Raw genomic sequence first — 288,358 nt, 5'->3', positions numbered from 1 at the left:
GCTCTTATTTTTTTTTTTTTAGCACATTTCGGTATTTGCTCTGGGACTAGAGATACTTTAGGTGATGACTCACACTCCAACACTAATTCAAATAAATAAATGGGCCCCACACTGTTCATTGTCCTATAGAGTATTTCACCATTTCATACACTCTTCTCTATCAATAACACTGGGAGTTATGTTCACCTATTGGCAAGAGTAGTCTCCCATGTCTGCTAAGCAGTTTCAACTTAAATGGATATTTAACAGGTAGTCAAGTGGTTCCCTTAATATCAAAGTGACAAGCTGAGGTTACTCAGGATTGGCTTTACTTCTGAAGCTCACATTTTCACATATTGTTTCCAATAAAGTAGCTTTTCCCAGGATGACTATCAAATGGGGAATAATGAGTTACTTAAGCAGACGGCTTCTAATTTTGATTGTTCAAAACCTACACATGTGAACAACTAAGGGAGTGAATATTCTATTATGGAATCAATGAGTACAAAATCTTTTGAAAGTGAATGAGTGACAGCACATGGAAAAAATCTTACAGGCACTTAGACATGGGAAAAATATGAGACCACACCTGATTAAAATTCTCACCTTAACTCAAAAAGTGCAGCTATAAAATTATGGTCTAAACTTTTGCTGACAACATGATTATGAGGAGGAAGAAGGCATTAATTCCAAATATTTAACAATTTTAGAAATGCAATTTCTAAATGCATATTTAGAAATGCAATAAAACTGGTCTGAGAAGGGCATTTGAAAATTCCAAATTATGAGTAAAATATTCTGTTTAACCATTTATATAACTGAAAATGTTTAGAAAATCTGAGAGGTTACTAGCACACTGGGTGCAGAATTAGAATTATGAAAGATTCTGTAATTCTAGAAGTGGAATAAGTTAAGTATCATTAGAGATAAACACATTTGGATTTAAAAAGTTTACTTGGTAAAACAGAGAAAGGATAGCTTAAAAGCATTATTTTTCTGAAAAAAAATCTAGGGATTCTGTGGAATGGAAACTTAACATGGGTTAGCAGGAATAATAGGATCATTGTTTTGGGGGGAATAGGGAATAATTTAACCAAATAAAATTCAGTTAATCTTTGTTTAAATGTTGTGCTCCCTTAAATTATTGTGGTTACATTTTAGGAAGGAAGAAAACATTTATTAAGAAGCTACTGTGTCCCAGGCACTATACTGTATTTTGAAAAGATTATTTCATTTTATTCTTAAAACAATCCTAGGAGATATATCCACCCTTGTATATTTTTGGAAGTTAATCAGATAGAGATTAAGTGATTTGCCTAGAGTGACATAGTAAGTGTCTTTAGGTGAGGCGAAGTCAGGTCTTCCTTGAGGTCAGAGACTTTCTTTTATCTTTATATATTTTTTAATTATTATAATTTTGAAATTATAATTCCTAGTACAAAGTAGGCACTAAATATAACCTTTATTGAATTGAATTGAACTGAACCCAGCTGTCCTTGATAAGCTAGGGAATATAGAAAAGAAAACCAAGCAAGATTGAATGCCTTAAGTTCATGTCACATGAAATTGTTTGAAGGAACTAAGGAGATTTGACTTGAAGAGATGGACTATGGAGAATGTAATAGTCTTGTTCAAGTCCTCAAAAGACCCTCACATGGAAGAGAGGTCCTACATGCTCTACCCAGAGATTATGACAAATGGCAATGTCTGGAAATGGTAAAGAGGAAAATTAAGATTTTATGTGAAGATAAACTTCCTCATAATTAGTGCTTTACAAAAGTGTAGCTGCATCAGAATGTAATAGGTTTTTCTTCACAAAAAGTATTCAAATGAAGGCTGGGTAAGTATTTGTCAGGTATGTTATATAAAAGATCCTTGTTTAAATAAAGTTTGAATTGAAACTTTTAGTCTTTTTGGGTACTTTAAAACTCTTGTCTCTTCATGATGACTTTCTGTTATTTTGTCAAATTTTTCTTTTTTACATTAATATGAGAGTCTCAGAACCACAAATGAATTTCTGTGCCATTTATGCTATTGAAATGAGCAAGGAAAGAATAGAGTACAAAAAAGAAATGCCAATAATTTTAAAAAAATGTTTTAGCTGTGAAAGGATCTTTAAAAGTCAGATAGCCAAAACTTATAGAAGTATATAAAAGGACAATGGATGTGGAATCAAAATCCCTGATTTCAAATCTTGGCTCCAATGTACATTCATTAGCTATGTGATTATGGCCCATTTTCTTAACCATTTTAGACTTCATTTTCCTTAACAGTTGAATATGGGGGTTTGAGCAGATGACCTTGAAGGAGTAAGGAAGTTCAACTAGGTGGCCTTTAAGTTCCCTTATAGCTCTAAAGTTATATCTCTTGAAATTATAAAATGTATATGAAGTTAAAAAATATCAGACTCATATTTATTAAAGGAGTTATATTTCCATTAGCCTTGTTCCCAAAGGGACAATTCAGCATTTCTTAAAAGCCACATGGAGATTGCTCCAAATCCTTTCATGGATCAAACATGAAATCTCAAAGAAGGCAGGTGAACAAAGATATGTGAATGAGAAACTGAGCTAGCAATATAATTTTTTAAAGTAAACAACAAGGAAATAGACTAACATTGAGCTTGAAAAGCAAACATTCCCAGTATTTGAAGCAAGGAAAATGACAGAACAGATGGCAGCTGATTACCACAAACTTCAAGATAATTTGCTACACATTAGAATGCTAAAAAATTTCTACTGAATTTCTATAATAAAAAACAGCAAAGAGATTATCTAATGTGCTGACAACTTCCACAGTGCTGTTTCCTTGCCCATTAATGCTCTCCAATGATCTTGTTCATTCATTCCTTCAGTTTTAATCTCACTAATAAATGACTGTAAGACAAAAACATATTTTTAAAAGAATTATATAGTACAAAATAGATACTACATGCCTGCAAGGAAAGTGGTGAAACCACATTTTTTGGGAAAACTTCCCCCATATATGAGGCCTAGGGTCAATTTCGCAAATTGTTGCCTGGGTCGTAGGATGGAAGAGTGGAAAGTAAGGATTTCTGATGTTAAGTTTTCAGAGGCAGAATCCAAACTATATTATCTAAATTTAATAGTCCATACCCTATACCACACAATATTGCTTCTTATTCTTAATTAATGATCATTTCAAGGCCTAATGACTCAAAGTAAGAACATGCCTTCTTAAGAAAGACACATAATAGTAGTAATAATAGTAGTTTCCCCATGTCATTTGTGTAATCTCTGCAAAGATATTGATTATACGAAGAAAAGAAAAGCAAGGTGATAAGCAAATACATGTTACATCAGAAAAGGTTTCTTGAATCTAAAATAGTGAAAATCAAGCCAATTAGTCCCAAAGAAGGCTGTTAGTCTAAATTTACCCAATCTTTGGTAAATGCGTTTAAAATCAAGGATTGTCATCAACTAGCATTTTCGAGCCTAAGAAGAAGGTTCAGCTTTACAAAGAGGAAAATAAATAGATTCAACTTTGGTTCTTTTTGTTTAAACTTCTTGCATTGCCCTTAATTCTTTCTTTTCTTCTCATATTATACTAGTACTTTTCTAGGTTCAATCTCATATTTATATCCTAATTACTCTAATTATTCATTTAATTTTTCCCAATTACATTTATAGAGTCCAACAGTTAGCAGCAGAATGGTTTATGGAAGAATCTATACTGGAAATCAGTAGATCTATGCTTTGGGCTAGATTCCATGACCATCGGTATTTGCTGGGCCAAAAAACTTAGCCTTTATGGGTTTTAATTTCTTTATCTACAAAATCAGTAAGTTTGGATAATTGATGGCTAAATCCTTTCAAAGTTCTGAGAAACTCTTTAACAGTCAAAGTTGAATGCGCTTAAAATAAAAAGCATTTTTTCCTTAAATGATGACTTCAAAAAGGAAGCACCAGAAATAATTAGTTACAGTGATGTAACTATTGAATTACTTAATAGTAACAGTCACTCAGCCTGTAATGGATTGAAATATGTTGTCAAACTAAATTTCTTATTCTTTCTTTTTATCATTAACATCATATTATATAAAACCATTTTCAATATCCTGTTATTCAGGAAAATCAAGTCATAAAGATAACAATAGCTACCACAGATAGAGCAAAGCACTTTTCAAATATTATCTCATTTTATCTTCACAATTATGCTGAGGAATAAGTGCTATTATTGTCCATATTTTACAGATGGAAAAACTGAGACAGCTAGCAGTTAAATGACATGGCCAGGTTGATTTAGCTAGCAAGGATCTGAATCAGAATTTGAACTCAGTTCTTCTTGACTCCAGATTCGATGCTCTGTCCATTGTGCCATCTAGTTTCTATTTTGCTTAAACTATGTAGTTTGCAGTAATATCTATAAATAAAGTCTAAGAAGCATCATGGAATGATAGATATAACCTGTCTTTTTCTATGTTTGGTCTAATAACCACTCCCAAGCTCAGAAAGAATCTATATTAGTTATAATGACTAGCAATAACAGATAAAGTGGCACATATTTGCCATGCATCATATTGATCTAATGCAGATACAACCATGCTTATTCACACCTACCAAACAGATATATACATGTAGAAACTATCAAATGCATGCATTGAATATGAATTAGATAAATTAGCACACCTAGCCCTATGTCATATATTTGAACAGACTGAAAGAATATTTACCTTTTTGATATTTTTATAGTTATGAAGGAAGAAATATTATTTTAATTTTTGTTTAACTTCTTATACAAGAAAACTGATGAAAAAATAATATTCAGTTCTGTCTCTGAAAGCATATCAAAGCCAAAGAATAAAAGAAGTAGTACCAAAGAATTTTCTAGGTGTATGACTAATGAAGCATTTCTATTTCTGAAAAACAGTTTTGTGAATTTGCCTTTTAACCTGTCATGCAATCCAAACTTTTTTGGTTGTGTTTTTTTTTTTCCAGTTGGGGAGAGAGGGAGAACCAATAATCTGTTTTCATAAGCATTTCTTTACATTGCAAAGATAGTTCAAATTTTTATATAGTGAAAACATTATGATTACTTTGTGCCAAGTATTGTTTTAGGTCTAGAAGAGATATATGGTAAATGAAATGTTTCTACTCTCAAAAAAAAAAAAAACCCTTGTAATTTGGTGAAGGAGATACAATACTTACAAAAATAAATATTAACTAAAAGATAAGTATTTAAAATTGATACAAAGTACTAAAAAGATGAGTGAGCTAGAGCAGAGAAAGGGGATAATGGAGAGTGTGATTGATTCTATAGAAGTCAGCTCAGAAGATTTAGGCTGAAGAAAGTACCTAGAAAAGGTGAGCTGTTTCTCTAACATTCCCCAAACCCCTAATATCTGTCATTACGGTTTTCATTACAATATAATATATTTTTTCTTATCCAAACATTTCTTGTAAAATTAATTTTGTATAATAAAGAGGTCAAAAGTTAACTAGAGATTGATATAAATGTAAAGTTAGAGAATCAAACCTCTGCCCAGGCATTAATAAGTTCCTGCCTAGGAACTTAGAGTGATTATAACTGAATACAGAGAACTTTTTTGTATCTAAAATCAATTCATTAAAGTTGAAGAGGAGGAAACTGAATCAAACTTAGGGTTTATTATGTTAGCCCCCCTACCCCAGATTTAAAATTAAATTATTATATTATTATATACAGGGTGCTATGTGAACAAGAAAAGCTCTTTTCTGAGTGAATGAAACAGAAGGGGCATAGAATACCAGATATACGAAAGAGACAGCAAAGGTAGGGATTTAAACCAACATGGCAAATGGAGGAATTTAATTTATAAGGGAGAAGAATTTCAGTAGTATGAGATAAAACTGAAAAAGTTGAGTAGTTGGTTTTAAAACTCCTTAAATGTTCCAATTAAAATTTTGAATTATTGATTATTAGCCATTAGGAGACACTGAAAGATTCTGAGCAGAGGAATAATATGACTATATCAATGGAAAAAGAAGAAGAAAGATCAAGTTGATAATGGTATCTGAAAGCATAGATTAAAAGGGACAAGTTTGGAATAAGCAATAAAAAAGAAAATGAGAGAACAAGGTAAATTAATATCAAAAGAAATGAAAGAATTATCATAATTTACTATCCACAACTAAATGCTAGCAAAATGTAGAATATAAAGGAAATGGATTGTTACCTAAAACATGAAATATTTAAATTACACAACAACAACAACCTTAGAAAGTGAAATTGAACAAGTCAAAAAGGATCTACTATGGTAAGGGGATAGAGATGTAACAAACTTTGAAAAAGATTTATAGTTAAAATACAATTAAAGAAGAATTCATAACCATGTTATGCAAATTGTTCTCAATATTTAGGGAGGAAAGATTTAGAAAAACATTTTTTTGAAATAAATATGATTCTAATATATATCTTAGAGAAATATAATATAGATTAATACAAGTATTAACCAATGTCTTTAATGGATATTGATGCAAAAACATCTAGCAAAATTCTAGCAAAATAACTACTAAAATAGGTCCTTAAAATTATTCACTATGACAGTATTGATTTTGCTAGATATGGTTCAACATTAGAGAAATAAAACAGTTGGATTAGAAGAAAAAGGAAAGAAAATGAAATTTATGTCAGGACCGGCAAAAAAAAAAAATAACCTTTCCAAAATAGTACATGTGATTAAAAACCTTTAAAAGCATGGTAAAAAAAAGAATATCCAGAAAGAGAATTTAAAAAAGCATTTGCCACAAGTGAAAAAAAAAAAAAAAAGAGCATTATTTGAATGGAAAAACACCAGAAGCTTTCTCAGTAAAGGCAATGCAAGAATGCTTCTCTCCCCTTCCCCTTTGTTATGGGATTCGATTCTATAAAACGCTTCATAGCAACAATATAAAAGAAAAAAATAATGGAATACACATCAATAAAGAGGAGGAAAAAAAATCTTTAGCATTAATAATGTGATGGTTTACTTAGAAAACCCCAGAGAATTAGTAAGGGAATTAAATGAGCAAGCTTAAATAATATATCAAGTTACATGATGAACCCATATAAATCATCCACATTTCTCAATATCATTAAAAAGTACTGGAGAAATGATCAAAAGAGAAATCCTACTTGAAATAACTTCAAAATCAATAACATATTTTGGATTAAATCTACCAATATATTTAAGATATGTTAATAAAAACACTTGTCACAGAAATAAAATAATATAAACGGTTTCCAGGAAAAACAATTTTTTACTCTAGAACTTAGCCAATCCAATAAAAAATCATAAAACTATCTAATTCAATTTTTCAGTACTAAACTAAATTGCCCATGGGAATTTTCATTATGGTATACAAAGAAAAGAAAATTCTCTTGAAAAAACAAGTTATTTATCAACAAAAGAGAAATATTTTTTTTAAAAAAGTAACTAGTAATAAAGGAACATCCATTACAGGAATTTTAATTATAAGGCAATAATCATCAAAACTATTTGGCAGTAGTAAATATAAACTAGGCACAGATCACTAAAATTCACTAGATCAGCAGAGAATCAGAAACAATTGCACTTAGTAGGTGAGTATTTGATAACGTCAAAGAATATTTTGGATATAACTCCTGGTTTGAAAAAGATTTCTGAGTGGCTGGAGTGAAGAGGAGCAGCTGGGTGGGTGGGTGGGGCGAATGTGTTAGCTTAGCATTTTATGCTATAAATATGAATAATTTTCCATTAGATAGATACCAATCCTAAATATTAATTAATCACATCATTTTTTAAAATAAAGAAAAATGGAAGGAATTGTTATTTTTAATTTATGGAATGAAACAAACATTTTGATAAGAGTATAATAAAAAAATTGTATATGAAACCGCAAATCAATTATGTACAACTTGAATAAAGTTATCATCTGTACATTTCCCCTTCCCATTTTCTTCCCTCTCCCTCCCATACTATAAATATTAGACACAAAGAGGGATACATATACATACATATAAATATAGATGTAGATATAGATAAATGGAAATGTATATATGTATATACATATATAATTATTCTATACATCTATTTATCCATCCACAATTATGATTAGATGAAGCAGATATCACAAAAATTAAAACATAATTATGAGTGTGAAATTAAAAATATTTTATGGAGCCAATTTAAATAGATTTTATTCTCCAGGACAATAATTGCCTTTTTACTTGTTTACAACACTGATAAAGTGCAATTTTCTTCCCTTTTCTACCTCAAGTATTTAGAATGACCAGATTCATACAGTAACTTAAACGTTACTTATAAAATGCTACTGCCTTGGCTACAAATTTGCATCCTTCAATTTTTGAAAAGTTACGTGGGATGCTCTTTCTTCTGGTGCATTTAGTCAACTTCTTTAGTGGTGGCTCCAGAAGAATCACTTCCAGATGGGACTGATAAGTTCCTCTGGGAATCCACCAGACATGCCTGGTGGTATACCTCATGCAGTGTAGTATAGCTTAGTAATGATGGGCTTAAGAGCTTCTCTGATTCTGATGATAATAAAATCTTCCTTTCCTCAGTGATCTGATTATTTCATTTCATTAGTCAAGAATTTTCTGTTTACCTACATCACCAATTTTGTCTTATAATTTTTCATCTTTTATGGTAGCCTTCATTTTGAAGGCATGAAATTCAATAAAATTCTTGGAAGGCACTTTGTCTGCTTCTCGTCCTTAGCTTTGCATTTCTGAATCTCCTGGAATATACACTGATATCTTTTTTTTTAATTCAGAAAACCTTTGTCATTGGTGATGGTAATCTTATTTTCCTTGCCTGTGCTCTTATCCACAGCAGAAATATTGAGATTACCATTTGCATCAATGTCAGATGTTACTTCAAACTGAGTAACACTCTTAAGTGTTTGATATATTCCTCCAACCTCAAACTTACCAAGCAGATTGTTATCCTTGATTATTGTTCTGTCTCCTTCGTAAACCTGAATGAGCACAACAAACTGGTTGTCCAAAGAAGTGGTAAAGGTCTGTTTTTGCTTAGTCGTGATGGTGTTTTTTGTGTTTAATCAAAACCATCATAACTCTATCAGCAGTTTCAATTTCAAGGAAAAGAGGAGTGACATCCAACAGCAGCAAGTTCTGCACATTCTCAGATTTATCTCCAGACAAAATTGCAGAACCTGGATAGCTGCATCATAGGTGACAACCTCATCAGGATTGATACTCTTATTGATCCCTTTGCCATTAAATAAGTCTTGCAAAACCTTCTGGATTTGGGGGATAAAAATGGAATCATGCACCAGAACAATGTAATAAATCTGTAACTTATCTAACTAGGCATCTCTTAAGGCCTTTTCCACAGGATACCATGTGCCATAGAGGTAATAATCATTAAGCTCTTCAAAACAGATCAGGGTGATAGAGATTCAGAAGTTGATATCTTAAAGGAAGTCAATCTCAATACTGATCTTGAATATTGGAAGAGATGGTGCTCTTTGTATATTCACAAGTGGGATTCAGATGGCTAAGATTCCTTTTGTTTTCACTGATGTCATTCTTGTGCGTTTGCTTAAATTCAACAATAAAAATTTGACTATGTGATTGTCAAAGGCCTTACTATCCAATTGAATATCCCCAGCTACTATCTCAAGGTTCAAAGATCAACACATTTCTCTTGGCATAACCTTTTTTTTCAAAGTCATAGGAAACAGCAGCAACAGTTGGATCATTAATGATATTGAGCACATTGAGAGCCGTGATGGTTCCAGCATCATTGGTGGTTTCTCATTGGTAATCATGGGAAAAGGCTGATACTGTGACCACAACATTTGTGACAATCTTCACCCAAGGTAAGCTTCAGTAATTTCTTTAATCCTGGTCAAACAATAGAAGATACTTCTGGACATAAATGTTTGGTCTAAATTTTGCACTTCATTGGATTTAAGCCTGCCTGCATCATTCACCACCATAAAATGCCAAAGCTTCATGCTTGACTGTATAATTGCATAATCAGATCTGTGGCCAGTCAGATGTTTGACATCAATAACTGTATTGGTGAGGTTCATTGCAACTTTATTCTTTGCAGCATCACCAATTTAATGTTCTATGTTGGTGAAGATTTCATAGTGTAAGGTGCTCATCTTTTCTTGATCATTAGCATAGATTTGATCTCTACTTTCCCATGTTAGAAGACTCCCATATGGGAATCTGGTTCCAAGATCAGTGCCAATTGCAGGTCCCTTCACCATGGTTTCTGAGAAGTTGGGGCTAATAGCTGATCACTGGAGAGGAAGAAGGTATTTTGCTGTGCTGAATAGATGAAACTGAACATTTTAAACAAAAGCAATTCAACTAGAATAAGATAAAGAATTATTGTTGTTTGGGGAAAATTTTGCATTAAATATTTCTCTTAAAATTTAGTAAAGTTTAAAGGAAATTATAACAAACATATAAAAATAAGAGCAATTTTTCAGTAGATAAGTGGTCAAGAATTATAAAACATTATTCTCAGATAAAAATTAAAAAGTGTTAACAGCTTCATACAAATTTTAAAAATCTCTATAATCTCAAATTTAAAAAGGTAACGAAAGACAGATGGGATCTGGTGAATACACTAATATAATAATGATAGGCCTGTGAATAGGTTCAAATATTTTGTATATCAAATTGTTATCATATAGGTAGATGGCGAAAGTGGCAAAAATATGTGAAAAATCCTTTGAATCAGTGATACTACACACAGATAGCAGTGGCCTTTAGAAAAGTCATGTAAATACAGTAAAATATTTAGAACATGATATTTTAATGATACCAAAAAAAAACCTAGAAATAGAGTAGCTATGCACCAATTGGGGCATAACTTACAAAATTGTGACATCTGAATATAATGTAATATTGTTGCATTATAATAAATACCAAATATATTAATTATTGTATATGAATGTTGTGGAATATTATTGTTCTATAAGAAATAACCAGCAGGATGATTTCAGAGAGACTTGGAGAGACTTAGATGAACTGATGCTAACTGAAATGAGCAGAACTAGGAAATCATTATACACAGCAAAAACAAGAGTATATGATAATCAATTCTGATTTTTTTCTTGTGAAACAAGATAACTGTATAAATATGTATACATATATTGGATTTAACATATATTTTAACATATTTAACATGTAGTGGACTACCTGCCATCTAAGGGAGGAGGTAGGGGGAAGGAGGGAATAATTTGGAACAGAAGGTTTTGCAAAGGTCAATGCTGAAAAATTTACCCATGCATATGTTTTGTAAATAAAAAGCTTTAATAAAAAAATTAAAAAAGAAATACCGAATATAAATAATTCATACAAATATGAGAAAACATACATGAGATAATATAAAGTGAAGCAGAACCAGTGAATATGTGTGTTTATATATATATATATGTATACACACTTACATACATTTGTGTGTGTTTTAAATAAATAAATATGTGTGTGATTATATATATATATATATATATATATATATATATATATATACACACACATAGATTAAGAGAGAGACACACACCCACAAGCATTCATACAAACCTAATGACTAACTACAAAGCAAAAATGTCAATAAAAAGAGCAAAAAATGAAATGAATGTTGTATAATTATAAAGACCAAGCTTAATCCCCTTTTAAGAGAGATAAACAAATATGCCAAGAGCCTTTCACAGCATAAAAGGAGATATATCTGTGGGTAGTGCAGTGGATAGAGCATTGGGTGTGAACTCAAGAAGACCTGAGTTCAGATCTAGACTGAGATACTTAAAAGTAATAGGCAAGTCATTCAATCTTGTTTGCCTCAGTTCCTCAACTGTAAAATGAACTGGAGAAGATAATGGCAAACTCTGGTATATTTGTCAAGAAAAGACCAAATTGGATTAGAAAAAGTATGATTGAAATAATTCAACAACAACATGGATGGGTACATATGAAGGAAGCTAAATGGCCCAGTGGATAGCTGCTGAATCAAGAGTCAGCAAGGTGAGTTCAAATTTGACTTCAGACATTTACCAACTGCGTGACCCCAAGTAAGTCACCTAAACTCTGTTAGTTTTAATTCACAGGAGAAGAAAATGATAAAACACCCTAGCATCTTTGCCAAGAAATCATCCTTGAGAAGTTTTGGTATATGGTTGGTTCACTAGGTCACAAAGACAGGATTGAATGACTGAACAACAATGGATAATGTTATATAACCTCTCAAACTCATATCCTTGCAACTTTTTCTTCATTGTTACAAAGAGATCATGGAGTGAAGAGGAGGAAGATAGGCATATTACTAGATAACTGATTTTAAAGAAAATAAATCCATCAACAAAAGGTTTCTTTTTTAAGTCTGGCAAAAGGAAGATGAGTAGGAGCATATTTTTATTTTCTAGGCAAGAAAAAGTAATGAGTTTGTTGTAAAAATGATAAGTATAAGATATTTTGGAAAGTTATTTTAGAAGTCTAATTCACATAACTTGGAAACTGATTGTAGGGAGAAGGAGAAGGAATTGTCAAAGATAAGAGAAAAGTTTTATGCTTGGAACTGGGAAAATGATCATACCCTGACATAAATAGAATTGCTGATAAAGTAAAAATAAAATACAAACCCCAGGAGAAATAATAGAAGCTTTTGAATACATTGAAGATAATAGTGCCATCTTTTAGCATAAGTTACTTTAGCTTAAAGGACTTCAAAGATTTGGCCATTTTCTTAAAAGAGAAGGGAAATGAAAGTATTTTTGTGTTTTATCAAGCGGATTTATCAGCTTATAAATTATTAACCCATAATAAAGCTGGTCCCCCTTAGGTGGACGTGATAGTTAAAAAGTCAGATTATAAAAAGTGATATATACTCATTAAAAATCTCCTGTAAACAATAGAATTACTGATGTTTTAGGTGAAAGAATAGAAATAAATCCAGGTTAAAACACGTTTTATATGTTATAGCATCTCAGAAAAAAGTAATACATCTGTATTTACTAACTAGAAATTATTTTATGTGTTTTTAACATACATGCTTTTTTGCATAACAGAGATCTTGGGGTGTCATCTCAACATAAATATGTTTTGTTAGGAGACAAGAATGAAAACTTGGGTCTTTTTAGTCAAGAAGCTTAGAGTGGAAAGAATCTTTCAGGAAGATGTCCGATTCCTGAGGACCTTCATTAGGAAAATCATGCCTGATTCAATAATTGAAAAAGGAAACTAAATGAATATTGACATTGTTCACAAATGAACACAACAGATTTTACTGTATGTAAAGGAATGCAATTGCTTATAATTTGAGTGCTTAAAGAAATAGGTTTATAACAGGTTAGACATTTGAAAAATTAAATAAGGAAATAATGAGCTCTGAAAAAATAACCATTCCTATCTTCAAAGAGGGAGTGACAATTTAATTTTAATATTTAATAGAATAGTTTTGCAATGATAATCTAAACCCAAATTTTGTTATTATCAATGGTCTAATACTAATATAATATATTCACACAAATGCAAGGGAAGTAAAATTTTATCTATTGCTGTACCTATGAAGTGCCTATAATTTTTGAGATAATGATTAAGGGGAAAGTAATAAAATGTATTTGCCTCCATTATCTTTTTGTTTCAAGCAAAAGGTTTGAGGACCTGAATTATTTTATTAATTTAAATTCTTAAATATCATTATTTACTCGACAAGTCAAATACAGATTACTATACTATATTTAAATATTTTGCTTAAAGCCATACATCAAGTGACAATGAAAGTTCTTTGAAAAAGATAAACCAATATTATAAATATAAAGGATGACAAAAATAGTGGTAATAATGATGGCAGTGGTAATGTTAACCAAACCTATATTTCCCTTCCTAAATAAAAACAGCAAAAGGATAGAGAAAAATCCAATTATGTTATGAGACAAAATAATGTTGTTGGCCTCAGTGGTTGCAAAGAAAAGCAATTGGCACAAAAATCAAAAGATCTTGATTCAGTCCTGACCTCTACCACCTAGAACAAACCACCCACACTCTCTGAATCTATTTCTACTTCTTATAAACTCAAAATAAAACATTCACCATCTTTTTCACAGACTTTTAAAAATTCTTAACTTCTTGCTAAGTTGTTCCAGGCATATATGACTCTTCATAACACCATTTTTATTTATTTATTTTTTTTGACAAAGATACTGGAGTGTTTTACCAGTTCATTTTATATATGAGAAACTGATGCACACAGGGTTAAGTGACTTGCTCACGGTCACACAATTAGCAAGTGTCTGAGTCAGGATTTGAACTCAGGTCCTCCTAACTATAAAGCAATGTTCTATCAACTCTACCACCTAGCTGCCCCAATTCAAAAAATAGCAGGACACAACAAGAGAACTGTTTACAAAACTGGATTTCCATGTTATTTTTCTTGTGTATGTATATAATCACATAATTATTTTCAAAACTTTCCTGTTTGTGCATTTTCTGAATTTCCTTTTATTTCTTCTGTGAAATGAAAACACTGTTTCAAAGGCCCTTTTGGGACATCCTTATTGCCCACCACTACTCTTCTGGTAAACTCCTTCTCCATTAACAATTAAGTGAAAGGAGAGAAAAAAGAAAACAAAAAACATCTTACAACAAATAAACATAATAATAAAAAACCCAATGATCATTCCCCAAATTATATCATTCTATACTCTGAGTCCATCACTTCCTTCAGTAGGTGGGTTATGTTTCATCTTACTATCATGCTTCTAGCAAAATGGTTAAATAGTTGGTCAAAGCATTGATTGTGATCCTTATTTTTTGAAGTTGTTTTTATTTACAATGTTTTGATCTATGCACTACTTAATCTTCTGAACCATCTTCACTTTGAATTAGTTTATACCCAGTATTCTTTAAAATTGTTCCTTTCATAATCATTTATTGCCCAGTAATATTTACATAGATTTTACAAGCATGGATCATTTGGAATTCACATTTTTGGAGAGCATTGTCATTTATAGATAAGATTATTCTCCACTTTATTATTTGAGAGTATAATTATTATTATTATAGAGATCCAAGTTCATAACCTGATTTTACAACATGGGTTCATAGATTTAAAGCTGATAGAGATACAGACCATCAAGTCAGGTCTGTGGCAATTTGATTGTGATCAAGTAACAATCTTTTGAATCTTCTTCTTCACTGCTAAATAGATGATGATATTAATTAAGATCATACATCAAAAATATAGCTTGAAAAGGCCTTATAAAAGATCTAATACAACCCCTTCATTTATAGAGGAGGAAATGAGACCCAGAGAAATTAAGTGGACACAGAAGTATAGTGCTATTTTGAAGAAAGCATTTTGTAAATTACATTCCATAACTAGTTGGTGCTTATGAGGATCAAATGAGATGATATTTCCAAAGTCTTTTGCAAGCCTTAAAGTACTACATAAATGCTAGCTAGCTACCTAGTAGTAATAATAGCAGTAACAGCAGTCACAGTAGTAATAGTAGTGGTAAGTCATTCCTAAATGCTTATTGAGTTGGAAAAAATGCTTTAGATAAAATGAGGAAGCATAATTAAAAACAACAGGATTTAATTATGATAAAAACCCTTCTGCTTCTTATAAAATCAAATTGTTTTGTAAGTCTTTCTTGATAATCTTAAAATCAAGGCTTATGTGACTACACTTTGTTAATTACTATTATTGTTTACTGATATGTATATCATTCCAAAGTAATTGGTTGCTTTCATCATAGTGTGGGACTTCTAAAACTTCCCAAAATGTTACCTATTTTGAGAACTAACAGAGAAGTTAATTCAAAGAGGGAAAAGTAATCTTATGAAGTAAGTGGGAGAAAGAGGTTATAGAGTTAAAAAGAATATTTCTTAAAGGAACAAAAAGTAACGAAAAAAATGGAATATTGGAGCCTGATGCATTCTTAATGTGACAGCCTCCAGCAGTTTGAGGGTATTAAAAAGACATAAATAATTCAATAATTTCCAGTATCCAAACATAAGTCTAAAGATGCTGTAGGGGTGAAACTCAAAATTGCATATATGGAGAATTATTTGGGGGGAAAAAAAGAAAACAAAACTAAATTCAATACATTGTCACTGCTAAATTTTTTTTTAAAGAGACTAGATTTTTTAATAGTAAAATCTGACAGAAATATTCCAGGCTAGCATATACATTGAGTCATTAGGAGATATTTTATGAAAATAATTAACACTCTTTGGGTTAATAAATTTAGGTAATTAGACATATCTGTGTGTACGTAGCCCTGAATTTATTATTATTGTACACTGGACAGGGTAATATACCATGAAATAACTTTCCCCCCCATTTTTTGGATAATGTTTTTATATCATCAATCTCCTCCCCCTAAAAAAAATACTTTAGGTCCACTCCTTTCAGATATCAAGTTGAGCATATAGAGCTCCAGTGAAATTCCTTTAATGGCTGAAAAAAGTTAATCATGACAGCTAGTAACTGTGGAATAAAAAAGAATAGAATCTAATGAATAAAAGACTGGGTCAGGAGATAGTCTGCTTGCAAGAAGATTTAGATTCTAAACAAACATTTGTAAGTTGTTTCTGAACAGGAGCCAATGATAAACACTATCAGCCCTCAAGGTAAACATGCTCGTTATGAGGAAGGAGTTATTGATAGAAAATGCCAGAATATAGATGTTGAATCATGAAGGGACTAAGGTTAAGGCATATTCAATAGTGCCAGAAGCAAATCATTATCTCAGGATGAATCAATCTACATGCTATTAAAAAATTGCTGAAATTTGCACTAACCCAGATTAGGAACCCAGATGTAGGCAACCAGAATTATGCAATGGATTGGAATTTTTCTGCTTTAGAAGAAGCAACATAGTAGAAAAAGAAATCAACTTAGAATTAAGTATTCTTGCTTTCAGTGCCAGTTCTACTTTCTTCTTGCTGTGCAACCATGGGAAAGTTACTTAACTTCTCTGAGATTCAGATTCCAGAATGGGAAACAATACTTAAATATTTCCCTTATAGAAGTGCACACATACACACACAAAAAAGCATTTTACAATCCTTAAAATACTATAGGAAGATAAGCTTTTATTAAAATTAACTTTAATTCACATTAAGTAAGTTACCTCCTAAGCTCTAGGCCTAAATTTCCAGATTTCTCTTGGACTTCTCCACTTAGATGTCTTCTGGTTACTCAACTCTCTATGAAAGAAGTGATTTCACCAATTGTCCTGTGAACTTCCTTATCCTTCCTTCTTTCTTATATCAGTTAATATCTTCATCTTCCCTCTAATGATTCAGATTCAAAACCTGGAAGTCATCATTGATTCATCTGTGCTATTCATCTCCCATGTTCAACCAGTTTCTAAGCCTTATGAATTTTTCCTTCACAATAGTTCTTGACTTCATTTATTCTTCATTGATATTGCCTCTACTATCACGCAGGCCCTCATTACTTCTTGCTTATATTATAATAGAGTCTTAAATAATTTTCTTTTTTTTAGCCTCTTTTCCAATCACTTTATCCCAGAGCTGTCAAAAATGTTTAGTCATGTCACTACTCTATTCAAAAACCTTCTATGACTTAACCCCATTACTTAAAAATTTCTCCCTAACCTCATTACTTAAAGAGTAAAATACAGTAATCTTTTCCATGTCACAGGAATTATGGGTATGGTGACCTCTCAATCTCAAAAATTTGCATAAACTTGCTTGTCTCTTCCTTTGTACCAGAGAATACGTCTGAATTATTATCTCATTAAAAGATAAAATATGTTGATATTATGCAATATTATGTATATATTTTATGCATTTCAGAGTTTCAAAACTTTTTCTGTATCATCGCTAGTCTTTGCTTCTTGTTTGCAACTGCCCCAAAATTCCCTAAAAGTCCCCAAGTAATTTCTTGTACCAATGCATGATATATCAAAATCACGTTGGGGGAAATCATGGTGTGGAAGGACTAACTGCACATATTATGTAGGCTGCCATTCAGGGGTTTCTATAATTTGGTTCCAATCTATTTTTAGGTTTATCATATAAAAAAAACTCCATGGCTAAAATAGAAGATATATACGTGTAAGTTTGGTATTTTTTATAAAGAAATGACAATGGTTTTCAAAGACATATATGAAAATTGGTTGCATAATTTTATTGCTGATGGGTAGTAATGGATAAGGAATTGGATTTAAGAAATATAAAGATTTGATTTTAATACAACAGTTGATAATTACTATGTAATCCTAAAGTAGTTTCTTAAGCTCTCAGCTTCAGATATTTATACACAGATACATAGATATATATTATAGCTCCTATCTCATAGGGTTGTTGAGAGGACCAAATTATATAATATGTATAGAGCATTTCATAAACCTCAAAGCATTATATAAATCTTAGAAAGTTATAATATTATTATTAACATGCCATGTATATATAATTCTAAGGGAAAAATTTGGATAAAATTCCTTAACTATAATGATATGCCAACCAGAAGTAACCCTTAGAGTTTTTGTTTACAATATGAAATGCATTTTCCATGTTAATTTTGCCTTCACAGGATTATGACATCTTTCAAAGCATTTTGGCTGTCTTCCCAATTCATCATTTTGTATAAGAGAAGTGTCAAAAGTCCTCTTTTCAAAACTAAAACTCAAATTTGTAAATATAGAGTGTTGGACAAGTGCAAAAAACCAGCACCTTGGATAATTCTTTTTTGATGATATCATCACTAAGTTTGTAACTTTGAGGCAACATTCGTGTATCCTTAATCTCAGTAGTCAAAATTATTGCCCCATTACTTAGGATTTTACTATTGTTTCATGAAGCTAAAGAAACTTTTCTCTCATCAGAGCTTCTAGGATTGTAAAATCCCAGAAAAAGATGCATTTTCAAAAGCTATTGAGTCCAAAACACATCTGAAAAATTATCTCTTCCACAATATATTGTATAATTGGTCATTCAGTTTTTAAATTAAAATGCCTAGTCTGGAGAGCACACTCTGTAGGAGGAGGCTATCTCTCTTTGGGAAAGCATTATTAGGAAATTTCTTCCTCAATCAAACAATTTGACCCACTACTTCTTGTTCCTTCTAGACCAAAAAGGAGAAGTCAAATTCAATTTCCTCATGACAGCTCTTCAAAAAACTGCATATAGTAATAATATTCCCACCCTCCACCAAGATTTCTTCATCCCCCTTTTATCCTTCAAAATGAATACAAAATCTTAAAATACAAAAATACAAAAAATTTCTTCTAACTAGGTATTTTCCTCCCAATCCTAAGGTTCTTTAAAATCTAAATTATCTTTGATGCATCATAATTTAAAGCTGGTAAGAATTCTAAGAAGCTTTTATCTGTAACCCCCTCATAATATAGAAACAGAGAGATTGTGTAAAGTGTCAATTATCATACCACATACCAATGTGATTTGAACTCAAGTTCTCTGATTTCAGAATTAGTGCAATTTTCTGCTCTCCAGCTAGTCAATATCCTTCTTTAAATATGCTCCTAGAGTTGAATACAATGAAGTCTCACCAGAGCAGAATACAGAGAGTCTATACGGTCCCTAATGTAATCAAATATCAAGGCCACCTTTTACTCTGCTGGAGCACACTGAGGAACAATACGGAGTTTTAAGTTCATTGAATCTTTATATCTTCTACAGATGAATTGCTTTGTAGTCAATTGATACTTCAACTAACTGATAAGTACTTATTAAGCACTTACTATATGCCAGGAACTGTACTAGGATCTAGGGATACAAAACAAAATGAAACAGTCCCTGGCTTGGAAGAATTTACAGTTTAGTTAGAGGATATAGCATGTATTTACATATGCATATTTAATTTAATTTATATATTCATATACACAGATATTATATACATATATAATATAGACAATTGTATATATGTTGGAAGCAGATATAAATAGATATACAAAATATACAAGGTAATCTTGTATGAAAACTGTTAATATCTGGAATAATTTTAAAAAAAGAACTTCTTTAATATAGAAGAAGGAGCTTGAACTCTTCCATATTATAAAGTTGAATTTTTAACTCAAGTGAACATACATTTGAACATACATTTAGCTCTATCCATATTATATTTACATATAACACATATATGTTAAATATTCACATATATATAAAACATATACTCAGGGCAAGCACTCACAAGGCAGTCAGAAAAGGTGATACAAGGACATTGTTAAAGTGTCTTAATAATTTTAGAATTTATTATATAACATGGGAGTCTCTGGCATAGGACAGTGCAGCATTGCCTGCCCTCATCAGTGAAGGTGCTGTGTTCTATAAGCAAAACAGAATTGACTTAGCTCAGTAAAAACATGAAATACCCAAAGTTAGAGAATCTACCCCAAATGTTCATAGGGAATATGTGTCCAACCTGTGGCAGAGCATGCTGAGTTCATATTCATCTGATCAGCCCCAGTCAGACACACTAACTTAACTCTAACATAGCTATGTCATTTTCGTATTCTTTGAGAATGAAGAACAATAACCAACTCTGTGTGAGTATGTGTGTGTGTGTGTGTGTGTGTGTGTGTGTATGAGACATGCCTTTTTCTAGCTCTTAGGTAAAATGTCACACAAACAACTCAAACCACAAGCAGAGATCCATGGAATTTCTGAGGAATTCCATTTTGAAATGATTTAATGACAAGTCAAATCTGGAATTGGGTTCCATTACTTACTAATTTGGTCCCTAGCTTCCTCATTTATTTGACATTAATGGGATTAATTGATGTCTATTGTCTCTTCTAGTTTAAAACCTATGATGCTATATCTCCTGAAAACTATAGGCTACAGTAGTAAAAGAGCCTAGGTTTAAACAGAATTCCTGGCTCTTAACTTTACTGTAGCCTTATGCATGTTCTGCTCATAAATTTACTTGGGGGAGAGGGGAGGAGTTACATCCTGTCTTGAACATTTGCACGAGGGTTCAACCTGAATTAGAATGTGCCTAATCTTAGCCTTAAAAATAATGGAAACGATTCAAAGTAAACTCAGGAGTGAATGAATCTGCAGCTGGCCACCAGATGTCACTATCCTTTTTCTTTTTGGAAAAAGGACATGTTTTACCCAAAGACTAATTTAGTTGAAATACTATATGAGGAAAGGTAAAGCAGTCAGTCAACTTTTCTAAGTAACATTAAAAAGACATTTAAAGACTTAGATTGTCATTTTCAATTTCTTTGAGTTTTGTAATTCATTTTAAAAAATGTATCTATACCTCGACTGCTCAGTAATAGTCATAATAGAATCTCTCCACCAGCATGAACCATCTGTCACCAAACAGCAGATTTGGGGTTGTACATACTGAGGAACCCACATTTAATATACTTATTTAGTTTTGCATTTTTTTTTCTCCTGAACATGCACATTTTTATTGTTTTTGTTTTTTTACTAATATTATATTCTTCTATGTTGCAATTTGGAATTTGAGAATAGAAAATGTAAAAAAAAAAAAAAACCCACCATATATTTTCAGATATTATAGGTCTCTGTTCCTACAAAAACAAAACAAAATAAACAAAAAACCTTTATCTCATATATGCATCAGTCTCTAGGAATTCATTTCCTTTTAACATCTATCTCCAGAAATAACAGAATGGGATTTGATTTTACTTAGAGCTGTCTGACAGGAATTGCTTTTGAAGTCCAAGTCCAAGGATGCAAATTATTCAGAGTGAACAAATATATGAATGCTGGCAACAACAATGAATAGCACTATATATGAGGCTTTTGTGATTGTTTTAGAGATCAGAAATTTCAAATATGGTCATAGAAGCTCTTTTTCATGTCTATATAAATCAGAGGCAGAAAGGTCAACCAATGAGAAAAGGCGTACTCCTTTGTCCTCATTCCCCCATGTATCTTTGCCCTTTTGTACTGTAAATTGCATAGGCTGGCATTTAAAATGCACAGTGTCATCTGCAGATGCTTGCATCCAACCTGTGCAAAGAGAATGTTGGCAACAGGCAGAAAGATTCAAATACAGTCCTAATGCCTTCAACTCTGAGCAGCCAACTCTAAACCCTAATGCCTCTATCCCTATTATTACAACATTTGCCCCCTAGACAAAGGCAATATAGCCAAAGGAGCTGTTCCTTCCAACTGAGCAATGTCTACATTATACGTTGGGGATTTGATCGCAGTACTTAGCTATTGCCTTCAGTGAGCAAAGAAAACAGGGATGGTGATCTGAATAATTTCATCCTTTGTATTATGTTTGTAACAACAGCTATTTTTGTGAAGGACTGTTTCCACATTTTGCTTACTTGGCTCTCACACTGAAAATTATTCATCAAAGACTGGGTAGGTGTAATGCATAAATGGCAAGCAGGATGCAGACACTAATAAGGACATGTTGTAATAATTCAGTCCAGAGGCAGCTTGTCATAATAGGTAGGGTGAGTGTGATAGTTATTTCCCAGCTTTAGGAATAAAAGCCAGCTGGCACAGTGAGTAAATATGCCTACTATTTTTCTCTCCTAATTCAAGCTGGACAGAAGCTTAAAAAATCAGCTGGCTTTTCAAAGAAGTCTCTTGCCTGTGTCTTCTCTTACTGTGTGGATATGAATTCTCTTGGATAGCTAACAGAATCCGCATACAGCTAAGATAAGATTAGGGCTGCCAAAATCTACTCAAGGATGTCCAGCTCAAACTTTGGAGCCCCACAATGCTTACATGTCTAAGGGGTCTAGCATGTAGACAAATTTATTCCTAATGCTCATCACCAACTGACAAGGAATAGCCAGAAGAATAAGAGAGATGGAGAGGTTCATTTTTTACTTTCACTATTTACTGTCTTCAATCCAGCCCCTTCACCCAACACCTATACTTTCATTTTACAAAGTGGAGACAATATATAAGACTGAGAATCTTTTAGAGATACAACTCTATAAAATTCTAGAATGTTAGAAGTGGGACAAATTTTAGAAATCCACAAGAGTTCTGCTATCATTTCACTGTTGAGGAAACTGATATTCAGAGTGGTTAAATGTTCTCAGGTTATATATCTTTTGAGGGTTTCATTTGTTTGTTTGCTTGTGGTTTTTTGTTTTTGTTTTTATCAGACTTAAGATTTTAGGAGATAGAGAATTTATACTTCTGAAATGCTACCACATAAGTATTTCCATATGGAAAAGCTTTACCTTATTTCAAAAGATAAACTATATATATGGTAAAGCTTTTCCACATGGAAATATGGAAAAGCTTTACCTTATTTTATTACTGATAGAATATCTGAAAACTATTTTTTCACTAGTGACAAAGGCTGCTAATCCACTAAAAAGCCACAATTTTTATTGTTTCAAAAGGCATCTTGAGAATCTTTTCCAATTTAGAAAACCTTTTTTTTCAATTTGTCATATGAATTTAGGGGTTATTTTTTTTCCTATCAGGGATTCCTTTGACATTCCAGTGAATTTCATGGACTTCTTGTTAAAATAATGGTTTGCTACCTACATTTAAAATTGAATGCAATGCTAAATTTCAGTTAGAGATTAGTTAAAAAAAAAAAAAAGAAAGGTGTCATTCCCCACCTCAAATAACTTCATGGATCCCTTGAAATCTAACCAGAATCCTTCCAATTGTCCTGGGGTCTTCAGGTGAAGAATTCCTGTATTAAAGAGTTGGCTAGGATTCTGAGAAATCAAGTCACTTGTCAGAGGCTAGGACCATTTCTACAGTATATATCACATGTGTCCCATATATCATATGATTTATGAGCAAAACAGAATTGCAGCAGCTCAAAATTTGTGAGATTCATAAATTTAGGGACATTTCCACTCCAAATGTTCATATATAGACATATAGGTGCCTGACCTATGCTAAAGCCTTCCATGTTTCTATTGGTTTGATCAGCCACCATTGGACAGATGGTATCCCTTGACCCCAATATAGCAATGTCATTTTTGGTTTTTTGAGAATAAAAGACATTATACCACATACCAAAATAAGTTCAAAATTGGAACATGATTTGGGCATAAAGGTGATAGTGTAAACAAATTAGGAGAGCAAGGAACAAGTTATTTATTAGATCTTTGGAGAAGGAAGAAATTTGTGACCAAAGAACTAGAAAACATTATGAAATGAAAAATGGACAACTTTGATTATATTAAATTAAAAGCTTTTACACACACACAAAAAAAAAACAACCCAATAGAAACAAGATTAAAAGAGAAGTACAAAATAGGAAAAAAAAAATTCATATCCAGTGCTTCTGATAAAGGTCTCATTTCTAAAACATATAAAGAACTGTGTCAAATTTATAAGAATACAAGTAATTCCCCGATTGATAAATGACCAAAGGATATGAACAATTTTTAGATAACAAAATTAGTCATCTATACTCATGAAAAATGCTCTAAATCACTATTGATTAGAGAAATGCAAATTAAAACTACTCTGAGGTATATTGCATGCCTCTAAGATTGATTAAGATGATAGGAAAATATAATGAAAAAAGTTCGAAGGGATATGGGAAGAGTGAGACACTAATGCATTATTGGTGGAGTTATGAAATGACCCATTCTGGAGAGCAATTTGGAATTATGCTCAAAGAAATATAAAACTGTGCATACCCTTTGACCCAGCAGTGCCATTACTGGGTCTGTATTCCAACAAAATCATAAAAGTAGAAAAAAGACCCATGTACAAAAACGTTTGTAGCAGCTCTTTTTTGTAGTAGCAAAGAATTGGAAAGTTAGCAGATGCTCATCAATTAGAGATTTGCTGAATAAGCTGTGGTATATGAAGTAATAGAATATTATTGTTCTATAAAAAATGATGAACAAGCTGATTTTAGAAAGGCCTAGAAAAATTTACATGAATTGATCCTGAGAGAAACAAACAGAACCAAATTGTACACAGTAACAAGAATGTGTGACGATCAACTATGAAAGACTTAGTTCTTCTCAGTAGTTCAGTGATCTAAGGCAATCACAATAAACTTTTCATCCAGAAAATTAACTATAGAGATTGAATGTAAATCAACCCATGATCTGTTCACTTTTTTTTCCTATTTTTTTCTCTCCCATGGTTTTCCCCTTTTGTTCTAATTTTTCTCTTTCAACATGATCCATAAAGCAATGTGTATTAAATAAATTGGAAAATGGGAGAAAATAAAGTACAACAACCAACTATACCACATTCATACATTTGACTTGAATTCAAACCCTAATGCCTCCTCTCCATTTATTATATGACTCTGCCTCTTTCTCTTACACACACATACACACACACACACACACACACACACACACATATGAAATAAAAAAAGATATGGCTAGCACCCATTTGTTTACATTCTTCTACTTTTGGTAAGCATTGCTGTCTTTCCACTGCAAGCTAAGAGCTCAATAACTCCACCCCATCTCCCTATCTCTACTTACTCCCTTAGCAAAGTCTGTTTATAGATACTAGTTCATAATATGGTGTAAATGATTGGCATCAGATTTTTAAGTTATACCAGTTAAAAGGATGAAGTTCAACAAAATGTCAATCAATAGTCAATAGATGAAAGAGAAAGGATGGTGGTCATACCAGTGGGTATCAAAGCTTTTTCATCATCTTTGAAATTCTACCACAAAAGTATTTCCTGTTTTTGCTTAGGGGAAATTTTCCTTCTATTTCAGCAACTACCACTGATTTTGTATCAGAAAATTGTTCCTTCACCAGTGCCAGAACCTGCTATCCAAGAGAGCCACTATTTTTATTGTTTCAAATGCTGCTTGTTGAAAAGATAGGTTGAACTCTTATTTTCTGAAAAAAGATACCATTGGTGTTTCATTACTCTTTTATCAAAGTAAATACAAAAGCTCTAAACTCCAAGGGATACCGATCTTTCTGCCCATGCAATTTCTCCTCCTATCCCCATAATCTGGTTCATCCTAAACTCTTTGGTCAAACATTAATGCCTAATGGGTACAATCCTATTTTATATAATGGTCACTTAGCATTTGAGACCAACAATACACCAAGGGCTATAGCAATACGCCTCACCCCCCACCTTTAATGTAGTATTACTCAGCTACCTATTTTTAATTAGGGAGAGGCAATATTTTTAAAGTACCTACTTCTGAAATATTATTCTGACCTTGTTCTTCTCCTAAATGTTTTGCAAAATACTAGTCATCTAGTACTCATCAAATATAAACTTCCCTAGAATTTAATTCAATTTTTGAAGGATTTACTAGATATCTACTGTCTATAAATTAATTCATACTAGATGCAGGTCACTATTTACATTTCTATTTCAGAAGTGTGAAAAAATTATGCTTATGAATGCTATAATGATTAGTGTTCTGTCATATTATGAGGAAGCATCATACCTAAAAACTGTGCCTTCTCCTAAGTCCTCCTCCTTGTGCTACTACCTTTCAGCAAAATACACCCACCCCCCACCTACTCCCTCCCCACATTCATATATATACATTTCTATATAATATTAAACTGTCTATTTTTCCCTTGAAATAATTAGAACACATGTTTTTGTATTTAGTGAATGTCAGAAGATTAATAAGGTTACCCACAGTCTTTGAAAAGCTAATTAAGGAATTTTTTTACAGCACAAAAAGGCTTGGAATATAGTGTTTTACTTTGTCTTTAGGACAGCAGTGAGCATGACACGGTCAAAAAGAGAGAGCCAAAGTGAAAGGGCCTGGCAGATTCCACTTTATGTATATGCCATATAAATATTGCATATAGCAGGGTTACAAACACCTAAAGTGGATTGTTGACAACTCAGTTCCTGCAAGTTCATGCAAGAAAAAAGGATTGTGAAGATACCAACAAACAACAACAACCATATTAACCAAAGAGCTATTATTAAAAATTACTATATAGACATATAGATATTATATTGCTTTAAGAAATTAAAAACGTATTCATGAGTTCTTGTTTTAGGATAAATAATTATGAGACAGATGAAGTCTAGATATGGAAGACAGAACTCCAGTGACATTAAATATGTCAAATATTTGGATATTATGTGCTTGAGGGATTAGACTTATTTTGCTTAGCCCTACCTGAGAAGAACCAAGAGATGAAAGTTATAGACAAACAGCTTTATAATTTGTCTTATACTAGAATATAAACTCCTTGAGGGCAGAAAGTGATTAGTTTTGTTTTGTTTTTGTCTCAATTCTGGAAAAACAGTACTTGCCACACACTATTGCTCAACAAATGCTTACTGGACAAAAGGAAAAAGGACTCTCTCATTGTCTGAACAAAAGATTTGGAATGGGAAACAACAACAATAATAGCTAGCATTCACACAGTGCTTTAAGATTTGCAAAACACTTTACATATATTACCCCATTTGAATTTCCTAACAATTCTGTGAGGGAGGTGCTATTATTGCCCCCATTTTATAAGTGAATAAAACTGAGGCCCAGATGGATTATATACTTTGCCCAGGTTCACAGAGCTAGTAAACATCTGAAAGAAAATTTGAACTCACCTTTTCTTTATTTCTACTTCAACACACTTACCTATCTACTACACTTCTTAGCTATCTTTTATATTTGAGCAAATTAAGACCAGAGATGCTAAATGACTGGTTCAATGTTAATGGAGCCATATGCTAATAGCTGTTGGGGATCTAAATCTGATTAGAACAGATGCCTTCATTTGAGAGGATGGTTATGATACAAGGAGACTGAGAGGCAATTGCATTCTCTGACCTCTCTCCTCTTCCCTCTTCCCTCTAATTTATTTCATTCCCAATGCACAAGCAACATCTGTGTCAGTTAAGGCTGACTTGCAATTCCTTCAAGTGTGTTATGATTCACAGCTGTGGGGGCTTTCAGAGAATTGATCTGCCCTTTCACACTTAAGTGCGGTCCTTAACAGTTCAAGATCACATATAGTAAGTAATAAAATCTAGATTCAAACTCAATTCCCCTGACTCTACACTTAGAACTAATTCCATGATACCAAGATGAGCACCATTTACACATGACTTAAAAAGGGTTCTTGAATAACATTGACAAGGCTAAAAAGGTCATTTTTACATATTATTTATGATGATAGTTATTTCATTTGTAAAAAAAAAAATTGGAGAAGGAAATTGGCATTTGGTATCCATATATAAATCAATACATGCTTTGTTCCCTACTAGATTCATGCTTAGAAATGAAACTTAGGAGTTTGGGGAGAATAGCAGAGCAATATATCTTAAAAGTATATTTTTATTTGATTCTAGTCTATTGTTTTCCTAGTCATAATTATTTGGGGCAACTTGTACTTTCTAATGTACCACATAATGCTTACATTTCCGGTGTGGAAGACTTAAAAATCTTGCAATAGTCACTTGAGGATTTTACCTGTTAGAAAACAGGTCGATTAAATGTCTTAACAAAGTTAAAGCATGGGAAAGAATTATTAACCATAATTCACAGGAGACATTTAAGGATAATAAATTGGGTTCCCTCTTACCACTCAGGCTCCATAGGACATCCATAGGAGGAAGGAGCAGCTGGGATCTCATATGTTCAATGGCTAAGGCCCATTTTTAGTCCACAATCTACTGTGACTACATTCTGTTGATAACAGTAAACAATAATTATCATAGGTTTTAAATCCCATAGGCTTACAATAGGCTTACAAGCAACAATGAAAGAATTTGTAGTTTCAAATGGCAACTAGAATGAAAACACCAAAAAGGTCTAACTGTCATAAATAAAATAGGTACATTGCTGATTCCAATTTTCAACACAAAGACTAGCAGTCTCTTAGGAGCTGAGGCTACTAAAGAAGCTAATAAATATAACAATATTAACAAGATGCTGTTTTGTTTAATTTGTCTATTAAGCTGACTCACTGTGTTTATTAATAGTTTGTAGAGCTAAACAGGTTGCTAATTTTATACTCAAGTTATAAAAAGCTATTTTCCCAATTTAGAACTTATAGAAGGAAGGCAAATTTAAACTCTGAATAAAATTGTGAGATACTTATATAAGATTTAACATTTAACAATTAAAATTCAAGATAAAATTAAATTATTAAAAATTATAACAAAATAAATGAATTAACTTTTATGATTATGTATTATTTGTCTGATAATGTTATGAGCCTTATCAAGTTTCTTTACTTGAATTGCAAAATTATTTCCATGAATTAATAAAAAACCTTAAGTATTCTGAGTTCAAGAACAATGATCTATTTATTACTGAGTGACCTTAAACATTTTAGTAATATAGTATTAAATTGATGATTAAATCAAAAGCTTTCATTTCAGCAATATTTAATATGTGGCCATTTTTAAAAATAGAGATTGCACAGTGAAAAAGGACCCACAACTAAATGTCAAATATGATTTCTCATTATAAGAAGTCTTTAGTAAAGAGACATAAAATTATATACCTTGATGTAATTAGCAAATCACCTAATAACTGAGTTAATAATTTCTATTATCAAAAATAGTGATGAAAGTTATAAATATAGCTATGAATTTGATAAGAACATAAGGGCCCTAAAATGTTTTCAAAACAGATCTATTAAATTCTCATTTTATCTTTTTGACACTTATTCTTAGTCACACTTATAAGAGAAGTCTAAAATATTTTTATCCAAAAAGTTATCCATTTTTTACTATCCCTTCCTTTCATATTCAATGTTATTTTATCCTAGTGTTTGTTTTTTCTCCTCAAATCTCACAAATCCATCCCTTTCTATTCACTTAAGACAGATTTTTGAAAGAATTTCTACTTATTATATTTGAGAGTTCAGTCTTTTATTTTATGAATTGGCTTAAACACTCAAGTGTTTCCTTATTTCTGTGATCCCATCTTTGCAGATACCATACATTGCATTCATGCTTTCCTATTTTATGAAAATCTTGTCCTTATCCTTTCATAAATTCTGCACATGGGGCTCCATCCATTGCATCAATAAAATTCTTGACATTATATCGACACTAGTAAAGCACACTGATTACTCATTTGTTCATTTACTCTTTTAAAACATTTAAAAGTATTTCAATTAACAAACACAACAAATATTAATTTTTTTTCAACAGTGAAAAAGATAAAACAAAACAGAACAGAACTGTAATTGATATGCTACAAGGCAGCCTACATCCTCCTCTGTTCCTGCTTCTTGGAAGCTTTTTGTGTAAATTTCTTTTCTGAGGATATGCTACAGTCTCTTTCACTTACAATACATCTCTCCATCACCCTTTAGGTGAACCACAACTTTAATTCTTTAGAGATGATGGTGTGCTATGATTTGTCCCCAATAGCATAACATAAAGAACATTGGTATTGAAAAAAATGCATCTTTCTGGGAGAAGCTTTGTATCATTAAAAATTCATCTTTCTATCCTTGTTTTATTTAAGTTCATTTCTACTTCTTATTGGAATCCCAATGTGATGATTTCATTGTTACTGATGGAGAAAATGATTTGCTATAAAAATTTTGTCATATCTTCAAGTCTTTTTCCCTGGTTGTTATCCTTAATGTGTCTGAATAAGCTTTCTGCAATTTTTTTTGCATACACTGTTTCTGACTGCTTAATGAAACAATGCTTCCCATATCCTTCAATGTCTTCCTTTATAAAATTTTATACAAATATATATCTACATCTATATATCTATCAATATGCATACACAAATATGTATGTACGTGTGTGAGTATATATAGATATATATGTATATTTATGACAAAAAGGAGACAAAAATTAAGTGAAAAAAATTACAAATATTAATTTATACTATTCCTTTAGCAATATGCTTTTAGAAAAGAGACCTCACTTTAAGATTGCCAATGGTTCAGTAAAAACTTATCTACCACCTAAAAACTGATTTTCTGCCACAGTGTCTGTTGAGAAAGGTAAAATTTTACAAATTTGAGGACCACTGCATTTTATTTTATTGGTTGCCTTGGCCAAAGAATTCATTGGTAAGTTACCAGTCTACCAATAAACGATTTATTTGCATTTGATTAATCTGGTCTTTGAAATGCACAGGCTACTGCTGGCACTATACTTAAAGCCTACCTAGCATTATAGATGCCTTCCCAGGAATTGTAATTTGTTAGCTGTCTTTTTACCTTCACATCAAGACTAAGAATCATGTGTCTTGTGTAGGGGTCTACATATATAGAGAGAAATTAGCAAAGTAATTGAGGCTCTTTAAATCTAATGATAAAAGAATCATCTGTTAGATGAAATTGAAATCCATAGTTTAGTTACAGCTATCTGTTCATGGAAATTGAATCTGATTCTCCATTGTTGAACTGTATCAACTGACCATAGGAGTTGAAAATACAAGTACTTACATGCCTTCAGATTTTATATAAAAAAGGTAGGGAAGACCAATTCAAAAAAAATTAGAAATAAGAAGATAAGTATAAAGAACTTAATTAATTTTCTGTCTGAAAGATTATTTAATAAGCATCTGTTACAATACTTAAAAGGCACCAAACATCTGGATTAAAGAATATATACAAAGAACATTTTTCTCCCTTCCCCTCTCCAAAAAACAGCATTGCTTGGCCTGAAGAAATACATAATGCATTGCATTTGTAAGGGATGTGATTACCTAACAAATTCCAGTAATATAAAAGTTAGAAAAATAGTTAAGTATTTAGGAGAGAGTAAACAAAATGCCATAAAAGATTCAATAAAAATATCATTTTTAGTTGGGAGAGCTCCGTCACAATGGAGAAGATGACTGTGCTGATCCTTTACAATGGAAGATCTTAATAGACAGACATGAAGGAGAAATATTCTATTCTTTCCAAGGGAGAAGTTTATTCTTTGGTCTGACAGTAGGCTGTATAAAAGGGAATACTATGAAATATTCCTGGAAAGATAGATTGGAGCCAGATTTAAGAGAGCTTTAAATGACCTATTTCATTAGGCTCTTTATTCAATAGTCCCCAGCAATCTACTGAAGGTTTCTGATTTAAGCAGTATCTTTAGAAATAGTGTGGAGGATAAACTAAAGCAGGGGAAGATTGGAGGTAGAAAGGAATTAGGATTAGAAGTATCCATGGGACAACCAGGTATACATATTCATCAAGTAAGCAATCAGAACTCAGGACTGGAATTCTTATACTGCCTGGTCTAACATTATCTAGTCACTCCACACTCAGACTATTACAATAGCCTTGTTGGTTTATATGATTGCCATAAAGATCTCTAACCTCTGGTCCTTCCTCCATTCAACTGCCAAAGTGATTTATTTACTTAAAACTCAAATTTGACCAATTCACTCACCACTTGGTAAACTCCAATGACTTCCATCACCACTAGGATCAAACATAAAATTCTCTGGAATTGAAAGCTTTTTGAAGCCTTCTATGTGCAATACTAGAGGAATACAAGAAAGTACAAAACCCAGTCCCCGATAATTAATAGTCAAATTTATAATGTACCTAAATTAACAAATGATCTTAATGAGTAGTTTCAAAGGGTCTCATTAAAGTTGAATCAAGTATATTTTCTAAAGTCCTTTAAGTCCCATACTCCTCAAACTTTTGATTTCTATAATTACACAAAAGCAAAAAAAAAAAAAAAAAAAAAAAAAAAAAAAAAAAAAAAAAAAAAAAAAAAAAAAAAAAAAAAAAAAAAAAAAAAGAAAGAAAGAAAGAATTCAATGAAATGATATCAAAGACTGATAGTAGAATTTATAGGTGCACAGCTCAGCTACTATGTGATAATGCTGTATAGCAGAAAAAGCTCTGGTTCTGGAATCAGGAGATACCTGGATTTGAATCTTGATTCTTGTGCTCACTATGTTGCTCTTGGGCAGGACATTTAACCTGTCTCAGTTTCTTCATCTATATATCAAAATAATAATAATTTCACAACCCACCTCAAAGGGATCCTGTGGAGAAAGTCCTTTATAAAGCTTCAACTGCCTTATACATTTCCTAGTCTGAATATAGACTGAAGATAGAACCCTTTTCTCTAGCACTTTCTATTAATGGAAGTTCTTCTCTTCAGGGCACAATTGAAGGATATTGTTAGAAAGAGTAGAATTAGTTATAGGAGGAAATACAGAAGTGAATTACTAGTATCAAAGATACAGGTACAATAGGCTTTTAGAAATTATTATAGGTCTTGATTTTCTGGAAGAAACTTTTCTGCTATTTGAAAGCTTTTCACCTCCATCATTGATATCAGGAGTCATAACTATAATGCATTGGCTACTGAAGCCAAACTGTCATTTCAGTCTTTAAATTTCCTACAGATATGTCTTAAGGCATGCATGCATCTTCACTATTAGCCACTTTACATTTAAGGAAATAATCTATTCAGTTTTGCTTTATTCAATGAGCAATTGAGTTCTATTTTTAAAAATGAGACATGCTCTGATCATACTAAGATTAATAATTAAATTAGCATCTTGCTTTTTTATATTTTGTCTCAAATACTAGATGTGTGAACATGAATTTGTTAATATTTCAGTTCAATAGGTAATTCACTAAGAATATAAGTTGCAGAATTACCACTGATCTGCTCCTGGGGAAGGCATCTCCACGCTAAGAATTATCCCAAATACTTCTATCGGAAGAGGTTTGTACTATAAATTAATAATATATCATTAGAATAGGTAAATCTTTCCATATATCTGTATAGTGAGACAGCCAAAGATTAACTCAGATATGTTTTGTCTTGTTCTTAAAATAACATCCTAGGTATCACTTTGGATCACAGATCAAGGTCATATTATAGAGCTGCAAGGAGCCACAGAGGTCATCAAGTACAAACCCCTTATTTTGCAAATGGGAAAACTTAGACCTCGAGAGGTTAAGTGATTTATCTGATATCATAAACGCACTAAATGATCGTCAGGATTCAAAGTCAAGTTTTAGTGCTACACATTCAGCATTCTTGCCATCTTACCACTGGCAATTCATAGGCAGAATATTTTAGCTTTTCTTAGCCTTTGCTTTTTTTTTTCCCCTTCTGGGATATGTGTCATCTTTGAAATTACTAAATTGTCATCTTTACAGATTATTTTCTTTTGACCCCACTTCTGAAATTCTATCCTTTCTATTCACTCTCCCTTTTCAAGGCATCTAATTATGGTATCTGGTCATTTTGTTTGAAAGCAGCATAATTCCCATGATCTTTAGCCTTTGCATTCTTGATATTTTCATTTAATGTAGTGCTTGCATTCTTAAAATGCCCTTGTAAATAGAGAAAAATAGAACATTTCTTGAAAACAATTTTTGCAGCTATAGTCTGTTCATTGTTTATTATGTAAAACTTAATTCCATCTTTTCTAAATGCTGTAAGAAAAATTCATTCTCATGTTCAAGAGAATAATGAAGCAATATATGATTTGTGGGCATGACCCAGTGATCCCAAAGTAACTGATCTTCAGTGTTCCTAGTAGACAGTGTGACATGAGAATAATGCAAAATTCTCATAGTATTTGTTTATTTCCTCCCTAGTCATGCAAAGATTTGTTATAATGTGATTCCTTTTAAAGACAGAAAAGCTTCATATGTTCTAGTCTATGTTCCCCTCAGTTGTTTTTAGCACAGATGATCTTCACAGCAAATGAGCATAGTTACTATTTTTTCTGTCTGAATTGTTGAATTATCTAAAAATATTTCATTTTCATCATTTGCATCAATTTTATGATTGCTCATGCCCTTCCTACCCTAGCCATATTGCCTATTTAATCATTAGATTTTCCTACTGAGATGTCCTAAGATAGGTCTTCAGACTGCAGGCAGTTAGCCATTATTACATCATTGGAAATGATATGTTTTTATCTTATTTTATTCATACTACAACTGGGGTGTGTTTAAATCACAGAAACATGCCCTGATTATCTTTGATTACCTAGAAACAATGCTTCTATTATTATCCTGTTATATTTTATCTCTAGGGGAGATAGTAAGCTTTCAAGAAATTTACTGAAAAAGCTATATCCACTGCAATCCAAATAGTTAGACTACATAATTTGTCAAAAATGTGTTTGATATTTTTTAAGAGAAAGAAAGTCAAGACAAAAAAGTTAAACATTTAAAAAATATCCAATTGATAGCCACTATCTTAATGTGGGATAATATACTTACTGAGACCATTATGTATTTAAATAGTTCTAATTAGATTTTTTTTTTTCTTAAGGAGACCATGCAAAATAAGTTAAATCTTTCTTCCATTAGATAGCACTTTAAATATGAATACATAGTTTAAATTTCTTCCTTCTGTAGTTTTTCCTTTAGTAACATCTGACCTCACAGGGAGTGTTTTTATTCTACATTTTTTTGACTTAAAGATATCACTGATGGGAAAAAAGAGCTAATTAGATTTATGGGGTGTGGTGGTGGTAGTAGGGAACTATTTTAATAGTTAGCTGTACTCATTTTACTTTGGGATCAGATTTTTTAAAAGGATTAGCACAATTTTTAATAGTAATAACTTTTAGTTTGGTGTGTAACTCTGACTCTGAAGCAAAGTTGGAATAGTAGAAGAAAACAGAGATGAAGTCTACTCATGTGGAAGATTTTGCAGAAGGTTCGTAGGTCCACAACATGGAAATCCTTAAAAAAAAAAAGTGGTGAATTATTTTTGGCGACACATGTAGATAAGAATTTTGATTGAATAGGCAGCCTGTGGGTATTTTTCCATGACCAGGTCCTAAAGTATTAGATTACGATTTCAGGACAGACTAGAGTCCATAATCATTAGTGACTAAATAAGAATACAGAATGAGCTGGAGTAAGATGACTGCTACTACCCATAGTGATCTTGAAACTCTAAGATTAATACTCTTTGAGTGTCCCTATTTTATTCTTCTATGTAAAAAGAGAAATGTCTAAAATAAGGTGAATATAAGTTCCCATTGTATCCTACAATCATTAAAATAAAACTGAAATCTATAGTAAATGAAAATATATTGACCATGAGTTATATTCAGAGTTATTCTAAGACCCATAGATAGGAACATTATATTTAGATAACTCTGCAACTGACTGTATAGAAATGATGGGAGGTTATCAGTATCAGGCAGATGGCATAGTTGATACAACTCTGGATCTTGGAGACAAGAAGATTTGAGATCAAATCCAGCTTCAAACACTCACTAACTATATTAACTCAGAAAAGTCACTTAGCCTTTGTCTGCCTCAGTTTCCTCAACTGCCATGAGAAATAATATGGGGACTTATCTTGAAGAACTGTTTTAAGGATAAAACGAGATAATATGTGTAAATTGCTTGGCAAATCTAAAAAGGATTTGTATACATACGTAGTAGTAATGGTAGTAGTAGTAATAGTAGTAGTAGTAGTAGTAGTAGTAGTAGTAGTAGTAGTAGTAGTAGAAGTAGTAATAGTAGTAACAGTAGTTGCAATAACAGTAATTCATATGATTTGCCACAAGTTATAGCAACCTGTGTAGCTGTTTCAAGCCATAACCCCCTAATTTTAGCAACAATATTCCTTCTGAGACCCAAAACTTAACCTATGCAAGAAAGCTGGGGGAAAAAGATATCAGTACTTTGCTTGAACTGAGATAATATTTGCTACTTTGTGCCTGTGACCCAGGATTCCCAGTTCTGTACTCTTTATATATGCAGATTTAATTCTTTTTCTATAATAATCATTTGCTTCATGCAGAATCCAATTGTGTTCTATTGATTGCAGGATACAATGGGAACTATATTCACCTTGTTTTATACATTTCTCTTCTCAAATGGAAGAATCTAATAAGAACACTTAAAAACTATTAGTTATAGAGTTTCAAGGTCGCTGTGGCACATAGTAGCAATCATCTTATATGTGATAGCTCCTTGGATATTGAGACAAAATGAAGTGCCCCTTAGAAGCAGTGTGATTGAATAGTTAGAACTCTCCACTTGAAATCATCATTGACTCAGTTTAAAATTAATTTTATTGTTATGTTTGTGATCCTGGAAAAGACATTTATCAGCCTGATTGTTCATGTTTGTAAGGTATCATGAGTATATGAAAAAGTCACCATACAGATATGAAGTGATTCTAGTCTTAAAAGATTTTTCCTCATGTTTAACTGCATCAGTTGTGTTTCTATAAAAGTGGGAAGGAGGCTGGCACAGAGTGGGGATAAACCAGTGGTTCATATATGAGTAATAATTAGATGGATAATGTCCAAGCATAATTTTCTTTTCTAGAGATCAAATAATCAATTGATAAAAGAACCCAAAGGTCACACCCAGAAATAAATAAAACAGAGAGCTGAGAGAAATAAAAAAAAAAAAAAACAAAAAAAAACGTGGTCTACTTCTAAAATTCAGATGCAATAAATATGAATTCAAGAAGAGACAGCTCCACAAAATGTGGAGTCAGAAGGACAAAAATGAAAGGAAGAATATAAAGGAAAAGTAGGTACTGGAATAATAACAATTTACTTCATGCAGAATCAAACTTAGGTCTCATTATTTATAGTAGCACTGTGCTAGTCATTTTACTCTTCCATCTAGAAACACACACACACACACACACACACACACGCACACATGCACACGTCTTCATATAAAAGCAAACTAGCTGGGGATTCAAAACCACAATTTCGTCAACTAGATTTTGTAAAATTTGACTTTCATCTTTTTCGTGCTCTGTGAACACATACTAAATTTGTTGTGATTCTCTTTCAAAGAAATGAACTTGGCATTCTAGATAACTTTAAATCATTTCAAAGTACAATCAGACTCTTATGTCCCTTGTTCTACAAACAAATATAGCCTAATGTCCCATCATTAAGTTTTGTGCCAGTTACTTCACAGACTGAGAATCTTGGATATGTAAAGAACTAGATATCTTGGACATGAACTGCTGTTAAGCAAGATTTCTCACATTTTGGTTTTTTCATCGACATTTTGATCCTAAAGGCAGGACTTTGCATTCATTCCTATCAATTTCACTTCAATCAATTTAACATAATAAGTGAAAAGTTGGAGTTTAAGTCAAAAGACCTGTGTTTAAATCTCACCTACAGGGGTATGACTATTGCTATCTTCTTTCAGTCTTGTATTCTTTCACTCAGTTCTTTGAGCTGGTTTCCAAATTCTTTCTTAACCTGCTTATCAAAATAAGCATACTTTTTCTCCTTTTAGTTTTCTAAGGGTTATTAATATTAGTAGACAAAAAAATAACCAAATTTGCCAAAAATAATAAAAAATGCCAAGTAAATGGCAATTACTAAGTTGCAAGAAATCTTAATTTCTAGATTAATTTTCATATTTTCAATATATTCAGTTTCATTAATTTCAAATTCATTCAAATTGAATATTCACTTTTCATATAATTTTGCTCTTCTTCCAAGTAAATGTAGATAGAGTTGGTTTTCATCTTTAACTCTTGGACTATTTTTTGAACAAACAAAACTCTTTTGTTACAATTCTTTCCAAACTTAAAAAAGTATCAGTAATTTTGGGGGGAGGGTACTAATCAATCCTTTCCTGACTTTTAATTAAAATCGTCTCAGGTTTATAAGGCTGTTGTAGATTCTGAACACTTTAAAAGAAAATATGATATTAATTTCTTTGTTATCAAATAGTCATTTCCCAATTAACTCTATTTTTAATGACACTGACAACAAAAACAGCAGGCTGGAGAAAAGTACATGAAAATGAATTTAGCACCCACAGGTGGACCACAGTCCACCATTTCACAAACAAAAATAAAATATATTTCATCAGTTGGTCTCCAGGAATAAAATTCTCAGCATCTTTTAGAACTATATCTAAGCAATTTATTTTCAGAAATTTTCCATAGAATATCCCATAATTTACTCATACTACCATAGCATCTTAAAGTTTTCTTTTTCTTTTCTATCCTGGAACTTCTTCTTTTCCTTTTTCTGTATTATTTCACTTGTTGGTCTCAGCTCCCATGAATTCAGTTGCCATCTCTATATTGACAATACTCAAAGCTGTTTGTCTGACTCTAATATCTCAGCCAATTTCCAATTTCATATGCAACTGCCTAGTGGATATTTTGAACTGGATGACCCATAGACATCCTAAATGCACTATGTTCAAAAACCATCTCATCTTTTCTCTGAAAATTCTCCTAACTTATGGGTACCTTAACCCTCCTAATCACTCAGGCTTTCAATCTAGGCTTTATTCTCAAGTCCTCATACTCTTTACCTTTCTTCCTTATATACAACTTCCTGCCAAAGCTGGCTAATTTCACCTTTGAAATATGTCTTCCAAATACCTCTTTTTCTCTCTGATAACATCACCACCCATCTTTGTGCAAGCTCTCATCACTTAATACCAGACATATTGTAATAGGCTGCTAGTTGATTAGTCTATCACAAATTTTTTCCTCCATTCAGTTCATTCTCTACTCAGATTTTAAAGTGTTCTTCCTAAAGTGTAAATCCAATCATGTTGCAATCCTTGTCAATAAACTCCATTGGCTCCATATCACCTTGAGGATCAAATATAAAATCCTCTGATTGATGGTCAAAGCTCTTTATAACTCTTTTTCACCTTACACTCCTCCCAACTCTCCCATATGCTCTACAATATGATGACTGACCTTGCTATTCCTCCCATAAAATCTTCCATCTTTTGACTCTTGGTACCTTCTCTGAGTGTTTCATCATATCTAAAATGCTCTCTACTCTTTACTCCTCATTTCTACCTTCTGTCTTCCCTGACTTCTTCAAGTCCCAACTAAAACCCTATCTCCTATAGAAAGCTTTTTTAAATACTTAATTCTAGGGCATTTCCTCTATTGGCTATTTCCATTTTATCCTGTATCTATCTTGTTGTACACAATTCTGTGCCCATTGTTTTCTAATTAGACTATGTGTGACTCCATCTTTGACCATCTTTGTGAGTCTCCTGCCTCCTTCACTCCTCCACTAAGACCAAGGACTCGGGCTGATCCCGAGGTCCTCTAGAAATATAGTCCAGGCATTACAGGCATTATCTACCATATTAAAATTTCATATGCTTAAAGATAGTTACTGCAGAAAGAGCACTGGCTCTGAAATCAGAGGAAGTAAGATCAACCTATGTCTAATGTTTGATATATACATGATATCTTCTATATCTTCTATAAAATGAAAGTTGAATTATGTATCTTTTATGTTCTTTCCAATTCTCAATTTATGATACTGTGAACTTTTTTCACTTTCTTAATTCTATTATTTTAATTTAAAACCGAAATCAAGCCATCCAAATATTTGCTGGTTAAGTTCAAGGTTAGATATGGTTCATAGCAAAACTAAATATGAAGGAGTAATACCTTATATTACCTTAAATTTAAGCAAATTTTTTCATATTAAACCTACTTTCTCTTAGGTTTGTCAAGGATTAGAAACATAATAAAACACATTTTAAAATATCAAATAAGTATGAATGTAATAAGTAATATTCTACTGCAGTCACCTCTCAATTATCAACAATCAAATGCCACATATTATTCGCATGTATCTCAAGATTCATTTTGAAAGAAATTCTATTGTTGACTGTGATTATGCAATTAGTGATTATGCAACCCAATTATCTTGAGGAATTGAGATTATTTATAGGATTGAGATGAATTACTGGAGTGTGCTTAATTATCTGCAGTGAAGCTTCATTACATTAGCTTGAATAGTCACTTAAAAAACATATACACACACACACATACAGAAAGAAATTGTGAGCTAGAATGTAGATGTTAAGAAGTTACTCCTTAATATTCATTAGGTTATTGAGGAAGTACTAATATACAGATATTCTCTGAAATCCACAAAATCTAGAACAATGATACCTTTAAGACCTGTCATAAAATTATTGAAAATTGATATATAAAAGGAAAATGGAGCTCCAAAACTGTCATAATTAGAACTTCTTTCCTTTACTAAAAGCCTTATTTACCTTTTTCCCCCTTTCCAACCATATATGACTTAGCTTTTGTAATTGACATAAAAGCTGTGAAATGCATCCAAAGGCAATTGGTCATGGTTGAAGAAGAAAAATCCTGCATGTAAACTTCAGGATCCCTTCAGTTGAAGTCCAACCTAAATGGCTTTCTGGACCTCCCTTTACTGGCTTTGCTAGTGCTCCATTTTGTGTTAATGATAATTTACCAACTTGTTCCTACTTTCCTGCAAGAGTTAATTTAAGATTTCAAATGTATATTGAACAGACACTTGTAGAATCAAGTAAAATGCAAAATGTTTATAAAAGTCTGGCAATTCACTGAAATCATACACTATCAACAAGTGTATGTAGTCATATGAAAATAATAAAACTGAAATTGCTTCCTTAAATAAATTATTAAAGATGACATAAAATTTAATATTTCACACTGGCATGCAATATGCCATGTAAATTATTTTGAGCTCTGTTAGATGATTCAAATAACCTGTTACAAAACACTCATAAACTGAAATCCATAAAATTATATGTATAGCAGTTATAAAACTTAATGTTATTTCCATGGCCAAGGGCTTGTGAAAAGGGTTCTTTGAAATCCCTCTGTGACAGTATCTACTCTTGAATGCAAAAACTAACAGCCAAATGCTTTAGTTGGCTTTTGTAGGATTTAATAAAATCTGCCCCAGGGTCTCTTATTCTTTGTATAGAAATTGGTCTAGAGATTTCAGGGAAAGAGTTATGAATGTATCTCTTACAACAGTACATTCTTTTATGAGTTATGTTCAGTGTTACTTTTATAGGGTCAACTTCTTTGTATGACTCATAGATATCTGAATGTAAAGTTTGAGTAGAATATTTTGATCAGATAAAGAATCCTGAAAGAACACTGTTAGACTCTTTCTTCCACAGAAAGACCTTTTGACTTCAGGGCATAAGGGATATATTCATTACATCCTATTCTGATGATTTAGCTTTTCCTTTCCAAATTGAGCAATATAAAAATCATGTTTTCTTTGTATATGCTTACTGTCAGATGGTAGCCCAAAATGAGTATCCATCTTTATTCCACATTCATCATCTCATAAAGTTACAGATGATAGTCTTAAACTAAGCTAAGCATTTTGCACATGTAAGCAGCTAGTTATAAGAAGAACTTGATGAATGAATCCTGATTACTAAGTAAATATTTCAGAGTATATGCACTAGTGATAATGAGCCACTAGTATAATCTTTATATTCAATGGAAAGCATATTCATTCATTCATTCAATCATAAAATCATAAGATTTTTAGTTTTTCTTATTTATTTGCAGAAAGATTGGACTTAAATCATCCTCAAAACATAGATATCTGATTTTTTAAAAAAAAAGATTGTGTAAACCTTCAGGGTAATTCATTCTTCATTAAGCAAATCTTATGTCAGAAAGTAATTTTGTTTTGTATTTTGTAATCAAGTTAGAATTCTAAACACTAGCATTTGTCTCTCAAAATTCAGGTAATTCTGATTGAAAATCAAACATTGATCAAAGTCAAATAATAAATAATGATATTCATGCTATCATTTTATTTTAATGCCAAGACACTCAATTTCAAATTCATATCTGTAATTCCAAACTCCAAATTTGCTTATTGAATAGCTCTTCTTAGATACCCTGCCATGTTTCAAATTCAAAGACTTTTCTTTTGTTCCTCCAGTAACTGTTCCTTCACCTGATTGTCTTGATTCTGTGATTATTGCACTATTTTTACTGATTATTCATTCTTGAAACTGCATTTCTTTCATCTTCCTCACACACCTCCAACATCCTAATCACCAAATGCTGTTGTTGAGTCATCTAGACCTAGAAGATGATGGATTAAATAGTTCTCAATATCCTTTCCAGAAAAATGATGATTCTATACTTAACACTTTCCTCATACTTTTTTAGCACTCTATCATAGTTCTGAAAACCCATACTTTCTTTTTCAATCCCTTTCTACAAAAGTTCTGCTCTTTCTTAGAAATTCAACTTAAGTGGCACCTCCTTCATTATTCCCTCCATCCACAATCTGGAAGTGATCCTTCCCTTTGCCAAACTTTTATAGCAATCTCTTTTTATCTCCCCTATTCACTTATCTTACTTTGTCATAAACATTATGACATACATAATGTTGTAGTTATTTGTCTATATTTTAAAATCTCTGCTTCATGACTTCAAGCACCTTCCTATCTCTCAGCACCTAGCTCAAGTGAGTACATAATAATAAAGTTGCCTATTGTATGTGTTAAATATTTTTGATTTACTCTGATCTCAAATTCATAGGCTTTTAAATATCTCATATAATAATAAAATGAGCTTTAAAAAACTTTGAAATTACATTCCATAAATTGAGCATCCAGACTCAATGAATACATTCTCCAATTTGTTATATTCTTTATAATTGGTTTAAAATATTTGCAAAATGTTTGGCTAAGTTTTATAATTATCATCTGTAATCTTTTGGGAAGATGAATCTGGAATAAAGATGTACACACATTTTAGGATGGCAGTCTGACAACAAGGAAGTTGAGAATCAAGTAAGTTAAGTGACTTATTCAAGGTCACACAGGTAATAAACATTAGAGGCAAGATTTTACCTCAAGTTCTCTGATAATAATGTTAATTCTTTCCCCAATGTACTACTAAATTTTATGATCCTATCAATTTAGCTATGATTATTAAAAGTTAAAAAGTTTCCATTTATTCCCCAGATAAATATATAAGCCTTTAAGAATTGTTTTTTTACTCCTCTGTGAAAATTTCATTTATACTTGATCTTTAGAGACCTCCTGTCTTTCCTTTGCAGAGACTTCTCTCTATCTGATTAATAATCCCCACTCCTTTGAGGATTTAAAATTAATTCTCATTATAGCCTTCTAATTAAGCTCACATCTCAAAGACCATAACATCATCATTTATGCTTCTTTCTCTTCTCTGATCCATATCAAAAGTTAGCAAAAAGAAATGAACCAGGGGATAGAGCCAAGATGGCAAAGAGTAGACAGGTCTTCATCTGAGCTCTTCTTGGTATCCTTCAGATCAACAGCAGATCATGTGTTTGAACTGGTTTTGGAGAGACAGAATCCACAAATATTTGGAATGTAACAAATTTTCAGCAGAAAAGTTAAACTTTCTCAAAGTGAGGGCTGTTTGAGGGAAGTGGTGGTCAGCAGCAAGATACTGGGGAGGAGGGAAAGGGGAAAAGAAAAGACAAAAGTATAACTTGGGGAAAATAAGATGTTGGGAAATCCAGAGTTAGTCATTTAAACTATGAATGTTGAATGGAATGAGTTCTCCCAGAAAATGGAAATGGTTGAGACTGGATTAAAAGCCAGAATCCTACAATATATTGTTTACAAGAAATACATTCAAAGAAGAGAGATACATACAGAATAAAGGTAAAAAATTGGAGCAGAATCTATTATGCTTCAGGTGAAGTAAAAAAAAAAAAAAAAGCAAGAATAGTAATCCTGATCTTAGATCGAGTAAAAGCAAAATTAGATCTAATTGAAAGAGATAAAGAAGGAAACTTCATCTTGCTAAAGGGTACTATAGATAATGACATTATATCAATATGACACATATATGTACCAAGTGCTATAGCAACCAAATTCCTAGAGGAGAAGTTAAGAGATTTGCAAAACTATACCAGTGGGGGATCTCAGCCTTGCTCTATCAGAACTAGATAAAACAAACTACAAAATAAAAAGAAGTAGTTAAGGAGGTAAATAGAATTTTTAAAAACTTAGGTATGTTAGATCTTTGGAGCAAATTGAATGGAGATTGATAGGAATATACTTTTTTCCAGTGCTACATGGAACCTACACAAAAATTAACCATGTATTAAGGCATAAAGACCTCAAAATCAGATGCAGAAAGGCAGAAAGAGTAAATGCATCTTTTCCAGCACATGATACAATAAAAATTACGTGTAATAAAGGGCCAGGGAAAACAGACCAAAAATTAATTGAAAACTAAATAATCTGATCCTAAAGATTAAGTGGGTGAAACAAATAAATAATTTAATCCAGAAGAATGACAATAATGAGACAACATACCAAAATTTATGGGATGCAGCCAAAGCAGTTTTATATCTCTAGATGCTTACTTGCATAAAATAGAGAAAGAGAAGATCAATGAATCAGGAATGCAACTAAAAAAAGCTAGAAAAGAAAACAAATTAAAAATCTTCAATTAAATACCAAATTTGAAATTTGGAAAATAAGAGATGAATAAAATTGAAAAAAAAAAACTATTGAACTAATAAAAAAAATTGAGTTGGTCTTATAAAAAAAACAAAATAGACAAACATTTAGTTAATTTAATTAGAAAAAGGAAAGATGAAAGTCAAATTGTTAGTCTCAAAAATGAAAAAGGTAAACTTTTCACCAATGAAGAGGAAATCAGAGCAACAATTAGGAGTCATTTTGCCCCACTGTATGCCAATGAATATGATAATCTAAATGAAATGGATGAATACTTACAAAAATTCTCTAGTAGAGAAGGAAATAAATTACATAAATAGTGTTATGGGCCAGAATTCTGAAACAAGGATTCTTGAAAGGTGTTAAGTCAGTGAAATTGATAGAGACAATTGTTGTCTAATTTAGCATAGGGCTTAATAGTTCTCTAAGTTCAGTATGATGGATTTAATCTTACAACAAATAATGGTTTCCTAGTGATATAATGATTGATTTACACTCAGTATAGAGCATATAAACTGGGGGGCAGAGACAGATTCATTCCATTGTCTACCTTTGTGATGGCTGGAGTCTGAAGCACAAACTTTTGGACTCAGACTCACTTCATCTCACACTACTGTGGTGGCCTATCCTCCTGCATTTTCTCCACTGAAACCAAGTCCCCCTGAAGGCAGAGGAAAGCTAGCTGAGCACCAGGCAAAGGAGAAAATAAAGACTTTGGACTTTAACATCTGGCTATTCTTGTGGTGATTACTTTGCTGAAAGGAAGGCCGTACAAGACCTCCAGAAAACCAAAAGAGAATATTACAAAATAGTCCCATTTTAGAAAAAGAAATTGAACAAGCTATTAATCAAATGCTTAAGAAAAAATTTCCAGAGCCAGATAGGTTAACATGTGAATTCTACCAAACATTTAAAGAACAATTAATTGCAATGCTATGCAAACTATTTGGAAAAACAGGGAAAGAAGGAATTCTACTAATTTCTTTTTTAAGACATAGACATGGGGTAGAGCCAAGATGGCAAAGAAGGCACATGCAACTTTCTAAGCTCCTATTTTACCCTCACTTACCCTCATATTATATCCAGCCTCAAAAATAGGCTTGACTGCTATAACTCATAAAGATTAGAAGTACACCAACTCACCAGCTGAAGATAATCTGGAATCTCACCAGAAAAGGTTTGTCCTCGGGGCCAGGGAGAAGATCAGTGCAAGCAGGGAGAGAACTAGAGGCAGTGGAGCCCCAAACTGAAAGTGAGAGCATAGATCACAGCACAACCTCATAGCCCCAATCTGCAGTACAGGGCTTTTCCTTGGGGCAGTTGCAAACCTGCATGGCAGGGGGGCACAGCCTGGGGCAGCCTCTAATCTGCACAGTGTGGGGCTTGGCTTGGGGCAATAGAGCTTTCACAGGGTGATTTGCTTTGGGACAGAGACTTCCAGCTGGGCTATCCACTGGTCAGCTGCTAATACCCACAGCCCCACAAGGGGTTCTGGCCTAGAGTAGTGACACTTTCACTGCTTAGTCTCTAGCCCTAGGGAAGTCGCTAAACCATACAGCGGGGAGGGGTGTGTGTGTTCTAAATCGCCTCCGGTTGGGGGAAGGGGAAACACTCAGAGCACTCCCATACCTCAGAGCCAGAAGCTGGTTTACATCTCTCCCTGCTCTGCAGAGGAAGCTGGTAACCCCCTTGCCTAGAAGGCATACCCTCAAGGCTTTAAAAGATGAAGAAAAAAAATAAAAAGGATTATCAATTGCTTCTACACAGAAAAAGAGCAGGTCTGCAGTCCCAAGGAGACTAAGAGCAAACAGTCACCAGACAATACCCCAAAGGGGAATGTTACCTGTTCCCTCTTACATAACACTCTCATAGAAGAGACCATTAAAAGTCTCAAAAGAGAGTTAGAAGAAAAATGGGAAAAGGAAAGAGAAGCTATGCAAGAAAGTAACAACTTGCTGAAATATGAATTGGAAAAGGTAAAAAATTCCCAGGAAGTACAGGAAAACAAAATTTGTGAATTGGAAAAAGTAAAAAATTCTCTGGAAAGTAAGATTTGTGAATTGGAAAAGACAAAGAACTTGCAAGAAAGTAGGATCTGTGAATTGGAAAAATAAAATAATTCACTAAAAAAGAAGTTAGTGAAATGGAAAAAAAATTCCATAGGGCAAAACAATTCATTTAAAAAATCAATTGTTCATATACAGAAAGAAGTAAAAAAAAGCTAATGAAGAAAATTCATTAAAAATCAGACTTGAACAAATAGAAACTAATGATTCATTGAGACAGCAAGAATCAATCAAGCAAAACAAACAAAAAAAATGATAAATTGGAAAAAACCATGAAATATCTACTTGGAAAAATGACACATCTGGAAAATAGATCTAGGAGAGATAATCTGAGGATTAGTGGACTTTCCAAAAATTATGATGAAAAAAAAGAGCCTAGATACTATTTTACAAGAAATCATCAAAGAGAACTGTCCAAAGTTATTAGAATCAGAAGGTAAACTAGGCATTGAAAGAATTCATGGAACACCTTCTGAAAAAAGACCCTAAAACAAAAACTCTAAGAAATATTGTGGCCAAATTTCAGAACTATCAGATTAAGGAAAAAATTTTACAAGTAGCCAGAAAAAAACAATTTAAATACCGAGGTGCCACAATAAGGATCACCCAAGATCTGCCTCCACATTAAAGCATCAAAGGGCCTGGAATCTGATATTCTGAAAGGGAAAAGAACTTGGAATGCAGCCAAGAATAAATTACCCAGCTAAGCTGAGCATTTTCTTCCAGGTAAGAAGATGGACATTTAATAAAACAAATGAATTCCATTTGTTTCTAATGAAAAAACCAGAACTAAACAAAAAAATTTGATCTCCAACCATAGGACTCAAGAGATGCAGAAAAGGTAAAAGGAACTCTTGAGAATTGTATTTCTGTTGTGGATATACAAAAAAGACTACATGTATAATTAGATTTTATTGATATAACATAAAAAGGGGAAATAGAAATGGAGAAGGGATAATGTCAGAAAAGGCGGAAAGGGGGAATAAAAAGAGGGAAACTACATCCCATGAAGAGTCAAAGGAAATTTATCATATCTGAGGGAACTCAGAGAGGGGGAGGAACATTGCATGAATCTTACTCTCATCAGAGTTGACTCAAAGAGAAAATAATTGACATACTTGTTTTACAGAAAATCCTCTCTCACCTCATTAAAAAGGGGGAGAGGAAAAGGGAAAAGAAAAAGAGTAATAAGGGAAGGGTACAAGAAAGGGGAAGAGATTCAAAGTGGGGGAAGGAGGGATCCTAAAGTGGGTGAGTGTCATGATACAAGTGGGGTACATAAAGTTAAGACTGGGAAAGAGGGTTAGGAGGGCAAGAAAAAGAAAAGCATAATCTGGGGATTTTGGATGGCAGGATAATATACAGAATTAGTCATTTTAACCTTAAATGTGAATGGGATGAACTCTCCCATAAAGAGGAAGTGAATAGCAGACTGGATCAAAAGTCAGAACCCTACAATATGTTGTTTACAGGAAAAATATTTAAAGCAGGGAGATACATACAGAATAAATATAAAAGGTTGGAGAAGAATCTATTATTCTTCAGGTGAAGTCAAAAAAGCAAGAGTAGCCATCCTTATCTCAGATCAAGCAAATCCAAAAATTGATCTAATCAAAAGAGATATCTATATCTTGCTAATGGGTAGCATAGACAATGAAGCAATATCAATACTAAACATATATGCACCAAGTAGTATAGCATCTAACTTTCTAAAGGAGAAGTTAAGAGAGTTGCAAGAAGAAATAGACAGCAAAACTGTAATAGTGGGAGATCTCAAACTTGCACTCTCAGAATTAGCAAATCAAACCACAAAACAAATAAGAAAGAAATTAAAGAGGTAAATAAAATATTAGAAAAAATAGGTATGATATATCTTTGGAGAAAACTGAATGGAGACAGAAAGGAATTTACTTTCTTCTCAGCAGTTTATGGAACCTATTAAAAATTTGACTATATATTAGGACATAAAGACCTCAAAATTAAATGCATGAAGGCAGAAATAGTAAATGCTTTCTTTTCAGATCACGATGCAATAAAAACTACATTCAACAAAAATTTAGGGGTAAATAGAACAAAAAGTAATTGGAAACTAAACAATCTCATCTTAAAGGATGATGGGGTGAAACAGCAAATTATAGACACAATTAATAATTTCACTCAAGATAAGGACAATGATGAGACATCATACCAAGATTTGTGGGATGCAGCCAAAGCAGTAATAAGAGGAAATTTTATATCTTTAGAGGCTTACTTGAATAAAATAGAGAAAGAGAAGATCAATGAATTGGGCTTGCAACTAAAAAAACTAGAAAAAGACCAAATTGAAAACCTCCAATCAAATACTAAATTTGAAATTCTAAAATTAAAAGGAGAAATTAATAATATTAAAAGTAAAAAAACTATTGAACTAATTAAGAAAACTAAGAGTTGGTTCTATGAAAAGACCAATCAAATAGATAAGCCTTTGGTAAATCTGATTAGAAAAAGGAAAGAGGAAAATCAAATTAGTAGTCTTAAAAATGAAAAGAGAGAACTTTCCACCAAAGAAGAGGAAATGAGAGAAATAATAAGGAATTACTTTGCCCAACTTTATGCCAATAAATTTGATAACCTAAGTGAAATGGATGACTACCTCCAAAAATATAGACTTCCCAGATTAACAGAGGAGGAAGTAAGTTGCTTGAATAGTACCATTTCAGAGAAAGAAATAGAACAAGTTATTAATCAACTCCCTAAGAAAAAATCCCCAGGATCAGATGGACTTACATGTGAATTCTACCAAACATTTAAAGAACAATCGGCCCCAATGCTATATAAATTATTTGATAAAATAGGGAATGAAGGAGTCCTACCAAAGTCTTTTTATGACACAGACATGGTACTGATAGCTAAACCAGGTAGGTTGAAAACAGAGAAAGAAAATCATAGACCAATCTCCCTAATGAATATTGATGCTAAAATCTTAAATAAGATATTAGCAAAAACACTACAGAAAATCATCCCCAGGATAATACCCTATTATCAAGTAGGATTTATACCAGGATTGCAGGGCTAGTTCAATATTAGCAAAACTATCAATATAATTGGCCATATTAATAACCAAATTAACAAAAACCATATGATCATCTCAATAGATGCAGAAAAAGCATTTGATAAAATCCAACATCCATTCCTATTAAAAACACTTGAGAGTATAGGAATAAATGGACTTTTCCTTAAAATAATCAGCAACATCTATTTAAAACCATCAGTAAGCATCATATGTAATGGGGAAAAACTGCAACCATTCCCAATAAGATCAGGAGTGAAACAAGGCTGCCCACTATCACCGTTACTATTCAATATTGTATTAGAAATGCTACCTTTGGCAATAAGAGTTGAGAAAGAGATTAAAGGAATTAGAGTAGTCAATAAGGAAACCAAATTATCACTCTTTGCTGATGATATGATGGTATGCAGCATGATAATTGTGGAAATACATATAAAAGAACTGCACATGTTTAACATATATTGGATTACTTGGCATCTAGTGAAGGGGTTGGGGGAAAAGGAGTGAAAAAAATTTGGAAAACAAGGTTTTGCAAGAGTGAATGTTGAAAAGTATTTATGATTTGTTCTAAAAATAAAAAAGAAACTATAATAAAAATATAAAAAACAAATAAAGAAATGACTCAATTTTTCTCAGAATAGTTTTCATTAAGTTGTCATATTGGAGAAGTCTAATAACTTTATTGAACTCAATATTGTATATAGTTATAAAACTTAATGTACTCTCTCTAGGGGTATATTTGCATTTTTATAACTTCTGAATAACCCAAAACAACAAATATGTAATAGAAAAATTATATGCCATTTGTTGGAGTCCTATTTGCCATCTAATAGAACAATTATATACCATTTGTTAGAGTCCTACTTGCCATAAAGAACAGTAAAGACAACAAGTAAGTAGGAAATCATAGAAAGCTAGAGAATAAAAGCAGCCAGAAAAAAAATGCTATGTAGAAATACACATAAGATGCATGGAACAGAGTGAGAAAAAAAATCTTATAAAGCTTATTGTTTACTTCCTTACAGAACTATTGCAACATGACCCACACTATGTTCTCTCTCTCTTTTTTTTTTTTTTTTAGCAGTGCTGTGGTCATGGTTTTGAATCAGCTATCACTTCAAATGTTGCTTACTTGATATGTATATGAATTGCCAATAATTTATTTTGTCTTCTTAATAAGAAATATTATGCCCCAAATCTTGTAAAGGACCTTCCCACTATAACCACATCCTATCTTCACCCTAATATGCCCACAAAGGGTATCAATCCTTCATTACTACTGAAATTATAAATAGCTAAAATGTTCAATATTTCAATTCTAGAATTGAAAAATAGTACTAGGTAAATCAGGAACTTTGTTCATCAACAATGAGCTACTCAGTTTCAACTATACCAACTAGACAAATGTCTTAGTATTCATAAGATTTGAGTGAAAATTTTTTTACATGTGCTAATTCTTTATGTTCTCAGACTAAATAAGACTATTAAAAATTAGTCTGTGAGTAAGAAAGAAAGAGACAGAGATTGTTTTACCTTTTTTTTTAACCTCAACTAACACTTCCTTCTCAGTTTTCTTCTTGACATCTTCCTTTTCTGAAACAGAAAATAATAATAAAAAAAAACATTACCAATTATAAACTTATAAAATTTAGAATCATTGAATTTATTGAGAAATTTGAAGTCTTGGATGAAAGTTATTGGGCCAGGAAACCCACACTACTACTGGGAAATCATAAATAATTTCAAAATTAAAAAATGAAAGTTTTATGTGAATAATTTCAAACCAAATATGCCATTTTCATGAGGGAAGGTTCAGAATAGGTGAGAAAATAACAGTAAGACCAAAGAAAGAATATATATCTTGTAAGTTCCATTTTCTTGTTAAATATCACAAAATTATTCTGTGTAAGCGCTGGAAAGATATTTGAATCAAGGACAGCAGAGTGCTTATAAAAGCACCTACTCAGTGTGACTGATGGAATAATAGTTCTTTAATTAAACATATACTTAATGTGATGTAATGATGTAATTACTATAGCTTAGTGATGTAATGGTTTACAGTTGGCACATGCTCAGTTGCTGTAGTGATATAATCATACTGAGGTATTTAATGGCTGAGAGGACTGAGATCAGAGAGTCTTAGCCACAGATACAGAGAAGACTCCAGACTCCAGACTCCAGACTCCTAACTCCATCTTTGACTAGCCTCATGGTGGCTCTCCTGCCTTCATCACTTCTTTACCTAAAGACCAAGACCCATCCAAAGATCCTCCAGAAGAGCAATTTGGAACTATGCTCAAAAAGTTATCAAACTGTACATACCCTTTGATCCAGCAGTGTTACTGCTGGGCTTATATCCAAAAGAGATCTTAAAGAAGGGAAAGGGACCTGTATGTGTAAGAATGTTTGTGGTAGCCCTCTTTGTAGTGGCCAGAAACTGGAAACTGAACGGATGCCCATCAATTGGAGAATGGCTGAATAAATTATGGTATGTGAATATTATGGAATATTATTGTTCAGTAAGAAATGACCAACAGGATGATTTCAGGAAGGCTTGGAGAGACTTACATGAACTGATGCTGAGTGAAATGAGCAGGGCCAGGAGATCATTATATACTTCAACAACAATACTATATGATGACCAATTCTGATGGACCTGGCCATCCTCAGCAATGAGATGAACCAAATCAGTTCCCATGGAGCAGTAATGAACTGAACCAGCTATGCCCAGTGAAAGAACTCTGGGAGATGACTAAGAACCATTACACTGAATTCCCAATCCCTATATTTTTGCCCACCTGCATTTTTTATTTCCTTCACAAGCTAATTGTACAATATTTCAGAATCTGATTCTTTTTGTACAACAAAATAACATTTGGTTATGTATACTTATTGTGTATCTAATTTATATTTAATATATTTAACACCTACTGGTCATCCAGTCATCTGGGTAAGGGGGTGGGGGAAAGAAGGGGAAAAATTGGAACAAGAGGTTTGGCAATTGTCAATGCTGTAAAGTTAATCATACATATAACCTGTAAATAAAAGGCTATTAAAAAAAAAAAAAGATCCTCCAGAAAGCTAACCCAGTCAATTAAAATTCTGAGCAGTGGAAATATTCAATAGCATTATTGCATTTTAGGGGGCATCTGCAATATTTAGACAATAGCATAATTTCATGTTCTCTGATTTCTAGTCACATATAAGTGTCAAGGAGCTGATCAGAGTCACTGCTGATCATTTTGAAGAGTTCCTTCCAATAAAAATTCCTGTGATCACAAAGCATAGACCTTTGTTCCATGGCATCTCCTATTGAGGTAGAAAGACCCCCTAGTACCTTCCTGAGAGAATAGCAATACCTTCTGTGATTGTTTCTAATAATTGTGGATGCATTAGTGAGATTATCAGAATGACTGTGCAAGTAATTTTCATTAACTTATCTAGAAAATGTCTTCACTTTTTTGTTTTTAATTTTATGTGTATATATATATTATATATACATACATATGTGTGTGCATGATGGAAAAGTGAACATTATCATTACATTGCATAATGTTATGTTATTTGTGTTATATCATATTACTTTATGAAAAACATTCTAGCATAATGGAGACAGCCAGCCCTGAGGTCAGGAACTCTTGGATTCAAGATTTGTCCTCTGACACATAATAGTTATGACCATGACCATGATCATGAGAACAACTAAAATACAATATCTTCCAAAAGCTATTATTAGTTGATGAATCATCCATCTCTTTTAGTAGAGATAGTTTCCATATTAGGGAGTTCAGAATAAAGTGGGAATATGTGTTTATGTGTGTGTGTGTATAGTCTACTTCCAAACAAATAACATTATGCTATGTTACATTATACTATATTGCATTATGTTATATTGTAGGCAGTAAGGTGGCACAGCGCTTAAAAAAATGGTGTTCTTACAGTCAGGAAGATCTGAGTTCAAATCCTACCTCCAGTATTTTACCATATAATTGATTGTGTAACCCATCTGTGTGACCCCAGGCAAGCCATTTGACTTCCCTCATAATCAATTTTCTTATCTGTAAAATGAGGATAGTAATAGCTTCTACATCATTCCAATATTTCAAGCTTCTGTAATTTTGTGAGTTTTGATAATTCCTCCACAGATGGAAGATGAAGCTTCTTTGTAATTGAGTGGATCATCTTTGAGAATTATCTTAATTAAAAATTCTTTACCTTGAGACCAAACTGTCTCTCTGAACTTAACTCAGCCAGTACTTCAATGACAGACCCCCTTTTCATTACTATAACCAAGCTTTCTTTAACTTTATTAAATTATACAGAAACTGCTCTGTCAGTTTCTATAAAGCTGGAGAAAGGTTTTGAGTATAACCTGATATATTTTATGAGAGCCCAGTCTCTGAGAGCTTAGACTTTACTATAGGGGTAGGGAACATCCAACCCACAGGCCATATAAGGCCAGTGAAACTGCTTGCTAAGGTAACCAGAGGAGAAGATAAACTGAAAGCGAGGTGAACAACCTCCCACTGCTTGAATTCTATAAGATGTTAATTTTGTATGGCCTGCTATCCAAATGGCCCTTGGCAGAAAAAAAAAAAAGGTTCTGTCACTTCTGTTTTGTTAGAAGAATTTTTTAATATTTGTACATATTTTTCCCTGTTTCTAAGACATATATCTATTTGTTTGGATTTGTACTAGATATAGCTTTAAGTTGTAGATATAAATTTAAATGGAGATATAGATGTTAAGTTATAAAAACAGAATGGTTAAATAAATAAATATATCTCTATGTCAATCTGCATATTGGTAATGATTTGTAATAGCATGGAATGTGCAACTCCTAGCATGGAACTTCCTTCCACCAGTGTGCCAGTGTACCAGTGCAGATCTGCATGTCCTCTAATTTATAGCTGAAGGGAGTTGTACTGGGTTATTTATTCATGTGTTCAGAAACATAATAGAGCAAAAGAAGAATTTGAACCCAGGTCTTCCTGACCCTACAGATCTATCAGTTTACAAAGTATAATGTTTTTAAATATCAAAATATTATGATTTTATTTGTATAGGGGAGAGTAATTAATAGAATAAGGTAAATCTTTAGTAAAATGAATAACATTCTCTTCAACTTGAATAATAACTACCAATAACAGTATAAATAACATTTTAAAACTTTACAGATAATTTAAAAATTCCCTTACCCTTCTTAATTTCAGAAGTTACTTTCATCTCTGGAGTTTTCTTCTTTTCTTCTTCTTTTCCTGGGAGGGAATTTACAGTCTTTTATTTCTTATTCATTAATGCTAAAATTGTAGATTATATTTTAAAATAATATGAAGTGATAATTTTAACAATAACATTTTGGGATCACACAAATAGGATGTTGACCAAACCATAACATCCACAAATAAAAAAAAAAAATATCTTTACTGAATTATCTTTGTGTAAACTTCTGGTATTATATGTTTTTGAAATGTCTTCATAGTCTTAACAAGCATTCTATTCATTCACAAGTTAGGTGAACTTTATTAATGTTTTTTTTTTCCTAAGATACCTCTAACACAGTGAAATTTGAGATCCTGTCACATATTAGTTTCCTAAGTCAACAAGCCAACAAGTATTTATTTCATTAAATATTCACCAATTATATATTAAAAAGTAACAATCTTTTTAAAAAATTTTGAATTTTAAATTCTCTCTTTCCAATTATTCTCTCCTCTTTGAGAAGACAAGCAATTTGATATAAATTTTACATGTGAAGCAATGTAAAACAAATTTCCATATAAGCCACATTGCAAAAGAAAAAGAAGGCAACACTTCCCCCACAAAAACAGAGCTTTAAAAAAAAGTATGCTTCAATCTGCATTCAACATTTATGCTCTCTCTCTGGATATGGAAAGTATATTTCATCATAAGACTTTTGGAATTGTCTTGAAGCATTGTCTTGATCAAAGTAGCTAAATCTTTCATAGTCAAGTATTCTTCAGTTTGCATTAGTTCTTATAAGTCTTCCCAGATTTTCCTGAAACCATTCTCATCTTTTATTACAGTCCAATAGTATATAAAAAACATTTACCTCAAAATATAGCACACAAACCTACCACAACTCCTTAATTGATAGGCATTTCCTCACTGCCAAATTCTTTGTCATCACAAAAAGAGCTGCTATAAAATATAATTTTTTGGTCCAAATAGATCATTTTCCCTTTTAAAAATCTCTTTAGGATGCAGACTTAATAGTGGTACTAGTGGGGCAAAGGGCATGACAGTTTTAAATCTTTAACAGTTTTTTTTAATACACAAGTGTATGTATAGATATATGTATGTATATATATGTATATGTGTTCAATAAATACATATGTATATGTGTATGTATACACTACTAAGTACTGTTCTGGCTGCAATCCACAAATCTTAAAATGTTGTTTCATTGTTGTCATTCTCTTTAGTTAAATTACTAATTGTTTCTATGATGAGTTCTTTGACCCACTCATTCTTTAGGATTAAATTATTTAGTTTCCTCTTAATTTTTTTCTGTCTCTGCTTTCACAGCCTTTTATTAAATGAAATTTTATTGCATTATGGTCTGAAAAGGACCATGATTTAATAATTGCATGTAATATATAATAATAATTATATAATTATACTTAATTTTTTCTGCATTTTCTTGTGAGGGTTTTATGTCAATTTATAGTCAGTTTTTGGTAAAGTGCCATATAAAGCCTAGAAAAAAATATACTTCCTACTCTCAATCAATTTTGTTCCAAAGGTCTATGATATCCAACTTTTCTAAGATTCTATTAATTTTCTTTACTTTTTTCTTATTTATTTAATTCTGTGAGGGGAAAGTTGAATCTCCCATTACTATAGATTTACTATTTATTTTCTCCTGTGATTCATTTACTTTTTCTCTCAATGATATGGATGTCATGTGGAGTATATATATTTAGCATTGAAATGACTTCACTGTTTATGCCATCTTTTAGTAAGATACAGTTTTTCTATTTATTCCTATCAAGAAGATAAAGCATTAGATCTGGAATCAGGAAGACCTAAGTTCAAATCTGGTTACAGACATTTACTAGTTATGCGACCCTGGATAAGTCTTTAATCCTGTTTGCCTCAGTTTCTTCTAGGAGCTGAAGAAAACCACTTCAGTATCTTTCCCTCCCCCCAAAAGCCTAAAAGGACATGAAGAGTTAGATACAACTGAAAATGATTAAATAACATTATTTTTTCTTTTTGCTTTGCATGAGGGCATGACTACCACCTTTTATTTTTTTTTTTTATTGTGCTCCAACATTTTATTTTAACTCTGTATGTGTCTATTTCAACTGTGTTTCTTATAAACAACATAATGCTGAATTCTGGTTTCTAATCCATTTTGTTGTTTTCTTACATTTTATGAATGATTTCAGTACATTCACATTCATAGATATGATTATTAACTGTATTTCCCTCCATGAAATTTTCTTGTTTTTCTTCCTCCCTTTTTCTTTTTATCCTGTCCTTACTCTCAAGTCTGTTTTGCTTCTAATCAATGACTTCTTTTATCTGTCCTCCTTTTTATTATACCCATTTCCATTGTCATCACAAAAAGAGCGGATATAATATTTTGGTCCAAATAGATCATTTTCCCTTTTAAAAATCTCTTTAGGATGCACACTTAGTAGTACCCCTATTGGGTGAGGTATATTTCTATTATTGAGTATATATAGATATATATTCCCTGAATTAATTTTGGTATGAAGGTCGAGCTTTGCCCACCTTTCAGCTATAATTTTCTCTTTCAGTGATAAAAAAAAAGCTATTCTTTGCATAATGCCTGTTTTATATGAAATAATTTCCCCCATTTTTCTTCTCCCTTCTCCCCCTCCTAGAGCATCCCTCTGTCTCACCTATCTTTTTACTTCAACCCAATATAATCAACTTACTCCTGTATCCTCTATTTCTGTAGAATCCTTCTATTTATACTAATAATGATAAAGTTTTTAGAAATGACATGTGACATCTTCCTATACAGAAGAGTTAAACCTTATTGATTCCCTTATGATTTGTCTTTCAAGTTTACATTTTTACACTTATTGTGAATCTTCTATTTGAAAGTCAAATTTTCTATCAGCTCTGATCTTTTCATCAGGAATGCTTTAAAAAAAAATCTATTTAATTAAGTATTCCTTTTTCCCTTTTGAAGCATTATACTTTGTTAGGTGTCATTCTTGGTTGTAATCACAGCTATTTTGTCTTTAGAAATATAATATTCCAAATCCCCTGATTCTGTAAGGTGGAAGCTGTGAAATGTTATATAATCCTGACTGTATTTAAATAATATCTTTCTGGTTGCTTAAAATCTATTCTCTGACCCAAGAACTGGAAAATTTGGCTATAATATTCCTGGAAGTTTTCTTTTTGGGACATCTTTCAGGTAGTGATCAATGAATTTTTTCAATTTCTTTTTTACTCTCTGGATTTAAGAAAGCAGTACAGTTTTCCTTCAAAGGTGTTTCTAGGATTTTTTTTTTTTTTAATTTTTGGGGCTTTCAGATAACCCAATATTTGAATCATCCCTCCTTAATTTATTTTCCAGGTTAGTTGTTTTCCCAATATTTCACATTTTCTGCTATTCTTTCATTCCTTTAATTTTGTTTTACTGTTTCTTCATGTCTTGTGGAGTCATTAGCTTTCACTTGACCAATTCTAGTTTCTAAGAAATTATTTTCTTCAGTAAGTTTTTGTCCATCTTCCTTCCTATCCCCCCACCCCAATTTAGCCATTTCTTCTTTTTTAGCAATTATTTTTTCAGTGAAATTTTTTTATCTTTTCCCTCCAATTTGTCCAATTATAGTTTTGAATGTGTTATTTATGCCAGCATTTCTCTCTCTCTCTCTCTCTCTCTCTCTCTCTCTCTCTCTCTCTCTCTCTTTCTCTCTCTCTCTCTCTCAAACTGATAGTTTCTTTTTATTATTTTCTTCCTTTGCTTTCTTTACCATTTTTTTCTCCAAACTCTTATTTGATTTTGAAAATCATTCTTAACTCTTCAAAAAATTCTTTATTAGGCTTGTTTCTAATCCACATTTTTCTTTGACTATTTTATCATTGCTTTAATTTTTGTCTTCTTTTAAGTTTTTGTCTTGATCTTTCCTATCACCATTTCAACATTTTATGGTCAAATTCATTGTTGATTTTGTTATTGTTATCTTAATTTTCCAACCTACTTCTTGATTTTGAACTTTAGGTTAATATTGGGTTGTGTTCCAGACATTGGGAAAGGGTAGAGAATTGTGCAGAAATTGTTACTGTATCAAACTGCAGACTTACTTTGCTGCTGTTTTCAGAGATAGTTCTAATGTTTTGAAAGTTTGGAATGATTTCAAGATAGTGTAATCCGGAGAGAGGTGTGGTCATTGTGCCTGCTTTATTCTCTGATCCTTACCCAAGAAACATTTTTTGGGATTTTAAACAATACTGTTCCTCAGGACTTCTTCTCTTTCTTCACCCAAAAGTATTCCTCTTTACTCAGAAGAGGATTTAAGCAATGAAGTTGTCAAACAGTGTCTGGTTCTGCATCCAGTACATCACAGAGGTCCTCTATAGTCTCTTTTTAACAAGTTGCCTGGTCTTTTGACTGTTTCTGATTTAGGATTTTCCAAACCATTGTTACTTTTGCTTACTGCCACCTGATTTTAACAGTTAGGCTACATCCATTTTGGCTTCAGGCTAGCATCTACCCACATGTAACAGATCTTTTTTTCCAACCTCCTAAGTTGTCTTGGGCTGGAAAAAATGTCTAACTCTGACTTTTTTTGTTTTTTATGTTTCGGCCTATTCAGAATTCAGTTTGAGGAATTATGTTAAAATTGTTAGGAAAGCTCCGTTGAGTGTTTTTGCCTACTCAGTCCCCTTGATTTTCCCCCAGAAATCAGAAAGATTTTTCAAATCCTAAGCACCAGCAAACAAGTGCACATAGAAAGAAGGACATCCCTTCAAAAAGCTAATTTTCTAATAGGAAATACAATGTTTAAAAGGAAGCAGAGAAGATTGTGGTGACTTGCCAACCCTAGAAAAGAGAGAGAAAATCCAAAGAGTTAAGAGTATAATTTATAGGCCTCCCTTTTAAGCACACAAAGGTTAATTTGGTCTAGTCTTTTTGTCCTTAAAATGGAGGTTTTATAGAAGACCCATCAATCAAAGGAAGATACCATAGGACAGAATAGTATTTGCCTTTTACCTTCAATTTCCTATCCAAACAACTGCTATCAAAATAATAGCACTTCCTTTATAGAATTTTGGATTTTTTTAAAAAACGTATGAAGTTCTTGTGTTTACCTTAATTTTAAATTAAATTTTATTTCATTTTCAGTTCTAAATTCTTCCCCTTTCCCCCCTACATATTTGAGAAGACAAGAAAAACAAAACCTATTACAAATATGCATAATCATGGAAAACAAATTTCTGCTTTGGTAATGTTACAAAAAGAAAAAAGAAGGCAAGAAAAAATAAAGAAAAGAAGAAAATATGGTTCAATCCACACTTTGAATCATTCAGTTTTCCACTTTAATATATATAATATAATTCATATTGAATCTATGGAGTTGTGATTTGTTATTGTGTTGATCAGCGTTTCTAAGTGTTTTAAAATTGATTATTGTTACATTATTGCTATTATTGTATAAATTATATTAATTTTTACTTTACTCTGCATCAATTCCTATGTCTAAAAGATTGTTTCTTCATCTACAATTATATACAGATATAACAATGGGGAGCACATAATTCAGAACCTGATGTGGTATCTTTAATTTTCAAGAGAAGAGGATCATCTTTTCTAAGATCTGATGCATATCTGGACAGCATAAGGAATGTATCCTAACAATAGTGAAAGAACAGAAGGGAAATTGTAAAGATATTTTCTGAAAGAAGTATAGCCATTTTTAGAAGGACATTCAAAAGAAGGGACAGATTCAGTAGCTATTGAATGTTTGGGTCTTCTGAGAATAAAGCTATATTGAAAAAAACCCATCCTCAATTAATGCTATTCAAAAATACGTAAATTTAGAGTTTGAAAAAGTTAAGAAGCTTTCCAACAAAACACTTTATTCTTCAAATGAAGAAAGGAGGACTAATGTTTTCCCCAAGATCACCTGGCTAACTTAGAGGTACTAATCTGTTATTTAAATGGCTGGAAATTTTGTGGGTATTTTTACCATCTTTCTCAAGAAAGAGGATTCCTATGATCTTTTTTCATTTTTAGTCTCAGGTACCAGAGATAAACTCTTAAATATTTCATTTACCCATGGCTGTTGCCATTCCTAGGAAACTCAATGAGGAGTTCTAATATGAATGCCCAAGTAAAGTCTGCTAATGACTGCATCTAATTAAATATAGGAATTAATTCATTCCCTTAGGTCTTGGGCTTTTTTGCCTTCAGGATCAAAGACAACATGTTCTATCAGTGTTAGAAGCTATAATTAAACAAAAAAAAAATTTCTCTACAGGATTTTGAGAGACAGTCAAATGTCTTATACAAAAATATATTTTCACTCTGTCTAAACATAAATGTGGTATATTATTATAATCTCAGAAATCAGAAATATAAAGCCAAGAAGCCAATTTTTGATAAATTCCTGTAGTCCAATGTCATTCCATTTTTCCTTGTTTTTTAAAATAAGGAAACTAAAGCACACTAAGCAGATAATCCCCAAACAAACACACTTGCAGAGAATTATCATCATATTCAACTTTTCAAGGGTAAACTTTTTGTGGCTGGGGATTGTCTAAATTATAAATAATTGAAGCAACAGAAAAGAACAGAAGCCTAAGAGTCCCAAAAGATTGGGTCTAGTCCCAGCTCTGTAAACTCTTTCAATTCTTCCAGTATGTGACCTTAGTCAAGTCACTTCTCTCTAATCCTTAATTTCCTCATAGGAAAAACAAGGGGATTGGGCTACTTGATTTCTAAGGTCCTTCTTCTCAGTTTTTTGACTTCTATCACAGCACAAGCTTGAATAGATAGTATATAATGTCAGACTTTAGCATGAGAGGCAAAATGGTGTCGAACATTCTAGACCAGGCCTAAGAAACAGGAAGACGAGTTCAAGTTCCACATGACAACTTTGGGCAAATAATAAAATGTTTTAATGGTCAGGAATATAAAACAAATAAAAATGGGAGCCAATAATCTTTACATAAAGATACTTGCAGAAAACATACTTAATTAGAAAATCACTTATTGATATGATCTATATTTTATTGTATTTTTACCTATTACATTAAATATTTCACAATTACATTTTTATCTGGTTTTGATCGCACTAGGGAATGCTATGGGCCGATTTTACTGTGATGATATCTCAGCTTTAAGCAAGTCACTAAAATCACAAACAGGTAAGAAGGTACTGCTGCTTTGGTTGAGGGAGCTTCCTTATGTGGGAGTTTCCTGTATCAATGAAACACCACATTCAATCTCTCTCCTTATCCCCTATTCAGGATCTCCCCTGACACTATCCCCTGACAGCTTTAAAAGAAAAGAAAAAAACAAAATGGGTTTTAATATTTCTAATTCCTACAAAATAGGAATCCAAATTAAAGTCAGAACAGAAAAAATTATTGCATATATTTCCAATTGTCTAAATATAGACAAATATTTTACATAAAAAGCTGTCAACTACCCAACTGTCTACTGAACTCCAGTTTCCATTAGTAAAGACCTTGGGATATAAGCTAAAACTAGTCTGAATATCTTGTAATTCTTTTTGATATATACTCTAGTATGATAAATTCTACCCTTTAAATTAATCTAGCTAAGATTTTATTGTGGTGCTCCAGTATGCTTGCCTTAGTTCATATTGAATTAATGCTTCCACTGTACACTCTGACTCTGATTATAGCACAGTACTGAGAGAGCCATGAATAAGAGCAGAAGCATAGGAAAAGCCTGTATAAATAATGTGCTTTAATAACATTTTTATGAATTGGACCTTTAAGCTGTCATTATGGGGTATCTGTTATTCATGGTGAATTGTGGTTAAACTAGAGTTGTTCATAAGAATTCATGGCCCTATAAGTACATTTGTCTCTATTCTGCAGGCTCATTGACAGCAGTATAATTAGCCTTTTCGTTTCTAAAGGATACAACAATTTAATTACATGTTTCTTAGCAGTTTTTAAAAAAAATTCTATACAAGTCTTTACTACCTCTCACTCTTTGTTCCTAGAATATATACCAATAATGGTTTACTGTTCCTTTCATTACTTTTCCTCCTTTCCACTTTCTCACTTATATATCCAATTTCACCTTCATCTCTTCCACCAGCTCCTTTCCTTGACTGTGTGTCAAATAGCTTCAGAACAGTTACTGTAGTTGGCTAGTAAGCTATGTTTTCAGGGAATTAGTAATTATGTGCAGACCTAGGATGTCAACAGATTACCACACTGAAACTCCTTGGCAAAAGTATTTTAAGTCATGAGAGTGATAACTCTGTCTGGCAAAGGATCACTAAGAAGAAAAAATAGACTTGTTGGGAGAGAAAGCATCTCTGAAATGAACAGCTCTAAGCAACAAATATGTTATTAGCTTTTGCATAAATTACCATTAGATGAAAGAAAAAATTAAATGACTTACGTTTACTTCTTAAACCCTCACAATGGGCTTTTCTCCAGCTTTTAAATATTAAAAAAACAAAAAAACAGAAAAAAAAAACAAAAGGTCTTCAAAGCCAGAGAACACACAAAACAGTTAATTACAAATGAAAGGATTTTAAAAATTACTGTAAGTTCCCAGTGAAACTAGGAGACAAAAGCAAAATGTTTTTACTCCTCACTTGCCTCATTTCCCCTAGATTCTCAAATCTAGGGTGTTTTCTAATCCTACTTGGAAATCTTTCCTCCCTCCTTTCCAATAGCTCAAAATTCATTATAATAATTTTACTTTCTTAAAATAGTTTTTAAATTTTTTTTTGTTTTAAAGAATTTACTTCCCCCCAATAATGGTATCCCTTAAGCTATTCTTTGTAACCTAAGAAACAAAAAATGATTAAAAACCCATTGACAGATCTGTATTTGAAAAGTATCTCTATACCATATTCCATAACATACCGCCTACTTTCTATTCAAAGGAAAACAATGTGTTTCCTTAGCAATTCTCCAACACTCAGATTGTTCATTATAATTAATCATTTGACCATTTTAAAGTGTTGATAGTATTTAATTCGTAGTCAGTCAACAAACACTTCCTTATTGTTTACTAGGCATTGACAAAGGGAAATATTCTCCTTGCCCTCCCATATCTTACATTTTAATGAAGAAAGGATGAAGGGGGAAGGGAACTGTTCCCTTTAAGATTATCACTTTTAAGAGATTGTGTCCCCTTTGATCAGGATCTCCCAGGCTCCAAGGAGTTGAGACAGAGCAGAAACCTTTCAGGATAAAAGAAGCAATACTATTCAGGGCTAATCAACTCCCATAGAAATTCTAAATTCTCATTCAATTGAGGAATCCTGGTTTGATCTGCTTGGGTTGAGCTAGCCCCCATCAAGATGCCCAATATAATAGCTTCCCTCCCTCAATTAAGGTCTTTGCGGATGGCCCTAAGTAGCTGGTCCAGCTGCCAGGCCCTTCTGTCCACTGAGAAAGCATTCTCAGTGACAAAATTCCATTTCCTACTAGATACTGATTTCTATCCAACAATAAACTTTCATTTTGCAACTAATAATTTGGGAATGAGTTAATTCTTTCACTCCTAAACCTGCAGCCTATCCAAAGGGGATATTTAACAACTCTCTTATTGCCACTAACCTCTTGACCACCAGAATTGAGACATTCAAACCACATCAAGAACATGTACATAAATTGGTGGATATAAGAAATAATCTCACAGAGTATTTTGCACATTATTCTCATGGCTTTATTTTCTTTGCCTTCCATCATTTCATAAAGTACCTCCATATTTTTCAGATTTTCTCAGATTCTTTTTTTCTTATGGTGCAACGATATTACATTGCACTTAAAAGCCACAGTTGGTACAGACATTTCCCAATTGTTGGGGGAAGTTTGAATCATTTTGTCCTGAGTATTTTGCTGCCACAATGATATACACTTAAATTAGAAGATATTTTTAATTCAAGTAGTATAAACAAAAGCATACTGCTCTTTGCTTAACCTAAGAATTCACTTGTACAGAGATCATTTCTTGGTACCAGGAACAAACATTTTAGCTCCATGAAAGCTCATCATAGTATTCTACTTTTATCTTTCAGGAGAGCAAAACAAAACAAAAAACTATTAACATCAGAAAGAACATAATCTACAATAATATTTGAATTTATCCCATATCTTCCTTCAAAATACTATTTGCTGATCTGACCCAAAAGAGGTCTTTTTATGCTTTCCTTATATATGAAAAAGAAAAGGTCTTTCTCCCTTCCATGTTCAACAGATTTTGAAAATTCAAAAACAAGGGAAAAATAGCTAGCAGAATATAGTGAATCCTGGCACTGGGAGTAAAGTACTAGTCATTAATCTTAGCTATTAATCTTAGCCAAGTCTTAATGCCCTCTCCCCCCCCCCCCCCACCAACTTCATTTTCTCACTGATAAAATGAGGAGGTTGGAATAAGTCTCTTCTATTCAAGCTCCATCTCTGGTCTAACATATGCTCATTTGGGAAACAAAACCCTGTCCATGTGACAACTAGTAGAATTTAATTAACCTGAAGGACAAAGGATGTTTCATTTCTGTCTTTATATTGTTATGCCACAGTCTCTTTTGAACTATTCTACCTCAGTTTCCCTGTACATGTTTCCCTTATCTCAGTCTCCCTAACTATTTCCCTTAGTTGTAACCCCCTTTCTGGTCCATTAAGATTGGAAACCATTTGCTCTAAGATTATAATTTGTTAGCACACAGGGTAAACAAGAGAGTGGAACTCCTGAGTCTTTCCTGTTCTCAAGAACTTACAATATCCCTCTAAAAATATTCCAAGATACCTCATTGATATCTTTATTCTTGTCAGACATCCTGTTTCTGGATTTTTAGGATTTATGGCCTCCCCTATCCTGACAGAAGTTTTCCCACGCTACTTACCCCTTCTTTGTTTCTAAAAGGTATCTAAGAAGTTGGGTTTCTCCTATTCATTGCTGGAGACTGGCTGCTGGATGCAGCATGCTGGATTCTTTGAGATGACAGTCTCCTCCAGCCCTGGGACCAACATGGATTCCTTGGTCCCAGTATATCTTTATCTCTGTCTGACTGGATAATTTGAGATAAGAGTCCTGTCCAGTCAATTATACTCTCCAATTAATAAAATATTAAAAAGCTCTCTAATCTCTCTCCTGCTTCAGGTTCTCCAGCATTACAATATTTCCATCACTTGTTATGTGGTCAAGCATGGAATGAGCTGCTATATTGGCAGCTATGTAAGAGCATGAAATTTCATGTCAGGAAGATTTCAGTTCAACCCTAGCTTTCAGCATTAGCACTTAGATTCTGCCTAAATTTCCACATCTGTAAAATGGAAGTAACAATAGGACTTATCTCCCCTTGTTCTGAGAATCAGATGAGATAATATATGTAAAAGTTTTTTTTTAATAAACTTATAAACGAGTCACTGAATAAATGTGAGCTGTTAATTATTATTATATATTATTATGAGGTAACTAGATAGATAGAACATTGCAGGTAGAGCACTAGATCTAGAGCCAGTGAAGTAAACTGTCCCGCTGATCTTTGCGGGGAAAGGGTGGACCTGGATTGGAAAGGCCCTGAATCTCAACTGCTCCAGATATTTGAGAACAACACTACTCTCCTGTTCATAGGGGAAACTCCCAGATGGTGATCTCCAACTACAATTCAACTGGAGATTTTGGCCTGGAGCATAATCCCCACCCTTTATTGAATTGAAAATTAGTTCCTCAGATTCATCTGTAGATTGCTCCCTAGCCTTGGGCCACAAAAATCCAATATAATTCGAAGGCTGAACCCCAAATCTTTGCTAAAAATCCTAACAGGATTTGGCCCACTGAGGAAGTTATTTCTCAGGGTAAACCCATCTTCGCCAAAAACCTATCCTTGCTAATTCCTTTGGAACTAGCCGTCTGGGAAGTTATTTCTCAGTGTAATAAACCCATTTTTTTTTTTTTTTTTTTGCCACAAAACTTTCCTGGATTTGGAATTGCGAAGCCTATGACACTGGCCAGGGGAATCTCTCAACCCTCATATCTCACAGCTCAACACCAGGAAGATGTGAATTCAAACCCAGACTCAGATACTTATTAGCTATATGACTTTGGACAAATAACTAAAGTTTTGTTTACCTCAGTTTTCTCAACTCTAAAATGGGGATAATAAAAGCACCTACCTAACAAGATTGTTGTGAGAATTAAATTAGATAGGCATATTTATTAAGTGCTATAAAAATGCTTATCCTCTTCCCTTCCATCACCATCATCAACTACTATTTATACTTTTTCTTTTGCTTTTCAAAATCACCACAACAAATTTTTCACAAATATAATTGTGCCCTATGCTAAAAGAAAAAAAAAAAAAAAACCCTCATCTATACACAAATATATGTAATAGAGCAAAATAAAACTCCCCCATTGGCCATATTCAAAAATGAGGTTCATTATTCATAATGAGTCCATCTCTTCTTTGTCAGAAGATGAAAACTATTCTATTGTTACCTCTTCATGGGGTAGATGCTATAGGTGTTATTATTCCCATTTTGTAGATGAAGAAACTGAGATTTAGTAGCCTTATAGCTAGTAATTGATGGAGGCATGATTTGAACCCAAATGTTTCTCAGTCCTTATGGCTTGTTGCTTGCTTATTGTGATTTTCAAATGAGATAATATGCATAAAATACTTTGTAAACTTTAAATTGATATAAAAATATAAGGTATAATTAAAATGAAAATGAAATTATGGAGTTTTTCTCTGTCACTGAAGGAGAAAGTCCGCTAACTGCATGTATAGAAACTGCAGAAAGAACATTATTTTTTGTTCCTTTAGTCAAATGCACTTATTTTAAAATAACCTTAATCAAATGTAGGTTGTACAAAAGCTAAAAGCATCCTATCCTATTTTCCTTTGAAAGAGCAAGCACTGTAGCTCGCAAAGGCTTTTAAAAGTACAATATGCTTTGTTTATCATGCAAACAGTTAAAGGAACTGACTCCTTGTCACCAGCTGAGATGGGTAAAGGAAAGAGCTTATTCATTTGCTTCTCTTATCCTGCCAAGCTATAGTCAATTCTTTTACCTTTTTGTCTATCTTCCTCATTTCCACCTAGGGCAGGGGACAGGCTGTTACTATGGATCTCCAGTACTGTGAGGAAATGAAAGCAGAGAGTCAAAGCCACAGGAGCTACCCGTGCCTTTTTCTGGACCAATGAGACAGTAAAGTACAGTGGATTTAGCACTAGAGATTGGCTTTTTTCTCTTCTCTCAAGCTCAAAGGGAGTGTTGTAGCCATATCCTTGAGGAAAGATAAAGTTTTGAATCAATGACTTTGATCATATTGGAGCCCGGTGACCACGGCTTCACTCACTTCAGGCAGAGTGGATGTTGTGACTATCATTGAACCCTTCATTTATCTCAACTACATAGCACATATATTCATATATGATAACATCCATGGCAAGTTCATGCCATGATGTAAAAGTTAAGAATAGAAAGCTGGTGATGAGTGGAAAAGCCATTAAAATTCAAGGAACATTATTCCATCAATATTACATGCATAGATGCTGGAGCTGAATATGTAGTAAAGTCACTAGTATCTTGACCATCATGGAAAAGGGCAGGGCTTATATGAAGGGTAGAGCTAAATCCAGAGAAGCATTATTTTTGTCCCTTTTGCTGATGATTCTTTGTTTGTTATGGGAGGATATAGCTTTTAAGACTTAACTATATCAGAAGATATTCCTTATCAGAACAACATCACTGAAAGCACAAGTTTCATCCCATTTTATCCTAATCATGGACAGAGGAAACAGTGATCTTGTTTGCAAAACTATACTAACCAAAAGTTATTGTAAAGTTTATTAACAACAGATTTTATTTATGTGTAGGTTTGTATGTATATGCTATGGAATGCCGAATAATTGGACATTGAACATGTAAAGCGACAATAAGAAACATATTTTTGTTACTATTTATATATAATTATAGGGAAGAATGGGAGATGACAATAGTAAAGGTTGTGCCATTTGATCTGAGGACACCTCAGCATTAAAACTCCCTCCACTAGATTGGAAAACAAACTGAAAGTCCTCTTATTCTGTTCAATACTTGTCCAAAGTCTTTCATTAAATCCTCCTTTGGCAACCATCTAATTGCTGACACTCCTTCTTCTTATAATTTTACTCTTTCTTAGTCACTAGAACAACATTTGGCCATTCCATCTGTTATTTTTCACTGTCATTATAAGATCAATCAATTTTCTTTTCTAATCATATATGCATTTGACATTTTCTTTACACAACTTCTTACTGACAAGTCAACATTTGGACATATATACTAAATATGTTCCTTTGTGTTGTCCTTTAGATTCCCTGCCATTATAATTGACTTGAGATCATATTACAAGCCTTTGGTAACACAAATATAAAATGGCACAATTCCTTCTCTTAGAGAGTTTGCAATTTAATTAAAGAATAGGGATTCTTTTTTTAAAGCATGATACACAATAGATGATTTGGGGAAAGATACTAAAAATTTAAATTCTAATTGCAACACTCAATACCTGCCATATCCCTCCATAAATTCTCTGGGATCCAGGTTTCTGTCAGCTCTAAATCTGTAACACAATGACCTTATGTAAGAGGGACAAATGAGAGATTTAGACAAAATGCTTTAAGGAAAATGGAAGGAAAGAAAGATATATCACATTCAACTGGAGGAAGTCTTCATGGATGAGGTAACCCCTGTATTGGGACTGGAAGGAAAAGAAGAATTTCAATAGGTAAGGATAAAAAACATAAACCTATTTAGTACATATTCTATCCATGTCCTTCAGCTGGTTTTCATTATATGAATGGGCCATTTTTTTCTACTTCTGCATTTCTCTGATGATATGCTTCACAACACTTCTGGGTAATTCCTCATTTGTAATGTTGCAGTTCATTCACTCACTATGTCACTTTCTAATGTCCTTGGTTGATCCTCAACTTCAATTCTTTGGAGACAATATTATTCTGAAATTCACAGCCTTATAACATCACTAGAAAAAAAAACTGATGTTAAATCAAAAACTGTACAATTTCCCAAAGACAAGTTAGTCCATTCCTTCTGTCTAGCTATAAATGCAGCTTACTGACCATCTCTCTTCTCTGTCTCTGTCTTTCTCTGTCTCTGTCTCTCTCTCCCCATATGTGAGTGTATGTGAGTGTGATTATTAATTTCCAAATGTATACGTATCATAACTTGGAAAACAGAAATTTATCTTTCAGTTTTTCTGATGACCAGACAGATGATTCAGTCTCAAATCCTCTAAACCAATTAAAAACCCAGAAATTGCCTTTCTGCCTTCTTAAATAAAAACCAACCTGTAGGCACTATTCCTATTGCACATGTTAATACAAATAACTATTAAAAAATTTGAAGATGGGGCAAATTTTTTAATTTAAAAAACAATAGCAATATCAATATGCATTTCGTTAATCACATTATTGTTGTTCAGTCATTTTCAGTCATGTCCAACTCCTTGTAACTGCATTTGGGGTTTTCTTGGAAGAAATATTGAGTGTTTTCTCATTTTTTTCTCCAGATCATTTTACAGAAACTGAGGCAAATAGAGTTAACTAAGTGTCTGAGGATAGATTTGAACTCAGGGAGATGAATCTTCCTGACTCCAGGCTACTACAGCTGGGAGGGATCAGAGCAACAAGAATAACTTTTTAAATACCTCAAATATATTTTCCTTTTAAATATAGGAAAATCCCCTGAGTTGAAATCTATCTATAATTAATTTCTCTGATTTGGTAGTGAGATGGGAAAATCCTCAAGACTTTTCTGAGGTGTAGATTAATTAATTAATTAATTTTGCTTTTATTATTGTTATTGTTTAGTCCTCCATGTCTTGCTCTTCATGACCAAAGCTCGTCTTTTGGAGCAAAACCCATATAACCAATAAGAATTAGAGGTGTGGTTTGAAAACAAATCTTCCAGAGCTATAATCCAGAATTTCATCAACTACAAGAGATTACTTCTTATCTAGTATGTGAAGGCAAAATCCATTACATTTGTAACATTATTATTGTTGGTACCAATTGTATGCATGTAATTCTGAAATTAGAAACACAGTACATAGTACAATAATCTAAATACAGGCATGTATATTCATACTGTCCTCTTGCTCCATTCTATCAGCAAGAAAAGAATCTGATAAAATAATTCAAAATAAGGTAAACAGTTTAAATGTTGTCCTTTTAGAGAAGTATTTACATTTTAAAAGATAAAAGACAAAGTCTTAATTTAATAAAAAAGACAAGATATTTATCAAATACAAAGATATAATAGAAAGTGATGTGACATGATGTGACATATGATATATGAGATATATAAAAACATATGTAACAATAAATTAAATTAAGACTTTAATGGTTCTAGGCAGGAGGAATTTAATGACTTTTTTTTATTATAGCCCACTCCAAACTTAGTATTCTTTCCCATGCATTTCTCCATTTTATTCATTGCTAGGGAGACCAAAAGAAAGTGCTAGATTAAAAAATGAAAAGTCCTGGATCCAGACAACTCATGGTAGTTTAAAAGCAACTAATAAAACCAATGTCTCAATATAGCTTAGCCTTCAGAAATTAAGCAAAGAACCACAAGGAATTTCACACTCTTGAGTTAAAGTAAGGGTTGTAACAGACACTTATCCATGATTAAGTAGAAGTTTAAAAAAATATATAGAATTGAGCCTCCAAAACCGTAGTTTTCTATTATTGTTCTGTGTTGAAACAAAACAAATACCAAAAAAAAAAAAAAGCTATTTTCTAAAAGAGCTAAAATTAAGCCCTTGACTTTAAGCTAAAAGAGGAAAAGCAGAGTTCCCTCTTTTCATTCACATGATTCTTCTCTCTCTGTCTCTCTGTCACTGTCTCTTTGTGTCTTGTCTCCATCTGTCTCTGTCTCTGTGTATATATGTGTGTGTATGTGTGTTAAGTAACCTAGCTCTTGCAATTTTGACTTTCTATGAGAAAAAGCAAAGGAAAAAAAGGTTATATTATGGTTTATATTATATTATTATATTATATTATATTATATTATATTATATTATAAAATAATACTATTATATAGCATTCAGAAAAAATAAAAGAATATTAAAATCAAAATCATTTAAATAATCTTCAAGAAAATGATATAGCTCATGTATTACTAATTTTTCTCACTGTAGAAATCATGGTAAGCAAGAAAAATGTATAAAAAATCCAATATAGTTAATAAACTAGAATCTTATTCTTCCTGTTCTAAAGTTCCCCCCGTTTTTCTTTGATTTGAAAAGAGCAGAGTAGTAATAAAAACATATTGAAAGTGGATCTTGCTAACAAGATTTAGTTACATTTTAGATTGATTTGAGTTCCAAATTATCCAAGTAAAGCAATCCTTCAAGAGGTAATACTTTAACATTGTTAAAGTTAGGAAGGTGATTCTGGAAGGTCTCTGCCCTGGAGACACGACTATGAAGTGGAAAAGATAGAATTCTTAAATAGAAAGTGGGGAATAACCCAAAAAGTTGAATTCATCATTGGTACGAAAATGTCTCAATTTTAGAGCTAAATGACCTAATTAAAAATAGTATCAGCAATACTTAATATTTTCTCAAATTGAAAAAACAAAGATGAAGCAAAAAATATTACATTTTGCCAAAGAAGTGACTTTTCTTATTTTTCTTTTGAAATTTCTAAGTCTTAAGAGCCTGAAAATTGAAACAAGTATTCACCCAAATTATGAAACTATAATTCCAAACAGGTCTGATACATTATAAAAATGCATCTTTGATGTGATCATCTTAAATTTTGCCTTCAAATTCATGTTGGAAGAAGAAGAAGACCATTATATATTTCTAAATAACAAAAATGGTCCTACTCCAATTATATATGAAACATAAAACTGTAGTTTTACTTCATTCAAAACTTTCTTTTACCAAAATATTGCCAAAACTTAGATGAATTTTATTTTATTAAGTTTTTCTTTACTAAAGTTTTATTTTATTTTATTTTATTTTTAATTTGCCGAGAGTACTCATGGTTGATTGAGTATAGAGCTGGGTGCATAAAGCACATATACATGTCCATATTCATGTCCATATATATGTATATAAATGAGTGTATCTAATAAATAAATTCAATTTGATCAAAATAGAGACTAGAACAATCTATGAAGATTTCAGTTCTGACTGAAAAATAGGACTGTTCTTTTTCATGTTAGACACTCAGTGCAGTCTTTTTTTAAACCTGTGACTTTGTCACTTTAACAGATAAGCACAGATTGCTGCTTTAACCAAACATGGAATGATAACTAAGAGTGGGGAGGTCACTGAGGTCACTACATACCCTGGGATTGCACTCCTACCAAGTAGTTTGATTTGAGCCTCCAGAAGTCAAAGAATGGCCCATAATTTCCTGGAATCTCTAACTATCTGACCAGGAAGATGAGGACTTGTCAGATAATTTGACAGGCTTGGTGGAAATATGTAAGTTACTTTGTCAATAACCCTAACCCTTAGACTTCTTGCTAATTAACTCCTTTGAGCAACTGCCCATTTGGTAAAAGAGTTATTTGCCATATAAATCACAACCACTGGGTATTCATTTATATTTATTTGTTTATTTACTTATTTGGAAAAGTCTATTTTAATTTATAAAATAGGAAATTTATATAAAATGCTCCGTAAGCATCAAAAGTTTATAAAAATGTTCACAATTTTTTTCTCATGCTCCTATTCATATCTTACTAAGAATCATTGTTTTCTATGTTTCTAATATATGTAAAATAAAAATAATGAAAATTAGAGAAAAATTTGTCACTTGAAAAATAAATTTGAACTTTTAGCTAATTTTTTTTCTCAGATCATTCCTCCACATTTCAAGTTTGAGAGGGTACTCCTTTTGGTAACTAAAGGGATTTGGGACTCCTAGTTTGCAATACAAATGAAGTGTGAAATTATTTCATTGCCTGAACTAAAGTGTCAAGGACTCTGTAGGACATAAAGAGGATTTTCCTCTTTTAACTAAGTTATTGGCACCTATAGAAAAAAATTATTTTAAATTCTAAATTAATGTTCATGTAATTAACATTGTCATAATGTTTTTGCTGTCTTACTATCTTTAGGAACCAGGGCTCAGAAATATGAATAACTTCACAGTAGTTTGTACATAATTATTTCTATATCCATACTTTTATATTTAGCAGAATTCTTTTTCCTTTCCCAAGTCTTTTCATATTTCTAAATTCTATCTAATTATGACTGTGCTTCAGTGTTTCACAAGGAAACTAGCACCAGTTCAAAAGCTACAAAATTTCAAGCTGAAATTTTCTATACTCTAACTTAAATGACTGTCTTATTTGCATATTATCTTATTTCCTAACCTCAAATTAAAAAAAACCCTTTACTAATTTCACTTGATTTTGATTACTATAGATTACCTGTAACTCATATAAAATGGTTTCTACTTAAAATATCTAGATAACTGAGGAGTTTTTTTTTCTTATATGAAAAACTGTCAGTTTCATTTGGTTATTATAGCATAGGTCTGAAACACAAAACTATATTTTCCTAATATATTCTGCATTGAAACACAAGATTATAGGCTCTTAAGAGGAAAAACCTTTTATCTGTTGTCTAATCATTTCAATTATAACTGACTGTGCCACATTTGGGGTTTTCTTGGCAAAGATACTGGAATAGTTTGCCATTTCCTTCTCCAGATCATTTTATAGATGAGGAATTGAGGCAAAGTGACTTGATTAGGGCACTCAGACACTATTAAGTATCTGAAGTCAGATGTGAATTCAGGAAGATGAAACTTCCTTATCCCAAGCTCAGTGCTCTATCCCATTGTGAGACATAGCTGCCACTTATGCGATTATTTTTTAGCTATAGAAGATCATAGATCTGAGGCTGGTAAGGATGTTATTAGTTATAAGACATTCATGTCTTTCTTGTAATTTTGTGTGTTTTTTTTTTTTTTTTGGCAACATAATTTTGAGAAGAGTTTCATAGGTCTCACCAGATTGGCAAAAAAATTCATGACACATAAAAAGGTTAAGAACTCATGGGCTAAAGGATCTTGAGCAATCGTTCCAATGATATTAGCTAATCTCAGACAGTAAACTTTTCCCACTCTGTATCTCATAGTGTCGTCAACCATCTCACCATCATCTTATATATCCTCAAAACTCTTCCATGATGGACATTAGTAGAGTTTCTTTGAAGGCAAGTCCTGTCCTCAAGCTTGCCTCCATGCTGGTCCAGATAGGAAAAGGGCCCAATTCGTTGGAAATGTAATGAAATAAAATGAAAAGAGAAACCCTAGGTTCAAATTCCCATTATGACCAATTTTTAGTTGTGTGATCTTGATTCAGCAAGGTTATTTATTTTATATGCTCCTCAGTTCCTTTACATGTAAAATTTTATATGCACACACATATATATAAATAACTTTAATATCATTATGATTATACTCTTCCACTAAAATTCTAACCCAATCTGTCATATTTAGGAAAAAATGATGATGGATTCTCAAAGACTTTCCCCAGGAAACACAAGCTCCCAAAGGTCTCCAAGATGAGATTTTTAACTATGCCAAGGTACACTTTATGTCTATCATTGGTGGACAAGCCTCAATAAGTTTGAATAGGCTCATTTTAAATAGTAATACCACTAGATAATTGTTCTTTACAAAGGGAGGGAGTTGATATCTGTTTCATCAGAGTATTCACCTACCTATATAGACCTATATAGGTCCTTTGAAACTTGAAGGATTTATATAAAATATTTTCAAACCATTATTAAGAAGATTCTTGTCAGAATTTTCACAAGTAATTAGCTGTTAATCATACACAAGCTCTAAAATAGCCTTATTCTTGATTCTCCTTTCTTTGTCCCTGTCTTTATCTCTCTTCCCTCACTGTCTTTCTCAAGCACATATCTACATGTATTTGAGGAAATAATATTCCCTCTTATTAGCTTATTTTGGCCATAGAAAGTTGGAGTGGCAGGTATTGACAGAAAGAGAGTTCATAATCCCCAGTGGGCTCTGCTAGTCTTTCACTTTTATCTTAGGGCCCATCTCTAGTCATTGGGAGAGCTAGCTGTAAGTTCTTTGGAAGATCAAAGCAACGTGAGGCTACTTCCAGAACTTTAGGAGACTTGGCATGGTAGTTTCCCAAATCACTCATATATGAGTTCCTTCAAATTATTTACTGATAGTTGACATGACTGAAGAATATTTTGAGACAAAATGCTTTAAAAATGAAAATAAATAACAGGATGGACCTTCAAGGAAACATCATAGCTTTAGTCATACTTTCTGTGTTTTTCTGACATTTAAGTAATGTATAACAAAGAAAAATATGCTTCTTATGGGATATAAAAGAGAATTTGTAAGAAATAAAGTCAGTTCAAGATGAAAGCTTGAACTCACTCAGCCCCATATTTATTTCACTCATGGCTTCATCCATTTCTCACACCAGTTGCTAGCAAGTCATCTTGTTCTATATCTTGACATTGGATCCAAATGACTCAGGAAGAGAGAGTGAGGCTGTGACCTTGCACAATCCTGCCTCACTTAAATTCAATTCACTTGTAAGACATCATTTCACCTTCCCAATATCATGGTCCTCTTTGAGAATTAAGGACAAACAGCAATATTTCACACTACATAGAAATATCTTTCTGTTCTCTGTGTGTGTGTCTCTCTGTCTCGACAGATCAACAGATTAATAGAGAGGAGGGAATTTTTTTTCTAATATTTCATTTATAAAAGTTTGAAGGTTTTCAAAGGGAAGAATCAGGAAAAATAGAAAAGATACATTTTATCTGGAACGTTTTCATCCCAACTTCACTAAAGTTTAACCATGGTTTGTTTGGATGTCATAAAATATGGATTACCCTCAACCTTCCATTTTGGGGGGAGAGGGTGTTAAGGACCAGACCTAAAATGAAATCCCTCACAGCTATGAATCATAACACACTTGAAGGAATTGCAAATCAGTTTTATTGACAGAGATGTTGCTTGTGAATTAGGAATGAAATAAATTGGAGGCAAGAGGGAAGAGGAGAGAGGTCAGAGAATGCAACTCTGCCTTTCAGTCTCCCTCTCACATGAAAGGATCTGTTCTGCTGGTTAGAATTAGATGCCCAGCAGCCACTGGCAGGTAGCTTCTGTAACACCCATCAGCCTCTAGTGGGTGACACCTGTAATAGGGGGGAATCCTGAAATTCAGCTTTTATCTATTTTTTTCCCCTCTGCTGATTCATTTATATTCTCCAAAGTACAACCACAACCTAATTAGAGTTGTTTTCCTTCACCTATTGTCAAAAAGGTCACAGAATATCTGAGCTGGAAGATATCTCAAAGATCATTTTGCTGTCCAAGTCATTTTTCAATTGTATCCAACTCTTTATGATTTCATTTGGGGTTTTCTTGGCAAAAAAAGTGGGAAAGTTTGCCATTTCCTTCTGTAGCTCATTTTATAAATAAAGACCTGAAGAACATGGGATTAAGTGACTTTTTCAGCATCATACACTAAGGCCAGATTTGAAATGAATAAGATGAGTCTTTAGGACTTCAAGCTTGGAACACTGTGCCACCTCACTGCCTTGAGAAGTCATCTAGCCCAAGCATAGCCTTGACAATGCAATCTTTGCTTAACCACTTCCAATTCAAAACTTACTATCTCAAAGACTGTTCATTCCACTTTTTGATACCTCTAATTGTTAGAAAGTTTTCTCTTAAATCAAATTAAAATCTACCCCTTTTTAACTTCTACCATTGCTCCAAGTTCAGCCTACTGGAGCCAAGAAGTTCAAGGCTAAAGACAATTATATTTCCCATAAGTTTCCATTACTAAATATTTCTACTTTTAAAAGTAATCTTCCTTACTTCATTACTATCTTAATCACTTTCTTTTGATTGTTCTTTAATTTATCAATGTTCTTACTGATTATAAATATTGTGAGGAGCCTTTTTTGGAAAGACTATAGGATTTGTTTTCTTTTCTTTTCAAAAGGTATCAGTTAATAAACATTTATAAAGGACTGCCTACTATGTTCCAGGTACCATGCAAAATTCTGAATCTAAAAACTCAAATGCAAAAATTAGTCTTGCTCTTAGGGAATTCACAATCTAATGGCAGCATGAAGGTGCAACTAAGTACAAACAAGCTGTATTCATGATAAAGTATATGTATCAATAATAGAGGAAAGACTCTAAAATTAAGGAGGATCAGAAAAGGCTTTCTTTACAACATTTTAGCATGGATTTCAAAGAAGCCAGAAAAGATGTGAAGAGAGTAAGTGAGAAAGTAAAGCATTCCAGACATGGGAGAGAGCTAGTGAAAATATCTGGAGCTGGGAGAAAGCTTTCAAAAATGCCTGCTTTGAATATTATTTTCTTTCTGGTACACTTCTTGAAACTATCTCTATTACTTCTTGGCTGCTTTCCAGACATCTTTGGTACAAATAGTGAAAGTGATGGAAATGCCATACTATGTATGTCCACTTAAAATAAATATGCCCTATCTCCTTGAGGCTTAAACATGTCTTTCCTGAAGCTGAGCTGGAGGGTAGTCTTTAAATTCCTGAAGTTATTTACACTTACCAGGGAAAAAAAGGCAGGTTAAAATCAATGTGGCTTAGAAAAAAGAAAAACAGGACTAATGAAAAGAAAGAAAAAAAGGAGAAAATATCAAGAAAGCAAAAGCTAAGAAAGTAACAACATGCAAATAGGAAAGACAGGTATTAAAGCAACATCACTCTTGTCAGTGACTGTTTTCAGTCACCTAACACATGAATTAAGTAATTAAGCAACACAGAATGGGTTCTATTTTTAGGAAGGATAGATGGTATAGGAAGAGAGATGGTGTCATTTGAAAGGCTGACTACATGATACAATTTGAAAAGTTATACCTGCTCTATTAATTCTTTCCCTCAAGTTTTGCAGTGATGCAATTACATTTTTCATGTGATCAGATTCCCTCCTTTATTCTTATTGTTTTGAGTTTGACAACAAAAATAAACTTATCAGCTATTTCATGTCCCTTATCCAAAATTCTAAAAAAGCCAAATTAGGATATCTATATATTCAAAACTCTAAAACCCATAATTTCTCTTTCTCTGTGTGTGTGTTTGTGTCTTTCTATTTGTATATATGTGTATATTTATGTATGTGTCTATATATATGTATACACACACACATATATTCACAACACACATGATATATATATACTTGTGTGTGTATTTATCTCTTACTAACTTTCCTATTTTTGTCAAGGACATCACCATCCTTCCAGTCTCCCAGATTTGCAACTTCAGTGACTCCTTATTCTCCTATATAATCCTTATAATCAATCATTGTGAGCTCTGAATATGGACAAAGCCATAATGATAAACCAAATATTGTTATTTCTATCTCCAAGAATCTTCTAGTCTAACTTCATCTTTCAACTCATACAATCACTACCCTTGTTCATTATCTCTAGATTGGAGTATTGTAAGAGATACCCAATCCTCATTGTTCATTATTATTATGATTATTTTTTGACATCACCTCTCTCTCTCTCTCTCTCTCTCTCTCTCTCTCTCTCTCTCTGTCTCTCTCTCTCTCTTGCTGAAGCAATTGGGATTAAGTGACTTGCCCAGGGTCACACAACTAGGAAGTGTTAAGTGTCTGAGGCCAGATTTGAACTCAGATCCTCTTGACTTCAGGGCTGGTGCTCCATCCACTGTGCCACCTAGCTGCTCCTTGACATCACATCTCAATGTCTTACCTACTTCTATCACTCTCTACCTTGTAACACAGTATAGATAAACAAAGCCAACAACATTTTTGTTATATAAATTGTTCTGGTTCTGCTCACTTCACTGTAACATCAATTGACATGTTCCAAGGCTTCTTTGAAATCACCCCCTACTTGGTTTCTTATGCCATAATAAAATTCCAATACATCCATATACTGTCATTTGTTTAACCATGGCAAAATTGATGGACTGTTAGTTGCAAGCTAAAAATAATTTGAAAGACTTTAAAAAAACTCTTATCGGTGGTAGAGGCAAAACAGTGAATTAAAGGCAGAAACTTACTTGAGCTCTTACCCAAATCCCTTCAAATACTTTTAAATAATAACTCTAAATAAATTTTAGAGCATCAGAATCCACAAAAAGATGGAATGAAGCTATTTTCTAACTGAAGATCATTTAGAAGGTCAGCAGAAAAGGTCTGTTGGACTGGGGTTAGAGTGTCCAGCACTGACAGTGCCAACATAACCCAGGCCCAACAAACCAGATGCCAGCTGAATCATTTGCAGCAGTGGTGGTTTCCACACCTTCAAGCCACAGACATCAAAGACAATTTAGAAGGTTGACAAGAAATGTCTGTGACACCTGGTTGAGAGCAAAGCACCATTCAGCACAGCCCTGCCCTCAGAAAATCAGGAGTGGGCCATGGGAGGCATTGCATCAATAGTTTAGGTCTCAGCTCTCAGACCATAGAAGGTAAGGGGGTCAAACAACTGGTCAGAAGGAGATTACAGAGATCTTTTTGCCCATACTCAGATCTGGGTCCTAGACTAGCATGGCCTTCTCAGAGTAAGGAAGAGCAATAGCATATCAGATCTTGCACCCACAGTGGAGCAGGAACCCTTCTCACAGTATTAGGGCAGAAGAGAGTGCTTGAGGCCACTCATAGACCAGAGCACAGGCCAAGAGAGTAAAATACATTTCTCCTTAGATCATTCCACCTTGCACAAACTAAAAACTTAAGGTCCCTAGAAGGATCTGCGAAACTAGTTCCAAAAAACCTCTGAAACTTAGGATATTGCACTCTCCACCCTGGATAAAGAGCCCTACTTTGACAAAGTATTAACAGTAAAGTAAAAAGCTGGGAAATGATCAACCAATAGAAAAAAAGAGTTTGACCACAGATAGTAATTCTTATGACAAAGAAGATCAAAACACACACAGAAGAAAATAACAGTCAACCCTTCTACATTCAAAGACTCCAAAAAAAAAAAAAAAAAAAAAAAAAAAAAAAAAAAAAAAAGACTTGGTCTTAGTCCATAGAAGAGCTCAAAAGTGATTTTGAAAAGCAAGTAAGAGAGGTGCAGTCAAAATTGGAAAAAAGAAATAAGAATGATGCAAAAGGAAATACAAAAAGTCAATGAGGAGAAGAATGTCTTTTAAAGCAAAATTGGCCAAGTGGAAAAAGAGAGTGCAAAAACTAAAGGAAAGAAAAAATTATTCCTTAGAATTACAACTGAACAGACAGAAATTATAACTTTATCAAAAATCAAGAAACAATAAAATAAAACCAAAAGAATTTTTAAAATAGGTCATGTAAAATATCTCATTAGAAAAACATCTGACCTGGAAAATAGATCCAGAGAGATAATTTAAAAATTGCTGGACTATCTGAAAGCCATAATTCATAAAAGAGCTTAGAAATCATTTTTTCAAGAAATTGCCTAGGAAGACTGTCCTGATATTCTAGAACCAGAGGATAAAATAGAAATTGAAAGAAATCAGTGATCATCTCCTGAAAGAGATCCAAAAATGAAAATTCCCAGGAATATTATAATCAAATTCCAGAACTCCAAGGTAAAGAATATATTGCAAGCAGCCAGAAGAAACAATTCAAGTACTGAGGAACAATAGTCAATATAATACTAGATTTAACAACTTTTACATTAAAGGATTGGAAGGCTTGGGATATGATATTTCAGAGACCTAAGAAGAGAGGATTAAAACCAAGAATCACCTACCCAACAAAAAAGAATATGATTTTTAGGGGGGAAATGAATAATCAATGAAACAGAGTGCTTTCAAGCATTCTTGTCAAAAAAACCAGAACTAAATAGAAAATCTGACTTTCAAATACAAGACTCAAGAAAAGGAAAGAGAAAGAGAAATCATAAGGAACTTAATAGGTTAATCTGAGTACATTCCTACATGGAAGACTGATACTTGTAACTCATGGTACTTAGGAGTATACAAAGACAGACAACTCAGGTGTAAGTTGAATATGAAGGAATAATAAGTTAGAAATTAAAATTAAGGGATCTGAGAGGAATGTGCTGGGGAAAAAATGGAAGGGAGAAATAGACTATCATAAATTATTTGCCATAAAAGAAACAAGTAAAAGATTTTACAGTGGAGGGAAAGAAGAAGTGGAGAAGGAGTGTGAGTAAATTTTACTCCCATCAGAATTGGTTCAGAGAAAGAATAAAATACCTATAAATAGGGTATAGAAATCTATCTTATGCTACAGGAAAGTAGTAGGAGAAGGGATTATGAGGAGAGGGAAGGGAGATAGAAAGGAAGGGGTGTTGAGGGAAGGCGTAGTCAGAAACAAAATACTTTAGAAAAGAGACTGGTTGAACAGAGAGGGAAAATAGAATAAGTGGGGAGCATAGAATGGGGGGAAATAAAGTTAGCAATAGTAACTGAAAATAATTTTGAAGCAGGTTTCTTTGATAAAAAGCTCATTTCTCACAGGAAAAAATAATGATGATTGTTGGAGGGGATGTGGGAAAACTGGGACATTGATGCATTGTTGGTGGAGTTGTGAACGAATCCAACCATTTTGGAGAGTAGTTTGGAACTACTGGGCTTATATCCCAAAACTGTGCATACCCTTTGATCTAGCAGTGTTACTACTGGGCTTATATCCCAAAGAGATTATAAAGAAGGGAAAGGGACCTGTATGTGCACGAATGTTTGTGGCAGCCCTTTTTGTAGTGGCTACAAACTGGAAAATGAATGGATGGCCATCAGTTGGAGAATGGCTGAATAAATTGTGGTATATGAAAATTATGGAATATTACTGCTCTGTAAGAAATGACCAACAGGATGATTTCAGAAAGGTCTGGAGAGACTTACACGAACTGATTCTGAGTGAAATGAACAGGACCAGGAGATCATTATATACTTCAACAACAATATTATATGATGACCAGTTCTGATAGACCTGGCCATCCTCAGCAACAAGATCAACCAAATCATTTCCAATGGAGCAGTAATGAACTGAACCAGCTACGCCCAGAGAAAGAACTCTGGGAGATGACTAAAAACCATTACATTGAATTCCCAATCCCTATATTTATGCCCACCTGCATTTTTGATTTCCTTCACAAGCTAATTGTACAATATTTCAAAGTCTGATTCTTTTTGTACAGCAAAATAACGTTTTGGTCATGTATACTTATTGTGTATCTAATTTATATTTTAATGTATTTAACATCTACTGGTCATCCTGCCATCTAGGGGAGGGGGTGGGGGGTAAGAGGTGAAAAATTGGAACAAGAGGTTGGCAATTGTTAATACTGTAAAGTTACCCATGCATATAACCTGTAAATAAAAGGCGATTAAATAAAAAAAAAAGCTCATTTCTCAAACATAAAGTGAACTGAGTCAAATTTATAAAAATAAGAGTAATTTCCCAAATGATGAGTAATATGAGTAATCAAAAGATATGAACAGATTTCATATATAGTCAAAGCTATTTATAACAAAAAAAATACTTTCCCTATTGATTGGAGAAATGCAAATTAAAACAATTCTGAGGTATACTATATCATACTTATTAGTTTGGCTAATTGAACAGAAAAGTTACAAATGTTGGAAGATATGTGGGCAAATTGAGATGTTAATGCATTGTTGGTGGAATTGTGAATTGATTCAACTATTCTGTAGAACTATTTGGAACTATGCCCTGAAAGGCCAAAAAACCATGCATACCCTCTGAGCTAGCAATATATATATATTGGAATTTGGAATTTGAGGGGTGCCTCTCAATTGGCAAATGGCTAAATTGTGCTTTGTAATTATGATGGAATACTATTGTACTATAAGAAATGATGAGCAGGATTATCCAAGAAAAACCTGGAAAGACTTCCCTGAGCTCATGCAAAGTGAAATGTGCTAAGTACAAAGTGATAGCAATATTGTAAGATGACAACTGTGAATGACTTAGCTATACTCAGCAATGCAATCATCCAAGACAACGCTGAAGGATTTGTGATGAAAAACGGTATTCATCTCCAGAGAATGCTTTTTATCATGTCTGAATACAGATTGAAGCATATTATTTTACATTATTTTTCTTGAGGATTTTTTTTGGGGGGTGGGGAGAGGGGCAAGAGGAGGTGTTGTATGTTTTCTTTCCCAAAATGATATCACTGTTACAGTCAAGTTACAATGTATCTCAATAGATCTAATGAAACCAATTTGAATTTAGAATGCTCTACCATATGTCAGTCATAAATAGTACATATGAACATTTGAGATGGGTATTCTAAATTTGTCATTCTTGTGACTTTTTGAGCTACTTCAATTTTGCTTTGCTCATGGAACACAGCACTTTCTCTGATGTGGCCACACTATACTGCAAAGTTCTGGTACAGTGACTCCTATGTCAGATAATCAATTGTAAAGTTCTTAAGAGAAACCTTGAGAGTGTCCTTGTATCATTTTTTTGTATCAATGTACACTTTTTTGTGAGTTTTTCATAAAATAGTCTTTTTGTCAAACTTCTTACATTTAACATTCTAACGATGTGACCAGCCTAACAGATTTGCACCCTCTGCAGTAGAATTTGAATTCTTGGAAATTTAGTGTGAGAAAGGATCTCAGTGTTTGACATTGTATCCTGCCAGTTGATCTTCAGAATCTTCCTAAGACAATTCAAATAGAAGTAATTCAGTTTTCTGTTACAACACTGGCATATTGTCCAGGTTTTAAAGCATGCAAAAATGAGGTCAACAAAATGGCTCTTTAGACCTTCAGTTAGGTAGTCAGTCTAGCACCTCTTCTCTCCCACACTTTACTTCAGAACCTCCCAAACACTAAACTAGTACTGGAAATACATGTACATATCAAACTTATTATCAGCGTGTATACCCTTGGAAACTATACTGCCAAGGTAAATGAACTTATCCACAGTTTTCAAACTTCTCCATTGCTATAACCGATGGTTCCACACATGGATGGTGTGGTGCTGGCTGATGGAGGCCTAGTGTTTCCTTGTTAATTATTAGGCCAAAATTAGCATTATACTTTGTTACAAATTAACTTCAGGGGCTACACTGAGTGACAATATAATCATCTGCAAACAAAAAATCAGGCACCAGCACTTCTTTCACATTAGTCCGGTTTTCAGTAGAGTGAAACAAATATATCCTTGCTTCCATGCTTTTTAGCATGATGTTTTGAGCCAAGTTGTTAAACTTGAAGGGCTTGAGGTAGGTTACTTATGTATTATGTATTTGTACATATGTATGTATTTCTATGTATGCAACTCTTCTGTGTATGTTTGCATTTAAAGCAGTAGGTATTAAAAAATATTGCTGTTTCAATTTGGACAGTTCTTAGATGATTTCTCCCCCATAGAATTTCTCTACCTTCTTATGTTAACAGATATTGATGTTTTTGCTCATAATGAGCACTTAAATGTGATAATCAAGTGTCATTTGAATTTTTTTTCTCTGGGCATGATAAAACTAATGTAGAGACTAAGTAATTATAACTGAGCATTTTATATAAAGTAATATTGGGTTCTAGAGCTATAATAAAACAGGTAGAGGGAAGGGTATAGAAACAAAAGACATAAACAGTCACTGATGCTTTAGAATAAAGACTCACAGAAGAAACAAGAAAAAAGTTTAAGAGAAAGGGGGGAAGAAAGCACTAAGCAAGGAATGAAATAATTATGATCAAGTAGCAATATTGGGGGGGTGTAAAACTCTACATGTTGATATTTTAAACTTTCAAATATTTTTATATTTGTAAACTGTGAAGAAAAGTAAGCTTAAATGGTGGTTTATTGTATTTTAGAGACTATCCTCAAAAACTCCATCTGATTGTTTAAACTAGAAATTAAGAAACATGAATAAATAAAGGTTAACAATATTTCACATTAACAGCTTAAACCACAATCCTATTATCCTGAGCTAGCCTCTCAGAGATGTAAAATGTCAAAAATGAAACTTGGTTCTTTGATCTCTGAAGTCCTTACCAGCTCTCAGATTCTTAAGTTTACTTTTAAAATCAACATCAAACTACTGCCAAAAATAATGAATGGAGAGTTGTCCTTGTACTTATCTGTTTAAGTAGGTTATGTGTTTGACAGTATGTCCATTAGCATGAGTAAAGGCATTCTTTTGCCTTTTTTTTTTTTTTTTTTTGCCAGACAAAAGCGTAATTTCTAACTGGAGTTGAATAAATAATATTGTCTGATAGTGTTAATGAAATAAGCCAACACTAAATTTATTTTTACTATTTTATGCTTTTTACTTTTAATATATAATGACATCAATTTTTATTAACACAATGGCTATCAGTAGCCCATAGTTTCTCCAATCTTCTGTTTAACTTTGTTTTCAATAGTAAGGTTCATCTGTATTTTTGTTACAAAGGGGAGAGTGTGTACATAAAAGAACTGTTCTAGGAGCTACTAGATCCGTGGAAAACAGTGAAATATGTATGATGAAAAACATAACATGCTGATTCAGAAGTAACCTTGGTTCTATAACTTTGTCTTCACAATAAGCTTGTATTAGACACAGTCAATTCAATAAATCTTTATTAATCACAGACTATGGTCAGATATTGTATTAACTAATAGTGGTATAATTAACAAAACAAAACAAAAAAGGCAAACCATGACCTCAAGGAGTTTACAATTTAATGGAAGGAGGAAGTAGGCAACAAAGTGGTATTTGGAAGGCACCACTCTTGTTCCATGGAGTTGAAAGCAAACAAATACAGAGTGGCATTGGTTAGAAAGGTCAGTTTCTGCCCTTTATAAAGAAAAGCATTGGAAAGAGTTTGGTATTTACCTCCTCTCCCCACTTCCCCCCAACTTCTAATCAGATGGAGAAGTCTGAGGGAAGTCATGTCAATAAAGTCTTGAGTAAATCCATGGTGATGAGATTACAGAGGAGTTTAACAGGGAGAGTCAGCTTGTTGCAGGGAGAATAGCAGATGCAGAGTAGAGATAATCTTAATGCCTCTTCCAGTTCTAAAAGACCAACCTTCTTACAAAAAAGCAATAATGAGAATCTGGAGTAATCCCTTTTAAAACCTAATGATAAAAGACCCCCAAAGCAGTAAGCATTGTATGAATTTATTAAGATGCACCAGGAAAGAGTTGAAAAATAAGATCATAAACGGAAAGACGGGGAAGCTATAACACAAAAACCCAATCCACAACTGGCTTAAAAATTTTTTTTGGAGGGGTCACTGTTCCTTTAAAATAGAAAGACCCTCACTTTTAGTGGATTATTGCTAATAAGATTTATTATGAGTCTTTTTGGGAGCCGGAAGTCTAATTTTTCATTTGTATGTCTGATTTCTGTAATTAATTAAGGTAATTAATTAATTAAGGTAAAATTAGTACTATTGTCTCTGAGAGACTTCATTCTAAGCCAAATCCAGTCCTTTCAGGAGGAGACAATGTTTTTGATCCTAAGTTGTTTATATGGCCATATAAAAAGCCCATTATTATAATTCATTCCTGTTACTTAAATATACTAAAGTAGCAATTTTTATTAACACTACACTTTAATTTACTTACTAAAAGTTCATAAAATACATACCATATTCTTTTCTCTCTTCCCATTCCCCAACCAAACTTTCAAATTTACTTTCATCCTAGCTCTAAGGAAGGTCAGACCTAAAACTGTGCCTCAAGAGGGCTGCACATAATCAACCTCACTAAAAACAACTTGATTAATACTAAATATGACCTGTTTCCAAATCTGTTATGTTAATGAAGTTACAGACAACACATTGGTATGACTAGAGACCCTGACAAAACCCATAAGCTCTTATAACTTGAAAATGGCCGTTTGTGTACAGATCCTCAAAGTGAGTGTCTCAGATGAAAAGGTTTGATTCTCTTCATGGAAAGGTAATGATGACTGTGCACATTTTTGACCGTCTTCAAAATATTTCTATTGTAAGATGTAGTTCCTATTATTCTTGCCAAATAAAAACCATCAAACTCCCAAGCTGTGCTTTGGACCATAGTAATTCAGTCTGAAACATGTAGCTTAGAATTATACAAGGTTTTTCAGTGACAAAGTACTTTACACACATTATGTTAGTTGATCAGATCGCTACTGTTCTCCCAGAATACAGGTACAATAAATATTCTCAGCTTTGGAGATGAGGAAGGTCCCTAGCCCTAGCCAAAGTCAGACAGATAAGTATCAAGGCCTGAGCTTAAGGCTAGAGCACCTATCTGCTAGGGTTGTTTTAAGGTTCAAGTGAAATAATATTTGAAAAAGTCTTGTATCCCACACATTGTATGGTACATAGCAGACATATAATAAGCATGTTTCCTTCCTTCTTTCCTCTTCTTATTCCCTTGTATTGCCTCCCTAGGTTAGGCCTGACTTTCGTGACTAGATGATCAGTTAGATTTCATATACTAAAAGAGAAAATTATTAATTAATAAAATTAATAGATTTGACAGAAAGATGGTGCTATCAAGTCCTCTCTGTTACCAATTTGAATTCTTTTCATAGGCTTTTTAAAAGACAAAAATTACTTTGTAACAATTAACAATTCAATCTTATCTCAATATGATTTCTTTGTTCAAATCAATTGCTATAGCCTCTCTCCATAACACTCTGGGATCATTAATGTCTTTTAATATTTTATGTATTTTCATACTTCTTCTATTTTGATACTTTTGCATTTTAATACTTGAGCAAATATTACTAAGTTGGAATAATTAAATGCCAAATTGAACTAATCTGTAAATATAACAATGTCAACAATGTCACACAACAAATAACTTTTTGCCAAGTGACAGATTGATGGACACTAACATTTACTACTTAATGTTTTATGGATTTCTGTTTAGTTATAATCAAAATCCAAATATTTGAATCATCTGAATATCAAAGTCAGCCTCAATTGCACAGACAGACATTCTCTGATTTACATTCATCTTCTTGCAACAACAGAATTATGTTCATGTCAAACCTAAAGTAACAATACTATTTATAGCATGTCTCTTGCCCTAAATGCACTTATTATAGTCGATTGGTTTTCTGTTAAATTATTTTTTTTCATGTGGGTTATCATGTTTTAAATTCAAAATGAAATGTGATACTAGCCTTTCAACTAAGGGCCCTATAAATTCTGATCCAATTCTCTGACAGGTTAAAGCAAATGAATACATAATTGTAATAAGTGATTAGATTTTCTATATAGCATTACATACATTAAAACAAACTTTCCTTTTGAATACTGGAAGGTCTGAGTGTTAGGTATTGTAAGAATCCCCCCCCCCATTTTTAATTTCTGTTAGAGAAGCTGATATAAGTTTATATAAATTTTGGTTATTTACTGGATGTACAGTAAAGGGCAAATAATGGTTCATTGAAAGGCTTTAATTATTTAATACAATAAGTATTAAAGCTTTCTTAGTAGTATTATGTTGATTAGAGTTAGGAAATTATCTAAGCTAATTAGCAATTAGGAAATTATTTTCCCAAGAAGAATTTGACTTCCCATAAAGTTAAGATGCTAGATAAATTTCAGGATGCTAAAATAAATTTAAGATTCACATGTAAAGTTTAAACCAAATGTAGTCTTTTAGTTTTTTTTTTTTTGTCCAATGCAGGTTAAATTAATTTTATATGGTTTTTTACTACAAGTTTATGTACATTAAAATGTCCAGTTTATGAAAGTTGATGGAGTTGTTCAGTCTTTTTTTTTTTTAAACATTCTTAGATTTGGGGCAAGAGATATATTGAATCTTCATTTCTGTAATATCATTTTACCCTTGCAATATTCCCTCTTTCAGTTATCTTCTCTAGCATGCTTGGATATCTAGCAAGGCAATTTAAAATATTGGCAAGATCTGTGATCAACCAACATTTCCAGGGATGAACTTTTAAGCATTCTGAAGGGATGTGGTTGCTCACTCAAAAATGATACAAATGGCTAAGGCCAGCCTAGGAGCATTCTAGAATCTGTTAGAATACCAGAATGTCCTCTTTTGAGGATCTCATTCCTACCTTTCAGGGAAGGAATCAAACCATGAGAATGAAAAATACTAAGAGGAATATGTAATTGAGTCCTCAACTAGGAAAAAGCATTGGCTTGTGAAAACAGATAGAAAATGGAGAAATAAAGATAAACTTGAGGTAACAGGTAAATCCTGGTCAGCTAGCCTTTTTATTTGAGCTATCAAGAGGGAATGGTGATATCATGAGTGTTTAATGGATTTCAAGTGTGTGTGTGTGTGTGTGTGTGTGTGTGTGTGTGTGCATCACTCAGTTAATTCCCATCTATCTTCTTATATCCTAGGCTCACATTTTCACATCTATAGCCAAATTCAGTTGCTTTTCCAATGGTTCAAAGAAGGTGTAAGTGGACCCAATTTTTTATACCTCAGCTACTATACTTGTCTGGTTTGACCAAACTCTAATTCCAGTTTATGAGTATCTAGATTAATCTTGGAAAATGTCTCTTGTGTGAATTCAACATATGCAGAGGAAAGAGAGACGCAAGTCTCTAGTTATTTGTGACCACTTTCCCACAAAACTCCAAAGAGTTGTAAACTAGGAAACCAAGAAGCTGTAAAGTAGGAAAACAGAGTGTTTCCATTATTGAATTAAGCTAAAAGATTCAAGGCTAATTTTACGGAGCCATTTAAGGTCTCTATCAATTTTTGTATGGTGGGTTCAGCATATAATCCTTTGCCTTACTTAAAGGCATGAATATAATATGAATAGGATATGCTCTCGATAAGTATTTCTATGAGTCAACCCTGAACAGCATTTTAATTTGCTGATTGCTGAGCTATTTTATTTAATTTAATGGTAGTTTTTTTTAAGTCACTCTCTGAAAAAAAATTATGCCATTATCTTTCAACAGTCAACTGTATTAATTAATCTAAATTCTATTTTATGATCATCCAAATGTATGCCACATTTAGCCTATTCTGATATCAATGGGTTTATTTCAAGTATAAAGCATAGAAGTATAGGGATCCAACACATATTATCATTGCTTATTGTTAATTTAAAAAAGAACATATTTTTAATATATATGATACAAACAATTAAAATGAAGATAAACTACTCATCACAAATTAATTCTTATTGATAGAAATTGAAGACTAACTAGGTTTTGTTGGAAACTACTATTGAACTGAAAACTGAACCATAATCTCTTCTGACATATTCTATCTATATGACCTTGGACAAGTTATTTAATTTCTTTGGCCATCGATTACTTTATGTACAAGATAGAATTGAATTTTTCCTACCTCTCAGATATTTACTAGATTGTGTCTAGAAAAGTTCTTAGGGTTTCAGAATCACAGAATTTTGGAGTTGAAAGGGAATTTATAGTAGTGATTTATTCCAGTGAATATTTGCCCAAGAATCCTCTCTCAACATCCTGACAAGTGATCTTTCAATCTTTACTTCAAGATCATTAGAGATGAATAATCCACCTTCTGAGGCAGTCCTTTCCTTTTGTGGATAGTTCTAATTGTTAGGTCGTTTTCCCTTATTTTAAGCTCAAATATGTTTCCTTGTAGTTTCTACCCACTGCTCCCAGCTTCTTCTGTATAACAACCATTCAAATACTAGAAGAAAACAATCCTGCCCCTCTCTCCAAGATCTTTCCTCTCCAGGCTAAACATTCCCATTATTCCAACTAATCCTCACATAGAGTTATCTTAAAATCAAAGTAGTAAATCTCTGAAGTCTTTTTTCCCCAAATAATATTCTTCCCATTAGTAATTATCAATAATACTGATCATCATACAATACTGTTATTATTGTATACAATTTTCTCCTAATTCTACTAAATTTACAGGTTTTCCTGAGATCATCTAGGTCATCATTTCCTTTAGTACAATAGTAGCTATATCACAGTTATATACCAAAACTTTTTTCAGCTATTCCCCAGTTTATGGCCATCCCTTTGATCTCCAATTCTTTGTCACCAGAAAAAAAGTTACATTTTTTACATGTAGATCCTTTTCCTTTTCATTAAAATTTTTTTCTTTTGCGATATAAACATTGTAGTGGTATGACTAGTTAAAGGATATGCGTGGTTTTATAGTTCTTTGGACATAGTTCCCAATTTGCTCTACATAAAGACTGAGTAAGTTCTTAATTCCATTAAGTGCATTAGTTTCTTAACTTTCCCACATTCCCTCCAACATTTGTCATTTTCCTTTTCTTGCCTATTAGTCAGTTTAATAGATGTGAAGTAGTACCTCAAATTGTTTTAATTTGTATTTCTCAAACCAATAGTGATTTAGAGCATTTTCTCATATGAAAATATATACATTTTCATATAGTATAGACAGTTTTGATTATTTCATTTGAAAACTGACTGTTCATATTTTTTTGGTCATTTTTCAATTGAGGAATGGTTCTATTCCCATAGATTTGATTTGTTTCTCTACATATTTAAAAGATGAGGCCCTTATTAGAGAAACTAGTTTCAATTTTTTTTTCAATTAAGATTGCTAATTGTATTTCCTTCCACACTATTCCTTCACTCTATTTATTATCTTGTTGATTTCTTTTCACCCTGTCTCTTTTCAAAAGTGTTTTGCTTCTGACTACTGCCTCCTCTGATCAATGCTCTCTATCATATCCTTCTCCTTCTTCTTCTCTTTTTGCCTTCTCTTCCTACTTTCTGAGATTTTTATATCCAAATAAGTGTATATGTTATTCTGTCAATTAATTCTGATGAAAGTAAAGTTCTAGTGTTCCTTATCACCTTCCCCATTTTTCCCTCCATTATATATATTAAAAAATTCTTGCATGACTCTTTTATGTCACATAATTTATCTTTTTCTTTTTCATTCTCCCAGTGGATTCCCCTATTTGGCAACTTAATTTGATTTTTAAAAAAGATATCTGGTCATCTTCAACTCAAATTTTCTATTCAGCTCTGGGTCTTTTCCTCAGGAATGCTTGAAAATCCTCTATATGCATTGAATTTCCATTTATTTCCTTCCCTGAAAGATTATATTTAGTTTTCTTGAACAGGTAATCTTGATGGTACTCCCACATCGTTTGCCCTCTATAACATTATACTCTAAGACCTTTAATGTAGAACCCACTAAATCTTGTGGTGAATATGTTTCCTTGATACTTGAACTAGTTTTTATTTTTGTTTTTGTTTTCTGACTGCTTGCAATATTTTTATCTTGACCTGAGAGTTTTTGAATTTAGCTGTAGTGTTCCTGGGAGTTTTCATTTCAAGACTGCTTTAAGCAGATGATTGGTGTATCTTTCCATTTCTATATTGCCTTTTGGTTCATTAGTATCAGGGAAGCTTCTGCTTGCTCAAATCTAATTTTTAAGAATTTTTTTCCCCTCAGTGACCTTTTGTGCCTTATTTTCCTCTTGGTAAATTCTATTTTTTAAGGAATTTTTTCTTCAGTGAATTTTTGTGCTCTTTTTTCATTTGGCCAATTCTGCTTCTCAGAGAGTTCTCTTCAATGACTTTTGAATATCATTTTCCACTTGGCATATTCTGTTTTTCAAGGAATTCTCCTTCTAGGATTTTGTGCATCTTTTAAACCAGTTAATCTATTCTATTTTTAAAATGTTATTATTGTCAGCATTTGTTGTGTTTCTCCTTTACCAAGCCGTGGATTCTTTTTAATGATTTCCTTGACTCATTCTCATTTCTCTTCCTAATTTTTCTAGTTCTCTTAGTTGATTTTTAATTTTTTTTTAGTTCTTTCATGGCCTGAAAGGCTGCAGATTTGGAAACTTGACATTGGGTGTATTCTTCTGAGAACATGCTAATATATGGCTAGAAACCCAAATTTGTTGGTAAAAAAGCATATAAATGTGCCTTTAAACAAACAAAAAATTCTCATATCTGAGAAAAAGCATACCAAGACCACTTTTAGCAAGTATATTTAAATATCTAGAATGGTACAATGCGTTTCTGATCTAATGTCTCCTGCCCATTTTCCTTTTTGCAAAAATAACTACATCACCTAAAGCTGAAGATCACCAATTTGGAATTCTGTGGGGAAATACTTTGGTTTTCTAGACTACCTAAATATGAAATGCTAAGAAAAGAAAATCACACTCTAAAATAGTATTTTTAGGTAATACAAGAGAATAGCACTGAAAATTTTGCTACAGCTCAAAAAGGGACTATATTTGAAATCTCTGAAGTCTCTGAAAAAGTGATAAGGACTTGCCTCCAAGAGCTGATGGTGCCGGTTCAGGTTGGGAAACTTGTCCAATGGGTAGTGGAGGAGGTATTGCTGGACTTTGTCCTAGATATAAAATGACAGGAATTAATTTGTGCAGAAAAAAATTAACACATTTTAATATGTGCTAATAAAATTTCTCCAGCATGCATAATTCATCAAACCAAGTATAAATTCATATTGTGATGCAATATGAAAATTCTTATTAGGTCAGATCTTTAAGTGGATGCATTCACAAAATGAGTTATCTTCCAAACTGTTCTTAAATATATTATTTTTGTAGATGTACACAATGTTGAATACATCTACCAGATTTCATTAATGTAAAATGTACATGCTATCAAATAAAACTATTTTCAAATATTCATTTTAAATTATGCAGGCTGAAGTCATAAAAGCTGAGAAGAATCCTACACATTGAAATACTTATCAATTTTTCCTCAGTAGACTTCAAAACCTCAAAAAATGACATTGTGATAGAATAAAGTTAACATTCTTTCATGGCACAGGAATGTTTTCTTCTGTCATAAATAAGGGCTCAGAAGTTAAGTAAAGAATAAGTCAAATAGGAAATAAATTAGTTATGTAGTCCTATTTCTATTGAATATTGAAATGCTGCCCTAAATCTCTGGGCTTATTATGAACTGTATTAAAAATCCACAATCATTTGTGAATGCTTTCTTGTCCCAAACAATTTTCTTAATTGACCAATACCAATTGGGCCATGAATTGTAAACATTAACTAATTCTGGATCCCCTATGAAATGCCCACATTTTCTATCATTAGTTTTAACTCCATAAACTCTGACTGAATATTTCTTCCAAAATTTGATGTAGACCTATACCCCTGTGAACATCTCAGTGACAACCAAATATTAGTAAAATGTCAGCTTTTCTGATTGCTTACTTGTGATTCTCCTATTTTAGAATTCTTTAGAATTAACTGAATCTTGTTGTTTAGGAAGGAGAACATTCTAATTTGCATGTGTACTCTTTTAGAGCTATGAAAAAAAATATCCTGCATGCCTAAGGACTACTGAATAGTTAGTACTACATTTATAACAGATTTTCTTTTAGTCATTACATTACCACAGGTTGTTTCTTGGGACTATTCAAATATGCTTAAAATATAAAATATTAGTGAACACACTGCAAGGAAAATGTTAAATACTTTTATAACATTAAAACATGTTTTTGTCTTTGAAATAAAAGCTTATTCAAAATGAACTGATATATATATATATATATATATATATAAAAGAGCACATAAAATATTTTGCTTTAAGACAGTGAAATTTGTCGAGCTTTTGAACTAGAGTAACCAGAAACTTGATATAAAAGTTAAGTGTCAACTTTTAGAATAAAGTCCCTGGGAGATTGAGAATCCAAAAGAACATGCTTCAAAACTAAAAAAAAAAAAAAACACAAACAAAATACTCCTCAAAAAATAATTAAGGGAGACTTCCAGGGATAGAGCTAAGATGGAAGAGTAAAGCCAGGAAGCTGCTTGAACTCTCCCAGTTTTCCTCAAAAACTATATAAAACCAAACTTCTGAACAGAGTCTGAAAGAATGAAATTACTCTCCATCTCAAAATAGATAGAAAAAAAATGCAATCTCACTGGATTGAAAAGGGTGTTCAGCCCAGCTAGACAGACTCTGGGAAAGCTAATGAGAGAGTCTTATCCACAACAAATCAGCAATTAAGAACTTTATTTCTGGCTCAGTAGAGGACCATATTGGTGGGAAAGCTTCCAATTGTAGCTCACAAGACAAACTCTGGGAAACCAGGCTGTTTCCTGAAGATCAGGCAAAGCTATCCCCTGAAAACACAAGGAACCCCTGTGCTCAAAGCCAAGGCTCAGAGCAGCACAGGATGCTTGGGACAGCATCTGTTTACTCCAGTAGAAGAGCTCAACCACAAAAGTAAAAGAAGAGAAATACCAAAAGAAAAAGAAAGAAAATGAGCAAGAAACAGAAAAGAACCTTCACCATAGAAAGCTACTATGGTACCAGGGCAGACCAATATACAAACTCAGATGAAGATAAAATGTCACAGAGGATATCTCAAAGAGTAATATGAACTGGTCTCAAACCCAAAGAGGTTTCTTGCAACTATTCATGAAAGAATTTAAAAGCAAATAAGAGAGGTAGAATTAAAAATGAGAAAAGAAATGAGAGGTATGCATGAGAGAGTCACTAGCTTGGAAAAGAAAGCAAAAAAATTGTCAGAAGAAAACAACTCATTAAAAAGTAGAATTAAACAATTAGAAAAAGATACAAAAGCTAAGTGAAGAAAATCACACTTTAAAAGCTAGAACAGAGCAAATGGAAGCTAATGACTATATGAGACAGCGAGAATCAGTCAAACAAACAGAAAAGAATGAAAAAAAAAAAGTAAGAACATGTGAAATACCTCCCTGGCAAAACAGCCAACCTGGAAAATAGATCCTGAAAAGATCATTTAAAAATGATTGGCCTATCTAAAGGCTATGACCAAAAAAAAAAGGGGGAGCCTGAATAGCATTCTATGAAAGAGCATTTATTTACTATGTACTTCTATTAAGGAAAACTGCCCCAATATTCTAGAAACAGAAGGAGAAATACTCATTGAAAGAATCCTTTGATTACCTTCAGAAAGAGATCCCACAAGGAAAACCCAAAGAACTTGTTGTGAAACTATAGAACTACAATTTCAAGGAAAAAATACTGAAAGCTATTCAATTCAAATATCAACAAGAAACAAGGATCTGACAGCTTCTACAATAAAGAATTGGGGAGCCTTAAATACCATATTCCAGAAGGCAAAGAACCTAGGGTTAAAACCAAAATCTTGGAATGCTAAACCTCTGGAGAAAAGTGAATAGGGACAGAAAAAAAATATACCTTTTCCAGGTACATGGCACCTACACAAAAATTGACCATGTATAAGGACATAAAAATCTCACAATCAAATGCAGAAAGGCAGAAATAGTAAATAATTCCTTTGCAGACCACAATGCATTAGTAATTATATTCAATAAACGGGTAGGGAAAGATAGGTTAAAAACCAACTGGAAATTAAATAATCTAATTCTGAAAAATGAGTGTGTCAAACAATGAAATAATCCATAACTTGATACAAGAGAATGACAATAATGAGACAACACACCAAAACCTATGAGATACAGGAAAAGTTGTTCTTAGGGGAAATTTTATAACTAAATAGCTATATGAATAAAATAGAGAAGGTGTTCAAGGAATTGAACATGCAACTAAAAAACTAGAAAAAAGAACAAATTAAAAATCCTCAATTAAATACCAAATTAGAAATTCTGCAACTTAAAGGACAGATTAATATAATTGAAATTAAGAAAACTATTGAACTAATAAATAAAATAAAGAGATGATTTTATAAAAAAACCATCAAAAAAAAATATATATATATATACCTTTGGTTAATTTGATCAGAAAAAAAAAAGGAAAGAAAAGGACCAAATCATTAGCATCAAAAAAATGAAAAGGGTGGACTTACACCAATGACAAAGAAATTAAATCAATAATTGCGAGCTATTTTGCCCAACTCTATGGTAGCAAGTCTGACAATCTAAAAATGGAGGAATATTTCCAAAAATATAAATTCCCCAGGTTAACAGAAGAGGAAATAAACTACTTAAATTGTTCCATTTTAGAAAAAGAAATTGAATAATCATTAATGAATTCCCTAAGAAAAAATCTCCAGGGTCAGATGGATTCACAAGTGAATTCTACCAAACATTTAAAGAACAATGAATTCCAATACTATGTAAACTATTTGGAAAAAAAGGTAAAGAAGGAATACTGCTAAATTCCTTCTATGACACAAACATGGCACTGACACCTAAACCAGGAAGAGCCAAAACAGAGAAATACAATTACAAATCAATCTCCCTAATGAATATTGATGCAAAAAATTAAATAAAATAGTACCAAAGAGATAACAGCAATTTAGCAGGATAATACACTATAACCAAGTGGGATTTATAACAGGATTGGAGGGCTAGTTCAATATCAGGAAAACTGTTACCATTATTGTCCATGCCAATAACAAAACCAATAGAAATCATATGATAATCTCAATAGATGCAGAAAAAGCTCTTGACAAAATATAGCACTGATTCCTATTAAAAACACTAGACAGCCCAGGATTAAAGGGAGCTTTCCTTCAAATAACAAGCAGCATCCATCTAAAATCAACAGCAAGCATTATTTTTTTTTTAATTTAATACCCTTTTATTTACAGGATATATGCATGGGTAACTTTACAACATTAACAATTGCCAAACCTCTTGTTCCAATTTTTCACCTTTTACCCCCACACCCCCTCCCCTAGATGGCAGGATGACCAGTAGATATTAAATATATTAAAATATAAATTAAATACACAATAAGTATACATGACCAAAACGTTATTTTGCTGTACAAAAAGAATCAGACTCTGAAATATTGTACAATTAGCTTGTGAAGGAAATCAAAAATGCAGGGGGGCATAAATATAGGGATTGGGAATTCAATGTAATGGTTTTTAGTCATCTCCCAGAGTTCTTTTTCTGGGCATAGCTGGTTCAGTTCATTACTGCTCCATTAGAAATGATTTGGTTGATCTCGTTGCTGAGGATGGCCTGGTCCATCAGAACTGGTCATCATATAGTATTGTTGTTGAAGTATATAATGATCTCCTGGTCCTGCTCATTTCACTCAGCATCAGTTCGTGTAAGTCTCTCCAGGCCTTTCTGAAATCATCCTGTTGGTCATTTCTTACAGAACAGTAATATTCCATAATATTCATATACCACAATTTATTCAGCCATTCTCCAACTGATGGACATCCATTCAGTTTCCAGTTTCTAGCCACTACAAAAAGGGCTGCCACAAACATTCGTGCACATACAGGTCCCTTTCCCTTCTTTATAATCTCTTTGGGATATAATCCCAGTAGTAACACTGCTGGATCAAAGGGTATGCACAGTTTGATAACTTTTTGAGCATAGTTCCAAACTACTCTCCAAAATGGTTGGATTCGTTCACAACTCCACCAACAATGCATCAATGTCCCAGTTTTCCCGCATCCCCTCCAACAATCATCATTATTTTTTCCTGTCATCTTAGCCAATCTGACAGGTGTGTAGTGGTATCTTAGAGTTGTCTTAATTTGCATTTCTCTGATTAATAAATGACTTGGAGCATCTTTTCATATGACTAGAAATAGTTTCAATTTCTTCATCTGAGAATTGTCTGTTCATATCCTTTGACCATTTTTCAATTGGAGAATGGCTAGCAAGCATTATTTGTAATGGATAGAAGCTAGATTCATTCCCATTAAGATCAGAAGTGAAACAAGGATGCCCATTATCACAACTGTTATTCAAAATTGTACTAGAAATATTAGCAATAAGAAAAGAGATTAAAGATATTAGAATAGACAATGAGGAAATAAATAAGTAAAGAACATTATGAGGGGACTACTTTGATTACATTAAATTAAAAAGTTTTTGCACAAACAAACCCAACAGTAATAAGGTTAAAAGGGAAGCCCAAAGCTGGGGAAAAAAATCTTTATAGCCAGTGTTTCTGATAAAGGTCTTATTTCTAAAATATATAAAGAATTGTCTCAAATTTATACTACAATTCATTCCCCAGTTGATAAATGGGCAAAGGATATGAACAATTTTCAAATGACAAAATTAAAGTCTTCTAAAGATATTAAAAAATGCTCTAAATCACTTTGATTAGAGAAATGCAAATTAAAACAATTCTGAGGTAGCACTTTACTTTTAGTCTCTGATTACCTAAGATTGACTAAGATGATAGGAACAGATAATGATAAATATTGGAAGAGCTGTGGGAAAACTGTGACATTAATGCATTATTGGTGGAGTTGTGAAATGATCCAACCATTTTGGAGAGCAAATTAGAATTATGCCCAAAGGGCTATAAAACTGTGCATACCCTTTGATGCAGCAGTGCCATTATTGCATCTATATCCCAAGGAAATCATAAAGGAATTAAAAGGACCCACATGTGCAAAAATGTTTGCAGCAGCTTTTTTTTCTGGTAGCAAGAATTGGAAAATGTGTAGATGGCCATCAATTGGGGAATGACTGAACAAGGTGCCATATATGAAGATAACGGAATATTATTGTTGTATAAAAAAATGATAACCAAGCTGATTTTAGAAATCTGATCCGGAAAGATTTAAATGAACTCATACTGAGCAAAACAAACAGAACCAGGCATATATTGTACACATAATCACAAGAATATGCAACGATCAGCTGATTCTTCTCAGTGGTTCACTGATCCAAATCAATTCCAATAGACTTTGAACAGAAAATGCCATCTACATCCAGAAAAAGAACTAAGGAGACTGAATGTTAATCAACACATGCTATGTTCACTTCTTTTTCTATTTTTTTTCTTATCTCTCCCAAGTTTTTTTTCTTTTGCTCTAATTTTTTTCTCCCAACGTGATTCATAAAGCAATGTGTATTAAAAATAAATAAATTCACCAAAAAAATTTAGGAAGGGCAGAAGAGGGAAATGCATTTTTTTAAAATGTCATAGTGCTTGAAGTTTTTTGGTGGGAGAGGAATTCCTTAGCTTTTTATTTTACATATATTTTTCTATAATATCATCAGAAGGCAATGAACCTAATTACCTGAACACTAAATGTTTGGCGAAATAAATTTCAGGTTATGGAGATTGTCTCCACTTTAATCTCTTGGAGCTTTTGATATACTGTCTGTTTTGATAAGAGTCCATCTAATTTCATTATATCCCAAGTTATTCCTGGTCTTGCCATCTGCTTTCCATTCCATTCTTTACAAGTTTTGCTGTATTTTGTGCCTAGAAGATATCACTGAAACATCTGAAAATCTTCATAAAAGAATTTGCCATTCAGAGTGAATATAGTAAAAAAAAAATTTTTTTTTCACAAACAAGGTAAAATAATAAATGTTTCTGGGATTTGGGGAGGATTCTTTAAAATGATGATTACTTCATACAAGTGATTCTTTTCAAAGATATTTAAATACTTTGGATGAATTCATGTCAACATAAGAATTATTTGTTTATCACTTGTTTACATCTCCATTGCAATACAAGTTTCCTAAAGATTTATACTAGGCAAATCTTTAAATGAAGGTAATAAAAAGAAATCTTTTAAATGTTCCATTTCTCAGATTTCTTGACTAATTTGATATCTTTCCCTAATTAGATGCATATTATTGAGAATCAACTGAGAAAAATGAGTGGAATTCCTTTAGCACAGAGCATTTTGATGAATTTTGGATTGCAGTCAAAATCACATATGTTCCTTGACATTCTGAATTAGTCAATGTTTCTGGTAACTGAAGGTTAGCCCTTTCAAGCTTAAATATCTAAAATTTTAATCATTTGTGTTGGAAACATTCTTTAACAATCTCCTACATAATTTTATTCCTATTTAACTTGGCACTGAAAATACCTTAACATTTTTTAATGACTTACAATTTTATAAATCAATTATTGGACAATAAGTACTCAAGCCTCCCCCAACATCTCCCTTTACTACCTCATCACAAAATGGAATTAACACACCTTTTACAAATATTATACTAATAATCACAAATTCTAGCAAGTCTGATGAGGCTAGAACTAATGTGAGAATGCTTTCAAGAGATGAACTTCCTTTAATCTCAGATACAGTCAATTCATCCCAAAAAAGCTGGTGCTCAGATGGTCTCTTCAATATGATAGAATCTATGAGCTATAATGAAGGAGTATAAATCTATAGGATTGAAGTCATGGTTCTTTTATAGCCCTGAATGATATCATAAGCTAATGAGGTGTATAAAATTGTTTACTATAATACTAAATAGACCCAACTGTGCTTTTCTCAGAATCAGCTATTATTTATTCCCAATATAGTGGCAAATGCAACCATGTCAAAGTTACAGAATCACATATCCACAGAAGTTCAGAATTTCAAGCTACTCCATATTTTATCAAAAATCCTAAGCATGTGTCCAATTAGCCTTATCTTCAAGTAAAGTCTAGGACCTCGAATGAAAAATCAATGTTGATTCTATGTAGGGCTTGGTTTTCATTCTACATAAGAAATCTCTGATTGGGAGTTTTATCTTGCTGTAAGACATTCCAATAAGTGATTTTCAAGCCTTTGTTTGAAGATATTTATTTGGAAAAAAAACAAACAAACCACTACCTGCTAATGCAACCCACTTAGTCTTTGGGTTGTTTTCATTTATAAGAGGATGTGTGTGTGTGTGTGTGTGTGTGTGTGTGTGTGTACTTTCACTGATATCAGACCTATATATGTCTTTCCTTCCTACCCATTATTTTCATTTTTATCATCTGAAATTAAATAGAAAACTAACACCTTTGAATATTTGACAGTACCTATTGTGGTCTTTTTCTTCTTCATTACCCTTCTCTTCTCAAAGCTAATTGCCCCCAATTCTTTCAACTAATTTTCCTGTTTATTAATGTCCTTTTTAACATATAATATTCAGGACAAAAAGTAAAATTTCAGATGTGGTCTGACCAAAGCAGTGTGCAATGGGATTTATCTGTTATTCCTGGAAGTGAAGTGTATCAATAAAGTTCAAAAATCACATTAGCAGATCTAGTTAGATTAAGTCTTATTCCTTTATTTTACCAATGAAAAACTAAGGACCAACCACTTCGTCCAAACCAGTCACTTTAACAGAGACTTATCCAAGCTATACTTAGCTAGGTACTGAACTTTTTTTGGTTGACTGACTAGTGATAAGGGCACTACATACTCTTCCCTTTTATCTTTGTCAAGTTAATGTTGGAGAAAGTTCTGAAGAGTAGACTGGTATTATACGCTATTGATGTGATACTTATGACTAATAATTGTCAAGTCTTTTTATGCTCTCAGAAAAGTTTAAAGCAAATGGGTCATTCATTTAAATTGGCTACATGACCTGAGTGTGAGGGCATTTAAGGCATGAAAAGTTTCATCCTCTTAGATCAAAGAGTATCCCCTAGGCCAATATACTTCTTCTGACAAGATTTCCTTTGCCACTTGATAAAAAGCTTCCCTAATATTTCCATCTGTTATTATATATCTGCCTATTCACTTTGAACCAAAAGCAAGAGATAGTAGACAAATAAATATTTCATAAATTCTTTTGATAAAATATGTTAAAGGTGCTATCACTAAGTGTCTTCTCTACCCACCCCCTTCTACTCTTCTCCAATTTATGGAGCCATAAGCAAACTGACTAGGGAAAAGATGTTAGATTCATCTAAGAGGAGAATGCTGTCCCATTGATTTTGAGCTTTTGTCTAACAGAAATTTGTAATATTACTGAAGTAGTGAGACTGTCATGATTTTAAAAAAAATCTCATTTTGTTAATGCTTCTTAAAACAAAGGAGTCATTTAGTCCAAACACTTTGTTTTAAGTGGGTAAAGACATGGCCCTGAGGTTTAAATGACTGACCAATTCATATACCTAATTTGTGATAGAATTAGGACTACAGCCCAATCCTTCTCATTCCTGGTTCAATACTTATTGGTTCTAGTGATATATTAAAAGTTTCAGAAAAGGAAGTCAGTAATTTTTCCATTCATTTTCATTGAATATCATGATGAAAATGTATCATAAACTTTAAGGTATTATATTGGTGAATTAATTACAAAAATTAAATTAGAGCTTAATAAGTACTTATAATCACAATAATCTTCCTTATATGGTTTATTAAATTCCACAGATTTTAATATATAATATAAATCCCTGTTTAACATCAGTAAAGTTGTATTATTCCATTGTCTACAAAACTGAAAGACAGGTCTTAAATCACAATGATTATGAAGGACATCCATTTTATGAGAAAGAGCTTATTTAAACATTCCCAAAAAGATGGTTCTGTGTGATAAACTCAAAATGTCCAGAGGTGATTTTATAGTTTCAAATCCTAGTTCTATATATTACATTCCTGTATGAATGTTTTGACTACTACACGCCCTTTCCCCAAAATCTTATGATAACTAACAGATTTTAATCCAGTAATGCTATATTATTGAAATGAGAGGGGACAAGTATGGCCAGATATTAAGTAAGGGATAAATATCAAAGATAAATGTAAAGACAGAAGGGTTAAAAGGGGTAAAAGATTAAATATGGGTATACATGTGGCATCTAGAGTTGTATCACATAGAGAAATTTTTACTGTCACATTAGGCAGAACACAGTGAAGTTGAGGAAAGAATTTTCTGAACATATGAATGTGGCTAGGGCTATTTCTGATATTCTGGAAACTAAAAAGTTTGGGTCATGCTAAATTAACCTGAGAGATGGAGCTTGCAAACTCAATGAAGCTTTACTCAAGATTTTATAAAAATATTTAAGACATTAAAAAAGGATCAATTTATGGCATGGATTTGTGATTGATGATCATGATCATAGTTAAATACTTCTAATACTTTTAGCCCCTAGAAACCTATGAAATACTTCCCATCCACAGAAAATCAGATGAAGCTTGCCCATTTTTTCCTCCATTCACAGTAAGAAGGGAAAATATTCATTTTTTTCCTCTTAGGCAGTTTTACTGAATTTTGCATGAATGGGACACAGATCATTTCAATGAAAAAAAATGAAGCATTTTTTACCTTTATCCATAATTATTGGACAAATTGTATTAAATATCAAAGCTGGAGAAAAAACTAGTTCTATTAAGTAGAGAAGCTTAATTGGAACTGCATTTAAGCCATCTGCAAAGCTTCTTTAAATACGACAGGCTGTATATGAATTGCTATATCTGCTAAATCTGCAGTGGCCTAAAACATTCAATATCTATAACCAGAATATTCATAAAATTTTGAAGTAGGAAAGGAACCTTCAAAATGATCTAATTTATCCCCATAATTTTATTATGATACTGGAACCCCCAAATGATGTAGCCAACTTCATCAAAATCATAGCTATTTTGTGACAGAGCAAGAAAGTGAACTCATATTTCCTTGGTTCTATACAATGCTGCTTGTCTATTTGCTTCTGTTTGCATTCAGTTAAAATCACAAAAAAGGATTGGAAATGACCAAAATAGTTTGCAATAGTTATCACTGCCAATCTTTAAAAATTAATAATTTTGTGTGACTAAAATAATATTCATTGTTATAGGGAAGGAAATTGGAACAATCAAAATGTTCCCACAACAACTTCCTTAAAAAAGAGACAAGACTTACATTACAAAGGTTACAACTAAGGGTAGTGCTTTACAATATTAAATACTACATGAAATGTCAAAATTGTATTTTAAATCATTTTATTGATGATATAAAATATACAAAAATCTCTTTGAAGATGAGTAAAAACGCAAAGTACAGTTTGTTGACTTTGTTGATTAACAAGAATGGTAATTGGACTTAAAAAATGATTATTTAAATTTTTGAGACTTTTTCAGCTCAAGTATTTTAGCACTGTTAGTTAAATTTATTTTCTGTAAATATAACAATTTTAATAGTGGTTGCTTACATTTTATGCTTTTCATATTTGAGACAGTGTGGCATAATATATACAAAACCATATTTTTTCAGAAAGACATGAGTTCAAAACTTCCCCACACAGTCACAGTTGTGTGACAATGGAAAGTAATTTAAATTCTGGGAACTTCAGTTTGCTCATCTGTCATGAGGGGCAGTTGGACCAGATAACATTTAAAGATACTTTTAGTTCTAAATAAGAGATCATATGAACTGTAAGATGTGGATAAAAATTATATTAATTCACAGGGTTGTTGTGTGAATCAAATGGACCAATATATGTAATATTTGATTTGTAAAGTTTAAGGCATTTCATTGATAAAATATCTGTCTCTAAAAAGAATGATCTCATTTAAGCCATTCAAGAGAGATATCAGTAATGTATTTTAGTGCCATCATTTTTGTGTTATTATTTCCTTTTGTTTACCTTTCATTTGTTTATCATTTCCCATATTAGCATAGCTTCTCATTTTTGCATTACATTTTCACATTTCATTTGTACTTATGTTCTCGTCAGACTGCCAGACAATGCACTTGTATATGCATTCATGATTGGATTAAATGATATAATTTGGAATATTAACAACAGCTATATTAAATTGGAACCAGTTCCAGAACCATCCTATTATTCTTCCCTGTGTGCATGATCATTTCTGAACAATTCAGAATTTTTCAAAGCCTGAAAAGAGCTCAACTGTTAAACTTCATTATCTACTGGAAGTGAAATATAACTCTAATTCTAGGCAAAGTAGTTTCGGCTCTGGGCATCTGAGGCATGTCAACCAAATGAGTTGTACTTCAGGATTTTAATTTGAAAAGTATCCCTATGTAGATGTAATCAAAGATTACAATTCTCTGAAGGGACAAAAGAAAAAAAAAAACAATTATTAAATGCCTATTGTGTGTTAGATATTGTGATAAGTAAGCACTTTACAAATATTATCTATTTTGATCCTTAAAACAAACTTGTAAGGTAAGTATTATTTTTTCCCTCCATTTTATAATTGGATAAATTGAGTTTCAGTAATTTGCTCAGGATCATACAATTACTAAGTTTCTGAAGGCAGACTTAACTTTAGGTCTTACTCATTCCAAGCACAACCTACTGTGTCAGTTCCTCTAACACATATTTAAAACATTATCCCTTTAATACACAGGACTAGCAATCACTAAAAATAAAAGTATATGTTGTAAAAAAGAACTGAAATTTCCATTATCGACTCTAAGCACTGAATAATTAATTATATATTCTTACATCTATATTTAAAGGCATTGTCTGAAATTACCTATATCCAAGGAACGAACAAAATACTAGCCTAATGACTTATGAAAATATATGGTAAATGAATGATCACACATTTAATTACACTGATTATTACTGATAATACAAATTTTAAACATAGTAAGGTCACTGTTTATCAATGAAAAATGAAGTGATTGAAAAAGTATGTCCAATAATTATATTGTCTTAAATCAACTGGAGACATTCTTTTCAGAATATGCAATTTTCAAGTTTGGTATTAATAGTTAATTTATTTTATTAGTTATTTATTCAAAATCCAGACATATAACCTAGGATCTCTGCAAGCTAAAAAGAGAGAGAGAGAAAGGCCACACACAATGGGGAAGAAATCAGAGAAGAAAAAACATTTACTATGACTTCCATTAATTAAAATTTCAGAATTCTCATTTTACAGTGCCTTACATATTTCCTCAAAATCAGATTTTTATGTACATTCACAAATTTGCTACTTTATAGATGAAGAATCAATGGCATTTTATAATGCATATATATATATATATATATATATATATATATCATGCTTCACATTAATAATCTCAAGTTTCTCAGAGTTTGCTGCTTGTGTTTTAGTTATAAAGCTTTAGGGTCCTCCCAAAAAGGAGAAAGCTAGATAGAAACATTTGACTGATGACTCCAGCTCCTTTTAAGTTTCCTTTCTTCTAAATCTGTTGCCACAGTAATTATTGTCAAAACAACAACAACAACAACAACAACAACAAAAACCCAGAAGAACAAAAATTCCAGGGTTGGAGCTTCTTTATTGATGCCAACTTAAAGAATGAAAAGATAAAAGGCAGTCAGAGCCTAGATGACCAAACATCCTTCTTATTAAACCATCAAATTCACCTTGAAGTTTGAAAAATCAGACAGAAATAGCATAAGGTCTTTGTCTCAGGGCATCAACATTGTGCAGAGTATATTTTCTTTTCTTATGAACTAATTATCCTTGTCCCTTAGCCCCTGATCCTCTACCATAATTTGGTGGTATAATCATTACATGACTCTCTTACTCCTATTACCACAGGTCTTATATAAATAGCACTTCTTTCCACTGCATGAGTTTTTCAAACTCATTCAGTTAGACAACAAGCATTGATTAAAATTTTTTCATATGACAGTAACTGTGCCAAGTGCTAGGGGTAACATAAAAAGTAAGAGAGCTCCCGTTTTAAGAAAATAAGTGTAATTCAAGTGGGGTAAGGATCTGCCACTCTAAGAGATGGGTACTCTCTCTCATGGCATATCACTGGATGCCATACCATAACCTTTCATTGACCAAGAAGGGAAGCTCAATATCACCAATGATGACTAATGAGCTTATGTGTCTTCTTTGATGTATTTATAGCAAAGGACTGCGAGACTTCAAAGGGGCTAAAGAGAAAATATATATGACTTTCCCAAGGGGAATAAAATCTCAACAAAACAAAACAAAACAGTTTATTGAAAAGCAAGGACAACATTTAGTAATTCATTTATTTTTGACTTACCACAGTGGTTTTAATTAATAGTTATGCAAAAGAAAGTCACTAAATACATGATTTCCTGAAGAACAAAAAAAAATCCATCAAGAGTCTGATTCTTTTCCCAACACTAACTTGATATGGCCCTATGCATTTCATTGAATCTCTATGCTAGGTTTCCTTTTTCATTACTCTAATATGCAAGGGGAAATTAGTCTTTGAATATCAGATAGTATATGAGAACCATGCTGTTATTTTCACATTCAGGGATTTGATTCTTATCAAAAAAGAAAATGAATATGGCACTTTTTGCCATCCCATTTGACTATTTCAAAACTATCATATTTTTTGGCAAATAGAGTGTGAGGTTGCTGCTTTACTGGTCTCAATCTTCACTTGTAGCATAAAGTCCAAGTTTTTTGTTTGTTTTGGGCAATTTTTGTTTTCATTTCAAGTATAAATGGCTTTAAAAGAGATCAAATTATATATAGTAATTCTTAATAAGTAAATAGTGATATAGTGATAATCACATGACTACCATTTTCAAGTTTTCAGTTTTAGAGGCTATTGTCCCTTTAAAAATAATTTAAGAGAGAGGGAAATGTCATACTACCCTGGCTGGCTAAAAGCATGATTACTCCCAAGTTCCATCTGCATTCAATTGACCTCCAAAAGCTTTGCTCTGTTTTTGACTTTGGTCTCATCTCCTCTTGCAAATCTTGCTTAACCTCGCATTGTTTTCTTGGCTCTGTATTCAGTTTGCCTGCTCAGTTCCTCAACTGTTGGCTGGTGTCCTGGCACCACCATGGCTAATCCAATACTTTGGTCCCTATATTTTAAAATAAATACCTTGGATTGCCAGTTTTATTCCTGCACCTTGTTGATGATCCTTGTGTCCTAGCTTCAGCAGTGTGAGCTTGTTACCTACCCACTTTGTCAGTGTTATCCTTTGTTCATTTTAGTGACATCTATAGTCTAGAAACATGCCATTGTTGTTCTGGTTAACCCTATGTGTCTCATATTCCTTCTTTGTGCATAGCACTAAGGGATTTTAATTTGTTCACTGAGTAAATGACCTTTTAAAATAAGAAGTGCACATTTAGGTTAAAACAGGGTATCTAATATCACACTACACATTCATGGGAAATTCAGAAAAGGAAAAAAGCTTTTGAATTTTCTTAATTCGAATAAGTATTTTTAGGGAAGTTGTTTTTTTTTTTTTAAATCAAGATGATGTCTCAAATCAAATTCAACAAAGTTTAATTTTTAATAGTTTAGCAATGATTTTATACATTCATAATCTAATTACATATATAAATATATTATCTCAATTTGCAAGCAATCCAATTTTTATCTGCTAACATAATTAAGATTATTTTGTGATTAAAAAAACAGTGTATATTATTTTAATGTGTTTGAATACCACTGATATATTTATTTCAAATTAGTTATTCATCCTAGCAAAATACAGAATAATAATTATAGCTGATATTAATTTTATCTTTGAGGTTTGAAAAACACTTTACAAGGATCATTTTATTTGATTTCCAAAAAAACCTTGTGAGATAGATGCTATTATTATTCCTATCTTTGAAATGAGACATTGAGGGTATTGGGGTATTGAGAAGTTAAATGAATTGTGCATAGTCACACAATTTATTAGTTAATTTGGCAAGATTTAATTTAATCAATCAACAAATATTTATTAAATACTATGTACCAAACAGAAAGAAATCATGACATAGTAAATAAGGAAATAGGATTGGTTTTAGAAATATATAGATATCATATCTTCTCAGATCTACTGGCTGTCTGACCCTGAGCAAATGTTTTAAAATGAATTAATTCCCAATTAGTGAAATTTATTATAGTGTGACCAATATGTAGCATGCATTGTGCTAAGTTGAATAATAGAAATATGAAGACTAAATTAGTGTGTAGCTTCAAGGAGTTTACATTTTATCAGTGAGCATCGGAGAGGACAAGCTGTACTCAGATAAATAACATGTGAAATAAATAGAATGTAATTTTAAGAGAGAATAATTACAGTTGAAAGGAATCAGGGAAAGCATCATGTAGGAAATTCTTAAGACAAAATATGAAGCAAGAAAACATTCTAAGGTATTTAGAGAAGAAGAAAATTCATTAAAGAATGAAAGTCTGCTATTAATCAGAGAAATGCAAATTAAGACAACTCTGAAATACCACTACACACCTGTCAGATTGGCTAAGATGACAGGAAAAAATAATGACGAATGTCATTGGACATTCGTGGAGGGGATGCGGGAAAACTGGGACACTGATGCATTGTTGGTGGAGTTGTGAACGAATCCAATCATTCTGGAGAGCAACCTGGAGTTATGCCCCAAAAGTTATCAAACTGTGCATACCCTTTGACCCAGCAGTGCTACTACTGGGCTTATACCCTAAGGAGATACTAAAGAAGGGAAAGGGACCTATATGTGCAAGAATGTTCATGGCAACCCTGTTTGTAGTGGCTAGAAACTGGAAAATTAATGGATGCCCATCAATTGGAGAATGGCTGGGTAAATTGTGATATATGAATGTTATGGAATATTATTGTTCTGTAAGAAATGACCAGCAGGGTGAATATGGAGAGGCATGGAGAGACTTACATGAACTGATGCTAAGTGAAATGAGCAGAACCAAGAGATCATTATATACTTCAACAATGATACTGTATGAGGATGTATTCTGATGGAAGTGGATTTCTTTGACAAAGAGACCTAATTCAGTTTCAATTAATCAACGATAGACAGAAGCAGCTACACCCAAAGAAAGAAAACTGGTAAATGAATGTAAACTGTTTGCATTTTTGTTTTTCTTCCTGGGTTATTTTTACCTTCTGAATCCAATTCTTCCTGTGCAACAAGAGAACTGTTTGGTTCTGCACACATATATTGTATCTAGGATATACTGTGACATATTCAACATATATAGGACTGCTTGCCATCTAGGGGAAGGGGTGGAGGGAGAGAGGGGAAAAATTGGAACAGAAGTGAGTGCAAGGGATAATGCTGTAAAAAATTATCCTGGCATGGGTTCAGTCAATAAAAAGTTATTATAATTAAAAAAAAATTAAAAAAAAGAAAGTCTGCAAAAAGACACCAGAATGGGAAGTAGAATGTGCGTGTGTGTGTGTGTGTGTGTGTGTGTGTGTGTGTGTGTGTAGTGTGTGTGTATACACACAGTATAAGTCTGGAAAAGTAGGCTAAAGCTGAATTATAAAGGAATTTAAAGAAAAATGGATAAGCTTAAATTTGATCCCAGAAGGAAGCTACTGTAAAGTCTTCAGCAAGTACATGATCAAACCTGATATGTAACAATATAACTTTGTAGCAAAGAACTGCAAACAAAGTGTCCACTAATGGAGAACTCTGAAACAAATTGTTATTTACTAATGTCATGCTGCTGTGCTAGAAGAAGCAATGAATATGGAGAATACAAGGACTCAGAAGACAACTCAACAGAATAATACAATATGAAAAAAAGTAACCAGGAGAATATACACATTGAGTAGAACAACACATGTATGTATGTGTGTTTGTGTAAGTAAACATATAATATGTATATGCATATATGTATGCATATACATATTATATGTTTACTACCTAAAAGTGGCAAACACAAATTCAATCCTTATTCTTACATGACACAGTGCCTTACTACTTGCTAGGTCATGCAAGTGGAGAGTGGCAGTGTAAGACAAATTTTTTGCCTTATGCTAGATGATTTCCCATAAAATGTTAACTCATATTAAACTGTGCATACCTTCTGATTCAGCAGTGTTACTACTGGGCTTATATCCCAAAGAGATCTTAAAGAAGGGAAAGGGACCTGTAACATGTGCAAGAATGTTTGTGACAGCCCTCTTTGTAGTGGCCAGAAACTGGAACTGAGTGGCTGCCCATCAACTGGAGAATGGCTGAATAAATTGTGGTATATGAATATTATGGAATATTATTGATCGGTAAGAAATGACCAATAGGATGATTTCAGAAAGGCCTGGAGAGACTTACAAGAACTGATGCTGAGTGAAATGAGCAGGACCAGAAGATCATTATTTACTTCAACAACAATACTATATGATGATCATTTCTGATGGAGGTGGCCCACTTCAACAATAAGATGAATCAAATCAAATCAAATGAATCCAATAGAGCAGTAATGAACTGAACCAGTTACACCCTGCGAAAGAACTCTGGGAGATGACTAAGAACCATTACATAGAATTCCCAATCCCTTTATTTTTGTCCGCCTGCATTTTTGATTTTCTTCACAGGCTAACTGTGCAATATTTCAGAGTCCGATTCTTTTTGTACAGCAAAATAACAGTTTGGACATATATACTTATTTTGTATTTAATTCATACTTTAATATATTTAACATGTATTGGTCATCCTGCCATCTAGGAGAAGGGGTAGGGGGAAGGAGGGAAAAATTAGAACAAAATGTTTGGCAATTGTCAATGCTGTAAAATTACCCATGCATATAACTTGTAAATAAAAAGCTATTAAAGTTTTTAAAAAATTAAAATTAAATTTAAAAAAAAGAAAAAAAGTTAACTCATCATTTTGTTGAAAATTGAGCAAGATATCTTTTTAAAACATTTTTTTAAATTATTTAGTATTTTCTTTTTCCCAGTTACATGTAAAAACAAATTTTAACATTTGTTTTTAAAACTTTGAGTACCAAATTCTCTATCATCTTTCCTTCCCTCTGCCCTTTATTGAGGTTAGCAATCTGATATATGTTATACAAATGTAGTCACGAAAAACATTTTCACATTAGTCATGTTGTAAAGAAAACATAGACAAAAATATCATCAAGAAAAATAAAGAAAAAATATGCTTTAGTTTATATTTGACATCATTAGTTCTTTCTCTGGCAATGAATAGCATTTTCATCATAAGTTCTTCAAAGTTATCTTGGATTGTTTTATTGCTAAGAGCAGCTAAGTCATTTACAGCTGCCATCTTAGAAGATTACTATTATGATGTACATAGTACATTTCACTTTGCATCAGCTGATGGAAATCTTTCCAGGTTTTTCTGAGAGCATTAGGATCATCATTTATCATAGCACAATAGTATTTCATCATAGTCATATAGCACAATTTGTTCAGCCATCACCCAAGTAAAGGACATTCCATCAATTTTCAATTTTTCCCCAAGAAAAGAGCTGTTATAAATATTTTTGTAGGGATAGATTCTTTTCTTTTTTGTTTTTTATTTCTTTTGGGACACAGATGCAGTGGTGGTATTGCTAGGTCAAAGGATATATCATTTTATAACCAAAGTTCCAAATTTCTCTACAAAAAGGTTATATCAATTCACAGCTCCACCAACATGCATTAATGTCTCATTTTCTTACATCCTATTCACTATTTATCATTTTGCTTTTCTATACTATTAGCCAATCTAATAGGTATGAGATAGTACCTCAAAATTGTTTTAATTTGCATTTTTCTGATCAATAGTGAGACCATTTTTAAAAATATGACTAAAGATAGGTTTTATTACTTAATCTGAAAATTATTCCTATCTTTGACCACTTCTTAATTGGGGAATGGCTTTTACTTTTACAAAATTTACTCAGTTTTTTATATGTTTAAGAAATGAGGTCTTTATCAAAGAAACTTGCTTCAATTTTTTCCAGTGATTATTGCTAACTGTATTTTCTTCCATCCTATTTCCCTTGCCTCTACTTATTTTATTTTCTCCCTCCTTTCACTCAGTCCCTCCTCAAAAGTGTTTTGCTTCTGACTATACTTTCCCTAAAATGCCCTCTCTTCTATAATCCCTTATTCTTGTATCCTCTTTCTTTTCTACTTTCCTGTAAGATGAGATAAATTTTGGTACCCAGTTGAATGTGTATGTTATTCTGTCTGTGAGCCAATTCTGTTGGGCATAAGGCTCTCTCCCTCTTAATCAATTCCTCCTTCTCTTCTACTGTAAAACTTTTTCTTGCCTCTTTTATGGTAGATAATGTATGCCATTCTATCTCACTCACCTTTTCTTCAATATATTCTTCTCTCATCCCTAAATTATTTTTTAGATAACATCCCTTCCTATTGAACTCAAACTTGTGCCTCCCCCTCCCCCTCTCTCTCTCTCTCTCTCTCTCTCTCTCTCTCTCTCTCTCTCTCTATATATATATATATATATATATATATATATATAGCATATAGCCTTTGTTTTGTTGTTGTTTTCCCCCATATTATGTCTCTCACTAGACAGTGAATTTCTTGAGATCATGGATTGTTCTCTGCCTTTCTTTGTATGCTTGGCATATAACATAAAGTTAATATTTGGTTGTTGACTGACTGATCATACAATATGCCACCTGCAACTCTAAGCTTAGGTTAAGCTTTCTAAGCCTAGCTTCCTTATTTGTAAGATGGAATGATATTCATACTACCAACCTACTTCTCCAGATTGTTTGAAAAGAAATGGCTTTGGATACTTTAAAATGCTATATAAACACTTTATAAGTACAGGATTCCTTACTTTGAGTATAGTGAAATATAGCCGTTATCTAACCATATCTCCTATCAATAAAATGTGATTTTGTTGTCAGACTGTTCTGAATACTAATGTAAGAATATTTTTTAAAATGACCAATTTCTGATCATAATACATAATCATATGCCAAGGAACCCTGAGTCACAAACTCATGATATCTATTTGCATTAAATTAATAACCATAAAATTCACTAAAATTTCAATTTAATTTAAACAAATATGCCAAAAAAACCTTTGTGGGGCAATTTTGTGGTGAATACCTGATAATGATTTTAAAAGGTTTTTACTTTTAAAGTCCTTTTTTTTTTTCTCTCCAAGAAGTTAAAGGGCTTCAAAGATAACATAATCAATTCTTTCAAGATAGGTATGGAGCACATCCTTTTGTACCCTTTTTAAGATTAAGGCTTACATTCTCCAATTGATAAATGGTTAAAGGATATGAATAGACAATTTTCAGATGAAGATATTGAAATCTTTCTAGTCATATGAAAAGGTGCTCTAAATCACCATTGATCAGAGAAATGCAAATTAAGACAAATCTGAGGCACCACTACACACTTCCCAGATTGGCTAAAATGACAGGAAAAGATAATGAGTTCTGGAGAGCAATCTGAAACTATGCCCAAAGGGCTATCAAAATGTGCATACCCTTTGATCTAGTAGTATTTGTACTGGGCTAATATCCCACAGAGATCTTAAAGGAGAGAAAGGGATCCATAAGTGCAAAAATGTCTGTAGCAACCCTTTTTGTAGTGGCAAGAAACTGGAAACTGAGCTGTATGAATTAGTTAGGTTTTTGAATGTTAAGGAATATAATTGTTCTCTAAGAAAGGATCATCAGGATGATTTCAGAGAGGCCTGAAGAGACTTACATGAACTGATGCGAAGTGAAATGAGCAGAACCAGGAGATTATTGCACATGGCAACAGCAAGATTATGCCGAGGATGAATTCTAATAGCCATGGCTCTTTTCAACAATGAGATGCTCAGTCCAGTTCAATGACCTTGTAATGAAGAGAGCTGTCTACACCCAGAGAAAGGTGGAACTGAGTGTGAATCACAACATGGCATTTTCACAGTTTTTGTTATTGTTTACTTGCATTTTATTTTCTTTCTCATTTTTTTCCTGTTTTGAACTGATTTTTCTTGCGCAGTAAGATTGTATAAATATGCATGCTTATGTTGGATTTAATATATATTTTTATCATGTATAACATATATTGAATTGCTTGACACCTAGGAGAGGGGGTGGGGAGAAGGGGAGGAAATTGGAATACAAAGTTTTGTAAGGGTCAGTGTTGAAAAATTATCCATGCATATACTTTGAAAATAAAAAGTTTTAATTTAAAAAAGATTAAGACTTAAAAAAGGACAATTATTATTTAGCTATAAGTTCCTAGTATCATCATTCTAAAATCTTTGCTTTATCCACTAGACCACCCAGATGGAGCATCAGGACCAGAATATGGTTATGCTTTCACATGACTGATTGTAATTTTTAAAAATTCTCCTTTTCTGCTATTAGCTGACAGATGAGATTATTATAAGACATGGCTCATTAATAAATAACACCTAATTAGTCAGAGATTATTCTATGATTAAGTCTTAATTTTCTGTGCTTCTCATGTTCTCATTAAAATTATTCTTTATTCTTTGTTCCTTTTCAGACTGTTTTGGAACGTGCTCTGAATCGTCCCAAAAGGTTACTCAAACAGAAATTGACTCTTGTCTGATAGCAAGTCTTTGACACACCTGCAACAGTTAAGAGAGATACCTTAATAAAATATATTACAATAGGAGAAAGGATTAAGCATTTATTAGGTGCCTGCTATGTGCCAGGAACTATGATAAGCATTTTAAAATGTTATTTTCTTTGATCCTTATAACAATCGTTAATGTAATGTAGATATTATATATGTAGATAATATGTAGATATTATTATTCCCATTTTATAAATGAGGAAACTGAAGAAATGCTTAAGTGACTTTTAGGGTCACAGAGCTAAAAGCTATAAACCCAATGTTCACGTAGTATCACCTAGATATTCTTTTAGCTCTGGAAATTTTGGTCAGGAAGCATTGTATTGATGGCCCAGGTTAAGGTAAAGAAAATCTTTTTGAAGGCAAGTGAAGGGTCAGACCTGGAACATGACATTTGTAAGCCCCAGACAATGCAGTAAATATTAAATATTTACTGTATGCATAGATGCCATTGTGCTTGATACTGGAGACACAAAACCAAAAATAATGATAATATCAAGGACCTGGTGTTTTACTAAGGGTGACATGACATACTACCAAATAAGTCAATATACTATAAAACAGGCTGTGATGAAAGCAATTGAAAGATCAAAACAAGAGTTCTAAGGCAATGTAGAAGAGGAGGGGAAACATTTCCAATTGAGACATCAAGAAAGAACAGACAGAAGAGGGGTATCCTGATGAGAGCTATAAAGGAAGGGAAGTATGCAAAAGGGGAAGATTAATTAATCATTTAGCATTTATTATGTACTTGTTAAGTATCAGCAACTACAAGTAGTCCCTACTCTTAAGAATTTCACCTTCTATCATAGATACAATATGTACATACACAAAATCTAAATTACATCCAAAATTTATTTTAAAATAAGGTAATTTGAGGATGGCTTGAAGGAGAACAGGTTAGGAGTTACAGAAAGCTTAAGGAGATTTGAAGGAAACTAGAGATGCAAATACCTGCCATGGAGGACTGACTATAGAAAGTCATGAAGGTAGGATTAGTAAAACTGATGGTATTAGTAGTAGTCCAAATTGATTGAAACATATACTACATGAAAAGGAATACTATAAAGTCAGACTGAGAAGGTATATTCAATCCAGATTGTGCAGCTCATCTAAATAAGTCTGAGAAATGTTTGTTATATAGTCATTCACTTGACAATATTTGAGCCACTGGTTGCATAGTTAGGTCTGGGCCCTAAGAAGATTACTTGACAGTTGTATGAAAAATGAATTGGAAGTGAGTGGGGAGATATGTGGGACTGTGATTGGGACGTTATTATAATAATATTCTAATAACTATGTGATCTATGACGACTTGAGTTGAGATAATGATGATATTAAATGAAGAAAATGAGACAAATAAGGTGCTATTTTAATAGTAATAACTCTTAATCATAGTTGTTCAATCATTTCTTCACACATAATTCTTCACAACCCTGTTTAGGGACTTTCCTGGCAGGGACACTGAAATTGCTTGCCATTTCCTTCTCATTCTCATTTTACAGATGAAGAAACTAAGGAATATGGGTGAGTTCACTGTCTAGAATCAGACAGTTATTTAAGTATCTGAGGCCAGATTTGAACTCAGAAGTCTGAGTCTTTCTGACTCTAGGCCCAGCATTCTATCTACTGTACCACTTAGTGGCCCAACTAATTTTTACAAAGTGCTTCATAAATATTACATAATTTCAGTTCTTCAATGATCTCATGTGATAACTAAGTTGTAGAACAATCAGTGACCTGCATTATTAGAGAGAGTTTATTATTTACTAGGAGTCTGCTATACTATCACAAGTCCAAGTGATCTTCCCCTTTCCAACTCTTCTCTTTCCCCATTTATCTTACTCCCAAACAGGTATAATACTGACCATTTTCAGTTGTGGAAACTGAAGCTCAGACATTAAATAACCTATCCATGATCACACTTCTTGTAAATATCTAAAACAGGGTTTGAACCCAGGTTTTCCTGAACTTCAAATGTACTACTCTATTCACTATTCCATAACCAGATACTGGCAATTGATGTAATAAAAGATCATAGATTTAGAACTAGAATCTTTCTTAGAGAGAATCAATTTCCCTCAGCATGATACACAGGTATTTTGATGAGGAAATTGAAGCAGAGATGTTAAATGACATATTTAAGGATATACAGCTAAGGAGAAATTTGAACCCTAGGTATTCCTGAATCCATGCCCAGAGCTCTATCCCCTATGACTCACTGTCTTCATGAACATAAACCTGGGAGATTATGTCTTGCCTGAGATTAAAATGGTGATGATAACCAGAATGAACCCCTTTCCTTAGTTAAGACTCAGTGCTCCTTTTCCACTATGCTGCTCCCAGTATGGGGTTTGACAGAGGGGTCCATGGTGTCCCCAAGATGACTCCAAGGTGTCCATACTTAGTGTCTAATCAAGGTTTAAAATGTGTGCCAATTGTCCATTGCTGTTCATAAGAAACGTTGAGCTGAGCACAGGTTTGCCACAAAATACCTGTGTACTATGATGAGGGAAATGGTTTAGAAATAAAAAAAGTATGAATAGTATTTATTTCTTTAAAATTGACATTAAAAACTTCTCTTTGTAGCTCTCTTTTCCCATTCCCTTAAGGTTATGAATTCTTGACAGATGCTGCCTACATTTGCTATCTTTATTCTTGACAAATCAAGTATCATTAAAGTCCCTACCCTCTATACCCAACATTATTAGCATTTTGAGGCAATGAGGACATGAAGAAACACACACACCACGTTATAAGCAATTAAGAAGTAGAAAAGTTTTCCCCTTCAAAAGTCATGACAGTTCAATGAGAGATGCTTTCAGAGGTAGGGAAAAGGGAAGAAGCAAAACAAAACAAACAAATAAAAAGCATAACTTCCTTCAGAAGCTCTGCTCTCTTTCTGTGCTATTAATTCTATTGCTCACTGTATATTTTCAAACTATTTCAGTGTGGCTAGACATCTTAATTGGCCTAATTTAGATAAATATCACAAACTAATACATTTATCTTGAACACTCTCACAGTCTGCAAATGTCAACCCTTATTGAAAATGTATTGAGATTAGAGTGAGAAATAGAAACATGGGAATGATTTAGTACTTGTTTTGGGGATTATATTTTTCTATAGCTAGATAGTTGAGTGTTAGATTTTCCTCTCATTCCTTTCACTTTTGCTTAATTCTATATGCTGCCCAGGTATTATTGCTGCATTTATCAGATCTGTCTTTCGTAATTGTGAGCACCTGTCTCAGGAGAATCCTTTGCAGAACCATGCAACCATCTTTAAAAACGGGCCTATTTACAATGCTTAAAAGCTTGTCATCTTTTTTATATAACAAGATTAGTTATTTCTAGGAAGGTACCTAAAGTATGTTTGTTCCCTTCCTGTCCTGGGATGTTTTTTCCAAGTCTTTTACTTGGGCAAATAGTAGATACCATTATGAAAGGAAAGTGCTTATGTCTCTGACCTGTATAAGGTGCTGAAACTACAAGGTACCAATGGTCAGTGTCATACCAGTTGACTTGCTATTATATATGACATGGTCCCTATGGTACCTGTTATCTTCCATCTACAAATCTGATCTTTTAAACAAATGGATTCTGAAACACTTGAGAAATCCTTCCCCAACTATTCAGTTAAATAAACAATGATCACTTCATTTTAATGTAACAAGTCATAACTATATTATCATTGTATATATTTTAAATATGAGCTTTTTATTTTCAAAATATATGCAAGGATAATTTTCTGCATTCACCCTTGCAAAACTTTTTTCCAATTTTTTGCTCTCCCTTTCCCCACCCTCTCCTCCAGACAGCAAATATTCCAATATATATTAAACATGCACAATTCTTCTACATGTTATTTCCATATTTATCATATCATCTATATTTTAGTATTCAAATGGAGATCTAATTTCATCAATATGAGAATTTCCTCCAATAATGGAAATTATGAACATTCCAATCCTCTTGTATGAATTAAATTTTTGTTCTCTGATAATTTCATCATGAGGGGTCTGATTTTCCTGATAATTTAAGAATATCAGTGGAACATGCAAGCTGACCATCCCTTATTTTTGGCACTTGACTAACTCACCTCCTCACAATCTGTATCTGTTTTGGGAACATAAGTTTTTCTAAGTCAAAAAATACTCATCTCCAACAGCACAATTAAGTATTTGGCTATGATGATTGTCATATATAGTTTCTGTATATCATATATAGGAGATCCTTAACGTGTATGATACATATGTTTGACTAGAATGTGACTTGGAAAGACGCCTTGTTACATTTATGTTTGTTTGTTTGTTGCTTCTTTGAGAACCCAGAATTTCAAGAACTTTGCACTACCATCCAAATGTCTTTGAACAGAAGATGAAAAATAATGTGTGGAGATGATAGCTAGATAGATCATTTCTGGATTTGCATAACCTGAATGTTTTTCTTGAAGAGATTGGCTTTTGGAAGCTGAAGTACAGGTTTGGATACAGAGAGAAAAAACAATTAGATTAACTGTGAAGTCCCAAACCTTATTATTAAAAGGGAGAAAATGAGAAATGAAAGGAAATAGGAAGCCACTTTAGGGATTCTAGGAAGAGATTGAAAATGAAAGTACGGCTAATGGAAAATGCTTTTTGAACTTAGATGTAAAAAAAATAATCATAATAAAAACAGAATATTGATGTAGCACTTTGGGGTTTTCAAATATAATAACCCCATGAGATAAGTAATGTAAATTTTATCTGTTCCATGTTTCAGGTGAAAAAAAAAAAACAAAACTAAGTCTACAAAAGTTTGTGATTTGCCTATAGTGAATAAGACAGTGAAATTCTGTGGCAGGATTTGAACCCAGAGCATTTGACTTGAAATCAAGTATTCTATCTATAAAGATTCCTTATAAATCATTTGGGCTCATTTGGGTTGAGAAATTCTCTAGAAGTTCTAGAAAATGGCTGAAAGAGGATTAAGGAAAAATCCTGTCTATGAATTCTTCTACACTGTGGAGTAGGGAGAGATAAGATAGTGAAAAGAATATGGTTTCATAGTGGTAAAGTTCCAGTTGGATACTGTAGCTGAAAAGACAGTAATAATTTTCGAGGAGAATGATGTCCTTTTTGATACATTTTTTTTACCTGAACCCATCACCCTCTTTCCTTTATATTTCCCCCCCTTACTACTAGTAAGTGTATCATAGCCTATCTTTAAAACTCTCTACTTCCCCTCTCTCTTCTAATTCAAGCTCTTAATTTTACAATATTATTCTCTTATTTTAAATTAATCTTAACTTAAAAAATCAGTGGTCAATGATCAAGGGACCCAGAGTATCAAACAAATTATCTAAAGTCCTTTAGGGTTGTAAAGATGAAGAAGCTTGCCATAGCATTCTATCCATTAGGCCACCTAGTTGTTTCAGCTAGGAACTGGACTAGATCTCTGAGATCCTTTCAAGGGAATGAAGTCAAAAGCACAACTAAAAATAAACAGGAAGATATGGATCTGTCTCTTAATAGACAAAAAAGGCTAGGAATATGTATGGAGAAGACAGGACAGAAAGAACTTTCAAAAGCTATATATTATATATCACATCAAAATTGGTTTAATATATAACAACATAAGGCACCAATGGAATGAGGCAGAAGAAAATGACTAGTTGGGGGCATTTATTATAAAGAATATAGATCCTGCAGGATATAATTCACTCTGACCAGATGGGGGTTTAATTAGAATATTTTGGGGGAAAATAGGGGGAAAGAGAACAAGAAAGCCCACAACTTCTTCTTCAGATCATGTGCATTAGTTCTGTTCTATTTCATCCTTCCTCTGACTCAGTAGTAAAGGTGGGAAGAATGGATACAGAAAGATATATAGATGTTCTGGAAAATAGTAATAGGTATTCACAGGCACTATAAGTTCTCTACAGATTAGTGTTTTGTTTGAGGCTCATTTTAGTATTTTCATAAGGAAAAGGGGAATGAAACATATCCTATACCAGGGATGAAAATATGGTTTTAAGGATATTTTCAGTCCTGGATTAATGAAATAGGCCTCTTTTTTAATCCAGGCATCCTGCTTTTTGGCCTTTCTTGGCAAGAAGAACATCTGAAAAATGTTTTGAAGAAATCTGAAGATTTGATTAAATAAGATTTAAGGAGAGAGGGGAAAGGAATGACAAGTAAGTATCCAGGCTGAAACTTGTTTTCAGTAGTAATAAAAGAAAGTAGATGGTACTTGAGGAGACAAAGAGGAAGATAGTTGGAAGAGGGAAAAATGAAGCTCTGCTAAGAGATATTTTAGTTATTTACTGAACTTTAAATTTCTTTCCATTCATTATTAAAATTGTTACTGTATTTCATTCACTTCATTCTTCTATTTTTTAAACTAGGTTACTTTTAAAAATTTTAAAGCATTTTTGTAATTGATTATGAAAGTTATATTGAAGACCTCAGTACCTACTTTTCTAGCTTTATTTCAAATTACTTCCTTTTACATGCTTGATGTTCCAGTCAATGAAAATTAGGTTTTCATTTCCACTTCCATGCATCAGACCATTTATTCCAAAGGCTGGAATACATTCTTAACTTTAGTTCAAGGCTTAATTCAGATACTGCCTTCTGTTTGCCTCCCTGTTCCTCCCAGTTCATACTCCTACTCTCTTCAAATGACCTGATATTTACTTCTCTTTATGCATATTATATTGCCCTTTATAAACTTATCAAGAAAGATTCATTTGATTTTACCCTAGGAGCTAACATATTGCCTAGGTCATAGAGGATGCTTAATAAGAATCTGCTGAATTGAGTGAAAAAGAATTATTTTTTATTTGTTAGTATACAAAATAAATCAATGTGGCATAAATCATAACCTAATTTTGTTCTGTTCTTTCCCACAAGAAAAGAAACATTTGTTTTTAAAGACCCCATTTTGTCTCTCTCATCATTTTATAATTTTACATATTTGGACCACCTTAGCTTTTACACTTTGCCACCTTCATCAGCACTGTGCAACTCAAGTACTGTATTACTTAATGGGATTTGCATTACTTACTTTTCTTTAAAAAATTGGTAACTAGTTCATTAAACCCATTATTTTATAGAAACTGTGGTCAAATATTATAATGGTACCTATTTTCTCTTCTTAAACATTCTACAATATAAATTAAGCATGAAAGTAGTATTCAGCTATATTGATATTGTAAATTGATTCAAAATTCATATTTGCATAAACTAAAACAGTCCAGTTTATTTTCATTGCCATTTACTCACATGACCAGATATTTCTTATTATTAAACATGTAAACTGAAATATAACTTCAGGAAGCCATTGATAGGATGCAGTATGGCAAAGTAGATAGGATACTGAACTAGGAATCAGGAGGAGGTAGATGCAAATCCTGACTCAGAAATTTAATTTTTCGATGATTCTGAACAAGTCATATCCTTTCTTGACTTCAGTTCCTTATTTCTAAAATAAAGACAATAATAACATATACCTTGTTTTAAGGATCAAGTGAGATAATATATACAAAGGACTCTACATTTAAAATGATATAATTGTTATTGTTTGCTCATGTGCAACTATTTGTGACCCCATTAGGGGTTTTGTTGACAGATATTGGCTTGGTTCACCATTTCCTTCTCCAATTCATTTTACGTATGTGGAAACAAACCTAACAGGGTTAAGTGACTTGCCTAGGGTTACACAGCTAATAAATGTCTGAGGGGAGATTTGAACTTATGAAAATGAATCTTCCTTACTCCAGACCAAGGCCCAGCACTCTATCCACTGAATTGTGTTTAATAAATACATCCCCATCCCCAAATTCCTTTCTGCCTAACTATTTCAAGCACTAGGAATACCAATGCAAAAGTGAAATAAAATTAATAGAATGTGGTTTGGGAAGGAGGTGCATTAGCAGGTAGGGGAACAGAAATGTCTTCATGAAGACAGTGGTTATTGTTACAGGTCTTGAAGGAAACCAGGAATTCTAAGAGGTAGAAATAAAGAGAAGGCACATCCAGGTATAGGTAACAGCTACTATAAAGGCATGGAGAAATGAGATGGAATATTATTATATGGATTCAACATCAAATAATCCAGTATGTCTGAATTATAAAGTGGGAGGAGAAAAATAAAAAACATGAAGACTAGAAAGGAAGAAAGGGGCCAGTCATGAGGAGCTTTAAGTGAAAACAAGGTTTTATATATATGATTTGATCTATGAACCTAATTATGGAATTCTTATTTTAAAAAGACTATTTAAAAATTATATAAAAATGGAGTGTGGCATAACATTATATGTTAAGGAACTCGTATAAGAGGAAGGTTAGTCTAGTAAATACAGAACTGATTTCAAATTCAGAAAGGTCTAGGTCCAGGTATTACATCTGATATATTCTATCTGTATCATTCTGTTTCATGAAACTTTCTAAGAATATAAAGTGCAAAAAAGGTATTGAGCTGCATTGGTAGAGACAATTTCTCTACTCGGTATCCTTTATGGTCCATATCTTTCTCTCTACTCTTCACATGAGAAAATCCAGGAATCAAAAGATTAAAACCTGATGGAGAACACTGAAAAGGGGAAGGATGGGAATGATATGCCAGGACAATATATTACTAATCAACTGAAAAAGAGGAAAAAACAAGAAGGCTGTGGAAATAAATCATAGCTGTGGCATAGAAAATTGATATCATAGGGATAGATTTCAATTATCCAGATCTTTCTCATTGAAAATCACAACAACTTTATAATTTTTTTACTTATCTTAAAGGTAATGCCATCCTTTCAAACATTAAGGAGGCAAAGGAGTGCTGCTGTTTTTAGTTTATTTTTTCTCAACAAAGATTAATCCATTAAAATAGGGAACCTTGAAAAGGAATGACCACTGTCTTAGAAAGTTATATGTTGAGAGAAGATTATGGGAAGGAAGATGGTGGAGTAGGTCAGAAAACTTTCAATTCTCCAAATTTACTTGACAAAAAAATAGAACATTCCCTCAGAGAGAATGTAGAAAAGCAGAAATAAACAAAAGTTAGGGTTAAGTAGCTGTTCTCCCAAAACCCAACAACCTTCACCAGCAGGAGGTTCAGATAGAGTAAAGTGCAAACATTTTCAGGCTTTCTCTGAAAAATCAACAAACAAGCCATGGGGGCAGCTAGGTTGGGAGGTAGCCTCAGTCTTATTAACTATCTCACAGACTGTGGGTGTCTGATGGCAAAGTAGAAGGTTGAAGGTTAAGGGATATCAAAGCAGTTGTTCTGAGCAAATGCAGAGCCTGACTTTGGGGGAGATGGAGCAATCTCTCACTTGATAAGTGCAAGAACAGTATACTGCTGCTGTCTGTGAGTATTTGCAAAAGGGCAGAGTGTCCCTGTCATTTTCAGTCTCCTGGCAACTGCAGAAAATATGATCATTTGTGGGATAATATAAGTAGGAGCCTTATCTGTGCCTTAGAGTAGAGAGAAGAGCCCAACATTAAGTCCCAAGGCAGACCTCAGAAAAGAACCATATGAGGAACCTGAAACTTGGGACATCATTCCCCACATTTCAGGATTGTAATAATTATACTAATAGCTCTTAAAAAGAAAATTTAACAAAATAAAAATTAAAAATGAGTAAGGAAAGAAGAAAAATGTTAGATAACTATTATGGGGATAGGGAAGATCTGGGTTCATAGTCAGAGGAAGATAATGTATCCAAAAAAGCTGCTCTTTTTTCAATGAGAAATGTTAAATGGTCTGACAAAAAAAAAAAAAAATTCTTGGAGGAACTTTAAAAGTACTTCAAAAATCTAATAATAGAGATATAGAAATTTTTTTTTAAAATAAGAGTAATCCAAGAAAATCAAGAAAATTATGAAAAGAAAATGAACTAACTTGAAAAAGAATCAAAAATGTAAAGAAAAGAATTCCTTGAATACTAGAATTGGGCAAAAGTAAGCCAGTATGGTGTCATATTAAGACACCAAGAAAATAATTAAAGCATATCTGTTAATGGTCAAGCTTAAGTATGAAAGGGAGGTCAATTCTCCAAAAGCCCGATAGGTATGAATCATAATACCCCTGAAGGATCTGCAAATCAGCCTTTACTGATGCAGATGTTGCTTGTGGATTGAGAATGAAATAAATTGGAGACGAGAGAGAGGAGGACAGAGGTCAGAGAATGCAACTACTCTCAGTCTCCTTGAATTGTTATTATCTTCTCACATGAAGGGATCTATTGTGTTGGTCAGAATTTGATCCCCAGCAGCCATTAGCAGGAGGCTTCCATAACACCCAGCAGCCACTAGTGGGTAGCTCCCATAACACATATCCATCAAGAAATAGAAGAGAATGTGAAACATCTCATTAGAAAAACAACTGATATGGAAAACAGATTGAAGAGAAATAATATAAAAATTGTCAAATCCATTGTCAAATTATCTGAAAATTAGGAATAAAAAAAATCTTGATGCCATATTGTAAGAAATTATCAAGGAAAATTGTCCTGAAATTTTAAAATAAGAAGGCAAAACAGAAACAGAAAAAAAATCCATTCATCACTTCCTGAAAGAGATTCCAGGAGGAAAAATTACAGAACCATCATAGTAAAGTCTTAAAACTCCTAGGTTTAGGAAAAATATTGGAAACTACAAGGAAAAAAAGCAATTTAAGGATTGTGGAACTACAATAAGTACATTTGCATTTATGAAAATTAATTTTAGAATTGTAAAAAAGGGCTATATTAATGACAGACTTGAAGCAGATTTATCTAATTTATCTATTAGAAGATTGTTGCAATAATTTTGGCAAGATAAAGGCCTGAACTAAAGTTGTGCAGAAATGTTAAGATTTGACAAGTAATAAGATATATGGAATGAGGAGAGAGAAGATTCAGAGATAACTTTAAGATTATCAAGGAACTTCAACATCCATCTCTTTACCTTTGTATCAACCTTCTCATATATTCTGCTCTTCCCAATGAAAAGCTTTTTTACTTTGAATGAAAAGGAGAGGGACAAGAACTATTGATTTCATTGATATAAAGAAGTCTCAAGAAAATCCCTCTGTCAATGAAGGTCAGCTACTTCTCTTTAAATTATAGTCTTAGAGAATTGCCTAGAGAACTGGCATATGAACTGCTTCCTTGGTGTCACTTAGCCAATATATTTCAGAAACTGAATCTGGGATTGGGACCAAGGAGTTTGAAAGAATGGTAGTGTTTTCAACAGAAATAGGAAAGTTTGGAAAAGTGATAGATCTGGGAATAAAGAAATTTGAGTGTGGGATAAGAATATATTGGAATATGGCTTTTTTCTGTCTTTGTATCCTTAGTGCAGAGCATAGTGTCTGGTATGTATTGGTGCCTAATACATTTTTAATTGCTTCAGCATCCATAAAACATAAAGTCTTTGTTTTATAGATAAAGATCCTGGGGTCAGGGGAACTCAAGAACCAGGAGAAGTACTAAAATGCTTGATTTTTATTTGTTTTTGTTTGAATCACCAGAACAAAACTGGAAGATTTTACAGTCTCTACTTCATTTGCTATTGTCTGCTCAAGAAAATTGTTTAAATCTCATTTTAAATCCAGGTTGAATAAATCATTTTCAGAGATTCCAAAGAGATGAGAAACAAGATACATACTTTAATATCTACTAATATCCCCATGACTGCATTTCTGGGGGTTGAAAACATTGTTTATCTTATTTTTTTTATTTGATATTTTTCTCTTTCAGATATCTTCAAAACTTGTTCTTCAATTCTTTTAAAATGGTGTCATCTACAAAATACCTTTAATAGAGTAATAGAATCTCAAAGTTGGAAAGTCATCTAGGTAGCCTACATTTGAGTAGGAATCTACTCTATAATATATCTGAGAAATGGACAACCAGTTTCTACTAGAAGGCCTGGAGAATTGATACCTTTATCTTTTTGTGAGTACTTTGTCTAGTTGGGTGACTCTTTCTGACTTTTTCTAAAATTGCATTTCTAACATATGGCACTTCTTTAGACTGGCTTCTTAATTTGGCACAGGTGGAAATAAATGCCTTCCAAAGTTGATCCAGATTTCACACCCTGGGATTTTTTTTAATATTTCTATTATTATTTAGAATAATATTCTTATTTACAATAAGAATATTATTATTCTATTTCCTCATATAATACTTTGGTAGTGACTAATACATTTACATCTAAATGTTGTGTTTTCATTGTTTTTAATAAAGAGAACAGATGCTAGCAAGTTATTTTAAAATAAGCTTGACTTTAATTCCCAGAAAATTCTATATTATAATGATGTAGCACAATAAAAGCAAGCACACAGTAGACTTTTGTTAAGAACCAAAGTCAAGCTTATACTTTTCAGGTTACTGCTTTCCCTGTTTTGAAAACTGGGATATTTTCCTTTTTCTGGTCTTGCTGCAACTGTCCCATTCTCCATAACCTTTCACAGATCATTGATAGCAGTTCAGCAGTCATATATGCCACTTTTTCAAGGATATTAAGACATAATACATTCCAGCACACTGACTTGGTTTCATTTATACGTCTACTGTCCCTTACTACTTCCATTCTAGTCCCTTTAGTCCCTCTTTTCTAGTCTTATTTCATTCTTTTTAGCTGCCAAAAAAAATTTAAAACAAAACAACAACAACAAAAAGAAAACTGACTCAAGTATTTCTGTGTTCTATGTATCATCCATTTTTAATGTTACTGATATCCTCTTGATCGCCATTTTCTTTTTTTTTTCTTTTTTGGCAGCCACTGTTTTTTTTCCCCTTAATTTTAACTTCTATTCTTTCACATATATTGGAACTCGATTGCTCAGTACTTCACAAGTAATAACATCATCCCTTAATTCATTTTCTTTCACCCAATGTAACTAAAGAAGGCCTTCTAACCTTTCTTTTAGCATTTCTTAGCAGACTCTAATCCTTCTGGGTTTTAGCACTCCTGGCATTATTTCAACAGAAATGTTTCATTCTTTTGAACTAATTTGCCATTATCTGCTATCAATTCAATCTTCTATATGTCCTTTAAAGAATTATGTTGTTTTATTTATTCCCTATTTTCATGAAATATTGTCCCCTTTTAAAATATACTTTCTAGGATAATAGTTATACTCTTCAAATTCCTGTCATTTAGACTTCAACCACCAGAATGACTACTTGATTCCTTCCCAGGAACCTGGGGCTAATTTCTGGGAACAGGAAAATAAGAATTAGTATGAATTTTCCATTCCAATTCCAAGACCAAGGGCAATATGCCAATGCTCCAGTGTATGGGGGTTGCCAACCTCCTCTGAGTTCTTTCAATATTCAACTTCAAGGATGATTCATGACTTGTTGCTTCATTACTGTCTGGATTGCTGCTCCTATAAAATAATCCTTTATATACTTCAACATGAATATTAAATGATTCCTTCATTTTTGTTGCACTTCAGTAAAGGAAGATGGCATCTCAGCTTCAAATTCAGTGATTTAAATAACCAAATAAACTTGAAGCTATTCCCCAGAAATTGAAATTCAGATAGAGAAATCTGAATTGATGACAAGAAAGAAGGAAGAAAGGTATAATTCATTTCCTTGGGTATTGAGACAATTTACTCAAACTCTATTTTTTTTTTTCTATAGGGGAAGAAGGATATTAAGGCAAAAACAACTGCAATTATTGTTGAGTCCATTAAGTGCCACTTTTTTTGTTCACTTATTTCAGTTGTGTCTAACTTTTTGTGATCCTTTGGGTATTTTCTTGGCAAAGATATTGGAATGTTCTGCCATTTTCTTTTTTTACCTAAATTTGCAGATGAAGAAACTGAGGCAAATGAGTGTGTAATGTTCTTGTTTGTTTTTTCTAGTGATCTCTAGGGCCTTCTTTTCAGCAGATTAATCACCACAAGAATAGCCAGGTGTTAAAGTTCAAAAGTCTTTATTGTCTCCTTCACCTGGTACTCAGCTAGTTTTCTCTTGGCCTTCTGAGGGGACTTAGTTTCAATGGAGAATATGCAGGAGGCCAGGCCAGCCACTACAAGGCTGAAGAAGATGTAAATGAATCTCTCTCTCTCTCTTTAGCTTCAGAGCTTAAGCTCCCGCCTCCAGTCTGCTTGTCTTCTCTGGCTCTCTTTCTGAGTCTATCAGTCCTCCAGGAGAGCCACCAAGAGCCTGACCGAAGATGGAATGAATTTTGTCCAGTCCTTGCTCGCTGTTATATACTCCATTATCATAGGTGTGAATCTTGTAGAACTATATCAAATACTAAGTACATGTATTGAAATAGAGAACTATTAAGCACCATGCTAAACTAGATAACCATTGTATTTATCAATTCCACTGACTTAACACCTTGTAAGAATCCTTGTTTCAAGTTTCAGAGTTCTGGCCCATAACATAAGTGACTTGCCCAGAGGTTGCTAGTGTCTAGGGTTAGATATGATCTTGTGAATACACTCTAATCATACTAACTGTGCATTTACTGCAATTATTAATCATCAAGAGAATTTTAACAATCCATAGGGTGGTCATAGAAACACAGATTTTGCATTGGGACAAGTTATAGAAGTCATCTGTTTTTGTTTTGTTTTTAACTTTTATTTTATAAATAAGGAAACGCAGGCCCAGAGATATAAAATGATTTGCTTCAAGTCATAAAAGTAATAAACCTCTGATGTGAGATAAGAATCAGTCATCTTTTTATTATACTACTCTGTCTCCCAAGGTATATCTTTTTTTTTTTTTTTTTTTCATTTACTGAAGAATGGTGCAGATGAAGGAGCCTGGGGACTGCTGACTTTAACCTGCTAATGGCTCTCATTGTTCTAAATACAATGCAGTTAGACTCAATGTTTAGAAGTTATTCAGATTTTCTTCAATCTTGGCACAGGTGACTAGTCCCTGATTGGACTTCATCTATATATTATGGCATTCCCCAGATTAAGACAAACAGAAATCTAGATGGCCATCCAAGGAAAGCTCATGTTGTCACTTTGATTTTAACATTAAATTATATTAGAGTAAGTATAATTTTCTGTATGAATTTTATCTCTCCCCACAGAGAAAGAATCCATGAGAATAAGGCCTATCTTATTATATGTAAATTAATACAGATACTTTTTGTTTTTTAAAGAAAAAGAGTATTAAAGCAAAGGGGAGGGGAGAAAATAAAGGGAAATGCCAAATAGATAAATGAAGGCAGTTTAATAAAAAAACTATGATGAGTAAAAATCTTTGGAATTTCATATTCCTTATTTGATCTGATTTGTGATAGTGAATGCTCTATGTTGAGAATTAAAACAAAAAAATAAAAAAAAAACTGTGGAAAAAGTTAAAGAATTCACAAACAATCTCTTCAGCTAATTAAAAAAGCTACTGAAAGTTAGTTGTACTCGACATGAGAGAGTGTGGAATAGAAGGGTGGATTTGGGAGTCAGGAAGTTCTAGGTTCCAAACTACTTCTGACACTACCTGTGTGACCCCCAACCAAGTCATTTAATGACTATAAGAGCAGTTTTGTCACTTATAAAATGAGATTAGATTTGATGGCTTTTATCAAAAGGTGTTATCAAGGCTTAACTTATAATTAAGAAGATTGAATGTTTTAAAGCATTATGATTTTTATTTCAGTTGTGAATCTGCCAAATTACATAGCCACCTGAAAAAAATGTGGATGCATACCTGACACAAGACAGAGGAAAACCTTCAAGACCTTTCAAGACTTGAAACCTTCAAGATCTTTCAAGACCTGAATATAAACTCAGTGGAACATTCAAGTGCCTATTGGGGCCTGGCTTATTTGCTAATATCTGTCTATCTTCAGCATCCACTTCTTTTGATAGAGTTTTCTGGGAGAGAGCAAGGGGCAAGGCTATGTTTGATTTTGCCTTTTCTAATATACTACAGTTAACTCTGGAAATGAATTTGATTAAGCCATTAAATAACAGGGACCATAACACAATTATGTTTGACATCTTCTCGGCAGGATCCTACCAAAAGGTAGTTAAGTAACACTAAAGTTCATGAAAAGGGTCATAATAAAACGAGAAAGCTAACTTTTCCCCTGCAGGCCCTTTCCAGCCAGGAAATTAAAATCCCTAGAAATGGCAATGCGACTGCTAGAGAATACCTTATTAAAGTCAAAGGACATTTTTGTCAGGAGAGTACCGTCAATTTTAAGGTCATAAATGACACACCAAGTGTGTTAAATTGCCTTGACATCAAATCTTGGCTTGGATAAAATGGAAGCCATGCAATAGTTGATTTGGGGGTAAAAAAAATTATCCAAGAGAAATGTGAACTTAGGTTGAACTTGGTTTGTGACAGCTGTGCAGCTGAAGGTGTACTCAATGTCAAAGTCAATCATCTAAATACACCATAGCTAGGCCCTTGTATCTGACATCTAAATATATCGCCATGCCTAAAGTATGTTTGTCCTGTTCTGTGAGCAAGTGATTGTTCTTATTCATAACTGTGTCTATTCTTTTACCAACTCAATTTTGTCCATAAGTCCAACTAAGCAAGTGCCTAGATCCTATCTAAAACAGATGATTCTCCTTCACTGAGTCCTAAGCCCCCACCTTAGGTCCATGGGGAACCTGATCAGAAAGAACTTAAAACTTGCAAATTAGAAAATATATAAATTTCCAAAAAAAAAAAAAAGAATGTAGATATAAGAATGTAAGTGTCTGAGCAGCTATCCCATAAGGAAAACCTGTTGAACATCAGAGGGAGAAGAGGAAGAGAAATTGGACAGATCCATGAAAATAATACCAAATGATAATTCCTCTAGTCATGGGTCAGTTTTAGGAATGACAAGACTCTCCAGAGCTATCTAGTCCAAACCATAACCAAAAAGGAAGCCCTGATTAACACAACTTAGAAATGCTCATCCAACATTTGCTAGAGGAAACTTAATTGGGAAAAAATTATTTCCCAAGGCTGCCTATTTCACTTTTGGATATCTCAGAGAGATAAAATATTAGTCATTGTTATTATTGGGTGGGATATGATTGTTAAGACTATCATATCAAGAAATATCATAATTAAGTTTTACTGATATATTATGTAAAATGAATTTTTCTCTTCCCTTCTAATTTTTTCAAATGAAACTTACAATTCTATTTCCTCTTACTTACTGTAGAGATTGAGAAAAGCAGTTTAAAGCTAGACAGTATTGATAAGATGCTCTCTAAACTCTGATCTATTCTGAAGACACAGGGTCCTCAAGAATCATAATTTCATTTTTCATTTGCCATCAGCTTTTGTACTTATGTGCATTCTTCTTCCCAGATTATGATTTAGGACCTACAAGTTTAGGTATAACTATCTAATTACTTGTGGCCATTTCTCTAAACATCTATTTCCCCTCATTTACTCACCTGTTTACCTTCTCTCCTACACATTCTAACTTATCTGCTACTATGTCTGCCATCAAGGGTCTCCCTCCCCATTCATGCAATTTCCCATATGACTCTCACCCATTCTGCGAGACATTTTATTATAGCTCTGACATAGTAATTCATTCACTTTCTCCCACTTATCATGTCTCCTCTTACCAGTGCTCAATTTATAGCAGCGCTCATGTCTTACATAGCTTTTTCTTCCTAATTGGTTTTCCTGTCGAAAATTTCTCTTTAATCCATCCTTCATTCAGCTGGCAAACAATTTTGATAAAATTCAGGTCTAGCCATATTATTTTTCTTAACAACTTCCACTGACTTCCTATTGACTTCAGGAACAGTTATTACATCATTTTAATCAATTTGGATATTTCTTTAAATTTAAAGCAACTAGGTGTTCCAGTGGATAGATTTCTAGGCCTGGAACTGGGGAGACCTGAGTTAAAATCCAGCCTCAGATATTTCATTATGTGAGCCTGAGCTTTACTCCTATTTTGTCAGTTTTCTCAACTGCAAAATAATGATAATAATAGCACTTATCTTGTAGGGTTGTTATGAAGACCAAATGAGAACACATTAATAAACAATTTAGCATAGTGTCACCCATATAGTACAAGCTTAATAAACACTCTTTCTTTTACAATGTGCAAAATTATTAGTAGCATGGTCTATAATATAAATTATAAATGACTATATATACATGATATATATATATATATGTATATATATATATACACATTCTGTTTGTTAATTTTTTTTTAATAGTCAAAAGTTTGGAGACCATTGGTCTGTATTAGACACTCTCACTTTGGAAAGTATAATGCCTTTTCAGGTCTTTTGGGCAAGTTTATGAAGAATAATGACCCATACATTATACCATGCAAATAAGAAGATATGAATATCCAAATAGCAGTTCTTAACTTTATATAGAGTCAGTCTACTTAATATCATACATGTCTTCACATGTAATTTATAGCTTAAAGATTTTGATAAATAACATACTTTAAATAGGTGTGCAGTAAAAATGACACATTTTAATCAGGAATAAGATTAAATATGTGTTCTGGAAAAGATACTGAAATAGTATTCAGAAAATCTAGGTTCCAGTTATGTTTTTGCTGTCACTAAATGAGAAAACTTGTATAGTTGAAAGAATATTAGTTTGTAGTCAAAGGACTTGGGTTTGAATGTCACCTCTAATATTTTCTACATAAACAATCTTAAGTAAATCACTTAACATATGTAAGCATCAATTTTTCCCATCTATATGACATAGGGATAGTGCTATATCATCTTTAAGTTCCCTTCTGATTATAGAATTTTGATTAAATCATGGTCCTGAAGTTTGCAATTGACCGTACATTAAAGCAGATCTTGAAATTATACATCTGAATCTTCACTCTTAGGATTGTGTATACATATCATGGAGAACCACAATTTCATATTAATTCAGACATATTTCATAATAATTGTTGATTGTAGTGTATGGAAATCTTAGATGATATAATTATGGATCATAGATAAATAATTGTTGTTTGTCCTTCATTTTGAAGAGGGCTATTGACATCATGGGATAACATTTTTTTTTTTACTTAATTGGATTTAAATCAGGCAGAGTACACAAAAAAAATCAAAATAATTAGTGATGGCCTAGGATATAGTGAATGACCTTGGGATCTCTTGGTCTTACCAACCTCCAGGTACTCCAGTGCCTGCATCAGCCACCTTATTGTCACTGGAACATGTTCTCATCCACCAATTATGTTTCCCCTTAGTTTACTGAGGAGTTTGAATCTTGTTGATTATCTTCAACCTGCTTCAGCCTACCGGCAGAGACAGCTTTACTTATGTGCAGTCATTGCACATGCTACAGTTTCTTTGATTGACAAATTAAGTGATAGGGTAAATAGCAAATGTGGATGGGTAACCCTGAAAAAGACTCAGCAAGGTGCCAGTACTTCCTGAATGTCATTACACCCCATCATAGATCTAGATCTAGAACTAGAAGTGATAACATTCATCAGTCTAATTTTACTCTATATATCAGGAAACTAAAGCCTAGGAAGTTAAAAACTTGCCTAAGGTCACATAGATAGCAAATGTCAGAGTTGGGATTTGAACTAAAGTCCCCTGACTTCATTTTGATAGAATGTGCAATTCCTGAAGACAAGTAATATTTCATTATTTTTCCTTTTTATCTTCAGCATTTAGCACACCGCTTTACCCATATTAGGCACTTAATCATTACTTTTTGATTGACTGATTATTATATAATGTCTATAGGCTAAATTTGGGAGAATTACCTTAATATCTGAAATAGTCAATGCATTCTTAATTCCATCAAACATCAAACAAGTGTAAGTAAATAGCAGTATGCTACATCAAGACCGTCTTAGATCCTAACATTTGGCACATTTCACTAATGCTGTATATTCATGATTTAAATAATGATTTGGGTTACTGCTGCTGATGTGAAAATATCTTCCAAAGTAAATACTGCACTCCAGAGAGAAAGTGTCTCAATTTTAGTTAAAAAAAGAACTATTATAAATAATTAATAATGAGTTCTAGCTAAACAACAACAGGTGCTCAACTAATCCCAAACAAAACAGATGGAAACACAAATGTTTTGTAAACACTGAACTTCAAGCAGAGCAATAAACTTTGATGAAAAGTCTTCCCCTGGCCCCAATCTCTTCCTTTATATAATTGTTAAACATAGTCAGAATTTTATCCAGGACAGAGTTAAAAAGTTAAAAATCCTAAATATACATTGTCCCAAAATTCTTAGTGTGGTTTTCAGCTCTTATAACTTAAAATTGCACTAGAATTCAGGGAACAATTTATATGTTCACTAACTTAGACATAACTGTAAATCATAAACTTTCAAATCATTCCAAGTCATAAAGGAAAAAAAATGAGAAGAAAAATAGAGGAGTGGGGAAGAAAAGAAACTGAAAAAGCTAACAATCATTTAGAAATCACATAAACAAAAAATTCATAAATGCAAAATAAAAATTCATAGCCATAAATAAATATAGATAATAAGAACTGAAGAGGAGTTCATGAGTCCTTTAGCCTAAATTCCACTGGAACCAGGAAGCCTACCATTTCTTTCCAGTGGTTTAGCCAGTCTCTGCTTGAAAACTCCCTACCTACTCCTCTGAGTACTAGAAAACTTACTCTCAAGGCTAATGATTCCATTTGGGGACAGCTGCCATTGATAGATAATTTTTCCTTATACCAAATTTCTCACCTATTAGACCTATGGCATGAACCCTAATATTTCAAGACATTAGTTATCTCATTTGCAAAATGAGGAACTCACAGATGGCTTCTTAGGTCTCTCCCAAGAGTAATACTATGATTGCTCTAAATCTACCAGATACTTCTTGTCTCAATTTTTGATCTGGGCTCCTTTTAGCCACACCTGTCTTCTTGCCACCTCTATACTGTCATGGTATCCTCATCATATGTACAATAGGGTCAGGACCTCCAATTATACTCAGTATTTGTCATTTGATTTACTCAAGAAGTTCTAGCACTGAGAACATATGGAGGAGATTTTCTAAATAGTTAATATAGAATAGAAAGAGGAAGGGAAACAGAAAACTGAGGTGAAGGTCAGATGTTTAATGACGTGAGTCATTAATAAAGCCATGTAAATGAAAATCACAGGCCCAGGTCTGTACCTTTCATCATTGTTAACTGATAGAGTATCTCCTTTTCAAATATCAAATCACTAAGACATATTGAGTCAAATATCACTATTGTGTCATCACTATATCCAAGTGATCATCATTTTGCACAAAAAAGTATTATATGTATATATTAATAATAATAGCCTCCTATTAATTAACATAGATTGGTGCGTCTTGTTTAGATCTTTCTCTACTATAATATTGCCAGAAAGAAGTGTCCTATGAATATTAACACCCTAACTATCCCTATCCAATTTTTAATGAAGTACAAGTGAATTTTAGTGCCTCACATTTAATTTGGTGATTCATAATTTTATGACAAATTCCTTAACTAGTATTAGCTTGGCAAATAACATGATTATCATGTTTTGTAGATGATGCAGAAAAAAATTTAATGAAATACATAGATAACAGAATTAATGATACACATTAGTCATTTGTTAATTCATGCTAATCATCATTTCTCTTTGCCAATACAATATATGCTATTCACACACATATTGCAAACAAATAGCTGTTCATATGAAGTAAATAATATAGTCACCATCTATAAATTAGATCTATGCCTTAAAACATGAAGTCTATGGATTTTAAATATACATATGTAAAAATAGCAATAATAATAATAAACATATATATATATACACCCATATTTTTGTTCAATTGTTTTTTAGTCATGTCCAACTCTTTATAATCACATTTAGTGTTTCCTTGGCAAAGATTCTGGATGGTTTGCCACCTCTTCCTCTTATTCATTTTGTAAATAAGGAAATTGTGGCAAACAGAATTAAGTTACTTGCCCAGGATAACATAAGTCACAAGTTTCTAAGGCCCAGTTTGAACTCATGAAGGTGAGTCTTCCTGATCCCAAGCCCAAAGTTCAGATACCTAGCTCTCTTTAGATACATTTTTTTATGTATCTAAACAGTATAACTGTTTTCTTTTGCAATTCTATTTTATTTTATGCATTTAAAAACCTTCTGAAAAGATGGTTCTAGCTTCCACCAGCCTGCTAAAGGGGACCATGGCACAGAATCTTTGGTAAAATGGGATGTGAGAGAAGTGGGACTAAGTTTTTATGTCTTCCTTCAAGAAAAAGATAGTCAGATATAAAAGTAATTGTATAGCAGATTGACTAAAGTGTTCCCTGTTTGATTTGTGAATACTAATCACATTAATTAAAACTATTTATTTTCACCAGTCTTCACATAATTACTAAATAATAATAATAATAATAAATAGCATATGTATAATATATAACACCTTTAGATTTGCAAGGTGCTGTGTTATTGATGTTAATTCATTTGATCTTCAGAACAACTCTACAAGATAGGAATTATTATTAGCTCTTTTAAAGATGAGATAATCTAGAGTTGTGACTTGCACAGGATTTCAGAGCTGGATATGAACTTAGATCTTCAATTGCCTCACCAGAAAATTTTTCATATCATTAAGAGTTCTGTCCTTCTAATATGTAAAATGATACTTTAGTATGACAAGGCCTTGATTACTCAAAAACCTTGGAAAATGAGTCATTGCATTAGACAAGTTTTGAGATAGCTAAAGCATCAGAACTTAATTTTCTCTAAAGTCTAGTTGAGGAAAACATAATGTTTTCTAGCTTAGATTTTTTTTTTAATAGCAAGAATCATTAATCAAATTATTTTGGAAAACTCTCAAAAGCTTTATTTATATTTTTAAACATGTGGTGTTGAAAGTCATGTTTTACTATATTTGAAAATATATTACCAAATCAAAAATTATTCAGTAATCAATAAATATCAGTAATGATAATTTATTGCTAAAAGATATAGCTCTAAAATATATGTAGCATAGTAATCAATTTAATAGATGTTAAAATAGCTCTCTATTGGTGCTTTTTAAGTGAGATGTGAGTTAAATTAACTTTTAATGAAAAGAACTATCACTATTCACTTCACCATTATTTGTTAGAGCACATATAGATTGTCAAGAGAAGTTATCAGAATTCTTCTATCAGGCACATGTGACAGTTAAAATGAAAGGAAAGGGTCTATCATCCAGTGAGATCTAAAATATAACTTTCCTCAGTATTAAAAATAAGGTGACTTGTCCCAAGAGTTGTTTACTTGCTTGCTTCTACTGACATGTTAAGATGAATCTTTGTTTCATTTCAAGAGATTAGTAAAGATATTAGCATTTGTAGCTTTCAATTACTTCAGCTTGCAATAACCCATGCAATAATGACTATTTCTGTTTCATTTGTTTCATTTTCCACAACAACAAAAACAACCACCACAAAAAAGAAACATATTAGTCCACAGAGAAGCAGAAAATCTCAGAAATAAAGATTATTAAAACAGAAAAGTGCAAAAATCAGTTTGGAGTACCTGGTTTTAAATCCCCTTGGGCAAACATGTCAATCATATAACGACAGAATGCAAACTGATCTAACAGAGTGGAAAGAAAAAAAGAGCAATGAAGAAAGTTTAACAACCTTGTTTTTTGCTCTTCAGGGAAGAAGCAGTCTAAGTGAAAACCAACAACCATGATTTTGAGTTTTTCAACTTCTTTTTTTCAGGAAATCATTTGCATTTATACATACATACCATATAAAGGAAAATATGTTAACACAATATTCCATTAGCAGTAATAGACTTGAGAGTTGGGATAAACTCATTTAAGGACTTTTACTCTGAGATTCATTTTACTTGAGATTCACCTATTATTTAGCTGCATTGATGAGAAAGTCATTATATTCCTGCACAAATCCTCAGTGTCCTTTTATAAACTAGAGATAAACCATCACAGAATCTACCAGAGGCAAATATTTCTAAACTTTACTGTTTGGCTTCCTCTTCTTTCCCCAAATGCATCTAGAGAGCAATCAGAGAAAAATAATCTACTGAGAATTTACCAACAATACTTTGTATGAAAAAATATTTGTATTGTGGATGAGAATTGTGTTCTTCATTCCTAAAGAACCAAGCTTTAGAGTGGTTGGGTGAGTTAAATCAAACTGAATCATCTTATGATTGATCTGATTTATTACCGGTGAAGAATGTAAATATAGAAATAGTATAGCAATATTAGTTTGGTAATACATAGTGATTTAGCGCTACATATGAATATATATATATATATATATATATATATATATGCATTATGTATACACATGTGTGTGTGTACAGACAAAACTATGTCTGTATATATATATATATATATATATATATATATATATGTATGATTTGATAATTGTGTGTGTCATAGACTAAGGTGCTGACAAATCAATGATTACTATATTCTCTTCTCAATTATTATTGACTGATTTGTTTCACAATAAAACATTTGTTTTCCCTCAGGTAGTTCAACCTAAATCTCAATTGAGCAAAAATTTGGGGAATTATTTGATATTAATTTTATAGACATCTTTCAAAATTGTTTACCAATTTGACATTTGTAAAGCAGGAATCAATTGACCCTACATTCAAAAACTGCTCTATGACTAGAATTATTAATTATGCATAAAATAATTATCTTATAAATAACATTTTAATACGTTAAATCAGAAGTTATGTGAATACAAATTCAGATAATTAGGAATTCAAATTAAGTTCATAATATTTGGAGGAAAAAAACCTTTTAATTATTCTATTCCTTTTCAGTATCTCAAGAGAAAAAAATTATAAGTACACTTATATATGTACATATTTCAATTGTTAAAGTAGTTTAATTGATTATTTAAAAGCAAATCCTTTTAATTATTACTCTTTATTTAAATACAACTAATGATTGGGTGGTCCAAGAGTTTAATTTTGATTCACTTGTTTTGACATTGAAATCATAGAGAAATGCTGATGATCAGGTCTCCATCCTTGCCTATTTAACTCTTGTGAAATAACTCCTATGGCCAGGAAGTCATGTGATAAATAAGAAGACATAGGATAGATTTATCCTTTAAAAAAGGAGTGGCATTATGGTTTATGGATAAGTCTAGCTGTGCAAGTTGCAGTAGATAGTCCATTCCCATTTGTTGTTGTTGTTCAGTCATTCAGTTTTGTCCAACCCAACATGAATCCATGGACTTTGTATAGGATTTTCTTGGCAAAGTGGTTTGCCTTTTCCTTCTCTGGTATGTCCTAATTTCACAGATGCAGAACTGAGGAAAATAAATTAAATGACGCCCCCAGAGTCAACTAATAAATTTCTGAGAGCAGAAATTTGGTCACTGTTCTATCTTCAACACCATTCCATCTCCCTTACAGAATCCTTATCAGGTGTTTGAATAAATAACTCAAAGTTTTGACCCTTTTTGACCTCAGTCACTTTATGTGTAAAGTGAAGAAATTGGATAGGATGATCTTTAATTCCTTTTTCAACTTTGGTTAGTTCTAGCATCCTACAGACTCCCAGATGTGGTTGGGTAGGGGTCATTTAGGAAAGTGTATTTTGTATAGCATACAATCTTACTAACACATATAAATAAATAAATCACTTTGCTATGAGGAGATAAATTTTAAATATGAAACAGAACAGAGGCTGATATTATTGTCAGTAGTCCAGATTTATGTTTGTAAAACAAAAAAAAAATCTTCCATGAATCATTTGTATGAATTTCAGTTTTAACATTAGAAGAGCCAGTGTTTCCATGGTTCTATTCTAGGTCTTTTTGTGAAAGTTTATGCCAGAATTTTCCCTTCTAAGGTGAGAAACAAATTTAATGAGTAGAACTCTGAGCATGAGAAAAGCTACTAATATTTGGTAACCTGACTCACACATATGAATTTTAAATATGATGATAATAATAATTAAGCATCTCAGCTTGAAAAAGACTAAACTCTATGTACATTTTCGATTTCAAAACTGGGCTTTCTACTCCTACACATTTGTAAGGGTTGTTTTTAATGGATAGCTTTACACTGTTAATTTACTTAGGTTCCAATATACCTTTGTTAAATTGTTGGTTTCTTTGTTTTAGTCCTGACCCATGATTTCATTTTGTGAAAGCCACTATCTCTGTGGATAGAAGTAGATCAGTAACTCATTGGAAAAGAGACTTGGTCATGAAACTCTATGTTTAGCTCAGAGGGAGTAGAGAAAAATCTATGAAACATGTCTTGTCTCTTTCCTGGAGCTAGAAGGAAAGGAGTCCAGACTAAAGAAGAGGTAGAGGGAAATAAATAAAAACTAAATTGCACAAACAAAATTATAATAAGGAATTTTTTTCTCACAAGAGATGATCTGATCAGATTTATGGTTCAGTTTCTTGAAGATATATTTCAACTTCATACATAAATATGTTCCTATATAGTATCATGTCATGTCTGCTTATATATGTTACATGCAGATAGATATAATTTTGTATTCAATGTATATTTATATGTGTATGATGTATATATTTGTATATATAGGTGTATATACATGCATGCAATAAATACACATATATACCTATATAATTTTTTATTTAGTCATCATTTTTGGATTTCCTTTTTTCCCATTGTCCAAATGATTTCTATCTCAGAAAAGAAAGAACTCTTGTTTTTCATTTCTCCCATTTAGATTCTTAGGGTATAGTGATAGACAGCACTCAGCTGCTGCTTGGCTGCATGCCCAGGTTTATGGAAGCCAAGAAAAGGTCATTCTAGGCAAGATAAGTAAGCAGACAGCAGTCAGCTTCACTTTAGGATAGCTCTTCCTAGTAGAGAATCATTGGCCCTCTCTATATTGTCAATCTGTCCTCAAAGATATATGTAAAAATGAAGTATAATTTTCAAGAGTTCTGGATATCTTATATATATTTTTTAGATTAAAGGTGTCCAAATACAGAGGCTCCAAATACATTTTACTGAATTTCAAAGGTTTATATTTTTAAAAATTATGACAAAGTTGGAGTTACTTGTTATACATTCTGGAATACAAATTTCATTTACTATATGTGTAGTCCAAGAAGCAAAACTGTCCAAATTTTGTATGGATAAAAGTTCCTATATTTTCTAATATTTTTTCCTGCTCTTTTCCTATTATTTTTCATTGTGAAGGATTTTCCCATATATCAATTCCAAAGCCTTTTAGAAAGACTAAAGGCTTTAAACTTTTAGAAAACTGACAAAATGTTCTTCCATGAAAATATCAGCTAAGTAGAAAATAGCTTCAAGAGCACTTGGCTATTTTCTACTATAACATAGTAGGTACTCTTCAATAGTTCACTCATTCTATTTTCTATGTGTTCTACATGTGGATCCATAAACATTTCAGGACTCAAATAGTAATAATAGAAATAGCAAGTATTATTTCTAATTTTTTTTCAGCTTATATTAGCTTAATTTTTTAAAGCTTCTAGGATTCCCAAGGACAGAAACAGACAAGTAAATTTTCCTTGCTTATAGTCTACAATTCAGTGATGAGAAAAAGGGCTTATAAAAATCAAATATTTAAAAGTATAGATTATTGATAGAGGTGGGCCATTTTTGTTCTTGTACTTTTGTATTAAAATTTCAAATCTTAAAATCATTATCTGTAGATTCAGAAAAAATTATGTTTTGACTTTAGTTCCTAAACTACATTTAACTCCAAGTTTTATGTTTTACTGTTTTATTCTATCTAAACCTGAAGAAAAATGGTTCAAATAAAACTCAAGCAATCAAGACAGGTAAAAAGATGATCATTTTCTTTCTCCTGTGCCTCCAGAATCTTTAATTGAAATGACTTAAAATAAACCATGAAAAAGTTGCCTATGAAAGGAAAGAAGATTCTAGATGTGTGTATATCTTTGTGTTCATGTCTATGCACACATATACACATACGTGCATATCTATCTTTATTTGTATCTCGGGACCATTTGACAGTCTGGTGAAATTTATGGACCCCTTCAAAGAATGCTGTCAAATCCTTAAAATAAAACATATAAGATTTCAAAGGAAATTAATTATATTGAAATAGTTATCAAAATAATTTGAAAAAACCCAAATTCATGAATTATGAACTCCAGCGTAAGAACACCTGCTCTAAAACCAAAATTTCTGCTGTCAATTTGGGAAATGGAGAGTTTGTACAGCAAGTGAATAGGGAGGATACTGAAAAGGTTGGAATGAGGAGGAAATAAGATAAAATCAAACAAATGCTTCTCTGCTTTTAGATCTACTAACAACTTTCCTTCTTTGCATTTATATAACACCACTCTACCAAGAAGCTCAAGGCTTTATATGAATTACATTTTATATGTTACATAGAAATAAATATTATTATATAACTACACATTTACATCTATAAGTATTCAAATAATATTTAACCTTAATGTCTCTTTGATATTGGTAAGTGTTCTCTTTATTTTAGTCAGTCCATTCCATTAGTACATGGAATGCCCAGTAATTAAACTTTCTCTGTCAATGTAACCCAGCACCTGTTCTTATACTAATAGAAAATTGCCCGGAAAACTGAGAGAGTAAGCAGCTTTTTCATGGTCATTGGCTGGGTTGCATCAGAGCCAGGAATGGAATATTCTGACTTTGAAGATCATTGTCTATACCTTATTATACCATGCTGAAGCCCAGGTGTAATTATTCTAATTTTTACAGGTCAGGATACTGAGGCAGCTCTGGAGTTTGAAATCTTCAAATGAGACACTGTAATCTGGATCCAAAAATTCAAGAATCCCTATATTAATTCTTGCTGACTATTAAGATTATGTCATTTCCATAAAATAATATATTTCACAAATGGTATTACTGAAGGATGCTGCATAATTAAAGCAACTATAAATATGTACAGATGTTATGTTTTTTTTTTCATTAAACTCAACTTACACAAATAATACTTGAAATGTTAGAATATATTATAATCATGACCAGATATTTTGTGTTTTCCAGATTTTGGCTAATGAGTCATTCCAGGAAGCACATTTTATAGGGGTTATTTTGTTTGTCTATCTATAACCTTAATCTAATCCACATGAATAGTACCAATGAACCAATAGGTTAAAAAGAAGTCAACCATATGTAAGCACCCATCTAATAATAATCACAAAAGCTCAAGATTTGCTTTTATAAAACCAATAAATATACTTTTCAGCTCAATTATGCAGAAAGAATATATAAAATAAATCTTTAGCTGTGAGATCATGTTTCCATCTTGCTGTGCCTAAATTTTTAATCATTAGGTATTTCATTTCCAAATAGTGATTTTGGGACCCACAGGGATTTACTTTTATTAGTCTTTATTTTTCTTGCATGAAGTTTGATTATATGTCTTTGTTTGCTTTGTCATTGTCTCTGTTTCTTTCCCACTACTCTCTCAGACTCTTCTGATGCTTCCTCCTTGAAATGTTTACCTTTCTGTTCATTTTTGGAAACAGCTGGGGTTCCTTTTTCTTCTTTGCCTTTAGGTTTAGCTGGTGTTTTCTCCACTTTTTTTGCTTTGGCATCAGCTTGTTTCACCTTCTCTGCTTTTCCACTTTTTACTTCCTTCTTACTCTTTTCTTCAGCTTTTGAACTTTTACTCTTCTTCTCATCTACAAAAACAGAAATGGTCATTTAAACAACTCTCCCTAACAGCAGCACATCCCCTTTCATTTTAGGGCAATGAAATGAGGTAAAGCAAATAAAAGATTAAAAAGTCTACTTCTTACAAATATATTGAAAGATGAGTATTATAAAGCATGCAAAAATACTCTGAGTCTTTTAGAAAATAAAGACATACACCATTTCTAGATCTGTATCCCAAAGAAATCAAAGAAAAAGCAAAAAGAACCTATGTTTCTGGCGGCAAAGAATTAGAAATTGAGGGGAAACCCTTCATTTGGGGGATGGCTGAACAAGTTTTGGTATATTATTGCAATAGAATACTTTGTGCTATAAGAAATAGTAAGCAGTGTGCTTTCAAAATAACTTAGGGAAACTTACATGAACTGATACAAATGAAATGATCAAAACCAGGAGAACATTTACAAATTAACAGCAACATTATGCAATGATCAGCTGTGAATGACTTAACTATTCTCAGGAATACAATAAGCCAAGACAATTCTAAAGGACTTAAGAAGAAAGAACTTCCATTAAGAGAAAGCATTGATAGAATCTGAATTCAGAACAAACTATACTTTTTATTATTTAAATTTATTTTTCTTGAGGATTTTGTTTGTTTTGGTTCTTGGTCTACATTTTCCTTTGCATTTTCCTGGCTAATGTAGAAATGTTTTACATGACTGCACATGTATAACATATATCAAATTGCTTTCCTTCTCTAGGAGGAAGCAGCTAAAGGAGAGAGAATATGAAACCAAAACTCAGAAAAAGGGAAAAATTTGTTTACATATCATTGGAAAAATAAATGTCAAATATTAATATAAAATGAATACAAGAGATTTTGTATTGGTTAATATATAATCTCCACTTCTAATTTTAGGGAGACAATAGACAAATATAGAGTGAAAAATAATATTGATTATAAATGACTCAGGAGGGATATAATTGATATTCTAAATATCAGTATGCTGAAAAAGAACTCTAGAAAAAAACTTCAGTTTCTCTGTTCTTTATTCCTCAGTTCAAGACTTTATTCTTTTTTTCAACTGATTTGCAAAAATAATTTGATCTTTAAAAAAAACCTAGTAAAACCTATCAGCCAATCCATAGGTTTTTTTAAAAAATATAATCTTGGTATATATGAATGTATGCTTATAAACAAAGATTATAAGCATACCATATATAGAAACTGGCCTAAATATAATCCAATAGTTTTAGCATTGAGGTATTAAGGACTACTCAACAAATATCCTTCAAAATGCTTCAGAATATTATTATCAATTATGTAAATGGGACATAACTAGTATTTTAAATGAGTAAGGCAAATTAAAAATGTGTTATGTAATATAAGGCATATAAGGAATTTGACTTTAAAGAAATTGAAAAGGGAACTAGATCACACAACTATTGTGATTTCTACTGGAAATGTAGTGATATTAACATTAAACTTAGGTGATTAGATAGTTTTGTGCAAAAATAAATACATTTAAAGAATTAACCAACATAATATAACATTGAAACTTACTATAGATAATCCCATGAAAACATTTTCAGCTCATTCTGGGAAGAAATAAATTTATAATGCAAAAAACAGGAATTGTTACATAATTCCAATCCTGATATTAGAGTTACTCATTAGGGAGTTTCAGAACAATGTAGTATGTTACCAAAACAATATACTGTGTAAAGGTAGCAGAATCAAATAAATAAAACATACGATTCAGGTCAAAAAACATGACTTGTGTTTCCTTTTTGCCCCTTACCAACTGGGACATCATGGTATAAAAGTGTTGAGATGACATATGATAATGTATACAAAAGTATTTGAAATAATATATAGACAAAATATTATTTTGATTTCAATTTGGAATGAACCACATATAATTTTATGGAAAAAATATAAATACACTGAAAAAGAAACACTAATTAAAAATCTCATTCAAGTTCTATATAATCTAGATCGTAATAACAAGGTTGGCCTACATATAAACTAATGCAGCAAATTATTGAGACTCAGCATGACAGAGTGGATTAGAAGTAAGTGTTAGAGGCAGCTAGGTGACATGGTTGATAGAGCACAGGTCCTGAAGTCAAAAGACCTGAGTTCCAATGCAAACTCAGATACTTAATAGTTGTGTAACCCTAGGCAAGTCAGTTAGCCCCTATTGCCTCTTATTTCCCCAAAAGCAAAGACTTCAAGCAAGCAATATTTGAGTTCGAGTGCTGCTTCTCACAAATGCTAATTTTTTTCCTATAAAAGTCCTATCCTCTCTCAGTATCTCAAGCAGCTAATTCTCTAAATTGTAGAATAAGTACAGATCCCTTGTTAGAAGGAATTTCTTCACTAAAAACACTTTATACAGATGAAATAATGTCTGGTAAAAAAAAAAGTAAACTCTTAGTAATACATATAAAGGTGATATTAAAATTGTACCACTACTTTGCTTTTAATATTCAGGTATGCAGGTAGCAATATCATTGTCCAAGAATATAATAAAAACTAGAAAAGTATCTTGCAGAAATAGAAAATCATGGATGTTGCCTCCCTACTCAGTCACTTTCATTACCAAAAATGGGGAATAAGGGAGATTAGCAACTTCCAGATGCTATCAAAGGATCTTTTTATCTGTTTGGTAAAACTTTGACTCAGAGAATTAGATCAAACTAAAGGTACTTTCATCTTGTCTGTCAAGACATAAGGTAGCCTGCAACATATCCTAAAAAAGTTTTGATAATCATGTTTGTTGAAAGCGAAAACTACTGGAGAAATTTTTTATGGTGATTTTTATTTTATCAAGGACATAATGGTCAAAATCTTACACCATAGATTCTTTTTTTTTTTCTTTTTCTGAGGCAATTAGGGTGAAGTGACTTGCCCAGGGTCACACAAGTGTCAGATCAGATTGGAACTCGGGTCTTCCTGACTGCAGGGCTGGTGCTTTATCCACTGTGCCACCTAGCTACCCCCATAGATTCTTAATGTAGAGAGTTTGGAGTATGTTTTTATGGGTTGGGGAATTAAGGGAATACTGGGAAAGATTAAGAACATTTAAGGACATCAAAGCAAAAATTTCTTAATCACTTGAGACCCTAAGATTTCATTAAGAATCCAAGTCTACCATTCCTATTACTTGCCCCCTTACTAAGCTTTATCATATTTCATTTCATTCTCTCTAACAAATTTTAGTAATTATTTTTTAATGACCCATTCCATCAGCCAAACTTGAAAGAACAGGGTAATCAATACAGAAAGGTTCAAATGTGCCACCAAACAAGTAAAGGTATGAAGCACTGACACAGTCTACCATACTATTAATTTTAAAAATAGTTTTCATAAACATGTAGAATTTGAACCCCATTTTCTAGAATGCATATCAATGTTTACCTATATGTTGACTAAATCTTGTAGAGGCTGATATTTTCTACCCTAAGCTACTTCAATAGCAAATTGGTACCAATTTTAAATAGTCATGGTCAAATTATTCACTTAAATCCAGAATTTCTCTTTCTTTTTTAAAACTAAAACTCATATTGATACGTATTTCTATAGTTATAACTATAGATAAATGTAGTTGAAAAGGCATTCTTATAACATGAATTGGTGGAATAATGCTTTCTTTTTGTTTATCTCTAACTTTATATCTATTTATACATTTATCTATTGATAAATATCTATTTATCTCTATCTTTATATCTAGATTTATCAGTCAGACAGAATGAAGATAAACCTAGTTTTTTTCAGTCATTCATTTTAAAGTATGTAAATTTTTCTGGCTTTCTATGATCAACATTCACTCAATTAAGTGACTGTGATAATTATGAAACCTGATACATCTATTAAAATTAGGAATTAGTTATGAAATGAAGTAAAAAGCACAATTCTAATTTCCAAATATATTATTAATTTTCATTATAATGCCATATTTGATGGCTCTTAGGTATGCTTTTAGAATATTCACAATTGTAAATTTTATTTCAGACATATGTAAATCAATTACTCAATAATCATTTATGAAGTGTCTGCTATGTTCCTTGCACTACACTAAGGTAAAACACAGTCCCTGGTCTCATGAATTTCCCTTTCTAAAAGGAGGATAGAGGAAGAACAATTATACACAATTATGTACAAAGAAGTTAAATAAAAGAAAATTTGTAGACAAGCACTAGGGAAAAGGCATAGAATTAAGGAAGAGTCTGGAATTTTAGATTGTGATGCACATTGATCTGTATCAAATATTCAAAACCTACTTTGAATTATAAATTGATTAATATGATTATTATACTATCTCCTTATTGAATATATCAACTATATATTTATATAATATACATGTATATATGTATATATGTGTGTGTATAAAAATCATGGAAGAATCACTAACAATTACCTTTGGGTAATGTTCTCATTTCGGTTTTTTCTTTTTTCTCAGGTTTATCTTTGTGACTTGCTAGAAAGAAAAAGAAATGATAATGGGTTTGAATTTAAAAATTAATAATCACCAGGAGCACAAATAACATCAACAAATTATTTTTTCTCACATGACAATAGATAAAATTATACTTTGGGTTAACAAATGACTTGCTCCATGAATTTCATAAAGCCATTGTTTGAGTTAGCTTCCCAGACTACATAGGAAAGTATTGTTTGTTCCTCCTGCAATTAGAATCCATCTATTTCCTACCAATACTCCCATTGTATCCTTCATAAGTTTGTATCAATAGAGCTTTGATTTCAAACACATTAAAGAACATAGTCCTTGGGATAGCCTTAATCACTGAACATTCCTAATGAGTAGCTATATGATTTAGTATTATATAAAGTCAGGAATACCTGGGTCTGAATCCTCTCTCAGATAATAACTGTTATCCTTGGTAAGACAAACACTCTGGAAACCTTATGTGTTTTACAATAGCATGAGCTATTATTTTTTAGTGGAGAGTGAACATGAATCTCTCTCTTCTTTACAAATAAAGGAAGAGAACAAGTAGAATTTGATATAGTACTCTTAAATGTTTCTGACCCAAGTTTTGCATATTAATTTATATGAAAGCATAATATGGAAGACATGATCACAGTAGATGAAGAGGACAATGATTTCCTAAGGCAAATGTAGTCTCTAAATATGAATTCCACCTCAAACAGAAGTCAGTAGCAACTGAATAGAGATCAAGTCAAGACAACTGTAGTATACATGTTTTTTGTAATTGTTATTGCATGCTAACTGATAAATTATATCTCAGATTTAATCTAATACATTAATTTTAGGATCTGTAATTTCATCAGCATGGGAACATACCCTCTATAAATTAATGGATGTTCTTTTAGAGTTATTGAATCGAATTCAAAATAACAGAAAAAATAAGCATCAAGGGATGGGTGGCTAGGTAATATGTTATCTTGGATTGCACAATGAGGATTCCGGTGGGGGAGATTAACTGATAGGGACTGTAGTGTAAGTAATTTTTGGTCATGCACATTTTATTTCAGTCATATAAATATATTAGATTCCCTCCAATATCTAATCATTCATGTATCAGTCTTCATTATTACTCACAGATTCCTCTAACCATTTAGTTTAATGTATAAATTCTGGATATCAGGGATCAAATACTTTATAAGAGTATTTGAATAATTTTGTTCATAATGCATTGGAAATATAGGAACTCATTAGAAAGGTACTATTCAAACATGGCTTCTAATCCCAATTCTTCCATCAAGTAACTGTATAATATCAGGCCCATCACTTCACTTATCTGGGCTTTTCTTATTTATTTAAGAAAAGGATTAAACTTTATTCTCCCTAGATCCAGGGATATATTGATAGATATTTAACAACTGGCTGGGGAGAAATGTATATATAACACATTTTTAACATATTAACATTGTCTCCAATATTTCTTAAATCTAGGCAATGCCTCCTCTCAAATGAATAAACAAATAAACAGACTAACAAATAAATAAAGCACTGTATTATAGCATTTCCTGATTTCTGAGATATAAAATCTTACATTGAAAATTTAATAATCAGGTTTCATGAGCTAGCAAGATCTGACTCCAGCATATTCCTGTAGTATTCATTTGCAATGTAAAAAAATGATGATCCTTAATATTTATGGAGTACCTAATAGGTGATGATACTCAAATCCTTTATTTACATAAAATCAGCAGCTCCTAAAGCCAATAGGAAATGAATTTCTTATTCTGCTTATAACTATGATTACCGAAGGCTGGAACTTCCACAAAAAGCACCCATCAATTAATTTTGTGAACTTTTAAATGTTTAATTTCTTGATTATTTATTGTTGTTTGCTATTTTTCAGAAAATCTTTACAAACATGAAATAGATCATTCCCTTACAATTACAGAAGTCAGATTTTCCAGTAAAATCTCAATTTCCCACCTACCTATAGCAATTTTCAAGTTAAATATTAATTTCCTTATGGTCTTTAATATACTCTTTGTCAAATCCATGCGTTTTGTCCCAAATTCCCACTGCTGTGATCAAGTGGTATGTCCCAGGATCATAAGCTGATTTTATCTCAGATGAAAAAAAATAATTAGAAAGGTACATCTACTTGGCAGTTAGTTAAGGCAGTGAATTGTTTGAGCCAGAAAGACTTGAGTTTGAATTCTATCTTAGACACTTGCTAGATAGATAAATTTGGGAAAAATATATAAACTCTCTCTGACTCAGTTTTATCAACTATAAAAGGAGACAAAAACAGCAACATGTCATTGTGAGAATCAAATGAGTACATATACAAATACTTAAAGCATTTTGCAAATCTTAAAGTGCTAGCTAGTATTGTTGCTATTATTTTTATTGATGACACTACTGTCAAAATTATTTTTAATCTATTGGCACACAATAATATAATATGAATTCAACCTTTGGAGTAAAATGACTGTTCCTTTAGGAAAGCATCACAAATAAATGATTTGTGATGGTCATATTTTGCCAAGGTATTTATATAAACTCTCTCAAACAGAGTAAATCTCCAGAGGTTGGGAAAATAAACAACTTGCTAATGTAATTTGTGTGTTGTGTATTATAAATTGTGATGTCCAGTGATTTTTATTTCATTTCAGATATAAAATATTTCTTCCAGTAGATCATGCTAAAATTCTAATCAAAATAACTAGCTCATAAATTTTTTTCTCTGAAAAAGCAGTAAGAACATGATGAATTTAAGACAGCAGTATTCTAAAAGTGCTTGCTATTATATACTGCTACACTATCAACTCTCAGGATCCATGTGACTAAATGAAAGTGGTACTGGAAGTAACCCATGTGGTCTACTCTTTCTGTTTGCAGTTTAAAGGCTTTAAACAACTTTTAGGATCCCATTTTCAAACTTTTCTTTTTAAAAATTTTTTTTTTCACTTCATGTAGTAATATTATATATTCATATATATGAATGTATATGTAGAGGAGAAAAAAGGGAAGGGAAATTTTAAAATCACATAATGAATACAAATTATAGACAAGGAAATTAATGAGAGAAAGAGGGAAAAGGGAAAAGGAGAAGGAAAGAGAGGTTGAGGAAAAAGGAGAGAAAGAAGGAGAAGAGCAAGAGAGAGGGAGGGAAGGAGAGGAAAAGAGATGGAAGAGAAATCCAATTATATAAATGCATTTGAAGTTTTGCCTACTAATAATAAATTATTGGAAATGCAAAAAGAGTTCAGTTCTACATTTTTCAAGAACAAGAATAGTAATGAACTTCATGATTGCTAATAAAATTTAAATATTAGATTAGAATAGCCATCCCCAGGTATTTTAGGGGAAAAAAACTTTAAAAAAAAATAGTACATTTCAATCTTTAATGGAATTTTTTTTCTACAGATATATTCCAAATCAGCATTCCAAGTACAAATATGTCAAAATTCCACAACTTCAAAACATAGTCTTGTTGAATGTTTAGAAGTTATTGTACTTAACTTCAGAGGCATGAAGAACAGAATTAGGATTCCTTTTCCCCCAATGGGATTATATTCTCCTTCATCAACCTACTAACCATTTATTTCCACTACCCTTCCCTGACTTTCCATTTACCAAGTGATATGGTATGAATGGCCTAGATTTAAAAAGGACTGAGTTTGGTTGAATTGAACAGGACTCCATTCATTGACTATTATCATGGATGGCTTACTAACTTATCTTGTCTTAAGTAAGGGACATGGATAATATTTAAAAACTATAAGTATATGTAAGACAATTGGCATGTGATGTCTGCTAACCAGAAATGTATGTCCATGACTTTTATCCAAATTCTGTAGTAAATTGTAGTTTACAATTTAAAGAGCATTGAATCTTCATGTTTGAAAAAAAAAAGTGACTATAAGGACTTTAGAGTTTACAAAAACCCTGAAACTTAAACCACATAACTATAAACTCATTATGTCATTACATCTGAAACTACATAACCAGAAATTTAAGCAGAGTTTATTAATACATTTTAGTACTTCAGAAACCTGTGATCTAATAAGGGCAGATATTTTATTCACTGATACACTATATTGCTTCAGAGATCATAGTTGATATTTAAGAATTGTTATAAGCAAAAATTTTATCACACTGTTTCCAACCTGATATGTGTCTCTCTAAGTTTGTAAAGACTATTCCTCAGATTACATGAATATTATCTTTCACTGAAGCCAGTACTTGAAGTCTTTCCAAACTGGCGCCCTGTCAGAGATGATATTTCATTGACTTAACCTTTGAGAACCCAGTGTCATTTCAAGAGAGAGGTATAAGAGTAAAACTTTAGGGAAACATATAATTTACTAAGAAAAAGGATTCTTAGGCATTTCTCTCTCAATAGATTTGCAGATGAACATATGATATCCGCTTAGATCATCACTAGAAAAATTATTTAATTAATAAAATTAATAAACATTTCAGACTCATTGAGCTCAGATGTGAACTGAATAAAGTAAATAAGATATCAATATCTTCAAAAGTATCTTTAACTGTCAGAGGACTTTTCAGCCCAAGAAGAATACTTTATTTCTTTTTAATGATACAATATTTAATTCAGTGTGGGTTATCTGTATAGTCACAGATTTTAATACCTCTATATTTGAGCAGACACCCTATATGGGTTGTAGTACACTAACAAGCAATCAAGGGAAAGAAGAAGGAAGGAAAGAAGGAAGGAAGGAAGGAAGGAAGGAAGGAAGGAAGGAAGGAAGGAAGGGAGGGAGGGAGGGAGGGAGGGAGAAGAAAAGGGGGAGGGAAAGAGGGAGAAAAAGAAGGAATGAAAGAAAAATGTAACCACCTAAGAATTATACCTCTTTCTCTCTCTCTCTCTCTCTCTCTCTCTCTCTCTCTCTCTCTATCTATATATATATATATATATATATATATATATATATATATATATATATATATATATGCTAAGAGGATTTTTTAAGGATGTAAAAACTGAAACCTATGCAGTTAAGTGATTTGCCCAGATGATTCAAGTGATAAAAAGTCAGAAAAGTCAGAAATGGTATTTAAATTCTAGTCCCCTAATTCTTAAATCAGTATTCTTTCCTATATTAAACTCTATATAGATAGGCAGGTTGGTCTTTGGACAACATAGACACATTTTTGCTGGAGGAAGGAAAGGGAAGGGTATCTACCAAGTGTCAGACACTGTGTTAAGTTCTTAGCAGTTATGTACCCATGATTGAAGGGATATTCCAGCATATCCCAGAATTTGACCTCTATTGGAATAGCCTTTAAGAATTATAGATCATCTCCCTAAGACAATAAGAGTAAGATTAGTGAGAGTTTTCTACAGTTTGAGTTTCTTGAACCAGAAATCAGTAGAAAGCATCAACATTTGCACCCAGAAACCAGAGAAAAAGAAGAATTGAATAAAGAAGTATATCAAAAGTAAAATAAAATTATATAAAAACAATAATAATTCCTTACCTTTCTTTTCTGGTTTTTCTTTGTGAGTTACTGTAAAGGAATAAATAATATTTTATTAAAAGGGGAATAATAATATTATAATTAGAATATAATGTAAAACAATTTTAGGATCCTAGAGCTTTTTTAATTGCATATTTAACAATCATTAACAAACAAATATTTCTGGGTTTGTAATAGTTACAAGAGAGGTTATTTATTTACTTAGAGAGTAGAAAGTAAGTGTATAATATAAGATGTGAAAAAGAATCAATAACATTTTTCTTTTTTTATTTTTATTCATTTGAAATTAAATACATAAAAAATAAAAATAAAGAACATTTCCATATACACAGAACAACATAAAAAGAGGATTCAGCATAAAACCATACATTTCTATTTTATATTCTTTGCATCTTGGGGAAAAGCTAATAACTACTATGCATCATTTTCAAAACTATCCTGCTTTTCTATGTTCCTTCTAAGATTTTTCTTTTGTTTTCTGCTGTGCCTTTTTTTCCTTCCCTCCACAACCCACCCTAGATAAGGCTATAATTAGACACAAATACGTGCATATATGTAAGATCATAATGTGTATATCTATTTATCACTTCAATGACACTTTTTAAATATTCAGAAGAAAACAGAAAAATATAGAAAGATATCAGCAGAAAATGTGTAATTTTGTAATTTGTTGAATAAAATATATGTCATATGATGATAATGACATCATGATATTCTTATTTGCTTAATTCTAGGCATTGGTAACTTCTCTGATATTTATAGATTTCTTTTCTCATTTCCATGTTTAACCTAGAACCAAGAATAGGCTGTCACTAATACCAACATTAAAAGAGAAGTAGCCAACAAGGTAAGAGAATATCCCTCAGCTTTTTCAAGCCTCCAGACCATTCCTAGCAATGGAATGTTAAACTCTGTAAGATGATGAGAAAAGCTTTCTTATATTTCCACATAACACTCAAAGTAGCCAGACTTGTATCTGTATCATAATGACTAATTAGGAATAGAAAAAAGACATAAGTATATTGAAATCTAATTTTACCTTTCTCATTATTTTTATTCTTTAGGTTATTTTTCATAATACCAATACCCCATTCTTTAGCATTTTATGATTTAAACACTAAATTATGTATTTGTCGAGTAGCAAATATAAATCTTAATAACCCCATTTTACAGATAAAAGAAGCAGTGTTTAAATGATTTGCTGAGTCACATATCTAGTAAGTATCAAAACTATGATGCATACCCAGGTCTTTTAGCTCTAAAGCCAAGAGAGTTTATTGTCAAAATATTTGGCAAGCAAATTGGCATATCTCTACTCGTCTGAAGGCTAACCTTTCCCCATCAGGACTTTCAAATCAACTCAGCTCCTCTCTCACTGTTCCGACATGGCTCTTCTTGTGGCTCTGTCTTGGGTAACATGTACATTTTTCATTTTATACTCAAAAAACTCTCTTTGATATCAGATCAAACAAACTTTGCCAAACTTCCAATAAAATAACAGCATGTCACACAATAAGGGAATTAATATAGTTAAACAGCTCTTTATGGTTACATCATTCCATTTGATTCTCAGAAGAATCTTTGAAATAGATAAATGACCAATATTGGTATCTCAATTTGAAGGTCAGATAATGAGGCCCTAAGAAATGAAGTGAGTTTCCAAAGTGAATGTCTTTTAACTCCATTTCTAACATCTTTTTCATAAGTGTAAATTGAGATTGAAATAAATATATAAGAGATAAATAGAGGACATACAGTCCTGCTACTCATCATGGAATCATTAGTATTGGTCCATACATTAAACTTGCTTTTGATTATGCCTTATTAATGCATATTTTTTCACCAATGAGACTCCAACATAGAACTTGTTTACTTCGATTTTATAATATGACTCAGATAAAATAAAAACATAATAATAATAATAACAGCAAAATACTTTCAAACCTCCTCTAAGAGTAACAAGTTTGGCTATGATAAGCCATTCTTTCTATACCTTGATTAGAAGGATTCTCAAGAGAACGCCTTGTCTATTTTTCTGCCTCCAGGAAGGACTGGCCCTAACCCACCTCAGACAGATGGTTGTCCATTCTATTCAAGGCTTTTCAGATTGATGGGCACATGGACATAAATGAGAGAATTAATACAAAATCAAAAGAGCAACTGGGCTGAATTCAACCTTAGATTAGCATATTAATGCCTTATCCTCACTGCCCTAGGGAAGGTCTGGTTGCTCCCAGTGTAAGTTTTGATTTGCAGACCCAGTTACTGTACACTGAAATTTCATTATCCTTAGAAGTGGCAGCATAATACTGCTTAGAGAAGCAGCTGTACCTACGTACCCCAGGGACCTCTTCAAAATGGAAACTAGCCACTACAGCATCTTGGGAAGAAACTTCAAGCACTGGAGAGATTAAGCAAACTCCAAGTTGGTGTATTTCTCTCATCAAAACAATCATAATAATACAATCCAATTTCATCATTCTGACATAAAACTAATCTGTAATAGTAACCACTCTTTGTGCTTCTTAGCTTGATTTCAATATCTAATAATATAAAAGCAGAGGGAAAAAACAAAAACAAAGACAAAAACATCAACATCAACCCTTCTTGCTACTGACACAGTTTGACAAGATATATCTTAGCTGGTACATTTTTAGCTCAGGACAAAATAAGCTTTTTGCACCTGCTAGAGCTTAATTTGTTTGTCATTCTTATTTATAAGACACAAAAGTCCCTTAGCCATGCTGATAATTAAAAACAAAAGGAATCCACCATTTGGAATGGTTTTAATATTTGGCAAGCAACTTGTCACAACTCTGCTTGTCCAAAGGCTGACCTTTCCCCAATGAGGACTTTCGCTCAGCTCAGCTCCAAGAGCTCTCTCTAACTATCCCCATATGGTTCTCCCTACAGCTTTCTGCCAGCTGCCTTAGGTTCTTTCACAGTACTCTTGGCCCTGAATGCTTGCCAGCAGGGTTGGGTGTCCTTTGCTGAAATAGAACTAAGTGCAAGCAATAACCCTGACCCTACAGTTCTTAATCAGGCACAATACCAGCGCCCAAGCTACAGCTGGAATAGTGGAAATCTTGGTTTCTGAGTCAGGCCATACTATTTTGTAACCCTTTCTCTTCTTAGTGATTGAATCAAAAGTGTCAAGCTAGATTTTAAAAGCCCTTTTGAACACTGAGTTGTTTTTGTTTTTGTTTTTCAAGTAGTACCATGTTTCAATTTAAGGTCAATTGATTTTAATTAAACAAAATTCTATCTCATCAACTGCAGACTTAGGGAGGCTGCTAACAAAATTCACCAAAACAGGACATTTTGAAGAGGGGTTAACTTTTTCCTATTCAAAGTTGAGCACGTGGAAAATACTCAAAGGTGAAAGGGAACTAATCTAAGTAAAGATTTTATAAATATTAAATATTAAATAATTAAATTAAAAAATATTAAATATTTTATAAATATTAAATATTTAATATTTTATAAATATTAAATAAATTTTAGTGATGGATCTTTGTAATGAGATATTACCTAATTTTACTTCTAAATGCAACATTTTCTTTCTGCCTTTGTTCCCTTCTCTTTTGCACTTTCCTTTGAAAATAGAATATTCGTTTTTAGCACTGATGAAATATTTGTATATTTTCCTCAAACTAAAGTAAAATTTTTCATCAAAAACTTTTAAAGCCCTAATGGCACAGAGCCAGTTGTGATCCACCACTGAACATGATCCTAGATGCTTTCAGATAGCTAATCTAATTTGGGGTGACAAATTCTGGGCTCCAATATGCATGCTCTGCACATCTAAAGAGTGAAAACTGATAGACTATCACAGGCCCAGTGAATTTGAAACTTTTATGACACATTTCACTGCCTTTCCCTAATGTTGTAGGAATATCTCCAAAGACATTGCTATTTAGTTCAGGTTCAATGTTGGGACAAAATGAAATACACCTGAGTAACTGAATATTTAACAAAGGCTTATTTTGCTCAACCACAGGAAGACTATTCAACAAGGATATAGAGCAAATAATATAGAAGCATTTGGTTTCTCAGGACGCTATTTCCCTCATTTATAGAAACAAACATGTGTGGTCAATCATCAGGATAAATCATAAGTGTATAGAGACCCCCTTGATCTAAAAGATCTTGAACCCACATATCTTAGGCTTTTAACTGGCCTCAGATTAGGAAGTTGTGCCAGAGAATTGGGATCACTCAGGTTTTAAAAGGAGAAGAAACTTCACCAGGGAAACCTTGGGAAAGCCCAAGGAAGCTATGTGGAGGGAGAAAGCTATGTTTGGATAAGGAGAGATGTTTCAGGAGGCTGCTGTCCTACCTAACTACCAAACAGATTCAGAATTTTGAATATTATTTTTAATAGCTTTTTAGTTACAAGTTATATGTATGGGTAATTTTACGGCATTGACAATTTTGAATGTTATTAATAGAATTGAGGTCTTAGAAATCATCTAGTCTGTGTTTCCCATCTCTCATAGATCAGACATCCAGGAAAATTAATTTACTTATCAAACATTGGACAAACTGTATATTAGAAGTAAGATCTCCTAATTCTCAGTCTGGTGTTCTTTCCACATTCACCAGTGACTTTCTGTATTATGTCACATCACTGCCTCAACTCAAATTAATAACTAAGAGGTTATCATTCCAAAGTAGACATCCCTAGGAGATAAACTATATCATCTATAAAATGTAACTTTTTTTGTAATATAACTACATTTACTACTAAATAATATAACTACATTTACTATAAAATAAATACTAATGTGATGTTTCCTTGTAGAGTAACACTCGTGCCCAGATTGTATCAGAAGAATATAAGTTCAGGCAGATTCCACTACCTAAAAAGCCCTCAAGAGAAGTATTGGTGACAGAATTTGTAGTGCAACAGCTAGTTATGGAGAGGAAATTCATCCTCAATAGAACAGTTATAGATTATTAATTTTCTTTTTTTGTAATTGCAATCAACAACAAACAAAAAAAATAGTCCTGAGTAGCTTTTAGTATTGTACAGCCCCTTTTCTGCTTCTGACATAAGTTAAGTTTTAGAAAAATAGCAGAGAATGTTAAAAATAGCAGAGTAAGTTAAACCACTTACTTTGGGAAGTGGTTTGTAGACTATTTGTAAACTGAGCTTGCCAAAAGTTTAGTTATACAAAATTACACCAAATCATTCAATTTAAAGATGGAACTAGAAGGAAAAAAATGAAAAAAAGATGCTAAGTATAAAGATTTCAACAACAATATGCTCCATTATCAATGCATTTGGATAATAACATCATTGTCTCTGATTTACAGCATGACAAAGTAGAAATGGACCCAAAGAGAACAAATACAGTATAGGGGGACTTTACCAAGCATATGCAAATGAAATCTATGATGGAACTGACAAAATTTTGAGATATTGAGTGATTCCCTAAATGTGTCATTAATAAAAATGTGAAAAGGCTTTCAAAAATGATGGCTTGCAATGGACCACATTTTATTTTCAAAAGATACACAGAATATAAAATTTCACTTTGGTGACTGTAGAAAAAAAGCAACTTTCAGAAAGGGAGTCTGCATTCATAAGTCAATATTATAGAAGAACCCTTGATAGAAATAATTTGTTAAGTGATCCAATAATTAACAATTTATGCAGAGGTGGATAAGAATCTTTAGCTATAAATAGAGAAGTGGTCACAAAAATAAAATGCAAAATTTTGATTATATTACATTTGACAGATTTTAAAATGAGCAAAATAAATGAAGTTAGGATTTGAAGGCAAATTATTGGAGAAAAAATGTTACATCAAATATCTCTACCAAGTGTCTGGTACTTAAGATACATAAGACATTAACACAATATATGGAGTCGAAATATTCCCCAGTAAATAAAGGTTCCTCCAAATCATTAATCAAAAAAGTGCAAAATAAAACTAAAACAATATAATGATCTCACCACATACCTAACAAATTGAAAATGATGACCAAATATGGAAAGAATCGATGTTGAGAGGCTTCATAATGACTGTGAATTGGCCAACAATTAGGGTAAGTAATTTTAAATTATATTTTGGCAATTCATTATAATGTCTGTATCATTTGATCCCCAAATCCTACAATTACGCATAATCCCCAAGAAGTTCAAAGAAAAAGCATTTATACCCCAACATATCCAAAAAATTACCTTTTGGGGAGTGGCTAGAAATACAGCCAATGAATATTAATTGGGATTGCTTATATAAATGTAAAGATCAATATAATTGATGCCTTAAGAAACAATGAACACAGGGGCACCTAGATGGCACAGTGGATAGAACACTAGCCCTGACATCAGGAGGACCTGAGGCACTTAATATTTCCTACCTGTATGATCCTGGGCAAGTCACTTAACCCCAATTGCCTCAGCAAACAACCTCTTATGTTTTTACTGATTTAAGAAGGAATAAACAATAAATACTTTTACATTTTGATATTTATTTTAAAAATCCTCCAAGATACAGCATGGTAATAAGATATATTTCCTGTTTTCATTTCTTTTCACAGAAAACTGGGAGATTTGTGTATGTCCAACACATAAAGGTAAACTCCTTTGTAATTAGTAATTTTTTGCTGAAATATTAAAATCATATTTACTCTTTATAATGTCACTATTATAACAAATGAATAACTTAATCATAAAGGGGAAAAGTCATCCAATATAAGGGATAATACAAGCACATTTCTTTTTTCTCAAAAAAGAAGCAAAATACATTGACTATTCAAAAAGTTGGAATGATAATACATAAATTTTAAAACCTGAGTTTCACTATGACCCCTATTTCTCTTGTTATTACACAAAAGGGCTTTGTGAACTGAAAATATTTTATTTTCCTATATTTTATATCTCTATTTTTCTATAGTTTTGTTTTCATAACAACTGTGGTCCTTAGTTATTTATACTTGCAGATCAAATACGAAAGTGCAATTGTTCCAGTTCTGCTATTTATGTTAAGACCTTAAACAAATTACTTAATTTCTTGTACTAATTTTTGATATCCTTAAAAAAATCAGGAAGTGGGTAAACTAAATAATTCCTAAGGTCCTTTAAAGTTTGAAAACCATCAGCTCTTAGGAAATGCATCATGAAAAGGAAATCAAAATTAAGACAATAATAACAGAGCTTTCTGATTTTCCCCAAATCATAATTTTCTCCCACAAAAATTTCTCTAACATTAGAAGTTCATCCTTCAAAAAAGTATTTATACCTTTCAAAGTCAGATTTACTTCATAACTTTTTGATGAACAACTAATCCATAATCCTCTTTTATATAGCACTAGCTACTATTATAACCTTGTTCAATGTATATTTTGTGAGGGAATTAAAGTGCTTTTAAATATAGCCTCATAAACAGAAATTAATGCATCATGATATATAAACATAACACATGTGTATATATGTATACAAATATGTATGCATGTATACACATATTTATTTGTACAAAAATAGGGAGATGCTAATCCACTCCTCTTCATAAGTGAGAAACCTTACAAATTATGTACAATGTCAACTTCAGTCATACTAGAAACAAACATGTAGAATAACCACTAAAATCCACCGATCTAACCCACAGTCCTGTTCTGTAACTTTTAAACTACATTCCCTCATTATTGAGAAATATTCAGCATCCCAAATATATCTGAGCTATTCAGAAAACCTATCCAGACTAGTCAACTCCTTGACTTTAGGATAGGCTCTGAGAAATTGGGGACTTGCAGCCAAATTCTCTGCTTTAATTATTCAATGCTCACTAGCTCTTTTGACAGTTTAATAAACCCACTCTACAGTACCCTGCTCTAAGCCTTTGACAGCATGCTCCAAATAAAGTCAGGTCCAAAAAACAAATGGTGCCATCTGCATAGCTACATACAACCCAGGAGCAACACCATTAACAGAGCAGCAAAAAACTAGAGAAGGATAAATAAAAAAAGAATCCAAAATCCCAATCTCCTTAATCATATATCTAACAGAAACCTGCAAACAAGGATATTAAAATTTAGTTCTCATTGGCAAGCAGGACTTATAAACTATGTCAAACTTCCCTGAATAAAGAAGTAAAAACAAAGAGAAAGGAAAGGAGAGGAGCAGACAAGAGGAGAAAGAGGAGAGAGAGAGAGAGAGAAAGAGAGAGAGAGAGAGAGAGAGAGAGAGAGAAAGAGGAGGGAGGGAAGAAAGAGAGAAGTAGACAACATTAGGTAGAAATAAAAATAAATTCCAGATGAGTAAGGGTTAGTGTCCAGTTTTATATGAGCATTGGCTGAACTATCTTGAACATATGGGATACTGTTAAATTTAAAGAGGCCATATCAATAAAGTGTTTTGAGCTCTTCAGAGAAAGATGATTTAGCAAAAGTGAAGCACCATCACAATGATTCAAATATTAACATAGCTCAAGGTTAATCAGTAACTAGTTTTATATTACTTAGATTTGGCAGTAATTACAATTAATTTTGCATAACACAATTCTATTATACAATACTAATTATTCCACATAATGTATTGAAATATACACTGAAAGGCATTTATCAACACTTGTAATTTCTCTTAGTTTCTGCTCATATTACACAAATGTTGTACCTATTAAATATTCCTACATCACAAGTTAGGTTTGCTTAAATAATTGTGGCCAAGAAAGTTAACATAGATGAGGGAAGATATTAAGAAGGCAAAGATGGTTTGCTGAAATGGTTCCTAAATGATGTTCTATTGAAGGGATGTTGAATGATTATATTATAACCTTTGGACTTCCATACTGCATGTACACACAAAAGAAATATTATGAGGCATGGCAAGTCTGTATTGGGTTAAATTATCTTTTTTATTTTCCTCCAAATATTTTCAAAAGTATTTCATGACATGGGAAATAAAGAACTAAAATGATTTGTGGTACATTTCAGCAGCATAGTGATAGCAAAGAAAAAGGGAAAAGAAAGTCCACAATTGGGAATCCAGAAACTAAAGCTAAAAAAGTGTTGGGAAGTCCCATCATTTCTCAGGACTGCTATCAATTCATGGTGATTTTTAAAACTATATTTATTATCCAGTGACTTCAATAATGATATAATCTCAACAAATATAAAACTGCAAGAAGAAGCTCATAATCACCAGATTGTCACATATTTTGAAATTATTATATTTTTTCTTGATTGACAGTGATATATCTTCCATGTTTCTTCCATACTCAAACTGACTCCATAATGCCTATAAGACACACTATTTTCTTTCTTTTTTTTTGTCTTCTCTCCCTCCTTCCTTAACTTCTTATTTTTTTTGTATTTTCCTTCTTTTTCTCATGTTTTCTCTCATTCTCTCTCTCATTTTCTTCCAACTTCCTGTCTCCTCTGCCCTCTTTTCCCACTATTCACTATCTTTTCCAGAGTCCCATTCATGAGCCCAGTCCACTGATTGGCACAGGAATCTTGATTGCCCTGTTTCCATCCTGGACCTGCTCACTTTTCTCTAAGCATCATGGTAACATCACTCCTTCAGGTTCATCATAGTGGTTTCAGATTTAATGAAGTAATCCATCCAGCTTTAGCCCCCTGAAGTTAAGACTTCTTGAGCTCAAGCAGCCCACAGTCTTTGGGGTCCCGCAGTAGACAGAATTACAGGTATGAGCACCATGTCTTGTCAACCCTTCTTTCTAAATGAATTTCACATTATTCTTCATCCTACCCTGCATTTTGTAACCAAACTAACTTTCTATCTCCTGCCTCTATTATTTTGTATATGTGCCCCTCATCCTTGGAATTTTCTTACTTTTCCTCTTATTCTTCGAATTCTTAGTTCTTTTTAAATCTCAACTTAAGGGCTACCTCCTACTCAAGGATACTTTTCTACCAACATACATATAAAAAAAAAGTTTGCTTTATATATGATTTCTATGGTCAATCTGTATGTATTCTGTTTCCATCTAGGAAAATAAAACTCTTTGAAGTCATAGACTTCTTCATTTTTTTACCCTTTGTATTACCAAAACTTTACAAGATAGATACTTAATGTTGTGGATTAAATAATTTAATCATTTTTAAGAAAGTCAAATTAGTTTTTATTTTGTCTCTCCTATATGATTCATCAAAGCAAAAGTATGTTTCATTCTTCTCAAAGAAGCTTATATAAAAAGAATATATCCTGAACACTAATAATGAAAAACAAATAAAAACAATTACCTTTAGGTGCTATTTTCTTTTCAGGTTTTTCCTGTTTTTCAGCCTTCTCTTTGTGAATTGCTGGGGGGAAACATAATTTGCACTTTAGAAAAAAAAGTTTGAATAATGACTGGGGAAGAAAAGAACTTCAAACATAAGTTGATCCCTGAGCTATATAGTATTTCCTGAATTTCCTATATGACACGATGCAGACAGATGAAAGGGAAACATTTTTATTACTCATATTGCTGTTTCTTTTATTTATACCATCTTAAAGTCTGAGACATTTTAGTAGCTCCATAAAGAAAATGCCACTGGGGAAAAATCTTGGTAAGCTTTCACCATGTTAGAATGCTATAACCAATCACAAATTATAATTACATTTTATTTCAATTACTCTCACTACAAATTAAGAACACTTAATCGAAATCTAATTTAGATTTAGTAAGACACAATTTTTACATATTAAATTAAGAATTTGTGAAATGAGCTGTAACAACTACCTAATAGGGAGGATGGCTCAGCATTATTGAGTCAAATTTCTTAATCAGTATTTGCAATCACATTGAACCAATAATTACAGGAAGCAGATAGAAAGATAGATATAGATTATATTGAAAGCACCCCCATCATGACTTTGTTGTATATATTGATATGCCAGTGATTAAATAAGCCTAATGATAAAAGTGAACCCTGGGTTTCCCATTAGTTTAAACTAGAATAAATAACAGATTAGAATCTTTTTAAACTATTGGCAGAAGTCACTAGGCAGAGAGACAAGATTAGGACATGAAAAGATCTCTAGGATTCAAAAACAGCAATATTCTGAAGCTAGCTCTTACTAGTTGTGTGACCTTGGTTAAATCCCTTAACCTATCTGAGAGAAGCAATGTGATATAATGGATAGAAAAGTGTCCATCAAGTCTGGAAGATCTAGATGATTCAAGTACTACCTCTTTTATACTGGTTGTGTGTCCCAAGAAACTCCCTAAAACCAAAAACTGTATACTACATACCAATGATTAGCATTGGTAGAAGGAGTTTTGTCACTAGAAGTTTCTTATACCAAAGATAGGAAATTGTTTTTAATGAAGCATAACAATATTTGTACTACAGTTATCTCTTTTACATGGTGATTTTTCCTGTCATGATTTTGATATATCATTGGTTGGCATAAAAAAATCAAGTGAGAATTTTTGTGGAGCTTTGTGAAAACCACAGACAACATGGGAAGGTGAGCAGAAAAAGTTCAGAACCTTAGAAATGCACAAAATATATATACAATATTACATAATATCAACATAATTTTTCTTTTGATACAACAATACTTCAGACTTCTGTGGTGTGAAGGGAGGGCAAAAATTTTGTTCATGGATGTTCTAAATCACAGGGGTAATTATTTCCATTAATCCTTGTACTTACTTGAAGGGGCTGCTGCAAGAGAACCCTTATCTGCTACTGGAATATCAGGGTGTGTTTTTTGTTTGTTTTGTTTTAAAGGAAGAAGAAAATTGCTTTTAACCAGCTTTTCAAAGCATATTTTAAAAACACAAACAGAAATGTTGCCAGTTTTACATTTCAGATAATTGTGGAAGATTTGTGTTCTGCACAGGCAATTGGTTCGAGGAATAATCATTCTGATGAAATCAGAAAAATGTTTTATCCACTTATGACAGGCAGGAAGGGAGGGCGAGAATAAGTGCAAAAGTGAGAGACAGAGACAGAGACACAGAAACATAAAGAAAATGACAGAGACAGAAATAGAGGTCTATAGAGAGACAGAAACAGAGACAGAGAGACAGATAAAAGACAGAGACAGAGAAAGACAAAGGCAGAGACAGAGAGAAAGTTCCACATCATCAAACTAGCCTTTAGTAGGTTTAAGATTTTGGAAGCTTTTATATTTCATCTCTCGGACAGATGGCCTATCTTGCTACAGTAGCTCTGTTGGGATTTGGATAATTACCATAGAAGCTTTCACAATAGACAAAAAATAATATAATGAGATTTGGGGGGGATGGTGACAGTTATGGTTCCATAACATCATTTTCATTAGAATTTATCTAAAAATTACTAATTTAAAGTATTTACACAAATACACACAGAAATAATTATACAAAATGACATGTTTAATTTTTCATAGCAAGCATTATGAAACAAAGTTCAGCATATCAATTTGCTTTTTTGTGAAAATCATCACAAGACTGAAATTGTTTGCAAATAAATGTACTTGGTTACTTTTGTGGCAGTGGGCAACTAGCTCAAAGATCTAGCCCAAGTACCTAGCTCCCCATCCAATACATTGTCTACAGCCACAAAAATAACCAAATACATTTATTTGTAAACCATGTCAGTTTTTTGTGATTTCATTCCAAATGGCATGTATAGTGGAGGAAGTGGCATATATTTTTTCATGGCTCCAATATCTTAGGCAGTGCCAGATAACTTTCTCTCATTCTCTAGGGACAAGCTTTGTGCACGAATATTGTCTTTTCTTTGCAAACAAAATACTATACTGACTACTAAAGTTGTTTAAAACAGTATGCAATTGAGCCCAAGTTTGAAGAAAATTGCTTTCCTGAATTCCTAACTAATGGTGGTTCTTTCAGAACTGAGTGTTATTGTTCAAAAGGGAAGTCCAAAGATGCTATGCATGGTTAAAGCCATCACTGTTACTGAAAAAGAAAAGTACAAAAAACTTCCACACAAAACAGTAAAGCAATAACGTCACTTTCATAGACAAATAACAATACTACTTTTAAAAAAAGTAATTGCTTAGAGGTCAAATCAGGCAATTTCTAACAGCAATATTTGGTCAGTCAGATGTTCGTGAAAATGAGAAATAAGCTTTCAATTCTAATGATCAGTCAAAGTTAGATTGTGTCTATTGCCTTTTTCATGTTCCCCTGTAGCCTTGTGTTTTATTTCATAAATAAAGTTAACCAATTTTATTCTATGACTGTTGGTGTCTTAACAGTCATAAGAAATTGCTTCTGAGTGTGCCCACTCTTTTTCCTACTTCTTAGCTAAGGAATAATGGCCATTTAGGCTTTTATCTAAAATGCTATGATTACAGACATCACTTAAAAAAAGATAATTTCTTATCAACTAATGATGCTCTCAATTACCCTTTTCTATTAATTAAATATCTGTTTCTTTCAAGTCAGCGTTGGTTGTGGTAGTGATCTTGTCTAAGACCACTTGAGTGGTTAAATGAAAATATTTTCTGCTCCAAGATTGAACATCTAAATAAATAGTACATATTTCTATAGCATTTTAGTGTGTACAAAATATTTTTCTCACAATTTCCCTGTGGTAATGAATGAATTATTATCCCTATCTGATCAAGACAGAAACTAAACCTGAGAAATCCTTTTTCCATGTGACTTCTTTCTGGTCAATTACTCCTTATATGTTCTGGGATATAGCCAGGCTGTCCTATTTGATATTCCTGGTGTACCACATTCATGTCTTCTTCCTTCCTTTACACAGGCTGACCCCTAAACTTACAATGCTCTCTTCCATGTTTCTTGGAATCCCAAAATGTATGCTTATTGAGGGCTTTCTTATCTTCACAACATAACTCAATATCTGGCACCTAAAGTGAACTTTATAAATATATGTTGAATTGAGTCAAAAGATAAATCTAAGCAGTACTATCTCACCTGCATAAGAAGTTTCCTATTTTCCCCTCTTATTAATGCTCTCTCCCCCCCCCAAATTACTTCAATGAGTAAAGTAAAAAAAAATTTATTAAGAGCCTACTATGTGTCAGGTACTATACTAAGCTTTTTCTATGCCAAGAAAGACAAAAGATAATCCATGCCATCAAGTTTATATTCTATTAGGGAGACTACATGCAAACAACTGTGCATAAACAAGATATATGCAAGACAAATTGAAAATAATCAATAAAGACACTAAAATTAGAGGAGACCAGGAAAGATTTCAGTAGAACACATATAATAATCTTTAGTCTTTGAGCAGCATACTGTGAGAAAAATGCTGAGAGATTTTTGAGATCTGAAGCAGATTAAAATATAATTGGGAAATACTTAACCAAATAAACAAAAATACACCATAACATAGATCACATTAATTTGTGATTTTCTAAGTCAATATAAGGTCTACAGAAATGAATTTCTATTTATTTGACATGACTCCCAGAAGGTAGAATTTTAGCTGGAAAGTGATAGAATCAGGAAAGTCAGAATGGGGCTGAGGTGGCAGAGCATATTTCAGGAATGGAAGACAATCAGTGAAAATATCACAAGTTGGGAGATGGAATATAAATGTCTTTGCAGTGTATGTAATTATTTCCTATAGTAGAATGTAAAATTTCTTAAGTTCAGAGGCTGTTGTTGTTTTGTTTCATTTTGTTTTTAAATTCTTACTGCCTGACAAAATACCTGCTCTAAAATTAAGTGCTCACTACAGTAAACATTTTTGATCACATATCATTATCAAGAAAAAAGAAAAAAAAAGCAATTGATCATATATTATCATTAAGGGCATAGTTATTAATCATATACATGTATTACAATATTATAATTACATACATTATAAAATTTATACAAAATTGAAACTTAATGTAAAATAATACCTAATCTAAAGGCAAATGAGACCAATTGAAATTTGTAAAGTAAAAGAAAACATGGTAAAACTCACTCAACTAAAAACTAAAACTCATCCCACTAAAACTGAAAAAAGGGGTTGGTGGGGGAGAAATTGTGTGATAACACAGAACTTATCAGTTAAGAAATATTTTGCAACAGTAATAACATAATGAGTAAGGAATGGAAAACTAGGGGAGGGATGCTGAGGTAATTTTGCATGTGTAGATATTACAGGTGACTGAAGAGGTGATTCATGGTGCAGGTACATGGGGTACAAATAACAGCCTCTTCCAATGACATTCAGAATGCAGTCAATATATAAGGAATAGCTATAGGCAGTCCTGTATTATAAGAGGAGGCTCTGAAAAGAACATTTATATTCCCAAATCAAAAAGAATGTTCTAACTCCACATTACAATGAAAAAAACCCATTGGATCAAACGTGTCTAAGCTCAAAGCCCACTTCTGATGCTAACTCTCTTTGTGACCTCATGCACTCTTGCAAGCCACATTTATCAATTGCCATAGGTTTAATTACCTTCTCCAGTAATGACTGATTGTTCTCTAATCCTAGCCCCTGTCTCTTTCCTAAACTAATGTTTTGTATTGTCAACTACCTGTTGATCATTTCCAACTAGATATTCTTTTTTTACTTAATAACTTTATCATATATATTGAAAAGAAATCGCAAGTTGTACATAACAGATTTGCAGTTTCATGTGAAATCATTTTTATTATATTATTTATTTATTCTATAAATTAAAAATAAAATAAAATAATTAGTAAATTGATGTGACTTTCTAACTCTGTATGAAAGGTGAAGAAGGTAGAAGAATCAAGTATAATAATAAAGACATGTAGCATCTTAAGGATTTCACTATACTTATGTTAAAGCTTGTGAGAATACATTGCAAGTACCTTGATTTTTATATGACCTCCAAGAAGTTAAGTGACTTAGCCAGGATCACAGAACTAGTAAGTTTTAGGGGCAAGATTTAAACCCAAGTCATTACTGACTAAAGCTCTGATGATCAATTTACCATACCATGTTGCTTCTTTATTTTTCTCAAGGTTATAAACATAACAACTTCAGCGAATAATAGCCAAGTCAAAAAATGGAAGAAGAGTTTTAAGGCAGATAGGTGGGATAATTGATAAAGTACTAGACTAGGAGTTAGGAAGACTTAATTTAGTTTGGACTTGAGTTCAAATTCTGTTCCATATAATTCCTTTCTAATTTTTTTAAAATTTTCAAATTTTATTGAGGATGCCAATGCCTTGATCAAAGTCTACCACCTGCTACCATGAAAGAAGATATTTTTACCCTGACCTGATTGATACAGTTCTTTTTCTAATTTTCTTAAAAATATACTTTTTATACATTTTGTCTTGGCATAACACATACTTTTCCCATATACAACAAATACTCAAACCCCTTTTCAAAGGACAACATCAAAGTCCCAAAACAATCTGATTAATCAATAGACAGGAAAAATATGTTCTTTGATCTTCACAATATGTTACACACATTAATTGTTGCAATATACCATAGTTTGGTTGTCTTTAGTTTATATGGTTGTGATAGGATATGTATATCCTTCTTTTAATTCTGCTTTCAACAGTCTGTATCACTTCATATAAATCTTCCCAAAGAAGAGAATCACAAACAGTAGGCCATTACTACTGCCTGGTGTATTAACAGGACCTATCACATTAGGCTTCCCTTTATTTTTTTATTCAATATTTTTATTTTCCCCCAGCTATATTTAGACAAATTTTTACTTTCATTTTTTTAAACTTTGAATTCTAGGTTCTCTCCCTATCTCAATCCCCAATCCCCTTAATAAAGCACATGTGAAGTCATGTAGCAAAAGAATACATAGATCTCTCCAACTTTAAAAAAAAAGAACTACTCAGGTCAAATAAAGGAAAAAAAGAAAGTATGCTTCAGTTTGTATTCAGACACAGTCAGTTTTTTCTCAGGGTGTGGATAGGATTTTTCATCCTAAGGCCTTCAGGGTAGTCGTGGACTATTGCATGTTAAGAATAGCAAAGTCATTCACAGCTGATCATCCCAGAACATTGCTGTAACTTTGTAGACAGTATATTTCACTTTGCTTGAGTTCAAGGAGGATTTCCCAGGTTTTTCTAACAGCATCCTGCTCATCATTTCCCACAGAAAAATAATATTTTACCATAATTACATGGAACAATTTATTCAGCCATTCCCCAATTGATGGGGATGACCTTGATTTCTAATTTTTTGCCCTGAGAATAAAGCTGCTATAAATATTTTTGTACATATAAGTCCTTTTTCTTTTTAAAAAAAATCTTGGATTTTTATGCCTAATAGTGGTATTTTAAATCAAAGGATATGTATGATTTTATAGATCTTTCAGTCTAATTCATATCTTCTGATCATTTATCAATTGGGACATGGCTCTTATTTTTTGTAAGTTTGACTCAGTTCCTTTTGTGTTTGAGAAATGAGACCTTATCAGAAAAACTTGCTTTAAAGTCTTTTTATAATTACTATTGCTAACTGCTCCCCCATTTATTCTTTTCTATCTCTCCTTTCACCCTATTCCTCCTCAAAAAATGATTTGCTACTGACTACTCCCTCCCCCAATATGTCCTCTCTTATATCATCTCTCTTCTCATACTCCATTCCTATAGGGCAAGATTTATTTACATACTTATATTAAGTATATATATATATATATATATATATATTATTACATTTTTGAGTCAACTCTGATGAGAGTAAGGTTCCCTCACTTATCTTCTCCTCTCCTTTTCCCTTCCACAGTAAAAGCTTTACCTCATTTTATGGCAGATAATTAACATCATTCCACTTCTTCCTTTCCTTTTTCCCTAGTACCTTCCTTTCTTATCACTTAAGTTCATCACTTTTTGATATTATCTCTTCATATTCAACTCATATTTTTGCCCTCTGTTTATTAATTCTCCATCCAATTGGCATAATAATGAGAAAATTCTAATGAATTACAAGTATCATCCTCCCATATAAACAGATAACCCTTGTTAAATCCCTTATGATCACTTTCCTCATTACCTTCTTATGCTTTTCTTGAATCCTGTATTTGAATGTCAAATTTTCTATTCAGCTGATATTTTCATCACAAATGCTTAAAAATCCTCTATTTCATTGAATATCCACCTTTTTCCTGAAGGATTATATTTAGACTCATGTAGCTAACAAGTACCTGAGGACAGATTTGTATCCAGGAAGATTGATCTTCTTGACTCCACACCTGGCATTCTATCCACCGTGTCACCTAACTGCTCCAATGAGCAACAATACTTATCTATTAAAGATATGTCCTTAGAATCATTTAGCCAAATAATAATTGATTATTATAAATACCCAAATTAACAATAAAGAACATATAAAGAAAGACACTGTCTGTATCCAGAGAAGGAACAAATAAATAACAATATATAGATGCAGGGGTCCTCAAACTTTTTAAATAGGGGGCCAGTTCACTGTCCCTCAGATTTTTGGAGGGCCGGACTACAGTAAAAACAAAAACTTTGTTTTGTGGGCCTTTAAATAAAGAAACTTCATAGCCCTGGGTTAGGGGGATAAACATCCTCAGCTGCCGCATCTGGCCTGCGGGCTGTAGTTTGAGGACCCCTGATATAGAGAATAATTTTCTGAATATATACTTATTTACATGTAATAGTGGCAATATCTAGGAGATATAGAAAGAGGGAAAAAATGAAGTTTACATGATAATGGCTATATATTTATCATAACTAACTCTGTCCTAACGCATGTTAAGTTAGAAGAGGTAGTAGAATTTTTATTATTATACTGTTATATAAATGTGATTTTATTCCACAAATTAAATTACCAAGCATATTCCACAGATATAGACATATATACATTCCTTACATATTCCATAAATTAAAATGAAATAATTTTTAAATTGAAAAAAAAATAAAGGAGTAGGTTGGTGAAAAAAAAATCATTTACCTCTTCTAACTTAACATGCATTAAGACAGAGTTAGTTATGATAATAAAAAATAATACTATTCTGTAAAAATGCAAAATATGGAAAAAAAGCTTATTTTATTCTTTCTCTTTCCCCCAATTATTCTTTCTTTTTTTTTCATTTTCAAATTATTTTATACTACAAAGTCCTGTACTTGAAAATGTAGGATTCCCCAATTGATAAATGGCCAAAAGATATGAACATAGTTTTCAAATGAAGAAATTAAAGCTATCTATAGGCATATTAAAAATTCTTTAAATTACTATTGATTATAGAAGTGCAAATTAAAATATCTTTCACCCATCAGATTGACTAATATTACATAAAAGGAAAGTGATAATTGTTGGAGAAAATGGGGGGAAATTATGATTATTTTTTTATTAAAGAGATAGTGTCAAAAGTCAGGGTATATAAGCACATAGTGACCAAATTAAAAAAACAAAAAACTTCAGTTTTAGAATTTAACAGGAAATCTAGACATAGAGTTCTTAGTAGAATTGAAGTGGGTTGGGGTCCTTTAAGAAACCATATTTCCTGTTGATTTGTGATTACTTTCAGATTCTCAGCCCCTCCTGGCTGAGGCATATCCTTCCCAGACAAAGTTGTCTTTCCTGGATGCCAGCACCTTTGATTCACAAATTCTGGTCAAAAGCATCCCTTTGAATTCCAGCCCCCATTGCATTTGAGCCAAATTGGGCTTTCCCAGCCTCCACTGGTTCTGATCTGCTCCTGTTGTCCCAGCCCCCATTCTGATTTTCTTGGGTTGCCCAGCCCCCATGGGTTCTGATCTGTTCAGGTGTCCCAACCCCCATTAAGATACCCAGTATAATAAGCGTCCATCAACTAAAATTTTTGCAGATGGATCTCGGTAGCCAGGACTTTCTGTCCACTGAGAACTGCATTCTCAGTGCAAAACTCTATTTTCCATAGCTCTGCCACTATAGAAATCAGTCTTTGGTTAAACTGATTTCTATCTAACAATAAACTTTCATTTTGCAACTAATATTTGGGAATGAGTAAATTCCTTCACTCCTAGAACCTGCGGCCGATTTAAAGGGGATTCTTGATAACTCTCTTATAGCCACTAACCTCTAGACCACCAGGAATCTAAACCACTCAAATAGCATCAGAATTATGAAGAAATGTTTCCATATCTGTCATGTTAAGGAATTACACGGAATTATGAATTATTTCCCTAAACATTCTATTTGCTGTGTGGGGGGTCTGTTAAACAAAATCATTTCTCATCTATACCCTTCTTATGCAACTTCAAAACAACATTCAAATTAACAATTACTAATCTGAAAGCTGCAATAATGATTTCCTCATATTTGTGGATAAAAAAAAATCAGCTATTCTTTCTCTTAACATTTTTTGATTATAAGGAATGACTTTTTCTTTTATAAACCAATCAATGGAAATAAAGTAAACAATGCAGCCAACATAAAAGAACCGGGCTAAAACTAATGGGAACCATCACTCCAGAAGACTCCAGGATTAACTTTTTAAAAAGTAAGTAATATTAATGAAACTCAAGTTGGCAATAAATAGCTCACATTCATGTAATGCTTTAAAGTTCACAGAGCATTTTCCTTGTGTTATCCATGGGAGGATAGTGGTTCAAGTTTTGATGTTTGTGTTTGTCTTTTGGTTTGGGTAAGATTTTATTCTGCTTAGACATTTGAATTTTTAATAACTGGAAAGGAAAACATGAGTATCACCTGAAAAGCTAAATAATACAATGTTATGGGCCAGAACTCTGAAACAAGGATTCTTACAAAGTGTTAAGTCAATGGAATTGATAAAGACAATGGTAATCTAGTTTAGCATGGTGCTCTAGTTCAGTACATGTACTTAGTACTTAATATAGTCTTACAAGATTCAAACCTACTATGATGTAATTATAATAGAGTATATAACAGCCAGCAGGGACCCAGAGACAGATTCATTTCATCTCACAGTGGCCTCCTGCATTTCCTCCACTGAGATCAAGGCCAGTCTGAAGGACCTCCAGAAAGCTAGCTGAAGACCCAGGCAAGGAGACAAAACTTTGAAGGAGACAATAAAAAATTTGGACTTCAACACCTGGCTATTCTTATGGTAATTAATCTGCTGAAAGAAAGGCTGCTCCAAGACCTCCAGAAAACCAACAAAGAACATTATAATACAATGTTTGATATATCATTCTAAACAAAAAGTATTCCTATGTAATAATGAATTATCTATGAGCTTCATTTCTAAAATATATAGAGAACCAAATCAAATTTATAAGAATCCAAGTCATTTTGCACTTGATAAGTGATCAAAAGATATGAACAGAAAGTTTTCAAATGAAGATATTAAATCTATCTGTAATCACATAAAAATGCTCTAAATCTTATTGATTACAGAAATGCAAATTAAAATAACTCTGAGATACCACCTCACAGTGACTAATATGATAGAAAATGAAAATGAAAATTGCTGGAGAAAATGTGGGAAAATTGGAACTCTAATACATTGTTGAGAGAGTTGCAAATTGGTCCAACTATTCTACAGAGCAGTCTGGAACTAGCCATACTCTTTGATCCAGCAATACCATCATGATTTACAAAGAAATTATCACAAAAGGAAAAAGGAACCAAACATGTTTAGAGCAGCTCTTTTTGTGGTGGTAAAGAATTAGAAATTGAGGGGATGTCCCTCAATTGGGTAATGGCTGAACAAGTTATGAATGCAATAGAATGTTATTATTCAGTAAGAAATGATGAACAGGCAGATTTGATACTAAGGGAAATGAACAAAACCAGGAGAACATTGTACACAGTTAACAGCAACACTGTGCAATGACCAACTATGATAGACATAGTTCTCAGTAATGTAATGATTTAAGACAGTTCTAAGATGCTGGTGATGGAAATTTCTGAATCTCTCCAGAGAAAGAATTATGGAGTCTGAATACAAATAGAAGCATACTATTTGCACTTTTTGGGCTTTTTTCTTTTCTCATGGTTTTTCCCTTTGTTTTGAGTCTTTTTTTCATAATATGACCAATGTGGAAATATGTGTACTATTTTACATGTATAATCCATATGCTATCTTAGGGAAGGGTAAGGGAAGGAGAAAGAGTTGGAACTCAAAATCTTACAAATGTTGAAAACTATTTTTTACAAGTAATTGGGAAAATACTATTAAGATAAAAATGTCTATTAGTAAAAACCAAATACGTGTGGTTTTTCATATAATATATATGTACAAATATTTCATATAATATAGTATCTGTAGCACAAATATAGTAGGGATACTTTTTAATATTTTAATTTAGAAGATTTTGAGTAAAGCATCTTTAAAATGCATTACTTAAAATTTAAGAACTCTGCATTCTTGTTCTAATATTTTTCTCACAGAAATGCTGTCTTATTGTAGCAAGATGTCAAAAGCCCTGGTATAGGAACAAATTCAAAGTTATCCTTTAAAGATACATTATAGTCTAGGAAATGTAGTCTTGGGGAAAGTGTGCTGGATTTGGACTACTGATTCTATCCTAAACTGTCTTGGTACTTCATCTAAATTACTATGTCCATTTTTATTGTGTACATATCTATGTGCATATATACAAATATATGTGTAGAAATATGTATGTATGTATATGCACAAAAAATATGCATTTCTTGTATATTGGCCCAGTCTACTGGCCCTTCTCTCAAGGACCTTACATTATATATATATACAAGGGCAATGGTTTTTCATATAATATATATATATATATATATATATATATATATATAGTAAAGGAGAGTATACAATATACATTGTAAGGGCCAGTTTTAATTTTCATTTTTGTATTAAGACATTTCATGTGTAACAGGCACTAAACAAATATTTATTGACTGAATAGTATCACTGAAATCCAACACCTGGCTCTGTCACTTATTAGATATATAATCTGAAGCCAGTTGTTTAATCTTTCTAAATCTTTCATCTGTAAAACAATTTGGTTGGCCAGAGAGCCTCAAATATGTCGTTCACCTCTAAATCTTTGATTCTGTGATAACTGAACGTATTGAGGGGCAGAGAGGTTAAGGGACTTCCCCAGTTTCAATACAACTTGTCAATTGTAGAGCCAGTTTCAAAATTATAAATTCCAATACCAAGCTCTTAGTCTGTCCTTCTCTGTTTCTTCTCAAACTGATGAGAGGGAATTGTGAATTGAATTTTTTATAGGTTTAACAATCTTAAAAGTTAAATATTCTCAATTCTTTGTAATACTTATATTCATTAACAAAGATTGAAAGCAACTGTTTTAAAACAAGTGTACTCAGACAACTAAATAATTCTTAAGAACACATCTCTGATAGTACATGGCACTCTCTTCTGAGTCATGTTTTCATATTACAAATCTTATCCTTTGTGACGAATAGCTTTAATTTTCTAATAATCACAGCCCATCTTATTTCTAAGTTGACAAAGAGCTTGTAATTTTATAGAAGACTTCCGTGGCCAGTTTAAAGCAGGTGATTTATCTCTATCAGTGACAAATAGTTAATAAATCCCAAATATTATGAATTCATGTGTAGAAAAAAATGACAGAATCAAAAAGCTGAAAGAACAATTTTCATCACCAAGGCAACCAGCCTGATTCTTTGAGATGACAGCACAGTTTATTAAATTATTATTAGGGTGTGGAAATTTTTAAAAAATTCCTTTAGATTTTCTCTGGTCACAAGTATTAGAATATTTCCCTATAATTTTCTCATATTTCCATATTTCAATGTTTCCTTGTTTTATATGTTTACCCTATCTCTGCTGTACCAAATGATCCTGTGCTGGCTGTAGGTATGTAGGAGGGCCAAACCCTGAGGGTTGTTCCATTTAGAGGCCCTGAGAAAAGCTATAAGTTGCCATAGTGGTTTTGACTTAGAGTCATGGGGAAGTACAGCGAAAACAAGGAATGTGCTCATAGTATAAAAGGGGTAACAAAGACAATTAATCATTGTGAATCTTCCAATGGTAACTCTGAGGATACGGGTTTTATTACTATTTTTTCCCATTATAGCATATATTTTCTCTACTTATATTCCAAACAGTTTACTCTAGGATTCAAACCTTATGCCATTTATGGTGGTATGGATTCTAGAAGGCTATTTCCTAAAAAAAAAAATTTAAAAAAAAGTTCTGTCCAACCACACTAAGGGCTTCAGTCACTGGTCATAACAGACAAACAAAAACAAAAAAACAAAAAACAAACAGAAACAGAAGACTTGTGTTTAAATCTTGCCTCTGTCACTTCCTATCCATTTTTCATTTATAAAATACAAGATTGTCTTATGTGGCCTCTAATATTTCATATAGATATATAGCTAGAGATAACTGCATACATATATCATATGATTTATATCATATATGTGTATATACATATCTGTACCTATCATCTGTCTATCATCTGACTCCTTTGTATCATCTGAAAAACATTCTAACTTAGGTCAGAGAAATGTATCATTAAAAGATTGGCTATAAGGTGAAGATATTTTTTCTTATATCTCCATAGCTTATAAAGACTGTCTAGGAAAATTGGAAGCATTCTGATCTATGATAGAAAGTAATACACGTTCTGATGATCCAACAGTATACCATGAAATATATCAGACATTTAAAGTTCATGATAGTACAAATTATTAGCTGCCAAGGAGGATGAAAAACATGAAAACTTCACCACACAGTTCTACCTTTATTATATGGTGATACGGCATTCTAAACGGGTCATCTCCTTAAGTCCTGAATATTTATAAAACTTAATTATTCCATCTCCTCCTCAATTACCCTTGCTATATGTACAGAGTTCTAAGTGAAACAAGTTGTTGTGCCACAGTTCCCTTTTATTGTTCTGCCTCAGTTACCCTGGTTGCAATTCTTTTCTGCTCTTTAGAATTGAGATAATTAAGGCTGTGGAGATCTGACATTTCAGAAGATAAGGCTCCAGATGTCCTATCTCAGAATCCTAATTGGCATTGTCTATATCTCTAAGTTCCAGACTTTCTGGCTCTAGTTGGATACTTCCTAAATTCTCACAATTTGTAAGAATTTATGGTCCTACCTGTCACACCTGTCACAACCGAATTGATGGTCATTTCCTGGAGATTCCTGCTCCCCAGAGTTTGGACTCTACTCCCCTTTGTTTCCCCAAGCTTGGAGTTACTTGTATATATTTCATTGAGAACTCACATTCACTGGTGGATGCTTTGGACATCAGCCCTGGGGGCAACATGTCCCCAGCACAATTTCTCCTTCTCAGAAATCCAAATAAAATCTTAAAAACTCTCTAATCTCTATTTTGCCTCAGTTTCTCTGGCATTATAAAATAAATCATAGTGTATGTGATGAGAGACCTGATTTGAATCGATTGGGGTTTTTTTCAACTTGAGGAACTTCAAAGTCTTTCACAGATACTACAGAAGGAGAATTTAATTTGTTTTGGCCTGAGTGGTAAAGAATCTTTTCTGTCATTGAACTATTTTCATTAGGAGCAAAACAACCAAAAGACAACATAAAGATACAAAAATGAAAACATAAACACCAAACAAAAAGAAAAACAAAGAAACTAGTCCCATGAAATCTTGGTACTTTTCTTTACTAACATATACCTTTGGAAAAGGCAACAGGGTAGTAGGGAGAGCAAATAGTAATGCTGAAAGGAAAGACATTTTAAGCTACTATCCTTAATCACTCAATCAACAAATGTGCATTAAGAACCAGAAACTGTCTAACTGTTGGTTACACTAAGAGATCAAGTATCACATTTTTAATAATAGTTTTTATTTTCAAAATATTCGCAAAGATGGTTTTCAACATTCACCCTTGCAAAACCTTGTGTTCCAAATTTTTCTTCCTTCCTTCTCCCCATTCTCCTCCCCTAGACAGAAAATAATCTAATATATGTTAAACATGACAATTATTCTATACATATTTCCATATTTAGCATTCTGCACAAGAAAAATCAGATCAAAAAGGGGAAAAATGAGAAAGGAAAAAAAGCAAGCGAACAACAATAAAAAGGTGAAAATACTGTGTTGTTATCCATATGCAGTCCCCATAGTTCTCATTTAGAATACAGATGGCTCTCACTCCATCACAACCCTATTGGAATTGGCCTGAATCACCTCATTGTTGAAAAGAGCCATGTCTATCCAAATTGATCATTGCATAATCTTGTTGTTCCTGTGTACAATGGTCTCTTGGTTCTACTCACTTCACTTAGCATCAGTTCATGTAAGTCTCTCTAGGTCTTTCTAAAATCATCCTGCTGATCGTTTCATATAGAACAATAACATTCCATAGCATTCATATACCAAGACTTATTCAGCCATTCCCCAACCGATGGGCATCTACTGTTTCCAATTCTTTGCCACTACAAAAAGAGTTACTCATTTTTTGAGGCAATTGGGTTTAAGTGATTTACTTGGAATCACATAGCTAGTAAGTGTATAATGCTAGATGTGAGCTCAGTTCCTTTTGACTCCAATACTCCCTGCTCTATCCACTGGACTACCTTGCTGACTCAAGTAGCTTTCATTTTATTGTTGTATAAATATTCTCAATAAATATTCTGCCTACTATGTGCCAAGCACTGTGTTAAATGCTGGAAATGAAAAAAGGCAAATAGTCCTTGCTCTCAAATATGAAAAGTCTAATGAGAGAGCCATGTAAATAAATAACCATACATGACATCTATAGAAACAAGATGGAAATTAAACTGTAAAGGAAAAGGATAAAGTGCCAGAGAGGATCAGGAAGTTCTGGTGCATTACAAGGAGGAATTTTTGAGCATTCTAAGGAAACTCAGAAAAATCTAGGTTTATGAAGACTATCAAATTTTAGATTATGTAAAAATGTGTGTGTATGTGTGTGTATGTGTGTGTGTGTGTGTGTGTATAGGTGATTAACTTTCTTCCTTTGTAATCTCAAAGCAAGATGCTGAAAATAAACTATATAAAATATAATTTTAACTTTTGGAAAAAATTACTCTTTTCCAAAACTTTAATTCCAAAAGGATATACAGTCTCTCTTAAACAGTCAATGACTGTCTCTTTATAATGCTGCTTATTTAATGTGAAGCAGAATAAACTACAAAAGGAGAAAAATGCTCCTATTACATTGTTCTTAGGAGCATTCAGAAGAAAATTAAAAAGATATATGGCTACTAAATGAATGGAGCTCCCTGTACATGTTTAACTAACCCTGAAAACACAGCTTCACTATCTCTATTAATCTAGAAATATGAAAGCTACAAAATATTAACATTTGTAAGATATCATTATCTTATTTATGGAAAGCTTAGACAAAAATGCTGAGCTGTTGTAGCATGTGCAGGTAGATATTGTTAAAGTTTGTTTTACTAGTCCTTTTTCTTGGCTGTTGCACTACATCTTTGAATGTTTATGTATTACCAAAAGAATAATAAATGATTAGGCAGTTTATATTTAACTAATATTTATATGTATATATGTACACATTTTGTGTGTATATATATATATATATATATATATATATATACATATTGTGATGACCGCATATTTTAAAATCGGCTGGAGTAGGAATTCAGGTTAAGGGAAAATCTTCCATCTTTATTCTCAGTAGAAGTGAAGAAAGATTGGAGGTGAAGGGGGCATCACGATAGCAATGTGTGCAGCTGCATCAAGAAGTCACCAGACCAGAAGTCAACCAGCCTTTTCTTCCGCTCCTCTCTCCACCCCCCTGCCTCCACCCACCAAAATCGTCATTTCCTATACAACACATCAGGACTTGCACAAAGAGTGGACGGGGGCCATTCTTTCTCCAAGCATATATATTAATAGAGTATGGTCCAATTACTATTTAGCCTCACGTGCTTGGGACCTCAGTGCATCAACTCAAGCTTCAGCCCATTACAATATATGAATGTGCATATTATATGCATATATAATATAAATGTGTTTATATAATATAAGGAGTGTGTATATATGTATAAATATATATGTATATATAAAATGTTGTATGTATACACATAGAAATATAGATAGAAGATAATGATGATAATGATAGATGGAGATCCTCTCATTTTGCAGATGAGGGAAGTGAAGCTCATAGAGATTAAATAATCTGCCCCAAATTACCAAGTTAAGCAATTCAGTGGTGATATTTAAAACTAGGATTTTAAAGTTCCAAGTCTAATACTTTTTCGATCACAGCAAACTACATCAACTTTTTCCTCTGGTTTTAGGGTTGCTTAATAAAGAATTACCATCACTATATCACAATGATCCTAATTAGATAGTAAAGTTCTTGAGAGCAGAGTCTGTGCTATAGCTTATTTTTTGTCCCCTACCACCTCATGTTTTATTCACATGATAGGCATTTAATAAATGTTTACTGAATTTAAATGAACTGAATCATTACTATTATCTTCTATTATCAATAAGTTGTCATTAGCATTTGTTTTCTTTTCTTGGCTACTAAACGAATATATATATTTTTATCATCAAATATTGGGAACTCATCATATTAAATATTATTTATTATTGTTATTATTATATCCCTTAATACACAAGTATGGAGAGGATGTGTTAAATGGAGGACCCCAATCAGGTGATTCCCCTAAGCCACCTGATAAAATTAGTAGATATAAGAGGAAGGTAAAAGATACAGCATACAATAAGGCTAAAGTTTTGCTCCATTTACTCTTTGAGTGATTGCATTTACAATTTGAAAAAGGTGTGATACTGTTTAGCAGCTCAAAACTGGTTGCAGATTGTAAACCTGAAATACTGGGAGATCCATTCACACATTTTAAAGTATTTAATACAAAGGAAGTATAAAAAAAATTCACACTTTATTCCTATAGGTGATGTGAAGAATTTCCTCAATAAACTTGATGGAATTTTATAGTGGCAAGGTACTGCCTAAACGATAAAGGCATAACCTTAATAGAGTTAAAAAGCATGAGCAAGGTCTGGAAAGTCAATCATTTGAGGGCAGCCAAAGAGAAGCCCAGCTAGGGGCAAAGAATCCAGTTTCCAAAGGGAATATTATTTGCCTTTCTCCTTGAACAGAATATAATGGAGATGGGGGGACTCCCTCTTTCCTGCCCCCCATCTTCAATGTTATCTTTCAATATAATAATTCACATAGTCAGAGAAAGGGTGCCCAATAGAAAACTGGCCCAATGAGTCCCATTTCTGGTTGTAGTTTAGCTGTGGAGAGCAACAGGTCAAAAGAGCCCAGTTGAATAACTTTCCCAGATGGGAGTAAATAGCATGAGGCCTCCACAAAAAGAAATAAAACAGTGAAATACGACAGTACTTCAACACTTTGGCTACACAGGTTCTCTTTGGGTGTCTTTCTACTATTGCATTCTATGTCAGTGTCTATTCTTCCCACTGATCCTACATAAGAGAGTGTGCCACAGGTTTGTTAGATATGTTTGTAGTTACTATTTCTATCATTCCATTTTAAGAAATGCCTAGATTTTAAGCAAATCTTAGCCACTGATTGATTATTAAAGTTAATATATTAATGAAGAATCATAAGTTCTAATTTTAGGAGTGTAGATCCACAGAGCTCCTTGAATTTGGGATAGATGTACCTTGGAGAAGTCAGTTTGTTGAGTTTGAACTGAATAGAACTACTAAACTACTAAGTACTAACTAGAAATTGCTAAAATGTGACTAGATATAGTATGAGTAATCATTGGTAAAGACCCATGAGACAAAAAAAAGTGCTATTTTATTACATTTTGTTTTTAGACTGTAATTATATAAACTTCTTTATATATTATATATGCCTTCTTTACAAATTTGAAAAATATCTTTGAGATAACTTTCATATGCCTAAATGCTTAAATCTTATTTCACGAACCTGTCAACTACAATTATAAAAGCTGATATGATGCCTAATAATACATCCAGAGTTAAAAGAGACCTCTAATTTAAAGGAATGGCTTTAAACATTTTTTATTGATTGGAGGACCATAGAATAAAATTTACTAGGTGGCCAGGAAATCTGAGTTATATACCTAAGTGTTTAACAATTCTTTTGAATATTCTCATATTTTTGAATTTTTTATGAATTAAATATTTTTTCTACTCTACCTTCATTTTCATAATGACAATTGAGTTTAAATTGCCATCTGTAGTTGTTTATATGTTTCTTAGATCTACTGGGGATGTTTTGATGTCCTATGTGTTACAAGGAACTAATGGAGAATCTTTTCCCTGAAAAATAGGTTGAAATGATTCATAACAGTCCTAAAAGTCTCAGTTTTGAATCATTTATATTCTGCGAATAGGTAATTCAGGATGTGAGCCATATAAGTTTTCATGACTTTTAAAAGCTGTTAATATAAGCAAGTAAAAAAGGGGCAAAATTTTAACATCTTATTTCCTCTGTTTCCTGGCTCTTATTTCCTGTAATTTCATCATGGAATTTGAACAGAAGCATTTGGTTTAAGGTCACACCTTCCCCTTCTACATACAAGTTGTTTGTAATTTTCCCAAGAAGATCGATGACATCATGCTGTGATGCTTCATCTCATGTATAAATTGGATTTAAGTGAGGCAAAGTTGCACAAAGTTGTCAGTCTCTTTTCCAGTGGCAAGAGAGAAGCCAGAACAACTGTCCATGGCTGGGATTTAATGTATTATCTTGGGAGTTTTGATTAAATTCTAAATTCTTCACAGCACTTGCTTCAGCCATCTTCATGGCTATTGAAACAAATTGTTTTCATCTGCTCATTCTGCCAGGAGAAATTTTCCTACACTTGTATAGACATCCTCTTAACTCAGCAACAGATTTGAAGGCTGTCAATTATTATTTTTTTTCTGAGGCAATTGGGATTAAGTAACTTGTCCAGATTTGAACTCAGGTCCTCCTGACTTCAGGGCTGGTGCTCTATCCACTGCACCACCTTGCTGCCCCACAAGCTATCAATTATCTTAAATTTGGTGTAGTCATTTGCCAAGATGGTTTACTTGGGTGTGACCACTGCTCATAATACAGCTTCTTGGAGTCAAAAGTGGGAATTGAATGCCAGACAGACATCAAAGATATATGAACATCCTAGAAAAGAACATGGCAGCCTTCATACCAGAAGTTCTAGTCCTCCTTGAACACTGAGTATATTTCAATTGCTACATACATAAATGTAGATGTATATAAATATATGTATATATCAGAATAACAGGTAGCTATTTCTGGTGACAGTGGATAAAGTACTGGACTCTAGAGTCAGGAAAACTTGAGTGTCAGGAAGACCTGACTTCAAATTAAGACCCAGACACTATCTGTGTGATTATAATCTAGTTACTTAACTTCTGTCTGAATCAGCTTTCTTATCTGTATTACTAGGACAACAATAGCATCTCCCTTATATAAGATAATATTTGTAAAGTTCATTGTAAATCTTAAAGTACTATATGAATGTTAATTATTATTATAAATTTTATTGCTATTACATTTTTATTGATTTTTTTTCAGATCCAATCTTCAAGGTGACATCAAAGGTTCTTTCACTGTTTGGAGGTGTTATTTCCCCCAGTCAGAATTTGTGCAAGAAAAATCTTTAACTGTAGCTTGTATTTAGGTTTTTAGAGTATTAAAGTCCTTCATAGTTATTCAAGATAATAAATGCTTAGAGAGAACAGTTTATTTAACTTCACATAAAATACCAAAGGTAAAAATGATTCATAGGAGCTCATAATTCAGATTCAGGAAACATATAAAATAATCATAGCAGTTCATAAACTTTCCTAAGAAGGGCATTTGATTTTGGGCTTGTCAGCTGGATAACACTCTCATGTTGAGGAGAAATTCACCTGTCCCACATAGCTACACAAAGCTATGACTCTCAAACTTCATCTGTGAGGTAATCAGAAAAATTTGGAACTAAACAAGAAGTCTCCCTCCTCTAAATAGAAGTTTATATTTGGAGATTACATATTCCAAAAATCAATAAACCCCTTTCACTACACAGCAAGCTTGTGTTCAGGCAATTCTCCATGAACACTCCTGTTGATTTTTTGGAACTATAAAGTTAAAGAGCATTCTTCCTGGAAAAAAAAAAAGAAGGGAAGTGTTGAACAATAGAATCATGGAATAAGAGAACTAATAATAGACCCCTTGGAGAGACAAAAGGATTGTTTATATACTTATTCTTCTCTCCTTCCCTACCCCTAGTCTTTTCTCCTCTCTCCCACCTCATAACAGGAGTAGTAAAAGATTTAAGTTGTTGACATAGGAGCTTGGGGGCATTTATATTACAAAATTTCAAATTCTTTAAGCTTTTACTTATTTAACTGTTGGTTCTGTGTAAAACACCTAAATTTTTAAAATTACATTATCATGCAGTGAATACCATCCTTAAATTTTTATTTAGTTTTTTTCTCAAAATAATTATGATCCAATAATTCAATCTTGGTGACATTAAGAGTCAATTTAACTCTGAATAATAAGGGTGAAATTCTTGAAAAGTCAAATGAAAACTTTGGCAATGATTAAGTCTATAAATGGGTTTGACAATTTTGACTGATGGTCAGAGAAAGCAGTGGGAGGAAAAACAGTCAAAAAATCATTGACTTGTTTTTCCTGATGATTACTCAAGTAAGGCAAACATGATTTTGAATATAAAAAGCATTCTTGTTGGACTACAGCAAAATTAATTCCTAAGGCATAACCCAAAAGAAGTTCATTGGGACAGAAAAAATAAAATATTAAGCACTGCAAGCAAATGGGTACACAATTAAAAGTTACAAATGATCAGCAAATAAATATTGTCCTGAGTATTTTGAAAGATAAAAGAAAATCATTGTTCTCAAAGAGCTGACAGTTTAATAGGGGAGACAAGCAAACAACTATGTGCAAACAAATTATATCCATGATAAGTTGGAAATAATCAACAGAAGGAAGTCGTTAGAATTGTGACTGGGACATGAAGGAAGTCAGAGTAGTTTAGGCTAAGATGAGGAAGGAGAGAATTTTAACCATGGAAAACATCCAGTAAAAATATCCAGAATATGGAAATGGAATGTCTTGTTCTAAAAACAGCAAAGATTGCATTTGTCACTAAAATGCAGAATACATGAGTTGCAGGAAATTAGAAGTAATATATGACATAAGAAAACTAGAAAGATAAGAAAGGAGGGTCAGATTATGAAGGGCTTTGAGCAAGAGGATTTTATATTTAATTCTAAAGGTCATAAAACATCATTCGAGTTTATTGGGGAAGAAGGTAATATGGTCAGGCTTGCACTTTAGGAAGATCACTTTGCCAGATTATGTGGAGGATAGACTGGAATGGAAAGAGACTTTTGGCAGGAAGTCTATTCAGGAGGCTTTTACAATATTTTTCAGGAACAAGGTTATGTAGGTCTGGCCCATGACAGTAATGGCAGAGGAAAGAAAGGGGTATGTTGAGAGAATGGTGGTATCCTTAACCAGTAACACAGAAGTTAAATGAGTGGAGGATTTTCGGGAAACAATCAGTACAGATTTGGACTTGTTGAGAGTTTAAGATTTTCTTGGGGCATTCAGTTTGATATATCTAACTGGCAGCTACAAATGAAGACTGAAGATCAATAAAGAAATTGGGGCTGGATAAACAGATTTGAGAATCATTAGCACAGAGGAGGATAATCTGTTATCATCTGTATCCATGGGAACTGATGAAATTACCAATTGAACTAATAATAAGGGAGAAGAGAAGAGTTTCCAGGACAAAGTTCTTTGGGACATATACATTAGCAAGTGGGATGTGGATAAAGATTGAGCAAAAATAAACTGGAAAATTATGAGCAGTTAATGGTGAGAAGAGTAACAGTCTGGGAAACGAGATTTGAGTTCTAGACCCAAATTACAAAATAATTTTTGTTATTCAGTCATTTCAGTCATGTCTCACTCTTTGTTACATCATTTGAGGTTGTCTTGGCAAAAAAAAATTTAAGTAATTTGCTATTTTCTTCTCCTATTGGAGAAGTTATATTTAACTTTTAGAACGTCATTTAACTTTGGCAAGTAACATAGCTCTAGAGCTGAAATGGTTTTCAGAAATGGTTTTAACAATCTCCTCATTTTAGAGAAAAGGAAGCTGAGTAGGTTAAGTAGGCCTTGACCATTACACTGTCACAAAAATAATAAACATCAGAGGTGAGATTTGATTCATGGTTTTCTGATTCTAGAGTCAGTAATATCTTCAGTGTGTCAGACTACCTCTCTAGGTCTCATTTTCTTCAGCATAATATATCAAACTAAATATATATATTTAGATTTTTTTGAGGGATGGTGGTCTAAATCTGATTTCATAAGTTCAGAGGAAATTCCAACATGAAAACTTCATATGGTTTCATCAAAATGTTAGTTACCTGTGACATAAAGAGATAATGTGATTTGCCCAAGTCAACAAGAATATCAGACATGAACTTTCAACCCAAGAGACTCTCTTCTCCAAGTTAAATTCCCATCAATTCCTAGCATTTATAGAGTATTTTAAAATTTCAATATGCTTTCTTCATAACAAGCTTGTGGGTTAAGTAATGAAAATAGTTTGATTTGTTGTTATTGTTTAATAGTGTATTAAATTTTACAATGCACTGTCCTCCCTTGAACTCACACTATGAACTAGATAGTGCAAGCATTCTTATTGTCATTTTAACATAAGGAAAGGACAACTCAAAGAGGGTTTTTTTTTAATTCTTTATTTTTTTTAAACTTTCTCAAAAGACACAAGGTTGGTGGTTAGAATCTATTTTCATTATACTACAGTATTTTCATTCCCACGTTATATATAATTGAAGCTCAGAAAAACTTTCCCTATGATCATACAATGAGGAATTAATATAATGAAAATTTGAATTCAGGTCTAATGACCCTAGTTGTTTTTCCAGCATATCATATTGCCTCCCTAGTCTAAATGCCTTCAATGATCACATTAATGATCTGTGATGTATGAGTCTATCTCTAAAACTTCTTATGTTCTATATAGTTCAAAACGGTATCTTTTTATCTCTTGACTACACAAACTTTTAAACATACTATATTAGTAGAATAATTTCCCTATGAATTTAGATATTCATTTTTTCAACACATATTTAAAGTTTTAAAAGTTCTTAGTATTGAGAAATTTAGCTCAAATTTTGTTAGAATAGGCTCCTAACAAAAAACTCTGGTCTGAATTGCTTTAAGATTTTTCCAAGGTGAGAGAGTGCGATCCAAAAACCAGCAAGCTATCTTAGAAATGAAGATAATTAGTCATAAGTGAAAACAGGTGAATAGGGGGAATCCTACCTGAATAAATAAATCAGCATTGAAATTGAGAACAAATAAACACCCCCCATACTTATACTGGTCAAGCAGTAATAATGATTCTTATTTATATGATGCTTTAAGCTCTGTTTTGTTTTTCTCACAACACCCTGTAACACAGCTCATTTCCCCCCAATTTTGCAATTGCAGTAAATGAGACTTTGAAGCTTTAAGTCATTTGCCCAAGGCCACATTGCTTGGTCTGGTCTAGTAAACTCCAAGCAAATCCACCTTTTCAGTGCTCTATTCTAGATTTTCTGTGTATAAAAGACAGCATTTCTCCCTTCTCATATACATCTAATTAAGCATAGACAGTGTCAGAAGTCACAGAAAAATATATCCAAATGCTTTTGAGAATGAACATTAATACTACCCTCTCCTCCCAAAAAGAAATTTCTATAAAAATGAAAACTACTCACCACTTTTTTTCAAGGGAGGCTCTTCTTCTCCTAATCCAAGACAGAGAGATTAAATTAGAAAATATTCAGCATCACAACACTGTCTCTCTATTTTCTTTTTCTTTCATGTACATATTAAATTCCATTGCTAATTTTGACAAGCAAGTTCAGATGAGTTGTAGACTATTTGATTTTACACATAACTTCCTTCACCTCTGTCTCCCAAATTCAAATTTTTTGAACACTTGATAATCCTGGTTTATACATATTCATTTTATGCAGTTTTACTTCTGTGTATTTAACAAAATTATAGCAGGGAATCATTTCAGACAATACCAGGTTCACATCATGCTTTCTTCAGTTTGTCTCTGATCTTGTTGATCTTTTCCAGGGGGCCAAATGAATCAGAAATGAAAATTTTAAAACTGTCAAATGAGTTCAAGAAGTGGCTTCTATAATAAATACCTGTTAGCTTGACAATGTTTCAACCTTGTCAACCCATCAAATTACAGTAGGCCACTGCCTATGATTGTTTACTTCTGAAAACTAACACAGATATAGCTACTGAATCATCATTTTTAAAAGTGAGTTATAAAAAATTGGTTTTTTTTGTTTTTCTTTCTTTTTTCTCAAAATACACTTTTTTTTTCAATATTTGCAGTTTTCTATTATAGTGATATATATATAATGGAAAAGCTAGGTGTTTCACAATTATGTCCCACTGAAAAGAATTGCATTTTGCTTTCCCACTAAGCATCCAATTCAGTTATCTTAGTTGAGATTTTGGCATATTTCCTTCTATTGTTCTGAAAATAAAAAGACTGTCTCCTAGTTCCCTAAATGTTATGTGTATATTTCATTTCACTGCTACCCTTTTGGTCCTTCTGATCTCAAGATTAGAAATAAAGCTTTGAACTAACTCGTATCCAAAACATCTGGAAATGTGTTTCTATCATGGGTTTAGAGTATCAAGTGATCTAGCCCTCTTCTCTGACATTTGAGCTATAAGGGCAAATTGAATACAATTTAAAAGCCAAATAGAGACCAATTTACTGAGCAGAGCAGCCAGTTGATGTGCCATTAACACTGGACTAGAGATTCATTTCAATATTTCCTGGCTTGACCTCAGTACCACATGCAGTTAAATCTCAATTACCCATGATATTACATGAAGAATTATAGTAGAAGCAGTTAACCACATCCCTTGTTCCTATTACCTTCATCGATGTCAACTCCATCATCTTCATCTTCATCATCATCATCACCATCAGAAGATATGATATCAGATAGCAATGAAAAAAATCCATAGATCCAATCTGTAGTTTCTTCTACGGCATCATGTACAAATTTTAGGGGGTCAGAGCCAATTTTGGAAATAGAGCTTGCTAAAAATAAATTAAGACAAAAGAAGAATTACATGATTTATTTTTAAATAAATTTTCTCTACCAAGGAAGTAGAAAAATAAAACCTAGACCTGATATTTTAACAATCTTTCTTCTGTTCTTTCTACTGTACAACAGTTTTATATGATTCTATATCATCAGCAAGTATTTATTACCTACTATATTCACAATATTGTACTTGCCAGTACATTGTATGGTAAATAGAAGACCCAATCTCAGATACATTCTACTTTCATGATGCTGGGTAAGTCACTTAACCTCTCTGTCCTTCAACTGTCTCATTTGTAAAATGAAGATAAGCAGATGCTATCATTCACCTCATTTTTTTTGTGTAGAGAAAAATGAGACAATGTGAGTAAAGTGCATTGCAAATTTTAGTGTTAAATAAATTTAAACTGTTGTTGAAAGAGGATATATATATATATATATATATATATATATATATATAAAGTGTTTGAAGCATTCAATAAGCTTACACTCTAGCCTAGAAAATTTTATATGTGAAACAATTAGAAGACAATAAATCAATCAGGTACCCCAAAGTATGTAATAAGGTATAAGTGGTATTATAGATTGAGAAGACAAGACAGAGCTTAGAATTATAGAAAACCATATATGAAAGGTAAGATTTTTTTTGCAAACAATATGAATGGTAATCTTAGCTACATATACTTAATATCTTTATCACTCTATTAGAAGAAGTCTGAGAACTTAATGGGCTTCATCTTTACTAGGAACAATGTTTGGGTTTAGAGTCACATTTTGTGGTGTCCTCTCTAAAATTCATCAACGTACTTGTCAAATAAAAGAGTTGAGATATTTATGAGATTGAAGGAAATCAGTAGTAAATATACACACGCAAATAAAGTGAATGACATCTTAATGTTATCCCATCTTCCACTATATTTGCTTGAGTTATCTTTGAGTTGCCCTAAAAAATTTAGTACAATAGCCCACTACTAGATTCTAAAGGTCAAATAATATGTTTATACTTCAGTTTCATCATATATTATAATTTGTAACCACACCATCAAATTAGAGCTTAGAGACCAGATTGGTAGTGTCATGATTACCAACAAAATGATAATATGTGAAATTGATTGAAAATTGTCAGCTGAGAATGAGGGGAAAATGTTTAGTCTCTATTGATTCTGTAATACACACATTTAGCTTAAACAAGAGGAGACAAATGGAGGTGGAGGAAGGAATTGGGGTAGATCTACCTGGAAAGATGGGTTTGGAATAGGGGAATAAGTTTTATGGGAATAAAAAGAAATTGAGTAAAGTGGTGCCTCTACATGACATTACGACTAAGAAAAGATCAGATAGGAGAGTTAAAGGGACAAGAAAGAGAACAGCTATTATATTGGGAAAAGTAGACTTTAAGGCCTTAAGTAGGAAGCTGATAATGAAATGGCCCAGGCTAACCAAATTAAAAGTTTAGAAAAGACACTGTTGCCTCAGAGAAGACTTGCATTGTTATTGTTGAGGATTAGATAGAAATTTTGGAAACCTATGAAGGGTAACTTTAGTCAACCATTTTTTTGGAATAATTTAAGAGCAGGAAGGAGAAAGTGAGGGGAGACATAGAGGGAGTATAATAAGAACTTTCTACATAGTTTGCCTGACAAAAGGCACATTTTTGTTTGAGAATAAGTTATATCTGAATTTGGGTTACATCTAAAAATGCTTTAGGTCTAATATATTCTTACTCAGACTGCAAGGATATACTAAATGGAATATTTATGCTGAGAATAATTTTCTTCCATTCCCTCAATTCCTACCTAAATTTTAACTGAAGAGTTTAACAGTAAAATTCAATTAAATGGAAATTAGTTTAATTACCTATATTTCTAGCTACAGCATTTTTTCTTGGCAGGCATGAATCTTTCCAAGCACTAAAAACAGATTCATAAAACCATGTTGACTCATATAATTTAAGTGCCTGTTTTAGAAATAAACAGAAAAAATTTTAAAAATAAATATATAGACTAAAATAAAGTGAGAGAAAGATAGGACTCTTAGCTAGGGATGGACTATACTTAACAAGGACAAATAAAACATGCTTACTTGGAGACGGGTGAATTTGCTTAAGAAAGTTTAAAAATGAAGAAAAAGGGAAGAGAAATTTCTCCACATTCATCAATAAAGTGAAATTATTCTGGGAATGGTATGACACAAGAACACAAACATCAATAGAGAAGATGAATAATTATTAAGACAATATCTAAAAAGAGGAGCAGTAATAGGATCCATGACTTCAGTTGTCTATATACAAAGAAGATGAGTTTGGGTAATAAACAAGGTGAACTAGAAACCTTGACATAAAGAAGCATGTTTGACTTTAGGAATACCTTTTCTTTCAATTCCTAGATAATCACTAGAACAAACTATAGAAACAAATTTAAAGATTTTAGAAAGGGAAATGAGGATTACTAAAAACAATATTAGTTTATCAAGACATTCTAGACAAACCTCATTTTCTATTTTTAACAAGATCATTATATTGGTAAATGAGAGCAAAAGAGAGAGGCCTATTATACCTAAATTTAAAAAAAGTATTTGATATCATCATAGAAAAAATGGAAAGACTTTAACTGGATAATAGTATAGTTAAATAGATTCAGAACAGCACAAATGACAAATCAATATGTTGTCGATAATTCAGCAAGTAAACATCAAAAAAGTATGTCTGTTGAAGTCTCTCAATGACCTGTCCTTGGTCATGATTTTTCTTCATATTTTTATTAATAATTTGGATGAATGTTATCTAATTGTACTTGACATATAGTTGAGAGTAATTAACAATTAAACAATATTATCAGGAATCAAAATTATTTTATTAGACTAAAATAATAGGACAAAGCTATTAAGATAAAATCTAAATTTGAACAAATATATAAATAAACACTTGATAAGTATTTAGAATGATATAAATTTCAGTGTCTTTAGTGGGATGTCATAATATCACATGGAAAAGAAATTAAACTTATTCTGTTTGGTCTCACAGATAGGATTATGAGCCATAGAAAGAAGTTGCAGAGAACCAGATTTGACTCAGTAGCAGGAAAAACTCCCTAAAGGACAGAATAGATCACCTCACAAGATGGAGAACCATACCCAAGGGGTTCTTAAGGTAAGATTAAATGATCACTTGTCATGACATATGCATTGAATTCCTATTCATATATGAAATATATTTGATAAACTTCTAAAGTATTTTTCAGCTCTAAGATTCTATGATTCTTTGGTCTACAAAGTATTATAAACTTAATCCTATGCAGTTTGATTAACTTCTGTGATTTTTTTTATGTTATATAATACTATTATTAACTATTCCTAACATCACTTTTTAAAATTGCTTTTATATTATAATTGAGGGCAAAATTTAAATACTGATATAAGTAGGAATAATACTATCATACAACTGACAAAAACACTTATTTGAAGTCGCATTTCCTTATGTTCAATTTACCATGTTCTCCCATTTTAACTTCCCATCTTTCTACACAATACACAAATTGATCATTTAAGTAGTGTTGAATTGTGTGTGTAAAAATAAACTCATTCCATTCAAATTAAATTGAAATAATGAAAATCAATAAATAAAAATTTAAAATCAAGTAATCAAAAGCTTGTCATATAGTAAGCACTATAAAAAGTCTTTTATTATTAATAAATATTTCCATAAACATGTGAATTAAAATAAAGCATCTTGAACTGGATTTGAAATTTAAGAAATGGTTTCTTGAAAAATGAACTACCAGGAAATTTGTGACATCTGGTCAGGAGGTTCTTAAAAATAGAATATGTTCTTATTCTATGATAGGGATTCAAAGATAATCTTTCATATGGTAAAGAAGTTGGATAAGTAATTTCAAAAGATCTTTTTCTATGTATCTACCTCAGGATTTTAAAGATAGGCATAGAGTACTTTATCTGGAGTCAGGAAAATACAGTTTCAAATATTGCCTCTATTTGTTATTAGCTGGATGGCCATAGGTAAATTTCTTCTTTAAGCCTCAGTAACTAGTCAGTTGGTCAACTCATTGTCCCTTGGGGGTGGGGTAGATTTTAATTTCTTTTATTTGTCCTTACTTAGACTTTCTCAAAATATCTTATCCCAATTACCTCTGTGTTCCATATTCACCAGTGCCTATTTATCTGGCAACCTTGTATTCAGAAAGGCCTGGTTTCAAGTTCCACTTCTCTACATCTTATTGTGTGAGCCTGGGTAGATCATTTAAATTCCCAGGATTCTAAATAATCATAAAACTATAAATTACAGAGTAGATGCTAACCTGAATTGCTTGAGGAAGTTCCTAATACATTTAAATAAGAGATGCAAAATCTATTGCTACTTTTGTCCCCATTTTATATCTCTCAATAGATTTTAAGATAGTGAAGAGGGGTGCAACCTTTATATTCTAAGTCCCTAGACCAATATCTTTATATATATATATATATATATATATATATATATATATATATATCTTGACAAATAAAAGAGTGACATTCATCATTTTATCTCTTATAGTACCTAGCACATTGCTGTATACAGGCTATATTAACTAAATGTTTGCTAAGTGAATGAATGTGGTCACACAAAATATTTCCATAGCACAAACAAGTAGAATTACCCTTTATACCTTAAAATACCCAAATTTTACTCATAAAAATGGAAATAATGACCCACGGTCCCAGGGACTAAAATCATGAGGGAGACATAAAGGCAGTAAACATGATTTTTGTCTGCCTCTGTTTTAATCCTTTTTACTCTGGATTTCATGGGAATATTTGTTTGCAAAGAAACTTTGAATTAATCTTCCTTTGGCAGATGTGTGTCGTATCTAGTGTGTCTAGTGAGATGGGAAACAGTAGGTAAGTATGGGGAATTGGGACTCAGGAAGAAGTATAGGAGGGACAATGCAAATTTTCAAGCCAAATAGGATTTGTACTGATTAATGTTTTGAAAACTGTCTATGCAGATATCATCTTTGTTTAACTGGTATTGCTTCACCATTTCTCTATGTGAATTCCCTCTCTTTCCTTTTTAACCAGGCTTAAATCTTTAACTCTTCCTTCCCTTTCATTAAATCTCTCTCTTTCTTAAGATTCTCTTTTATTATATTTTTTCAGTTTAGTTGACCCTGGATAATAACATGTGTATTTCTTCTTTTCTATCTTTCCTCCTTGTTATTAGTTCTTTCAGGCTCTTATTACTTATTACTTCTTTATATATTTTATATACTATTGTAGACACCAAACCTCTGATAAACTCCAATCCATCATGCACTGGAGTGTTTTTCTTTATAAACAGGTCTATTCTGTCTGTCTTATATGATAATACAAACAAACAGACAGATAAATAAATAAATAAATAACATTTTATAATTCCTCATGGATATTTATATAAACTGTGAATTAATTTGTTTAATATTCAAGGGAAGCTAGTGTTTCACTGGATAGCATGTCAGCCCTGGAGTCAGGCAGACTCATCTTTTTGAGTCCAAATCTGGACCTTAGGCACTTCCTGTGTAATTTTGGGCAAGTCACTTAACCCTGTTTGTTTCAATTATTCAGCTGTGAAATTAACTGCATCAGGAAATGGCAAACTACTCCAGTATCTTTGCCAACAAAACCCCCCCAAGGGGGCCACAAAGAGTTAAATGTGACTGAAAAAAAAATTCAAGAACAAACACAATTTACTTTCAACCTGTTTTTCCATCTTGATTCAGTGCCTTTGAAGAGGCTATCCCTTATACCTAGAAAGCACACCCTCATTGATAATGATGTTGGTGGCAGTGATGATAATAATAGTTATGTATGATTTCAAAATTTATGTAAATGATTTACATATATTTATCTTATTTAATATTCACAACAACCATATGAGGTAGCTGCTATTATTATCCTCAGTTTGAATTGAATATTAAGTGCTAGAGATACAAATTTTAAAAAGTAAGATAGTCTTTGCTTTCAAGGAGCTCACACTTCAAAGGAAAAGACAACAAAAATGAAAGGTTTCAGTTGTGAGTCAGATGTCAAAATTCTATAGTCCTTGGAGATATAGTACAAAGTAATGATAATGCTTCAACATCATTTCCACTGACAAAAATCACATCAATTTCTGTTGTTGAACAATTTGATAGTGCTTTAATTTATAGATGAAGAAAATGAAGCTGAGATGCATTAATTACCTTACTGTAGTTAGAAAAAATTTTTTATTTATTAATAGTTTTTAAATTTTTAACTCAATTGTATGGTAGGACAATTTTTAGAATTCATTTTTATTATCATTTTTTCTTCCTCCCTTTCCTCCTTTGCTTCCAAAAATGGCAAGCAATTTAACATACATTATACATTATAGAAAAAGAAACAGATTGAAACAAAAAAATAATTGGGAAAAAATGCTTCTATCTGCATTTAGAGTCCATCAGTTCATTATCTGGATAAGGACAGCATTTTCCTTGATGAGTCCTTTGTATTTGTCTTAGATCATTGTGTTGCTTAGAAGATTTGAATCATTTATACACACAATATTGCTAATGCTATGTACAATGTTTTCCTTGCTCTACTCATTTCACTTTGCATCAGTTGGTGCAAGACTTTCCTGATTTTTCTGAAATCTGCTTGTTCATCATTTCTTACTGCACAATAGTATTCTCTTGGAGCCATAGGTGAAAGTTAAATGGATCAGATGGACACCAAAGGTGGAAAGCAGCTCTGTAAAAGGTTCAGCAGCCCTCACCCCAGAAGTACTAGTCTTCCCTGAACACATATAATGTAGCTTCTTCAGCCATTCCCCAGTTGATGAGTATTGTCAATTTCCAATATTTTGTCACCACAAAAAAAAGATGCTTTGAATATTTTTACTCATGTAGGTTATTTTCCCTTTTTAATGATCTCTTTTGGATTTGGGGGTTTATTTTATGTGTTTCTATTTATTTAAAACTAAAATACAAAAATAGAAAAAATAAAAAGGGAAAAATTGTCATCTGCATAACAACATAAGAAAGGATTCAATATATGTAACTAAGTTTCTATTTCAAGAAAGCATATGTAATAATAGAATATATTGTATTTAGAATTATCCATCTATGCTTCCTTGTAGATTTTCTTTTGGTCTCTGCTGTGCATTTTTTACTTTATTATTTTTTTTCCCTTTTCCTCCCCCTTACTTCCCCTAAGCAGACTATAATTAAGCATGGATATAATTATATGTCTGCCTATCTATCTATCTATCTATCTAGTTATCTAGTTATCATTTAGCTAGCTATTTACACACATACACATATGTACAACATTTACATATATGTGTATAATTATGCATATATGTACAATACATATTCATGGATATTTATAATCATACACATATTTACAAATATATATTCATTTACATATATATATATAATGTTGTACTAGGCTTAATTATTCTCTGTTTCAATTCATCCTTTTTAGATCTAAGTGCTTCCATATTTTTATAAATTTACCCATTAGTCATTTCCTACATCAAAGCAATACTCCAACCTTCTACTATCTAGCTGTTTTAAATAATCTAAAACAATATTAATTAATATTGACACATAATGGAGATTTCACTATTTTGATGGAATCTTTTTTAATTTTTATTTTGAAATAATAGTTATTGTTCCTATTTAAAAATAAATTCTATTCCTGATTATTATTGTATTTGTGGACATTTTGTTTCCTATCCCTGCTAACTCTTCTATTTCTACTTTGCAACTTGCTTTGCTATTACTTAATCTGCCCTACTCCATCCCTACCAAGGATCTCTCTCATGCTTTCCCATCTTTTCCTTCCTCTTTCTCTTATTCCCATTAATCTACATATGTTATCCCACTCCCATTAATCTAAATACTTTCTGTATTTCATTTTATCCTATTTTCTCCTCCTTTATTTCTTTATAGATTCTGGAGGGCACTATATTCTTATTCCCTCTCCCTTTATTTGTAGGTTTTGGAAAGTGCTATATCCTTATACACACGTTTCACACACACACACACACACACACACACACTATCTATGTGTGTGTGAATGTATGAACATTCTTTAACCCATTCCTAATGTTAGTAATTTTTCAGAACAATTAGTCCTCCTCCCCAATCTACTTCTCTGGTCTCACTTGATAGGTGTGAAATTGTTTTAATTTTCATTTCTCTAATCAAAAGTGATTTAGAGCATTTCTCCAGATACTTATAAAGTGGTTTGATTTTTTTCACCTGAATACTGTCTGTGAATATGTGTTGACCATTTTATAACAGGCAATTCTTACAAATCTGCTTCAGTACTCTATATAGTTAAGAAATGAGACATTTCTCAGAGACATCATATGAAAGCTTGAAGTCCTTCTATTTTATTTGAATGACCATTTTTCCCTTGAAGTATTAGGCTTAATTTAGCTGGGAAAATAATTCTTGGTTGAAGTCCTAGTTCGTTTGCCTTCCAGAATATCATATTTCATGACTTCTGTTACAACTCCTAATTCCTTTGTAATCTTGATTGTGGCTGCCCAGTATCTGAACTGCTTATTTCTGGCCACTTGTAGTACTTTCCCCTTAACCTGATAGTTCTGAAATTTGGATATAATTTTCCTTGGAGTTTCTATTTTGGGATCTCCTTCCTGAGGTGATCAATGCATTCTTTCTATACCTATTTTGCCCTTTGGTTCCAGGATAACAGGGCAGTTTTCCTTGATAAGTTTTTAAAAGATACTGCTCAGGTCCTTCTTTGGGTTATGGCTTTCCAGTGGTCCAATATTCTGAAATTGTCCTTCCTGGATTTATTTTCCACATCATTTTTTTTTATATTTTCTTCTCCCCTCCCCTTCTTTTGAATTTGTTTAATTGATTCTTGATGTCTCATGGAGTCATTAGTTCCACTTTCCCAATTCTAACTTTTAAGGAATTCTTTTCCTTGATAAGCTTTTTAATTTTCTTTTTTATTAGGCCAATTGCACTTTTTAAGGATTTGTTTTCTTTGATGGATTTTTGTATCTCTTTTTCTATTTGGCCAAGTCTACTTTTTAAGCAGTCATTTTTTCCCCTCTAAACTGTTGATTCTTTAAAAATAATTCTCTTACATAACTTTCATTTCTTTTCCAAGTTTTTGTTTTTATTTTCCTAGTTTTTAATTCTACCTCTCTTATATGTTTCCAAGCTTCTTTTCTGACTTTTCTCATGAGTTTTTTTTTTTTTTTTTTTTTTCTGAGCATGAGACTACTTCTCATTTTTCTTTGAGGTTTTGCCCATTGTTATTGTTATTATTGTACTCTTCTGAGTTTGGGTCTTGATTTTCTCTGTCACCATAATAACTTTCTATGATCAGATTCTTTTTTATTATTTTTCTTTGCTCTTTATGGCCTTTTTCCTTTCTTCTAAATATGATCTCTCCTCTCAGGATGGAAGGTTTGTAGGACCTGGCTATTTACCTGATGCTGCAATATTATTGCCCTTATGTCTGTTGCTGCTCTGAAGGGATAGGATGAGGTTTGATTGATGCTGTTCGAAGCCATAGAGGTCGTATGGCTTACCTTATGCTGACTCAGGGTCCTAGAGCTACTGAATGACATGTGCTGAGACCGCTAGAGTGTTTCTTCATTTCCTTGGATATACACTAAAGCATGTGGTTGTCTGGCCAATTTTGGCTATGCTGAAGCATATGACAGAAGCCTACCCTGAATGGTGTCTGTTTGCTTAGATACTTATAGATTTTGGAGCTTACTTTTTTTCCCAGAGTAGACTGAAATGCATGGCAGTTCTCAGAGCTTGAGTCTGTACACCCCCCTGCCTATACTGAGGCATGTGAAAGGGTCCTGGTGGTATCTGCCTGCCCCACTACATTGGGGCTCAGGATCTGCCACTGATTTGCTAAAATGGGGCTTGATGCTTGTTTGCTGGGATACCTCCTGCCATGGACTCCCACCACATCTATTTCACCGATTCTACTGCTCCAAGATTTGTTTTGATGTGCTTTTTTTAATGTCTATTTGGAGGTGAATATGGGAGAGTTATGGCAATTCACTGTCTACTCCATTGGCCCCTGGCAGTTTAACTAGCAAGTATTAAATCAGAATTCTAACTCAACTCTCAACTCCAAAATTCAGCACCTGAACTGATATACTAATTAGCTGTCATAAAGTTATCCACAGCAATGTGAGCACAAATGCCTCTTGGAGTCTCAAAGATATATTTGACTATTTTGATATCTTTACTAATAATATCCAATATGTGAACAAATTTAGGATTTTAGAATTCTCTGAGAAATTTCTCCAAGAGTTATCTCTCCTTTTCATTTATAATGGTCACTATTTGAGATGAAGAGTCCTCATATTTGAATTTTCCTAAATATTCAGTTTCTCTCTTTGTTTTTAAAAATGGTTTTGAGGTAATCTTTCTCTATTATTGCTTTGTTTACATCAGAGATGATTTTTAGAATCATTGGTAGCTACCTTTTTTTTTTTTAACATTTGTACCTAAGTTGGCAAAATTGCTTTTTAAATTAAATCATTGGATCTTTAAATTTTAGTCATAATTTCTAGATGAAACAAGGAAATTTTCATTGCTGCTATACAGTAAAGCAAGATAAACCATGAACATATGAAATATGGCTATTTTAAAATAGTATATTCAAAATCTGATTGTTAAAAAAAGAAATGCTCTGGATCAAAAAATCTTTTATCCTCCTTAAATTTTATGTAATTATTACATTCCTAAATTAACTTTGGTGGCAAATTTATTTTCCACTAAGCTTGCTATAGTTGAAGAAAAAAAATTTGCCACAATTATACAACACTGAAATGAATAAGTCTGCCTTTAGGGTAAGTGGCATTCCTTAGAACTTTAGCAATTCCAAACTAAGCCTCGGATGTATTTTAGTCAATGGTGGAAGGAAGAAAACTCCCAAGTAAGAACAAGAAAAACCTTGGAGAAGAGAAAAAGAGAAGAAAAAGAGAGGGGGAGAGATATAAGGGGAAGAAAGACAGAGAGAGAAAGAAAAAAACAGAGACAGAGAGAAACAGAGACAGAGACAGAGAGAGCTAGAGAGACACAGAGAGAAACAGAGACAGAGACCAATAGAGACAGAGTCAGAAAGAGAGACAGACTCTGTGTGTGTGTGTGTGTGTGTGTGTGTGTGTGTGTGTGTGTGTGTGTGTGAAGAAAGTCACTATTGCTTCCAGGCAGGTAATGTGTTCCTCAGATCGGGGAACATAGCTTACAGACTGCAGACATCTATGAAATTGTTCAAGCTTGATATTTTGGTGTCTCTCCTAGGAGTTAACCACCTCGTAAATGCATAGGAGATAGTCAAGTTTATTTAATTTAATTTTAATCAAGATAGATCTGAAACCACATGCATTTGCAGCATGTTAATGTTCCGGCATTTGGCACAGTTCCTTGCACATAGTAGACACTTCATAAACATTTGTTAAATTGAATTGAATTGAGTGATATTATGTCTTTAAGTTTTTGATGTTCAGTCAATTAACATTTATTAACAGTGTGTTATGTGCCAGGTACTCTACTGAGCACTGGGGATGCAAAAATTGAAACAAACCAAACAAAACCCACCAGTCTTTGCTTTTGACATCATACTCCCATACTTCCCCCAACACATACAAAAAAATTTTAAAGATCTTAAAAGGACCAAGCATCACCTGTGCAAAATACTTTGTGTGTCTCACATAAATTGGTTATTGTATATGTTATGTTGTGCTTTTAGCTCTCTATCTTACTCTATTTCCCTTATTGGATTCTTATTCTCTTCTATACTCCTTTGGTAATTTCGCTTATTTTTATGTGCTTAATTACTACTTCTGTGTCTCAAGTCTTTGCCTCTCTTCAGGGTCCACAATATCATCAAAGCCTCTCTAAAGGAGAGCTAAATATCTGTGTCCTCTGCCCCTTACCATTTCTGACAGTGGCACTACCACATAACTCCAATTTTCAAAACATTGCCATTATGTAATACTTTTTTGTTGTTGTTGTTTCCCCTCATCTCCAAATAAATTACTTAAATTCCCTCCTATGTTTAAATATCTTCATTTAGCCCTGTTTGGCTCAATTTTCTCATTTGTAAAATGAGCTGGAGAAATAAATGGCAAATTACTTTATTATTTTTGCCAAGAAAACTTCAAAGAGTTTACAAAGAATTGAATAGAACTGAAACAACTGACCAATAACAAAGAAAGTGGGGGAAACTAGAAAAACCCATTTTAGTCAAAGCTCATCATAAAAGGAGGGTGGTGGCTTTTTCTTAGGCTGATCTAGAATTAGTCACCATATGCAAATGCCAAATATTATCAGTATCATCATTATATGATGATGGAACAAGTTTTCCACAACTTCCCTTTCTTTTTCAGGATGAAGAATACAAAAAGCAAGGGGTGGCTTTGAAAATTCATGCAATTCATCAAGGTGTAAAACAGATCTGAACCCTTTTGAATATATTCAGTGCTAACAGATGTTGGGTATTTTACAGCTTTTAAATTTATTAAAATCTACCTACCTAATTTATAAGCATTTCGTGACATGTTTGTCTTTACTGTAGAAAGAAGTAACTGGCACTTTTCTACTTCACATTTGAATGGTTCTGTTTCTTTCTGTTTTCAAAATTGGCACAGTGTTTGGGCCTTTCACCTAGGTTTCCATGTCATTTTCTTGAAGTCATCATTTCTTGCATCTATTTGAATGACTTAGAAATAAAAGATTTAAAGAGAATTCTGAAATTCAAAATCTAAACCTAATTCATTTTAATTGCGGCATTTTTTCCTATTTAGTAGTAGTCCCCTTGTAACATTTCCTAGTTGTTCTGCCCATGCCCCTGTTCAAAGACTGTTTTTTGATACTTTGAGAAGCATTACCAGCATTTTTGCTAAATGCAAATAGCAGCACATTTCACCTGTTTTTCTCAATCTGACCCTAATCAACCAATTTTTCCTTTGCAAACATGCCTTGCAGATGCTTGAGTTTGGAATATTTCCAAGTAACTCGAGCCAATACCATGTCAAAAGCAAAACATTTATATCCCTAAGTAAAGTCTTGACAAAACTGATTCTAATCATAACTTTTAGAGCTTTTAAAATTCAATCACTGTGTCTCTGGATAAAAAAAAATGCAGTGATTTTGAACACTTTTGTGAGATAAACATTTATAAAATTTTGGGGAATGAGTAATTAAATAATAAGTGAGTAATTAGATAACAAAAATTAAAAGGTGGCATCCTAGAAATAACACTGGCTTACAGTCCTTGCTGCAACATTTACTAATTGTATGACTCTGGACAAGTCACTTAATATTACTGAATATGAGATTACTCATCTATAAAATATGGATGATGATAATATTTGGCCACAATATTGTACATTGTTATTGTGAGAAAAGTTTTTAGTAAACCTTAAGGTGCTGATATACATATAAATTATTATTTTGTCTTAAAAACAGAAGCTACGAAAATTAGATTTTGCTAAAAAATGCAATATATTTGCAAGTTTTTCCTAAGGATGAAATCCATTTGGGATTACAGTAAATTTGTTTATGTTTCAAACATGACTGCTGCAAAAATAGCAAAATGTGTCAACATTGAAAGGGATGAATTATCCCTGGTATGGTAGGAACCATCACATTCAGCTTTTACAAATTCAGGTCGCTCATATTTTATCTCTGATTGCCATAAAAATGGATTTCTATAATTTGAAAAATCTTGGAAAATAGTTTGAGCAACGTGATAATGTTTAAGTACCACACTATATACTTCCCTTAGAAGACAAGGTTTAGGGGAGCTACCTGAATATACAAATAACTTTTCTTCTGACTACTGTCTCTCCCAATCTGTCTTCTGTCTACGTTTCCTCCTTTTCTTAAAACACTCTCCTATTTCTCTAAAGAGTATACCCAAATGATATTTGAGCCAATTCAAATGATAATAAATTTAAAGAAGTGCTTACCACTTTCCCCTACCTTATTTTCTCCTCCAGAGTAATAGTCTTTCACATTTCTTTATGTGAAATAATGAATCATATTCTTCCTCTCCCTTTCTTCTACTCCCAGTGTAATCCTCTTTCTTGTCTCTTATTCTTTTTATATCATTCCCTCAAAGTCACCTTATACCCATACTCTTTGTCTCTGCATAATCCTTTTAACTGCCCTAATAATCATACAGTTCTTAAGAATTACAGCATCATCTTCCCATGCAGGGATGGAAACAGTTTATTCTTAATCCTTTATGTATTCTATTTCCTTTTTACCTTGTTATGCTTCTCTTGGGTCTTGTCTTTGAAAATCAAATTTATATTCAACTTTGACCATTTCATCAGGAATGCTTGAAAGTTCTCCATTTTATTGGATGATTATCCCCATTATTACTCTGAAAGATTATGTTGTTTCACTAGATGGATGATTCTTGTTTGTAACCCTAGCTCATTTATCTTCCATAATTATTCTATACCCTCTGAGATTCTGGTGTAGAAACTACTAAATACTGTGTAATCCTGACTTTGGCTCCACGATATCTGAATTGTTTCTTTCTGGCTGTTTATAATATTTTCTCTTTAACATGAGAGTTCTGAAATTTGGCTATAAGGTTCTTGGGAATTTTCATTTGGGGATCTCTCTCAGCAGATAATAGGGAGATTCTTTCAATGTCTACTTTACCCTCTGGTCCTAGAATATCAGGGCAGTTTTCTATGACAATTTCTTGAAGTAATATGTCTAGGTCATTTTTGAATCATGGCTTTCAGGTAGTTGAATAATTCTTAAATAAATCTCTTCCAGATCTATTTTCTGGGTCAGCTGTTTTCCCAATGAGATATTTTACACTTTTTTCTTATTTTTTTTCTTTTAATTTTGTTTGAGTCTTGATGTCTCATGCAGTTATTAGCTTCTACTTGTATAATTCTAATTTTTAAGAAGTTATTTTCTACAGGTTTTTTTTTAACCTTCTTTTCCATTTGGCCAATTCTACTTTTTAAGAAGTTGTTTTCATCAATTTTATACATTTTTTTTTTTTTACCAATTTCCATGCTTCCTATATCTAAATGTTGAGTCTTTTTCATGATTCTCTTGCATCGCTCATATCTTTTCCCAGTCTTTTCTTCTATCTGTCTTATTTCATTTTTAAACTCATATTTAGGCTTTAAAGGGAGTCATTTTAACATTTTTTGTTTGTTTGTTTGTGTTTTGATCTTTCCTGTCACCATAATAAGTTTCTATGGTCGATTGTTTGATTTTTTTTTAAACTCATTTTCCCATTTTAGTGTATTTCTTTTAAAGTTGAGTTCTTTTCCTGGAGGGAGGGGCATTGTTCTAAGCTTCTTGTGCCAGGAGTGTCAGATCCTGGCTCTTTATACTTAATGTACAAGTGCTTTGGGGGATATGACTGCTCTCCTGCTGTTATTCTGGGGCTATTGGTGGTGAGCTGAGAAGGTTATGGGGCAACTGACCATTAGCCCTGATCTGCACTGGAGTTCCCCAAGGCCTTGCAGTTTGTAAATTATCTTTTCAGGAAAATTCTATCTTGTGTTTCTAGGTGAACAAAGCTTTCTGTCCATATTAAACTAAAAAATAAGTGGCACAATCAGCATTATAACTCATATGTATAAATTACTCTCAGTTACATAATGGCAGCATAAAGAGTTTGCTATATCAAACATTTTTCCACAGCTACCACTCCCAAAAAATATATTTTCTAAAATTAGCTCCATGAGGTCAGGGAGATTTTCACTTTTGTATTTATGTCAAATAGCAGGAATTTCCGGCACACACTATATGTTAACAATTTACTTTATTCATCCTTTATTCAACTGAAAGGGTTCTACAGAATAATTAGACAATCTTCTTTACTAGTAAGGTTTTTGACAAAGGATTTTCATTATGTAGTTGGTAAATATGTGGGCATATTCCCACAGTTTCACATAACATTTAAATATCACAGTTGATAAAATCTGTTCTTCTCACTGCAGTGCTAAAAATAGTTGATATTGTGAAAACTAAATCAAAATATAAACCATTCCATTCAAGATTTTAAAATAAGTACCTATATGATATTATGGACAAAAGATTGGGTTTGGAATCACTTAACCTCTAGCATTATACAGTTTTCTCATCTGTAAAATGAAAGAATTGGGCTCAGTGGTTTCAAAGTTACCTTCAGACTCTACATGTATAATTGTATGAATTCAAGTAATAGAACACAATTAAGTCATCAGACTTACTTAACCTGTCAAATTTTAGAATAATCATGTTTTAAATTCATTTCAAATGGTTTGTTAAGGAATTTCTTATCTTACCTTTGATAAGAAGGATTTTTATGTAGCAATTGCATGAGGTAACAATAATAATCATAACATGAATGAATAATAATTACTTCACAAAAGGGTTAATTTGTTTATGAGATATAATTTCATTTATATATAATAACAAGATGCATGAGAAATGGTTTGGATTGTCTTATATCCTTTTATATAAACACATCTGGGTATATCCTATATCACCTAGAACAAAAGACATCAAATTTTAAAATATGAAACATCTATAAATTACGGTCAACATTATTATTTATAATTAAGTACTTGTAAGGGGAATTCAGTAAAAAAGCTTTAATACTGATCTTAAAATTATGAGATTCATCCTGCTACACCATAATATCAGTAAATAGCTTGAATTCTAACTACCTACACTCACACCTCCATTATGTACATATTTTTAAGAGATGACCAGGACTGTAATATACACATGTGAAAAAGATTAGTGCTCTGAAGAGGCTTATGATCTACTTAAAGAGATAGTACACATATACAGAGTGATAATTGTGTCAAGTGTCAAATGACTGGCATAGACATTAACATTTTTTTAAAAAATCAGGATCACTGAACATTGAGTTGCCCTCTGAAATTATTTTAAAAGGAGAGGAGTTCTTAGGCAAGAAAGGACCAAACATGCCAAATATTTTCTACATATGCCCACAACAGTGTTTCCAATATTTTTTTAAATAAGCAGCTATTCAATGAGGTAAATATTTTGTTATCTACCTCCTAAGTAAGAGTTACTATTCAAGGTATATGGTTTAGAAAAAAAAAAGAAAATATCCTTAGACTTTGGGGAAATTATACTGAATTAATGCATTTACATTTAATTTGTCAGACATTTGAATATCTAATCAAATTAAACTTAATTTGATTAGATATTTAAAATCTTCACTGTGTACATTAGAAAAATACATATATATCTTGAATATATGTAGATACATATTTATTTATTTACTTTTTTGTATTAAAGGTAAAAGTTCGTCTGTGAATTAAGGGCTTTCCTAAAGGTTTTTTCTCCTAAATTGACATCCTGACAAATAACACACCTGCTTAACTGGGACAAGTGCCAAGAAAAAAAAATCAGTAGAATAATTTTCAAGAGCAATAGATAAATAACAGTTAATTATGGAACTATTTTTAAAAGCACTTCTTTCATTGGTTATAAAATTTTCAAATGAAAGTGTTATGTTCTACTATAACTATTTTTTGGACTCAATTCTATTCTTTACTTTCTTGTAGTAATTAAGGCATGTAAAGGAGGCATGTGTCTATATGGGCAAAATATATAAATGACTATTTGGACAATCAGATCACACTGGCTTTCTTAATAATCAGTGCACACAGTCAAATAATTGCTTCAGTGTTCGTGATTGGTATTGATCATAAAGGCGGTCAGAATGATTGGATTAGCTATGTTTCCATCTAAATCAGTGATTATTTATAGAAATTTTGAATGAGATCACTAAAATATTCTTTAGTATTCTAAAAGCGTGAATAGACTTTCCTAAGTAACAGTGAATACACAAGCTCTTAGGAGAGCTGGGCCAACTCTAGAGTTTTCTTAGCTTTCCTCAGTATATATATTTTTTGATTTATTGGTAATATTTGTAAGCAAATTAACAAACATTATGTAGTTAAATTAGAAGGAATTCCAAGTTTAGTAGGTAATAAATAAAGCTCTTCATTTGTAATATGACTACAGGACTAAAGTTACCAAATGACAAATAAAAATAAATATTGTTAACAGAAGGCTATTACTTACAATCCCACAAATCATAGCAATTGAAATGAAGGAACTACTTCTTATGACCAATATTAGAAAAGGCAAGTGAGAACACTTTAAATTGAAATGCAAAATTAGGAACTGAATTGGATTAAATGTATCTGGCTCACCTAAAGATGAATAGAAATAACACATTTTACACATAAAAGGAAATATACTACATCAGCCCTAAGATATATGATTTTATTATCCAAAGGAAATGAGAATTTAATTTTAATTACATCAAATTTTACTGAATCATTGTTATCTTATCTCTTTTAATTATCTTATAACTTTTAGATTGCTAAATATGGTCTATTCTTAATTTGAGGCATATAAAATTTTTTCTAAATATTCTATACTAGATTTTTTGCAATTATTTGAATTTTATTTCTGAAAATTTAATTTTTATTTGATCATTTTGTGAACAGAATCTACATGTAATTCCCCCTTTCTGATTCAAATCTTTGAGGCATGTAATAATGCCAGATGAATTAAAATACAGTAGTAAGGCCCAGTTGCTAACTTGTTCTGTAAAGGTTCACAACTGAGCCAAAAATTGTTGTATAAAGTAATACATAAGCAAATAAAGCTTTGAGGCTATAAAGATTTTTTTTGTATCTAATTTTTAAAGGAAAAAATTCTCTAAAACAGTAAAATTATATTACATGAAAGGAAAATCACTTTTGTGACTTAAAATTATATTTATATCTTCAGGTGATTTTTTAAATGCCTTCAATATATGACTTAAAATATGATCGAAAAAGTGAACTACATACAAACTGGGAATATTTTGGAATTTTGAGACTTTTTGATATTTAGTTTAACAAACACTAGATTTATTCAGTTATTAATTAATGTGACACAACAGATTGCACTTATAGTCATATAGGAAGAGTCATAAAATTGTAAATAATGACTCTTGAGTAAAGGTTTTTAAAAAAAAACTTTTTATAAAAATATTGGAAGGTCATCCATATACCTTTTCAGTCTCATATCCCAACTTCTTAATATGTACTATACATTCTAGTCAAACTGAACTGCATGTTATTCATCTCTCTGGAAATTTTTGCCATATGATCCAAAGCATACCTGCAAAGGAACTCTCTACTCCATATCCAACACATAATTAAACATTCTCTGGTTAAAGAGCTCCAGTGATGAGGGGAACTCTCTGTCTACTGAAGCAGTCCATTCTATTTTGGTCCAACTTTATTTGTAGAATGTTTGTGCTACTTTTTGGCACCTTACTCCCACTTCTCTTTCTGGTGCCATGAAAAACAAGTATAATGCATTTTCTACATGGCAATCTTTCATATATTTGAAGGAGCTATCTTTTCTCTTTTAAACATTCTATCCCTTTTGCCTACAAATCCTTAGTTCAAAAAGAACTGCTTAAATACAAACCATCAAATATAATATTTGATTTTCATTTTGTAGGATCACTAGAGCCTTCACTACCCTCTCAATTTATATCACTGTCTACCTCTCTTAGGGAATTTATGCTTTTAATTATATTTATTCCTGTATATATTTTATTGATACTAGTAGATCTTCAGCTCTTTAGAGGATTCCATCCCTCTGGGACTAAGAATAATGTTTTGCTTAAAAGCTATCCAGATATAGTGTAAAATATGCCCATCATATGGAATGATATACACAGAATTTCTTTAATTCAGTAAAATCTTATTCAGCACCTACTATGTGCAAAGAATTGAGCTAAATGTCCAGAGAAATCCAAACATAAATTAAACATGATATTGAATTCTAAGTTCTTAAAAGATAATAAGCTGGGGGTAGGGGTGGAAAGAATATGCACAATTACTTAGAATGCAAAATAGAAAACAGTAATGATATAAAAGAGTAGGAACAAAGCAACTCAAGACTTTAAATAAATGGGAAATCTGATTTTTCTTGAGACTGATTTGGGAGTAAGATATCCATTAGAGAAAGCTAAGAGAAAAAAAAAATTACATTTGATGGATTGTATTTAAGCAGGCAGAAAGAAGGAGGTGGGGAACTAAAGAGGCAGGTGAAGGGAAATGTGAAAAAAAAGTCATTTTAGCATATGGTATGAAAAACAAGACCTAAGAGTATGGATTTGGGATACATATACATTCATAATTTATACCCATGTAACAGGTATTTTTACATTTAATGTTCGATTGAATTATATATTGTATTTAATAAAAGTATATCTACATGTTGCAATTTGTTTATACTTAATTTTTGAGCATGAAATTTTTTAATAGAATAAAGAAGGATATCTATTTTATGGTAGACATTTTGTCCAAACTTTAATGTAAGTGAAATAATGCTTTATCTTTAGGAACAGACTCAAGGGAATGAAATATTCCCAGAAAAATAATTACCATCTATTTTCTATATAAAAGTTCAATTTATTATTTCAATGAACAAGCTGTATAGGCATGTCAGAATTTGTTTTGGACATTAGTATATCATTATTTTAATATTGTCTATTTATACAAGTTACTCTTGGTAACAAAAAAATATTCATACTGAAAACCAACTCAAGAATCAGCTTATTATTATGACTTTTTTAGACAAATAAAAAATATTCTTAGGAACATTATATAAACAATAGTACACAAACATATAATATATAATATAAATATGAGGCGATGCTATTATTGCTGAATACTATAATAATTATGTATTTATGTGTAAATAACACTTACATATTCATATATAGTATATAATTATTTATGATAATTGTAATATATTATCTTACTATTAATAATATCACTGCATAATAATTATATTATTAATTATACACACATACACATACATATATAGATATATTCTTGTATTATCATATATTTAATGTCTCTTTACCTCAAAACCTCTGTACTGGACCCTCTTTTCTTCTTTTTCTACACACTCTCTCTCAATATCAACTTGAAATGGGAGGGGAACTGTTTACTGAAGCTGTGTTCCCTTTAAGATTATCATTCTGAAACTGTATTTCTTTTATTGAAACTGTGTTCCCTTTAAAATTAAATTGTGTCCCTTTTTTGATGTGAGAGATCAGGATCTCCCAGGCTCTAAGGAGTCTAGAGAAGATCCATCTTCCCAGGATGACAGAAGTAACACTATTCAAGGGCGAATCAACTCCCATTGATCTTTTTGAAATTCTAAATTCTCACTCAGTTGAGAAATCCTGGTCTGATCAGCTCAGGATGTCCCAGATCCCCACCAAGATACCCATGTAATAAGTAGGCATTCTTTTCTCAGTGCCAGACTCCATTTCCCTAATAGGACTTTGTCACTATAGAAATCAGTCTTTTAGCAAACTGACTATCCAACAATAAACTTTCATTTTGCCATTAATAATTCAGGATAGAGGGGATTTTAGCAATTCTCTTATTGTCACTAATCTCATCACCATCAGGAAGGAATCAAAGGAATACAAAATTCATCAATCTCTAATGGGTTTGATTACCATTTCTATGTAGATAATGACCAAATCTACATATACAGCCCTCATCTCTACCCTAAACTCCAACACCATCTCACCAAGCCTCCTGCAACCATTTCTACATGGACATGTCATAGTCATTTCATACTCCATCTATGCACAATAAATATGTAGGAAGCTACATCTGCTTTCTTCCAGTCCCTTGGATTTATAACTTCAGACTCAATTTGACTTCTTCCCTTGCCTTCTTCCTTTTATCCATGCTAATGTTATGCCAAAGTTCCCTTTTAATGGGGTGACCAGTTCCTCCCATTGTCCTATTTCATAATTCTGCCTTAGATTATAACCATCCCCTCTTACTGGTTGAGATAAAGGTTTTATAAACATTCCTTAATGTTTGACAAAATAAAGGTTTATCCATTTCAGATGTCATTAGAATATCAGTAATGTCATTGTTCTTGTTATTCCATAAAAAGCTTGCTGTCCTGATACTTGGGGCTAGACTCTGAGATGATAGTCTCCTCTAGCCCTGGGATCAACATGGATGCATTGGTCCCAGTATTTCTCTCCATTTAATAAATTATTGAATTGGTCTCTAATCTCTGTCTTGCTCAGTTTCTTCGGCATTACACTAAGTCCTAATGAGTTTTGTGTGGCACTGATTTGGAATCAGAAAACATGTTCAAATCTCAGCTTTGCTACTTTCCTTGAGTAAGTCACTTTCCCTCTCTGTGCATCAGTTCTGTCATCTGAAAGAAAAGCAAATTAGACTAGATAATATCTGAGGTCCCTTCCAGCTCCAAATAAATGAACACAATTTACAGTATCCTAGTTCCTGATTAGTTTCACTTATTCTAGTCTCTTTTCTTATTATTCTATCCTCTAGAGAGCTATCAAAATAATCTTGAAAAAAATGAAGTTATAGCATTCCCCTGTTCGTTTCAGTGACTTTATGTTAACTTTAAGATAAAATTTTAAAATCCCTAGTTTGGTATCTTAAACTGTCCAGTCTTATTCAAGCCTATATCTACAAACTTATTTTGTATTACTATCTGCTCCTCTTAATGCCCTATATCCCTCCACCCCCACAGGCACACATACACACACACATAGACTGAAAATTTCAGACAAACTGACCTACTTATCTCCAGTACATGATATTCCATCTCCCCTCCCATCCTCTTTCTTCAAAGAGAAGTGATCATTGCTCTATTATAATAACAACCTTTTATATTAGGGAAATCCAGGATTTTTTCCCTTCCTGTTTCCTCATTCTTTAGTAGGTCAAATTACCCCCAAAGAATAGGGTTGTAACCAATTGGATTTTCTCCTCAGTCTTGTTCAGAACTCACCCAAGTGGGGAGGTCCATTTTATTCTAGTTAATTTTGGGTAGGGGGTAGATCCTTTGTCTAGACTCTCTGGGGTCGGCTGAGAGTAAAAGCAACATAATCAAAGTCACATCCCCCAGGCTGTCATTATAAAAGGTCTATCACTCATTGTAATATTCATTCTTCTCATTAATTGCTAACCAATCAGAGTTGATTACTGTTTTTTGGATTATCCAGCATTCTGAGGACATAAAGGATGAAGAACTTACCATGATGGGTCTTTGGTTTAAGAATGACAACTAAAAATGAATCTTTTTTATTAATTATTCAATAACACTAATTATTAACTAATTAATAAAATCTTTAACCTTGAAATCATGTCTCTTGAACTTTTTATACATCATAACTAAACACCCTTTTTTCTTACCTCTGTGTCTTAGAATGGGGAACGAGTAATAAGATAAGAAAAAGAGAATGGTGGGAGCCTAGATATAATACTGCCTTGTCCTGGCTGCAACATTTACCAACTATATGAATCTCATTAAAAGGGCCTTTCATGGTCTCACCATTTTGACAGGGTTTTAACTTGTGTGAAACCACTCTATTCTTTTCTGTGTACATGCTATTAGGTTTAACCTGCTGGAAGGGAAGATGATTTTTTTTTTCTTTTCTCAGATTCTAACAGTATTTTTCTTAAAGTGAGCCCTTAATTGAATTTAATTTTTCAGTTATCTTCCATTTATGCATCTTATTTAGATAGCACACTTTAAGCTCCATAATAACAAGAGACCCTATTTTAGCTAATGTTTCTATTTCCCAAAGTTGCCAACATAAAATTCTGTGTACAATAGATACTTAATAAATATTTATTTAATTTGTTAAATAGCATCAGTAGAATAGGAGAATTTAAGGAAACTGTACAAGCATTATTAATTCTTTTTAACAAATGAGAAAACTAAGTCTTAGTATGGTTAAAGGGCTTGCCCATGCTTATACATCAGCAACTCAAATTTGATCCAAGGAATCAAGAGTTCTTTATATTAAGCAGCATAGTCATCAGAGAAATCATTCCTTCACTTAGATAAACACAGATAATCATTCTGATAAAAAGTATGGTAAAGAACATCCTTAGATTTCTTATAATCACTGTTATCATACATGTTACTATCATGTTAAGTTATATTTACAAAATATTTTTTTTTCTAATTTCTGAAATGCTCCTAGTATTGGATCTGTTTTATTAGTTCAACACAGGCCTCAAACTCCATGATTTCAAAATTGTTTATTCATGTTATTTCACTTGATAATTTCAGTAGCACATCTGTTAAATGTCACCATGAGCATGAGGGAGCCAAATGTCTGAAGCTGAAGCAAGGGTACTTGCAGCTGCCATTCTCCCATAACTATTCTTATTGGAAAAATACAAAGACTAAAACCAATACAAAAAAAGAATGAGCAAGAAAACTGAAAAATTGAAGGGGAAAGAGAGCTTAAGTTTTTTTTCTTTTTTTTTTTTAATACAATTATGACACAAATTCTCACCTACCCTTCCTCACTGGGTTATTTCACAGGCCTTTCATATCAAATTGCTTTAGATTTTTAATAGGATCAATTAATTAATCAATCATTATTCAATTCAGGAAGACTTTTAGTTGTCTGTATATTCTTCAAATTATGGATATAATCTACTCCCTAGTATCTTCCCTAAATTCTATCCCATTTCCCTATTGGTCACATGTAATCTATCTGTCCTACCTGTATCTTGGATTCAACACATCAAAATTAATAATCTGTAAACTAATACAGGTGAACTAATAATCTGTATCTCCTATCCCCACTTGCCCAAAGACACCATCTGCCTTCCAATCCTCAGACTCCTCACTACAATTAATTATATTAACAGCTATTCAAAAGCCAGTATTATATAATATGCTAAACATTTCCAGGAATTCTTGATCTTTTCTGCCTCTTATGATACAGTGAATAGTGTTGAATCTGGATTCATTAAGATCTGAGTTAAAATTCAGCCTCAGTCACTAATTTTGTGATGCTAAGCAAATCACTTAACCTGTTTGCTTTCAGTTTCTTCATCTGTAAAAAGGGAATAATAATAGCACTATAATCTCAGAGTTGTTGAAAGGAAAAAGTGAGGTAATTTATGTAAAGTGATTTACAAACCTTAAAATGTTATATGTAAATGACTGGTCATATCATTTATATATAATATATCATATTATTGTATATTATATAATATCATTTTGTAGATATATATGTATGTATACACATATATGCATGTATAGATACATATAAATATATATATGTATATAAAATGGTTATGAAAGCAATGATTACCATAGGCCAGTCTGATGAAAACAATAAACCCTTTCTCATAAAATGTTGTTCTCTAGAACCATATGAAGGGGATGGTAAATTTAATTTAGGTATTAGCAAAAATAAAGGTGTGATTTTTTTTTCCTAATCCAATTCAGGAACTCTTAAATCTATGCATAGTTCCCTTATGGATCTATATACATCAGGATTAGAACTACTGGTACAGATATATGTACCATTTAATTAATGCATTAAAAGAACAGGGACCCCTCAAAAAAGTGGTGGATTAAAAAATCATAACTAAGTCTTTTAAAGCAAAATTCCATGTCTCTTACCTGAAAAGTTTTTGTAATCTACTAGATCAAACATGACAACAGCCACAGCTGACCAGGTAATGATTAGTGCAATAACCAGAAGCCATGCAGCGGGAGAGCTGAATGTTGTGACAATATCTTCTGTCATCGATCTTTTCAACATTTTTCCAGATGTCCTGGGCACTGATCCATTTTTGCCATCTATCACAGTGGTAGTTGTAGATGTGTGACCTATACAAATATTAAACAAAAACAAGACACAATTTATGACTTTTTAGGCTACCTAGCCTAACAATAATAAAAGAGTAAGACAACAGAGAATAGACATCACACTCATTGTTTAGAACGTGCTAAACTACAATCCATTTTTAGAACTAAGAAATCAACAGCAAAGCCAAAACAATTATGTCATCTTCTAGCTTCCCTTTTGGATTTCTTGATTTTGTCAATAGCCCTATCATTTTCCTAATCAACCAATCTTCATAAAGCTTTTTTATAATGTTTGATTTCTTTGTTCCCTGTCAGTTGGCTAATCATTTGTAATGTCATTTACATTCCTCCTCTTTCTATTTCTTATTCTACCATTTTTCTTTAAGTCAAAAAATAGCATCTACTCATATTTCTATGCAAGGCAGCTAGGTTTACAGGGAAAAGAACATGAAGGCTGGAGTTAGGAATTCCTAAGTTCAAATCTGACTTCAGATACTTACTAGTTGTGTGACCCAGCATGTCATTTAACCTTGTTTGTCTCAGTTTTGTCTGTTAAAAATGAAAAGGAAAAGGAAATGGCAAAGCACTCCAGTATCTTTTTCAAGAAAACCCTAAATAGAGTCACAAAAATTGGATACAACTGAGACAAACACTCCATGAATGTTTTCACTTTCTAAGAGATATTTTAAAATTGGAGTTTAAATTCATTTGCACATCTTCTTTTAAAAAAGGAAGAATCACATGTGTACTATGCAACATGCTAGAATAGTAAAATGGTTGGAATCATGACAGATGTTTAATGGCTATTTTATTTCTTTAAGTTTACTTTTTTTCAATTATTAAGCATTTTTTTGTATTTACTTTTTCTTCCTATTACCCTTACCTCTGATGCTGAGGGAAAGAAAATAAAAACAAAACAACAACAAAAAAAAGCTCTCATAAAAATATGCATAGTTAGGCAATTCAAAATGTCTCATTGGCATATTAATTTCATAACCTCATTGTGCTTTTGTTTGGAGGTGGATGACATTCATCATCAACAATTCTGTGGAGTCTTGACTGGTTACTGCATTGATTAAATTTTAATATCTTGCATACTTGTTTACTTTTACAATATTACTGTTATTATACACTGTATTCATCAGTTTACTCAAATTTCCCCAGTTTTTTTTTGAAACTTTCCCATCTCTTACACATAATAGTATACTATTGTATTTATATATTTTAATTTCTTTAGGCATTGTTTATTGACTTGATCCTAGGAAAGGGTCAGAATCTTTCATTTTATCTTAGAGAATGAAAAGGTAGCTAGTAATAAGCTCATGAGAGAGTTGGGGATCAAAATTAGGGTTTGTTATAGGGTAATAAAGGCTGTTTACTATCACCAACTTGGTACAAGCCCTTATTACCTCACACTTTGTCTCCATTAGTTCCCACAAATTTCTCCACACTTCAGTCCGTTCTTTATTCAGCTTTCTAAGTCATCTTCCTTAAGTGCAGGTTGAACCATATTTTCCCCTACTCAATCAACTCAAGTGGCTCCTTATTCCTTCTAGGATCACATATAACATCTTCAGTTTGACATTCAAATTTCTTCATAACCTATCCTTCCCTTTCCCTCTGCTCTTTCCAGTCTTTATATATCTTTCCACATACATGTTTGTATTCTATGATATAGAAACTAGCTTCTTTGCTCTTCTTTCCATAGGACATCTCATCTCTTGCCTTGAATATTTTCACTGGCTATCCCCAATACATGGAATGTGCTCCCTCCTCATCTCTACAGGAAAGTATAGTTCTCCTGGTTTCCTTCAAGGTCAAACTAAAAATCTTACTTTATATAAGAAGGCTTTCCTAATGTCTGTTAATTTTAGTGCTTAGCCTCTGTTGATTGTGTCAAATTTATACTGTATATAGCTTTTTTGTACTTGTTTACATATTACCTCTCCATTAGAATATGAGCTCCTTGAAAATAAAGGCTAACTTTTATTTTTCTTTGAATCCCCAGTGTTTAGCAAAATGTCTGGAACATAGTAGATGCTTAGTAAATATTTACTAACTGATTGCTAGGGAAAAATCAGGTTTCAGAAATAACCCAGGAAGTCTATTTTTAGTGCTAAGGTCACAACACCCAAGGTCAATTTAATATAAAGAAGAGAGGATGCAATTTAAAGGCCAAGACACAACAATATCCTTACAAAAATTCTTCTTTGTAATAGAAGAGTCATTTAGAGAAAGAGAGAGATTATATTCCTCAAACATGGCACTACTCATGCAACTTTCAATGCTCAGTGTTCCATGTTTCATGTCCATATCCATCATTGTCTGAAGAATTAGGTCTAGAATTCCCATAAATCTTTTCAAGACATTTTGCTGTCTGCTTGAAACCTATGCTACCAAATGTATCTACCATTAGTCTTCAACATCATTCCTTTCTTCCAAACAAGTTGGTCTGCCCATCATCCCCTGAATAGATTTTACACATTCCTGCTTTAGGAATTAGGATGCATCACATCCAGCCATTCTGGAGAGCAATTTGGAACTATGTTCAAAAAGTTATCAAACTGTACATACCCTTTGATCCAACAGTGTTTCTACTAGGCTTATACCCCAAAGAGATCATAAAGAAAGAAAAGGGACCTGTATGTGCCAAAATGTTTGTGGCAGTCCTGTTTGTAGTGGCCAGAAGCTAGAAAATGAATGGATGCTCATCAATTGGAGAATGGTTGGGTAAATTGTGGTATATGAATGTCATGGAATATTATTATTCTCTAAGAAACGACCAGCAGGATGAATACAGAGAGAATTGGCGAGACTTACATGAACTGATGCTGAGTAAAATGAGCAGAACTAGGAGATCATTATATACCTCAACAACGATACTGTATGAGGATGTATTCTGATGGAAGTGGATTCTTTCGACAAAGAGAAGATCTAGCTCAGTTTCAATTGATCAAGGATGGACAGAAGCAGCTACACCCAAATAAAGAACACTAGGAAATGAATGTAAACTGCTTGCATTTTTGTTCTTCTTCCTGGGTTATTTATACCTTCTAAATCCAATTCTCCCTGAGCAACAAGAGAACTGTTCGGTTCTGCACACATATATTGTATCTAAGATCTACTATAACCTATTTAACATGTATAGGACTGCTTGCCATCTGGGGGAGGGAGTGGAGCGAGGGAGGGGAAAAATCGGAACAGAAGTGAGTGCAAGGGATAATGTTGTAAAAAAAAATTATCCTGGTATGGGTTCTATCAATAAAAATTTATTAAAAAAATAAAATTAAAAAAAGGAATTAGGTTTCATGTTACTTCTATTTAGAGGTAATAAAGAGATGACTGTTAGTGAGGAGGTATTTCAACGAAGAAAATTTGGAATTATTGATCAACCTATGGAAAGACAATAATGAAAAACAGATTAAATACTAGACTTGAAGTTAGGACAATTTTAGTTCAAGTCCTATTCTGAACTCTGGGCATAATACTTCAACCTAAAACATGTAACACTTCCTACATGTGTGACTTTGAGCAAGTCACTTAATCCCAATAGCCTCACCAAAAAAAAAAAAAAAAAAAAGTAAAGAAAGAAAGAAAAAAATAAAGGTCATGGCCAAAGCTAAAAGATGAAGAATAAATATAATTCCAATGTGACTCAAAGTTATATCACATCATTAGGATGTAAATAATCAAAAAGCAATGGTCAGTTATAGTAGGAACAATATTTCTATGTTGGCTGTGTCAATTGTCTGGTGATGGAAATATAAGGACTGGAAAGAAGGTGAGATGGCAAAAATAGATAACTTAGTTATAAAGAACACCAAAGCCAAAGGATAAATCAAGAATAGGTGCCAAAGATAAATAACACTAAAGGAATGAACAGAGCAGCCAGGAATGTGAACTAGATGAGACATAAACCAGGACAAGTCAAGATCAGACAACAGGAAAACAGAGCATACGTGCACAAAGTTCAAGGAGATTCAAGGAGATAAGATTATGTTCCAAAGTTTTCTTGATATAAGATGAAAATTTTCTAAGAGTCTATTGATTAAATACTAATGTCATTCATTAAGTCAGTGATGCAGAGATAATTAATGTAGTTTATTTTGCTTAGATGGCACTAAATATGAAAGCATTGAGTCCTAAGCATCAGTTTCAGCAATGAATACTTTGGAATTTTATAGAAAGAAGGGCAAGGTAAGAGTTTATACATCAGGGGGAAAAAAAGGGAGAAGGGGAATAAAGATTTTTACATAAGGAAGGTCAGAGAATTAGGTGGTCAAAATCGGAACTGAAGTTTATGTCCCAAGCTTGATTTTATAAACTTTATTAGCATGTGTGCCCTGTGGTCTTCTAGCAAACAATGTCAAGAGGCTCAAAATAGAATCTAGGGCACAGTTTTTCTTAGCAGAGTAGCAACAAGAAGACTAAGCCAAAAATTCTCTTATATCAATAAGTTGGATCTTCTCAGTCCTAACTACTGGTAATAGTTTAAGAATCCTTTTTGCTGAGATTTTGGCACACAATGTTTAGAAATGGCATGGCAAAACAAGAATGGAATTTGTGAGTGTTGGAAAGTTCAATTCTGTTGACCAGTACAAAAAAAAAGACATTTTTTAAAAAATGGAATGAGAAATTGGAAGATGATGGGGAGAATCCAAATGTTGGGAAAATGAAGATATGTGACAAACAGCCAAATGTGACATCAAATTACTGAGGGAGTGGGATGCAGATATGAAAATGGAAAAGGAGATACAAATATAGTAAACACTCAAATTCTGTGCAACATTGAAATATGTAAAAGTAAAGACAGAGATACATAAGGATATGTATCATAAAGATTAAAGGTAGAAAACCTAGTAGGAAAATTGAAGGTCAGGATAAGTAAAGATGGATCTAAAACCAGTACATATTGTTCTGGAGCTGTCCTAGTGGAGTGATCAAATGACACATTGACCAATTTCAATTCAATTTCATTTTTCCCCAATTCCACGGGGTACTAAAATATGAAACAAAAGGAGAAAGAAAATGTAGCCAATGTAGATATGGGATAGAAAGCAGATAGACTGGAAGAAGAAAATTAAACTAGAGCTTGGAATAAGCAGGAAATGCAAGAAAGTTAGAAATGCATTGGATTATCACTTGAAGGGAATGAAAATTATGTTAAGGCCAGTTCAGGTCAAAAGAATAATATGTATTAGGAGTGAAGTGGCAAGAATTTGATTGTAGAAAAGCAATGCAATTAAAGGACTGAAAATGGACAGAAGATACTACTACCACAGGCATACAAAAAATTGAAGGAATGTAACTGAAAATAAGGACAGAAAGAAAATTAAAACCTAGCCATCAATGTTGGGTTTTTTTTTGTGAATTCACGTTTCCTGACAACAACAGGATTTTTAATGTCTATGTTTTGCTTGTTGATTTTTATGTTATTGCTTGTTGATTTACTAACACACAATTTGATATACTTTCAATCAAAAAGTGTTTTATACTTGTATTCTAGTGATTTCCTCTAATAACTTGCCCCCCAATCCTACTCTCTGTAATTAATCTTTAATCTCTCCCTATTTACTAGTTTCTTCTTTGATGCCTGTAAGCATGTCAGTGAATTCTCTTCCTTAAAAATCTTCAAATGACCCTACTTCCACTTTCATTCTGTATCTAAATTCCTTCCTTTCATAGCAGATATCATAGGAAAAAAAGCTTTCTATACTCATTACTTCTATCCTCCTACTCATTTCAACCTTCCAATTTAGTTTTTATGGCCTTATCAAATCAAACTGTTCTCTCTAAAGATTCCAATGTTCTGATAAACACCAACTCCAATGACCTTTTCTTAAGTTTTACCCTTCTTGCTCTCTCTATTTCATTTGACACTAATGACTACCCTTTCTTTTCTGGACTTTTCTGAAAATTCTTTCTCTTGGTTCTCCTATTTTTATTTTTTCTACACAGCTGCTAAATTAATATTCTTAAATAATTTCTATATTGCTCAGGAATATTCAGTGACTCCCTATGGTCTCCAGTATAATTGCAAATTACATTGCTACTAAAAAGCCTTCCTAATTTAGCACCAGCTTTCATTTCTAAGCCTAGGATGTTGGACTTAGAATTATTTAGATCATTTCCTTTCATGTGCTTAATATTCCAAACAAGTTGTCTTACTTGTACTTCATACACTCCATTTCCCATATGTCCATGATTGTGCTCAAGCTATCTTCCAATCCTGGAATGTATTTTGCTCCTCACCTCAGCCTCTCAAGAATATTAGCTTTATTCAAAGACCAGTTTGTAAGCATCACCTCACACATGTGATTTGTCTGGATTGACAAAATTATTAGTACTTTCTAATTACTTAATATATATTTATGTATTGTACATAGGTCATTCCTCTCTAATAAAATATATTGGTAGAGGACAGTGACTATATTTGTCTCTATGTCCTCCAATGTTTCACCCAGTGCCTACCAAGTATTTAATACTTAAGTGGATTGTCATATTGTGCTATAGATCAAACTTTGCATAAAACATGAGCTTACAAAATAGCATTTTGGCAGTTCCTGAAATACAATTATACCAAATTCTAAAGTTAAGAAAATATCAACTTCCTTTTCTCAGAAAAATTAAATCAATTATTTTACCATATGATCTTCTAAGGAATGATTCTAAGGAATCAAACAATTCTATTAAAATGCATTCAATGTTCTTAAATTTTGTTTCTTTACACTAGAAATATTGAAAATATAATTCAAAATTAACTGAAGTAAAATTGGTATTCTGAATAAACGAAGCACCAAACTGCTCAACATAATCCAAATTTCCTCTTGGAAAAGTCATTCATGTTCTGTAAGATGTAACAAGCAACCCACTTCAATGGGGAAGAACCTGATTTCTTTTTAAAAGAATGCTATTATTTTACTAATGAATATAAGAATAATTTCAAGTTGCTTCTTGCCATCAAAACCCATCATTTTTAATAACAGTATTTTATCTGTGGTGCTTTATGACCATCAACCATGGAAATTTAAAAACTCAAAACAAAATTATAGATGAACCCAAAAAGTAGTAGAAAGATACATTGTATCTGTAAACACAGTGCAATGGAGCACATGAACACAATTAGTATCTAAGGTACTGAGGACATATAGTGCAAAAAAGAAATTGGGTGAGGTATATGGCCAAGTATGTAGCAAAGAATAAGAAATGATTGTTCCAAGGGCTGCAACTGTGTTTGTGAAATATTAAAAGAACCAAAAAAGTTCTCCAGAGAAAGGGACAAATCTGTTTAGGATGTGTAGAAAGACATATCAATCAATCAATTAAACTTTTCTATACATATATTATGGTTTAGGCATTATATTAGGTGTTAAGAATTTTAAAAAATAAATCAAAACTGAAACAGCTCTTACCCTCAAGAAGCTTGCATTCTGCTGGGGGAGATGGCATATTAAAAAGTGTGTGTGTGTGTGTGTGTGTGTGTGTGTGTACAAAATATATGGTAAAATAATCGAGTATTATTTGCAAAGGAAAGACATGGATGGATTGTAATCTACCTGAGAAGTACCTATGAGATCATTTATTCATTGAAGTAAGCAAATGTCACATGCTAATAATTTAATGCTAGTTCATGAATCAGCTTTTTATTTTGTATTGGGAAAACAAAAACTAATAACAAGAGTCCATGTAAAACTGACCTAAGAAAACCAAATCCATTAGACCTCATCCATAAAAAAACATATCCTTCAATTTACATTATATGAACTTTGTGGTAAATGAATGAGATAATACATATTAAGTTATATGAGTATTCATTATCAGAAGTGAATAATGATAATTCAAACTATCAAATGTTTGTGCTGATTAATTTTAGGACTTTATTTTTAAGAGAATGAAAGCTGGCAGAAAACACTAATAATAGAACTATTAAATTAAAATTTCAAAACTAAGGTAAAATTAAAAATAAGAGAAAGGAATCCTTTCTTTTTTTTTTAATGATGTGAATATAACTTCCAAATTTGTGAACTCAAATAAGTTGAAGCTATTTCAAGCTGGGAAAAAAAATGCTTTAAAAATGCACCTTAAAATCTGTAGTTGTGATAGTGCTCAAAAGATGGAAAATTAGAAAGGGGCCACCATTGATTTTTGTGCCCAATTCCCATCACCTGTAATGGCCATTCTGAAAATGGATGAAGGATAGAAGTGTTTTGAAATACAATTTAAGACCCAAGTGGGGATACAAGTGAATCAAACCTTTGGAATAATGAGCTGCAGAAGAGTAAGTGAATTATGAGTGTTAAGCAGAAGCATGTCTGAAAGCTGATATGTAGTCAATCCCCAGTTTTCTAAATTTAAAAAGGCCTCCTATAAACTCCAACTACAGATAGAAACCTCAGGAATTTTATTCTCTACTTCAGAATTCACTTGAGAAGGTGTCAGATTAAACAGCACTTAGGAAGATAAGATGTTATGAACATTTAGTTCAAATCACATGATAAAAACAAGACCAAAAAAACAAAAAAAAAATTGTCTAATATTAAAGGAAGATATTAAAGTTAATAAGATCTTGCGTAACATAATTAAATATTCATAACATTCTAAAAGGTTTACACATTTTAAAAAGAAGCCAAAATTTGAATTCTTTTTTGAAATCTAAACCAGTATCTGTTTGTAAAATTGTTTTTAATTTATTTTTTCATAAGTATATGTAAAAACTTTTTAACATTCATTTTTATAATTTTTGAATTTCACATTCCCTTGTTTCTTTTTCCTTTCCCCTTCCCTGAGAAGTCAAGCATTTCGATAGAGATTATACATGTATAGTCATGCAAAACATATTTTCATAGTAGCCATGTTGTGAAAGAAAACTTTTATCACATAGTGAATTATTTTCCCAAAATTTTGAATCTTTGTGTTTTCAAACACTAGATTACTATTGTCATTTACTACTATGTACTGTATAGTAATCTATTCCACTGATCTATTTCTTAGACAATACCAATTTGTTGAAGTAATTACTACTTTGTAATGGAGTTTGAGATCTAATACTGTTAATCCACCTTCCTTCATATTTTCTCCCATTGATTCCCTTGGATTTTGGCCTTTGTTCTTCCAGATAAATTTTTAATATTTCTTTCTTTATAAAATAATTACTTGGTAGTTTGGTATGGCATTAAATAAATTAATTTAGCTATAAATGTAATTTTTGTTATATTTCCTCAGCCTAACCATGAGCAATTAATAGTTCTCCAATTATTTAGATCTGTTAAAATTTGTGTCAAATTTGCTTGTGTCAAAATTATTTTGTAAGTGTGCTCACATAATCTCCAGCTTTGCCTTGGCAGATATTTTATATTGTCTGCTTTTATTTTAAATGGAGTTTCCCTTTCTTTCACTTTCTGCTAAATTTTGTCATTAATACCTAGAAATGCTAATGATTTATGCAGATATATTTTATATCCTGCAACTTTGCTGGAGTTGTTAATTATTTCAACTAGTTCTTTTAACTGATTCTCTAGGATAACATTAATATGCCATCATATCATCTACAAAAAGTGATGGTTGTGTTTCCTCATTATCTTCAATTTATTTTTTCATCTCTTATTGTTATTGTTAACATTTTTAGTACAATACTGAAAAAGAATAGTGCGAATGAGCATTCTTGCTTCACATTTGATCTTATTAGGAAGGCTTCTAGCTTATTCCCATTACAGATAATACTCATCATTTTAGATAGATACTTCAGGCTTCTTTAAAAAAAAATAGAAAATACATAAATAATATGGCAGAGCCAGTAGAAATAAAATTGGAAGAGATTTAATCTAAAAGGAAATTATATTTAAATCTTGATTTGTTATTGATTATTCTTTTGAGGGATACCATGCTTCAAGAATTTAATTTTACAAAGGTAGGAATGTCATGTTATTTTGAATAATTCAAAAGATTAGCTTTAGTACAAAATTTATATTTTATTTATGCTTATTTAATTTCATTTATATTTTTATATATCTTTCTTTTAAAAATATTTTTCTGTTCTAATCTCTGACAAAAATATCACAGATGCACCAGCTAATTCTTAATTAACCTACAGAAAAACTATAAAGTAATAATTATAGCTAATTTTTAAATTAAGTAAAGCAAATACACAATCTGTATGAATGAATGAATCAGATTTCCATTATTTATGCAATAGCTGTAAGAAACACCTTTCCAATTCTGTATAAATTTCTGATAACTAATTAGTGCTAGACCAAAAAAATGGAAAAAAAAAGAAAAAGAATTCTCTCCATTCATTTTACTTCACTAATTTTGGCACAACTGTCCAAAAAGAATCTATAATCAGATTATTTAATGTGGGTATAATATTTGATGTTGAGAAGATGGTTTTATGGATGTGGATGAAAACAGAAGTGCTAATGGAGTAAAACAGGAAATTTTGAGATAATATGAAGTTCAAAACTTGGAATTGAAATCAAACTGATTAGGGGGTTTTGAAAGGAGCTTTGACTATTAGACAGATAGACAGATAGACAGACAGACAGACAGACAGATAGATGTAGTTGTCCTGTCATTTCAGTCAACCCAACTCTTTGTGAATCCATTTAGGTTTTCTTGGCAAAGACAATAGAATGGTTTGCCATTTCCTTCTCCAGCTCATTTTACAAATGAGGGAACAAATAGAATTAAGTGACTTGGCCAGGTTTATGTGGCTAATAAGTATCTGAGGCCATATGTGAACTCAGGAAGATGAATCTTTCTGATTCCAGGCTCAGTACTCTATCCATTGAATTACTTAGCAGAGAGAGAGAGAGAAAGAGAGAGAGACAGAAAGGTGGGTGGAGGAGGAGAGGGAGAGAGAGAGAAAGACAGGGAGAGAGGGAGAGAAATTCAGAGAAAGAGAGACAGAGAGAGGGAGAGAAAGAGGCAGAGATAGAAACAAAGAAGAATGGGATGTAGACATATATATATATATATATATATATATATATACACACACATATATATATATATATATATATATATATACATTGACATAAAGGTATATGACTAGATAGATGTGTTCTTTGAAATTTATACAAGCATTTTGATTATTATAACTATAGAAATAGTTTTAAAACAATTGAGGAATGGAGGGAGTTCAGAACACATCTGCAATATTATGTTCAATTTTGCATGAGCCCACATATTTAAAACAATGTCGACAAAGTGCACCATGACCAGAGGATGGCATCAAAGATGCTAAGGATCTAAATCCCTAGTTTCCCTAGTGCCTGAACAGTGTCTCACACTATGTAGGTGCTTAATGATGCTCATGAATTCATTGCTAATAAGGATAAGACAGAGAATTATAATAGCTATCTTCAAGTAACACCATGTTGAAAATTTGCCACGCTGGACCCCAGAAGGTAATTCCAGAATTCAAGTATAATATAAAGACTACAGAGAGTGCTAGCATATGGGGCTCATTTGAAGCCTCTGATCTGTTACAAAAATAATTAAACATAATTACAAATCCTCTTCCCTTCCAGACGTCACATGAAGTCATTTCAACTCAATATAAGAAAATGCTTTCTCAACAATGTTTGCTATCCAAAAGTAAAATGGGTTAGCTATCTCTAAAAGCTCTGAGATTTTTCCACTGTAGATCTTCAAGCAGAGATCAGAGAGGTACACTTAAGAATATTTAGAGAAGATTCATTATGTGAGTATTTGTTGAACTTGATGCCTATAAAGATCTCTTTCAATTTTTAGATTCCATGATTCTTTGATTGATGATCTGACTAGACAGATATGGAAGGAGCTGTGCTTTATAAAGTAAAATTTATTGCCAAGTGGACACTTATACTAATGGCTAAAGAACTGGATTCAAGATAATATTATAGTAAGCAAATTTTGAACTCCAGAGAAGAAACTACATGTAGATTGTGCTTGACTCTTTTTAACCCTGGAATGTTTTATTCTAGGAAATCTGTTCTGGGATTAAAACAAAAACATATCTCTACTTTGAAAAAAAATTAAGAATAATTCTTCATTATTATTGTTACTAAGTTTTAAAATTTGAACAGCATCATGTTATATATGTGTAAATATAGTTACACTGATATCCCTTTACCTCTTCACTGTGGCAATATGAGATAGGCACCTGCTATATAATATATTTGTTTTAATAGAAATATTCTCTCTCCTCTCTCGGTTTCTATGGCACTATTTCCTCCTTGTTCTCTTATCATTCCATCTTGATCTCCTTAATGTCCAATTTAAATATTAATTAAAAAGAAAAGATACTGGAAGCAGACAGGGCAGTTAGGAAGCTATTACAATAATGTAAGTGAGGGGTTATCAGGACCTAAATATGGTGTATCTGAGGAATTAGAAAGAAAGAGATGGATGAAAGTGATATTTATTTTAAATTGGTTTTTATTGATATCTTTTGTTTCTACATCTCCTAGAAGTCTTCCTGTATTCCTTCCCTTGCCTCCACAATGAAGAAAGAACAAAGATTATTTTTAGGGGGAAGAGAGAAGGAAAAATAAGGAGGAAACTGAGATAAGAAAACTCAGAAAAAATATAAACAATAGCTATATTAACTCAGAGCAACAGCTACAACTGCAGAATAATAAAAAAATGAATGCTGTGAAGAACAAACTTGGTCCCAAAGAAGAAATATAAGAATATTACTTCCCTCCACTTTTTTGAAGACTTGGATGTGTTGAGGGGTAGAAGTGTCTAAAGGTGAGGAACATAGTATATAATGTTACCTTTTAAAATATATATTGATATTTTGTGAATTGTTTCTATGCTTCCTTTATTTTTTAATAAATGTCTCCCTTCAATTACTCCCAGAAACACAGGCTTCTCTACAGTGACATCAGCCTCCTAGTGGTTCCTCAAAAAAGACATATCTTTTCTCAGCTTCAGGCATTTTCTCTAGCTATTACTCATATCTGGAATGCTCTCCCTTCCCTGCTCTTCTCTAATTATTGGCTTTCCTGCCTTCCTTTAAATTCCAACTAAAATTTCACCATCTACAGGAAGTATTCAACAATTCTTAATTCTAGTATCTTTCCTCTTTTATTATTTCTTATTTATCCTGCATACTGTTTATTTTGCATATAATTTATATGCTTGTTGTCTAACTCAATGCTTCTTAAATTGTGGGTTGTAACCCCATATGAGATCACATAGCTGAATGTGAGAGACATGAAATTATGATTTATTATCAGTAAATGTTTGATTTGTATACCTATTTTATGTACCTATAAAAATTCTCAAGTAAAAAGAAGTTGCTAGTGGAAACCTAAAGAAGTCCTGGGACTCTAGTTCATTAGATTGTAAGTTCTTTCAGGGCAGGGACTATTATCTCCCTCTTTTCATTCTTTCAATGTTTAAGACAATGCCTGTCTCATAATAGACACTTATTAAATATTTACTGATTGATTAATATGATAACACTATCTTCTTCTACTGATAGTCACTGCTATCTACAGATTCCCACATTCCTAATTTGCATTCTTCCTTTTTCTTCTCTTCCAGCCATTATCCTGACTTCTATCTTATTCTGAAGTAGACTTTCAATTAGAATCCAAATCTTAAAATTACATTTCATTCTCTCCTCTTTTATCACCCCATATTGAATTAATATCCAAATAATTTTGAATAGCCTTTGGAACCATTTTACTTCCCTAATATTTCTTGCATTCTTGTAATACCACAAATTGTGCTGATGTTAAGTTACAACATGTATACCCTCAGTTGGGGGAAAAACAGAACTACATAGGAAAGGATCTCATCCCAAACTGCCATCAAATAGCCTTCCAGTTTTAACTAATTATTCTGACTAAGGGTTAAATTAATTCAAGAGTTGTGGTCTTTGCCTTCTAAAGTGTCTCCTACTTTCAGCACCTTTCAAATTCATCACCCTGAGATAAAAGTATTAGTTTTCCAGTTCTAGTTACAACTTGGGTGAAAAGAAATGATGAGTATATAAAAGAAATGAAAAGTGTTTGGTTATAAGGGATACTATCACTTTAAAAAAAATATGATGACTAAAAACCATTACATTGAATTCCCAATCCCTATATTTTTGCCCACCTGCATTTTTGATTTCCTCCACAGGCTATTGTACAATATTTCAGAGTCTGATTCTTTTTGTACAGCAAAATAATGGTTTGGTCATGTATACTTATTGTGTATCTAATTTATATTTTAATATATTTAACATCTACTGGTCATCCTGCCATCTGGGGGAGGGGTAGGAGGAAGGAGGGGAAAAATTGGAACAAGAGGTTTGGCAACTGTCAATACTGTAAAGTTACCCATTCATATAACCTGTAAATAAAAGGCTATTATAATTTAAAAAAAAAAAAAAAGTATACATGCTCTCTATATTTAGGATGGTAACCACTTTCTGCTCTTTCTTAACTGAGCTCCACCCTTCTGAAGGGCCCTCCTGAGACCACTCCTGAAGTCCACCACTCAGGGCAGTGCTCCTGGGAGCCATGCTGCCTATTTATCCTGACACATTCTGTTCTGCTGCTCTCTGCAACCCTACTCTCAAACTGGTAATCAAATCAATGCTTCTGTAAAAGGAAGGCAAATTGATCTCTCTATGATTCCATTCTTATATTTGTGTCTCTTCCTACCTTAATGCCCTTCCTTATTCTCTGCCTTATCTTCTCTATAAGTCTCTGCTCCTTATGGGCTGAGACTTTCCTCAAGGAGGTAGGAAGGAGAAAGAAAAAAATACATTCTTGATAACTGATGAAAAATTAAAGAATATACTCACTCCCAGGTGATTCAGTTCCAGTGCCCTTGTAGTGGAGAGAGCTATCTGCACCCACAGAGAGGATTGTGGGAAGAGTATAGATCACAACATAGTACTTTCACTTTTTTGTGGTTTGCTTGCTTTTTGTTTTCTCTCTCATTTTTTTCCCTTTTTGATCTGTTTTCTTATGCAACATGATAATTGTGGAGATGTGTATAGAAGAATTGTACATATTTAAACTATATTGAATTACTTGCTATCTAAGGGAGTGGGGTGCAGGGAAAAGAGGGAGAAAAAATTAAAACAAGATCTTGCAAATATGAATATTGAAAACTATCTATGCATATATTTCAAAAATAAAAAAACCTTAAAAACAAAAAATATGATGAAATTTAGGTTTAGAAGGTTAGCTATTAAGTATATATTGTTATAGGCAGCTAGGTAGCTCAATGAATAGAGTACAGGGCATAGGGTCAGAAAGACCTGAGTTCAAATATAATCTTACACACACAGTAGCTATATAATCCTGGATAAGTAATTCATCCTTTATTTACCTTAATCCTTTAGAAAAAGAAATGGCAAACTACTGCTGCATCTGTGCCAAGAAAACTCGTTATGACATAACGAGTCAGACCAGGGATTAAACAATAAAGTACTGCTAGAAGATAAATATGCCAAATAATTCTCATATTCTGATCAAAGGGAATGCTCAGAGGAGTTAGGGTCATTCTAGGAATGAAAGTAATTAAAACATTAGATTTAACACTATAGGAATTGCTTACATCGGACATTTGGTATCAGCTCTTCTACTCACAAGCAGTGCAAATTTAGGCAAGTAATTTAACCTTCCTAGGCCCCAATTTACACATTTAAAAAATGAGAAAGTTAGACCAGATAAGCATTACCTAGTGGCTGATCTATGACAAATTTATGCTGACCCTTAGAATGTTTGCTAATAAAAGTCATTATTTTTTAAAAATCTATCAATTTAAAGATCAAGTTTCTTCAGTGGTGGTGATTATATTCTCTTTTCCTTCTATTTGCACTCCAGGACTTTTTCCAGACTCTTGTTGCCATGGACCTCCTAACTAAGGTTATAGAGGAAAGTGGAGGGGAGAGAGGGGTGAGGTCCATGGTACAAATTTCAATAATTTAACAGTCCAAAGTATAATTTGAATTGAAGAACTTTGGACTATCCAATAATTCTAGCTAATGACACTGCTGTTGGTAAAGTCCCCAAATTGAAACATCTAGAATAGCAGAGTTTAATCATAGTAACCAAAACTAAAATGGATTTTACAAGTCAATTGGTTCGATCTCTTATTCAATCTCTTATTTTATAGATGAGGAAACTAAGTCTGAGGGAAAATTACCTGCTGCCAGCAGCATAGTACATTAATATCAGTTAGAACTCAAACCCAACGTTCCTCACTCTCAAACCAGCATATTTCCCCCTGGAGTGACAGCGAGATATGAGTCTCAAATAGAAAAAGATAAGAAACAAGGTTATAATTTGAGTTGTGAGAATTTCAGGTTGAACCCAGAGGAGTCATCAATTTTAAGAGAGGCTTCAAAGAGTACAAGATGATGAAGTCCTGAGTAACTAGGTAGAGTTGGCTGAGAAAGATTGAAGTATGGGTAAGATTACTCCCTGGGGTAAGCAGGGAAGGGCACTGATGGAGATCAGTATAGTCCCATCCTCTATGGAGGTTATAGATTCCCTACCTTCTTGTATTTAGTCAGAAATCCAAGTTATGACAAACCAAACAAAAAGGTTAAATTTACCCTATAAAAATATCCAGGGCTCATGCTATCTTTGCTGAACCTCTTTTGGGTTAGCCCACTATGGCAACATTCTGAATCCTGGTGTCTTTCTCCTTACTATGCCCCCATGCTTCATAGTGTCTTCCTGTCAACCCCCCCCCCCCAATCCCCCAACTACCCTATCATGTCTCATGTATTTCTCCTTCTCATCCTGAACTGACTCTTTTAGGATGCTAAATCCTTCTATGGATTATATTGATCTATGGATCAATAAGTACTCCCACCTCATGGCATGTTCCTTTAAAGGAGTCTTCCAAACTCCTTTCCTTGGTAACACTATTGCTCTCCCAACGCTATTTCATATTTACCAGTCTTGGTATCTATTGTATTTCTTCATTTTGTCTGTAATCTCTTCTCCTAAATAAACTATATTTTGTCAAAGACAAAGGCCATTATGAATCCTTCACATGAGCAAATCCCAATATTTGAACATCAATATCATCATTAAGTGTTGTTGCCAAAACATACCACAGACAATGTTAATCTTGGAATCAGCTGTATTCTAATCCTTTTACAGAAAGCTACAACCTATATAAGTCACTTGATAAGGGCCTTTTTTTGTGTGTCATGTTGATGAGATTAGATTCAGAGAACCAAAATGATGAGATTAGGGTTCCTGGTGTTCAGGTTGTTAAATAATAATGTTAGTGGCAGGTTCGGGGTTCAGGGAACCAAATGAAGAGGTTTGGCTCCCCTGAATCCCCTTTGGGATATGCACAAAGTAGGGAGTTGTGGGAACCCCATTCTGGTGGCGCAAAGGTCCTTTGTAAAGGAATTTACCAACCCGAAAAGCTAGACTGATAAAAGGAGGCTTATTGTTGACACTGGGAAGTCAGCCTTTGCTTTGCATGAATAGAAAAACTGAATTCCTTGGTGACAAGGCACTGACAGAGAAATAAAGTTTCTAGTAGAAAAATCCCAACAGAGAGGTATAAAGTCTCATTAGGGAAATAGGTGAGGATAAAGAGAGGGTAACACTTAAAGAGAATATCATTCCAGTGGGCAGAGGTTGCTGCTATGTATGGCATGGCATGTCAGGTCCTTTGCCAGGACTGAGTTTAAAATTGGTTCTTTTTATAATAGAAGCCTTGCCTACAAGCTGAGGCCTGCTCCTGATGGGGGCTAGTGGGTAGATTTTGAACTGGAATTGAATAGAATTGAATAAATTTTTCTTGATTAATCTCCAATTCAATGGGGTTAGAATCTCAACTAGCCCCACCTAGATAACAGAATGAAGCTGTTTGTCTTTTCTCTCTTGGGTAGGGTCTTTACAGAGGCAGGATTCTAGGAGACTTTCTCCTTGAAGGAGTTTTAGAGAGTTTTTGGGCTCCCTCATCAATGTTGAGTTTAAGTTTCTTCATCTGTAAAATGGAGATAATAATAGCCCCTATGTCACCAGACTTTTTTAAGGATCAAATGAATTAATGAATATAGTACTATACAAATACTTACAGTACTAAACTGTTATGGGACAGAACTGGAAACAAGGTGTTAAGTAAGTGGAATTGAGGAGACAGTGGTTAAATCTAGCATTAGTATTGATTTAATCCTACAACAAATAATGGTTTTCTAGTGATATGACTGGTGTTTACTCAGTGTGGGACACATAAGGAGCTCTCAGGGCCAGAAGGGACAAGCCCATTAGAAGCTCTCAAAGCCTCAGCCAGAGAAGGAAGCTTAAACTCTCAGAACCAAGACTACAGAAGGCCTCTAAGAAAAACTAGCCGAACCCCAAGTGAAGGAGACAAGACTTTGAAGGAGACAGCAAAGGATTTAAGACTTTAACTGCTGGCTACATTTGTGATGATTACTGGCTACCTCCAGAAAGCCCCTGAAGAAACCTGCTCCCAGAGAACATTATATTTTAGAGAAGAATATTACATTAAACAAATGCTAGCTATTATTAATTTCTTTAATCAGCTCAAGAAGTCATCATATAAGGGGAATTTTCAGCAGTAGATTTCCTGAAGATAATTAGTTTCCTAAGTTAGACTAGGAGGACAGATTAGAAGACATTTTGAATTTAGTGGATTCTTATTTCATTAGGATGTGAGTGGGCTGAGTAACTATCTCTTCTGAAAATATCATTGGAAAAAGTATGTGTAAAAGGATCTATGTAAAATCTGTGAAGTACTTGCTAATCTCTGAAGGAAAAAAATCCAAATTTTTTTTTTTTTTTTTTTTTTTTTTTTTTCTTTTTGTTGATCTCAAGAAAACATGTAATAGAAAAAAAATACCTTTTCCCATCATCTTTCAAACAATTATTCTATCACCATTAAATAAAAAAGTCATTAAAATATAAGAATGAGTTAAAGAATTTGCCTCATAGCATGGTATTTAGCTATGGGAAAAAATTCTAAACTTAAGTACTTTAAAATGATGAGTCTTATATGATTTGTTGTCTGTAATTCTCTTTTCCCTTACATTTGCATGGAACCAATTCTTTCTTAAGAATTCCTCTTCTCCTGCTGCTTTTACCCCACCTGGGGCTATAATCCTTCCTTTGTGATAACACAATGAGTTCCATTTTAGTTCTATTAAGAGAACTAGCATACCAAAGAAACACTGCCTCCTGCTATTTTAATGTAAATATCTTCAATGATAAAGATGAGGAATATATGCAAAGCTTCTGAATAAAACTGTCCAAGTAAAATATTTCACTGGGATTGTTATGAAATATTCTTAAGGAAAATCAGGATATTCAAGAAATAGATTTTGGGGGTTTTGTCTTTCACACATAGTCCCCATTACATTTTTCCTGGGCTAATGACTTATTAGTTAATATATTTAAGTCCAGGAAAAATGGGAGAATTTATTGGCTGTCATTCAAACACTGGTAAGATAAGAAGATGATTCACTGATACTTTCCTACTGGCTTACTGTCTTATTGGGGAATATTTCGTGTTTTATGGGTTTTATTCCAAAATATGTACACATTTCTATTTGGGATATGTAAAGATTTAAGGAAAACCTGCAAGAATTTTATCCATCGAAGTACCTTATTATTCTCACTCTCATAACATTTTAACACCACAGCACCCAGGTACTATTATTTTTTTTTAAAATTTGATATTACATAAATAAAGTGATTAAAATCTCCATACCCTTTAAATCAGTGACTCCATTACTGGATTTATTTCCTGAGGAAGTGATCAATATACATACATACATATAGATAGATAAATCTGAAAAATTACAGATAAATGAAAATTATAGAAATGAAATTACAGATAAAATGAGACCTATATTTACATCTCAAATGTCAACTTCATCTATATAAAAGAGTGTAACAGGTACTACTAGAATTTAGTTCATTGGCAAAATATTTAGAAGCTTTCATGTTTGACAAGCTTAATACAAGTAAATAGTTTACTAAAATTTATTTAAAAAGCTAATGTGATTTTAGGCTATATTAAGAAAATAATTTTATCCAGGATTTGGGAGGTGAGAGATGCTAATAAATTTAAAGTGCTATATTTTCAGGGAAGAGTAGGGAGTCAGATAACAGTCTGGAAGAGAGAACACAAAATGACTTCTCTACAGGGATTCATAAATAAATGTATCTTTACTAGCATCAGAAACTATAAGTCAGTCAGGAAGTATGAAGTTGTAAAGTCAATCAGGAAGTATGAACTTGTAGGGAGTAGTACTCCTAAGCAGTAGGGAACAATACACTGAGGAAACACATGAAAATGAAGAAAGCAATGATTATAGGCTGCTTAATAGAAAACTCATATTGTTAATTTAAAGTACATGTTTCCACTCTAACCCCATAACTGTCAGAAATATTCTCAGAAGAAAACTAAGTACTATAAAATGGAAATGCATTATTAGGAAGATAACTGTCATTGTTTTTGATCTTGGTGATACTTTTCAGGGCACTTCAGCAATATTTTTATAACAAATATAGCACTTCATAAAGAAAATTTATTTAGTGATGGGCATTACATAAATATAATATTAACATCATCATTGTATCATTTATGAAAATCATTAATTCCTTCATTGTTTCATCTCTATTGACTCCAAATGAAATATATGTGCACTGAAATATATGAAAGTTTTATAGAGTCTAAAAAAACTGCTTACCTCAAATCTACAAATCTGAACATTGCATCTATATTTCCTAGTCAAAAATGCAGCTTGAAAATTAAGGAAACATTGAAATTTACAAGGTTTTTAATCATTTAATCTGCAGAAAGAGCAGTTGCCTCTGCCTTTCAAAAGACTTCAAAATGAGCTTGAAGCTCCTTTTATATGTTTCTGGAAGAAAAAAAAAAAACATCATTAAAGCTTTTATACCCACATTGTCAAGCAGCAATTAGGTATATACAAATAATACTCTATACAACACCTTTCTTCTGAAGAATTCAAATATTTTTAGAAATGTACTCATCTAGAGAGTGGGAACCATTTTATTCCCTTGTGATATTGAAGGGAAAAGCTTTAGAAAGGTTAACAAGTTAATATAACCTATATATAATATAACCTATAATATAATAATAAGAGTACAAGTTTTCTAGGTCATTTAGCTTCAAACTGAAGTACACTGTTTGGTCTCAAATACTTCCTTCCCCTTCAAACTGTTGTCTTCATAGAGATAAAAATGATATGAAAATGAGGTCATATAGGACTGAATCATTTGTAAGCAAAAGGTGCTTTTTGTTTGGAGAAACTCCACTTAAGAACCAAAAGGCATTTTAAAAACAGAGATGCAAATGTTATTTTTGAAAAAATAGAACAACCTCTTCTCTATCTTCTCATTCTGCCCTGGTCATACCTGTTTATTCTACATTTATTGAATTACCCCTGCATAGAGAACAGTCTCCTGAGAACACTGAAAGAAAAGATTATGCACCTGTTTTCTAGAAACTTACATGCCGTTTCTTGTTTAGTAGATACTCTGAGTAATGGCAGAGTTGAGGAAAGAGATTTTTTTTTTCCTTACTGCCAGTTTTGGATAGGATGAGGGTATGGAGAGATGACCTTTCTGACAATATTTGAATAGAACCATGACACTCTCAATCAATGTACATTTCAAATGTCTTATTGGAAAAGACTGTATAACCATTAAAATCTGACCCTTAGATTTCCCAGAGAAGTTATTTCTATGAAGCATACATTTTTAAAATAGCTTTTATTTGACTCAGCTTATTCATGTATTACAGTGGCATGAATTTCACTAAGCCTTATAGCTGATCTTGTGAAATAAGCTTTATGAAATTGTAGTTGCCCTATAGTACAGGTTCTTAGTAATTGTGAAGCAATCTTTCACTAAGTTAAACAGCTCTTGGGCCTTGCCTAATAATATATCCAGTGTAATATATTTTCATGGGATATATTCAGCAAAGGAGCTATCTATGTATTAGAAGACAATAGGAAGAAAATGTGTGAGAACAAATTTTACTTACATATAAGAAGATATAGTACTACTATTTCATATTAAATAAATTATGATATTGGTTTCATTTAGCAAAACAAAAATTATTGATCATTAAAATTTGAATATTTAATACTTTAATATTGAAAGACTACCCTCCTCTAATCCATTTTTCCTCCTTACTTTATTTCTAACTCAAAATCTAAATGGGAAAAAAAAACCTCTTTAGATGATCTTATGTCAAATTTGAGGAAATCAGACATGAACCTGAGAATTAAAAAAACACCAATGAGCTTTTTTTCTGTGAGAAAATCCTAATGGTCATTATATAATTTAAAATCTATATGATAATTATGTACCTTTAGGCTTCTATATATTCCCTTTCTTCCAAAGAAATTTAAACAACAAACTCCCTGAGGTGTGCTAACATTTATTAGTAAATAAATAACTTCTTAGGAATAGCTCAGATATTTTTAGAGATTATTTTAAACCTTCAGGTGTAGTCTGATGGTTGTTTCAGAAATAAATTTGCATTTCTGAGTTCAAAGCATAATACTATATACATATACCATAAACACATAGCCATTGCTCTTATGATTGCTTAAAGATAAGTAGTAGAGTTGACCCATAAATAAATGACCATATCACAAGAAATAGAAAACAAAAAAATTCTGTGTGAGGATTAAAGGGAGAAAGGTCATTCCTGACTAGGGAAATCATGAATGGTCTCCTGGAGAAGGTAGCATTTGAATTAGAATATTAAAAAAAAATAGATTGAAAGGCATAAGAAGACAAGGATTACTTGTCAAACAGTGAATGTCACCCAAAAGCATGACTCATTGTTTTCCTCATTATAATTATTGATTTTTATCACTTAAACTTTTGTATAATTTATTTTTATATATGTTAATGCCATCCCATCCATTTTCTAGAATTAACAACTTTTTAAAAGTAGATTAGGTTGGATTTGTTTTCATTGCACTTCCTATCTATTTCACAAGTATTCATTATTGTGGCATAATATTAATTTTGATTTTCTCTATAACAAGTTGGAAACAATTCTACATAGCTGATTTAGAAATAACTTTCAAAACTGTAACAAGCTGTTCCTGTTTGTAAAATAAAAAATTCATTTTCTAGGCCTAACATGTCTTGAGTCTTTTCTTGAAGAAAATCTTCTTAATATCTTGGTACAACACTTTTGTATAGTACACTAATCATTGATCTCCCTCATTCTTTTTTTTAAATTTTTAAATTTTTTAAAACTTTTTTTTTCTGTATTCACCTATGCACTGAAGTAACTCAGCATCAAAGTACATATAGATTTTAATTTGGAGGGTATTATCTACTTCAACATTTATATTTTCTACCTCTTCCTCTTCTATAACAGATATTGACCACTAATAAGCCAAAATTTTTTATGGTTGACTTTTTGGAGATACTTATCTCCATAGTCTCTTGATATTAGAACAAAATGCACCATGAAATGATGTTTCTTGCTGTCTTAAGAGAACAATAAAACCAATTCTATCCCTTGCTTCTTCAAGGAGGACCTGTGAAATAACCTTCCAATTAAGTACAACTTCCTTCTGCCTTGCAGTTTCATCTACAACCAGAATGTCAATATTGAAGTGACTTAATTTTTCTAGAAGTATATTTCCTTGTTGGTCACTGTCAAGAAACTTCAAATTTAAAATAATAACAGTCAATGTTTGTGGACAGTCTAAAAATTGAAATTTTTGGCACCATTAGTCTCTTTTTATATCATTATTTTACCCTCACTGGGTAAAACAAAGATGCCTGCATAGGATTATGAATAATTTTTAAATTTTTATTTTGTCATAAGTTTTCATAGCCAAATAACTCCTTACTGACTACTTAGATTATTGGTAATGAGCTTCTTTGTACTTAGTACTTTGTTCTGAGAGGATCCAAATGAAACTTTTTTTAAAAGAGGGACTAAAGCTAAATCATTGTCATTTGTAATGACATCCATATATATTATTCTTTACCCAGTGCAACTAGTAGTAAAGCAATTGCAAACTTCTTTTTAAAAATTCCGTAGAAATGCTAAATCTTGAAAAATGATTCATATTGGAATATAATAGATTATAAAGAGATTTTTATTTATTGCATCAGAGAAATTTCATATATAAGAAAACATATGTCTTTCAGTTGGGAATCAAGATAAATTACATCAATTCCATTTCAGGGAGTGCTAGAATGACAAAATTTAATTTTGATGGATATTTAACTTTTAAGAGATATTTTATATCTATTTAATAGATACTACTAATACTGAGAATGTCAGTTGTATTCTCAGTGAGTTAGTATAAATTTAAACTACATAGTAGGGTATGGTATGATATGATACACTACTACATTAGTATACAGTATATTTTAGTATAAAATACCACATGCTAGAGCACTGCTATATACTAGTATAGTAGTATATAATAGCATGACATATTGTGTCATAGTATACTATACTCTACCTACCATACACGTCATACTATACCTTAAACCATACTATGCCATATTAAAGAAAGTGCCAGTTTGTTAGATATTTAACCCATACATTGCCTACTGAAAATAAGTCATTTGTACTTTTTTTTTTTTTCTGAAGCAATTGGGGTTAAGTGACTTGCCCAGGATCACACGGCTAGGAAATGTTAAGTGTCTGAGATCAGATTTTAACTCAGGTCCTCCTGACTTCTTGCTGCTCTATCCACTGAGCCACCTAGTTGCCCCAGAATTTCATACTCTTCAATAATTATTATAAGCTAACATTAAACTATAAAGCTATATATTATAGTACGGCATCATATAATATAGCATAGTATAATAAAGTTTAGGGTATAGTATGGTGTATTTCAATAGCACTTCTCCACCATAACTTTTCCTTTTTCAGAAACAACTGTGATTATGAGTACCTATCATATGCAGAAGCATGACTGGCACAGGTTTTGGGCTAAAATTGTCTCTCTATAAGTGGTAAAGACCAGATTCTGAACCAAAACGTTGACTTGAATTTCTTATCTCTGGCCATCAGGAATGCTGGCTCACAGCTAAAACATACAACAGTAACAAAAATACCTTCCAGACACAATGTTTTTTTTTTTTGTCACTTTTTAAAATTTAACTTTATTTATTTATTTGACATTTCCCCCAGTTACATTTAAAACTTTTTTTTTTTTAAAGATTTTTGAGTTCTAGGTTCTCTGCCTTATCCTCACCCACAATTAAGAAACCACATGTGAGATTATGCAAAACATTTCCAAAGAGCTTAAGTTGGGAAAAGAAACATAGATATCCTACCCTAATAAAAATAAAAACTCTCAAGAAAAATCAAGTTAAAAATAAAGAGAGAGACAGAGAAAGAAATAGAGAATGCTTCTATCTGCATTCAGACACAATCAGTATCTTTCTATGGATAGGATTTTTCATCATAAGTCCTTCAGAGTAGTTATGGATGATTATACTACTGAGAATAACAATTATTTACAGCTGGTCATACCAGAACATTATTATTACTTTGTATACAGTATATCTCACTTTGTTCATAGAGGACTTTCCAGGAGTTTTTACCTTCCCTGGGAGCATCCTGCTCATAATTTGACAGAGAACAATAAGTTTCCATCAGAGAAACTTGATTTGAATTTTTTTTTTTACAATTACTATTGCTAATTGTATTCCCCCCTCCATTTATTTTCTCTCTCCCTTCACCCTGTCCCTCCTAAAAAGTATTTTGCCACTGACCGCTTTCTCCTCCAATATGCCCGCACTTTTATTACTCTTCCTCCCCTTCCCATATCCTATTCCAGTCCTATTTTCCTAAAGCGTAAGATAGATTTCTATTCCCTATTGAGTATGTATTCATTTCCTATTGGAGCCAATTCTAATGAGAGTAAGGATCACTCACTTATGCTCTGATTCCCTTTTTACCCTCCATTGTAAAAGCTTTTTTCTTGTCTCTTTTTTATAGCAGGTAATTTGTAGCATTCCATTTCTCCTTTTCCCTTTCTTTCAGTACATTCCTCTCTTATCCCTTAATTTCATCATTTAAAAAAAGATATTATCAATTCATATTCAACTCATACCTGTGCCCTCTGTCTATATATATTCTTTCTAACTGTCATAATAATGAGAACATTCTAATGAGTTATAAGTATCATCCTTCTGATGGGGTGAACGCTGAAACTGACCTTCACTTTTGGGGTGAGCCCTGAAACTCTCCTGACAGACCTGGGACAGTTAAAAGATTGACCCAGGACCACTCCCTACTTAGCTGGAACTTACATAGTCTCACTTAGCCACAGATCTGGACCTGATATTTCTATTGAGTATCTGGTTGCACCCTCTATTGAGCTGAAAATTATAATTTAGTCCAGGACCAGTGCAACTTAGCTCCAACTTAAGTGATCTTATTCAACTGGGAATCTAGGGTTGGGGGCAGTGAAAACATTGAAATAATTTCATTCAATTGAAACTTCAGTCTCAGATTTCTAATTAAAGGGCAATTTGGGGCTCATTTATTTGCAGAGGCCCAAAAGCAGGACAACGCCTAGTCAAGGAACCTCTCTCCTTAGCATAGCTGCCTGTCAGGACCCCTGCCCACTGTGAAGACATTCTCTTCTCAGTGTTACCACCTCTGTTTATCTCTCTGCTAGGATTTCTCTGCTAGGACCTTTATCTCTCTGCCAGGACCTCGTCACTGGGAAGTCAGTCTTCTTGCAAAAGCTGATTTCTACAGTGCCAACAATTAAACTTCCTTTTACCATTCTAATATTTCAGGTTCCTGAATTCTTTCATGTTAGACCTATGCCGACCAAAAAGGGGTTCCCACAACTCTCTGCACTGCCACTAACCACATCACTTCCATGTAGAAATCTTATCATTACCCTTTTGAAGTCCCTTATAATATCCCTTTCCCAAGTAACTCCTTATGTTTTTCCAGTGTCCTGTATTAGAACATCGGATTTTCCATTCAGCTCTGGTCTTTTCATTATGAATACTTAAAAGTCTTCTGTTTTATTGAATGACCACCTTTTCCTCTGAAGAATTATACTCAGTTTTGCTAGGTAGGTGATTGTTGGTTGCAATCCTAGTTTCATTGATCACCAGAATATCATATTCCAAGCCCTCTGGTCTTTTCATGCAGAAGCTGTTAAGTTCTGTGTTATCCTGACTGTGGTTCACTATACTTGAATTTCTCTTTCTGAATGCTTGCAATATTTTCTCCTTGACCTGGGAGTTTTGGAATTTAGCTATAACATTCCTGGAAGTTTTTATTTTGGGATCTTTTTCAGGAGCTTATTGGTGGATTTTTTCACATTAAAATTGAATGGTGGATTCTTTCAGTTTCCTTCCACAATAACAATGGAGAAAAGAAATGCTCTGTGAAAGACCTTTAGCAAAGTTTAAAAATTGATGGAAATTCTAGTTCTCATTCAAGGGGCAAAGTTTATTTAAAGCAATATGATACCATTACTGAGCAGACTAAATTCTAAGCAAATTGAGTAAAGAAACAGTACTGAGGGGATGCACTTATACAGCTTTCAATCATAGATATGTTAATTCTGTAGCTTAAGAGTAGGGCTAGGAAGTAATCTCCAGATGAATTAAGGGTGGTCTTCAGATAAATTTAGTGTGCTCAGTTTCTAAGGCAGATTCCAAAGCCAGAAGACCAAGAACTCATTAGAACAGAAGCCCCAAGGTCAAGGGACCCCAAAATCACATTACATCAAGTTTATCATATATTACACATAATGTTGTGCCACAGTTCTCTTTTAATGTCCTGACCCAGTTTCCCTAATTGTCCTATTCAGTTACTCTGCCTCAGGTTATAACCATTCCCTCTTAATATTTGATAGGATAAAGTTCTTATATCTTAGATCTCAGCTATAATCATTCCCTCTCAATGTTTGATGGGATAAAGATCTTTATCCATTTTAGACATCATTAGAATATCAGGAGCCTCTCCAGTACCTTCCATTATGTCATCCTATGTGCCCCTTTAAGTCATCCCCATTCGGTATCTCTCCCATTATGTTATTGTTCTTGTTACCCTATAAAAGAATCTTGTATATGACCTTTGCTGCTGGATTCTTTGAGATGATAGTCTCATTGAGCCTTGGGACCAAACCATGGATCCATTTGGTCCCAGTAAATCTCTCCCATTTAATAAATTAATAAATTCTCTCTAATTTCTATCTTTCTCAGTTTCTCCAGCATTAGAATTATTAACATCATTACTAAGACTAGAAGAAATACCTTTTAGTGGAGGTTAATCATGCCTTATCAAGAGAGTTAGTAAGGCAGTGTGTAGAGGGCTAGCCTTAGAAGAAGGAAAACCTATGTTTTAATTCTACCACAAACACTGATTAGATATATAACTCTGGGAAAGTCATGTAATCTCCCTCTCTCTCAGTTTCTTCTTCTGAAAACACTGAGAATAAACTCACAGGGTTGCTATGAAATAACATATGTAAATACTTTTCCAAACCTTAAGCATTATATATGGTAGCTGTTTTTGTTGCTAATGTATGCTTTTGTTGTAATCCAGCATGCCTAATGGTTAGAGAAAATAAATGTGCTATTAGAATTCACATTATATAAAAAAAAGTATCATTTTCAAAAGCAATGCATTTTCTCTAAGGAAATATAAAAATAAAGAGTAATCTAGAATGTCTAACTCATGATTATGTAAAAGAGAATGAAATCACTTATTAATTTATTCCATTGTATCTTTCTAAGTTGCACAAATCTTACCAGTAAGTCTTTAAAAAAAAGGAAAAAAAAAACTTATTACTGCTGAGGTGCCCTGTCGAAGAGGGGGCAATTATTATTTTCATATAGAGTATTCTGTAAGTCATCTTCTACTCATATTCTATTACCTAAATCAAACTATTAGAGAATGGGACAAAATCAATTTGCATTCCATTGGAAGATGATGAAAGGCTGAATAAGCTGCTAAGTGGACTTTCTGTAAAGTGGTTTGCAAACCTAACTTAGAAATTAGAAAGCATTCAAGCATTGGCAATTCAATTCCCCTCCTTCTCCCATTTTTAGAGAGAAATTCAGCATATGAAAAGACACAATTAGAAAGGTCTTGCATGATTAGGAATAAAGCAACTAAGTACACACTAGAAATATAACAGAAATGTGTTGTGAAGAGTATTTGTCAAGGAGTATGGGGGTGGGGCAGGAGGGAATAAGCATCCATATAGAATTTATTATATTATTATTGATAATATAATTATTTTATTATATTATTTGATCCTCACAATAATCCTGGGACACATGCTGTTATTTTCATTAAAAGAAACTGAAATAAACAGAAGTGATCTACCTGGGGGGATATAAGTCAAAAATGTCTGAATAGATGCATAAATTCAAGCTTTTTTGACTTCTGGGCCAGGACCCTATTTATACCTCTGTGAGAACAAAGACTTAGACCTTCCTCTCAATTCTTAGCTTTGTACAAGTGATTTAATTTTTCTGTGTCTTAATATCTTGATTTTTCAAATTGAACTCCCTTGGGGAGTCAATAGTTTAGGAGTGGCAAGGGCAGGAAGGGAAGAAATAGCATATAAAATAATAAGTATACATATTTTGGAAGGAGGGAAGGAACTTTAATACAGGGATATGAGAAATACAGGCTTTCCATAAGAAGTGTCATATAGGCAAAGTCTTGAGAAAAAAAGAAATGGATTTTAAGAGAGGAATACAGTGAGAGATATTATTTCAGAAATAAGGGAAAGCTGAATTCTAGGAGTAGCATGTTGGTCAGTTAGAATTCAATGAAGCAAGAAGGCCTTTAAAATGCCAAGCTGAGACATTTGTACTTTATCTTGAGGAAGCTACTCAAGATTTTTTAATAAGAGCATGACATGGTTACTCTATGCAAGTTTTATTATGCCCATTTTTCAGAGGAAGAATGTCTCTAAGATGTTAAGTGATTTCTTCACGGTCACACAATTTGGTAATGGACAGCACAGGAATAAATGATAAGTACTTAGATACATTGATAAAAGTATATTTAACATAAAATTGAGCCAGTTATATTACTACATATCCTAACCACCCTTTCCCAACAATGTTTTTTTTATCCAAAATGTGTTTTGATATCCAGGTTAGAGCTACCAGCTGTAATTAATCCTATTAACAAGAATGTCATTTTCCAAAATCTGTCCTCCATAGAAGGGAACAAAGAACCTCTCAGTTTAAAAGAAGTCCTTTAGGGCATGGGGAGAGAGAAGACAAGTGAACAGAAATGCAATTGACTTTTCATCTTCAGTGGTTCAAAGATGATAATGCTTCAAGTAGGACTAAACTTAAGGTGGAGAGAAGATAGAATGCTGACATGGGGATGTAGTAGAGACAGGGCCATTTCAGTGAGGTTAATTCAACAAATGTGAGTTATACCAAAATAGTGGCTCAGTAGGGTGGCGACAAATGACTAAGTTTCTGTGAAGGTCACAATGAAAAGATATGTGTGTGTGTGTCTGTGTGTGTGTGTCTGTGTGTGTGTGTGTGTGTGTGTGTGTGTGTGTGTGTGTTTGGAGTGGGATGACCTTAAATTGGCAAGAGGAACTGACTGACAAATTCTAGAGAGAGTTATCGTTCCAATTGTTTTCAGTCATGTCTGACTCTCAGTGGTCACATTTGGAGTTTTCTTGGCAGAGACACTGGAGTGATTTGCCATTTTTTGATCTAGTTCATTTTACAGATGAGGAAACTGAGACAAACAAGGTTAAGTAACCTAAGCCAGATTTGAAATCAAGAAGATGAGTCTTCCTGATACCAGGTCAAGCACTTTGTCCATTATGCCACGTAAGTGCCCTAGTAGAGGCAATATTAACTCTTTTAATAGCAATGAGGTTCTTTTTTATATGAGGGAAGGTTTGCAGAGCTGAGATGACTGGCTTTTCAACTTATATGGTTTGTCTTTAAATTTGTTATTCAAAAGTCCAGGGAGATCAGTGTGCTATTTGTCCTAAATATAAACTGTGAACTCTGGAAGGCAGGGACTCTGATTTTGCTCAGCATAATTGAATTCATTGAGCAGCACAGTGAGCATTTATGCTACTTTATAAATTTTTAAAGGAGTGCTATAATAATTTATTATTTATATTGTACCCATCAATTGAATATCTGAACACAAATTGCAAATATAAATTTAAAAAAAAAAAGATTTGCCACAATTTTCTAACCCCTTCCAACCCCTTACTTCACAGTTATTAGACTTGGGAGTGAAAGAGACTAGGACCAATAAAGGCTTCTTGCAAAGCACTTTAATCTAATTTGAAATCTCCTGGATGAGGCAATGAATATCATCTATTTGCATATTCTATTTATCTGAAGCTCTTTGCTCATATTAACCAAATTCTCACATTACCCCAGAATGAAGAAAGGGGACGCAATTGGTGGTTTATAGATGGAGGACCTTAGATAACTGAGATGATGTACTTGCCAGGGGCAATGCAATAATTCAGTATTGTTTCTCATCTGTTAAATATGTCAAACACAAATCTATGCTGAAAAAAAAACTTGCCCAAGATTTTTCACTGAGAAAAGTCTTCAAAATCAATTAAAGGAACCTAAAAATTTACTTTTCTTTTGTTTTAAGAAGGTAAGACTTGTGATTATATCAGGTGAGAGCTGGAGTGAAGCACCTTCTTTAATAATACAGATTGACACTTTCTTTACAATTTTCCTTAAAATTTTGAGATTTGCCTAACAACACTTTAAATTGCACTAAGACTTTTGGGACAGTTGGAGTAAGATAATTTTCCATTATTTGTGTCTTCTCTTCAAAAGATAAGATAATTCTAATGGGTTCCCATGGGAAAAGAATTTTTTTGAAATAAGAAATAGTCATTTTGGCATCTTTGGTACATCTAAGATTTAAAATTATAATTAATAAAATTACTGAAGAATATGTTTGGAGTAAAATAAACTTCTTTCTATTATTCTCACCCACACGAGTCATGGGATGAATAAAATCCCAGCAAAAAGTCATGTACCTGCTAGCAAACCAATGTCTAGATGGACCAAAGGGAGGGGCATTAAGAAGAGAAGTTTTTTGTCAAATTTAAGTGGAATTTAAGTGGTCTTTGCTGCAATGGGCCCTATCTAGCTGAATTCCCTCAGTTACCCCCTGGGGCAAGCAGGAAGAAGGGGTTGAATTATCAAATTCCTTGCATTGTCAAAATTGTCATCATCCTACAGTTACTGTAGCCAATCTGAAGGGCAAATTATGATGGTAATATCCAAGGTTATTTCTCCCTATTAAAAAAAAAACTATCTATACACCACTATAGTTGTTACTATAGTAGTGTAACTACTACTGTATAGTGTAACTATATAGTGTAATTATATATAGAAGTTACTAACTTCTTTTAGCCTGCTTATTAAGCATCAAAGTGGCTAGTTCATTAGGAACTTGACTGACCTTGTCATCTTCCCTTTTGTGATGGAGTCTTTCCCCCTAATAATGGCTAAAAATCCCTTTTGGAAATTAGCCCACTGTCAGCAGTGTAATTGTAATGCTAGAGAAACTGAGGCAAGATAGAGATTAGAGAGTTTTTAATATTTTATTTGGATTTCTGAGAGGGAGAGAGAGGCTGAAGGCAGAGCAGAATCCATTCTGCTATCAGGGCTGAATTGGACTTTCATCTCAAAGAATCCAGCATCAAATGTGAGATTTCAATGATTTTTATATGTGGCTCTAAGTGATCAGGGAGACAAAGGCAAGGGGTGGAGTTCGAACTCTGGTGAGTATGAGAATTTCCAAAAACAGACCACAACATACCATTCTGACAGGGTAGGGAGTGAGGAACAGATTCTGATAACTTAGGAGAACTTAGGAGCCAGGGAGTCTGAACTAGATCTTTCCCTTATCTGAGATTAAACATTTAGTTATAACCTTAGAGTAGCCTGTCCTAAATTATATCAGTCCTAATAGGAAGGGGGGAGGAGATTGACTCCAGGGGGATTGAGACAGAACAATTAGGGAAACCGAGGCAGGACAATTTAGGAAAACTGAGGCAGAACAATAAAAGGAAACTGTCACAACAGAATAAAATCTTTGCTTCTTGATTTGGAAATGGTTTAATATAATTTTTTGTGATACCTCATGACAATGGCCTAACTCCCCAATATACTTTTTAGTTTCAATCCATACTCCCAAACATTTGATGGACTAGTGTCCTGAAACTATGATATATTTTGGATATGTATGTTTCTGCACCCCATACCCTATTACTAGCAAGCAGCTGAGTAGAGAACACATAATATAGAATGTCACAAAAGATTTCCAAATTTTTGCCTGGGTATAGGAAGCTATATAAATCAGTGAACACAGTCAAACATACAAATCTATTAATCCTAGACATGAACACATGCAGAAAAATATGCAGCAGCTTTAGTTTTATCCAAGAAGGATAGGAGAGACATGGATTGCTGCACACTTAAAAGCTGTTCAGATTGTCTTTGTTAGTATTTCTAAAACCCGAGATTTAGACAACTAAAAGGGACCTATGAGTTAGAAATCAAATTAAATCCAAGAAAATAACCATTTTCTATAAAGATGATTACCACATGATCTCAGCAGTTTTAAACATTCAGTAAAAAAAAAAAAGGAATTACTTTTCATCAACCACAAAATGTTGACCAGGCAAATGCCATATCAAATAGATTTTCAGGAGAGTTTAACTTCTTTTGTAGAGTTTAACAGTTTGTGGATTGTTTTCCAAATGCAAATATTTATTCATTCTTTGCAAAAGCTATTTTTATATTACAAAGTGGAGTTATATGAATGTGTATATCTGTGAATGAATGTGGGAGGGACACATAAAAATTCATTCTTCCATCTAATTTTTATCTACAAACTACAATATTCAGCTGATCCACATAACTAATCACAATTTATGAGCTCTATTATTATTGGTATTCTGAGCAAAAGTTAATCAGAAGCCGGGATTCTGTCATTGAATGACCATAAAAGACTGGAGTAAAAGATGATAACAGAATAGATCGCAGGTTTAAGGGGAATTGAAGTTGAAGATGAAACATTTAAGTAAGATAATTTTTTTTTTTTTTTTTTGCCCTTCAGTTGGTGTTAATTTAAATAACAAGGAAAATGCTTAGCACAGTCAAAATTTTCCCACCTCTGATACTTGGACCCATGTCCATTAATTTATCCATTCCACATATTAATGGAAGAAAGATAATAAGAATGCCATCACTAGTCTAGAGGCTGATTTCCATAGAATCTCACACGAATAGCAATATGAAGACTAACTTCCATAGTATTCCACACAGGCTGGCAAGTGATGGTGTTGAGCTGAAAAGGATTTAGGAGAGATAAGAGAGTAAAGGAAGGGAATAATTATCTAAGATCTGATTTGAATCCAGAACTTCCATATCACCACATGTAGCACTTTATCTGTGTACCACTTGGCACCTTACCTTTCAAGAAAATATCAAACTGGTCACTTTAATTTTTTATAATTTATTAATTTTTAAAAGTATGTTTTATTGTTGTGTTTGTTGTTTACATCATTAAGATGTCACAGAAAGTTTTTTTTAATCCCTTCTGCAATCTCTAGAACTTAATTTTCTTTTGTGACAAAGAAAAAGTTAAGTATTTATATTAAATATTCTAACCACATCTAATATTCCATATTGCATTCTGTCCCAAGTAGTTCACCTTCATTCTACAATAAAGATAGATAAGGTTTCATTATTTATTCTATACACACTTCTTTGATTGTCCTCTGACTTCCTTTTAGGGACTTTTTCATTTGCATTGTTGCAATCATTTTTTATATATAATTATATACAGTTTTTTTCTATGTTTATCTGAATTCAACTATCTTTTTTTTTTTTTTTTAATACCACAATGTTCCCTTACTTTCATGTATTCCTAGTTTTGGATTTTTTTTTTTTCAACTCTATTTATAGGCTTTGCTTTTCTTTTGTTTTTCTATGACAGAGAATGTTACCCTGATTTGGGTGGGGTAGGGTGATATATGTATTGGAACTTTATTTCTATATATATTTAAATTTCCTTGTAGTATATGCCCATTATATGTTCATAGAATCAACAAATCTAGACCATTTAGTCACACTTAATATATATATATATATATATATATATATATATATATTTATTTATTTAGAAAGTGATATCTAGACTAATCAGATAAATTTATATTTCTGGCAAGATTCTGTTAGTGTGCTATGTCTCCTCAGTCACTCCAACATTAAGTGTTTCCATTTTCTTGCCTCTTTATCAATTTTCGGGGTGTAAGGTGAAACTTCAAAATTGATTTCATTTGTATTTCTCTTCTTCCTAGTGAGTCAGATGATGTTTTCATATGGTTATTAAAAGTTTGCAATTGTGATTTTGCAAAACTTTTTAAAAAATATCCTAAGTGCCAAATTTTTATCAGCAAAATTTGATGAAAATATTTGATTTACTCTAAAGGAAAATCAATTGTGTTTGGAAATACACTTATAATTAGAACATCATGAAACTATAAAGCAATGCTGACAGATTTATGGTTTTCAATCTAGCAATCCAGCTGTATCTATCTTTGTTTTTGTATGAAACATGAAAAATCACAGGTTCAGTCTGAAACATTTTATTTGTCAAATATCAGTTTGTTTTCTCAGATATTTGAAAATCAAGTATCTGTTATTCCATAGTATAATTTACAATGAACAGATTATGAACTAACTTAAATCTTATTATAAGCATAATAGTCACTCATTGTTACTGTCCTCACACTATATGTTTCTAATATATTTAGCATGAAATCTTACTGAAAGAACATTGTAGAATAGAAGAAGATGATTTCTCTTTCTGAGTGTGTTTTCTCATAAACTTTAGCCATAAACTAAATTTGGGTCACTTTGGCTGGATTTGAACTAGAAATGAAAATATTAATTTAGTTTTACCAAATAGGCCTTTATACACACACACACACACACACACACACACACACACACACATGCATATATATATGTGAGAGGTATGTGTGTGTATGTGTATGTATAACTAAACTGTAACTTCATAGATAAATACAACCCTATTTTATTTTTAGTTAAATTACTGTTTATAACTAACTATTGGAAATGTTTCATCTTCCGCTCAGAATTTCTTTCTTTCTTTCACTCATTTTTTTCTTCCTTATATCCAAGTCTAACATTATTTCATGAAAAACTTGCCATATATTATGTCTGATTAATCTTGACTGAAATGTTTTATTACAGAATTGTTTCATCTAAAGATCAAAAGACAGCCCTCATTGGATATATTGTGGGTGAGAGGTGTGTGTGTGTGTGTGTGTGTGTGTGTGTGTGTGTGTCTGTGTGTGTGTGTGTCTGTGTGTGTGTGTGTGTGTATGATAAAAGAAAAGGTTTTTATAGTCAGTAAAATAAGCAAAAAGAGAAACAAGTGCATCTCCCCTTGAAATAACTTGGCTGAACAAAAAAGAAATTTGATAGCTCTTCCCTTCTACCATTTAATTTAATAATTAAATTATTTAGAATCTGCGGAACACTTGGATAATGAAAAAGATAGGAAGTTTAGATATGGGAAGTCCCCAAAATCATGTGATCAAAGTGCTTTATGTAAGGGATATGTCATGTATGATTTGCATAGTCTGAAATCAGTACATAACACATTTTAATGATATTTATCTTGGTAGGATCCCTATTGTTCTCATACAGACACTATAGGTCTGGAGTCGGAAAGACCCAAGATTAACAAAAACACATTAATTATGTGTTCTTGGCAAGTCACTAAATCTCTTCTTTGTCTGAGTTTCTTAAACTGCAAAATCAGAGTAATAACATCTCAGAGTAATACCTCCCAGAGTTAGAGAGTTGTCATAAGGATCAAATAAGACAATATGCATAAAATGTTTAGCACAACACCCTTTGATCCAGCAGTGTTACTATTGGGCTTCTATCCCAAAGAGAACATAAAGAAGGGAAAGGGATCTGTATGTGCAGGAATGTTTGTGGCAGCCCTCTTTGTAGAGTCCAGAAACTGGAAACTGAATGCATGCCCATCAATTGGAGAATGGCTGAATAAATTGTGGTATATGAATAATATGGAATATTATTGCTTGGTAAGAAATGACCAACAGGATGATTTCAGAAAGGCCTGGAGAGACTTACACGAACTGATGCTGAGTGAAACGAACAGGGCCAAGAGATCATTATATACTTCAACAACAATACTATATGATAAGCAATTCTGATGGACGCGGCCCTCTTCAACAATGAGATGAACCAAATCAGTTCCAATTGAGCAATAATGAACACTACCAGCTACACCCAGCGAAAGAACTCTGGGAGATGACTATGAACCATTACATAGAATTCCCAATCCCTCTATTTTTGTCCACCTGCATTTTTGATTTCCTTCACAGGCTAATTGTACAATATTTCAGAGTCCGATTCTTTATATACAGCAAAATAACAGTTTGGACATGTATACTTATTCTGTATTTAATTTATACTTTAACATATTTAACATGTATTGGTCATCTTGCCATCTAGGGAAGGGGATGGGGGAAAGGAGGGGAAAAATTGGTAAAAAAAAGTTTGGCAATTGTCAGTGCTGTAAAATTACTCAGGATTGTAAGGAATAATTCTTTTTTTTTTAAATTCTGCTTCTTTATTTGAAAATATCAAATAAGTAGGACTTTACTGAATTGCACAGTGAACTAGTTAAAACCATATTGAGGAACATTTCCTTTGGTGGCTTCTTGAAAATGAATTTGAGTTATTCAGGAAAGTTATTTAATTTTTTTCAGTTTTTCATTTTTCTCTCTTGCAAAATTAGAGGCTTGCACTAGGTAGGCTCTAATGTTTATTTCAGCTTTCTGTTAGTGAGGAAAAACTTAAGGCAGGGAAATCTATTACGAAACAATTGAAAGAGTGCAGGGGAAGTTCAATAAGTCAACTAGCATCTATTAAGTGACTACTATATGCCAAGTACTGCGCATAGGCGTGGGGTTACAAAGAAACAGTCCTTAATCTGTTGGGCTCCTGGTTTAATGAGACAGCAACATGCAAACAATTGTGTACAAGCAAGCTGTGTGCAGGATAAATTGGAGATATTCTCCAAAGAAAAGCATAACAATTAATGAGAGTTTAGATAATGCCCTTATTCCAGTATGAAGCATTTATCAAATTCTCAAAAACATTTGGTGACTTGTAGCAAAGCTATTTGTTATTTATTAGTTTATGAAGGATAATTATTTAATGCTTTATAATGCTAGACAACAGATGATTTTTCTAGGTACTTGATAAGTTCTACATTTTTTAAAAATTCTTAAATGATATGTTGCACAAATTCCACTTTTGCAATGAAAAATATGCATTGATCAACAAGTCCACATTCCAAAATATCTTTTAGTGTTATTATTGCTATTAGTATGGCTCTCAGAGGCATTGTTCATACAGGCTGAAACTTGGAATCAGAAAAAGGGAGGCTTGCTATCTATCACTGACAAATATTGTCAGTGTAGTCATGGGCAAGTCACTCATTTTCTTAGTGGTGAGGCAAGACTTGAAACTCACAGATTTATAGAACACTTAGCAATCTTCACTAGCAGGGAGAATTTTCATATCAGTTTCTCATATTTATGAAATAACAAGTCTGGATTCCTCTTTATCTTCGGAAAAAAAAAACCCACAATGCTACACTTTTGATAATACCTTCATTGTCACAATTGAATTATGATGAACATAATTAAGGTTACAATTAGCAAAACTCTCCTAACACAATTTTCTTTCTTAGTTTCTATTATTCATTTTTGTTTGAAATCGGAGCAGTAGATTTTCCTATGGAAAACTGATGGGTAAATTTGTATATGTGGTATATTAACAAAATGATATATTAATGGATTAATAATTTAAATGTTTCATGTCATGATCATTAAAGCTGGATTAGGCTGGAATTTATCCTTGAGCTACATACAAATGAAGAAAAGATACATGAAATGTATTTATAGGCCATATCAGATTGCTAGGAGAATATTTCACCCCAAGTTACCTATGATGTTGCTTATTCTTTATTTATTTATTTATTTTTATTTAATAGCCTTTTATTTACAGGTTATATGTATGGGTAACTTTACAGCATTAACAATTGCCAAACCTCTTGTTCCAATTTTTCACCTCTTACCTCCCACCCCCTCCCCCAGATGGCAGGATGACCAGTAGATGTTAAATATATTAAAATATAAATTAGATACACAATAAGTATACATGACCAAACTGTTATTTTGCTGTACAAAAAGAATTAGACTCTGAAATATTGTACAATTAGCTTGTGAAGGAAATCAAAAATGCAGGTGGGCATAAATATAGGGATTGGGAATTCAATGTAATGGTTTTTAGTCATCTCCCAGAGTTCTTTCTCTGGGTGTAGCTGGTTCAGTTCATTACTGCTCCATTGGAAATGATTTGGTTGATCTCGTTGCTGAGGATGGCCAGGTCCATCAGAACTGGTCATCATATAGTATAGTTGTTGAAGTATATAATGATCTCCTGGTCCTGCTCATTTCACTCAGCATCAGTTTGTGTAAGTCTCTCCAGGCCTTTCTGAAATCATCCTGTTGGTCATTTCTTACAGAACAGTAATATTCCATAGTATTCATATACCACAATTTATTCAGCCATTCTCCAACTGATGGACATCCACTCAGTTTCCAGTTTCTAGCCACTACAAAAAGGGCTGCCACAAACATTCGTGCTCATACAGGTCCCTTTCCCTTCTTTATAATCTCTTTGGGATATAATCCCAATAGTAACACTGCTGGATCAAATGGTATGCACAGTTTGATAACTTTTTGAGCATAGTTCCAAACTACTCTCCAGAATAGTTGGATTCGTTCACAACTCCACCAACAATGTATCAATGTCCTAGTTTTTCTGCATACCCTCCAGATGTTGCTTATTCTTTATGGATATGAGTAATTCACATTTAAGCAGTACTTAAAGTTCATATAAGACTTTCTTTAGCATTCTTACTTTACAGATGAAACAACTGAGGATCAAGATGATTTGACCACAGTCATAGATAATAAGTGAACCAAGACTTATGATTCCAACACCAATCCCTTTTCTCAGTCATTACCAGATCATGTCTACTAAACTCTGATCATCTTTCTCAATTCTCTTTTACTGAAAACATTTATACTCTATCCCTGGCACTCTAGGCTCTGACAAGTAAGCTTTCATCTTGCTTTGCCCTGAACGAGGTTTCCATTTCCAAATTAGTCTGTCCCCATTCACATCAACTTCCTCAACCTTCTCAACCCACCCACCCACCCACTTTTAAATTCCTTTTACATGTTGTTTTCTCTCTTCAAAAGTGTTCTTAAAAACATACACTATTTTTTTTCTTTTTTCTTTAGTTTATTTTTAATACACACTGTTTTATGAATTATGTTGGGAAAGAAAAATCAGAGCAAAATGGAAAAACCATGAGAGAGATTAAAAAACAGAAAAAAATATGAACATAGGATGTGTTGATTTACATTCAGTCTCTTTACTTCCTTCTCTGGTTGCAGATGACATTTTCTGTCCAAAGTCTATTGGTTTTCCTTTGAATAACTGAACTATTGAGAAGAAAGAAGCCTTTCATAATCAATCATCACACATTCTTACTGTTATTGTATACAGTGTATTCCTGGTTCTGCTTGTTTCTCTCAACATCAGTTAATGTAAATCTTTCCAGGCTTTTCTATGATCAGCTTGTTCATCATTTTTATAGAACAATAATATTTCATTACCTTCATATACCACAATTTGTCCAGCCAGTCCCCAATTTATGGGCATCCACTCCTTTTCCAATTCTTTGCTACCACAAAAGAGAAGCTGTTACAATCATTTTTGCACATATGGTCCTTTTCCATCCTTGATACAGAGCCAATAATGGTACTGCTGGGTCCAAGAGTAAGCACAGTTATATTATAGCCCTTTGGGCACAGTTCTAGATAAACATCCACTAATTTGCTTGCTTGTATTTGTATTGGTAAGAATTAGCACAATTATTGGTAAATAATACATGCTTAATAGTTATTTTTATTCATTCATTCCTTCAGTGAGCCTTCTATCAAATCTCCAAAACATTTTAACCTTTAAAACATCATGATCTAAATAAAAAGAATTAAAAGTACAACCTCTTAAGTCAACAGTGAACATAATTAGGTTGCTGCATATTACAATTGATGACTTATACTCAGATAAACAGAACCACCCTGACTCTCACTTCCTGAAGTCTAGGTATGTTAGATTTCACCCTTCCACCAGAATTCTATGGTACCTTTGAAGGGCATAAGGTTTCCAAACTTTCTTCAAATGGTTCCAGCCTTCACTAATGGTATTTCCTCAATAATAGGAGTAGGTTCCCCTTAACTTAGTTCCACCTATCCATTAATGGTCAAATTAGCTTTTAACTAAAGAATATTTACTTCAAAAGGTGACTTACAAATATACAAAATTATTCCTCCAACAATGGAACACATAATTCTCTCTCCAACCTTACTTCACCTCATTTTAATCATATTTATACTTGGTAAGAACTCAGATTTGTAGGATTGTTATTTTTTTGTTGACACCTTCTTAATTATAGAAGAAGCTATACTTATATTCTGGAAAGGAAATTAGATTTATAGCTTAGACAAGTTCCCATAGAACACAGCACCAGTGTCAAGTCCCAAACTCTCCCTGGTCTCAAGTCCCAAGCACCCGGAGCTTCTCAGGCCTTTCTTGCTGGCAGGCTGGCTGAACCAATGGTTGTACAAAACACTTAGGAGTTAAGTAATTTGTTCAGGTTTACACAATCAATAGTACCAAAGATAGGACATAAACTCAAGTATTCTGGACTTCAGTTTCAAGTTTCTATCCATTCTTCCATGCTGCCTCTTATGAGGTTTATACTATAGTAGATAAATTTTATTTTCTAAAAGTACCTTAACTTTCATCAAAGAAAGAGTATTTTGGTACAAGCAGTATGGCTAAATTAAAAGCATGTAACTTGGAGTAAGATTTGACCTCAATTTCTCCAAGTCTTTAGCTACATGATCAAGGATAATACTTTTTCTGAATTTTATTTTCTTCATATGTAAAATGGAGATTGTAATGCATGAGCTACCAATTTCATATTTTTAAAATAAGGAACATACTTTCTGAATAGTACAAGACAATCGTGGGTTAATATCTAACTGGATGAGGTATATCTTATATGTTAAAATTGTTGGAATATTTTAATGTTGAAAAAACAGCATTTAAATCTATACTCTTAAGTTTTGGATAAATGATTAGTTTTCCAGGTCTTTGTGGGGCCCAGATAAAATACATTTTAGTTAACATCTTTTTTACAAAGATTGGTTTGTAGAAAAAAGTTCTCTCAGGTTAGATGAGAAGGCTAGAGAGGAAGAACAACACATGTGAGAAATAAGTGAAAATACATTTCCAATGTGGGAAGAAGGATGGGAAAAGGGAAGCAACAAGCATGTTAAAAATGCCTGTAATATATATACCAGGTATTGTGCTGGATGCTTTACAAATATTATCTTATTTAATACTGTTGTGTGAGGTAGATACCATTTAACCTCATTTTATGATTGAAGAAACTAAGGCAAAAAGAAGTAAGTTATTTGTGAAGGCTCACACACAGATTTAGAAGTCTGAGACCAGATTTCAAATGGATCTTCTGGTCTTCAGACTCAGCACTCTATCTACTTTATCCATATCCAAGAACTTTATAATTTCTCCATTATAATGAACTGAATCTTCTGGTCTCCAGATTCAGGACTGTATCTACTTTGTCCATATCCAAGGTGTTTATAATCTCTTCACTACAATGATACTTATTTAGTGGAAGGAGGATGTTATTCTCAGGATCTCTATTGCTCTGCAGTACACAACACTGTGGGCACTCATAGTTTTGTTGTGGATAATTATGATTGCCATGGAGAATCTATTATCTGTTCATTCACAGGAGCATCTCATCCCTCCCCAAATAATCCCAGAAATCCTGGCAGGCTTCCAGAAGGCCAAACCTATTTTTATTATTATTATATTTGAAAGCACAATGGAGTTAATTATAGTGTGACTAGATTTTTAAATATATTTTATTAATTTTGAATTTATCTGACTAATTCTCTTACATAAGTGATCAACTTGTTAGAATTTTGCTTCTGTTACATGCTCCCTAACTTTTAAATTAATATTGATTTTGATTCATAACCCTGAAATTAAATATAGTTTAGAAATCATTCCCATTTTTGTGTGGCCCTAAAGACTAATTAAAGTCAGGGAATCTCTTAAACTTATTGTGGTTATGGATACAGTAGGATCTCACAATCTGAATATTTTTCTCTAGAAAGACATATTACCATATTAAAGAAGCCAAAGAAATTCAGATCCTAAATTCATATTCTGATCTATACCCACATCATGATGACCTAATAGAGAATTGAAAATGCCTTACATTTGTAGAGTACTTTTAACTTTTGAGGATATTTCTCCCCTCCCCCCAGGCTACTCTACATATTTAAAATCATTTTCAAATCTACACATTTAGTCAGTATTCAAATGATTTTGATCTCTCCCATATTGCCTACAATTTTCGCATTCTTCCTATAAAATGAGGTTGGTCATGGTTTAATTTCAAGGCCTTTCTCTTCCTTTGCTTCAAAAAGATTTTCAGAACTGCTCAGAAGCTTTCCTTGATCCAAATCTTGTGGTTTGGGGATCAAATCAGTTGTCAGCACAATGAAAACAGATGGAGATACCCTTTACATATTCACACTTTGATGAGACTTTCTTATTTTTTCAGTAAATCTTCAGAGAGAGCTACTTACTGATTCACTGTACATTGCTTCAGGACATCACAGTTCTATTCTGGTCAAAGGGATATTCATCATCTAACCTTCTTTATTAATTTTCTTCTCTATTCTATGAATAAAGTATAACTTCTTCTATAATTAAGAAGGTGTCAATAACCAAAAAAACTCTACAAATCTGAGTTCTTACTAAGCATAAACATGACTAAAATGCTAGAGTTATATAGTAATAGGAAACTAGACATAAAAAATTCCATGTTTGATTTCCCCATTATGCTACTATTAGATTCAGAAGCTTCGACAACCATGTCTTGCCTCCAGTTATTTATTCATCTATAAATATCCATGAATTTTATCTTTCATGAAACAGCTACAAGGTATATGACATTTTAGCCCCAGAGCTCTTAGTATACAGACAGGGTAGCATAGTGTCTCAAGTTCTAGCTTTGGAGTCAGGAAAATCTGGATTTAAATCATTTTGACTCTTACTTATATATGACTTTGGGAGTCATTTAATATTTTGGAGTCTTAGTTTTCTTATTTACCAAACTAAAATGAAAATCCTACTTTCTTTTCATGGTGGCATGTGACTCAAATAATATAAAATATGTAAATATATTTGCAAAATTTCAAGTGCTATATAAATGTCAATTATTACTAAAATCTGACATAGTTTGCTTTGGACTTTCATTTTTCCTTGTTTATCAGATAATTTATGAAGATTAAATAAAAATACATCTGGTGCTTTAAAAATCTTAAAGCACTATATGAAAACTTGCTATTAGATGGAAACTAAATTTTATTTCAAAAATTATTGTTGTTTTAGAGGCTCATAGAAAAAAAAATCAATTCTGAGATGAAAACCAGAAAACCACCAATTTAAGAAAAAAAGATGATTTCTCCAGGAAATTTACCAGTTTAATTTGAGTAATTGATATCTTTAGAATGGGACATAGTGTGTGATTTATAGATTTCTTAATTGTTTATTTCAATATTCCATCAGCTCAGTAATAACTTATCAAGCACTTGTAATCTACTAAGTGCAAGGTAGGCTTGGGCATCTAGGTAGCACAATAAATAGAGCATTGGGCTTGGAATCAAGAAGACTGCTTTTTTCTGAGTTTAAATCTGGCTTCAAACATTTACTTGTGTTACCCTGAGCAAGTCACTTAACCATGTTTGCCTTAGTTTACTCATCTGAAAAATGAGCCAGCAAAAAAAATGACAAACTATGCCAAGAAAACTCCAAATGAGATCACAAAGAGATGGACATGACTGAACAACGATAAAAAGAGATGCAATATAATGTGTTAAATATAATGGGAAACATCAAAATGGCAATCATGAAAGCCATATTATAAATGCTACAAGCTCAAAGTAGTCACTGAAAATAGTACAAAAGTCACCTAAAGAAATTATTAAATGAATCTCCATGAGTATAAAGGAATAAGCTAGACAGTAGAAGTACATTTTTTTTAAATGAGACATTTCTAAAATATTACAATCATCCATAAAGATAAAGGAAGAATTAGTATTATAAGTAACAAGATCCATTGATTAAAGCATCTAATCTTTGGAAATCTGTGTTTTAAAAGTAATATTTTCACAAAGGAATATAGAAAATAATAAAATGGCATCATAATAAAATAGGAAAGGCATTCAAAAGAAAAAATATGCAAAAAAAGAAAAGTAATGTCATAATAATAACAATTAATATTTATATAGTACTTATTCTGTTCCAGGGATGTTAAATGACTTACAATTATTATTTCATTTGATAAAATAAAATAAGTCATGAGAACTTACAAAAGCAATAAATACTATGAAAGTAAAAAATAAAGGGAATAATCAAGAAAGAAAAGAAATATAGATTCATTGTCAGCAAAAAAAAAAAAAAAAAATTAACATAAGGTGATAAAGAAGGAACTTAGTGCTACTCTCCCTCCCTTAATAAGATATATCCTCAAATCTAAGGTCAAAATTAGCAAGTGCCTGCCTTAACAAATAAAAATGACAAAAATCCACAAAACATGGATAGATATCAATAGGAAAACTTCCCAGAAGGAACTTTGGCTAAAATAAAATTTATAGTTAATTTATGGATGAGATTATGTTACTTCACTATATGTCTCTGGAAAGTAGCCAGCCTAGAAAATGATCAATGAAAAAGCATCTGTTAACATGGAAATTCAAGCAAATTTTAAAAACTTTGATGAAAGGGAGGAGAAACAGAATTTTTAGATTGAACTAGAAAAAAACATAGGACCTAGAATAAATTTGAGAATATGAATTTACTTTTAAATTACCTCTATTTCTGAATCCAATTTCTAGTGTTGTTTGTCCTTCATTTTAAAGAGCACCAATGATATTGTGAGGTGATATCTTTACTAGTCCATGAAATATATTTAAGTAAAACAGCATTAGAGACATAGAGACAGAGGCAGTCTTTTCCAGAGTCATCGGATTCCAGTGGCAAGACAAAAGTTAGGATAACTGGAAGTCACAAGATGCTGCGGACGATCTTGGCATATTTGACCAGGTTCTAAGTATTCCATAGTTAATGCTTCAGTTTTCTCTATGGCTGCTAAAAAAAAATCGTTTTCATCCATCCATTCCACAGGGGGAAGTTTTCACATGCTTGGGGTAGACATCCCCTAATTCATTGACAGGCTTGAGACCTGATGGTTACTTTACAAGTTTATCCCCTCTGTCTACCTATGCTACTGCTAATCATGGTAATGCTTCCTGGAGCCACAGGGGAGAAGTGGGTGAAGGTGAACACCAAAGGTGATTGAATAGTGCTGAAAAGAGTTCCAGCAAAGCTTCAGAAATGCTAGTACTCTTTGAACATTTATTACATACAAGTCATACCCTATGGGAATGATTCATATTACCTGTCAAGGAAGGGGTAGGTCATTTGGTTCTACTATAGTTTATGTAAAATATCACTTAAGTTCATTTAACTTTACATATTTAACAATCTATCCTGTTTTATGAATTCAGTGTCCTACCATCAAATTGGTACTTTGATTAAAATACAAAATTATTATCGTCAACTTATTGTAATTCCTCCTGTTAATATTCTATTATACTGGTTTAATAATAATAGCTCATATTTATATAACACCTATAATATAACAGCTGAATTTAAAGAAGAGACATACTGTTCCTTCTAACAGTAAACTTAGCCAGTGCAATTTGTTGATATGTTAGAAATACCACTCAATATCAGACAACTTGGTTGTATTAACCTCCAACAATAAATCCCAGCATTATGTAGTACCTACTATGTACCATACCATTCTAAAAGCTTTAAAATGTTTGTTCTTCATATAACCTTCACAGGTAGATTTGCTTATTATCCTCATTTTACAGTTGAGGAATTGAGGCAGATATTAGTTTTCCCAAAATTACACAGCTATTGTGTCCAAGTTTGTATTTAAACTCAGGTCTTCCTGACTCCAGGATTAGTTTCCATCAATTACACTACTTAGCTATAGTGTTCTCTTTCAGAACTTCAGAGTTATTGTCACTTACCCTTAGTTTCACCCCTGACATGTGTGATTAGTTCTATAATTGCCAGGGATATATGTGTATTGTGCATATTGTATGAGTTTGGGGGGTGTGTTTATAAATAAAATCATTAGACTTTCTTGCCCATATCTATTTAGCTACTCTTATTTTTATCATTTTGAGGTATGCCTAAAGGTATCATTATCCAAATCATTATTTTTCTAAAGTATATGATCAAGGTGTTAATAATAATAATATGATCTCATAGAGGGACTAAACCTGTAAGATAACCATCAAGTCTCAAAGTATAACAGTTTCATAGGTATCAGATTTAAGTCCACCACATTTTTTTCTAGATGGTGACCCCCTATTCATACAGGGCATAAGGAAAAAAAAAGTTATCAGTTGCTCAAACATTGTATTTACTGGAAGCTAAACATTTGAGTCATCTTTCTAAGAGCTGTAAGAACTATAATACCCACCATAACTGAATCTCCATGCTGCTATCTAATCTGTTGGTTTTCATAGAACAAATCCTTAGTTCAATCCTGCTGATAGCTGCTAAGGGGAAAAGAAAGCATTTTCTTCAAGGACAAAAGCAGGTCAGGAAATGAAGGAGTTTTCACTCTTAACATTCCTCCAACTTTCTCCTATTAAAGTCCTGGGGCCATCTTATTCAGACAACATATAGTCCCAATGGTTTGTGAAAAATATACAGAGAGATGGTGGAGGAGATGGATATGTGAATTTGTAAAGCAATCAAGTTTCCTAAGAGATATAATACAAATATCAAATCAAAGGATACAGAAATTACATGTGTTAGCTTGTGACTTGTTTAGATGCTGAATTCAGGAAAGGACACACAATACAGAGGGAGATCCTACCATTTCTGCCAGGATCAAATAATAATTTAAGTGACTCCTGAACATAGGCATTTACAAAGTTTTATATTCATGAGGAAACAAAGGAAGGTATACCCTTTTAAAAATGAATATATCTAAGATAAGCAGGCTCTAGGTACATTTTAATAAGGGGCATTTCCAAAGTCTTAGTGCTGTTTTTAGCTATGATTTGCCTACTGTAATACTTTGGGAATATGGAGTATGACTGAATGAGGGAAAACAGCGAAAACCCCAAAAACACATGTAGTGGGCTGGAATCTGATATTTACACAGTTGAGATTCCTTTTCCATTTATTAAAATCTAAACTGAAGTAAGATTTTAGAGATATCTTGTATTTCTCTCAACCATGAATAGGCTAGATGAAAATTCATACAGGAGTTCTTTGTTGTTCAATGGTCAAATTCTCAAAACATTTTTCTAATATCTATTACAATAACTCTTTGGGAATACATAGTGCAATAATTCTAACCATTTTATAGAAGAGGAAATTGGGATTTCTATGAGGTTAAGTGATTTATCCAGTCATATGCTTAGTAAGTTTCACAGAATGAGGTTGCAAATCTTTAATACCAAGTCCTGTGTACTTTACATTATTACACTATACAGTTTCTTATGAATTTGACTATAGGATAAATTCATTCCCTAAGTATTGCTCATTCTTTGATGAGATAGTAAACTCAATTTTTGATTGCTAAGGAAGAAGCATACCTTGCAGGGGTCCTCAAACTTTTTAAATAGGGAGTCAGTTCACTGTCCCTCAGAATGTTGGAGGGCCGGACTATAGTAAAAACAAAACATGGATAGATTGTTTTGTGGGCCTTTAAATAGAAACTTCATAGCCCTGGGTGAGGGGGATAATCGTCCTCAACTGCCACATCTGGCCCATGGGCCGTAGTTTGAGGACCCCTGCTAGAGCCTTCTAAACTGAAGCAACATTGGGAAAGCCACTCCTAAACAATCTGCTGGCCTAAACTTTGTCCTACTTATATAAAATAAGGATTTTAAAAGTATTCAACAAATTATATAGGTCAGGTATTCTTAACCTAAGGTCTGTAGATTTTAAAAAAATTAATAACTTTTTCAATATAATTGTTTTCAGAATTTTATTTTTATTTGATCCTTGCAACAACCTTGAGAGATATATGATATTATTATGTTCATTTTACAGATGAACAAACATAGATATGATAATATCATTTTCATACTGAAATTCTAGTGACTCTATATTTCCAGTAGGATCAAAGATAAACTCCTCTGCCATGCAAATAAAGGTCCTTATTATCTGGGCTTTTCTTACTTTTCTGGTCTTCTTACATATTACTCTCTTCCATGTTCTTTGTGATCCAGTCCTATTAACCTTATAGCTATTCTTCTTATAGTACCCTACCATCTCTGAGCCTTTTCATTGGCTGGAATGCTCATCCTCTTCTGCTTCTTGGAATCCTAAATTGTATCCTATACTCATCTTAAACAGCATACTTGAAGTTTTCCCTGTCTTCATAGTTGTCACTATCCTCCTAAAACTACCTGAACTCATTTTGCTTATCTTCTATGTATCTTTCTATCTGCACATGTGATCCTATATTGATTCTCCTTTACGATGGAGGCCCCTTTAGAGTAGGGACTATATCACTTTTGTCTTTATGTCCCCAGAGTTTAAGCATAATACATAACACATGGGGGGACTTAATAAATACTTCTGATTGATTGATGTTAAAAATTATAGTAAATTCCCCTTTCCCTTTTCAATTGCTGAATATCCAAGTTTTTCTGTTGGAGACCAGGGATAACCTTTCCATTTACATAAATGTATTTTTTTCCAAATGATTGAAAATATTTTGAATTTTGTAGGCTCTTGCCACAGTTGGCCTTGAAGTTCATCCCAATGCTATTTTTCTATAATTCTTCATACACATATTGTGGTACTTCTTTTTCATCAAGCAAGCAACATTAGAAACTGAATGCGATGAAATAGGTGAAATAAGATGCAGTGAGTAATGAAGAAAATTAATGTACTTGGTGAATAATGGCCTATAATAAGGACGAAAGGCAATTACATGATGCTTCACTTACTGAAGCATTGCAATATATCATATCATCGAACAAATCTGATGCTCACAAAATGTGCCAGGAGGACTAGAAAACAGACTCATGAATCAGGAAATGCCAAGTGATCCCAGAGCCTGTGTAAGCAAAAACCAAAAAAAGAAAAAAGAAAAAAATCTGACCTGTATGTATACCAGGAAATATTTCTCATTTAAGCTGAGCCAAATGTATAGATTTTGAGTCAGAACAAATGACTGAAAATGTATTTCTCAGAAAGTTTATTTTTAAAATTCATCTTAATTATCTTAATATTTATTCAAAACTTCTTGAAGCTCTTCAGAATTTATAGTTATGTTTCAGACTAATCTATTAATTAATATGATTATGAATCCTAATCAAAATTATTATTTATCTTAGGTTTGAGAGATAGTAGATGTTTGAAAAGTGGTTGTATGTAGATATGTTCCCACCAAGATTTTGGATTTTATTTTAAAAGTAAACAGTAAAGAATTAAAAATATTATTCTGAAGTGATTTAAAAGTGTTTATCATAATGCCAAATACCCAACAGGAATTCAGTATGTATTAATTGATAAATGATGATTTTAAAAGTGTTAAATGATTCAGAGTAACTCATTTTACACCTCTCTGAATCCCTGCAGAATTTTAAGTCATCATAAACACTCACAGCAATGTTCTAAAAAGGTGATAACATTTCTTTTTAACTGTTATGGCATTGAAAGCCACTCAGGTGAAATTGATGTGAAATTTTACATAGAGTGAGTATATGACTTGGGAGGAATCTTTGGTGTCCCATTATTTTGAATGTTATTTCTTGGAAGTGACAATCATGGGTTTTAAATGATACTTTGAAAATAACCAACTTTCTATTTTATCTTTATGTGCTTAATTCATGATAATTTTACTACCTTAAGCTAAAAATCCTGTATCCTAACACTTCCATAATTTTTTGTATTGCTGGATCTTCCTAAAGCTTAATAAAAAAAGTTTGGTTTTACCAGAATTAACCAATTACTCCAACAAAAGAGGTTTTCAAGAAACAACCTTTCATGACACCACCTCTTATCAAGAATATTAGTCTACTCCAAACCAATTTCCAGAACCCATCAGAAATACAAATCTGAATGAAACACCTGGATTCAAATGTGGCCTCAGATACTTGCTAGTTATGTGACTCACCTCTGTTTACCTTAATCAACTGGAGGGAAAAAAAAGGAAAACTATTTGATTATCTTTTCCAAGAAAATCTTACGGATAGTACAGTACACAGAATCATGAAGAGTTAGACATGATTGAATTGACTGAACAATCCTCAAAGGAATAGGATAGCTAATATTATGAACAGTTTACCAGAGGTGTAAAGTAACATTGAAAGACTTGGTTGTGGACATCTGACAGAAAATTTATAGAATTTATGGATCCTTGAAAATATCTACTCATATGATATTTAAAATGGAAAGTAATCTATTTTACCAGATTGTTATGAGAAATTTTTCTTGTAAGCCTTACAAAATATCATAAACATCATCTATAATCATTAAAAAATAAAGAACTGCTTCAGCTTAAGGAAGAGACTACAGGGACCTTGCCAAGAAGGCTCCAAAAGCCACAAAAACATAGGGTTGTCAAGAGAAGTAAGGAGCCCTTTGACATCTATGTTAGAATAAAAATTAACTTATAGAAATAAAGAGTGCATCAGCCTTTCTTAATATAGCACAATATATATGAGCAGAATTTTTTTTTGAAAAGCTCTACTGAATGACTTAGTATAGGATCAAAACCCTGAGTGGGAAAAAATTATAGGAAAGAAAATTATGCAAAAAACCCAAACTTATCTTCTACAATAAAATGTTTAAGTTTCTATTTTTATTTTTGTAATTAGGATTCTGAATTTCTTCAAAAGCCCTCAAATACTGTGTTTCCTGATTAAATATATTTACATTTATTTTACAAATCTCAGAGAAAAATCTATAAACACACCCCTAAAGAGCTCTGGGAAGATCACTATCTCTCAGAATCTTACTTTCCTCATCTATAAAATAAGAGGGAAGGGAGACTATATAATTTCTATGGGATTTGTTCTATGATCTTTTTAAAAATCTACGTTTTCCCTGGTTTTAGGGAATATTATCTCAGATGATATTCAATTTTTTTGTTAATATAATTTAAAAATTAAAAGCAAATGAATCTACTAAGTAGCCTTATAGTATTTTGGGCACCCCAAAAGAAAAGTTATGATCCATTTCAATTTCTTCTTTTATCTAGGACATGTATTAGCTGTGTCATCTTGATCAAGTCCCTTAATTCCTAATCTTGTTTTTTTAATCTGTAAAATGGAGATGATTCTATCATCTATTTCTACAGGATTACTGTGAATCTCAAATGAGATAAACAATGAACAAAAGGTTTGCAAACCTTAAATGTTATATGAATATTGTTGTTCAGTTATTTTCACTTGTATCTGACTCTTTGTGACTCCATTTAGGGTTTTCTTGGTAAAAATACTGGAATGGTTTAACATTTTCTTCCCCTGTTCATGTTAACAGATGAAGAAACTGAAGCAAATAATTAAGTGACCCAAGGTAACATGGCTAGTAAGTTTCTGAAGCTGGATTTGAACTCAGGAGTATGAGTCTTTCTGACTCCAGGTCCAGCATTCTATCCACTGCATCATCTAGGATCCCTTATATAAATACTAACAATATTAGCTATATATAGTATTATATATTAATTAGTATTTGCTGTTTAGTGTGTTTGTATCAGACATGCATGCATACATATTTGTATATTTTATATATATATATATATATATATATATATATATATATATATTTTAAACATTTATGGAATTACACATGTTTATTCAGATATAGATACATAAAATTTTGTCTTTTATTTTCTCTGTGCCCTCCTGATTGCTTTGTTCATATTACCTGCCTCGATGAAATAGGCTTTATTCTCAGGCTTCTCTTTTTTACCTTGTTATGAGTACTCTTTCTAAAATATCAGTCCCATAACTATAAAAATCTAAGTTAATCTCAAAGTTTTTTCCCTGCCTTTTCCCATTAATATATAGCAATTTCCTGAGAACAGTGCCTGTTTTTGCCTTTCTTTGAGTTCCCTGGTGCTTAATGTAATGCTTTGTGGGTAGAAAAATTGACTTGAGTAGACATCACTGGTCACATGCCTTCTATACCAGTCTGCCCAAACTCCTTATTATCCTTATTTGTTCCTCTCTAAACTCCAAAATTCCATTCTAGGAATGTAGAATGAAGATAAGATCATGATATTAGGTGTAATTATGTTCTTATAGGCTTAAAAACATATTTGAAGGTATTTGTTCATTAATTAAACTCCAATTTTAATGATTTGTGGGATAAGTGCAGACTTACTGTCAAAGAGATTATAATTTTATTTTGAAACTTATGCAATTGATTTTAGACTAGAAAATTTCAATCTATATTTTTGGATTCTTATCCAAGCCACTGATGAGTCATTAAATTTATGATTTATTTTTAAACCAAAATGAAAATTTAATGTTGGCATGGTGACCTTCCACATATGTTCACAAGCAGACATGATTTCTAATTACTTCTAATGGGAGGATAATGACAGTAAAATTAAATTAACTTAAATAATTACATCTTTGTATTGAACTTTCAAGCAAAGATTACTTTCTGAACCATTTCCAGAATTTCTTTGTCCTTGGTAAGAATGCTGAATTTATAGTGATCCATCCATACTCTGAATAAGACCCAGTTCAATTTCCAAAATGACCAACAATGAATACTTGAAAAATGATATTTTTTACTTTAGATATGCCATTAATACTGATGGAGCTCACTGTTAATAGACCATATAGTGATGACTCAAACTCACAGACGTCGTCCAGTAACATAGTCATTAAAAGATAGAAAGATATGCTAGAGAGATAGTAATAACAATAAAGATAGTTATCTTTATTTTTCTAAACATACATGATATAAATGACTTAAATAATAATATTTATATAAGAATGAGTAACAAATAGATCTCCCTCCCCAGATTTATGTGGTATAAGGATTTGTTGAGTATCTGCCATATGCAAGGTATGCCACTAGACATTAGTGTTAAAATCAAAATAAATGGAGGGAAATGTCTACTTTCAAGTAATATGGCACAGAATTAGGAAATTGCCATAAATAAAATGAAGTAAATCAATTTTAAGTAAAAAAAAATGCAAAATAAGACAGTTTGTTAAATTGGGCCCATTATGTCATTGACACAAGGAACTCCCCTTACTTATCAATGCAGATTTTCATCTTTCCAATTTATTAGAGATTTTTCTAGAGAATTGAGATGTTAAATAATTTGCCCATGGACTTTTAATAATTATATGTCAGAAGGATGAAATGAGTCTAGTTGTTTCTGATTTTGAGGCTGGCTTTCTATTTATTAGGCCATATAATTTCTTAAAATGATAGACTAAATATCTAAGGGCTTTAGTATGTGATAGTACATGAGAAACTTAGTGCTGCTGGCACTAACTAATTAGCCAAACAGGTACCTCAGTTCTCCATTTCAGGATTAAAAGGCATAATTTTAATAAGCCTAGAAATACTATGCAAATGGAAGTTATTATTATTAATCATTATAATTAGTGTAATTATAATAATCTAGTATTATTTTTGGTTAGCTAAATGGTGCAATGGGCAGCTTAATGATGCAGTGTGCCTGAAGTCAGGAATACCTGAATTTACATTCAGCCTCAAACACTTAATTGCTGTGTGACCCTGAATAAGTCATTTAATCCTCATCTATAAAATGAACTGGAGAAGGAAATGGCAAATCACTCAAGTATCTTTGCCAAGAAAAACCCAAATGGGATCACAAAGAGCTGGACACAAGTGATCATTATTATGATAATTCATGGTATGATTTTTCCTATCATGATGATATGCCTTATTTCCCCTTTTGCTCCTAACTAAGGGTTATATAAAGACTAACTCTAAAAAGACTCAGATGTTCTTTTCACAATTTATTCTTTGAACTTTTATAAGGGATGAAGAGAATTTTGTCAGAGGAATAAGTAGACATATAAAAATAATCATGTCACATTACAGAGTGTTTCCCATGCAAGCTAAAAAAAAAGTATTCAATTTCTTCTCAAGTTTGTGTTTTAGCATCTGTAAAATTATATAAAGCAATTTTTCAAAAGTACTACCCTTCAGATTACCCAAGTGTTGTTCCCACCTGTGTCTCTACTCAAATTATGCTGTCACTTCTCAGCTCATTAGTTTAAGGACATAGTAAATAACCTATCACTTTTCACTGATTTTTCTTAAGGGTACAGTGTCCCATTCATCTTTTCTGAATCCTAGTGTCCTGTACATAATTAAGAGATACTTGTTTCTTTCTGTGAGGAACTTAAAAATACAGTCATCTGAACAGCAAACTATTTATAAGAAATAGGTTTCTTTGATAATAATGGTATCTGCCTTCGGTAAGAAAAGAACTTTTTATTAAAAGGAAACTAAACTTTGTCAGGATGGAGTAATGGATGTGGGGTCAAGAAGATTTGAATTTCAAATCTAACCTCAGACACTTGCTAGTTGTATGACCTTATCGAAGTCATAACCTTTCTTTCTCTTTGCCTTATTTCCCTCATTTGTAAATGGGAGTGATAATAGCACTTACCTCCTAGTGTAAGTTATAAAGATCAAAAGAAATAATATCAATAAAGCATCTCATAAACCTTAAAGTGCTATACAAATTTCAGCTATTATTATTAAACAAATCTCTATTTCACTAAGTCCTTTGAATCCATTTCATATGATGGGTTCATCAGTAAGCTGACAGCAAGAGAAACTTAGTGACTTCCTATGACCCTTTACATGCGAAGGAACTTGCTAGTCAGGACAGGATTAATCAAGCAGCTATAAGCTACTTTAGCTAAAAAGATTAGCAAAGAAAGACTTTTGACACTCAGAGCAACTATTACCATAGACCCTTACTATTGTTAGTAACCATACAGCTGTGAAACCTCATCTAGGTTAATTCTTATAGATAGCCCATAGCTACCTCAGGACTTTGGACTAGGTATTAAATCTCAGCTCTCATTCTGCTCTGCTTGGTAATATTCAATCTATCTAATGCTGTTGTCTTGACTTAGTGATCTATATATTTACTTCTGCAAACCAATAAGTAAGTATGAGAATGTTTAATTCCTGGCCAATAGTTCAACTGACAAGAAGTTTAATTGTCTGACAATGACTAACATAATACTATACATATGTGAAAGATCATTTCTAAAAAACTAAGATTGCATAATAAAAACGTCTCTCCCCACTACATTTAGATTAACAAAGGCAGTATCCATGTCCCAGCTTAAATATTTATCAGTTACATAGATATGATTATCAATTTACCTCTCTAACCCTCAAAATTTCTATCTGGTAGAAATAGGAATATTTTATTTTATTCTTAATTCTTTAGGATTGTAACAAAAAAAAAACTTTGAAAATCACAAGGCATTGTGTAATACAAAATAAATTATTATTTTTCATTGTCCATCTGGAGAGACATAATCAGCATCCAGAATACCCATGTTGGAAAGTACCTCAAAAATCACCCAATCTTTAGTTAACTGAGAAACTTCTTGAACATTTTCCTTGAAAATAGTTTTTGAAAATTTATATCGGGAGATAATTTAATATTTTCTGGTGTTTTAGGAAAATTTTCTTGATAATAAAATGATAAATTTTTCTTGGTAGAAATCATACTCTAACATGACTCATTAATGACTACTATTTGGTTTAATTATTTAACCCATTTTGAATCTACCTAATTATACTTTCACCTAGCCAGTATTTTTTTTTCTTTCCTGTACAAAACAAGAACATTAGAGTTTTTGTAAAATGCATTCATAAAAACCATGTAAGCTGCACCAAATGCATTACCCAGTTTTATCAATCTAATAATTCTTTCCAAAAAATGAGGTTATTATGGCATAATTTGTTCTTGATCATCTCATGATAGTTCTCTATACTCATGACTATTTCAAATGTCCATTAATAATTTTTCTGGAAATATTCTAGATATTTTTTCTCCAGGAATTGAATTCAAAAGTCATTTTCCCATAGTTTACAGATCACGGTCTCTTCCTTTTTCTGGGTGGGGGGGTGAGGAAGGGGAGGATCAAGTCATTTGACCTCCAACCTAGAGGCACTTGGTGATAAAGTGCTGATTCTACAGACAGAACTGAGTTCAAATCTGACTACAAACATTTACTAGCTGTGTGATCCTGGGCAAGTCACTTTATTTCTGACAGCTTTAGTTTCCTCAGCTGTAAGACAGGTATAATAACAGTAGGTTGTTGAGAGGATCAATAAGTTTGATATTTGTCAAAAGGTCTTATTAAAAAGTGCCTGACACACAGTGAGCACTATAGAAATTATTTTTTTTCTTCTCTTCCCTTTTCTATTCTGGATCTTTTTGTTCAATGACCTTTAAAAGTAACTGACAATGATTTGTTTATCACAACCACGTGTGCTTAACCTTGGGTATGCTTCATTTGGATCTGGTGACAGGAACTCTGAGCATAGCTACAGGTAGACACTTCTATTGGTCATTCATGTTTTGTTCTTTTCTTTCAAAAATATTTCTCCTTGGAATCAAAAACAAACAAAAAAGGAGTTTCATTCCACTTCCTTTCTATTTTGTTACCATTAAACTATCAAATAGAAAATCTATAACTTTTCTGACTATTCTTTTTTACTGCATTGTAACAAAAAAGAGAAACTTTTTATTATGCTTAGCATTTCTCTCTGTCTTCAGTTTGTTTTGAACTTTAAAGGAATGCTATTCCTTACAATATTTTTATAAGAATGTGTCTCATTTTTGTATTTCTGTAGGCCTTCACTTTCTTCTGTATATATTTCTCTAACATATAAATTGACTAATGAAATTCTCTGTGAGTTCATATCAATTGCTTTTGATAGATTTTCTTTTTTGAAACTGCTTCTCTACATGTCTTCACAATTTCATTCTAGAGAAATTTTCATGCTTTCTGGATGTTTGTCCCCTGTGGAAATTTAGGTCACAGAATCATACATTACCATTTATTTCTGAAAGAGCTGATTCACCTTTTTTAGTAATAATGAATATAATCTACTGCAGAAGAAAAGCATGTATACTATTAGTAATTAAACAAGAGCAACAAAACAAAACAAAGCACAACAATCACAGAAAAGATCTATGGGGATGTTTGAATAGAGAACTTCACTTTACTTCCTTTCAATAGCAGAAGGAGCAAGAATGATTCTATTTTAAAAAGGATCCTTCACTATCTTAGAAAATTTCTAACAATACAAGGAAGTATGATAAGACCAACAACTGAGTTTGCCACAGAAATAAACCTGACTTTCAGCGACTACATGGGGTTTGCATGCTTCCTTCATTTCCATTCTGCCTCATAATGTCACTAATTGATGATATACTGTAAACAAATTTTAAAAATATTTAAAATCAAATCTGTACAATAAAATATTAGAGCAGCTACCAGGAAACAGTCCTGAGTTCTCTAAGAAGTTTTTTTTTTTCCCTTTCTGTCTGATTACCGACTTTTTGAATTGTTCTATCTTGCAGCCATGATCGAGGGTTGATTTCTCTCTAAGCTCTCAAGGAACTCAGGTTGGTAAACTCCCACAATATTTTCATCTTTGCATCTCCAGGGCATCCTATATATTCAAACATTTGACAAATTAGCTTTATCCTCATAAACTCTCATATCTATTCCCACTTTATCATTATCACTTTGAGTACAGCCATTCAGAACTTCTTTATTTTTTGCCTACTCTACATAATCACTTACCAGTTCTCCTGGCCTCTAATTTATTTGCCTTCAAATTGGCCCTGTATACTGCTACAAGATGAATACAGTCATTCATAGGCCTGATTTCATCTCATGAACACAAAACTTTCATTGTCTCCCTATTACTTACTGAAAAACATCCAAAGGATGTCCTTTAAAGCTTGCTACAATCTGGTTCCAATATGTTTTTCTAATCTTGTCCCATGTTATTCTACTCATATAGTTTACATATTCTTGATAATATAAACCATGAAATCCATATTTTAACATCTCTATTCTTTGCACATCTCTTATAATCCCCTCTCCTCATCACCCAACAGATCAAATCCTTCTATAACAATGAAGTTTTTGGCAGAAACGCCAAAATTGGAAGGTATTCCTCCTTTAATCTCACAGAACTCCACATTTCCTCTTTTATATTTAGATTATTATAATTTGCTTTTAGGTATTCATAGTTATGCCCTCTAAATTATAAAGTCCCTGAAGTCAGAGATCATATTTAATTTATTTTTATTTGTCCCTTTTCCTAGCATAGTGTGTTTCTTACATAGTTAGAGCAATAAGTTTTATAGTATCTTTTTAAAACACATTTTTCTACTTGTGAAGTGGAATTTGTATGGCTAAATATATTGTGTCCACTAGTTCTCTATTATGCAAAGCACATTTTCCCTTTCAAAAAACTATTATTACTGTCCAATAAAAACTTATGAGTTGTGTTCTTTTAACAGATGAATACCTTCTATCAGGAACAGATGGAATTACAAAATGAATAAGTAAAGGACCAAGAATAGATTTGGTGTGTCATTTTCTTAGGCCTCATGCTTTTTCTACCAAGTCAAAACATAGCCCTAATGGTCAGAATGAGTAACTGTGGACTGTTTTGCATTTGCACTTGCAAAATATCTGGTTACATAAATCTCTAATGTCCCTTCTAGATCCAAAATTCTATAATTAAACTACATTAGTATTTGTTAAAATGGTATTTTACAGAATAGTTTCTTTTCTGCAACATCAAGCTAATTGTGCAGAGCCAAATTATAAACAAACCGTCTAAACTGGGTTCAGATTTTGATATTTAAAGGAAATTACAACCTAAATCTACTCTTTGAATTATAGAGGGAGCCAGCTCATTTACATACCAAAGGATCTCACAAAGTCTTAGATTCATTGTGCCTTTGACAACTTGACTTCAGGCATAGAGATAGGGATGCTTTTGATGCTTGAAGAACAGCATAGAGAAAGAGAGGAGCAGGTCTTTATGCATTACATATGTGCAGAGAATATTCTTTTAAAATCTCTTTGATGAGGAAGAATACAGGACTAGGAAGTTCATCTGTTTCTGAATAAGTCTCACTTTTGGGGAAAATATGTTCACGTGACACTAAAAGAAAGTATCTAGTTATATTCTACCTTGTGCTGTAGTGTCTAGGCTAATCCAATTACCAAGAGCAAGCAGATAAGAATGAGAGTTGCTCTTCTAACTCTTTATTGATATCATTCTATTGTCATTGTTAGATCACTCTTCTTTGGGGTATCAAATGTGAATTGTTTTTAATGATGGGAATCCACAAATTAGAAATCACTGGATTGCTTCAAGACATAGTAGCAAATGGAGCTTTCCATCTATTTGTTTTATTAAAATATGCTGCTGAATAAAATGTTTGTGTGTACTTTCATACTATGAATATGTCTCCAAAGAATTCTTGCTTTAGTCTGGAAAAGAAAAACAATAATTGGTTCATGCTACCTTTAAGCTCCAACTGAATGGTTTTGTAAGGCTGAAAAGTAAACTGGAAAATCATGCCTTCTCTTTTCAATTTGATATATTCAACCCAAAGGTCAATGGAAATGATTTTAAAAGTGCTTGGTTGTACTATTTTATACTTCTCTGATATTAAATATTGTTAACTGATTAAACATTAATGCAAACAACACTGAAGGCCCATAGTCTCTAAGGATCCTTAAGCCCTTAGTATAATGGCTGAATATCCTCTATTCAAAGAGCATTGTAAAATAGCATGATTTTTAAATTGCAATCACAATGATGACTGAAAATAAATAGAAAAATTAAGAAGCATTTAAGCTGATAAGAAAAACATTTTACATTTGTACCATTTGCTTAAATAGAACCAAATATTTGGGGGGGTGATTATTTTAAAAAAAAATTTAAAAAGAAAGGATGCTTCCCAGTGGAATATGGTCAGGCTTGGATTTAAAAATACACTTTAAAATAAACTAAATGTACTTTTTCTTTTTATTCACTAGGTTTTATGCATCATGGACTAGGCATGAATTGCTCCCTCAGTTAGCAAAGAAATAAAGTCAGTCATCAACCAGGACAATTTTGAAAATAGTTTTTTTTTTTTTTTTTTTAATCTATCAGGACACTAAGCTTTTTACCTACTTACCATTTTTCACCTAAGAAAATCAATAAAAGAATTGTATTAATAGAATCAAAATTTCAAAGTTAAAGTAACTTAAAATAAAAACTCCTTTTGAACATGAATGATTTATAGTTCTTTCTACCCTCACTCCTTTCTTCCTTCCTTTTTTCCTTGGTGCTAAGTATAACGCATGGCAGGTGCTTAGTCATTGCTTTTGGATTGATTGACCAGTAGCCATCTCCTATTATTTGCACCAGAAAAAAATCCCCCAATTAGTTGTCATATAGTCATAAACTTCTGCATTATGGTGGTCATATTAAAAAGTTGTCACCTCCTAAGTAAGCTTCATTAACATCAGCTTTGTTTCCAAGACATAATTTAACACATTCAACTTTAATCATAATTTTCTTATCTGACATTTCCCTCCATCTCATTTCTCTTACCACATCCAAACCCTGATCCCTGCCCCTCTTAGTTATATTCAATCAGTCAGTCAGTCAATAAGTACTTAATATATATTGGGCACTCTCTACTAAGCACAGCAGATATAAAGAAAAGCAAAAACACTTTCATTGCCTTCAGAGAGTTCACGTTCTAACAAGAGTCTCAAAGAGTTATTCAAAAGGATTAAAAAGATACCTGCCTTATCCAATCCAATAAAAATGTATGGTTTTTAACTTCAACCTGTTTGCTTTTTGGAATTCATTTTTACTAAACCCTCATTGACTAGTTCATTTTAAAAATCATTATATATAGAATGCAAGCTCATTGAGAAAGGAACTGCTTTGTTTTTGTCTTTGTATTGCTAATATATATCATAGTGCTTCCCAAATAGAAAGAACTTAATAAATGAATGTCGAATCTAACCAAAGTACTTAATATTTGAATAAAGCTCTTTAACATGTTTCAAATACAAGTGGCTACTATGTTTTCAAACACTATCTTGGATTATGGGAATAATGAGACAAGAAATTTACATTTTAATACTCTAATTTTTGTAGTATTTAAAGATGGAAAAAATCTTAAATATTAACTAGTCTGACCCACTTCATTCCAGATTAGGAAATGGAAACCCAAAGGATTTAAATGATTTTCCTGAATTCTCTCTTGTAAGCAATAAATGGAAAAACTAACTTCAATATAACACTAGAATTATTTTATAATTTTTTTTCCTTCACAGATTCTTTTTCTTCTCTATTTAAATATGTTCAATTTTTTTTTAAAAAAATATCTTCTTTTGACCCATCAATATTTCAATATTTTCAATTGCCCATATCTTCATTTCAATAGCCTGCTTTCTAATTTAACTCAATATTTTCAAAACTGAACTTATCATTTCCTCTCCCCATCCTCTCTACTAATAAAATCTATTCGCCTGGTTAGAAATTTAAGTGGTATCTTTTTTTCTTTTTTACTCTTCATAGCTTCTCTCTTTTATTCTTCACTCTTTCTTAATGAGTAGTTTAACTCTTTCCCCCCTTATTATGAAGTCCTAAATGATCTTTTATATCCCTTATTTTAATTTCTTATAATACTCAAGAGTTTCTTTATACCCACCATGAATCTTTTTATTGTAATACCCTGTAGGTTCAATTCTATGAATTCTATGATTAATTCTGATATCTTATAACTGGGGGACCACTGGTAACAGTCATATAATTATTTTTCAAATTCTTCCTAATAGTTCCTATTTGATCATCAAAAGTTATTTTCTCTATTCTTTTATCAATTCTGTAATGCAAAGTTATAATATATACATATTATACCTTGTCTTTGATAGCAACATTGGCCTACTACATGCCTCACTTTATGACTTTTACAAGTTTGGAAACTCTCCTCCTTTTAGCTTTAAATCTTTAATAAATATGAAGTAATGTATTTTGCTTACCTAATATTTAGAAGGAATATAGCTGTATAGTTAAAGTCCCTAAAAAGCTATTTATAGAAGTAGATGGCTCTTAATGTCACAAACTTAGATGACTAAAATTGGTGGCTGTCCTAAAAATGAAGACAGAACTGGTATGTTTCGAAGAACAGCTCAAGTTATCATGGTAAATATCAATATGGGGTTAGAATCATAGGAGAACAGTAGAGAGATGTTTCAGTCTCTCATCCCAGAATTTTCTGGAGTCTGGCACAATATGATCTTGATTATCACATCAGGAAGATTCAACATCAAGGCTATGGCAGCACAGTCTCCTTAGAAAGGTCCCTGTATATCTCTCTCTGTATGAATGTTTTTAAAAAAATAAACAAACAAAAACAAGTGTACTTAAGTTTAAAAAAAACTGTACTTAAGTTTTTACAAGTCAATCAAATCAATCAGTCAGCAAACATTTATTAATTATGTTGCGGACAGTCTATTACAACTAAGTATTAATAGTTCAAAGACAAAAATAAAACAGTTCTTGCTTTTAATGATTTACATTCTATTAAGAAAAACAATAATCACATATATAAGTATGTACAAGATAATTTTATTGGGGAAGCATAAGTATAAGGGTAGGTCAGGAAATTCTGTCTCCTGCACAAGTATAATTATTATCCTTTAGGTCCATTGAAATTCTAAGGGAATAGTATTCTATGACTAATTTCAATATCTTATAACTGGGAGACCACTGGTATCAGTGATATAATCATTTTTTAAAAATTCTTTCTAATAATTATCATTTGATCATCAAAAATTAGTCGATCTTTGAAGGAGACTAAACATTCTGTGGAGGGAAGGAAGAAGGTATTCTAGACATGAAAGTCACACCTATACAAAGTTATGAAAACAGAAGATGAAATGCTATGTATGATAAATAGCAATAAGACCAGTATGGAGTAAGAAGGGAACAGTCATCTAAGTCTAGAAAAGTGAATAGAAACCCAATTTTGAAGATCTTAAGGAAGTTTTGTTTTTGATCCTAAAGATAATAGAAAAACACTGGAATTTATTGATCAGGAGAGTGATATAATCAGATTCATACTTTAGGAATATCACTTAAGTAGCTTTTTGGAGAATGAATTAGAGAAAGAAGAGATTTGAACCAGTATTTTAGAGATTTAGAATTTAGAAATTTGGACTCCATTACAATAGGCCAAGTTATGGGTGACCTAAGGTTATAGCCATTTGAGAAACATACAATGAGACAAATTGAGAGATTTTGCATAGATAGATATTATATAACTTGGCAACTTGTTGCATATCTTTGGGTGAAGGAAAATGAAGAAATGAATAATATCTTTGAGGCTGCAAACATTTTGTAACTGAAAGAATAGGAGTTTTCTTGACTAATTTAGGGAAGCTTAAAGGTGTGGTGGGTTTAGGAGGGAAGGACATGATAATTGGTTTTATTTTTTTGTTTGGTTTGGTTTTTGACATGTCAAGTTGAGATGCTGATGGAAGAAAAGTCTAGTGTATTTGTGCATTGCATATTTGGTTATGTGGAACTGGAGTTTGAGAGAGAAAGAAAGACTAGATTTATTAATTAGGCAGTCATCTGTACAAAAATGGTATATGAAGAAAGACATCCAGATGGAGGGAATTGGGGGAAAGGGCTTTGGGAAATAGTCATAGTTAAATGCATATGTTACTGGCATCAATGGTAGAAGTTTGGATAGCTTTTCACAAAGACAGTGGGCAAGATTCTTGATCTTTCTGGGCCTCAGTTTTCTCATAAATAAAGATAAGGTTTGAGGGGACCAGAATAACGGAGTAGATCATCTCTGAGGCATCTTCTTATAAAATTCCATGATCCTTTTCCTTGATATGTAACAAATAAAGGAGAAGGCCATTTGATAAATAGTTTAACTCCAGCAAAGTATGACATATTGTTTAAGTTAAGTAGATATGTCCAAAAGCTATGGCAAAGAGTAATATAATACATAGCTTAAATAGTTGGAGAGGGTACCTTGAATACCCTTATGGATTAACTCCAGCACCTATCTGCAGGGGCAAGCTTTCTTTAGCTGACAGCTTCAATGGCATTTGACTATCACTGAAATGAAAGACATAAAAGGAGAGAAAAAAAGACTGGAAATGATAGGTTTTGAGATCCTATGAAGCTTAAGTAGTCAGGGAACAGACAACATTCTTAGTTCTGGTTGAGGGGCATTTAAAAAAAAATTGGATTCTAAATTTTGGTTACTATATTTACTTTATACAAAAATGAAGGTATTTTACCTAGTCCTCTTAAAAAATTATACTAGGGGATAGTAGGAATTAGCATTATTGCATGTAACCAAGATTTCATTTGCAAAAGGCTTTATTAAACAAATGAAAAAAATCTACTGATCCTGTTCCAAGTACAAGTAAGGAATGGTTTATTTTAGTCTCATGTTATTATAATTCTGCTGAAGGTCAACACTATTCAGAAGTAGAGAACTATGTGTGTCTCTAAATACTGTGCATAGAATTGAAGTTGTGGTTATCATAGAGATTCTTTCCTCAGAATACAACAAATAGAATAAGAGTGGTACATCAGTCAATACGCATTTATGCAACACTTCTAAAATGCTGGACTGCAGATTAGAAAATCTGGGTTCAGGTCTCTCTTTACATGCTTACTAGCTTTCTGACAATATGAGTTACTTGAACTTTCTGAATCTCTTCATATATAAAACATGAATAATAATGTATAGAGTACCTAAAAACAGTTTTATATAAGGCTAAAATGAAATTATATATGTAAAAGGTTTTGCAAATGTTAAAGCACTACATAAATGCCTGTCCTTTTGATGTTGTCCAAACAACAGATAAACAAAATAATAATAATAAAAAAACACATTCACATTCAGATTCTAGATTGTAGGTTGAATTAGATTGAATTTTAGTATCTATTAAGTCATAGGGTGTATAATATTTTGAAAATTTAAATGAATATTTCTTGGAATCTCATGACAATTTCTAGTTACAAGCTTGCAAAAAAAAATTAGGAACTGAAAATTTGACCCTGGCCTAATAACCTCAGAAAGAACCAAGACCATAAATTCCATCACCTCCTGTGGCCAGCAGTCCAATTTGGAAACTGTTGAGCAGTAAGTACCACCTGTTTCATTTTCTTCTAATTGCCAGAAGCAAATTCTAGATAAATTAGGTCTAAACTCTGAAATTGAAAAGCTGTATTAAATGTTCACTCATTTTTCTTAAGAATAGAGGTGAGTGCTTTGCTTCAGCAAATGATGACAGAACATTTATTTAGAGATGAACTAATCTAACCAAACTATTGTCATTCATTTTACAGAAAAAATATTTTTGAATGATAAGATAAATAGCATAACACTGTGAATGGAAGGTTGGCTCTAGACTCATAAAGACTTGAGTTCAAGTCCTGATTCTGATGCATGCTAGATATAAATGTGTAAAGGTACAGAAGAGTTGTCCATCTGCAATACAGAGCGTGTCTCAATTCTGAGAGTGATAAAGTTAAAGGTTCAAATCATTCCCCTCTTCATTTTCCCCTCAAAAAAGTAAAATGTGGCAAATTTGAATTCCTTTTTAGAGTGTCTAATGAAATAGAAAATAAATTACTTTCTTCAATAAAATGTTATTTTAGAAAATGTAATCATCATTGGAAAAAAAAAAAAAAACCATATGTGTGAAAGATACCAGTAGCCAGAGAATTGATTTTTGGAAAGTAAACTATCTTTCTCTCTGTGTATCTTTCTGTCTCTGACTTTCTGTCTTTCTGTCTCCATGTGTCTTTGTCTCTGCCTTGATTGTCTATCCCTCTCTGTGTGGGTATGTTTCTCTGTCTCTCCTCTCTCTGTGTCTCTGTCTCTCTGTATCTGTCTCTGTTTCTCTCTCTCTCTCTCTCTCTCTCTCTCTCTCTCTCTCTCTCATTTTTCTAAAATAATTTTGTTTTACTATAAAAACATCTCTGAATGTTCAACAGAGATATAAGAAATATCAAGACTATTTTAGACTAAGCATATTTTCATGTCTGTATGACTACATAGACAAGATATTCCAAAAGACTCAGAATAGTTTTAAACTATTAATGCTTTTAAACTATTAATGTTTAGAACTTCAAGAAGACTTTTTAACTTATATATACATATACATGTATGAATATACATATGGGTTTATGTATGACAATCATAATAAAGAAGGGAAAGTACTAATATCATTAATTCTGCTCTGTGTATGTACACACACACACACATACAAACATATATGTTAAAATAAGATATTTTAAAGGATAAATATTAAGCCTAATGGTTTAAGTTTAGCCCAAACTCCACCTACTGTCATGGAAGGTTCACAGTCATCTGCTCTCATATTACAGCTCCATAGCTATTTATAGAATTTGGGGGCAACAAATTTTTTAACTAGTAGGCCCACTGGCCAGCCCTTAACAGTTTCCCCACCCCAAATAAACACATATAGAACCCTTCCCATCCCACCCCCACAACAAACTCTCCTGAGGCTCTAGTCCCAGCCACAATCACAGACAACATACTCTGTGTACCCCATCCTGAAAATGGCAGAGGCCTTCCATATGTTGGACATCAATTCAGTTCACCTGTCAAATTCAAGATTTCCCTACAGTTGTGTTAGAAAATGGTTACAGTACCTTCTGCTGTGATTTCAGTCATGGTGGCAGGGGTGAGTGTTAGTCAGTTTAAGAAGGTGCTGTTAAGATGGCAGTCTGGAGAATGCTTCAGGGTCCTGGAGCTGGCTCAGCCAGAAGGTACACTGTTCACTTGTGGGGGGCCACTGTTTTTTCCTTGCTGTTCTAGCTGCTTCTTGGGGCTTCGCTGAACTTTGGGTGTCTTCTGCACAGTTCTCCCCCAGGAAACAACCTGAGCCCTCTTCCAGGCGGCGACTTCAACTCATGCAAAAAGTATCAGCTTCGAACAAAAATAGCCCTGCCTGCCTCCCTCGGACTCTTCAGCAGATCTTTTTTGGCACTGCTGAGACCCCCCCACACACATACACACACGCACGAGCACACACACCAGCTCTCCAGTGCCAAAGGGGGACAACAAAGCCGAGAAAGAGAAAGATCACATACAGATGCACACGTGCTCATACACAGGCAAAATAACTAGGAAGAAGCAGTCAAACCCCCACAGCAATCCCAGGATAATTACAGATCTTTGGGGTCTGTGACATAGAAAACAAAATGTGTTTGAGAGTAACCTTATCCACAGGAGCTCAGGTTTATTCTTAGTGCACTCAATGCTGAGTACATTCTTCCTTTCCTTATTTGGGCTGGGGAGGGTCCCTTGCTGTCTACCAGAGCCAAAGGGGAGGACAGAGTTAGGTAATTCTCTCCAATTTGAGTCCCTGTCTGTCCCAGCTCTCCTTGGTGACTTTACACATTTATGTAAGGTCACATTTGCCAGTACAGTTACTAAAACCTGTAGCTTTCTCCTCAAGTTAATAGTTTCACATGGGAGTTAAGTGGCTGTTAAATGTGGAAAGAAAATAATAACCCACACCTTTTGGATTTACTGGACAATATTAAGTGGATCCATGCATTTAAGTATTTACA

General features: G+C 32.5%; 1 protein-coding gene, 1 long non-coding RNA gene and 1 pseudogene across 6 annotated transcripts; 1 reads left to right on the top strand and 2 right to left on the bottom strand.

The window, feature by feature from the left end:
• Positions 1 to 8,541: 8,541 nt before the first annotated feature.
• LOC100917777 lies at positions 8,542 to 10,202 on the bottom strand (annotated as a pseudogene).
• Positions 10,203 to 73,695: 63,493 nt separating this feature from the next.
• Positions 73,696 to 132,858, top strand: LOC116423148. 4 transcript variants are annotated; one of them, XR_004233622.1, is made up of 7 exons: positions 73,696 to 73,828; positions 117,077 to 117,111; positions 118,614 to 118,696; positions 123,236 to 123,346; positions 128,891 to 129,088; positions 131,225 to 131,378; positions 132,773 to 132,858. It is a non-coding gene; the product is annotated as an uncharacterized LOC116423148 (long non-coding RNA). The 4 variants fall into 4 exon arrangements; XR_004233620.1 differs by having other exon boundaries at positions 117,077 to 117,169; XR_004233621.1 differs by lacking the exon at positions 118,614 to 118,696.
• Positions 94,254 to 288,007, bottom strand: LOC100918037 (triadin). Of its 2 annotated transcripts, none has more exons than XM_031964334.1 (9): positions 287,435 to 288,007; positions 219,117 to 219,326; positions 193,410 to 193,577; positions 192,214 to 192,243; positions 166,876 to 166,935; positions 156,664 to 156,693; positions 151,129 to 151,188; positions 146,551 to 146,730; positions 94,254 to 94,640 (listed from the first exon to the last, which is right to left on the bottom strand). In XM_031964334.1, the coding sequence occupies exons 1-9, from the start codon at positions 287,454 to 287,456 to the stop codon at positions 94,516 to 94,518; spliced, it is 885 nt and encodes a 294-aa protein (XP_031820194.1). In that variant the 5' UTR covers positions 287,457 to 288,007; the 3' UTR covers positions 94,254 to 94,515. The 2 variants fall into 2 exon arrangements, with proteins under 2 accessions (XP_031820194.1, XP_031820195.1); XM_031964335.1 differs by lacking the exon at positions 94,254 to 94,640 and adding an exon at positions 132,773 to 140,674 and having other exon boundaries at positions 287,435 to 288,005.
• Positions 288,008 to 288,358: the final 351 nt, after the last annotated feature.

Source organism: Sarcophilus harrisii, chromosome 4, assembly GCF_902635505.1.
Source record: "Sarcophilus harrisii chromosome 4, mSarHar1.11, whole genome shotgun sequence".
Taxonomy (NCBI): Eukaryota; Metazoa; Chordata; class Mammalia; order Dasyuromorphia; family Dasyuridae; genus Sarcophilus; species Sarcophilus harrisii.
The sequence above is the reverse complement of the archived record's forward strand: the minus strand, read 5'-3'. Positions and strand labels throughout refer to the sequence as shown.

What these genes read in the sequence shown, in the direction of transcription:
- LOC100918037 (XM_031964334.1), bottom strand. Translation starts at nt 287,456, where the DNA reads ATGACTGAAATCACAGCAGAAG. An exon ending in AAAGAAAATAGCACCTAAAG is followed by an intron (nt 156,694 to 166,875) that starts GTAATTGTTTTT and finishes ATTCCTTTACAG; the next exon opens with TAACTCACAAAGAAAAACCA. An exon ending in AGAAAAACCAGAAAAGAAAG is followed by an intron (nt 151,189 to 156,663) that starts GTAAGGAATTAT and finishes TTTTCTTTCTAG; the next exon opens with CAAGTCACAAAGATAAACCT.